We start from the raw sequence: 288,358 nt of genomic DNA on the forward strand, positions 1-288,358 counted from the left end.
CGGACTTCTGTGTAGCAGAATTCTACAGTCTTAAAGGGAGCACCTTGACAAACTAGCATCTTAATCAACGATGCAGTGGAAGAGGGGGTTGGGATGACAGCACCTAGAACAAATGTGGCACACGGTGTGTACTCTGTAAATATTTGTCAAATAAATGAATTATGATCACCATTCTAGTCAGTCCCTCTACTTGTATGAGCTATGACTAATGTCCTCACTGATTTTCCCAACAATCATACACACCAAGATAAGTCATGATTTTTTTTTTTTTGCAGAATCCCTCATAAGAGAGTTAGCAGGATTTTTATCTTACCCATTTGGAAACAATAACCAGGAAATAATTTTTCTAAAGACTTTTGACTATTTTCAGAGCCGAACTTAAGTTTCAAGATCGTAACACATTCAGAAAGGATGGCTTGCTCCCCTTTGTGCCCCTAACGGAAAGGACACTGAGACTTCCAGTCTATTCTGCTAGCCCAATAATGGAAACCATTTACAATGCTCTGCTTATGTGGCAGTTACTTTATAAGGTGCTTTACATACATTATTGGCTTAATCCCCAAAACAAACCAATTAGGCAGCTATTCTTCTCATTTTAAAGATGAGGAAATATATTATAAATGCTGTGCCTGAGGTCATGAAACCAGGTAAACAACAGAACAATGGTTACATCAAGTGATCTACATCTACGTTTTGATCTCTCTAGGAGAGCAGTGGATCTAAAGCCAGGGTGGCAGGATTCAATCCTGACTCTGCCACTTACCATCTGTGAATTTGGTCAACACATGGAACCTCAGTGCACCTCAATTTTATCATGAGTAAAATGGGGAAGATAATATATTTATTCACAGGGTTAACCTAGGATCCAATTTAGTTCATGTAAAATATTTAGAATAATGCTTGGAACGTAGTAAGCACATAGTGTATCTTTAAAATTATTATTTGAATTCGTGTAGAACTAGCACTCAACTTTTTTGTAATTTAGCAATTAATAGTTTAATAATTCTTTGTTTTATTCTCTGTGGTGCTATATCAAGAATTAGATGACTTCATGAAGGAGTCACTTAATAAACTGAAAACTCCTTGAGGACTGAGTCCTTTGTGCCCTTTCAAAAACTGGAGGATTACCCAGCGACTATTAGACACACAATTAACACTTATGAATAAGGATGAAAAATCCAATCTACTACCCTCTCCGAACAATGTCTCTTTTACATTTGTCTGTAATTCTATAGTTTACAATGTGATTCACAGACTTAAATAGAAAAACCTCCATATAACCCCTACAAAGTATGCACCTTTATCCTGCATATCATAGCTAAGAAAGCCAAGCTTCAGAATGGCCACCAGATAAATCAAGATTTGCTTTTCTCACATAACAAGGAATACAAAGCTGTGTGGTGATTGGAATTGTTTTTCTGTCTTGATGAGATTAGGTTTGTCTCCGATGTCATATTCTCGAATTTTCTTTTGTGGTTATACTATAGCCACTTCACTTCTGGTCAAGGTGGTAGCATTTAAGGCAATGAGAAGACACAAATTTCACATGCGCCCGGTTGTTCATTGTCCTTTTGTGTGAAGGAAGAAATACTTCTCTAGGGGCTTCCTAACTCCCTAGAAAACTTTCTTTACATGACGTGGATCAAAAGTGCATTGGATGGCAGCCCCTCGTTGCAGGAAAGCCTGGGGAGGGGAAATGGTTTGGCTTTCTCACAGAGCGAGCAATAGCAAGGGGCAAGGCAGTGGTAACAGCTTTTGGTAAATTCTCGATAGTGTCTGCCACTTTTCACTACTACGCCTGCTATTCCTAACTACTGCTGCTACTAAACTTTGGCTTGACAAATACAGTATGCTCATTTGTCGTCCCTCTAGTTCATCAAGAAATGAGAAACAAGAAGCCTTTCTAGCACTGATAAAGAAAAATCGGGGGATCCCTGGGTGGCGCAGCGGTTTGGCGCCTGCCTTTGGCCCAGGGCGCGATCCTGGAGACCCGGGATCGAATCCCACGTCGGGCTCCCGGTGCATGGAGCCTGCTTCTCCCTCTGCCAGTGTCTCTGCGCCCCTCTCTCTCTCTCTGTGACTATCATAAATAAATTTAAAAAATTTAAGAAAAAAAAAAAAAGAAAAATCGGGAGCACCTGGGTGGCTCAGTGGGTTAAGCGTCTGACTCTTGATGTCAGCTCAGGCCATGATCTCTGGATCGTGAGATTGAGTCCCGAGTCGGACTCCACGCTGGCATGGAGGCTGCTTAAGATTCTCCCTCTCTCCCTCTCTCTGTCTCTCTCCCTTTGTCCCTCCCCCTACCAAAAGAAAAGTCAGTATTTAAAGGTGAAATAAGCATCCTTAATCCTGTTACCCTTTGACAGAAGACATTGATGACTAATATCTGGGCCTTTACAAGCACTCGACTCCTAAATTGGTCTTTAGCCAGAAGCCCAGAGCTGTAGCTTGTGTGTATGTGAGTTCCTGGTTATGGGGATAACTGGAAGTACCCAGACTTTGAAATACCAAGGTCGGATGAAGCCTGTGACAATCTCTGAAAGATTCGGTTTGACTTAGATGGGGATTGAACGGTGTCTGGGCAGGAAGGGACAGAATGAATACAAACCAAGTTGGAACATTACCAGTCACATATCTTTCTCTTTAAAGTGGCTTCCTGGGAAGTTAGCAGAGCCTCAGAGGCCTTTTTCGGCAAATATAAACACCTTTCCAACATCAATCCTGGAGGCAGGGCCCAACAAGTGCAGAGGAGGGGAAACTAATTGAAATCTTTCTGAGTTTCACAAACACAACAAACTTACCCAGAAGAATTAAGTGAATATATGCTGGCATTTGTGCAAAGGATGGTCTGATTCCATCAGCTTTCCACCTCACAAGCCCTGCTTGCCCCTCTCCATATTCCCAGGGAGGTGATTACATGAATATGGTCTATTTGGAGAAGTAAAAAGAGTCTAGAACACAGGAAAAGTCAGGAAACTAGTGGGGAGGAGCATGATGGGACTGACTCAACTCTGGCTTCATATCCAAGCTGGCATGAAATGGTAACTCAGGCTATTTTGACTTTAACGTCCTCTGGGAATTCTGTAGCCACTCTACTCTTTGTGCCCCAACTTAATGGCAGTTTGGGAAGCCAAGACTGGATTTTGGAAATGGGCAAGTAAAGAGAACTTTTCTATTTATTGGATGTTCGGGAATGGAAGAAGGGGAGAAAGCATGCAGAATCACTCTATTATTGGAAAAGTTAGAAGGCCACTGGCAGTGTGTTTGCCTCACAGCTATGGTGCTAGCAGACCCAGCTGAGCTAGACCCACTGCGCTTTGTCTTTAGCACACATCTCAAAGTATTTGCAAATGTTTGGCACTTGGGAAAATGATTTTGAGCCAAGTACATTTTCTCTTAAGATAAAATGAGAGAAAGAGACAGACAGACAGACACACACACACACACACACACACACACACACACAAACTGCCTATTCGGTGGAAGGGGAATCTTAATCTGATCTGTCTGCTTCTTTTATACTTAACTCATCAAAATGGGTTAGTGTTGGGTTCTTTACTGCACAAAATGCAGTGAGCTTCCATGGCCATTCCTTTTCCTAGAGAATAGGCCAGCTGTGACAGGATGATGTTTCAGGATATTGGTCCCAAAGCTAAGATTTGCGAAGTTTGGCTGAAGGCAAAGCCTGTTCTCCTCTGCTCATTATCAAACAGTTACACCGCATGCAATTGGCCATTTAGCTGCCTCCTAACACCTTGCATTGCCATCTTATAAATGCTACTGCTTTGTGGAAACACCTGCAGAGTTCCTTGGCTTATTAGCACCATTTGATCACACAACAGGAGTAAGGGAGGCTCATTTGCCTCTTGGCAAAACAGGTGAGGAGGTATTGAGCACTGGATTACCCCTTCCGTTAGTATGGCAATCCTATCAGCGAGGGAGCTTCCCTGCCATCAGTGGAAGGAAGTGGGGATCAGCAGCTTGAAGCAAGAGAAGCCTACCACAGGGCCACACAGTCTATTACTAGTAGACTAGATACTACTACTCTTGCCCTTCACCTTACTGATGCTCCCCTCAGATATTGTTCTTCTTTCCTCTTGATTTTTCTCCTCAGAACAATATTCATTCTGGAACAATTTAATTCTAAGTCAAAGGTAGCTTTATGATTTTGGAAATGGTAGAGTGAAGAAAATATAAAATTGGAAATAATCACATTTGTGTCCTAAAAAGACATTGCCTAGAAGAGTGGTTGTTTAACTTTTCGGTTTCAGGACCCCTTTACACTCTAAAAAAAAATTACTGGAGAGCTTATAGAACTTTTGTGTGATATGTGATATATATAAATTTTAAACATATATTATTGCAAAGCAAGACTGCAATGTAGACAAACTTCTTGTTGTGTTTCCAGAAAAAGATTTCCAAAGAAAATTAATTTTTGGATTTCAAAATATATCAGTATTTTGGTACTGATATTAGATAATATTGGTGTTCATAGATGTTATAGCTAATACACACAAAGATAGCTAGTAAGACTACAGTAGAAGTAATGAGAAAAAAACTGAGTCTGCCTCTGAAAACTCACATTTTTAAGAAGATTATTTCTCATATACCCCTGTCCTCACAGATGCATAGCCTTCCCCATTATAAACATCCTCCACCAGAGTGGTAGACTTTTATAATTAATGTATCTTCACTGAAATTACCCAAATCCATAGTTTATATTAGGATTCAGTCTTGGAGCTGTACATTCTATAGGTTTGGGCAAATGTATAATGAAGGTTCTCAAGCTCCACCTTTTCAGGCCCCCATCCTCACCCCCAACCCCTGGCAACCACTGATCTTTTCACTGTCTCCATAGTTTTGCTTTTTCAAGAATATAATTTTGTTGGAATCATACAGAATATAGCTTTTTCAGATTGGCTTCTTTCACTTAGTAATATGCATTTAAGTTTTGATATCTCATTTCTCATTTCTTTCTAGTTTTGAATAATATCCCATTGTCTGGCTGTACCACAATTTACTTATCTATTCACCCACTGAAGGGCATCTTGGTCACTTCTAAATTTTGGCAATTGTGAATAAAGCTGCTATAAATATCCACATAACCCTGTTTATCTACATACTTATAAAACTTTTCCATATGCATGTAAGTTTTCAAATCTTTTGAGTAATATCAAGCAGCACAATTGTTGGATCATATGGTAAGAGTGTGTTTAGTTTCCAAAATGACAGTACATTTTGCAGTCTCACCAGCAATGAATGAGAGTCCCTGTTGCTCACAATGTCTCCAGAATTTGGTGTTGTCTGTGTTCCAGATTTGGGTCTTTCTAGTGGTTAAGTAATGGTATCTCATCTTTGTTGTAATTTCTATTTCCCCAGTGACATATTATGTAGAACATCTTTTCATATGCTTACTTGCTTTCTATACCTTTTTTGGTGAGGTGACTGTTTGAGGTCTTTGGCCCATTTCCTAATTGGATTGTTGTAGAGTTTTAAGAGTTTCCGTATATTCGGGATAACAGTCCTTTATCACGTGTATTTTTTGCAGATATTTTCTCCCAGCCTGTGGCTTTTCTTCTCATTCTCTTGACATGGTCTTTTGTAGAGCAAAAGATGTTAAATTTAATGAAGCTCACTTATTTTTTCATGGATGTGCCTTTGGTGTATCTGAAAAGTCATTGCCATACCTAAGGTCATCAAGTGTTTCTCCAATGTTACCTTCTGGAAATTACATAGTTTTGCATTTTACATTTAAGTTTGTGATCTATTTAGAGTTAATTTTTTATAAAGGATGTCAGGTCTGTGTCTTGATTCTTTTTTTAAATGTGGATGTGTAGTTGTTCTAGCACGATGTGTTGAAAAAATAAAAAAACTGTTTGTTTATTTTATTGATTTTATACCTTCTTCAAAGATCAGTTGACTATGCTTATGTGGGCCTATTTCTGGGCTCTCTATTCTGTTCCATTAATCCATTGTCTATTCTTTCACTAGCATTTTCACTAATGCCTTGATTACTGTAGCTTTATAGTAATTTTTCAAATCAAATAGTATCAGTCCTGCAACTTTGTTCTTCTCTTTCAACACTCTCCTTCAAGACTGACCTAGCTATTCTGGCTCTTTTGCCTTCCATATAAACTTTAGAATCAGTCTGTTGACACTTACTGATTGTGCACTGAATCAATAGCTCAAGGTGGGAAGAATTGACACCTTGAAAATATGGAGCCTTCCTATCCATGAACATGGAATATCTCTCCACTAAAACTCACATATTATTCCCTAAAACTACTACCTTAGGAAATTCTGGAATATATAGGCATATTGATCATCAGAATGATGCCATCATCATTACTCTTTATGTGGCTTCTGGAAAATTCTACCACATACTCATTACAGAATGAGAGTGAAAAGGCAAAAAAACATTTTGGTATACTTGTAAAAATAATTTTGATCTCACAGACCTTCTACCTGGATCTTGGGAACTTCCCAAATTGATCAGCTGTTGAGCATTGCTGGACTACAGGACCAATGCTCTGAGTTTGAATCTGAGATGTGCTGCTAACTAGCAGAGGGGCTGTGAAGAGTTTAACCTCTCCATCTCATCGTCTGTAACATCAGATAATAAATAACAGAAGGTGAATGTTGAATTTGTTTTACTATGGAAAACTAACTGCAACTTCTCCTTCACCCCCTTTCATTTGTTGTATTAAAAAGATTCTAGCATTTGGGATGTGATGGCCACCTGCTTCCATCACTCCAACCACTTTAAAAGAATTTGGGAAGACTATGACATGACCATCAAGTAAAGGTGGACCAGTTCTCCTCCTGTTAATATTGTGGCCCAAATGATATTATGAGACAAGAAAAAAGAAAAGAAAAGAAAAGAAAAGAAAAGAAAAGAAAAGAAAAGAAAAGAAAAGAAAAGAAAAGAAAAAAAAAGAAAGAAAGAAAGAAAGAAAGAAAAGAAAAGAAAGAGAAGTTTTTGTCTGCAAGGATAAAGGTAATAAGATGGTAGCACATTGAAAGAGGGCTATTTGAGAGTTCTTGGGCCTTAGAAAAGCAGCTAGAAACCCTGCCTTAGTGGCTACAGGCAAGTTACCCTCTTTATTGTTTTCAATTTACTTTAATAGACTTCTACATATAGATTTAGAAACGCAAATATGGGAGGGAGAGTGTGTGTACAAGATGAGTCTGGAATGTCTCATGTAAAAAGGAAAGGAAGTGCATAAAGAATGAGGACATGTTAAAACAACATCAGCTAGTTTGAAGGGGACCTCCGCTGGACATTTTGAACATACATAGATAGGTAGATAGATAGATAGATAGATGATAGATAATGATAGTAAGATATCATAACTTAATCAGAACTTAATCAGGTAACATAAGAATTTCTGAGTTCCTGATATGGTCATATATGGAGAAAGGGAAGTTTTCCCTTGCAGTAGAAGCCAACTAACAACAGTTTAAGAAATGAGGGAATTAGAAATCATAATTTATTAATGTTAACTTCCTGATTTTCATTATTTTACTGCAGCTATGCAGACAATGTTTTGTTTTTAGACAATATACCTAGTAATGTGTCCAGCAGTGAGGGGTGAGAGAAAAAGAGAGAATGAGACATAAAGAGAGAAAGAAGAAAGAATGCGTCTCTCTGAAGGGTTTAGGTGTCTAGGAACTTTTTTTATTCTTGTAACTTTTCTCTGCAGGTCTGAAATTATGTTAGTTTTTTTAAAAACTAAAAACATTAAATACTTCATCACAAACTATAGGATATGCAATATATATATATAAATCTATTTTACTCTATGCTATAAGGACTGTTAATTAACATCTAAATACCAAAATTAGATGCTGAGTTAGCATTTGTAATATTCAAATAAAAATGTTATATCTAAAAAGGCTGCACACCAATAACTTTATTTTTATTTTTTTAGTAACTTCATTTTTGATCAACCCAGAGGTACAGCGAATCAGTAAAGGGTCTTAGGGTCTTCTGATACATATGTGGGGCCTCTAACAAATAAAAAAATTATCATAATTAATATAAGTAGTGTTCAAGATGTATGGATTGACCAGAAATACTCTAGAGTACTTTTAACCTGTCATAAAAGGTGTATACGAATCTAGCTAGCCATAAGGCCTCCACCCATTGTAAGGAACCCTACACTTAGGATTCCAAACAAGTCCATACACTGCCTCCCACTGTAGGTTTTTTGTTGTTTGCCTCCAACTAGAAATTTAGCTGCCAACCAATAGATGTCTCTTCTATATCTGGTGACCTTTCAGGCAACTCCCTGAGTTTATAACATACATTGGCTAACTGTTCTTATGCCTACTTGCTGATAAATATTTACTTGGTTTGAGGTTGCCTTTTAATGAAATATACCATCTGTATTATAACACCCTGGGAAAAGGAATTTTCTAGGGCTGTCATAACAAAATACCACAGATTGAATGATTTAAACAACAAAGATTGATTTTCTCATAATTCTGGAGGGTTCAAGTCAAGATTAAGGTGCTGGCAGGCTAGTTTTCTTTTGAGGCCTCTCTTCTTGCCTTGCAGAGAGCTACCTTCTTGATATGCCCTCGCATAGTTTTTCCTCTGTACGTGTGTCCCAGGTGTCTCTTCCTCTTCTTATAGAGACACCAGTCACCTGGAGTGGGGAGTCACCAACCAAATTAATGGGCTCATCTTAATGTAGTCACCTCTTTAAAGGCCTGTCTCTAAAAATGATCACATTCTGAAGCCCTGAGGTTGGGAATTCAACCTATGAATTCGAGAGCCATAGAGACACAATTTAGCCTATGACAGATACTTAAAACCCAAACATTCCTTTAATTGTCAGAGGCTCCACATATGCATCAGAAGACCCTAATAATTGTGAATAAACAAATGGGCTTAGGTCAGTTCCTGCATCCCTTTATCTGAGGCCTGAGACAGTAGATCTTCCAGTCACAGCCACTGAGGCCCCAAACTTGCCAAGCTAGGGCCCAGCAGGCATAGGACCCAGATACTAACTAAAACTCTCCTGAGTCATTTCCAAATGCACTGGGTATACAATCTGCAAATGTTCTAAAATACCAATAAATGCAATGTGTAGTAAAAATTCATGAAAACTTTCTTAAAATACTTGTGTGGAAACTAAGGAATAGATTCAATCCAACTCCCAGACTCCCAAGTTGGGACAGCGCTTACAACTGTCATTACAAACACTGTCATTACAAACACAGACTTTATGGAATTCTGGTGACAATTAACAGCCCTGGTACATTGAGGATGAACCGTTGACACTCCACAGATGCTACTAGTACCTCGGAAAGCTAGTTAGCCCTCATTCTTTATGCCTAAAACCCACCAAAACACTCTGTGGTCTCCCTAAATGTGAGTTACCATTTATAGAATTGATGGCAAAATTTAGTTTAACAATAGGTGCAACAAATATTGATGTGTGCTTTTGGAACAGTCAGGAGGTGTTTAAATGTTAAGTTCTTGATATCTCAAAATGAGCAAGCTGATGAGTTTCCTGGTTGTGTTTAATGATGTGTGATAATTCCATAAAGATCCAGTGTCATGGATATAAGCAACAAGTAACTCAAGGGGTAAGATATTAGAAGATGCTTCTCAATCATGCCTAATAATATCACCTTTGAGAGGAAAATTTTAAATAATACCTTTGCAATTTAGTTATTAATTAGAATCCAACAGGCATAACATTTACTGAGCGGTATATAATACACCATACTCATGTGCAGACATATATACATATATTCTGATATAAAAAGTTCGATTGCTCATGAAATATACATCAAACATATGAGAGACTCTCTTTTCCATGGCTCTCCAAGGAAACAGATTCCTTAATCTAACATCATTCATGTTCATCATTCCTTATGAATTCATGGCTGAGAGATCCCAGCTTTCAACTTCCAGTGATGGACACGTTCAATCTCAGCTTCAAGATGCTTTAAATTCCTTTGTTCGGTTTGGTATTGCTTTTTGGCAAAAGTGACTCTAGATTTGGGGTGGGTTAGGATACTGCACTTTCCTTTCTGGGGAATTAGCCAGAACCACCCATGTCTACGAACACAGCCACATTTAGCTCCCAGTTCTGTGGCACTCACTCTATGAGCTTTCGGTGTTCAGGCATAGTCACTGACAGTGGTTGGTGGAGAAGAGCTGCCCAGGTAACCCTTCTAGGAAGTTCTTACTGATGCCCTGCAGGAGTGCAGTGGGCACACTGCCTCCAATGTGGGCTCTTTCAAGGTCTGCTCAGCTGACTAGACCACCTCACTGGACATGCTGCCCCTCTGGTGAGAGCCCACCACATCGGTGACTGAGTGGGGATCCTGACAGGCAAGTTTCTCTCCAGAAGACCTTCCTGGGGGACCACAGATTTGTTGGGCCCACAGAGCAGTTAGAATCCTCTCCCTGTCCAGCTCTGCTCTGCCCTCTTCTTTTCACAGATCTCAAGCTCTAAAAGAACCACATCTTATACCCAAACTTCCATTTGGGACCTGCTAGAGAACCTGACCGGTGGCAGCTTCTCCATCTGATCATATTTTGTCTTCCTTGTCTTGCCTTCCCTGAAGCAGTGGAAAGAAAATACCCAGTAATACCCAGCAAGTTAATACCTAATTTGCATACCATTTAAAAATATGCACAACTTTCACATGTAACTTTTTTTTTTTTTTCATGTTTATTCCATCAACAAACACAGACGGGGTGAGAGATGCTTCCTATTGGCAGAAAGCCAACACTCAGGAGTCGGGCCAGAACCACCTGACTCAAGGGCACTGGGGGCATTTCATGGATTCTGAGGGGTGTTACTCAAAACACCAAAGGGCAAGATGTAAGCTGGAGCCTGCTCTGTTTCTCAACCGTGGCCAAGGGAGAGCAGACTACTGCGAAGATTGTAAAGGAAGATGGAAGGGAGGTGGAGGGAAATGTACAGATCATTTCTTTTCCTCCGCTTTCCCAGGGGGAACAGTCACAGTGAAATTCAAGCATCAGGAGACTTGTCTATGGTGACAAAGCAGCCTCTGAAGAAAAGCACTAAAATATTTATATGTTAAAGGTAATGTTCTTTTCCCATGAAAAAAATGGTGACTTTGGTCACCACAGCCAGACACCTGTCTGTATTTTCAAGGCATTGCCACCACTCGGTGTCACGCGTGGGTTCATCCCCATGCGTGTGGCCTGCACCTGTGTCGAAGAGGCCGGGACCATGGGACACATACGAGGAAGCCACATGCACTTTACACGAGGCTTAAATTCCTATGAAGGAATGGCTGGCTTTGTCCTTGATCTGCTCACCGAACGCTTTTTAATATTAATGCGCTGTTTAAAAATGCATCATTTACCTCCAAAGTAGCTCGGTGGGCGGCATTAGAGCCCACGGGCAAGCTACGGGGCCCGGAGCGCAGCAGCTGATTGCCGTTTATCACACACTACGGCTGGCTCCCGAGGGTCGAAACTTCCAGCACAAGTTGGCAGAGAAGAGGGGTTTCCAGCTCTTCCCTGGTGTGGAAACTCTTAAGATCAGTGTGACCTGAGCCACCCGATTCTTGGAAAGACACTGGTATGATGATACTTATGTATTTTTTTTAAGTCAGAACTTCATGTTTCATTAGTGCCATTACCCACCCCTCCGGTTAGAGCACACCTTCATGGCTTCTTTCCAAACCCTCCTAACTGTGCTTGGTGACGGGCTCAAAATACTCCTTTTGTTTCTACAGAGGCCACACACTGAAAGACACACTTCCAGTCCAATTTATGGGCTGCTCCTATTCCCACCTTCCATCCTGTGCTGCTAAAAAATATAGGATTAGACTAGAGCCAGACAGATGCTATAACTACTGTTGGAAAGAAATATAGATTTTAGCTGGGAAGCTCTAGACACCAGGAGAGAACCATGAAAATGTGAGCTGAGTGGCTGAGCTTTAACTCAGCAGAAATACTTGTTCTACTTAGTGTTTGTTATTCTCAAATGGTAAATCTTAGAGAAAACAGTGCTAGAGAAAGTGAAACCAGAGGTTTATTATGAAAATGAGCACAGAACTGAAGGCATGTTACGAGTCCCATATAATTGCCTGACGGGGGCATAGCCCATCCTGCTCAGCATGGGACTGGGCCTGGAAGTTGGATTCCGCACAGACTGATCTATTACCTTCCCCCCCGAGTATTCTTGTACTGTTTTGTTGGGGGGGGGGGTGTTCCCACCTCCCTCTAACGTATATGGTGCCCAGAAATCATGTGGTTTTATTTTATTATTATTATTATTATTATTATTTTTTAATCATGTGGTTTTATTAAGAGTAGGGACCAAAAGAAAAAACATTCTTTGTTTAGCACAGTGCCTGGTTATTCTTTCCTGTGTTTGTAGACTGAAGTAAGCAGACGTTTCCTTCAAAAAACAAAGGGAAGATGGCTCAGCCTACATCAGAGTAGGGCTGTTTGTTCATTCATGTATCACTGATTCGTGGATAAAGTGTTTATCGAGGTTGCATTACGGGGGCTGAGGTTATAAAATGAGATTGAGACTGAGTTCCTTAACCTGCCCCATTGCTTGTGCAAAAGCTCTGGGGGTTCACAATTGCCCCATTATTGACCCCAACCTGGACCTGGGACTCTTCCGTGCGACCGTGGAGTTGTGTCTCCCTCTCCCTGAGCCCAGCCATGTGGTTTATTTGGCCAAAGTGATCATCACAAATATGGAGCAACCAGAGGCTTGAGAAAGTTTGTATAATTGGACTTGTTCCTTCTTTTTTTTTTTTTTTTTTAACTTTATTGAGGAATAATTGACAAATATAATTATATATATTTAAAGTGTACAGTGTGGGGATTTGCTAAATATACTCATGGAATGATCACCAACATCAGGATAATGAACACATCTATCACCTCACCTAGTTAACTCTGTGTGTGCTGTGAGAACGTTTCAGGTCTGCTCTGGCACCTTTCAGGTATCCAATACCATATTATTAACTACGGTCATCATGCTGTACTCTATGTCCTGAGAACTCCTCGTAACTTAAGAGCTTCTCACCCACATGGGTCATACATACCATATGCTGCCACAAACATTCTGGGTGTTTCTTCTGCCCATAAGGCAATCAGAGAGCCCTGGTATCTCTTAGTAACTGGACTTTCAAATGAGTGAAATGGATACATGGGACTATTTTCCCTAACCATGGGCTTTCCAGGCTTACCCTGTCTACTTCTCTTCACATCTGGCTCTTGGCCTCAGGCAGCCTTTCTTCACCCAGAGGTTTTTCAGGGGTCCCCCCACCTTTCGCTGCACAGAGCTATCTTCTCGGGCTAGCTAAATGAGTGGAATCAAATGCATGTGATTTGATTTGGCATTACCCTTTGCAACTAACTTAGATATTATTTAGAAGGATGAATATTGTGAAGGATATTAATTATGAGGAATATTAATCAATTTTAATTAAAGGTTGCATATGTGATTGTGCCTATGTTCAACTGGGCATCAGATTCTTGATCCAAAAAGTAACCTGATGGAGGACATTGAAAGCTGAAAGTTGTTTCAAATATCCTATAGTAACAGTGTCTTCCCTGGGAATATGAATAACCCTAAATTTCCAATTGCCTGCACATAGAATCAGAGAATTTTAGAACTCAGTGGTTCTTGAAAATTATCTCCAAATCTGTGGTTGGTTTTAACAGGTGATGAAAACTGAAAAAATTTTGACGTCAAATTGGCAAATTTGAGACTATTATTAGATGTCTAAAATGTAATTTCCTGTTAAAAATTTAAGATGTGTCATACCACCCAATTTCTCGCCTATGCAATATTTGTGTGTGATATTTTAATTTTTGACTATTTAAGAATTCTTCTTGATCATCTATTTGTCACTTCAGGGCTTTAATAGCCATCCACAGGAAGCAAAATAAAAAAAAGTAAAGCCCAGGAATTTCAGAAAGATCCAGATTCTCATACTGCCTTAGGCACTTATTAGATATGGGCTACTGTTGGCCAAGTCACTCGACCTCTCTGAGCCTTGGTTGCCTATCTCAGAGGTGAGAAATAAATGAGATGAGTATGTGAGGACCTTAGTGCAGTGTCTGGCAAATAGGAAACACTCAAAATTTGATAGTTATGTTCAGTCTCCACCTCCTGCCTTATCTTTAGTAATTTTGTGTCCAAGGTGGGCTGGGAGGGGACCCTCGGCAAATTCTAAGAACCATCCAGTTAGAGTGTGTGGAATTGGCCTCCTGGAAAACCACATAAGAGCAAAGAAAACAAAATCGCAAACCCAGCATCTCACACAGAATTTTATCTCCATGTCAGAACGGGACGCCAGGAAGAGGCTTCATCATGTGCTGAGATGCTCCAGGAAGGGTGTTGCAGGCATGAAGATTTTCAGCATCTGCTCCACAGAAAATGGCTTATGTTTAAAAATAGGTATCTCTGTGTCTGTAGATCTTGAAACCAGCAGAAGATAGCTTCAGACTATCCTCCCTTGCCTCAGGCATTTGCACTCACAAGTGTGGAGGAGGTCATGGGTATTACAAAGGCATCTGTTTAAGAAGTTGTAAGGTGGGTGCAATCTGGGAAGAGGACTTGGTCAGGACTGAGTTCAAAATTATGATGTGTAGGTGGAGAAATCCTAGCAAGGATCTAAATCAGTTTTTCATCCTAATAGTTCTTTGGGATTTGTGGGTATGGGTTAACGTTTGGCCAAGTAGGCTGGGCCGTAAAATTATATTTCAAATATTGTACAAAAAGTAATAGCAAACAAATCTAAAACCCAAAGCCTGTAGTTACTTTTGGAAACTGGTGTCTCGGGGTGCCTAGGTGGCTCAGAGGGCTGAGCGTCTGACTCTTGGTTTAGGTTCAGGTCATGATCTCAGAGCTGTGAGATGGAGCCCTGTGTCGGGCTCCATGCTGGGTGTGGAGTCTGCTTGCAATTCTCTCTCTCTCTCTCTCTCTTCTTTTGCACCCATCCCCTCTCTAAAAAAAATTATAATAATAATAACAATAAAGAAAAGAAAAAATGAAAACTGGTATCTCATAATCTTTCACTGTGAAACAAAAATGGGATTAATCAATTAATACTCTTGTGGGTTTTTTTGTTTTTTTGTTTTTTGGTTTTTTTTGGGGGGGTCGGGGGGAGGACAGTGTCAATCAATTCAAGTTATTCCAGGATAGTTCATATTATTTACATGAAGGCAGAAATAGAAATAGCCCCAACTCTTGGTGCCTATTAATAGTGTTCATGTCAAACAGCACAAGGGAAGGCACCTTAAGGAGCTAAAATAATTGTTAAGAGGGCACCCAAAGCAGGTATTCACAATTTATTTCTATAACAACAATGCATTTGAACACTGTAACAATAGTAGCTTATTGTTTCCTAGTTTTAGAGGCCAGAAGTCCTCTGTCAGGTAATCAGCAGAGCCATGCTCCCTCCAGAGGCTCTAAGATAGAATCCTTCCTTGGATCTTCATAGCTTCTGGCGCCTCCCAGAGGTTCTTAGTATTCCTTGTCTTATGGTTGCGTTGCCCCTGTCTCCGCCTCCATCTTCACGTGGCCACCCTCTCTCTGTGTGTCTCTGGATCAGGGTGTCCTCTCTTCTTCTTATAAGGACACCAGTCATATTAAGATTTAGGGCCCATTCTAATCCAGCATGATCTCATCTTAATGTAACTGATGACACCTGCCAAGACGGTATTTCCAAACAAGGTCACATTCTGAGGCCCTGGTAAACATGAGTTTGGGAAACACTCTTCAACCCAGTGCAGACACCAAAATCAAGATAACGCACAGTAGTCTTTCTGTCCCGCCCAAGGAAGTCAGTCAGTCAATATTTCTTCATTGTGTGCAGTGTAATTTGTTAGATGGGAGAGCCAAGGGTGTTACTCTGGATATGAAACTTGCCTCTGGTTTGTTTTTCTTCAACTTTTGTTTTCTTTATCTTTTCTTTTTCTTTTTTTTTTTTTCTTGTAGACTCTATTGACATCATTCAACTTTGAATTTGATAGAAAGAAAACAAACAAAACCCTCCTATTTAGCAAGAGATATAGACACGTACTGTTTATTATGTCTCAAAATAACAGCCAAAGCAAAGTTTCGATGGAGAAGAGCTCATGAAAGAGATGCTTTCTCTTTCGTTTTTCCAGTTCATCATATTGTGATGTTTATTTTATTACTGAAGAATTTGCCGGACGATGGAGAAGAGAGAGGTAGAGGAAAGACAGAGCTAAACAAAGTGAACTTAAGAAATGAAAAAAAAAAATCTGCAAACACACACACACACACACATACACACAGAGTCTATATGGTTGAGTTATTTGATAGAAAGTAATATGTGCTGAACGTGCCTGCTTCCTTCCCACCTCTGGTCCAGATGTTGGCAGTCCTGAGTTCGATTCTCAGTTCCACCACTATAGGACCATGATTTATCAACCTTTCTGTCTCTCTCAAATGCAGATAATTATATGTGTCCTATCTATCTTCCAAATTCATTGTGAAGATTAAATATGATAACGAAAATGAAAGGACTTTGAATACTAAAAGAAAAATGTCCTCACGGCTGCCAAAATTATTATTCGATCCACTTGAAAACTGAATGGATATTCTTGGCAAAGCCTGAGATTTATTGTCTTCTCCAGCCTTGTAACAGTGGCCACCATTTATTGTCGCATTTATTGCTACAAAACAGCACGTGAGTTGCTTTGTATAAATTATTCCTAATTCTCACAATGACTCTGCAAAATCAACTTTATCATCCCTATCTTACAGAGAAGTCATTGAGATGGAAAAAGACTAAGTGAGCTCTAGCTGGTCCCCTCAAACTTGAGCCTGAAAGTTGCACAATTTGCAGGTGGCAAGGCCGGGATTCTTTGCCAAAGTCAAGTTAGTTTTCCTTTCTCTCCCCTCCACTGAGATTCTCCTGGGGTTTTTTATACACTCACTCATCTGCATTGCCCTCCCTCTCCCCCATACCAAGGGTATTGAGTAAATTAGTCATTTGGTTTGAAAAAAAAAAAAAAGTCAATCTCAGCCATTATTAGATGGCACTTGGGCTTAATCAAAAGAATTGTTTGAGAGAATTTTTCGGTTTTCATCTGGTTATTAGTGAGCTCTGAGTTTCTGTGCAGATGGAATGAAAATGAACCAACAGTGTTTTCTACACAGTTTTGCAAACCTAAGAACAACAGTTTTCCCATTTAATCCCCAGCTTAGTGCTGGTGCTTGGTGATGGCGAACAAGGGTTTTCCACTTGCTCCTCTGCTCCAGTTCAGCTGAGACCCAGATGACTCAGGGGCAACTGGTGCCCTGCCAAGTTCATATGCCTCTCCACTGCTGGGAGTGGGTGTGTTGGCATGAGGGTACACAGAAGATGGAGTTCAGGAAGGTAGAACTGATTTCTCTTTTTTCTTTTAGCCTCTCCTTTAAAATTTTCTCTTTTGCTAATGCTTTATCATATATCTAATTTATCAGTACCATTGTGGACACGTTGGAAGTGTGCGCTCAAAATGTTTTCACTGTGCATGGATATGATCACAATGATGTTTGGAGACCACTGAGCCAGAGTAGTAGAGGCACTTAGCCCCATGTATTGGCTTGGATCTGAGTTTTTAGAACCCCAAGTATGGCCTGTTTTCTTCATAACCTCTATGAGAGTGATGGTTCTCTGGGTAAGTAGGATAAGAATGACAATATCACTTCATTTGTTTTCCCACATGATCAAGCATCAGGTTTTACCCAAGACAATGAATTAATGTATTTTGTACTAAACACCCCATCCTTCCTGGCTCACTCCAGTAGTAACTGTGCAAGGGGGACGTATCTAAATGGTAGGGAGAATCAACAACAATCAAACAGCAGCTCAGCTTCAACTGGCGTTTCTCGCAGAGCAAGCCTAATCACAGCACAGAATCACAGAAGCTCGGAGCCAGAGAATAACCAGATAACACCGAAAAATTCACTCAAGCAATTATTTTTGATTAAGCCTATTTGGTACCTCATAATGATTGAGATGAATTTATTTAAACCAAATGACTAATTTTTAATGCTCACTTTTCCAGTTAGTGACCGTTGTGACTCCTCGTGTGACCCCAAGTCACCTTGGATTCACCTTAATTTCCTAAACAGGCATGCATATTCCGTTCATTATGCGCGGAGCTCTCCTTGCCGTGGTGAGCATTGTCTCACCTCCTCTTGACTTTTGTTAATCTGACAGCCACGCAGTCCTGTCTTGGGGAATATTGCAAAGCATCTCCGATTCAATAGCATTTCTGTGGTCGAGGGGTTTTCTGTAATTACAGAAGTTCTGTAGTTGATTTGAATGTTCTATCCCTGTTGTGGAATTATGTTTGGACTTCATCCTAAAGGACCAGGAAGGGATTGTGTTTGTTTTGTTTGAACATTTCTTATCATAGAACTATGTTGGAGACAAACCCCAATGACACAAACATTCAAACAGCACCTTCAGATGTAATATTGATTTATAAAACAACAGCGCACAGCTGCCAAGCTTCACTCTTGAATACAGAAGGTCTTCAATTCCCAACAAATTACTGGCATTTCTACCAATTTACAAATTAGAGTTTCCTCAGAATGTCTCACAGTTCTTAATATTCCAGTCACCTTCCTCTTCAGCCTTCCCTCTTGAAATATGTGCGTGGGGAGGAGGGGGGAGCGAGAAAGTAGAGCATTTGTAAAATTGGAGTTAAAAAAAAATCTAGATCAACTTTTATCCTTAGGCAAATTATGCACAGAGTTAAATTAAACCACTATATGTACTTGTAGATTGAAGAATCAGAGGTGGAGGAGGGGTCAGAGACACTGAGATCAAAGTTTCTGTTCTTTGAACAAAATCCCTTTGAAAAGCCCCCATGCCACCTATTCTGCTTGTTAATGTTTTGACTGGGAGTGTCTAGCAGTGTCATCAGCAGCAGAATATTTTTCATACCATATTTTTTTTAATTTTCTGCGTGCAGCTAGCTCTGCTTAGCAGAGCACCAGATCCTTTGCCAGCTCTGTTCTATGTCTCTTAAGGGAATATTTTTGTTAATTGCAAATATTTGATTGACAAACATAGGATGCAATTAGCAGTCGGGCACAGTAGGAATGTGCAGTGAACTGGATCCCTGAACCAACGGATCTCAACTCTCTCAGCTTGATCTGAAATCGACTAGAGCATTTCAACCATATGTTTGCCTCAAACTTCCTCTTTCCTGTGAACGTTGTTATTTCCCCAAACTAGCTTCTTTTCACGTTGGTTCACCGAGGGAGCTAATTCCTCTCTGATCAAGCCAAATAAAGAAAGAAAATTCTTCACAAGTTTCAGTCTGGTGGGGCTCTTTGACCATGGCGGTAAAATTAATGTGGACAAGATTATACATGCCAGTTGTTCCTTTCCAAAGCCCTGGGTGGAAAAAGAACCTGACCTCTTTTGAATTCAACCTTTTTTATTTTCAAAGCTATTTAAAACCACCTGGCACCATCTGATTATCTTTATCAATTACATTTTGCTTCTTTCTACCTACAGCAAGATGAGTCCTTTGTTTTGTCTTATGGCAGCACATGAAATAAAGTTCTGTTTTTAAAACAGACCAGTCTTTATTAAAGGTATTCCTTATGCCACAAATCGGTTGGAGGTGCCGAAAAAGTCTGATATTATCATATATTCTGTACCCCCCTCCTCAGGGAATTAATTAAAACACAACTTAAAACTCACAGAATTTGGGGAGGGGGGCAAAGGGAAGCTCAAAGCCTTAAATCCTGGCTTTAAAAGTCTTAAGAAAATTTAAGCTGTTTTCCTACGTATCTCTCTCTCTCTCTATATATATATATCAGAAAGTTGAAAGGCTGAAACAATAATATCATTGAACAGGGTTCGTAGCATCGAAACACCAGTTGTCAGCTTCTTTTCACTGACTGATGCCATTCACGTGTATTTGGGGGAATGAGACATACACTAGGAGTTGCTCTCTCTAAATGATAAGCAAATAGATATCAACATTGTGGATAAAGAGATAAGAAACCTCTCAAGGCAGTAGGACAGCATACTGCACGCTTAGGGACACTCCGCAAGTACATGGCAAATGATGTGGGGCCTTCAAGGAAGATGGGGAACCTGAAACCCAGGGAGATTTTAAATTAGTTCAAGGACACACTGGAAGTGCTCGGTGATATGGAAATATAGGGCAGGAATCCTGACATGCAGCCCATGAAACCAGAATGCTTGTCAAGTCTGTCAATTATAATGTGCCACACTCCAAATAAAGCTTTAAAAACGGGCATCTTAAGGCTGCAAGGCGCCTCTGTGGTTCATCTTGACCATCCTCCTTCCTCTAGAAAAGCTGCGATTAATTTTTTAAAAGTGGCGGTCTGCTCCAAACATACAAATAAATGGTGTTCTCCGTGTTCGGAATATAAATAAAACCGTGGACGAGTGAAGTAGGAATCTGGACAAACAAAAGGACAATCTCACGTTGTCTTGCTCTTCTCTTTTTTTCCCCCAACTCGGAGTGATCATCCCAAGCTCTGTGACCACGCAAATACAGGGGACAGATCTGGCTCCCGCTGAGAGCACTGGTGTAGCAGGCTCGTCGGGTGCGCGCGTGTTGTGACTCTTGCCATGAGTCAAGACTATGTCTAAACCGGTAACAAGAGCCAGAATCTCCTCGATCATATAAACCCACCATTCACCTGGGGGTCCTAGATCCTTGGATTCAGACAAATTCAGAGGTTGGAAGGGATCAGAAAGGAAATCTACCCATCCAACAGATGAGGCATCAGAGGTTCAGAGAACTGGTAAGGAGAGGGGGGTGTGCCTTTCAGATGAGGGCAGGATTACTCCTCGATGGAGGACCCATAACTACAGGGCTCGATCTCATGACCCTGAGATCATGACCTGAGCTGAAACCAAGAGTCAGACACTTAACCGACTGCGCCACCACCCGGGTGCCCCACCAGATGCTTTTCAATAGAAAACAGAACCATGCACCTGGTAGGATTGCTACATTTGTAAGGCATGTATTCACATCTGTGCTGTCTTCAGAGAAGACCGCCTGCCCTCAGGGAATCAAGTTTCTTTCCAGACATTTCTCAGTTTGCAGTTTGTTTGCTAAAGCTCTGGTCTCTGTAGGAGCTGACGTCTAAGATTTTAGACCTTGTTTGTAGGGAACCATTTTTTCCCCTTACAGCCTTCAAAGGGGCTTTCAGCCAGAGCTTCTCAAACGTCAGTGTGCATCAGAATCACCTTCAAGGCCTGTTAAATTGCAGATTGCTGGGCTTCAACCCTAGACTTTCTCATTCAGTAGGTTTGGGGTGGAGCCCAGGAATCTGAATTTCCAACAAGTTTACGGATGCTGCTGCTAATGCTGACCCAGGGACCACACTTTGAGAACCATTGCTTTTTATAGAGAAGCAATGCTCAGTGTGTGTTATTGACTAAAGAAATCCTTGGCTTCAGCTGTATAGTGGTAGATAGTAAAAGAGTCAGAGAATGAAATAGTGCATGGCATGTACTAGCTGCTCAATAAATATTTCTGATTGATTGAATTGAGGCTCGATGTCACCCTCTATTTACTTATACAGGCCAAAAACACAATTTACGGTGCTGAACAGATTCCCAAACATTTCTCTTTTGGCCATACCCCAGGCTGGATTAAAATTGTGACACTGTCTAACTCTGTGAAATTGGGGAGATTTTCTATTGTTTAACAATTCTAAATCTTTGCTTCCTCAGTTTTAAAACTGCAGGAAAGGGGGATATTCTGAGGATGGAATAAAATTATTATTATTATTGCAATTCTCGGCACATTTAAAAAATATATTTTTTAAATATAACGCTCGGTGAAAACAAGTTTTCGGTAAGAGATGAAATAGGAAGCATTTTTAAAATAAAAAATACATCTTAAGTTAGGCCTTACGATCCAATTCTCTATAGAAAATCTACACATAGCCTGTGCACTGATGGGGCTCCAACGTGAAAAAAAATCATAGACATCCCCTGTACTAAAAAATATTTTTATTAGAACATTTGATGCAATTAATCAGTTTGTTTTAATTTATGGGAAATCACTAAGTGGTTTAATGGGTCGGCACATAACGAATAAATAATGGGAAACGTTAAAAACCAGTGCACTAAGTGGCCCAGATGTTCATCAGCTGTTTAGAAGCCTATATACCTGTGGCTTGGTATTAAAAAGTGAATAATATTCCAATACCTTTGTTAGTTTTCTTGCAGAAATATATATTTTAAATCTTAAAGAATAAGAGTCTAAAAAAAAAAAACCACACAGAACAAGTTCATGGTTAGGTTTTACATCTGTTGATATTCTTTGAGTCAGATATTTATACTTTGGTTCTTTATATAAATAAGAAAAAAGACTCATTTTCTTTTTTAAAAAATATTTTATTTATTTGAGAGAGACAGTGAGAGAGAGCATGGCAGGGGTTGGGGAGCTGCAGGCAGAGGGAGAGGGAAAACCAGGCTCCCTGCTGAGCAGAGAGCCTGATGTGGGGCTTGACCTCAGGACCCTGGGATCATGAACTGAGCCGAAGGCAGATCTTAACCGACTGAGCCACCCAGGCACCCCAAAGCACTCATTTTCTAAATGAGTTCCCATCATCGAATGAAATTGGGACAATAAGTAGATCATGCAATTCCATAAAACAAATATATTATTTATGTATTTATTTTAATTTAACTCACGTAAGAAACTTACATGGTTCTTACTATATTCCATGCATTATTTTAAGTGCTTTACAAATATGATCCCATTTAATCCTTAAAATAACCCTATGGGATGGATATAATTAACGTTGCCTCCATTTAACCGTTAAGTGCAGCACAAGTAAATTAATAAAATCGCGGAAAGTCACATAGCCAGTAAATGGTTTAGCAAGGATTTGAATGTAGGCAATCTGGTCCTGAGCCCCTGCTCACTGTGTCCTACCTTCTAGTCACCCACCAAATGATCAACACTGGACTGGATGACGCAAGGATTAAGTGACCCTGCCTTCATGGAATTTACAACCTCTGGGATTAGGAATGCTACAGGGATTCCTTAAGTGACAAGTGCCAGTGTTCTGGAGTATAGACAGAGGGTGCAAACTGAGGAACCAGAGATCAAATATGGCTTGTGAGTATGCTTTACTTTGCTCCTATAATATTTTGAAATTTTTGAGCTACTGGTTTAAAAAGGAAAAACTTAGATTAATATTCCAGATTTTTAGCTGTGACAAACTCTTTAGTTTTAGAAATGCTATGCCTCAGGATCTACGTGAAACAATCAGATGGCACTAAATCTTCTTCTGTTTGCTCCAGTCCCTAACAGACACTCACATAAGACATTCACACATGTGCATGCCAACTGGTCGTATTTGCTTAGTACCTGAGTTGACCCACATACACACATATACACACATGCATATATACATATAGATACACAGACATATATATGCTATGTGTTATGTTTCATAGGACACATATATGTCATATGTCCTATGAAAGGGGTGTGGGGAGCCAAGGGGAAAGTTGTTGCCTGGCGTATTTGTAGAGGCCCAAGAAACAAAATGTTATTTGCACTGAACTTCAAAAGAGGAGGACAAGTGGTTATAACTAGACTTGGGCAAACCATCTGATTCCTTCTGATACCCTAGGCTATATCCATATAAAATATCTTGTAAATTCAACCAAATATTGAACAGCATTACAGTTTTCTGATACTTGTTTTTGCGGTGACTACCATTTGGCTAGAGTCAAACTATCCCTGCCTGCATAATGAATATCGTTTATTCAGTAAAGTATTGCTAACCTTAGTCCTCTGGACTGAAAGCTCCCTCTAAAATGAAAGAAAGCTCCCTCTAAAATGCTTGCCGCATGAACACAGCGATCTGTTTGTTCTGATCCATGCTATGTTTCTAGAACTAACACTGTGCCTGAAATGTTAGGAGAACTCAATGATGTGAGAGAGGGGGAGAAGGAAAAAGAAAAGAGGGAAGGAAGGAAGGAAGGAAGGAAGGAAGGAAGGAAGGAAAGAAGGAAGCAAGCTAGCATCTGATGACTTGTTTCTCCGAGAGCCTTCTCCCTCACTTCTAAGCACGAGTAATAGCTGCTGACCACGGGCAAGAATAGTACAAGAACTTAGTGGGAACTCTAAAGCTGTACAAGCTCTTTCCGCGTCTAGTAAAGGTCAAATTTGTAACTTGTTTTAAGAATCAAGCAGAGCCACAATTTCTCAAGGTGTGGCCCCTGGACTGGCTACATCCAAATGAAGCACTTGCTGAAAATATCAGCTCAACCCTGCCCACGCGGGATCTAATGACACACCGGAAACACCATTTCCCCGTGATGGGTAATTCCTTTGTACACTAAACTTTGCATTCCAAACGTTGGTGGACCCACCATTCAGGAAAGGAGAGGGCTTAGCATCTCAAGCCTGTGAGCCTAGAATCACAAGATTCACACAATCCAATTCAATTCAGTTGAGGCGGAAATTATACAGTGACTTTTGAATAGATGTTAAGTCAGTCTCTCACTTCCTGATTAAGGAAGCTTTGACCTAGCTGGCGAGTGCTTTGTTAACACAGGTTTATGTTACCATGTATCTGCCAGAGTGTCACTAAAATTCGTCAGACCAAAGACTAGTAAATTGGTTCTCTCTTTGTTTGATGTAACTAGGAAACATGCTTTACTACAGAAGTTGCAAAACTTTGTTATGTTTGGCTGATGCTAGGGTTTCATAAAAAAATTTGCATGCATGCCTTTCTGGGCATGCTGCGCCCAGCCAGGCCACAGACTTCGTCACTTCCTATTACCTTTCACCAGGCTGTTGGACACACGTAGGCATAACTCTACTCAGGATGGCATCCCAAATCCAACCATTTCTTACCAGCCTAGCCCAAGCCATTATTACCTCTTACCTAATTACTGCTATAATGTAATTATTGACCTTTGCTCTATATTCTCCACCCATGGGCCAGATCATCCTTTAAAAACAGCTCATGACCCTCTCATGGCTTCCCATCTCATTGGACTAAAATCCAATATTCTTCCCATAGGATTCAGTGATGCTATTTACAAAATATGTATATAGCTCCCTGCTTACTGGACACATGGTGCAATTGTACTCCTACCCACAGATGTCCATTCTCCCCCAGCACCCCTGGATGTGGCTGTTTGACTAGATCTGGCCAATGACTGATTTGTGTAAGTGATGTGTCACTTCCTCGCTGGGACATACATTAATTGCTGATAGGAGACCCTTTGGAGATTTTATTTTCCCCTGCCATGAGGATGGGCAATTCCTGAGAGTGGCTACTCTGGCCCCCTGCCTCCCAGGGTGAGGCTGACATACTACAGAGCCTCCATGCTACCTGTGGTAGATGTGGTATGAGAAAGAAAAAAAAAAAAATCTCTAGTGTCTTCAGCCACTGAGGTTTGGGGGCTATTTGTTATCCCACCATGATCTTGCATATCCTCACTACTATTCACTTTATCTCTAAAGCCCAATAAGATCTAACCTCCAGGGACCTCTCCGGGCCCTTGCCTCACCTCTTTCCCCCTTTCCCATCCTGTTCTGTTACACTCACCATCCTAGAGGAGAGCAGCTTTATTTCCAACTTGGCATCTATGCACTGTTCAAAATGCTTTATGACTACATCTTCATGTGCCGCCTTACTTTATCCAGATCTTTGCTCAAATGTTTCCTTCTTAGAGAGGATGTCTCCAACTATGTGTCTAAAGTAGCATATTTTATTACCTTCTTTATATGTCCCTTTTTAGTTTTCTTTGTACCTCCCATAGTTTTTCTTTATCATTTTACATCCTGTCTCTAAAGCTAAAATGTAAATTCCTTGAGGGCAGGGATGTGATTTTGTTCGCAGATGCTTTCCCAGCACCTTGAACAGCCTGGGGTAGAGGATTACTAAACATAAATATTTGTTGAATGACAGGCGGCTGGGTGGCTCAGTTGGTTAAGCATCTGCCTTTTGTTCAGGTCATGACCGGGGTCCTGGGATGGAGCCTCGCGTCCGGCTCCCTGCTCAGCGGGGAGTCTGCCTCTCCCTCTGTCCCTTACCCTGCTCATGCTTTCTCTCTCTCTCTCTCTCTCTCTCTCTCGCTCTCAAAATAAATGAATAAAATCTTTCAAAAAATATTTGTTGAATGAATGAATTTATTTGAGCATATCACCTAACCATCTGTGTTCTCATCTGAAAGTATGAATGAACAGAGCTCTTGACCTACCGCATAAGGTTATGTTACACTTTTAGAAGTATCCAGCATAATGTGCATTACGGTCTCACCACAATGACAGGTTAATTCGCTGAATTGTTCCTGTCTCAGGTGTCAAGAAGAAACATCCTAACAATAAATGATGCATCTGAGACCAATGGGTTTGGCTTCTTTGGTTCCTTGGGTATTTTACAGCCTCACTCTTGTGCCTTATGTTGAAATAATTTCAGAACGAACTCTGAGAACCAGCGGGCACCATAATGCTGCCCATGACGTTGAAATCCTTCCTTCTTCTCAAAGGAGGATCCGTTTATCATTTATCTTGAAAGCACCAGCAGAGTTTTGCTTTGTCATACAAAGTTTATTGATTCTTTTATAGCAGACTTGTTTGAAAATTAATTTGGAATTTAAGCAATGACCTCTTTGAGAAATAGTGAACATTTAATTTTTTATGCTGAGCTTTCTGAACATTTAGTAATGGGGTATGAGTCACACTGAAATAGAAGCTTCATTTTCCACTCTGAATACACAATACAATTTTACCTATAAAAGACAGCACATCTCAGTAAACTCTGGAAATATAAATTTATAATTTCCCTCTTCTTAGAGTTGGCCATACAATACAATTACCATAAGAAGATTGCTTTAAACATGCAATTATAAATATGGCATGATTCTATAAATTATCTGTAATTTATTTATAAATCTTCTGCTGGGGCTAATGTTTAACACATGCACATATTTTTTTTTATTCCCTTTCCCTTCAGTTCTGTCGTATCATTAGATAAATATACTTAATGAGGGTTTATTATGGAAATAAAATAATCTAAACAGCATTGTATGGTCTACTGTATTATGAAAGAGTTATTTTAAAAGCCTATTAAAGTCCCTGCTTGGGCTTGTCCAAGTTTGTGTGAGTGAGGAGTGATAACCTAGAAGAAAATTCTTATTTTGATTATTCAATCAAATACATTATCTTGTATTATTCAATCAAATCAGCTCTTTTCTCCTTTGGCTACTCCTTGTCTAGAAGTCACAGTCAGATAAAACTATAAGTCAGAAGAATAATTTCTTCTTCATGACACTACCTGAGGTATTAAAAAAGACCAGGTGGTGAGTCAACTTCTTCATGCGCTAGAAAAGCAGAAGAAAAACATGCTGCTCCTTATCTAAAAGATTGCTTTGAGGGCTAAGCATCAGGTTTTTTTTGTTGTTGTTGTTTTTTAAATAAATGTGTTAAGAATCTGTAGCTTGTATACGTCACAGGCAATCCTGATGTGGTCCTGCAGTCAGAGAGATACTTTAGCCTTATTGACAAAAGGGCAGTTCAATGTTGATTCATAAAATTGGATTTCTGGGGCACCTGAGTGGCTCAGTCCATTAGGTGCCCCACTCTTGATTTTGGCTCAGGTCATGATCTTAGGGTCATGAGATTGAGCCCTGTGGCGGACTCCATGCCCAGCGGTGAGTCTGCTTGAGATTCTCCCTCCCTCTCCCTCTGCCCCTCTCTCTGCTCTCTCTCTCTCTCTTTAAAATCAATCAATCAATCTATCTATCTATCCATCTTTTTAAAAAATGGGATTCCTCCAACAAATGAGGCACGGCAGACTTTTTATGACATTTTTATATTATAGATAGGACTGGCATGCTTAATCCCAATTTGATGTAATTCACCCACCTTACAAGCTTTCCAAATAAAACAAGCAAGCATCAGTCAAACTAATCCCCATGACTTGAGTTTGGGGATCCTATCCTAATCATCTCTGAATCCTTAGCATCTAAGTATACCCTTCACCTACCAGCTACTTATTAAGATACTGTACACAAAATGACATACAAGTGACCTATCCCCAAAAAGGCATTAAGGCAAAGATGGAGGGGAACTCAAAAAAATTCTACTGGGATCCCACACTCTCAGTATGTATCTCCATATGTAGATAAAGATGGTCAGAGACAATGGAGCAGGCAATGTTGGAGATGTTTCAGCTTTATTACAACACAGATGATACCAATATGTGTCTAATTCGCAAGGCAGGTGACTGTATTTTTTCCCATTACTTTTACATAGTCTTTTAAGGACAACCTAGGGCAATGGTTTTCAAGAAAGCCTTCTTCTCCCTTTGAAAACAAGTTTTTCAAGCAAAGGCTACATCAAGTCCTCTGAAATAAAATCTTACTCAAAATGTCAACAGCCTCAGCATATAAAAAAAGTACAGATGAAAGACCCACTCTGCCGGTTTCACCTTACTCACCATGTATGGTATTCCCCATGGCCATGTCCAAGTTCTTTACAGAGAACTTCAGGGCTTCTACTTAGAGAAGGAATGGCTACCTCTCGATTGTTGCACCCAACAGATGTGTGTTTGTGTGTGTGTGTGGGGGGGTATGTATCTCGATGTTGCATCCACTAAACAGATAAAGCAATAAACACTGTATTCTATATTAATATTAAATTCGATATGAGTGTTTATCCAATTATTTTGTTCGTTGAATTATTTGTCCAGATCTATACAGGTAGACCCCTCTTAAACTGGTTGGTAAGGACAAATAAAAAAGATAGGACCCATAATCTGGTTCCATATTGTGACTGTGGAAAACAAGGAGTGATAGATTTTTTCCTCTATTGGACATATTTTCAGAATTATGCATGGGGATTTATGTGACTACCCCATGCCATTTATAACAGCGCTACAAATAACAAGGATTACGCTCATTAGCAAACATTGCTAATTTTCTAAAGGAGATGCTAGGCAGTCATGGCAGAAATGAAGGTCTCTTTTAGACAGAAGAGACAAACCTGGAAATGGGAATCCATATCTTGGTCCTGTGACTGTTTAGTGTAGTGTTTCACGAGCGGGAGAGGGAGGGAGGGAGGGAGAGAGAGATGATGCTTTGTATAATATCTCACGAGCACCACAAAGAAATGTGATGTTCATCTTAACCAGACACAGCTATGATTTTGCCATTTTTCTGTTTCTCAGAAATATTCATCAGAGCTGAAAAAGTTTCCACTCTAAGAAACTAGGGCCACATGTGACAAAGGAGAAGAGGGAACAAATAGTTATCTTAAAAAAAAAAAAATCTTTTCTCTCTACCACTAACTTTGGACAAATAACTGACATGAAGGAGAGACAGCTTTTTATAAGGAATTAAAACTTAGTTGTCAAGTTGCCCTCGATTTTCCTCAGTCCCCATCTTACCCCAATCTTCTCATCTGTAGAGCTCGTGGTGTGCCTGCTGTTGTTTCTCTTAAGGATAATTTTTGCTTCTAAATACTGAGAAAGAATAATCAGGTGCTCGAGGAGTGGTGTCTCGGCTCGGCTCCCCGCACGTGACTGCTTTCTGTCTGGGGCTTTGTCCTGGTGCCTCCAGAGCAGACTTCCTGGGCTTTCTTTGTTGTCCTCGCCTGATAAATAAACAGCACAAAATTACTGAACTTATTATGGTAATTGAGAGAAGGAGACGGAATGCTGAGCCTGCCCCCCTCTCTGTTACCAGGCCACTGCCAAAGTTGGCGAAACCTGGGCTAACCCTCAGAGGCTGGTGTCATGTTGCCCCCCCCCACTGCCTGGACCCCCCCCTTCCCTCCCACAGGCCCCCCCAACCCTCCTCGATGATTGTTTTCTGCCCATCTTGAGCTGGGTGTCAGTTCATTTAGATTTACATCAAGTAGTAAATTAAAATAATCACTCAGCAAACACTCTGAGCTCAGTTTTCCCTTTCAGTCAGGAGTTGTGCGAGCTGCTTGAAGCATTCAAGCAGAAAATATTGCTGTCTAGATATTTGTCCTCTGGGTGATAAAGGAGGCATTGTCTTGGGACCCACTCAGGCCTCGGAGCCGATCGTCGCCGTGCATCACAGCTGTGAAGTGCGCTTTGTTATGTGTCTGAGGACTCGGGTTCAGGACCTTGTTTCTCTTGAAATACCAGACTGATCAGAGCTGCATATGTTCGGGGGAAAGCAGGGGTCGGTGGTTCTCTGTCCACATTTTTACTAGATTATTCTTGGACAGAACTCTGGGAAAATACCCTGCAGCCTAAACCATCCCAGGAGTTTTGCTTTGTTTTAATTCATTTTCTTTCTCTTTCTTGCATCTTTCTTTTTCTCCTCCCCCCCCCCAACCCTCCTCCTTCATATTCTGCATTGTTACAGTCCTAGAAAATGCTGGAATTTATCTGCATGAGTCTGAAACAAAGGCTTACGGCACTGCTTTGAACCCAGTGCCATAATGTACCAAGTTATAAACCTGTTTCTTTGTGCTCTCATTACAGTACATCTATCTGCCCGTTTAGAAATCAAAATGCAGAGTTCAGTCACCTAGGGTGAAATATAGGGTGGGCTAAAGAGATTTTTTCTTTTTTTTTTTTTTTTTTACCATTTGTAAATGATCAATGGAACCGTGAAACAAAACAGGGAGTTGATGGGGGTGAAAGAATCTTAGAGTTGTTGCTCTGAATGAAAATTCTTTTTACAAAGGATAAAAATTATCCTTTATAAATTTCTAAGCCATCACATTTTTCTCACAGCTTTTTTGTGTAGGTATGTTATTGCTAATACTGTTTGAAGGAGTAAAATATTTGTCGCTCTAAGTAGTCAGGGAAAAACATCAAATGATAAAGAGCGTGGTGGTATTCATTCAGGCATCCGAATGAAAATCAAAATTTTTAGTCAATTATCTGATTTTTTTCCCCCAAATAGTTCCACATGCTTGGCTAATTGACTGCTGCTATCAAGTTTTGGCCAGATATATCATATTATGTTTGTATCTAAGCCGAGGTATCTATAGTAAATGGGATACTTGATACCTTCCCTATGTCTATGCGATGGCAAATATACACCTTCAATGATAAAATTCCCTATTGGGACATGGAAGTGAAAGAACTATAATTAGCAAAAACTCACCATGAAAGAAATAGGATAGGCACGTATGTATTTACACACCCATGCATATGGTCACACGCAACTTCCTTATGAAGGAATGATGTCATATTCTGGAATTAAAATACATTCCCTTCTGAGGTGTTCTCAGTCAGGGGCGATGGAAGCTGTGGGACCCCCACTGTGGTCGCACCACGGCAGCTGCAAAGCTCACCCTTGGACCATAGGAATCTTTCCAGTACAGGTGTCCCTGCAAGAATGAGAGGTGTCATTGCACTAGCAATGCTAAGCCCTCAGGTTATGCCAAGGCTGTTGAAGTAGAATCGCCAGACAGCAAAATCATAGATCGATCCTAGTCATCTACATATTATAGTTTGTGATGTTTTTTGTGTCTTGGTGAGTAGCTGTTTAGTTCAGAATTAAAAGTTGAAGGAACGAAACCAGGGTATTTGGTCTGATTTGCTTGGGCTCCAGGGTCAGATAGCCTTTTTTGATTCTCTGTTCTACCAATGATGGCTGAGTAACCTTGAGCAAGTTACCTAACCACTCTGGGCCTCAGTTTCTCCAGTGATACGATGGGCATATTATCAACACGTACATCATTAGATTGTTAAAATTATTTCGTGAATAATGCACATTAAATGCTTAGAATGGTATCTGGCAGGTAGCAGACATGCAGCAAATATTTTATAAACAATGAAGAAATAAAAATAATGGTCCCCACAAGTATAAAAGTAATCCTGAATCCAGGAAATGCAACTCATGTTGGGATGAGATGTGTCCTAGGTTTCCTAAGGTTGATGTATGCGCCAAGATGAAGTTGTTCTGAATTAGAATCTCGTTTCAGCCATTTACTAATTGTGTGCACGAGCAAATTATTTAACTGCTCTAGGTCTTATTTTCTATGTAATAAGATAATAACTGTCTCACAGAATTACTGTGAATATGAAAATAGAAGGTGCACGTAATTGGCTTAGTATAGCACGTGGGCAACAGGGCTGCCCTTAACGTATGCAGGATCCCAGGCCAAACAAACAAAACCAAAAATAACAACAACAAGAAAAATCTTTCCATATAACTGTTTAAATATGATTACAAAATTCAGGGGCCAGTCATTGACAATTTAGAAAAAGGGGTCGAGAAGAAAACTTAGGCATCTTCTTCTTGTGCAATCACTGTGTATTATAATCTTTCAGTGTCCAAGCACTGTCTCTTCCTGTTCAGGTACAAAGATCTTCTATTCATAGTTTTTTTTTCTTGTATATTTTAATTTTAAAAATATTAACGTTTCTGACTACAACCACAACTCCCATCATGAGAAAAGATAGCAGTGCTGTTTGTTATTGCTTATAATGCCAAGACTCTTCAGAACGTGTATGCAGTTCCCTGGTACCATTTTCTTAAAAGACTTTTATTTATTTTAGAGAAAGAGAGAGCACAGTTTGGAGGAAGGACAGAGGGAGAAGGAGAGAAGAAGACTCCCCACTGAGCTCAGAGCCCGAGAGAGAGAGAGAGAGAGAGAGAGAGAGAGAGAGAGAGAGAGAGAACAGAGCCAGACACGGGGTTGAAGCAGGGCTCAAAGCAGGCCTCGATCTCATGACCCTGAGATCATGACCTGAGCTGAAATCAAGAGTAGGATGCTTAACTGACAGCCACCCAGGTGCACCCCCCCACCCCCATACCATTTTTTAAATTCTATTTACAACATTACTTGTTGTAATGTTGTTAACTCATCATCCACTGTACTGGCTTCCAATAATTCTCTCAAAAATTGTTTTTGTGCCTCGTTGACGAAAAGCATGAATGTAAGTCTTGTCCAGAGTATGCAAGATAATGTGAAGAATAACTTCTTACCTGATCACGTTAAGTTACAGTGCGGAATTCTAGTGGACGTGTAGAGCAATGTATCTACCAACTGCACTTTCTCTTGAACTAATTAGGCTAAAGCCGTTACATTCCTTGAATGTGATCTCTTTCACTGTTGTCTGCACCCCTGTCTTCCACACACATCCACCAGCAGGGAAGATAAAGGACAAGAGGCCGAACAAGAAGAATGGTCCCTTTTACATAAGAAATATCTGTCCTTGGATCAGCCTGGCTTAAACCTACCTGGACTAGTATGATGTAAACATAGCAATTAATCAATGAATCAGAAAATTAATGGAAAGGACCTATTGGCATTTTGGAGAAATGATCTTGGAAGCCTTTAGAGGAGATAGTTGTGGCCACCTGGAAATATGTCTGACACATGGCACAGAGCCTGTGGAAAGAAAGGGATAAATTCTTTGAATGCCAACAATAATGGACACACTGGGTAAATGACATCTGCAGTTGTACTCACCATCCTTAGGTATCATAGGCTGAAGGTGTCACTGTGGATGGATGAGAGTTAAACACATGGGCCACATATGTCGCTCAAGTCAAAGGTTGGCAGAAGACTATAGTAGGTAGCTTAGAGTCCTAAACTCCTCCTATGTCTGACTTTAGAGCCATACCATTCTGACCTGACATCTCAAAAGAAATGTTGCACTTCCTCAGCAGGGGAAGTCCAGTCTCCTGGATTTGGCTGGCTGTGTATCCCCAGGACAGCCCAGGATGACCGCATAGGCTTAATTAAACCCCAGAGCTCCTGGTGTATCTGGTTGACCCCATAATTGTAGGGAATGTCTTGTTATCTCAAAGGAGAGAAACAGGTCAGGACTCAAAAGGATCCCAATTGGGGCTCAGGTAGACCTGCTAACACAGCCAGAGAGAGACAAAAATTGAGGAAGCCTCCCTATGGCTGCAATGGGATTTTCTTTTTGGGTAAGGAAGGTGAAGGAGTGAAAAAGATGCACATAGAGGCAGAGCAAATGAAAGAGAGAGGAATACACATGGCAAATAGTTGAAGAAAATACAAGCAGTGGGGTTATTGGCTTGCGTTGGAGCTGTTGGGGGCACTGAAGTAGACACAGATAGAGACTAAAGGTGAAATGGGAAAGTTAAGAGCTTTGGGTAAAAACTCTATAATTTTAGGGGCTTATTTTATGGTAGGCTATGGGCAATGGCGACGCGATTCCAGGTTTGGAGGGAAAAGAGTAGATCATTGAAAGATTTTCAAGCAAGTGATCTGTGTTTTAGAAAAGTTCCTGGTAGAACTTTAAGGGTTGGATGAGAATGAGAGAGGCCCTAGAGAAGAAGAAGCAGAGGGGAGGGGATAACCGAAGATTCTTACAGAGACATCAGCAGACTTCGAGAACTAACTGGATGGACACTCGAGAAGTAGATGGGCCGCATGGTGTTAGAGCATCTCTGAGATTTAGTCATTCAATTTTATTGACTGGTGTGTCCCCAAGCACTAAGTGCTGTGAAAGAAATAACAGGAGAAAGAGCAGGTCTGGTGGCGGTGGGCTGTCAGCAGGGAGGATCATCTGTATGTCAAATATGCAGACGGCCAGGCCCCTCTCTGCAGGAATGGATGCTAGAGCCCAGAGATCTCTGTTTTTAACAGGACCCCAGGTAACACCTGTCATCGGGGAAATTTGGGAAATACTGTGTGAGATAATACATTTGATTCTGGTTGGGTGGAAATAATCTAATCTATACGGATAGACCTTACAAGTGAGTCCATCTAGGGGATGCTACTACCTTTATGTGGACGTCCGAAGCAAAAGGATGTTAGAAGGAGATTTGCCGAGCTACTCTCTGGGGGAAAAAACCAACAAAAGGAGCTAAAACAGTAAGAAATAACCACCCTGGAGAGCACCTCTCTGGATTTGAGAAATGGAACTAGAAGCCTCTGCCAATAGAAACGTCTCATTCGTTGATTGAACGATTGACTCAGCCTCCCATCCCGATCCAGCCTCGGACTTTAGCATTGATTGCGTGGCCCAGACTCTCATTCTCTGATGGCAGGGCACTGCCTGCCCTGAAGGCCGCGCAAGGCCTAGCTGCTGGAAAGCCAATACCAGTGAAGGCAAAGGATCTTCTGATCGCAGGATGGGGGGGGGGGGGGGGGGAGAGAGAGAGAGAGAGGGAGAGGGAGAGAGGGAGAGAGAGTGGTTTATGCTTACTGCGATGCTTTTTGTCTCCATCGGGACCATAAAACAGAGAGAATTTGCTTTTGGTGCAGCCTTTAACCGGGATGCTTGTGTTATCCGCGGAACCCCCCAGCCCTCTGATCCACAGCCTACACACACCATCCCATGCAAGCTAGAACCCTGAGTATCTGGATTGTTCCTGGTCTCTACAGCTAAGACTCAGCTTTCTCTGAGTGCCATTTAGCTTTTCTCTCCCCGAGGCAACGCTGTTTTAACCTGACTACTTGAAAAAAAAAAAAAAATCTGACTACTTGATACCCGTCAAAGTCTTGGTGCATTGTTATGGCTGGTGCTTTACCTGACTCAGGTAGTATGCACTTTCACGGAAGATGTTGGCAGAGGTTCTGCCTTACACTAAAAGAGAGGCTTCAATTAGGGGATTTTAGGTGAGAACGGATGCTTTGTTTAGGTGGAGAGAAACTAACTAGGACAAGCAGAGGATGAGTAAGATTTAGGGAACAGTACTCTTTAGAATTAAAATTTTAAATTTTTAATTATAAACTCCAAATATCAATGTAGGCAATAACAACTTCTTTATTGGACCATTTAGGACTTTTAAATGAGATAACATATATAAAGTCCCAGCTGTTGGATTTGGAATATAATAAATATTAGGTTTTTTTTCCTTATACCCTCATCTCCATCTGAGTGGATATGGGTTGCTCTGTGACCATTTGCTGTGTATTTTTTCCAAGTTATTCAGCTAATAATTCTATTTAATTCCAAAGAGATAAGGATGTCAAGAAGGAACTGAGTGCCAAACCTTAGAGCTGGGGATTATATATATATATATATCATATCATATTACATATATACAATCTCATTTAAATTTTGGCAAACAGTCCTATAAAAAGTTATAAAAATAAAGAAAAGCAGTTGCTTTATCGTATAATTAAGGTAGGGATTCTGGAACAGTCATCTTCAGGAGAACACCATGTTGTTCCTATGATAATTAAGTTGCTTAGTGCCTTTAGAAACAATAAGCCTGGCTTGACTTCAATTTTGATATCTACAGAAGCTTTAAAAATGTGGGATCTTGCACCTCACTGGCACCTGGGCGTACCAGATTGGCACCCCTATTTTGCCAAGCACTTTCGATACATCATACTCCACATGAAATAAATATATTGTGAATAAAATGTTCAAGTTGTAGAGCATGGATACTCTGATATTGCTGTGGTTGCTCAGATGCCTTTTCCCTCCTCAACTTTCTGTTTCTCAGGGGTGTTCTGAGTAGTGGAGGGTTGTCAAAGAAAATGGTGTGCTGGTGGAATAAAGTTAAGCTACCATGCTTTCCTATTCAACACCAACTCAAAGGAAATGCATATGCTATGCATTGGAAATGCTGTCAACAGTGTTCTGGCCGGGCTTAGGTACTCAAATCACTAACCTTGCCAAGGAATAAGTTTGTGAACCTCCTTTTCAGAGGTTCTGTCTCTGATATTTCAGAACCATTCAATTATAATTCTGATGCTTCCTTTTATGTGGCAGTCATGGGTTGTCAGCAAAGATAGAATTAAGAGAGGCACGTGAAGTGTGCTACGGCGCCTCATGCCTAAGGATCTCTATTTCTTTTGTTCATGGTGACAAATGACAGCCTTAAAGATATTTGTCCTGATTCCTCACTGTCCCTATGCAGGTAAAAACTTCCATTGAAGTCAAACAAGCTTCATTGAAGTTAATGGGAAGTAATGCCCTTGAAGGGAAGGAAGACTAGGGTGATTAATTTTAATTAGCCAAACATAAACAAGCATGTGTCTACAAGTAGTGACAGGAAAGTGGTTGTTTGTAACTCATAACTTAGCTTTAGGGGTCTAGGTATGGCAATTTTTGTAGAGAATCAAATAGAACTATTTCAACCCAGAAATCTAAGAATGTCCATAAGGAATAAAATTCATTCTTCATAGGTTTATCTCAAGATAAACCTCAAAACATTAATTCAGCATATAGCAATTAAAATATTAGCACATGCCAAACACTTTTCAGGCCTTGGGGATAGACAGATGAGTACAACTAGCTATCCACGTAGAGCTCATTTTCAGGCTGTGTAGTAATTTTGGTACAAGTCATTCATTGGCGTCTCCATCATTAATTTATTCATTTATTGATTCATTCAGGAAATACTTAGCAAACACCTTCTGAGTTTTTTATGTACCATTCTTATAACAGGAATGTGCAACGTACTCTTGGAACCGAGTGGAATGAGAATGTGACTTGGCATAGAAGGGTGAGTTCTAATCATCGAAGGCTTCACAGAGAGAGTACCACCTGAGCTCAGTTCACCAAGAATAATATTTAGGCTAAGAAAAAAAGAGAAAGATGTAGGAGGTAGAAACTATATACGGAGAGGTATAGAAGCACAGAAATTCAGAGCATGTTCAGAAAAAAAAATGTGAACTTCTGTAGGCTCTAGTGTAAGGTTCAGTGAGATAGAGCAGCCCTCAGGCCAAATCCAGATCATCAACTATTTTTGTACAGGCAGCAAGCTAAGAATGTTTTTTAAAATTTTACACAGTTGGAAAAAAATCAAAAGGCCTATTGTGTCACATGTGAAAATCATACGAAATACAAATTTCAGTTTCTATGAATAAAGTTTTATTGTAACACAGTAACGTCCATGTATTTACATACTGTCTATGGCTGCCTTTACGCTGCACGGTAGAGTTGGAAGGTACCAACAGAGCATGTATGGACCAAATGGCCTAAAATACTTACTATCTGGCCCTTTCCTGAAAATGTTTACTAACACCTACCCTAGTGTATAAGGTGTTGGTACGTTGAGACCAAATTGTGTGTGTGACCAATCGAATATCATCTGAATGAATTTGGACTTTGTCTTGTGGGAACTGGTGAATACAAAAGTTTAAGTGCTTATTTTTATGTTATAAAATAGTTTTATGACACAGGGCACCTGGTTGGCTCAGTGAGTTAAGTGTCCAACTCTTGGTTTCAGCTCGGGTCATGATCTCAGGGTCCTGGGATTGAGCACCGCATCCATTCCACACTCAGCCCAGAGTCTGAGATTCTCTCTCTCTCTCTCTCTCCCTCAGTCCTCCAGCTTATGCTCTCTCCCTTTCATTTCTCTCTCTGTAATACATAAATTATTTTTGAAAATAAAACAAAACAGTTTTTTGATAAATTTAGCATTCATTAGGCTGATAAAAACCTTCCATTCAGAGATGAATGTGGCCACATGACCCCAGAACAAAACGGTTCCTAAAGATCATTAACAGGTAGTTCAGATGTGTCTCAGGGCCTATAGGTCAAAGGAAAGAAAATAAGAATGTTATGTTTAGAAAGTCCCCTAAGTAACTATTTGGCAGAGACAGTTTCCTGAGGAAGAAAAGTCAAACATATACCTAGTTTTTGGCATAATGACGAAAGAGACTGAAAAAAAAAAAATCATTTGATTTAAGCCATTGTTTACAATATTTGTGAACAGGAAGAAATCGTTCTTTAACTCTCAAAAAAAAATCTCAGGTCATTTTCATCGTAACAGTTATACACATGAAAGAAAATGCATAATGAAATCATGTTTTTTTTAAATTAATTTAAATTTAAGCCGTGTTTGTAGACACAGAAATAGTACAAATATATGTAAACTGTATTCAATCTTCTGAATAATCTTCTGGTATATGTGGTTTCAGGGACTTCAAAAAACTGTAGGGAACTAAATGTTCATGGCAAGAAGGCAAAGAAGTCAACTGATTATAATGCCAAGGAACAATTTTGACTGAACTGCTTAATAAATGAACTGATTTGCATTTTACTTGTGTGACTTCTTGTCTTTCGAATTAAAAAAGAAAAGCCAAAGCAAACAAGTTTAGTTTAAAAGGTAACCAGAAAGAAACAAGTTGGTTAACCATGTACGATGTCATTTTTAGACCTAACTGACTGATTTCTTTTAACGGCTGGTTCCTTGAAGATAATGATATGTCTTCAGATAAGCCAAGAAAAGAAAGGACAGGTTGGAAATTCACCTGTACCACACCCTCTGTCTGGGTTCTAATCCTAAACTCTTCACTTACCTTTTACCCAGATAAACTCTAAAACTGGTTCAGAGGCCACTTAGAGAATAGGTCCAATTATACTAATCGTTTGCAAAGCAAGGAAAAGTTGATAGCTTGTTCCTAACAGCTTAGGAGATATCTGGAAAATAAAGGATGAATAAAATCTTGGCAGTAGACCAATAAATTGGTGATATCATCAAAGCTAATCATGCCACAGGAGCCCTCACGCACAGAATTAAAAACAACTACTGAAATACAATACTCTGGGTTTCTGTTCAGCAAACTCTGCTGAATCCAGCTTAAAACCACATTCAGTGACTCCTCTAACATTTTGACTGAGGGGTGATCTGGAGGTCAGCTTTGAGGTCATGAGTAGGGCAATGTGATGAAACTTCCATTTCATTGTCAACCATGCATTTGAATGCAGTTCTTTTTTATAGGCAGAGTTAGAGCAAAAGGCCAGTAGGGATACCCTCACTTGTCAATTACTGCATGTTTTATGTCTTGAGTCATTGGCCCTAGAACCTGAAGAACTCTTTCCCTCTGTTTATTTGTTAAGAATTGACCCCAGATCCTTAGTCTAACCCCTAAACATGCAGGAAATTTCAAGGTTACTATTTTTCTTATAATTATGATTACTATTCCCGGTGTCGTGCTGTTTACATATTGCTTTTAACATTTTTATTACCATCACTTCTAATCTCATTTGATTTTTCATAATAGTCCTGTATTGGTATTTCCATTAGACACATGAAAACACACTTGGTCATTTATCTTATTTTATTTTTATTTTATGTAGTCTTCACACCCAGTCTGGAGCCCAGCAAAAGGCTTGAACTCACAACCCTGAGATCAAGACCTGAGCTGAGATCAAGAGTCAGACATTTAAGCAACTGACCCACCCAAGTGCTCCTAGGTCATTTATTTTAAAGCCCATAAGTCAGATGTTTTATCTATCTTAATACAGGACTTTTTTGAAAATTAAAAAACAACAACTATTCTTCTTAATTATATATCTCCCCTTACTATATATCCTATAGCCAAATAAAAGAGATTTTGTCAGGTCATTCCCGTATCTAATCATCTTACTCCTAGCTGAACATTTAGGCAAAGATAAACTAATAATAGATTGATTGGTAAATAGGAAACTTGGCCAAGAGAAATTTATATAGTTTATAACTAGTCAGATGAATTACAGATAATACAGGATTAGGAACCTGAATCAAACATCAAATTAGAACTCAACAAACATCCATCAGGAACTTTTTATGGACACGGCATTATGGTAGGCACTGAAAGACTAACAATAAATAAGATGTTGCTTTTATCTTCAAGATATTTTACAAATGCATTGAAAGAAATGTATTAATCTATTGAAACTCATATAGAATTTTTTCACTGAGCCTCCATCTAATTCAAGCATTTTCAAGAAAAGAAGTTAAAAAGACTACTAAATTTAAAGTTGAACACAGCCTACATGATAATTATGATGAATATGTAATTACAATATTCTTTGATTTAAACCTTAACTGAAAAGTTTGCATGTGTACAAACCACCTGAGACTTGATCATAGAAAACCCATGGAACCCCATAAAGAGTTCTAAACATCATTTTCACGAAAAAATTAGAACTATATGGTAGAAGGAGAACTAGTTTTTCAGTCAGAATACTTAGATACAATGCTGACTCTGCCATGAACTAGTTTGATCTTTGATCGTGGTCAAGTTACTTCATCTTTAAAATGGTGATGGAATTGGGGTAGATACTGAACTAAGGCTTCCTACACCTCAAATCTCCATTGCTTAACTAAAACATGGTCCTAATGAATATTTACTAAAGAATCATAAAGTCTTGCCTTGGTTCCTAAGAAGACTAATAGGGATTTTCAACTTTGCTCAGCTTAATTCTTTGTTGGAGGCAAAACGGCAGTGGAATATCAGCAAGAGCTCTAACCCTTGGAGCTGGAAGGAGTCTTTATCTCAATTGCTTTTAAATGGTGTTAGGCATGCCCATCCAGAGGAACCAAGGTGAAGGATCTTGTGCGGATTGACTGTTGGGGCTCTGACTGATAATTCCTACTGTGATACACTTCAATGCCAGCCTACAACAAAAAGCTGGGATTGGATTTAGAGCCAATGTAGGCTCTAAATGGAGTTTTACTGTGAAACAAAACACCTGTCTTTCATCCCAAGCTAAATTGACAAGCAATAATTTAGTTGTCTAAACTGAGAGCTTTCAGGATTCTAAACTGCATAATGTCAAAAGACAATGTATAAAGTTGCATTTGGAAGGTTCAAAGGTAGAATGCCATGTAGGCAAACATATTAAATGACTGGTCTTTCCCCCTCTCTCTCTCTCTAGTTCTTTCTTCTGTTCCCTCTCTTTGCCTTTGCTACTTTTTCTTTGTGTTTGGGGGTGGGGGAGGTGGGTGGGGCATGGTGTAGGGGGTTGAGACTAGCTTTGGAAATTGGATGGGTGTGTAACAAAGAGGATCATAAATCTAAAAAACCATTTTCCTCTTGTACTTTCCACTAGGTGAGCATTTCCTATGATCAGCTAAACTAATCAGAGATTAAATGGAAGAAAAACAATAATAATTGGGCCCTTCGAACAAAACATTGGGTGAGATTGCTAAGTTGCTACACTATCTCCCTACATAAATGTGAAGTAATATAGCCTGGATTTTTGTCGTAACTTTTTCCGCACAAATTATGCTGATTCCTCTATCTTCCATTTCAGTTGTGTTTGTTGCAATCTGGGTACTTGGCATCAGAGCGTCCAAATTTAGACCCCTACACTTGACTAAGTTTCACACTTCTCCCTCAAGAATTTTGGGATAAATTGTAAAAATAATCATGGCCTTTGTTTCCCACAAGTTAAGACCACATATAGACACACACTGGGCATTTCTTTTTCTCTTTCTTTTATTTTGCAGGTTCACATGCTGTCTCTTCTTCTGTTCACTTTTCCAGTAGAGCAAAGGAAGGAAGCAGGGTTGTTTAGCAAAATGAAACAGATGCTACAAAAGTAGCCAGTTAGTTGTCTGCAGAAATATCTGATTGGACTCTGCCAGCTGTCAATTAGCATTTCCGTGTTTTCTTGATGAAGTGGTATTTACTTTTCCGGACTGCCATTGGCTGAGATGTTTAGTGTAATGAATGCTAAACTGAGCCTAGATCATTTTTTAAATCGTAGCTTGGGGCTTAACAGCCCTTTAAATGAATTGTATAAACAAGATAGCTGTTAATTCTCAATCAATGTATCATTAATCATCAAATAGTATTAAAAAAGAACTGTCTTTAAAAAGCTCAATAAACTCTATTAAAGTTACCAAATTACCCATTCAGGGGTTATTTTCTCATTTAGAATATGTCAAGATTTTAACAGAATTGTATTTGAAGATATATATATTTTTGTGGCCTAGTAACTGAGATAGTATATATTTGTCTTCATAAATTAATATGGCCTCAAGAAATTAGTAACTATTATAGCCTTAAATCTAAAGCCATTAATAAAAATAGAAAATAGAACCCACAGTGAGTTCCAGGTGTCTTTAGATTGCTGATCTACTAGCAAGCATTGTACCAATTTCATGTTAGAAAATTAAATATGGGGAAATGAGAAAAATATGTGTAAGCCATTCTTCCCTGTAATATAAATGCAATAACTTAAAATTCATCTACAATTCCAGGGACTCAACCTTTGAGGAACAGCCTAATGATTCTAGCTTACCTCATCTTTTCCACTGAACTACAGTTCGGCTTCACTTATCATGGGATCCCAGCACAGTGCCTGGTATACAATAAGGAATAAATATTTATTTCATCAATGAATACGTGAAGATGAGGGATATAAAAGATTGTCAAAGTAAATGACATTTATTAACTTTTTCCCCCTCATCATTAAGCTGTATGCTTTATACCTATTATCTCACGTAACCCTAGTAATGACTTTTTAAAAATTTATTTGAGACAGAGAGATACAGACAGAGAGGGAGCATGAGCAGGGGGAGAGGCAGAGGGAGAAGGAGAAACAGACTCCTTGCTCCATCTCAGGGTCTGGAGATCATGACCTAAGCCAAAGGCAGGTGCTTAACCATCTGAGCCACCCAAGTTCCCTAATAATGATTTTTTTAGATGAGTAGTATTGTTCTCATATGTAATATTTAATTTGATAATTATTTACATATGAATTTATATAAAAATAAATATTTAATATTACCCTTAAATTTAATTAATTTAATATAATCAATAATATATAATCATATTTGCTGTATCATGACCTCAATTCTAAGAAGTGAAATAAGGACAAAAACCTTACAGTGGCAGCTACTTTTCTGTAAGGCCAGTTTCTCTGGAGGAGCATTCTTCAGCCTCTTTTCTGAGGATATTATGATGCCTGGATGCCATACAAAGAAGTGAGTAACGAATTCAGCCTGCATTTTCCAGATGGAGGTAATAGTAGAAGTATGTTGGAGGATAAATGAGATTTTATCAGTTTGACAGAAATAGAAAGGACAGCATTTTAAGTTGAAGGAGAAGCAAGGAGAAGCCTTAGGTTTGTGGAAGTTGCTGGTACATGTGTGCAGCTGAGAGCATAAGATATTTGCATGTGTGGTTGGGTAGATGGAAGAATGTCGGCATCAGGAAATGAAGCTGGAAAGATATACTTGGACTGTTACATAAAGGATTTAGAGTGCTATGCTGAGGAATTTGCATTTTGTCATGTATGTAGAAAGCCAAGCAAAACTTCAGGAGGTATCAAGTCCCTGTTTTGGAAAGACTTGGCAGCACCATGGAGAATGGATCGGGGGAGAAAGGGAGCAGGGTTAAGTCCACTAGTTTGGAGGCCATTGCAGTCTTCCATTGAAGAAACAATGGAACCTGAACTACCACTCAGCGTGCATTGCGGTCACTCACTGTCCTTGCCCTGGCCAATAGCCCAACTCTCACCCTCCTGTTGGGAATGGAATTCCACATGGGCTTGTGCATCCACTTCTCAGTGAGGCCCCCACACCTCCAGATCAGGAATAAATCCTTACTCGTCTAAGGCAGTTGAGGAAAATCCACTTCATTCGCCAATGATTGGCTGAGGGGCATGCCACATGACACTGTCTGAACAACGGGACGTGAAGGGACTTTGCTGGAAGCTTTTGAAAAACGGTTCCTTCCTTTTCTGAAGAGATACTGGGCTGGACAGCTCCTTCCACTAGAGGTTTTCATGCTCCGACGCAATGTTGTAAACCTCGGCAAAACATCTGACCACGTGGGAGAGCAGAGAGAAAGAACCTGGGCTTTTTATGACAGTGTTGAACTGCTGAGTTAATTAATCCTTATTCTAACTATTGTAAGAGATAATAAATTTTCCTTTATCCAAGCTGGCACACCACTTAGCCTTTTCCTCCTCCTCCTGCTACTACTGCTACAAATGACACCATGTGTCTAGGAGTATTACCACGTGGCAAGCACCATCCAAGACAACAACTCCACAAGGTGGATTCCATTTTTATCTCTATTCTATGGATGAGGACATAAGCTCAGTAAGGCTAAGTAGTTTTCTGAATATCACATAGCTTTTGAGGAGTCGAGCTAGCCAGAGTTTGAATTTACCTTCCTACCCAGACTATAAACTTTAACCTCATTGCCTCTGAAGGTGGGATAGTAAAGGAAGGTAGGGTGGAATTTTGAAAAATGTATAAAGGTTCTATCTGTATCCATAAGCTTAGGAACTTGATATTTTGGATAACAGACAAGGAACCAGATATGGTTGCAAGCATTTTTTTTTTTAACTGAGTGACATGATAAATGCTGCTAAGATTAACTGAGGACTAAGAGCAGAGGTTCGGGGTTAAGAATTAGAAATGCCATGTAGCTGAGTTTGGGACCTGTTAAAAGAAGAGTGTCTGGAATATGTTCAACAGACGGTCAGGAATGCAAGACTGGGATTTTTTAGTTATTATTGCATTGCTTTGTCTGGGCTTAGTAAATGCTTGTGTAATAAAATCAATTGATAAATAAACCACCTGTGAATATGTATATACGCATGCTCTTTTCCTCTGCTTCCAACTTCTACCACCTAGCTCGGATAGATATATAATCAAACATTAATGGAACCAGGAGAGAGAATATAAAATATCTCCACTGAAGCATGCTTAGTATTACATATAACTAGCTAGTAAATAGCAGTGATGAAATCCTCTATTTTCTAAAGATTCATTGGCTGTATTTTTTATTCATTGGTTGTATGTTTCCAAATATGAACCCAAAGTCAAATACACGTCATAAATATCTTTATTCCTTTACGGGTATTTTTAGTTATCTCTCTAACAATTAGATCATCCCACAAGGTGGTTTTTCAAGTAGTTGGTGTATTTTTTTTTTCCCTGAAAGCATTTTACAGCAAGGGTCAACAGCCATATGATGCTTTTGGAATGACAACCAAGTGACAACACCCCACACTGATGCTTCTGTTGCGGTGCAGGTGTTTTAGGTGCCTGTGGCAGGGATGTCAGTGAGACAATCAAGCACTATGCTCTTGAACAGGCAAGTGTTTTCTTTCAGTGAGCTAATTTTTTTTTTTTTTGCAGTAATAGAGTTAAATGAAGGAGGGTGGGGAAGATAGCTTGTTTTAGCTGTGAGACACTTACCTATGTCTCAAAGGTCACAACACAGTGAGAATGAACCACTGATTAAAAAAAAAAAATTCCACGCATGGGGTGCCTGGGTGGCTCAGTCAACTAAGCGTCTGCTTTCAGTCATGATCCCGGGGTCCTGGGATTGAGGCCGCCCTCCTGCCTTTTCAGTGGGGAGGCTGCTTCTCCCTCTCCCCCTGCTCCTGTGCATGCTCTCTCTCTCTCAAAGAAATAAATAAAATCTTTAAAAGAAAAATTCCAGTCATCCGCTTTGACATTTATTCATTTATTCCAGGTATTTGCTTATTTGGGCACCATCTATTGATCATTCCCAGTGGGCCAGGCACTCTACCCATGTACATGTTTTTTTCCTGCCGGCAGACTAAAAACAACTTGAAGACATGGAATGTCTGTAGGTCAGTATTATGTCCCCGGAGCAGAGTCTAAAAGGCTCTCTGAGTTGATGTGAATTATGCTAGTCCTAAGGAGAAAGAGACACCAAAAGGAAAACTGATCCATAGGATTCAAATGTGGCAATGCACACAGTTTACATGGAAATGGCACCTCAGTGGAACAACCAAGTGATGGACTTGGTTTGCAAAGGTGTTCACAGTTCATTCAGCTCATCAGCAAAGAAGTGAAACACTCTACCCCAGGCTGGGCAGTCATTCCACTCGATTGTTTTAAAAACACCAAATAAGGGTATTTGCCACTTTTTGCAAAGTTTGAGTTATTCCACTTCACTTTAATGAAAGTCCTACCTTAGTACTTCCCCTGTTTGCTAACCAAAAGGAATCCAAAAAGGAGTTTTGCCTCAGTGCAAAAGGGCAAAAAGTTGGAAATAGCATGAGCATTTGTTCTGCAGTGAGTCATTATGGCAGCAGAGGGGCCCTCCAGGGGCAAGAGTGGCCCCTCCCAATCCCAGCTTCTGCCCCACCCCTACCCCACACTCAGCATCACCCGCATCAAGCCACCAAGCCCCTGTGGCTTTGCACTGTGTCTGTGCACATTTGTGCTATATCTCAGTTTACTTTGTGCATCCATTAGCAAGACGCATCCTAGGGTATCAGAAAAGTCTGAGAGAGGTTATTTTGGGGATCTGGGAATGCTCGGAAAGTTTTCCATATAAGTCAATGGTAATTATCTCTTTGCTTTATGCCATTTTAGCCTACCAAAGGATTCATCGGGGTACTCTGCTTTCAGGTAGTGTGACAAAATCTGTACCTTTTATGGTAATAAAAGACCTGGATTGGAACCCTGGCTGGGCCACTTTCCAGCTATATGTCTGTGGTTGGCCCAACTATTCTTTTAAAGTTTTTATTTCCTTGCTTTTAAAATATTTTTGATATAACTGTCACCTAGAGCGATATTTAAATTAGATAGTGAATATAAAATGCTAAGTGTGGCATTGGGTAAGGTAAGTGCTCAACTAAAGGTACTGCATGTAATTAATTCTTTTTCTCATCATACTGCATATGTAGTGCTTGATCAAGGGCTCTTGGTGGCAGTTTACTTTCTGTTTTACCTTAGATTTCACTGGCAGTTAGGTATTATCAGTGGTGTGGCTTTTCACCATTGCTTTTCAGCTATGACTCTATACAAGAGAGTACTCTGAGAAAAAAAAAGCTGAAAAATACTGATTACTAGAAGTAAACTCTAGGATTTTTTTTTTTTTTTTGGTGGATACCACCTTTGCTCTGTTCCACAGCTACAGGCAAGACTATGGGCCCAGCGTCTCAGTTAAGAATGTCTTTAGCTGCAAATAAATACACAAGCAAACAAAACCTACAAGCAGATTTAGGTAGTCTAAGTTCAGTGCAACAGCTTGAAACTGTCCTTATGAACACAGGTGTTTTATCTCTTTGCACTCCATCATCTTCTGTGTGCTGGTATTGGGACTTGTGTCCTATGGCTATTGCCTTATGATTATAAGATGGCTGCTGCAGCTCCAGGCTTTACTTCTGCTTTCCAGACGCAAGAATGGCAAGGTCTTGTCCTCTTGAAGCTTTGTATTTTTATTCCTGGAGTACTGTCCTCGTTGGCAGGTTTCTAATTATATCTTGAAGGCCAGAAGTGAGTCAGATATATGCCCATCTTTAGACCATTTTCTGGTTAAAATAATGAGATTTCAATTACTAACTTTGACCAAAAGGATAGGTAGGAGCCTCTAGAGGTTTTTACCCAAGATATGAACTCACAGGGAAGAAAAGCAGCAGATATCTATTGGGAAGGGAACAGGTCTTCTACACTTCAAATTCCTTGGGAGAGATTGTATTTGGTTTAAAATTGAGGATAATTGGAGCATTTACATTAAACACAGGATGACCTTGGGCAACTACTTAGAGCATTAGTTTCTCCTCATGTAGAATGGGAAAAATAAAATCAATCTGAGAGGTTTGAAAGCTCAGGGCCCAGTCCCTCCCTGGCTGATAGTCACCTCTCAATAAATGTTGGTTTCCTACTGTGAGATTTGGACCAAGTTTACTTTAAAACTCTAAAACTGGGGCACCTGGATGGCTCAGTGGTTGGGGATCTGCCTTTGGCTCAGGTTGTGATCCCAGGGCCCTGGAATCGAATCCCACATTGGTCTCCCTGCTTCGAGCCTGTTTCTCCCTCTGCCTCTCCTGTGTGTTTCTTCATCAGCAATATGGGCATGATAACATGATACGGTGAGGTGATTATTGGAAAGCATGCAACATAGCTTCAAAACTATAGAGCTCGAAGACTGGTGAGCATGATAATGGAAGATGTTAAGGATAATTATGTCGGCTGGTTAGTCTATTTGGGTGATGTTCTTTGACAGTCAAAAGAAAAATATTTTGGCTGAAAATAGCTCCACAACCTTGAAGCTTTATTCTTAAAGAGAAATTCTTTGGGGGCTTCTAAGGACCCTTGGTCATTGAGAATATTTCTTCATTCGATTCAAAAGTAGCACTGAAGGTTGGTGGTTCTTAATTTTATTAGCTGTTATCAGCTAAGACTTTAAAAGAGATGAGTGAGAGGTATCTGAGCCTTTTCTATAACTGTATTTACTGGTTTGGTAAGGTCAGAGAGAAAATACTATCTCCTCCTCCCACCTTCCTCTGCCTATAGATCTAAGAAAATTCATTTACAGGACTCCGGTTCTTGTCAAACAGACTCTCTCAAATCCAATTTTTCCCTTATGATTTTAAGAATTCGTTTCAGTAGGCCCAGCAGGACTGGCTTCTGCTTCAGGCGAGACAAGCCCACCTAGCCCAAGCTCACAGGTTAAGCTCTGGATGGCAAGCTCTGCCAAGGGTGAATTCAGCAAAGATGGAGAAACCTCTTGACCTCCTACAGGGCAGGGTGCCCTGAGTATTCTCTCCTCACACTCGTTTCCCTCCTTGTCTCCTATTTTCCTTTTCCTCACTGCCTAACAATTTTGACATTAAAAAAAAAATTCTAAATATAACCCCTTTTCATTCCTCTCTAGGAGACATGGTATCTTGCCTTCATGTGGGGGAGTCTCGGAAGCCTGGGAGTTTGGTAAAGAATTTCTCTAAGTAAAATCCAAGAATCAGGAAGGAACCTTTCAACTCTGAGACTTTTAAAATAGGAGGAAGCACCAAATAGTGTGGGGAAAGGAAAAATCTAGCAAGAAAATTAAAATGGTTGGGTTCTTTCTGTCGTCTTCTTCTTCTTCTCCTTTTTTTCAGCTGATGACTTCCTATTTTTTGATTCAGCCTTTGGATCTTGACATAATAGCTAATCATATACATGTTGTATTCTTCTCCTATTGTTAAAAACATTATCTTCCCAGTTTTGTACACATTGATGGAGTTTTCCTTCTTATGTAGTTCATTAATGATGCAACTGGATAAGAAAGAAATTACATATATTTGAAATGTGGGTTTGTTTCATATGTACAAGAGAGAAGGTACCTATTTGAGAAATAGAGCAATTAAATTGCTAGGTAAATATTAAAATTGGAACAAATCAACAAAAATGATTTTCTAAAAATGCTCAATAAATGAATGGATGGATGCTTTCAAATTCAGCTCCAATTTTAAACATTTGAAACACTATTCATTACCCTTTTTCTCCTTGGGAAGAATTAGCTGCTGTAGCTTAGTACTTACTTACTATATACTGTATTATAATGCCTCTCTGCTTATGGGCTGTAATCCTCTTGAGAATGAAGATCTCACTCAGGAACTGGCCCATCAACATTTGCTGGTCCAAGAAGAGGTAAAAGAGAAAAGAGTCATCAATTATTTCTAGGATGGACGTTAAAGACTACGGAATCCGAAATACTCCAAAGATTGAGGTCAGCCATTTGGAAAGGCAAATTTTTGCTGGTACTAAAGGGATGGTCTTTTTTTATGGTTTGATCAATTTTTAAATGGACATCATAGGGTGTCTGGGTGGCTCAGTCAGTTAAGTGTCCAACTCTTGGTTTCAGCTCAGGTCATGATCTCATGGCTGTGGGATGGAGCCCCATGTCAGGCTCTGTGCTCAGTGTAGTCTACTTCAGATTCTTTCTCTGTACCTCTCACTCACTCTCTGTCAAATAAAATCTTTAAAAAAATGGACATCATAATTACATTTTTATCATGTTTATCATACTAAACACAAGTTTGTTGAAACTTGGGTACATCTAAATAATGGCATTATCACTGATTAAAGAGGTTAAGTGGGAAAAAAAAAAAGTAAATCTCTCTAATAGTACCCTTCTTTACTCTTCTTTTTCTTTTTGTATGTCTTTAACCTAATTAGGCACATATTTAATCTTATGAAGAAACAATCACCAGCATCTAAACATGAGATGCACCATGTTTGTGCATTATTTACCTTCTCAGCCACCTAGTAGGAGGCTCTGTGCTGTGCCCTGTGAAGGGTACAAAGAGGGTCGAGACTATATTTAAACTGTTGGCTTTCTAATGGGCAAGGCGGAAATAATAGGCATTAAAATAGAGAAATTCAAGCAATAATATCAACAACAACACTAATATTAGCAGTCATTATAATAATAGCTAACAGTTTAAAATTCTTCTGATTTATCAGACATTGTACCAAAAGCTTTATACACATTTTTCCATTTAATTTTCATAGTGATCCAATAAAGATCTTATTAATGGCCCCATTTTATGGAGACTGAGATTCGATAGAAGTTAAGAAATATACCTAGTCACACAGTTAGTGCCAGAGCTGGGAATTGACCCCAGAATCTATTGGACACCAGAGTCTATGTTCTAAGATTAAATCTAATAATGAAAAATTCGGAGCTGGAAGCAGGAGGGGGATAGTTGCTAGGTCATCCAATATATCTCAAACCTAGGCAAGGACAACAGTTATTAAGGGGATTAGTAGTAATAGTCTGCAACTATTATTATTATTATTATTAATTTTTTTCGTGGTGATGATAATGTTGAAATAGTAAATCAGGATTTCTTATGTTCTTACCTATGTGAAGGAAAGATATTGAAGACATTTCAGATTATTCTTTTAGATCCTTTTTTATCCTCTTTCTCTAGCTTTTTTCTTCCCTTCCCTTTTGCTGTCTGATATTGATGCATCGTACTTCCATATCAGATCAAAAGCATATGGGATTTTGAACTTATTGACACTGTTCTGTTAAAAATTACATTTAGAAGCATGTTAAAAGGTCACCTCTCTGGTTACTTATTTCTTGACACTTTGCTAGCACGGACTGTAGCCTTGGTTCATTAGTCAAGGATATTAACAGCCAGGGTTCGGCTTTTCTGAGGTCACATGGTACAGTCTGGGCCCACACATATTTCTAAGGCTTGTTAGAGTCTTTATACTTTAAGAATTTCCCATTAATCTCTGCCCAAGAAGTGCAATAATAGGTTAGTTAGTCATCAGATACAAATCAGAATCATTTCTACAAGTATCTTTAATAGCGTTCATTAGTTCTGTGCTTGTGTTTTAAGGAAAATGAAGGTGGGGGGGACAATGCCCCCTCTCCAACACAGGAACCTTTCCCTTCTTCAAGAGCATCTCATTTTGGAATCACTGAAATTAAGATACTGAGAATGTGCCAAATCAAATGCAGAAAATGTGCTTTTCCTGTAGAAATGAGGGCTCCTACAATCCTGACTTTTTTTTTTCCACATAGAGGCATCATCTTTGATCATTATCAGATTTTACAACTCATTGTTCCCTTGCAGTCCTCAGGGTGAGAGGATCATGTAAATGGACAGGCAAACACTTGGATTATAGAAGGCATCCGATATTAATAACAGCAATAAAAAATGTTTACCTAACTTGAGTAGATTGTGTGTGTAGATAGGATTTGGTGTGTGTGTGTGTGTGTGCTCCCCCCTCTCACTTGGAAAGGAAATATCAGAAGATCAGGAAATGCATTATAGGGTTTTTGTATGCAATATTAGTCCATTTCTTGGCGGAGACCCAAATCTATTGTGGCGAGAAAGTAATAGATGAACTAACTAGGGACTCAGACTTACTGGCTAGTGTCCAAGAAACATTAAAAAATTGAGTACTGAACATAACAAGTAGGATGGTGCATGCAAATTTAGATGTCTTATTGAAAACAGCACATTTATTAATATATTAGACTTGTAGACGTGAGGGTGTTTTAATACCTACTCAGAAATTACTCATGGGTCGGCTTCACAGAAATATCACTTGCATAAGCGTGAGCTTACAGAAATGATGCCTGGCATGAGTGATTGTGGCTGGACTATTCTAAAGAAAACTAGGAAATAAGCAACATGTATTGTCACGGGTAAGGCATCATCTTTCTCCTTAATTAACTCAACATTAATTTACTGAATGCCTACTATGTGTCAGGCCCTATTCTAATATGCTGGGAATACCCAGATAAAAAATTTACAATATTATCACACTGGAACTGGTTAATTTTTTAAGTCAGCTTTATTAAAATAGGATTTATATACAGTAAAATTTATCCTTTTGAGATGTATAGTTTGTTGAGTTTTGGCAAATGCGTAAGGCCTATAACCATCACTATAATTAATAGACAGAACATTTCCATCTTTCCAAAGGTCTCCACCAGTTGATTCTCTGTAGTTAATAGTCTCCACTGATCCTCAGCCACTGGCCACCACTAATCGAATATCTCCCTGTATCTTTGCCTTTTCCAAATGCCATATAAGTGGAATTATACAAATCATAGCCCTTTGTGTTCAGCTCCTTTCACTTAGCATAATGCTTTTCAGATTCATCCCTGTTTCATGCATCAGTAGTTCATACTTGTATATTGCTGAGTAGTATTCCATTTGATACATTAACCAGTTGATGGGCTTTTGAATTATTTCCAGTTTTGGTGATTATGGATAAAGCTACCACAAATAGTTGTGGATGGGTCTGGTCCTTTGTGTGGTTACGTTTTCACTTTTCTTGGGTAAATACCTAGGAGCAGGGTTGCTGGGTCATATGGTAATTGTATTTTAAACTGGAAAAGAGACTTTTTTTTCCATTTTTTAAAATAAATTTATTTTGTATTGGTGTTCAATTTGTCAACATACAGAATAACACCCAGTGCTCATCCTGTCAAGTGCCCACCTCAGTGCCCGCCACCCAGTCACCCCCACCCCCTGCCCTCCTCCCCTTCCACCACCCCTAGTTCATTTCCCAGAGTTAGGAGTCTTTCATGTTCTGTCTCCCTTTCTGATATTTTCCACTTATTTTTTCTCCTTTCCCTTTTATTCCCTTTCACTATTTTTTATATTCCCCAAATGAATAAGACCATATAATGTTTGTCCTTCTCCGATTGACTTACTTCACTCAGCATAATACCCTCCAGTTCCATCCACGTTGAAGCAAATGGTGGGTATTTGTTGTTTCTAATGGCTGAGTAATATTCCATTGTATACATAGACCACATCTTCTTTATCCATCATCTTTCGATGGACACCGAGGCTCCTTCCACAGTTTGGCTATTGCGGACATTGCTGCTATAAACATCGGGGTGCAGGTGTCCCGGTGTTTCACTGCATGTGTATCTTTGGGGTCAATCCCCAGCAGGGCAATTGCTGGGTCGTAGGGCAGATCTATTTTTAACTCCTTGAGGAACCTCCACACAGTTTTCCAGAGTGGCTGCACCAGTTCACATTCCCACCAACAGTGCAAGAGGGTTCCCCTTTCTCCACATCCTCTCCAAAATTTGTGGTTTCCTGCCTTGTTAATTTTCCCCATTCTCACTGGTGTGAGGTGGTCTGTAAAGGGGTCCCTGGGTGGCTCAGTTGGGTTAAGCATCTGCCTTCGGCTCAGGTCATGATCTTAGGGTGCTGGGATCGAGCCCCATGTTGGGCTCCCTACTCAGTGGGGAGCCTGCTTCTCCCTCTCCCCACCCCCCCCATTCGTGCTCTCTCTCATCTCTCTCTCTCAAATAAATAAATAAAAATTAAAAAAAAAAAAACCTCTGAAGAATTTTCAAAAGAATTATGCCATTTTGTTTTCCCTCCACAACATGTGAGATTTTTAGATAATCCATATTCTCATTAGCACTGGATATCATCAGTTATTTTAATTTAAGTCATTCTATTAGATATGTGATGGTATTTCATGATTGTATATGCTTGCATTTCACTAATGACTAACAATGCTGAGGATCTTTTCATTGCTTATTTGCCACCCATCTCTCTTCCATAAAGTCTTCAAATTCTTTGTCAATTTTTAAATATTGGGTTTTGCCTTCTTCTTATGGATTTGTTCTGGGAATTTAAACATTAAGTGGAGATAACTACATTGCTGTATTTTTGTGGAAGTGAATAAAACAAAAAAAATCAAAGTGTTCGGCCTACTCTCTAATATATTATGTTACACAAATACTATTTATTGATGTTATTGTGAGACACAATCCCTGTCCTAAGGTGCTCACCATCTAGTTATCAATGGCTTTCACTTTTTTCTAGGTAACATGCCACCCCATCCTGGTCCTAATCCTACCTGAGCTTTGACTAAGCTTTGATAAAGCCCTAACTGATAATTAGGACATTACATGGTAATAGGTAATTGTGTAATACCACAGGTCTGTCTTCATTGCTTAAACTTAGAGATGTCATCTAAAACCCAGGGGCTATGTTGGTGAATTGACAGGTTAGTGGACTTGGTTTGTTGTGCAATGACTCTGACAGTTGACTCTAAATTGCTTGGCTTGCAACTCTAGAGAAGTGATGCCTTTGGGGACCGCATTCTGAGAAGGCAGGGCTCAGTGCTTCTGGGATATTTGAAGAGGCCATGGGGGACAGAAGTGAGGGAATGTCACTTCTCTAAAAGCTATAAAGATAGGAGTGGAAAGGGAAGCCCGACTGGCTAATAAACATATGGGGGAAAATGCTCCATTCCACTGGTGACTAGAGAACAAAAATCAAAACAATATCACATAGTATTTTACAACTCTTAGGTAAAAATTAAAGACTGATAACACTAAGGATCTTGACAATGTAAGAAAATGGTTAAAACCGCTTTAGAGAGAAATTTGGTAATGATGAGAAACATCATTTCCTATGCCCAGCAATGTGACTTCTAGGTATCTACCTTAGAGAAATGTTCTTGTACTGTAAGGAGATATGTTCAAGGGTGTTCACTGCAGCATTATTAACATGCAATAGCATTCACCTGTTACTCCTAATCAATATTTATAGAAACAATTTCTAATCTTTAATTAGACCCATTTCCTTTCTTTTTTCTAGAAGCTACTTCCTCCAGAAAATCTACCACGACTCTGATAAACTGGCATCCTTGTCTATCGCATCTCAGGAGCACTGGTATCACACAGAGATGTTTCTACTACCTGAGTAAATTCAGTGTTGTATATAAGACAGTCTGCACTCTTCAGGCAAATGTGAAAAGAATATGCAAGAAGTCTTTAAGGAGCAAATTGGGAAATTTAGATAATTTCTTGCTGAAGTGCTTAATATCTGGTAATATGAGTACTTGAAATGTCTTTGAAATGCCAGTTGGGAAATGAAAGAATTACATTTTTTAGAGAAAAACCTTGATTCACTAGAGCCCTCAAATAAGGAGTCTGCACCCTCTGGTTTCCTCTCAGAAAGGGGGAAATAATCACACTATAAGTTCATATTAAGTACTAGTCAGAAAAAAATAGATCAATATACCGTCAGAAACATTTCCTATACTTCCTACATTTTCATCTGGAGTCTTGGATGATTATTGGCATTTAGTGATTTAATAGTAATCTTGAAAGCACCTCAATGATTAAAAAAATTGGTGTTGCTCAATGTGCTATCTAATAATAAGAATAAAACTTTTGAAAAACATGATTTGAAACAATAAAGTCTGGATTTGGGGGTGTTGGTTCTAATTTATCAAGAAAATTTGTGTTTCACACATATCCATTCAGTGCACCAAAAATTTAGGTAATATGTATCAAAGGCATGGTTGTCAAGCCAATCTACTACTATACGTCCTAGAACCAAAATACCTACTGTGAAATATTTTTTGCCATAAGGGGGAAAGTACATATGTTGTTTCACATAATAATCAATTCTATGGCAAGAAGGAAAAAAGCTATATTCTTCAAAGACGTTTATTGCAATGTTATATTAAGTAACAAAACATCGTAAAGACTAGAATACCCCAAAATGGGATTGATGGAATGACTGAGCGCATCTAATTCCTTGAACATTATTCAGCTACTTAACATACTAGCTTCAACACACTGTATCAACAAAAATGGAGGGCATGATATATATAAAAATTCTGTGTCTATACTAGGATTATAATTATGCCAAATTTATGAGTTCATGTGAACAGGAATTTGAGAGAAGATAGCAAGTAGTCATCCACTTTGTGGGTGTTTTGGGGTCATGGAAGAAATTATTATTTTTGAAAACATTTTACTACTTTTACTTTTCTCTGTTATTTTAAAAGAACGGTAAATACAAGACCTTATATCTTGAGTATATTGACTTAGTTAGAGGTATGTCTCCTCTCTACACACAATGGCCAACATTAATGTGAGTCTTCTGAGTATATTTAGAATAAAATGAATCCACACAGAGGCTATGTTTTTCTCACACTAATCACATCTTCTTTTAAAAAGAAGGAGTCTTTTCCTTCTTTTCCTTTGGGCTCCAGCAGGTGGGATCACCTACATAAGATATATGTGCAGTACCTTGGTTCCCTACTACATCAGCTAAGCTTTCCCTGGATTTGTATAATCAAAACAACTTTTAAAAAAAGAAATAAAGATCAGGAAAGGTGGACTTCTGAGATGAAAGAGTTTTCTTAAGCTCTCGCGGCTCTAATTGTTACATGCAAATTGTTCAATAAATAACGCTGACCATAAAAAGAAAAGATATTAATTAAGAAAAGGATTTAGGCTGACTCAGTCTCATACATAGACAAAAGGTTAAGTAAATGCCAAGGCCGCTGTGCCTCTTCAAACAATGAATATTAGTTTTAGAATCATTAATGTCTGCTTAGAAAACAGAGTCATATTGGAGACTTGTATGCCAAAATAACCAAGGCCAGAGCTGCTTCTTTTCAATCTGGAGCAAAATAATTCTCCACCTGAGGGCTAAATGTATACAGTTGAGAGTGCAAGGTACCACAGCAGGGACCAGCACTTTCAATGTAGCTGAACTGAGATCCCTGCTTTTCTTGACTATGGTAACTTCCACAGTTAATATAGATCAGCAAGGTCTGGGTCAACTTTGCTGAGGAAAAGCAGGGTTGACTGGTGTTGGGAAGCCATTCCAGTCTCTGATGTGGATACAGCAAAATGCCTAAGAGCAGGCCAGCAAGGGACAGGAGTGAAGGCGAGGCTGGGACAGTTGTTTACCCCTGACCAGGTAGGCTAAAAAAAAAAAAAAAAAAAAAAAAAAAAAAAATCTTTAAAGCAAGATACTTTACAGACTTACCTTAATATCACCAACTGGTTGAGCCTTTGATACTTCCTATAATCAATCTGGAAATTCTACAAGCTGACCTTTATTTTCTTTCAATTATGGTTCCTCTTCAATCATTTTCTCACCTTCTACCAGGGGTAGGTACTCTGCTGCAATTGAGGTGAGCGGGAAGGGGAGATTGTGGTGTCCCTCGCATTTCGGTAGAGTTTACAAATATAATTTACATTTCTTCTATTTTTCTTGAATTTTCCAAATACCTTGTGAGATTCCAATGTCTCAGGCCAGAATAAGTCTTTTAACATTAATACTTCACAACATGGGCATAAATAATTCACATTTACATATCTGGGGAAGCAAAGTACGATACTCAAATTCTAACATTCAGAGGGTTTTTTGGTAGTAAATTAGTTTGTAATTATTGCTAATGTTAATTTGTATAGAAAATATATTTAATACGTAATTTTAAAAATCCTCTTAAGTCCCTTCTGCATATAATATCTGTGGTATTGAAAATAATTGGGGTTCAACAAACTCCTATTTTGCTGTCTAAACATGAATTCATTTAAAAGACAATTCAATCCTCTGCACCTAATGCATTTATTTTTATAATGTTGGCTTCAGAAATCAGATTTCTGTTTAGCCAAATATGAAAAATAAAGGCCTGTGATTCCAGATTGATCCCATTAATGATTAAAGTAGATCCCGGGATGTACAATGTTGAGGATTCCTAAGCTGGAGCAAAAAATATGTATGAGAAGTGACATGAGAGGAGGTGGAGGTGGGGGGAGTGGTCAGGTGCCAGCTCCTGAGCTACTTGACAGAGCAGGTTCAGCAAGGCATTTCACCAAGTCCTGCCCTAGTTTCTCCACTTTGAAACTTAGATAATACAACCTGCCTCCATTCTGCCCTTCTAGCCCTCTTCTCACTTCATAGAAATATTCTGAGATTAAAGAAAATGTATAAAGAAGCAAAGCAACAACAAAACAGTCGGTTGGTAGAAAGAAAAAAATAATGTGAAATAGGCTTCTTAAATATCTTTTAAAAAGCATGATAAAAATTTCAGAGCATTTTTAATCTTTATGCTCTAAATAGCAAATCATGAATTCGACAGATACTATTTCTTTTTCTCATTATAAAGTTCTTACTAAATGATTAACTCGATTATAATTTCAACTATAAGAAATATAGATATATAAACATCATGAAATATAGATATACAAACTATGTCTATAATGCACACACGTATTACATATACATATGTACACAAATATACATGCATTATGTGCAATGCATATAGATACTTTAGATACATGTTTATATGTGTATTTGGGTGCTTACATACATTCACATATGTGTGGGGGTGGAGTGAAGTCTCATTCTGTATGTGTGCATGTGTGTGTCTGTTTATAAGTCCGTGACACAGACATGGGCCTAAGGGGAAGAGCTGTTCCTTTGAAGGCTTCTCTAGAAGCAGCTGGCAAGCCATAGAACTATATCATAGGCAGGACAGTTCTGTATTAAAGCCCTTTTGTTAAACTCTCTTGGGTTAAAATTCAAAACAAATGGTTCCTATTCTGAATTACCTTCATAGAAGAGTGCAGCAGGAAAGTTGACCCGGACATAAAGCTGGTAGACATTGGGAACTTTGCATCTGACATCAGGCCCTGAGTCCCTGATAAAGACAAGTGGGTAAAGGGTGAGGTCTCCTGTTGGTCTCCCTCGAGACTGGAAGGGAGTGAGAAGCTTTTCTGGATGTGGCTGGATAAGTAGAAAGGTAATTCATCAGGGATGAATGAAAGGAGTGGTACATAATGGGAGATGGGGAGTGAAGCGCACAGAGGAAACAGTAAAATGGAGCCGGTATACATATATAGAGTGAAATAAACAACGGGAAGCACAGAAGGTGCCAGATGCAGAGGCAGAAACAACAAACAAAACTAGGGACCCCAATTAAGGAGACAAATGGGATGAAGGATAAAAATATAGTAGAAGTGGGAGCTGAGCCAAAGGAAGAGATTGTGAACCTGGGGGGAGAAGGGAACTGCAGAGAGCCAGGAGTTGATGGGCCAACATAAGGATGGACACGAAGAACAATGGCTAGCAAGTGAGAAAGTAGTGCGGACAAAGGGAACTCAGAGGGGTCAGAGAGACTGGAGCGCCCTGCCACGTCAGAAACAGAGGCACACAGACACTGGGGGGAAGGGAAAAAGAAATTGGAAGAATACAAAATTCTATTTTTAAGGCACAGGCATGATGGTTGTGTTGGAAACCCCATTGGCTGAGGAAGCTCAAGCCCGTTGAACGGAGACAGAAGAATGGAAAGCACATTGCCTTCCTTTTAGGGGAAGTGAGGGACACTAAACATTGTGGGAAGCATCTGTTTGCTATGCAACCACCAACCACGGAGCAAAGTGAGGAAGGTGTGCTTTGGCACCGAGCCAATGCTATGAGTCTGGAGGCCAGAGAAGACCAACTTGGCAAGAGACATTGGGAAAATTTGGATTAGCAAAGCCTTGAGCTGGGGCTCAAAGGAGAAGCAGTTCTCCACAGTAGTAGAGAGATGGCCATTCTATTCTTTGTCCCCCTAACTCTCTTGGGGATGTGACATTTGCGAGGGAGGTCCTGAGCCCCTGAACGCTATCACCTCTAATGCCTTATACCGCCCTTCTCAGGCCTGAACCTGGCACCAGAAGTGGCCACCCCAATCCCAAATGTGTTCTTTTCTTTCACAACCCCGTGCTTGGGGTGATAATTCTCCCTCCTGATTTATCCACCCTGTTCTACCCCAGGACATCTTCATCCATAAATCCTCCACCCACCCTTCTAGGCCTAAATCAGACGTTGCCTGCTGCTCCTGTCACTATGAAGTTAGTTCAAGTGTTACAGTTAAAGTTTCTATGACTTTTCTGAGCACAGAAGCACACATAGTGGCTGGTTTCCAGTTCTCTGGAGGATTCAGAGGATTGGCCCATTCAGACTTCATTTTCCCTTTCTTCTATTTGAAGAAACGATATTCTCAGTTTCCCCTGTGGCTACAACAGTTCACTATGAATTAAGTCCAGTTATGTTTGTACTGGTAAGACTTGGAAGGAGACAATGAGGTGGAGACCATCTTCTGGCCCCTAAAGCTGTTTTTGTAGGGACATAAGGCCCTGAAAACACGAGACTCATCAATGGTGGCATTGCTTGTCAATTTTCCAGTTTCCTGAATATTGGCGGGCACGTGGGGCGGTGACAGTGGCAAGAGCAGCTCCTTAATTCCAGTCCCGTTTCTAGCTTAGTGGCAGCCTGATAGGACATAGCTCCTCTGCAGGACACACATCATTCGGGGGCGGGGGGACACTCCTGAATGCTCAGCCTAGACACCGAACTGTAATTGCTTTGCCATTTTTTAAGCACCCAATTTCCTGCATTAAATTCTTTCCACCTAAAAACATTCTGCCGATTTTCTGTGTCCCCTGCTGAAACTTTACTAATGTAACTATGGATCCAAACAGCAATTCGGACACTCAGTCGTAAGGCAATGACACTATACCGTGTGCGCCACCGTTAATTACATATGAGCTACACGCATGTTTTCCTGCCTTTTATGCTGTGAGTCCATCACTACACCATAACATACAACACAGGGCCAGATCCAGAGCAGGATATCCACAAAAATGGATTAAATAAATGACTGCACTCAGTTCTCAGTATAAGATCCTAGGCCACGTGGAAATTACCTAAACTGTTTATTGCTTATTCTTCCCCTGACACATCATACAATCTCCAACTTGCCAATGGGTTAACATACTTTATTATCAAGGTGGGGGTAGGTTTCAATGGTCTTGCAGCCCCTCTCCCAGTGAACACCCCAGTTACCAGAGGATTTCCCAGCTACGGTGGGATTTCATATACAAGTTTGCTTGTGGAGAAACTCTCTATGCTGATATGGAGTAGGTACACAAGAACCAGCTTGAATTTTGAAAATAGCGCCAATATAATGAAGTCATAAAATGATGCCAAAGGATTTTATTGTTGCTGGGTATTTCTGCAAGTCTCATCATAATTTCTCTAATTAACATATTTGTATTTGTAGTTAAAACATAAACCAGAACTAATAAGAGATCATAAGCTTGAGTTTTATAAGCTGCTTCTACCCACAAGCCTTGGGAATTTTGAGATGTTTTAGCCAGTTTATGATGCGGTTCTTATCCTTATTGGTGTTTTTTTTATCTTATTGGTGTTTGTTTTTTTTTTTTGCCAATTTGCAAATTGTCTTGCTCTCAATCATTATCCATTAACAAAGAAAGCAGCAAAATAGTTTCGTTATTATTAATTTCCTTTACCCTATATTCAAAATTCCCAGACCATCCTAAGCACTTGCCTTACAAATAGAAAAACGAAGTAATGAAAGTTGAGGAAGCTAAGAGCTAACTGTGTACCGATTCATTGTCGAAGACCAGTCCGGAACAAAAACAAGAAACGTGGTGGCGTATAAAAATGCCACTCCTCAGTCTTGTAAGTGGCTTTCAAAATGTATGACCAAGAAATGTTTTTTCGACTCGTCCATTCCTCTTCTTCCCACTCATTCCCACTCTGCACAAGTGCACATGTCATTATATTCCAACAAACTTAAACAGCCACTTGGCAAAGATATATTTGGTTTTTCCCCAAATGCCCATATGTCCATGTCATGCAGATGCAAATGCTACTGGGAGAAGATATGTGATGCATTAAATGCCAGGACGTTCTAAGCATGTTGACTTGTGCTTCTGACGGCATCATCACTTAACTGAGTACTTCTTTAGCTCAAGCCTAATTCTTGACCTGACCGGCAGTGGAAGTCCTAAGTGCTGTAACTGAAATTCGTAAGTGTTACATCCTTTCATTCACCAAGAAGTTACCATAATCACAATTAAGAAAATGGAAAGTATGAGGAGGAGGCAACCATTTCCTCTTGCCTTGCATTTGTCTCAGAAAGGGGCTGGGCCCATCAGAGAAGCCAGCTTTGTAACTAAAGGGGTCCCCCTCTGACACCAAATGAAATACACCTGCCACTCATTACTTAATTCTTTCTATGAGCTTGACACGAGGCTTATTGAGACGGAGAAGTATGGCTTCAGCCTGTGAGCGCTCATCTCCTCCTCAGGAAGACAGACACATGGACCCACCTGCCCTGCCCGGTGACACCTCTGGCCGCAGAGGCATCGGCACTCTGGGCACAATCAGGCAGGGGCAACCGGAAGAGGATCCCTGAACGTGTTCTCAGCACATAGAAGAACTTCTCTCAAAAATGTGTTACGGTGGCAGTGGAGGACAAGTTGATGTCATTATATTCTTTTTAGAGAAAAAAAAAAAGTCTAAGATTCAGGAAAAAAAAAAAAACTGGAAGTAAACTTTCCCACAGCCATCATACAGAGCTGAGATTAGAACCGTTTCTGAAGGCACAGTGACTCAGCCCAACAAAATAGATGTGCTGTTCCAGCACTGCTTGGCAAAAAGCCCTCCTTGCCATGAGTAGAAAAGATGCTACATTTTGTTTCATATTCAAAATATGTTATATAACCCAGTTGGAATTCACTGAAACTATGTTCTCACTTCATTCCAGACCCTTAAGGGACACCTGGAAGTGAATTGTGGGCAATGAACCATCTGTTTTTCTGTTCAGCCTTCCCTTTCCAAAGTCAGCTCTTCCCCTTGACTTCCTTATTTGTGGTAGGGTGACTACCATTTCCCTGTTATGCAAAAAGCCAAGGGTCAGAACCCACTGTGAGGCCTTCCTTTCCCCCCCCCCCCCCAGCTGTTCGTGGCCTAAGGTTCACACATTCTTTCTGAGAGTCACATACCTGGAAATACACTCGCCTTCTCTTCTGTCTCCTGTCCCATCATTTGTATAACATCCTGCCCCTCCCCCTGGTATCCCCCTACCTGTCCATCTCCAGGCTCTCCTAATTTCTGCATTTCTCCTGTCATCAGTTAAGCATCCACCTTGTGCCAAAACCTTGAAGTGTCTCTTCTACCTGAAAAAAAAAAAAAAAATCTTAGTCTGACCCCTATTAGCTCTCTAGTCTCGTGTTCACTCGTCCTCTTCTTGCTTGCTTTCCACCCAGTCAGGTCATTCATTTCCTCACTGTTGCCCATATTCACCTGACATCCTCACAGTTTCATATTTGACCTTGCCTCTGGCCTCCTTTACATCTAGTTTTCCCGATCCCTCCTCTTGACAAGGCTCCACCTCAGCCTCTTGAACTCTTTCTTCATTGCTCTGGTTAATCACATCTACCTTCCACTCGGGAACCCTCAAAGGCTTTATAAGCTCTACCCCTACCCTAATATGGCCCTCGGCTTAGCAGACCTGGTCAGGAAATACTCTTTTATGGGTATGTGTCAAATCTTCCCAAATATTTATCGAGGACTCAATACATATCAGTCATTGTGAGAAATGCCTTACTTTCACTAGAAAAATCTGGCAAAAATCTCACGAGTCAGTATCCCATTTTCAGATGAGAAAACCGAGGTGGAGAGAAGATAAATTCCTGAAGGCCCTAGAGCCACACGGCTAGTTAGCCTCTGAGCTGGACTAGAGTTCAGGTCTTGCAGATGGCAGCTGCAATCAGTTTCCACTGCGATATTATAATATAAACTCTTTGATAGAAAGGATTACGTGCCGGACCTCTTTAGAGCTCACCAGCAGTTAACATAGTGCAAATCCTTCATGGTGTGTACTAATCACAGTCTTCCTTCTAAGGGTGCTCTGTAACCTCAGTATTAAAATAGACCACAGCAACAGAGTCGAAGCCAACTATGAACTCCAAATGTCATGGGACATTTAGAGTCTGCAGAGGTACACATCTGTTTTCATTTCAGAAATGCACACCCGTTTTCCTTCCTAAGGGAAGTGTAACAAAGCAGATTTGTCCAGGGTGGGAGAAAGGAGGTCTTAGAAACCACTCCTGTCGGTGAGAAAGGAGAGGCCTCAAACTGTGTGTGCTAGCTCCTTCCTCCTCACCATCTGATTTGGGGTTAGGCTGCTGGTCCACATCTTCCTCCTTTTGCAAGAGGCTGACCCTGCAACTGCATTCACAGGGCTGTGAATTTACAGTGAACAGCTCTTTGGGAGTTGATCCTCCACAAAACCCTTCCACTGTTTTGCTCCAATAAAGTCGGGCCACCCCAAGTGGCCCCGATGAGAAGTGGTGACCTGTAAATGCAGTCATGTGAGGGACAGAAGGGGTGGTAAATCCTACTGGAGATGAGCCGCCGTTGGATATAGGGTAGTCTTCATCATACGAGATGAGAATAGGAGTGTCAAGCATCTGACGTTTCTCGAAACACTGAAAGACGGATGTGACTTGCTTTACGTTCAAAAAGTTCACGTCTGCAGAGCCAGTGATCAAGGAAATTTTTCGTAAAAGTCAAGAGGTTCTGTGAAGATTCTGGTGACTAAGAATGTCAGTCTCTGTGAGGATAAAGAACTGGAGTCAGGTTAAAGAGTGATGTTTGAATCTTCACTGTGTGGGTTCAAGAACTGTATTCCACTAGAGTTAGCTAATATTATGCAAGCTTTGAAAAGAGAGATGTTTTGTGACTAGGATAACCTAGGGAGAATAAAAAGTCTGATTTGATGAAAAGCCTCTGGTAAAATTAGAACCTGTTTCTATGCTTATTCAAGGAAAAGAGAAAGTAATGAAAATTAAAAGAGTGGCAGAAGAATCTTGCAAAAATCCTGACAAGATGGCAATCTAGAATTCAATAGAGTTGATTTTGTCTTTCTCTATGGTTTCATCAGCTTTTTTTCTCTTCCTTTCCATTTCTTTTTCTTTCTGTCTCTCTCAAATAGAGACACAGTTCTTAGTAAATTCATTATATGCATAAAAGCAATATTTTCAGGGAGTGCATGTAAGCTTTGAAAGAAGAGGCTCCTGCATGGAACAATGGGGACACTCTGCTCATCAGCAACCCATCAACAAGCAGTTACTACCTGGTGCGAACTTAAATCAAAGGGGTAGTGTAAGGCTCTATGGAGAGGAGAAGCGGCTGATTTTAGACAGACTTCAAGGATCTAGCCCGGCAGACGCATTTGTCTGGGTATCATGATTTGGAAACGATTTATCATCCCAAGAGCCAGGAGTAGAACTTGGACACTGACATGTTTAACATGGGGTGGGGTGGGCAGGAGCTGCTGAAGCCAGAGCACAAGATAATATTCATGTTGTCCACGGAGGACGGTTATTATCAATGTCGGGGAACGTGGCATTTACCAATTTGAACCAGCATTCATTAATTTATTAAATCTAATGGGTGCCATACTCTGTGCTCTGCAGGCTTCAGAGTGTAAATAGAGGCCAGGCCAGACTCTGAAGTCAAAGCTGAGAGTACACGAGAAACACTCAGGGGAGGAAAATGAGTTGCAGAAGTCTTAATCCCAGGGCCCTCAGGAAAACACCCTTAGGTTGCTGCCCTCTAACACAGTCTGCTGATTTCAGAAATCAATGTCTTATCCCTGGGCAGGTTTGAACAAGCCAGGGGTGCAGTCTGACTCTACAAACCAGGAGCCTCCCAGGTCACTGAGATGGGAACAAGTTTCTTCTTGCTCCCCAGTCCAGCACCCAGGGAAACAACAGTATCATGGAAAGGTGTAGACTGCTGGGACTTCTCACAGTGGTGTTGTCATTAGGGATGATTATGGACATGAAGCATCTAGTACAGGGCCTGGTGAACACTAAAGTCTAGCCTGAATACTAGCGTTTATCCTGCAGTTACCCACTGGGTAAACCACAGCCCCACTGGACTTCAGTATCTATATTTATAGAAAGGGCATCATAACACCTTCTGTGTCTGGTCTTGGGCGCTTTGTTTTCAGACCTATTTTCTGACTTTGCTCTGCTCTGCATTGCAAGAGGCTGATGCCACAACTGCCTTCATCTGCTTCTTGGTCAATGGGAGGCACCAGTGGGAGAACGGAGGGCAGGAGAAGGAGCGTTACCTGGGTATTTTTCCCCACAGTCTCGCTGGCCTGGTTGGCATTCGAGAAGTAGCTGTGTCTCCTCTGTGGTTGTGATTCCCTCTGAGCTCTGGCAACTCTATCTTCTTCCTTTTCCGGTCAGTAGGAAGGTGTCTCACCATCTCGTTCATCTCAGCCCTTGCATCACTTGTGTTATCAACTTACTATGTTATATTCTTTGTGTTACCAATTCTCCATCTTAAATCCTCTCTGTTATACTTGTATAGAAGGTTACCTTTTCCTGCTCGGGTTCTGACCAATGCACCTTTTCCACAGTGTTCTTATGAGGAGTAGTGGTACATACAGACCTGAAACATCTGGTACGGTGCCTGGTGAACAGTGAAGGTGCTTAGGTATTTGCCCAATAGATATGGTTGTCAAAGTAAGACCTGCTTTATGTTGGTCCCTTTGGGTCCCTAGCTTGGGCTCCATCTCCAGCTGTTCTTCCTTATGCACTTACTCTGCATTTCATTTGTTTGATCACAAGATATACACATCTTTGCATTGGAGGTTAGATAATATTTTTAAATTAATGTTTTATTCCTTTCATGGCCTTAAATGCTGGGAATAGCAGGCCCTGATTAAATGCCTGTTGCTGGAAAGAAAGCCTTGAAATTACTTCTTTCTCCACTCTTATGGTAGTTTGTGAGATTACCCTGTTTCCCAGGTGGTCTGAGGCTGGGCATACCCTCCCTGAGCCCATCTGACACTTTCTCACATAGCCTGAGGGTCCTGTACGTGAGCCCATGGCAGCTGTGACAGATCCTGGAAATCTATCACAGGCCAAGTTTCTTTGAGCACAGTGTAAGCATCTGTGTGTTCACCTAGAGAAATAAAAGCAGTGCATTGTCACCATTACTTACAGGTGTCTTGTCCTCCTATGGGATACCATGTAATCCTTTGCCTAGAAGTATAATTAGTGTCTTTACTGTCCATTTCATTGTTAAAACTCAGATGTGTGGAATAGGCCTCCCAACCATATCATTTATCCTCGGTATAAAGCCTCTCTTCTTGGGAATTGGGATGCTGATTAAGAAAGATCCTCTGTACCATGTTTGGCAGGATATTTTACCTCTTTGAATCACACTGTCCTCATGTGTAAAATAGTACCTCCCTATTAAGATTATTTTCCAAATCACAAGTATATATAGGCATGTCTTGAAATCAAAGGACCCAAAGATGCCAATGACATTCAATGGGGAAACAATAGTATTTTCAACAAATGATGCTGTAAAAACTGGATATCCATATGCAAAAGAATGAAGTTGGACCCTTACCTAATAGCATATACAAAAATTAACTCAAAATGTGGAGCCTGGGTGGCTCAGTCAGTTAAGCATTTGCCTTTAGCTCAGGTCATGATCTTAGGGATCCTGGGATCTAGCCAGTTGAGCTCCCTGCTCAGCAGGGAGTCTTCTTTTCCTTTTCTCTCTGCCTGCCACTCCTCCTGCTTGTACTTTCTCACTCTCTCTGTCAGATATATTCATAAACTCTTTTAAAAAATTAACTCAAAATGGATCAAAGACCAGAATGTAAGACCAAAGACTATAAAACTCTTAGAAGAAAATAAAGGACAAAACCTTCATGACATTGGATTTGGTAATGATTTCTTGGATATGACACCAAAGGCACAGGTAGCAACCAAAAAAACAGACGGACTGCATGAAAATTTAAACATTTTTGCATCAAAACACACTGCCGACAGAGTAAAAAGGAAACCCACAGAATGGAAGAAAATATTTGCACCCATATATCTGATAAAGATTAATATCCAGAATATATAGGGAATCCCTAAAACTCAACACAAAGACAACTCAATTCAAAAATGACCAAAGGACTCAAATAGACATTTCTCCAAAGAAGATATACACATGGCCAGTATGCACACGAAAAGTTCCTCAGTATCACCAGCCATTAGGACAATGCACATCAAAACCACCATGGGACACTACTTAACTCACATGAGAAGGGCTAGTATCAAAAATATAGAAAAATGACAAGTGTTGGCAAGGACATGGAGAGTTTGGAACCCTTCTGTGCTGGAGATGGGAATGTAAAATGATACAGATGCTGTGGAGGAAAGTATGGCAGTTCCTCACAAAACTGAAAGTAGAAGTACCACATGACCCAGTAATGGGCCCCAAGACTTGAAAGCAGGGTCTTGAAGAGGTGTTTGTACACCTATGTTCATAATAGCGTTATTCGCAATAGCTAAAATGCGGAAGCAGCCCAGCATCCATCAACGAGTAAATGGATAAGCAAAATGTATACACATACATATTGTTCACTCTTAAAATGAAGGAAATTCTGACCCATGCTACAGCATGGATGAACTCTGAAGACGTACTAAGTGAAATAGGCTGGTCACAAAAAGACAAATCTCTATGTTTCCACTCTTCTATGAGGCGCCTCAAGTAGTTAAAATCATGGAGACAGAAAACAGGTCCTGGGTGGAGGGGGAAATGGGGCATTATTATTTAACATACGGAGAATTTCAGTTTTAGAAGATGAAAAACATTAGGGAGATGGATGGTGGTGATGGCTGCACAACATCCTGAATGTATTTGATCCCACTGAACTAACCTTGCACTTCAAAATTGTTAGGATGGCGGATTTTGTGTTATCACAGTAAAAAATGTTGGGAAAAGCTCCAAACAATGAAGGGCTTCCATGAAATAAAAAAACCCACCCCCGCTCAGGATGATCTGAAGACTCGTGGACTGACTGGGTATATGAGGTGGAGTCTCAGAACTCTGGAAGAACCAGAGCCCCTTGGTTTCCTATGGCTCCTTAAGTAACACTCGTCCGGCTGCTTATGTTGAAAACTGGAGACTTGCACACTTTAGGCTCCGTGGAAAGTCTGCAATTAGAATAAAACATAGTTCTTGTCTTCAAGACAGTTGTAGTTCAGTCGAGGAGAGGAAAGTATTCTTTTTATCGTGGTTCATTTCACTTCTTCTGTCTTACTCAGCTGCCTTAGAGAAAGGCTCGTGTCTTGCAATGTTTGGCCTTTTTTTCTTTTTCTTTCTTTTTTTTTAATACAGAAAGAAGCCTGCAGATCACTGGTAGTAACAATTCCTCTTGAGAAAGTTTCTCAAATAGTGAAGGAAAATCTAGATTTGGTGGTGAAAGCAAAGCACGAACTAAGTTGGGAGCCCAAAGCCAGCCTGTATAAAAGCTCATCCTTTAGGACTGAAAGTTCTCAGCCTGTCTTTGGGACTGACTCACCAGAAGGCACTTGTCACAGAGCGAGGCATCCTTTCTTTTCCAGCAATAAACTCTGAAAGATCTTCCTTTTTTTTTCGCCCCCTCTTCCTATTTCCTTCTTAAAACCCTGATCTCCAAAGCTTGGTGGAGGCTCTGGAAAAAATTAAGGTCCGTCATTTAGGAACCCGGCATCTTGTGATTCTTTCTCTTCTTTGATTCTTCCCTCCTCTAAATGGAATTTAGAGTTCCAGGTGCAATTTAGACTCACCTGTATGAACGTCAGCAGGGAGAACGTCGCTGGGCACACTTCTCATCCTGGACGAGAGAAGACTTCACGCGATCCGAAGTCACACACAGCAGAAACCAAAGGCAGAGGAACCGGGTATGGGGACTAGGGAGTCTTGCCTCGCTGGGTTCTCTGACTTGGAGAGCTCACGCCTGGATCCGTGAAAACGTGGAGCGTTCATGGAATCATCAAGATGGTTTAGGTAAGGGAGGGGAACAGACAGGAGCGAGGGCAGGAGAAATACACTCTTCCCATTGCCCAGCATCTCATCATTTCCTTAGTGGACGACCCACTGCTGTTACCTTTGAGTGGCTTTCTTTTCCCACCCTGGTGCCCCTTCCTCCTTTCCTACATCTTGCCCCCACACCCCCGGGCCTTGGCTTCGCTCTTTCTCTGCAGGTTGCTCCCATCTGTAACGTCAGCAATAATCACTCTGGCTGGTGGTGTTGCTCGGGCAGTTGTGAGGAGTCAGAGTGGGCTGTAATTGAAGAGTTCATTACCAAGATCAGTTGGTTCTCTGATTACAGTGGCAAGGTGAAATATTTATCCTCACCAAAAATCGCCCCGCGCAACCGTCTTCCGACTCACCCACTTTCCACTTTTTTTTTTTTTTGCATTCGAACCCCAATGAGATTGTCAGCAAAATTAAAGGTATGTCATTCACATCGTGCCTGCATTGCAAAGGACTATAAACCTGCCAACCTCTTTGATGAAATAAAAGGGTTTTATTTATGATTCATGTAGGAATATGAGGTTATTTTTATTCCGTCAGTACACTAATAATCAGACGAGGGCTCGGGAAATGAGGAGCCCAACTGACAGGGAAGGTTCTGATAAAGGGGAGCCCTCTAGGGTGTTTGCCCCGCTTTGTAATCTCCTTTCTAGTGTGAGGTTACGAGTGTGGCAGAGTGTGAGCCAGCTATAAGGCTTGGCTGAGGGAACAAAGACAGTTGCAATCCGGCAGGACTGGGGATGCCATTCGATGAAGGGGAGGAAAAAAAAAAAAAAAAAGAAGCAGTCCCTTCCACGAGAAAAAGTTTTTGCTCCGGCCTCAGGTTAGCAATTTGGAGCCTCCCCAGTTTCCTGTGATGTCTCCAGTTCAAAAGACAGCCGATCTTCCAGTCTGCACTCCTACTGGGCATTCTAGCCAAAGTTAAAAAAAAATAATAATATAAAAAGATAAGTAAAAGAAAGAGAAAGGAAGAAAAGCCAATTGGCCAGGTTCCTTCCACAATCATTAACCATTTGTTCTGCTACCCAACGTCCTTGGTTAAGATGATCTGACTTCAAGGCAAACAAATGTGGCTGAGTCGATTTCAAAGGACACCCTTGCCTTATTATTTCCAATATGCCCATAATTTGGGGGCCCCTTTCATCTTTGTCCCTGCTCTAGGAAGTGCTTGGAAGCTATTTTAATTCGAGTTGGGGGTAAATTCTCATTCCTACCCATTCCTCCCATTGAGGTGACTTAAGCAATTCTGAATAAAAAGTTCTCTCTGCATGAGCAGGGCAGCATTAGGACCTGCGATTTGCTCCACGGTGACATCTTGGCAGAGGAACACAAAGAGACGCAATCTACTGAGGACGAAGTGCAAGAAAGTTCACTGGAGGAAGGAAAATAATACTAATCCTTTCTTCAATAAGCAGTGAGTAAAATGAGGTGCTTTTTTTTCTGTTGTAAGGTTAAGTAAGTGAAAAGTAAATTTAAAACGGCAGTATCAGTTCAGAGGAGGCAGGAGTAGTCGTGTGCGGGGGGCCCGCTGACAGTGGGGTTTTCATGGCAAAGTAGCGATGAACGTCACCTGCGAGTATTTACGGATCGGTGTCTGTGTATCTTTCCGGAGACATCGCACTGCTGGGAGGGCTGGTTTGAAAAGCAAAGGGTCCTGGTGATTCCTTCGGAACTGAGAGCTCGGTTCTCCTGGGTGTATCCTCCTTGCTCCACACAAAAGGGCACCTTTCCTGAGGATGCTGTTGCCCCCGCTGGTGATTGGAACGAGCTGTCATTGGCACCAGAACATTCTTCCAGGATGGCCGATTGCACGGAGGTGGCATCTGCAGAGATAGAGCCCTTGGCTGTGCCCCAGAGTAACCGAGGCCCGAGCCGGGCTCCTGCGAGCAGGTGTAAAAGGTGCCCAGGGTCGGTCTGCCTGGGCACTCGGGCCTACCAGCTGACGTCCGCCGGTCGCCCTGTCCCGTTAGATAAATCAGAGAAAAACGTCTGGCTTCGGAACTATCTGGTCCGATCATTAATCTCTGCGGAAAGGCAGGTGGTGGTGTTGTGGTTTTCAGTTTTGGGTACACAATCTGCTAAGGTAGTGAGTAACCCCCAGCTGGGGAGAAATGGCAGGTCGGGAGGGGCCTTTGCTGGAAGCCTGCTGGTCCCCGAGTCTTGCCCGACTTCCACCACTGGAGTCCTGCGTGGCTCCCGCAAGGGGCCGAGCATCTGTGCCCCTCGGTTTTGTCATCCCTAGAACAAGATTCTCTTCGGCCTCTTGCCTGTTTGACGGGCAGATGAGATATGGGGGTGAGGGTTTGGGCAACGCTAAGGCTTGAGACAGAGTCAGGCTGGTTCAGGTGTGAACTTCTACATTGGGAAATGGGCTTCGTGGTCCTGAGGGCCAACCGGTCTCCGAGCTGGGTTCTAGAAAGGGTTTCTCGTGGAAGACAGGGGCTGCCTTTTCCCTTGCCGACTTTGGTGGGGGGAGGGGTAGCCAGACACACAACTGTGTCACGCTCGAGGCCCCTCACAGATCGCTATTAGAGGAAGCACTGGCCTGGTGGTCACCATCAGAACAAAGCAGGAGAAGTCCTGCGTCCCCAGATGTCGTGGCACCGATGATCTGGTGCACGGGGTCCAGGGCTTCCCAGGCCCGATTAATTTTCTTTTCTTTTCTTTTTTTTTTTAAGAGTTTTTTTTTTAAATTTTTTTATTCATGAGAGACACAGAGAGAGGCAGAGACACAGGCAGAGGGAGAAGCAGGCTCCACGCAGGGAGCCCGACGTGGGCCTCGATCCTAGGTCTCCAGAGTCACACCCTGGGTTGAAGACGGCGCCAAACTGCTGGGCCACCGGGGCTGTCCCCCGATTGATTTTCATTGCAATCACACAAACACGAGGAGCCCTTCATCCTGTGCGCACCAGAGACTGACAAGAACAATTACCATGGAAGCATCTGGAAACCCATAACATCTCCCTGGTTCCAGACGTGGAGCTTGGCCTGCAGCCTCCTTCACCACGGCAGAGAGGAGCCGGGGGTGTGAGGGGAGGGCCGTGCACCTCTATTCCCCAAAGCCACGGAGCACGCCTCTCGGCCGGGCCCAGTCCAGCAGGTGCAGCAGGTAGCTCCTCCAGCCCTCCAGTTCATTGGCATGGAGCAGGGAGGTTCATTATGCTCCCTTTATCAGCAGTGAGGTTTACAGCTGAATCCATAAGAGAGCTCCGTGTGAAACATGAGCCGAGAGAGAGGCACCGCGTCTCACCATTAATAAGCCCTCTTCTGGGATCCGGCATTAGCGAGATTCAGCGGATCATGGAGCACAGGGGTATCATTTTTACATGATTACTCTAAATTCTTAAACCAGAGGCTTAAGAGAGAGGCTTCTCACAAAAGCAGCCGTGGGAATTGTTGAATGATTGGTACAACACTTGCAGTGGGTTAAACCACTTCAGGTAGCTCCCCACTTGTGGGGCTTCCGACCAGGTATTTAGCAACCTGCTTTCCAAAGGAAGGGGTGCTGGGAGAGGAGGGGCTCTTGTAAGGGGAAGAGGGCAAGATTGACCGCGTGCCCTGCTGGGGTGGGCCCTCGGCGGTGGCCCCCCGCGCCCCCTGCTCCTGCCAGAGTTGCCTGGCTTCTTACCAGTTTGGTGTTTGGGGTTATCTGCGTTTAAAACACTGGCACCACTTCTGGTCTTTGGAGGGGCTGACACTTGTGTCCCTAAATATTCACCTTCTTGCTTCTCTGCAGGAGGGAGAGCCCTGGTGACGGTCACTGGTTCAGACCAACCAGAAGCTGCCCTCTCAGCCCCCTGGGACCTCCATCTTCGAAAACAAAGCCCATTTTCAGAAAGGAAAATGCTGATGCTCTTTCCTCTCTTCCTTTGGTCCAACCATCCAATGACTCCTGTAGGGAGCGTGCCTGCCTGTGCCTGGGTGACACTCTGCTGGGCTTCGTTGTCCATGCACAAACTAAATGATTTGCCAGCTCACACCTGCCTCCATTCAGAACAAACCAGCACTCCAACAAGGGAGTTTCCTCAGGGAAAAGGTGACGCAACATTCCGCTTTGCCTCTGAATATGGGAAGTCCCAGGGGACAAGCCGGGGGCTCACCATACCTCCAGGATTTGAACTCCTAAGATACATCTCTTATCTGATTGCCTAGTGCATAGGTGTATAATTTGAGGCCCCATCTTGCCCTTCATCATATTGGGTTTTGTGCTATTCTCATTATTGGAAAGGTTGGTTTCACCTCCCCACACAGAGAGACAGTGCCGTTAAGGGTGTAGGGACGGTGCTGCATGCTTCTTTTGAACGCCCAGAGACTTCCAGCACAGCTCTGGGCATACTTGACATGCTAACAACAGACTGGCTGACTTGAGTAGAGATGCAATTTGCATTCTTAGACTCCATCTCCTGAAGCCTCTGACACTTATTTGAAACTATTTTGAAAATGTTTACATCTGCATGAGATCGAGACATCCACAACATTATGGACTGAATTTTGTCCCTCTAAAATTCACAGGTGGAAGTCTTAACCCTAAGATGACTGTATTTGGAGATGGGGGCTCTAAAGAGGGTGAATAAGGTTAAACAAGGTCGTAAGGGTGAGACTGATCCAACAGGACCGGTGTCCTCATAAGAAGAGGAAGAGGCACCAGCAATTTCTCTCCATGCAGGTGCACAAAGAAAATAACATGAGGACGCAGCAAGGAGGTGACTGTCTGCCCTTCAGAAAGGCAGGCCTCACCAGAAGCCAACTCTGCCGGGAGTGTGACCATGGACTTCTGGCCTCCAAAACTGTGGGAAGGTAAGCCTCTGATAAGGCCTCCAGTTGGTGGTGTGTTGTTCCGGCAGCCCAAGCGGACTAATACCTACTCATTTTACAGATGACTCAGAGAGATGTGTGGCCACACGGTGGCAAAGCCAGGGTCAAAGTAAACATCTGCTCTCACACTGTGCCCATTTCACTCACTCGTGTTGCAGCTGGGAGCCTGGCAAAGCTGGGAGCGAGTGGAAGGGAGCTGGACCACCTGGGGACATCAAACCATACTGACTGGTTTAGGTTATCTTCTCCTTTACTTGTGGGTTTATCTGAGATACACCAGCCTTTGGAAACCCAGGAAGTCTGCAGACAGTGGGAAGGAGTGGGAAGGGGTAGGGGAGGTTGGTGTCTTCCTCTGGACATCATAGAACTTGGCAAATCTCAAAATCACCCGAAGAGGAGATCTTACCAGAGAGGCACCCCCAAAAGACAGATTTTGTTTCTTGCAGACCGGGCATGTGAATATAACCTAGACAGCTGTTCAGAACGTTTTTCTCACAAAAGAATAGGAGGGCTGGTAGCTATTAGGACAATAGACTGACGATACAGAAAATAAAGTTAATCTTCCATATCAAAATTTTCAGATGGATCAAAGCTCTAAATGTAAAAATAAACCATAAAAATACTGAAAGAACACATAAGTGAATATTTATATATTTTTGAAGGAGAGGTCTTTTCACATGAAATTAAAGGCAGGAATTCTGAAAATTTCTAAAACAATTTATACATGTTACCTCTTGGGAATCGATCGTATCTGTATGACACAAAAACCAAACCAGTTAAAAACATGGATGAGACATTTTGAGAAATACATGAGAACATATCTGCAAACATGTGGCCAATAATGTTAATATACTTAAATATGTGAACAGTTCTTCCTGTAAGAAAAAGATAAGCATTGCAAGACTATAGTGGGCAAAGAATGTGAATAAACAGTTCATAAAGTAAGAACCCTAACTGGCAAATATGTAGTTAAAAAGTTTCATCCTTTGAGTCAAATAATTGCACATTAAAACAATGAAAATAATTTTTTATATCAGAACATATGGGTAATAGTTCTTTCCTTTTTTTTCCAAGATTATAATAGCTGGATTGGCAAGGGTGGGTTTCCTCCCTCTTATAAACTGCTGCTGGGAGGGTAAATCAAGAAATATTTCTTGGGGGACATTGAGCGATATCTGCAATAGTTTGTGTATAGGAAATTTATCAAAAGCCTTAAAACGTATTGCTTTTGACTTGACAATTCTGCCATGAGAAATTGGTCCTAGAAGGAACAGAAATGTTGATCTTAGGTTTGTTTATAAGGATAGAATTATTGGGGAAAAATCTAAATATTCAACACGAGGGCACAGGCTAAACCATACATCTGTTTAATGGAGTAGCCACTAAAATGTGGTTGAAGGTAATATGGGTTTGCCAACATGCAAAGACATTCCTGATATATTCATAAGTGAACACAACAACCTATAAAGTGTGTGTGTGTGTGTGTGTGTGTGTGTGTACACAAAAATTCTGGAAGAATGCACACCAAAAAGTAAGCAGTTCAATATGGTTATCTGTCTGGGTATGAGTTTAGCTTACATTATTTAGTTTTAATTTTATTTTCTAACTTTTCTACCAGCCATCCTGCTTTTCTTGCAAAACAGCTACAATAAAGAGAATGGGATCAAAGGACGGTGGATGTAATCGGAGAAACAATTTCTGGAAATGGAAACAACGAGAGATCTTTTACTCTACTGGCTGCTCTCAGTGTTTCTTATCACGTGGTCTGAGTCTCAGAACCCATGGGAAGCCTTGTTAGAAGCGCAGATTCCAGAGCCCGGCTTGGACCTATTAAATTTGGATCTCTGGGACAGGACCCAGGAATCTACAAATGTAACTCCCCGGGTGATTTTTACGTAGCATGGGGGGAGAATCATGACTGTAGAAATCACCAGGCTTCTTGAAATCTCAGCTTTGCTGAATAATGGTCATAGTGAATGACCAAAGGTCACGCGCCAAGTAGCTTCTAGTAGCTTCCTTATCAGTGCAGTGACTGCTGGGTGTTCATTGAGACAGCTGATGGATGAAGCTCAAGGCATCCTGGGTGCCAGGGGAAAGCCCTTGTTCTCACTGGCACTCTTCCTTGCTCTCCTCAGGGCTTCGCCTTCCATGATTTGTAGGCCATAGAACTCACCCTGGCCTCTAAGTCTCTTAGCAGATAGTGGATGTCTCCGGGCACTTTCAACCAACAACAAGTAGGCATTATTCTTTGAGAACAGAACTCCAAGATTTGGAGAGAAAGAGTCCACTTAGGAACCTGCCAAAGGAGCCATCCTGCAGTAGAGTGAAAAGAGAGGTGTCCAAAGAACTGAAGCTTTCCCCAAGCTGAGGTATGGCTGGAGTGGATTGAGGGAAAGAAGAGAAAGGGTTCTTTTTAAAATCAGCCAGTTTTCCAGGGGTGTGAGATGCCAAAACTAAGTTTTCCATAAGTTTAAACACAGGTGCTTCATCTGTCAGCCCTTCCGACTCTGATGATAACATGATACCCAAAGAGTGTGGTTGCACCCAAATGCCACAGTGAGTGTGTCAGTCCAGGGCTGGCATTTAACTGCTTTCCTAAATTACCAGCAGGTGGTGCAAGAGTTTCCAAGTTCATGAACTTCCCCTTCACTTGGCTTCTACTCTGGGGAGTCTCTGTCAATAGCTCACTCCTCCTTGCTGTGAGTTCCTCTCATAATCCTTACATGGCTCCTCTGTACTCGAATAATCACAAGGGAACAAGAAGCATCTTTAAAACGCATTTTGTACCTTTTAAAATGTGTTAAATATAAATGTAGAATCAAAGAAACATGCATTAATTATAGAACTGTGTTAAGGAAAAGGAAAAAAAAAAAATCCCATTACTAGCAAGCCCAGAAGAAACATAGCTTCCTCCTGTTGGCAAAGAGGAATGGAGAAATTTAGAGGAAACCTTTAGGATTTAATGCCCTTTACCTCCCACTGAGGAGACTGTGAATATGGATTTGAGAAGGGAGCTTGGTGTGGAGGAGGGGATTAAATTAGTCCAACTAGAAAAATCTAAAGGAGCGAAAGGAGATAAAATTGGCACTGTCTGAATTGTACTGGTAGCTTCACGGTTACATAAAAAGTGAGGAGGAATCGCTGATTGGGATTCCCAGAAGTGATGGTTTGGAATATTTCAGGCCAAAGTGGAGTCGAGAAAGACGATTAAGGCGGCACCAGGCGGTTAGAAGAAAGTTCAGCCAGGGTCCTGTACTAAGGAAGAGCTTACACAAAGGAGACCGAAGCTGGACTAAAGCTGGGGTGGAAAAGCCCATCCTGTGATTGAGAATCTGGCAAGGTCTCAAGTCACGGGTGCTGTGGGGTTCCTGGGTCTCAGGTGGTCGCAGCAGAGGGCAGAGTTAGAGAATGGTGGTGAATTTGGGACTGTGTTCACACATCACATGCAAGGATTCAGATGTGGAGACAGTTTGTATCATCTCCCTATTGAAATTCATGGATTTAAATGAGGAATCAGATAAATATTGGATTAAGGCGCTGGTGAGTATTTGCATCTCTCTGATGAAAGCTGGAAAATGACACCACAGTCTTAGACAAACAGAATGCCAAAGGAAAAATGGTAGAATTTGGCTCAAGAGACAGAGTGTAGTTTAGGGGGAATGAATCTGTTTGTCTAAAAAATCTTCCCCCTTCCGGGGACCCTTCACAGACCCTCCTCAGGGCTGCCCTATTGTTTCTGAAATCCCTAACTACTCTAGAAAATGAACCTATGAAGATCTCGAATAAGACATTGATGTGTTGGGTGGCTTTGGGTGAGCCATTGAAACTCTATGTGCCGTTATGTTTGAGGCCCCAAATGTGGAGTTCCCCACCCATAGCGAAAACCTGGGGGGTTACTCTGCAAACAATGGTTAAAAGGAATATACCAAATACAGATATGAAAAGGGGGATTGCGGACATGAAATCAACTCTATTGCACTCAATTACACTTGCTGAAACCATATTATATACATAAACTTGTTCTAAAAGCAACTGAAACATGGTTTGCTGCTTGAAATTAGGGCTTGTTGTGACAATTCAGGATATGCTGATTGTCACTAGAAATGACTGTGGGCACATAATGAAGTAAAATGTGCTCGTTGATAGGTAAGTGCGGGTGACGTATGACAGCTAATGAGACAATAGAATGTGTAATTGGAAAATGCACTACCTTGGTTACTGTGAATTGAATCACCCTTCATAATAAAGGGGCCAAGATTGTACATCAATAGTTAGTCCTCCAACATGTGTTAATTCCTGCATACGTACCGTGAAGGAAGTAGGAGGCCGGCAAAGTCTTGACAGATGCATGCTAAGAGAAAGTATTAAGCAAAAGCAGAGACGAAAGGCCACATTCCTGTGCAAAATGACTCAATTGTCCTAAACCATCTCCTTTTAGGAGTGTCTCTCTGGATTCATCTGACATTTTTGCTTCTTCTTTTTTTTTTTTTTTTTTTTTCCTTTGGAGGGAGAGACATTTCTCCTCCTCAACAGGCTGGATGTTACTTGGGAATATTTCTCCTCTGCAGCATACATCAGCATCTAAAAAATTATATATTTTACTTATTTTATTTCCTGGCTCTTTTCACTGGAATGTAAACCATGAGAGGCAAGAGGCAAAGATCTTTGTCTTTTTCTTTCACTGCTGTATCTCTAGCACTGAAAGCAACATCAGATGCATAGTAGGTGCTCGATAAATAGTTTTTACATCTCCGCACTACCTCTTTGAATCTTTAGACCTCCCTTCTTCCTAATGAAAAGCTTAGGAATTTGCACCACAGAAATAAGAATTGTCTCTCAAAGCCCATTGTTCTAACTCCTCCTTTTTCCATTTTTCCTGCCAGACAGCCCCAATAAGCAGTCTGCCCTTGACCACCTATGCTCACCGTCTACAGCTATGTTTTATCCATCGCATTCTACACAAAGAGCTTTCTCAAATCTGACTTCCAAGTTCAAGAGGCCTTTTTATGGCCAATACCCTCTGCAACCTCTGCCACATGTAGCAGATTGATCACATGCCCTGTTGATTACTCTCTTCCTCCTGAAGTTTCCTCTTTATTTTGCCTTCTACAGCTCTGCATTATCTTGTTTTTTTTCCCATGTCTTCAAAGGATGTATACCTGTCTTTACTTCGTCTACCATGAGCCAAAATTTTTAATAATGGTTTGTATGTATGTTTGTGTGAAGGGGGTGGGGTGGGAGCTTGCTCCTTTTTATGCCTTCCATTCTTCCTTCTAAGTTCTATCTCTTCCAGAGTTGGGGCACAATAAAGAGGAATTTAAAAAAAAATTTTTCTCCTACTGTATTTGTTCTCTATTTGGAGGGAAATGGCTGATAGCCGATTGCTCATATAGAGTCGTTAATTGATCGTAGCCCTGGTATGATTTGTACTGTTTGATTAAGAGTATGAGATACTTGATACCTCACTTATATTATCTCCTGGCAACTCAAAAACTGGAATCCACTCTCTCAACATTGTTTAAATGGTGTGCCCAACTCTCAGAGTTGTTAGGTAAGTGGAACAAGAATTTGCCTAAGTGTACGGTACTCCACTGCTATTAAACACTCAGATCAATACATTTCCTAGTTCTGATATCCTGTTCAACAGCACGCCTTCTGATTATGGTGGTTCCTTTATAGATCTGCTTACAAGAAAAGGATGGATCATTCAAGCCAGTGGAAATGTACTGTTTTTTGTGAGTGTGTGTGCGTGTGTGTGACAGCTCTAGTTCTCATTGAAAACTGGTAATTCTGGTTTCTTCATCAGATTCTGCGAGCTGAGATAATTCAACTTTGTCCCTGAGAGATGATTCGTTATTGAATTATGATGATATGAACATTTAAAGCCAGAAAGGCTGACCATTGGATTTTAGAACTGTGATAACCTCACAGTTCTTCACTGTAAGAAGAACCTGATGATGCCAATTTACAAAGCAAAGCATTTACAAAGTTACGCATTATTGTCTCAAGCTTGTCGCAACTAAGATCAATAGTTGGGTAGATTTGCCAGGACATGATTGATAATTGAAGTAAGATTTCCTTTAATTCAAGTGAAGTGGATTTTGCATAACATATATGTGTCTGGGAAGACCAAAGTCTATTTTTTTAAGTTTTTAGATTAACCTATTACTTAAAGGAACCCTTCAATGGAGTGTTTTCTGTTATGTAAACATCTTTATTAATATATTTGTAAATTATGTTTCTTAACTATCAGTATTTATTTATAATACAAAATATATTAATTGATCCCCTGCTTTAGAGGTGCCGGTGACCTCTAAAGCCCTTCAGTAAGGCAGTTATTGGAATTCAGGTGCCATATTAGAGACAGAATTTCTTGATACTTGTTACATACATACTTTCAAACAAAGCATGTTACCAAAACATAATCCCTAGACTGTTAAGAATTCCTTGGTGAGTACTTATATATTAGTATAATTTATGAAAACTACGTTGGCACTTCTCATGCTGGCCAAAAGGGGGTAAGCCCACAATACCTATCACTCCAACTGCTTACAGCTCAAAATTCTACACATCATTTTAAAAGCAACTACTTGAGGACTCTGAAAAGTTTGCAATAGCAGACAAATTGTAAAGGGAGCAAAACTTGAAGAATGACCATGACCAGGGTGAATTTCTAAATTTTTCCCCAACTTTGACCCAAGCATGAGATAGTAAAACCTCTGAAGGGGAAAAGCTCCCTGAATTCTAGTGTGCAGGAAAAATCTCAAAGAGGACAGGGCTGAAGAAGATAACCCCTTCCTCTCTATATGAACTGACACAAGTCCTGGGCTTACCCATAAGTTGTGCCTGTGTGTAACAGATACAAACCAGCACAACAAAGGCCTTGAGAACCGAACCATAAACCAACAGCAAGTCCCAGACTAACTGCTACACGTGCAGCACATATCTAAAGCAACATAGCAAAAGCTGTGACATCTTAACTGACGCTGGAACCGCCACCCACAGAAGGCAAAAAGGCTTTATCATCTGAACCTACTTAAATTAAAAAAAAAAAAAAAAAAAAAAGCCAACATTCACCACTGATTTTATTTTTTTATTTTTTTATTTATTTATTTTTTTAAAGATTTTATTTATTTATTCATGACAGTCACACAGAGAGAGAGAGAGGCAGAGACATAGGCAGAGGGAGAAGCAGGCTCCATGCAGGGAGCCCGACGTGGGATTCGATCCCGGGTCTCCAGGATCGCGCCCTGGGCCAAAGGCAGGCGCCAAACCGCTGCGCCACCCAGTGATCCCTCACCACTGATTTTAATGACTAAAATCATCTTAATGATTTTAGAGTCCCAGAACATAATACACAAAATGTCCAGGACAAATCCCAAAATTACTGGAAAAACAATGAACCAGAAAAATATGATGAATTCACAGGGTGATGGAAGGTAATAAAAGTAAAAGAAGGAGCAATAGTCAAATCCACAGTTATAGTTGGACACTTCATACTCCTCTTCCAATTATCAGGAAAAACAAGGAGACAAAACTAGCAGAGATATAGAAGACCTGAACAATACCATTAACTGATTCGATATAATTGATAGTTATCAAACATTACACCTAAAAACAGCTGAATATACATTCCTGTCAAATGCACACCAAAAAAAAAAAAAAAAAAGACACCTAGACCAACTATATTGTGGGCCATAGAACAAATCAAAACAATTTTAAAAGAAAGAAAATTATACAAAGTATATCTTTGATCATAAGGAAATAAACAACAAAAATGCCAAAATATAAAATATTTTGAACTCACCGTCACTGTGGGGATGAAGCTAATTTTTTTTAGGATAAAGCTAAAACAGTGCCGAGAGCACAATTTATAGCATTAAACGCTTCTGTGAGTATGAAGAAAGGCCTCAGATCAACCATCTAAGCTTTATCTTAGGGAGCCAGAAACAAAAGAACAAATTACAGAGCAAGCATAAGATAGGAAATTATAAAAATAAGGACAGAAATCAATAAAGTTGAAAACGGAGAAAAACAATAGAAACAAGTCAATAAAACCAAAAGCTGGTTCACTGAAAAGATAAACAGAAATCTAAGACACACTGACTAAGAATAAAAGAAAAAAGGAATATCACTACAGACCATCAGATGATAAGGAAAGAAGGGATTCTAAAATAATAAGAGAACATTAAAAAATATTCTATGCTTATAAATTTGACAATTTAGATAAAATGGGCCAGTTACTTGAAAGATGAATACAAAAACTCACTCAAGAAGAACTAGACAGCTTGAATATCCCTATTTCAATTAAAGAAAATTCTTCATTATTAAGAACTTTCCAGCAAAAAGCCTGGGACCAAATGGCTCTACTGATCAAGCATACCAAATTGCTTAGGAAAGCAATATCACAAATTTTCCACAATCTTCCAGAATTTTACACAAAAATGCAAGAGGAGGGAACACTTTCCAACTCATTTTTGTAAGGCAGTACCTTCATACGAAAAGCTAGACAAAAATAATACAAGAAATAAAAAACTGTCAACCAATGTCATGACACAGAAGCATTCAACAAAATATTAGCAAAAAAAAAATTCCAGCGACATATAAAATAATAATAATACATCATGATCTTGTGGGGTTTAGTTCATGAGTGCAAGGCTCGTTCAACATTCAAAAGCCGTTCAATGTGATTCACTACAACAGACTAAAGAAGAAAAACGGGATTATTTCAATAGATTAAGAAAAACAATCTGGCAAAACTCAGAATCCAATTCCCTGATGGCAATGATATTGAGGATCATTTTATATGTTTATTTGCAATCTGTTTAATTTCTTTGGTGAGCTCTCTGTTGAGATCATTTCATTGGGTTATTTTCTCCTTGTTGAGTTTTAAGGGGTTCTTTGTATATTTTGGATACAACCCCTTTATCAGATATGTGCTTTGCAAATATTTTCTCCCAGCCTCTGATACTTGTCGCTGCATTCTCTGGTTGTGGTCTTTGGCAGAGCAGACCATTTTAATTCTACAAGGTAAAATTTACACGCTTTTGGCGGTGTATCTAAAAACAGATCACCAAACCTAACATCACATAAATTGTCTCTAATGGTTTTATTCCTAGGAATTTTACAGTATTGTGTTTATATTTAGTCCTACAATCCATTTTGAGTTAATTTTTGTGAAAATGTAAGGTCTGTATCTAGACTTATTTGCATGAATTTAGAAAATTCATGAATTCAACTTTTTTGCATATGGACCTCAAATTTTAGATTCCACATATAAGTGAGATCATGCAGTAGTTTTTCTTTCTTTCTTTCTTTCTTTCTTTCTTTCTTTCTTTCTTTCTTTCTTTCTTTCTTTCTTTCTTTATTTCTTTCCTTCTTCTTTCTTTCTGTGTCTGGCTTATTTCACTGTGTCTGGCATAATGGGTTCCAGGTTCATCCATGTTGTTGCAAATGGCATAACTTCCATTTTAAGGCTGAATAATAATCAGTTGTGTACCCGTATACCCCATATTTTCTTTATTTATTTGTCAACAACAGAAATCATTTCCTTATCTTGGCTATGGTGAACAATGTTCAATTAACATAATGTTCAATTAACATATCTTTTTGAGATCCTGATTTCAATTCTTTTCTGGAATTGCTGAATCATATCGTAGTTATATTTTTAGGTTTTTTGAGGAATTTCCATATTGTTTTCTATAATAGTTATACCAATTTACATGCTCACTCAGAGTGTCCAAGAGATTTTTCTCCACCTCCTAACTAACACTTGTTATCTTTTATCTTTTAAATAATAGCCATCCTAACAGGATTGTAGTGATACCTCATGGCTTTGATTTACATTTCTCTTATGATTGGTGATGCTAAGCAACCTTTTTAAAAAAATTATTTGACAGAAAGAGAGAGAGCATAAGTGGAGGGATGAGTAGAGAGAGAGAATCTTCAAGCAGACTCCCTGCTGATACAGGGCTCCATCTCATGACCCATGAGATCATGACAGAAGCCTAGACCAAGAGTAGGATTCTTAACCAACTGAACTACGCAGGCACCCCAGGCATGCTTTATACCTGTTGGCCATTTGCGCGCCTTCTTTGGAAAAATGTCTATCAGATCATTTGCCCATTTTTAAAATTGGGTTGTTTGAGAGTTCTTTTGCTATTGAGTTGTAGGAGTTCCTTATATATTTTGGGCATTGATTCCTTATAAGGTATATAGTTTGTAAATATTTTCTCTCAGTTTCCTGGCTGCCTTGTTATTGTGCTGATCATTGCTTTTTCTGTACAGAAACTTTTTAGTTCAATGTTGTCCTACTTCATTTTTGCTTTCTGTTGTTGTTGCCTGAGCTTTTGGTGTTTCTAAGACATCTAAGAAATCATCCGGAGACCAGTGTCAAGGAGCTTTCACCCTATGTTTTCTTCTAGGAGTTTTAGAGTTTCAGGTTTTATATTTTTCTTTAATCCATTTTGAGTTGATTTTTGTGCGTGGTTTAAGATATGGGTCCAATTTCATTCTTCTGTATATGGATGTCCAGTTTTCCCAATTCCATTTGCTGAAAAGACTCTCCTTTGTACATTGTGTATTCTTAGTGACTTTATTGAAAATTAGCTGACTATATCCTTTGGTTCATTTCTGGGCTCTCTATTCTGTACTGTTGGTCTGTGTGTCTATGCCAGTATCATGGTGTTTGATTACTATATTTTGTAATATAATCCGAATGTGGGAAATGTGATACTTCTAACTCTACTCTTTCTTAAGGTTGGTCTGGCTATGTGGGCTCTTTTGTGGTTCCATAATGATTTTAGAGTTGCTTTTCCCACTTCTGTGACAATGCCATTGGAATTTTAACAAGGACTATATTGAATCTGCTTATCAGTTTGCTAACATTTTATTAAGTATTTTTGCATCTTTGTTCATCAGACATGTTGACCTGTAGTTTTCTTTTTGGTGGTGTCTTTGTTTGGCTTTGGTATCAGGGTGATGTTAGCTTCATAAAATTAGTTTAACAGTATTCCCTCTACTTCCATTCTCTGGAAGCATTTAAAAGGATTAGAATAAATTTTTCTTTGAATGTTTGGTAGAATTCATCCGTGATTTGGTAGAATTCATCCGTGAAGTCATCTGGTTCTGGGCTTTTCTTTTTGGGGTGGTTTTTATTACTTCAATCTTATTTATGACTGGTCTATTTAAGGCTTTCTGGTTCTTCTTGATTCAGTCTTGGTAACTTGTACATTTCTAAAAATTTATCCATTTTTCTAGGTTATCCAATTTGTTTGAGAATCACTATTCTATTCATCCTTGATGATCCTTTTTGTTTCTGAGACTCTGTTGTAATGTCTCCTTTTCCATTTCTAATTCATCAGAGACTTCTCTCTTAATCTAACTAAAAGTTTGTTGATTTTATTTATTTAAAAAACTCTAAGTTTTATTGTCTTTTTTCTATTGTTTTTTTCAATCTCTGATTTATTTTATCTCTGATATTTACTACTTCCTTCCTTCAGTTGACTTTGGGTTTAGTTTGTTCTTCTTTTTCTAGTTCCTGGGGTTAAAATTAGGTTGAGATCTTTCTTCCTTTTAATGTAGGCTTTATTTGAAGTAACATATCAACATATGACACCAGCATGAACATAATCTTCTACTGTTCCTTCCCCTTGCAGTAAGAAGTATGAAACATAATTTGACAATCCACTGTTTAGAAGAGTGCATTAATGACTCTAAATATGCAAAACCTAGAAAGAGGGACTTGGTGCTTATAAAGGTCTTTGGAACCTAGACAGTTTATCAAGATAGGCATTCAAAATGGGGGCCAGAGATAAAGAGGACTTTGATGCAAAACCTCATTATCAAAGCAGGGGGTACCTGATGTTGATTATTTAATGGCCACAAATATCTCCTATTCCAAAGTGTACAACTCTTTGCAGTGTGGCATGGACATATCTTCTATCCAGAGGTAGAGTCTCCTTCTCTACCCCTTTGAATCTGTATTGGCCTTGTGACTTGTTTTGTCTGATAAAATGTGGCAGAAATGGCTCTGTGTAAGTTCTGGAACTTTGTCCTTAAGAGGTCATGCGGCTTCCATGGTCACTGTTTTGGAACACTGCTTTGAGACTGCCACACAAGGAAATCCGTCTTTCCTACTGTAAGAGACCACATGGAGTAGAATTAAGAGGCTCCAGACAAAATTGTTCTTATGGTTTTCAACCCAACCAACCCTCCAGCTAAATGCAATTGTGTGAGTGGATCTAGGCTAAACCAGCAGGGGAACCATCCAGCTAACCCACTGACTATGAGAAACAACTGCTGTTTCAAAATATGAAGTTTTAAGGTTATTTGTTATACAGCAAAAGACAACTGATAGAACACAGTAAAATAGAAGTATTTATGTTTTGAGGTTGAACAAACAATTTATAAACCCACTTATGAGCTCTGAAACCCTGTTTCTTAAGCACTGAGGGCTTAGAAATTGGATACTTGAATACACTTTGGATAAGTGAATAGAAGAAAGGAAGGTATTGCAGGCAGGTAAAGCAGCATGAGCATAGGCAAGAGACAGGACAGGAAATAAAAAGCTCCTTCTTTCATGCATTTTCTTCTTAGAAGTAGTTCTGTGTTCTTCTCTAAAGCTTCCGAGATTTTCTTTTATAGGGGATACATATAGTGTGTTCATCTCAAAGAGTAGAATTAGATTATAAATTCTTAGAGGCAGAGGAATAAAAAGGATCCCAACAGTTGATGAGTGTTCACTATGTATCAGGAATCTGATATGGATTAATCTCATTTAATCATCAAAATATCCCTGTGCCACAGGTATTTTTCCCTATTTCACAGTAGACGAAACTAAAGCTCAGAGGTTAAGTAACTCACTGAAGTTCACTACATTAGTTAGTGGTATTATTTTGTTTGTTTCTATTCCAAAATCACGCTCTCTCCATAACCATTACCTCCCAGACTCTATCAGCAATGCTTAGTTTATTCCGTAGAGCAAACCAGGTACTCAAAAGTGTCTCTAAGATGGAATTTAAAGTAGAAATCTTATGTGATAGGACTTTCATTGATCTTTTACTCTAGTGATATGAACAGATAGTCTCTTGTGCACAGCCTACTTCTTTTATGAGTCCATTAATTCACAACTCAGCCATTCATTGGTTCATTTAACAAACAGGTACTGAGCACCTTATAAGCACCAGTTTCCTAAGCACTAGGAACCCAACGATGAGGGGAAACATACATGCACATGTGCACTCACACTTACAAAGACTCTGATTTTGGAATGGTGAATTTTGGCCATTTCTTTGTCTTCACCAGAGATATTGAGCATAGTAGCATAAGCCCCTTTTATCACTAAGTTGGCTTCTCACTCATTTGTTTCTATCTCTGCTTGGCCTCTGGACAAAACAATGGGGGTAAATAATATGTTCTAGTCTCTTTGTTTCCCTTCAGTGAATAATGGAGTGCCCCTTTCTGTAAGGAGGAGCAGAATTTACTAAGAAATCCTTGTTTATTTTCAGGGATTACAGTGATTAGAACATATATTTGTTACCTGTAAAACACTTAGATTGAGGCTGGTTGGAATGATTTCAACTGATTTTAAAAATTCGATTCTTCTATAACATATATCAAAGCCCCTGGAATTTAAGCTTAACTGAAATGTGCATCTAAGTCAGACCACAGTCTCCTGAAGTTTCTATGGCAAGTTTGTCAAAAGTTGGAGAGTGTCATTTATTCCCAGCTGTTTCTAAGGTTCCCAACTTCCACCCCCCATACGTCGTCTGAGATTCTTGGCTGAGAGAGCTGTTTGTTTCCTTATTTAGCAAAAACTAGCACAGCTCTGCTTAGCAGAGGGACAAGCTGGAATTTGCAAGTCTCTGCGATATCACCCAGGCAATTGCCAAGTTGTCACAGGTGTACCCGACAAGAGCAGTGGGAAGAGAGAGCTGTGGACTGGTGTGGACCTGGATGCTGGGGCCCCATCCAAAATGTTCCACACTTGTTCCTGCATCTGTTAGAGAAAATCTGCTTTTAGTGATGGGCAAAGGTGGTGGTGGGGTGGTGGTGCAGGTCCTACTTAGGGTTTACAAGACATTTTGAGTCAGCAATTATAAGCAGAACTGTTGACAAAGAGTTGCTTGGTTATCAAGCCACAAAGAAAAGAATGGCAAGAGTAACTTGAAAAAGAAATAAATCAAAAACGGTGAGTTTTCTAAAAAGCAGAGAATAAAACTGCGAGATTAGTTTTATTTTTAAAAGCTGCTGAGTTGGTCTCACTTCTTTGATAACTAAGTCTCTTGATTTTTTTTTTCTCCCTCAAGACTGAATACCTGACCTGAACTGAAGGGGAAACGCAGAGGCTCAGCTTACCGACAGGTGGACAGGTGGCTGAACAGGTATGGCATTTCTGTTTCAGGTCAGCTTTATATGGGACTTAATTGAATAATATCACCTCTCACTTTTTTTCTCTTCCCCCTCATTGATCAAGCTGCTTTTGAGAAAAGTGATACTTTGCATATCTGGCTAAGTGCTGTTAACAGCCTCTGCCTGCGGTTTGTTAAAATTAAAAAAAAAAAAAAAAAAAAAAAAAGTGTGATCTTGCCGGAGAAGTAATTTGCTTCTCTCCAACCAATGATGGCTTGTACTTTATGCAAATTGGTATCTAGGGACAACAAATCCCATTTAATACATATGCATAGTTCATAAAAAAAACGACGTGAGAGAAAGAGGAAAAAAGATAAAGCAACGAGTCAGCAAAAGAACAGGTTCCGAGGAAATTTATTGTCCCAAATTGGACATTTGTAACAGATGATGTGAACAAGTGTTAACTTTGTTTTCAGCAGCTCTTCACGTACATTCACTAGACATCACACAGATTATGTTTTAAGGATCTGAACTGTAATAAAAAAAAGTGTCTATGGGCTTTAGAGTGTTGTGTTCCATATGGTTAGGGAAGTACGGAGTTATTGCGACAAGCATCTTGTGAAGCTCATTACGCGCGGTGGTGTTAGATGCGAATTGCCGCGCATAGCTATAGGGTACGTACATGACATCCCACAGTCAGCAGATAGCAACTGGAAATGAAAGATATGAAGGCACAGAGTACAGCTTCAGGGAACATGTTAGACAAAACATCTGCTGGTATCAGAACACTGCATTATCAGATCATTGTGGCCATGAATTTTTTATAAAGACACTTTTTTTTTTTTTCCAAACCGCAACTTTGAAAGTGACATTTTGTGCAAAAAGTTTTTGATTGAAGTGTGATGTCAGGAGGAAGTCCAGTGCTGTGATTCATTGTGGAGAGAGCCCACATCGAGGGCCCAAGAAAACTGCCTTTTTGCAAAATGGGGGCAATATCTGCTAGCAAAATCCATGCTGTAGGACATGTACGTGGGAATGCATAAGCAAGAAACTTTTCTTAGTACAAACATGATGGAGGTGCCCTGGCCTTTCATACCACTCAATTTGTGGAGCAGTCTATATTCGAGACATCCACTTAACACTCTCTTTCCTCCTGTGGCCAGTGTCGGTCACCAGCTCCCATTAAGCAAGGAGGCCATATACCATCAACTCACCTCTTGTGCTCTGCTTGTTAATGGCAGCCATTAACAAGCCATTTTGTGTCTCAAGAAATCTTGCCATTTCTGCCCAAGAGTGCTCTTGTAAGACGGTCCTTCATTGCAGGAAACGTGCATGGATGAAAAACTAGTCGAGCTCTGATCCTTAGCAGTGTGTGGTGTATACGTTAGTGCACCACAGTCCTTAGAAAAGGGTAAGATGATGGCTTGAAGAGGGAAAGAGTGAGGAGATGGCGCTCACCTTGAGAAAGGTCATAGGTCCTGATATTTAGGTCCTATTACAGGATGTCACATAATTCATCTTGGGAGATAATAAAGTGCTTCTAAAAGCATTGTGACTTATGGAAGAACTAAGACTATCTGCAGCCATGTTTCTGTTAATGTGGCTCTGAGAAATGGAATAATTTCACTGATTCAGAGTACCCAGGGCATAGGGTGAAGGGGTAAACATATTTCTCTCGAAAGATCTAATGCAAAAGAGCAGTAGAGAAAAAGGAGTTAAAAGACAAATAGCAGGGCCCTGAAATGGATTCTAGAAAACTTAGAGGGAGTATTTTCCTATACTGGCCAATCTTCAATTTAACCTTCTCTTCAGTAAACTACTAGATTCCTCTTTCAGCCCATTAGAGTAGTGACATGCTGGATGAAATCAGAGTGTGAGGTGGGGAAACCCTTAAGAGTAAGAATACATTCATTTATGGGTATATTTACAGGAACACCTGTAAAGTAATTGAAAATTGTTCCAGATACTAAAGAGAAATGTAAAAGGTACTCATTAATAAGTAAACTCCAACTACAGAAGCCTATACTTCACAGTTTCACCACCATCATTCTGTACATTCCCCCTCCCCTCCATTTCCTCTTCCTATTACCTTCTTTCCTTTCTTCTTCTCTTTTAGCAAAGGCAAGGTGAGAAAGAGGGTTTCTTTCTCCTTCTTAATTCTTGTTCTCTGTTGCTTTGTAGAAGAGGTATTGATACAGAGAAATATTCCATGGGAAAAGGATCTATTCCCTACTATTCTCTAGGATACCTTGGAAGAACCATTGATCCTACATAGGAAAACCTGAAAAATCATTCATTCATCCTTTCAACAAATATTTCTTGAGCATCAGTTACTGTGAGTGACTTTTGCTAAAAGAATTAGATTATTTATGTCTGCATTCATTTTTTAATATTTTTAAAAAAAATTTTTTTTGATTTATTTATGATAGGCACACAGTGAGAGAGAGAGGCAGAGACACAGGCAGAGGGAGAAGCAGGCTCCATGCACCGGGAGCCCGACGTGGGACTCGATCCCGGGTCTCCAGGATCGCACCCTGGGCCAAAGGCAGGTGCCAAACCGCTGCGCCACCCAGGGATCCCCATTGAAAAGCATTTATAAGTAACAACTTAGAAATACTCAGAACAAAGGAGGAACAAAGTGAGTTAAGTAACCCTGAATCTGTCTTTGTATTGAGAACATTTGCTATTCTAAGTAAATTTAGTGTTGGTTTTCTTGATTTTTGAGGACATGGGGAAGACAAAGTCCTAGGGGTCACCATAAGTGGGAAATCTAATATGAGACACTCCTGCATACAACTAACTCTTCAAGGGCCACATACCCAGTGTAATACAAAGCATGTAATATAAAGCACAAGTAAACACACCCAATCACCAGCCCATCACCAGCCCACAATCTTTGCCAAAGGAAGGCAAATAAAACTCCGTATCTGCAGGCTCTGTATTAGATGCAGGAAGGTAGCTCCTAAAATTCATAACCACAAGCCAATTATGACATGGTTATGTCAATCAAAACTCCTACTATATGGGGTGTCAAACACATGTACATACATGTATGCACACACATGGACACATGCCTGTATGAAGAATTTGGTAAAAATCCCAGGTTGGTGGCAGAAACTGGACAGTTTTTTTCTAGTGGAACTCATCTTTAATATAGGCCTCCAGAAATCCCTGCAAATAAAGCTTCAAGAAATATGTACAAAAGGCACCATAAAACAAGATACCATGAGTGAGAATCATTAAAATTTGTGGGCAACAAAAATCAGATAAAGACTTCAGTGAATAAATCAGATGTCATATATAAAATAAGAATGTATAATCAGATTCTAAGAAAGCAAATAAGAGACTGAAATTATTAAAAAATGTAAAGATTATAAAATATGAAAGCATATTTGAACAAGAAGCAAACAGAACTAGAAGAAAACAAATAACTCAATAGGTAGGTTTAAATTTGATTAGATACAAAGAAAGAGAAATTTCCGAGCTAGAAGATATCTCTGAAGAGAAGTAGAGATGCACAGTATTTAAAAAGTTGAATCTATGAACCTAGCTAGGGGAACCAAAAGTTCTAATATATATTTAATTAAGTTTCAAAAAGGAAGAGGACAGAAGGGGATGGAGGCAATACTCAAAAGCATAGTGCTTGAGAAATTTCCAGAACTTATTTTTTAAAAAATACCAATTCTCAGATTCATGAAGCTAAATTCATGAAGCCTAACCATAAAAATAAGTACATAGATGGACGAAAGTGCAGAACATAAGAAACATAAACATGAGAAAAATGAGAACCTTTGATGTTTGATGCATTGACAGCTAGCTTCTCAACAGTGACAAAGCCAGAACATAGCGTGATCAAGTCTTCAATGTGCTAAGAGAAAACAACTGCCAGCCGAGATTGCATGTTAATCAAGTAACTTTCTGTTTCCCTAGCTTTATTGAGATATAATCAACGTATAAGGCTGTGTAAGTTTAAGGTGTACAATGTGATGATTTCATATAAATATATACATATAGTGAAATGATTGCCACAATAAAGCTCATTAACACATTCATTACCTTACATAGTCGCAATTTTTGTGTATGTGTTGAGAACTTTTAAGATGTATTCTGTTAGCAACTTTCAAATACGCATTACAATATAATTAATTATGGCCAATATGCTGAATGTTATTATCTCTAGGCCTTATTCATCTTTTAACAGGAAGATTCTACTCTTTGACCACCCCCACCCATTCCTCCTTTACAGCCTCTGCCTGTCCCTGGCAAAAACCAATCGACTCTCTCTCTTTCTACAAGTTTGGGTTTTTTAGATTCCACATATAAGTGATATCATACAGTATTTGTCTTTCTCTGTGACTTATTTTACTTAGCACAGTGTCCTCAAGGTCCATGTTGTCACAAAGACCAGAAGTTCCTCTTTTTAATGGCTGATAATATTCCATTATGCTTATATGCTACATTTTCTTTATCCATACATCAATTGATGGACACTTAGGTTGTTTCTTTGTCTTGGCTGTTGTAAATAATGTTACAGTAAGCATGGGGGTGCTGGTATTTCTTTGAGATACTGGTTTCATTTCCTTCAGATAAATACTCAGAAGTTAAATTGCTGGATCATATGGTAGTTCTATTTGTAATTTTTGAGGAAGCTCCACACTGTTTTCCATGCTAGCTATAAAAATTTACATTCTCACCAACAGTGCACAAACGTTTCCTTTTATCCATATCCTCACCAGCACTTGTCATCTCTTGTCTTTTCTTTCCAATAATAACCATTGAAACAGGTGTGTGGTGACATGTCATTGTGGGGTTTTTTTTTTTTGTTTTTTTTTGCATTTCCTTAATGATTAGTGATGCTGAGCACTTTTGCATGGACCTGTTGGCCATTTGGATATTGTGCATTTTTAGATCAGTTTTTTTTTTAACTATTTAGTTGAAGAGCTCCTTATATATTTTGGACATTAATTCCTTATTAGGCATATGGCTTGCAAATATTTTTCCCATTCTGTAGATTGTTTTTTCATTTTATTATCATTTTTTTTCTGTGCAGAGACTTTTCGGTTCGACACAGTTCCACTTTTTTATTTTTGCTTCTGTTGTTTGTGTTTTGGATGTTATATCCAAAAAATCACTTCTAAGATGCACTTTGAAGATATTTTTTCCCTATGTTTTCTTTTAGGAGTTTTATGGTTTCAGATATTACATTTAAGTCTTTAATCCATTTCAAGTTAATTTTTGTGAGCGTTAAAGATTCAGTTTTAATTTTTCACATGCAAATATCCAGCTTTCCTAGCATCGTTTATTGAAGAGACTATCTTTCCCCCATTGAATATTCCTGTCTCTCTTGTTAAATACTCGCTGACTATACATGCATGCGTTTATTTTGATTACTACAGCTTTGTAATATAGTTTAATCAGGAAGTGTGTACCTCTAGCTTTGTTCTTTCTCAGGATATTTTTGACTTTTGAGGTCTTTTCTGATTCCATAAAAATTTGGACATGCTTTTTCTATTTTTGTAAAAATGTCATCAGAATCTTGGTGGACATTGCATTAAATCTATAATCTACTTTGGGTAGTCTGGACATTTTAATGATATTAATTTTTTCAATCCATGAATATGAGATATCTTTCCATTTATTTGTGTCTTCAGTTTCCTTCAACAATGTTTTATAGATTTCAGTGTACAATCTTTCACTTCCTTGGGTTAAATTTACTCCTAAGGATTTTACTATTTTTTGATGCTATCGTAAATAGGATTATTTCTCTTTCTGATAGTTCATTGGGAATGTATAGAAATGCAACTGATTTTCATGTTTTGATTTTGTATCCTGAAAGTTTACTTAATTTATTTCCACAGAAATCTGCAAGTTTAATTGAACTTTTCACATATCTTTTAAAGTTTATTCCTATGTATTTATATGTTTTTTTGCTATTATAGATAAGGACTTAATTTTATATTTTCTAATGAGTTGTATTTTACATGTGAATAGTAATATTATGGTATTCTATTTGCTTGGAGTGTATTTTTAGTTGATTCTTGTGAAATTTTTTGATACATAATCATATTATCTGATTATTATCATATAAAAATTTAAATATTTATCTTTCCTTTGCAGTATTATACAGTCAACTTATTTTTCTTACTTGATTGCATTGCCTAGTTTTTCAAGTTTAATGTTACATAGCTAATGTTACAAAAATTGTGATAAAAATAAGTATTCTTTGTTTTTTATCTTAATAGAGACACTTCTAGTACCTACCTACTAAGGGTCATAGTTATTTTTGGGCAGAAATAGATAAATGTTTATCATTATAATGTAATATCTATAAATTCCTACTTTAGCAAACTTTTCCCAGGAATGTTGAATTTTATCAAATGTCCTTCAGAATCTGTGGAGATGAACATGAGTTTTCTCTTTATATTTATTAATATAAAATTTATACTACTATATTTATTAATATTAAACATCTGTTTTCCTGGCATATAATCCTCTTAGTATTCTGCAGTCTTTATGGTGATATTTTCTTTAGGAGTTTTGCAATGATATTTGTGAGATGTTGGTCTGTATTGTCATTTTTTCATGAAATCAGTTTTAGCTTTTGGTATTAAGGTTATACTCAATACATAAGAATAATGTGAAAATATTGGAGTTATCCACTCTTTAAATGTTTTCCTTCTGAATATGTCTGGACCTGATGCTTTATAGAGAACAGTGACATGAGAGATACAGGACATGGACAAATGTGGAAAGAAGACAGATTCTTCATTTAAAAAAATTTTTTACCAGGTTTGAGATAAAATGTACATACCATAAAGTTCACTCACTGTGTAGAATTCAATTCAACATTTAGACAGTTGTGCAACCATCACCATAATCTAATTATAGAACATTTTCATTATCCCCACACCACAGAGCCCAAACCAATTAACAGTCACTCTCCCATTCCACCTTTGTCCCCACCACCAGTCCTAGGCAACCAGTAGTCTATTTGTATTTCTGTGTATTTGCCAATTCTGGACATTTTTTAAAAAGGCTTTATACAATATGTGGTGTTTTGTGACTAATATCTTTCATAGCATGATGTTTTTGAAGTTCATGTGTGTTGTAGTATATATCAGTGCTTCATTTCTTTACATTGCCAAATTATATCCCATTGGATGTACCAGATTTCATTTATACATTCACCAGTTGATTGACATTTCAGTTGTTTCCATTTTGAACCATTTTGAGTACTACTATGGACATTTGTATACAACTTTTATTGTGGACGTATTTTCATTTTTCTTAGGTATATACCCAGGCAGGTGTACAGAGAATTTGTAGGCTTAGTGGAGGTTCAATGGTAATTTTGGGTGTTGAGATCCTTTGGGGAAGGACTAAAGAATTGGGAGCTTTTTAATATCAAAAAATATTTTAAGGCTACACAGGAAGACATTAGATGAATTACCTGGGTTATATTATAACTCTTTGTTTAATGTTTTGAGGAACTCCTATTTTTCCACAGCAGCTGCATCATTTCATGGTCCCATCAGCAGTGTGTGAGGGTTCCCAATTCCCCAGATCCTCATCAATACTTGTTATTGTATGTCATTCTTATTAACAACCATTCTGGTGGATATGAAATGGTGTCTTAGAGTGGTTTTGATTTGCCATTTCCCTAATGACTAATAATGTTAAGCATCTTTTCATGTGTTTATTGGCCACTCATATATTTTCTTTGGAGAAAAATCTATTCAAATCCTTTGCCTATTTTATAATGAGGTTATCTTTTTTATTATTGGCTTGTAGGGGTCAATTATATATTCTATATATGTCTCTTATCAGATAAATTATTTACAAATATTTTTTCTCAGTATGTAGATCTTTTCACTTTCTTGATGGTATCTTTTAAAGCAAAGAGTTTTTCATTTTGAGGAAGTCCACTTGTCACTCTTCTCTTTTATAAGTTGTGCATTTGGTATTACAGCTAAGGTATCACAATTTGTGATATAATAGCATATCATTGTTTAATCCAACATCATAAAAATTTACTCCTATATTTTCTTCTAAGGGTTTTATAGTTTTAGCTCTTATAGTAGGTCTATGATCCACTTTGAGTTCATTTTTATATACAGCATGATGTAGGGGGTCCAAATTTATTCTTTTGCATGTGGCTATCCATTTGTCCTAGAGATAAACTTTTCTTTCTATTTAGTTTATATTTGAGCTATGTGAATGAATTCAGAAAAGTATTTGGATAAGTGAAAAGATAATCCTATTCACAAAACAAAATACAGAGAATAAAATCTTTATTCTGTCAGTTCATAGAATAGATATGATCTGGTGTTCCAGAAGCAGATGTTGCTTTATCCTTTTCTTAAATTCCCCAGATGGTCTATTAGAAGAAGGGTTATCTAATAATGTAATTTTTGAAAGTAGTTCACAATATATCTGTACAACAGAATATTCTATAGTCAGTAAGAAAAAAGGAGATGTTTCTAAAGGCATACATATGGAAGCCTCCAAAATACATCATGATAAAAGTTGCAAAAAAGTGTTTATATCATGCAAACATTCATATGAAAAAAATTACAATGGATGCATGCAAATGTATGGAATATTTATGCAGGGAATCTACCCAGAATGATAGTCAAAAACTTGACCAAATGCATGCTCAGGTAGAGTAGTAGGTGGCTGAGGAGGTGAGAGAGAGATGAAAACTTACTTTTTGCTCAATGCTATTTTGTACTTTGTGAATTTTGAAAAATGCATATGCCTTGGATACTTAAAACTCAATAAAAGTTCATAAAATTGCCTTATTAACTTTACTTAATTTTAATGGAGAACATCTTTCCAAGTTTCCTCTGAGATACTGACTATAGCACTCTAAAATATCTCCTATTAAATGATATGACTATACAAATGATGCAGAAAAAGTTATCAAATTCAAATTCCCTGAACATTCTTACACTACAGCTGGAGACCACTCAGTACTGAGCAACACTGAAAAAATACCCAAAGAGAACATACACTCTTCTTATAGAGAACTTGGTGCATTAGCACACAGTTGTTCACAAATCTCAAAACATTCAAACAAACAAACAAACAAGAAACTTGCCTTGCATTTTGAGAGATGTATAATTTTACATGGTGGGTAGCAAACTCAGAGGCCAAGGAATCATAAATCACATTCTTCATCAAGGAGACATTAGGTAAAGCTATGGGCTTTGGTGAAAGAGATATGGAGGTGTGGGAGAGTACTTTCTAACATTTATTTGAGGCTAATGCAAGAGAGCAAAACCATTTACTCCCAATACTATGCTTCTCACTTATCACCATTCCTTTAACCAGAAGGGACTGATGGACCCACTGATCTGGTCTGCTATAACATTCCTTGATACTCTCAAACCAGTTTAGAGATGGTGTCAATGCTCCCTCAAACATGGCCATTTGAAGTGATGTCCCTATTACTCTTCCAAAAGAAAAAAATATATATCCACACGTGTTTATTGTAATGCCTTGACTGCCCCAGGAGCTTTAATACCTGGTTTATTGTATATTAAGAACCACTATTTGCTAGTCCAGACTTTATTATTAGGTTTCTTTAAAATGAAGATAAAAGCTTGATATGAACAAAGCATACTTGGCTGTAAAATTCCAGTTGGTCCTGTTTTGGACATTCTGCAGTCTTACTATCAGTTTGCTCCCCAATTCCAGAAACGTTCATCTCTTACAGTGGACATCTAACAACAAATGGTTCATTCCTTTCAGATGAAAGACTGAGCTGCTCAACTGCAAAGTGTGGGATCTTAGGTGCACCTTAATTCTAAAGAATCAAAAAAAATTCACAAATGAAGTTATCCTCTTGGTAAGTTCCATGATTGAGAACAAAGAGAAGGCCTCTTTCCATATTATCCACCCCACTGCTGAGTCTGTCCATCCAGACTGTGTTGATGATGTCACCAAGACAAAGGGGTGCATTTAGTCTAAAAAGCCAACTTGAAAAGACATTGAAAGGTTGGAATTATGGATGGCAGAAGACAATTATGCAAGCTAAATGATTCTTTAATTAATAATGAGATCCATCACAGGCTAAAGAGAAAGACTTACAGGATGGAAAGCTTTGTGATTTACTCAGTATGTGTCCATATGTGCCTGCAGTGTATATATTTGGGGATATAAATGATATATGCAGAGTGTATGTATCATCGCATCTGAATCTACATGTTTGTTGTTTCTGCTGATGACTCATTTATATACTGAGTGGGTGGATATCTAGAATGTAAGAATTGTCTCTTAAGAGATAGAATGCATTGCCTGGTTCCTGAGGCCATGTGGTTTTATTATTACAAAAAAAATTGAATTTCGATTTGTAATCTATGTTCCCTTATTTTCAAAATATAAGTAGTTGCTTTATATTGGCCATATTTAAATTTTTTAAACATTAAATCAAAACATGAATGTGCATAAATTTCTTCATGTATGTAAAGTCATACTAATATATCATCGTAAAGGCATAAACTAACAAAATGCTGTTTATTCAACTTTCAACTGTGTTCCTGTCTTTGGATGAACAACTGTTTTTAAGCAGTTACATTTGTTTCCAAATGTGTTCAGTGTGACTCTCTCTTCACCCTCCCCCACCCCCTTAAAAGTTACTCAGGGTGGGATATACGGAAAATGGGGAGAGAGAGCTCTAACCCGTCTTTTTTTTTTTTTTTTAATAAAGCATTCTATAGATCTAAATGGTCTTAAAACCACCATTAAAAGAAATCCTAAACAAAACTAACATTAGTTTCTTATGCCACACACCCCCAAAACTTCATATAACATCCATGCTATATAGAACCATAAGAAGGAAATCTTTGGACAATTTTTGAAATGATTTTCTTATTAAAATAAAGACTATAGCTGGAGGGGGCGAGGGCGCGCGGGCTGGACCCCTCGCCCGCCCCCTCCGGCTTAAAAAAAATAAATTAATTAATTAAATAAAATAAAGACTATATAAGAAAAACTTTGGAAGATTTAAAATATATTAAACTTCCTTCTATATAGCACAAAACTACATTGCTGTTTTTCTTAAAGCTGGCTCCATGCCTAGCATGGAACCTAACATGGGACTTGAATTCATGATCCTGAGATCAAGATCTGAGGTGAGATCAAGAGTCGGACACTTAACCAGCCACCCAGATACCCCCAAAATAGTACATTAAAAGAAAGCTAAAGGAAAACACACTAGAAAGACATATTTTAACATTCATGATAGATAACAGATTCCTATCCATCGTAAGTAAAGACGATGGATTTAAGGGCAAGTATCCGTGTATTTAAGGGCAAGTAGCTAGATTTAAAACAGCAAAAGATATTACAAAGAAATTCACCATAGAATGCATATGGTCAATAAACAAGATACTAAACTCACTAGTAGCCAGGTAAAATGCAAACTTTAAAAATATATGTTGTTTTTAGTCTTTCAGATGAAAAAACATATAAGACAGACCTGCTAATGTCAAGTGTTCTTAAGCTTTTGGGAAAATAAGCAATATTTAAGGACTTGAAGGATACATGAGTGCTAACAGTGCTTTTGGAGAACAATATAGCAATATCTTTCCACTTTTGAAATATGCATATGCATTTATGCAGCAACTTCTAGTAATATATCCTAGAAATACATCTACATGTCATTCATTTATTTATTTGTTCCCTTACTTGTTTATTATTTTTGTGGTGGTTTAAAAACATTTCTGCAAATTCTTTGACAGTTCTTCCTTTAAAAAGTGAAGTCTAATTCCCCTTCCCTTGAACGTTGGCCAGACTTTGTGACTTGCTTCTAACCAAAAATATGTGGTAGTAGGAGGAGTGATGTCAGGAATATTTCAAAATAGTGATTCTCAGCCCTTGTCCCCCAACCATATATGGACACAATACCTTTATGAGATTTCTAAAATGTAGTTAGAAAGTTGAAATACCCCAGAAGAGCACAAAACTGAGAAGAGCTACATTAAGATGGTAAGAAGAGCACTTTTTCTTTACCTAAACTATGATAAGCCCATAGTTAACTTCATACTCAACAGTGGAAAGCTGAAAGCTTTTCCTCTAAGATCAAGGACAGGACAAGGATGCCTAGTCTCACCACTTCTATTCAACATAGTACTAAAGTGTTAGCCAGGGTGATTAGGCAAGAAAAAGAAAGAGAAAATAAAAAAGGAAGAAGTAAAATTATATCTATTCACAGAAGACATGATCTTATATATAGAAAATCATAAAGACTCCACTAAATAACAAATCCAATCCATGAATTCAGTAAAGTTGCAGGATACAAAATCAACTTTTCAACAACCAATTACATTTCTGTATACTGACAACAAACCATCCATAAAGGAAAGGAAGAAAGCAATTTCTTTTACAGTAGCATCACCAAGGGATAAAATGCTTAGAAATAAACTTAACCAAGAAGGTGAAAAACTTGTACACTGAAAACTACAAAAACACTGATGAAAGAAATTAAAAAAGACACAAGTAACTGGAAAGACATTTCGTATTCATAAATTGGAAGACAATATTATTAACATTTTCATACTACCCAAAGCAATCTACAGATTCAATGTAATCCCCATCAAAATCCCAATCATATTTTTATAAATATAGAAATAAACAATCATATAACTCATATGGAACCACAAGATCCAGAGTAGCCAAACTGACCTCAAGTAAAAATAAAGCTGGAGGCATCACACTTCCTGATTTCAAAATATGCTACAAATCTACAATAATTAAGGAAAATATATATGGTATTGGCATAAAGACAGACAGGTGGAATGGAATAGAGAGGCCAGAAATAAACCCATGCATATATAGTCAACTGATATTCAACAGGGGTGCCAAAATACACAAAGGGGAAAGAACAGTCTTTTCGACAAATAGTGTTGGGAAAACTGGATATCCATATACAAAAAAGTGACATTGTACCCCTATTTTACACCAAACCGAAAAAACCCCAATTCATAATGGATTAAAGACTTAAACATAAGATCTGAATCTATAAAACTCCTAGAAGTAAATACAAAAGCAAAGCTCCTTGATGTTGGTCTTGGCAATGATTTCTTGGATATGACACCCAAGTACAAGCAATAAAAGCTAAAATGGACAGGTGGAACTACATCAAATTGAAAAGGCTCTGCACAGTAAACAATCAAAAGAATGAAAAGACAACCTACAGTATGGGAAAAAAAAATTTACTTACAAACCACATACCTAAAAAGGAATTAGTGTCCAAGATATATAAGAAACTCCCACATCTCAATAGCAAAAAAGAAAAACAAAAACAAATAAGCCAATTAAAAATGAATGAAGGACTAGAATAGATATTTTTCCAAAGAAGCCATACACATGACCAACAGGGATATGAAAAGGTGCTTAACATCACTGATCATCAGGAAATACAAATCAAAACCACATGAGATATCACCTCACACCTGTTAGGATAGCTATTATCAAAAACCACCAGAAGGTAGTAAGTGTTCATCAAGATGCAAAAGAAAGGGAACCCTTGCATATTGTTGGTAGGAATGTAATATGGTACAACAGCTATGTAAAACAGTACAGAGGTTTTTTTTAAAAGTTACAGATAGAATGACCAAATGATCCATCAATTCTACTTTTGTGCTTATATCTAACAGAATTGAAATCAGGATCTTGCAGGGATATCTGTGCTCTCACCTGCACTCATTGCAGCATTATTCGCAATAGCCAAGAATGAAAATTACCCTTGTCCATCAACAGATGAATGAATTTAGAAATGTGGTATATACATACCTATATAGAGGTTTTCTTTTTAGCTTCAAGTTTTTATTTAAATTCCAGTTAGTTAACATGCAGTGTAATATTAATTTCAAGTGTAGTGATTTATCATTTACATACAACACTCAGTGCTCATCACAACCAGTATCCTCCTTAATACTTAATATTACTTAATTAATACTTAATAATCCTCCATCATTCATTTAACCTATACCCTCACACACCTCTAGCAACCCTCAGCTTGTTCTCTACAGCCAAGAGTCTGTTTTTAGGGTTTGCCTCTCTTTTCTTGTCCCCTCTATGTTCATCGGTTTTGTTTCTTAAATTCCACATATTGAGAGAAATCATATGGTAACTTGTCTTTCTCTGACTTACTTCACTTAGCAGAGTACTCTCTAGCTCCATCCATGTGGTTGCAAATGGCAAGTTTTCATTCTTTTTTATGGCTGAGTAATATCCCATTATATATATGCATAATATATATACTATATACTATATATAAAATGTATACTCTGTGTGTGTGTGTGTGTCCATTCATTAGTCTATGGACATTTGAGCTCTTTCCATAATTTGGCTATTGTCAATAATTCTGCTATAAACATCAGTATGCATGTATCCCTTCGAACCAATATTTTTGTATTCTTTGAGTAAGTACCCAGTAGTGCAATTGCTGGATCATACGGTAGTTCTCTTTTTAACTTTTTGAGGGATCTCCATATTGTTTTCCAGAGTGGCTGCACCATTTACATTCCCACTAAAGTGTAAGAGGGTTCCACTTTCTCCGCATCCTTACCAATATCTGTTGTTTCCTGTGTTGTTAATTTTAGCCATTCTGACAGGTGTGAGGTGATATCGCATTATAGTTTCGATTTGTATTTTCCTGATGATGAGCAATGTCGAACAACTTTTCATGTTAGCCATTTGTATGTCTTCTTTGGAAAAATGTCTATTCATGGCTTCTACCCATTTTTTACCTGGGTAATTTGGTTTTTGGGTGTTGAGATTAAGTTCTTTACATATTTTGGATACCAACTCTTTTTTTTTATTTTTATTTATTTATGATAGTCACACAAAGAGAGAGAGAGAGAGAGGCAGAGACACAGGCAGAGGGAGAAGCAGGCTCCATGCACCGGGAGCCCGACTTGGGATTCGATCCCGGGTCTCCAGGATCGCGCCCTGGGCCAAAGGCAGGCACTAAACCGCTGCGGCACCCAGGGATCCCCCATGGATACCACCTCTTTATCAAATATATTGCTTGCAAATGTCTTCTTCCATTCCAAAGGTAGCCTTTTAGTTTTGTTGACTGTTTCTTTTGCTGTGCAGATGCATTTATCTTGAAGTCTCAACAGTTCATTTTTGTTTTTTTATCCCTTGCCTCTGGAGACATATCTAGTAAGAAGTTGCTATGGCCAATGTCAAAGAGGTTACTGCTCGTGTTCTCCTCCAGGATTTTGATACTTTCCTGTCTCACACTTAAATCTTTAATCCATTTTGAGCTTATTTTTGTGTTTGGTGTAAGGAGGCAGTCCAGTTTCATTCTTTTGCATATAGTTGTCCAGTTTTCTCAACACCATTTGTTGAAGAGACCATCTTTTTCCCCATTGGATATTTGTTCCTGCCTTGTCAAAGATTTGTTGACCATGAGCACATTAGTTGTGCGCTCATTTCTGGGTTTTCCCTTCTGTTTCATTGATCTATGTGTCTATTTTTGTGCCAGTACCATACTGTATTGATCTCTATGGCTTTGTAGTATAACTTGAAGTCTGGAATTGTGATGATTCCAGCTTTGCTTTTCTTTTTCAAGATTACTTTGGTTATTTATTTATTTATTTTTTTGTGGTTCCATGCAAATTTTAGGATTGTTTGCTCTAGCTCTGTGAGAAATGCTTGTAGTATTTTGATAGGGCTTGCATTAAATGTGTAGGTTGCTTTCAGTAGACATTTTAACAATCTTTGTTCTTCCAATTCATGAACATGGAATGTTTTTCCATTTCTTTCTGTCATCTTCACTTTCTTTCGTGTTTTCTGAGTATAGATCTTTTATCTCTTTGTAATGACACACTGGATCAAATGAACTTAACAGATATAGATATATTCAGAACTTTTCATCCTAAAGCAGTGGAATAAACATTCTTTTCAAGTGCACATGGGACATTCTTCAGAATAGATCACATATCATATCACAAATCAGGCCTCAATGGGTACAACAGGATTGACGTCATACCATACCTATTTTCCAATTACAATGCTATGAAACTTGAAGTCAATTACAAGAAAAAATTTGGAAAGACCACAAATACATGAAAACTAAAGAACACCCTACTAAGGAATGAATGTCATTGAATGTCATTCAATGACATTGAATGTCAATGAACGTCAACCAGGAAATTAAAGAAGAAAATTAAAAATACATGGAAATAAGTGAAGACAAAATGGCCCAAAACCTTTGGGATGCAGCAAGCGTGAGCATAAGAGGGAAGTAGATAGCAGTACAGGCCTACCTCAAGAATCAAGAAAAATCTCAAATACACAACCTAATCTTACACCTAAAGGAGGTAGAAAATGAATAACAAGTGAAGCCTAAAGCCAGAAGAAGGAAATAATAAAGCTTACAGCAGAAATAAATGACATAGAAATGACAACAACAAAAAAGCCCCATTAGAACAGATCAATGAGGGGTGTATGGGTAGCCCTGTCAGTTAAGCATCTCCCTTCAGCTTAGGTCATGATCTCAAGGTCCTGGGATCAAGTCCTGCATCAGGCTCCCTGCTCAGCGGAAAGTCTGCTTCCCCCTCTCCCTCTGCCTCTCTCTCTTCCCATTGTACTCTCTCTCTCTAAAATAAATAAAATCCTAAAAAGAAAAAGAACAAATGAAGAAGGTTTCATTTTCAATGAAATCAGGAGCTGGTTCTCTGAAAAAAATAATAAAATTGATAACCCCCTAGGCTAGATTTATCAAAAAGAAAAGAGAAAGGACTCAAATAAATAAAATCACTAATGAGAGAGGAGAAATCACAAGTAACACCACAAAAATACAAACAATTGTTAACAGAATATTGTAGAAAATTATATGCCAATAAATTGGGCAATGTGGAAGAACTGGATACATTCCTAGAAACATATAAACTACCAAAACTGAAACAGGAGGAAATAGAAAACTTGAACAGACCAATAACCAGCAAAGAAATTGAATCAGTAATTAAAAATCTCCCAAAGAACAAAAGTCCAGGGCCAGATGGCATCACAGGGGAATTCTATGATACATTTATAGAAGAATTAATACCTTTTCTTCTCAAACTATTCCAAAAACTAAAAATGGAAGGAAAACTTTCAAACTCCTTCTATGAGGCCAGCATTACCTGACTCCAAAACCAGACGAAGACCCCACTAAAAAAGAGAAATACCAGCTAATATCCCTGATGTACACAGAGGCAAAAATTCTATACAAAATATTAGCAAATTGAATCCAACAGTACCTTAAAATAATCATTCGCTACAATCAAAAGAATGCATAAGAACCATATGATCCTCTCAGTAGATGCAGAAAAAACATTTGACAAAGGATAGCATCCATTCTTGATAAAAACCGTCAACAAAGTAAGGATGGAGGGAACATGCCTCAACATCATAAAGGCCATCTGTGAAAATCCATATCTAATATCCTCCTCAGTGGGGAAAAATTGAGAGTTTTTCCTCTAAGGTCAGGAACAAGACAGAGATGCCCATTCTCACCACTGTTATTTAACATAGTACTGGAAATTCTAGTCCCAGCAATCAGAAAACAAAAAGAAATAAAATGCATCCATATTGGTGAAGAAAAAGTCAAACTTTAACTATTTGTAGAGGGCATGATATTCTGTATAGAAAACCTGAAAGACTTCACAAAAAATTGCTAGATCTGATGCATGAATTCAGTAAAGTCACAGGATACAAAATCTGCCACATTTCTATACTCCAATAATGAAGCAGTATATAGAGAAATCAAGGAATTGATCCCATTTACATTTGCACCAAAAGCAATAAGGTACCTAGGACTAAATGTATAATAGAATATTATTCAGCCTTTAAAAAGAAGGAAATCCTATTTCCAACAAATGGATGAACCTGAAATACATTATGCTAAGTGAAAAAAGAGTATCAGAAAGACACATATTGTAAGATTCCACTTATATGACATATCCAAAATAGACTCATGGAAGCAGAGAACAGAATGATGGTTGCCATGGGCCAGGGACAAGAGAAAACGGGGAGGTATTCAATGGGTATAAGGTTTCAGTTATGCAAGATGAGTAAGTTCTGGAGACTGGCTGTACAACATAGTGCCAATAGCTAACAACACAATACCATGCACTTACATTTTTGTTAAGAGGGGAGATTTCATGTGAAATATTCTTACCATAAAAAACGGGAGGGGGACACAAGGAAACGTATAGAGGTGATGGATATTTTTATTACGTTGATTGTGGTGATGGTATGTGTGCTGCCGAAGCAAGCACTTGATTGTGGTGATAGTATCATGGGTGTATTACATATAACTAAACTCATCAAATTGTATACATTAAACATGTATAAAGTCATAAAAAATATGGTAGTAGTGATGACAGGTAACTTCCCAGGGTAGGTCACAGATGGGATAGCTTCTGTTTGGCTCTTGCTGTCTTGGATTGCTCATCTTGGGGAAGCTGGCTGCTGTGCTCAAGTAGCCTGTGGAAAGGCCCATGTTGGAAGAACCAAGGTCTCTAATAACAACCAGTACCAATCTGCCCATCGTGTGTATGAGCCACCTTAAATCCTTCAGGCCCTTCCCAGACCTCTGATGAATGCCAACATCTTGACTTCACTCTCATGAGGATATGTCAGGTCAGAATCAGCCAGCGAAGAATCTCCAAGATTTCTGGCCAACAGAAACTATGAGGCAATAAAGGTTTGTCATTGATTGAGGCCACTAGGTTTTAGTGTAATTTGTTATGCAGAAGTAGATCATTAATACACAATATTTTCTGGTAGCTTTATTTGTAATAGTAAAAAAATCAGAAACAATTTAAACTTCCATCAATAAGGGTATGGTTGAATAAATTATAATTAATCCATATTGTGAAACATTATGCAACTATTAAATTAACAAGGTAGCTCTATGTAAATCTAAAATAAAAAAATCTTTAGGAAGTATTAAATAATAAAACTATCAAACATTATGTATTGTGTCAACTTTTACGATAGAATACAGTTGGAAATGAAATATGTAATTTACATATACACCTACATGCATTTGTCTGTATTTGTATTATGCTTTCAGAAACTTCTGGAAGAGAGGATTGGCCTGAATGAGGTAGCAAGGAGATTTCACTTTATACACTTCTATATATTTGGAATTTTTTAATAACAAACATGTTTTATGCACCCATGTTTACTTTCCTAATTTTATTTTAAAAATTAAACTAATGAAAAATAAATGAAGTAGTATTCTATTCTTTTAAGAGCTTTCATTGTTGATATTAGCTAATTACCTCAAAGTACAAGATAAGAAAATAAGATAAAGCCAAAATGTAGAATTTACTTTAATAGCTTTGTGGCTATGAAAAAGCAGGTGAAATGACTATTAGTTTTGAATCCAAGCCAGGTGGTTTTATGTCATTCTCTGGTCACAGCTTACCTGCCTGTTGAATGGGGTAGCGGATCTCAACAGATGACCTGGGCAAGGAATAAGAATGATTTGGCCCAAATATACCACTGATGTTGCACAAAGTCCAGAACCCACACCAAATAGCAGATGGACTGTGGGTCGATAGTGACATCTTCATGGACAAAGGACAACACATTAAAGAAGGGGATGAAATAGATGTCTACCTGTGGGAGCTATTGATTGGGTTTAATGCTGGGGCTTTTATCCTGTTATGCTGCATGTAATATGCTGAGGATTTCAGAAAAAAATAATGCATGGGCTGTCCCAAGAACCAGAGGTCAAAAGGGAGTGGATAATAGAATTTGAATAAAAAGGAAAAATTGATTAGCTGATAGTGATTATTAGGCCAGGTTACAGAAGGCAATATTACAACTAGCAGAGCTTCACTAAAGGACACTCATCCCTTAATACAAAGCCATCTGAATCAACCTGAAGTATAAAATATGAAGACTCAAGTGACCAAGGCAAACTTTAATTGGGATTGCTATTACTTCGAAAACATCACTAAAAAGGCTCCTTGAGAGTGTTTATGTAAAACCTTATGCTTTTCTTTCAAAGATTCCTTATGAGGAGTTCCAAAAAAATTCTTTAATTCCAGTTTATAGATTTTCCTTATTTTAATGTTCTCATCTCTGGTGTAGGCATATTATAAATGGAATTAACTACATTACTAATGCTTTTAATCTGATTTTACTGGTGCCTAGGGCAGATGACTAGGAATCAGCATGTGTGTCGTTAAAAGAAAAATATAGTTATATAGAAACAAAATCACACGTCCCAATAAACATATCTATCAGTGCATTTTATTTATTATCCCAACTAGCCATAGCACAAGGCCCTGACTGCATGTCTTGAAAAAAAGGTAGCTACAAAGCAGTTTGTATGGCTGCTAGAATAAAAAACTTACCCTTGATCAAAGAACTGGCAAGAAGAGCCACAATTTGATGGGTTCCTTTGTCTGTAGCTCCTGAATTTTAGTCCTGGAACTACATATTTGTGAAATACTGCAAGCATTTTTGTAAGACTATTCATATATAAGAAATAATTGACAGTTTTAATTCAGTCACATTAACTGCCAAACAATCCACTGGATTGCTGCAGGGGTGATCTGATTTGGCTATTCAGATAAACGCAGGATCAGTGCTTACTGGCTACTGTTGATTGAAAGTCCTCTGTGTTGAGGCCACAGCTTTGAATCTGGTAACAGGTGAAGGAAAGAAATGTTAGAGTACATGAGCTGAGAATTTTAAACGTAAAGATTAAACAAAGAGTATGGCAAAGTCCAAAGCATCAGAACTGGTTCCTGAAACCACAGTGGGCTCTTGCCTCAACTTACATTTGCTTGTATTTAGTTTGGAATATTTCCAAATTCTGTATGATGCCCAACATAAATCATCTCAATATGAATGGCTGCCTTCTCCTCCCATCACCTATCGAATCTGCTCATTGACTCAGACATAACCAGTGACCTTGCCACGTGCTAAAATCTGCCCTGACTACCCTTGTGCAAGGGGTCCTGGGGGTCCCCTGCCCTCTCATGATACTTTCTGAGCTACTTAGTAGGCAGCAACTCTTTCTTTTGGTCATTGTATCTCTTGTTATTTTGGATATTTACATTTTTATGCTATCACTTGACTTTTTACATTGATCACTATACAAAGTACATGGGGAGCTATGGGGGTACAAATGATTGTGTTTCATCTTCTTTTCTTGCGTTTCATTTCCTGTTCCCCACTTCCTCACTACCACTGGGCCTGCTACAGTGTCTTATGCTGGGAAATCCTTATAACACATTTGTTGTGCAGTTTGAAAACCATGATACGGTCAGCCAGCCCTTCGGCACTTTGCAACTCCACTGGGACAGGACGATATTTGCACCCAAAAAAGCTTCACCACCATTACGAAAGCAGAGGCAAAGGTAGGGGAAATATGTTTAATGAAGAATAAGAATATTTTCACAATACAGTTGAATCTTCCCAGTGTGCTTATAATGAAGTGGGTACTATTAATTCTATTTTACAGATGAGAAACCAGACAGAGAAAGGTTAAGCAATTTGCCTAAAGCCAATCTGATTTGAGAGCTGATTCAAGCCCAGGTCAGCTGGGTTCTATCCTCTAGGCCAATTCAACAAAAACATGAGGGGCTGCATGAATAATCTGCAGAGCAAGGTGACCACTGAGGGATTGTGTGGAGTGATGAAAGCAGACAGAAATGGGTCACCAATCAGGTAAGACTTCTTGAATGAGGGATCATTGAAAGGAGAAAAAGAGATGGAATACAGCCCTGAAAAATAGAGGATCAAGCAAGTGGAGCAAGGTAATAAAGGAAAGAAAAAGCATTTGCCATTAAGACTATAGAAATATTTACAGTTGGTTTCCAATCTCCTCATATTTTCTTTCTAGCCAAACAGCAATAAAGGTATGTGGGAAAACATATATATTAAATTACTAGGTGTCAGATTTCTGATTTGATAACACTTGGTATAAAAATAACAGTTATTATTACTCTCCATTTATCTAGCTCTGAGCGTGTGCACAGCACAGTATAATACATAGAATTTATCAGAGGAGGGACGAAATTGGTGCCCCAAGGGCTTTCCAAGTAGAAGACTGTGTGGCATCTGAGAATCAAGGCACTGCAATCACATGGATGTAGGGTGGCCTCCTCTCAAGGCTGTGGTCGAAGATGTGCAATCCTATTGCAGGAGGCCTTTTCCTTTTGTGGGATAAGGAAAGAGATTTCAGTGTCCATTTTTTACAAAGAAAGATGTTGACTAGAGCCTTTTCCTAACATTATGTGCCCCAGATTACTACATGAAAACCAAACAAACAAACAAACAAAAAACCAACCAACCAAACAAACAAACAAAAAAACCCAAGAACCAGTTTTCCCCTAAACACTGCTGTCTTTTGAGTGATGAGTTCAGTGATGATCCAGTGAGACCCTCCATCTGGAAGCAAGGGCAGATGGGCAGCCTTCTTCTCAGGGGCCCAGCAAGACAAGTTTAGGCTCATAATGATTAGGTGTATTAGTTATAAAGTATAGCAACTATAGCCTCAAGAATGCCCTGCTTATGCACCATTGCTCAGAGACTCAGAAGACAACCAAGAGAAAAACAAAGTTAGCTGAAGTTCCTTCATTTCCATCAGAGCACAGGCCCTCAATCACAGGTTGTTAACTTGTACTCTGGACACAAGTTTCATAAACTTGGTTTTATAGTTTCCCAGCATTGATAATTTAGCAAGAGCAGATGAGAAGTGTGTGGGGAAGCAGAGAGCTAGGCAACAGGGAAACAATGGAAAAGCTGAGAAGGGTAGCCAGGATTGGGATGGGATGGAGTGACAGGGCACAGAACACACAATCCTAAAACTCAGTGGTCCCTGACAACATCAGGGTCTGTCCAGGGTTATAACCCAGAGTTCAGCTCACCCTTGTTTGAGTTGCGATGAATTATATATCCTCCATAATAAAATAATTACATTTTATGTTTTTAAAAAGAACTGTGACATTCTGTAAAAGTAAATACTGAATCAACTACTCCAGTGGAAATAAAAAAGTAAAATAATTGGAATAAAGAAATTAAGACAAGAGAGCTCATAATGTAGGGTAATCGCAGTAACATTTGGACTTAAGTCTAAATAACCACTGTCAATTGTTATGAAGATTTAAGGCAAATGTAACAAACAAATTTCTTAAATTCAGTGGTAATGCAGAATGCTAACAATCATTTCGAAAATAATCCCAGATATTTCAAAGAAATATGTCAGAGAGAAACTGAAATCATTTTAAAGTTCACTTAACACTGAGTAAGTATTTATTGAACCCCTGTTATGTGTCAGGAGTTATACTAGGTTCTAGGGTTCTAGAAAAAAAATACAAAACAAACAAACCAGCTCTTGCCTGAATTACAACCTCACATGTGAACAGACAATAAACAAGTATATAAATCTACATTGTCACCCCTGGTTATGATACATGCAACAAAGAAGAATAAACCAGGGTAAGAGAGTCAGGGGACATTCAAGCGGAGAGATAGCTACTATTTTTGATATGGTGTTTTTTGGATATTCTTTCTTAGGAGGTCACATTTAGACAGAACCTCTGAAAAATAACATGGCCATTCAGAGGAAGAACATTCCAGGAGAAGTGCTAGGTGAGTGCAAAGGCCCTGAGGCAGCACTGAATTTGGTGTATTTGAGAAATAGCTAGAAGCAGAACAAGAGAGGGAGGAAAGGTAAATAAATGACTGCAGACATGGGTAGTATTCCAGCAGAACAGGATCTACTGCTGAATTGGATGTGGGATATGATGGGGAGAGGAAATCAAAGAGGTATTTTAGGACCCTCTCTCTGAACTCCTGGTCACTCGATACTGGGATACTAGGTAATGGTGGACCCAATTACTGAGATGCGGGAAAATGAGGAAAAAAACAAATGAGGGATTCTATTGAGATTTGGAGGGGTTGGCCTGAAGATCAATGCCTGGGATCCATCAGAGTATAGATGGAGGGTAGAGCTAGGGGACCGGCCAAGAGACACCAGGCAGGATAGATGTAGGAGCCAACCGGCTAGAAAGCTGGCTTGTGACACATGCCAACATTTAGAAATGAGCAGAGCAGGGGGGAGTCCGAGAAGGAGCAAGGAGTTCAAGAGTCTAAGAAAAGCCACAGAAATTCGAGTTCTAAGGATGAAAAAAAAAAAAAAAAAATCTCCAGAAGGGGTGAATGAACAGCAGGCTCATTGCCTGAGAGTTTAGGTAAATCAAGTGAACTCTGAGAAACCCCCATCAGACAGAGGGGAGTGCTGGGAGACAAATTTATAGATTTACAGTTGATTTAAATTTCTGACAATGACAGAGAAATGTACAAAGTTGAAAGTTAGAGCCAACATCTAATCTAATAAATATGCCATGGTGCTGGGTGGGGATCACTCCCACCAAGCCCCTCCCTGGCCCGTGGCCCGCTGTCTGGTGACCTGTTTCTGATTGATAGGAGGGTGTCACATCCTTGGGTACAGTGGGATGCAGGCCCCAGGGTGGGATCATTCCTCCCTGGTACAGTGGATCCTATATACCCAGGAGATAAATCAGCCCGCTGTGTAGAAAAGGGCTAATCCAAACAATTTAGAGAAAGGGAAGTATTAAAGACGCTGATGGTGAGGCTACGAAACTGAGTGGCAAAAGGCCTCTCAGTTGTCCAGCAGTGACTCGCCTTGGAGAAAACTAATTCTAGTACATAGTGTTTTTCTTCTTGTTGCTTTTGGTTTGTGCGTTTTACTTATTTTCTTCATCAAGCTGCGTCAGTTAACTGGAATTCTGTAGGGAAGAAGAGCAAAGGGCTGTGGTGCTTTTAGGCGGAGGCATGGTGTGGGGGGCCAGCAGCCACACAGGGCCCGGGCCGGCCTCTACCATTGTCAACATGTGTTGTATGGAATCACCTAGGGGGAGGAAATTTAACCATCAGTGCCATATATTTTTTTTCCTTATAATCACCTATATTTTATTGTCCGTGGTGGTGGAACTGAGGATGCATGGTAATATTCCTTTTTCTTTTCTAAGTACTCCATGACCAGGGGGAAAAAGAAAGAAAGAAGACTTCCATTGTGATGGTGCAGCAGCCAAGATTTAAAGGTTGTGCTGGACTTACAATTGAAATGCAAATCACTCTTTGCAAACAACCTCCTGCTGAGGCCCAAATTTTTACAGATCAGGTTCTGCTGTCCTGATGAGGAATCACTGCACAGCATTTCCCAGGATTCACAAATTAGTTGCTGTCTAAGGTATCATTTTCTACGTTATAATTGTAACTTACCAGAGGAAACTTTGTCACAAAAGACAGTACCCCGTGCTTGCATTATTTTTCCAGCTGCACCGCCACTAACGATCCTTTCACACACAATAAAAATACACACATCACGACCTCCCTCTCTGAAATACACACTCCTTGAATATAAACATTTTGAGAATATTGGTGTGCTTTTCTTCCCCTTCCTTTTTAGATGTGCAGGTGGTAAAATACTGGCTGCCATGAACTGCAGACAATAAATAAAAATTACCAGCTTCTTATGGCTGCCTGATAGAAATGTGCCAGCTTGGAAAAGCCTGATTCTCCGGGCACAGTGATTCCCTGGGAGAAGAAGTCCCTGGATATTCATCTGGGTCCTGAGCGCTCCTTAGTGCGTGGGGAAGCCTTGTCCAATTCAGACGTGCTTAGCTGCCCTGGAAACAGGACCCTAAAAGTTTCCCTAAAAGGACCCTAAAAGGTTCCCTCTCCTTCCCCAGGTTCAACAATAGGCTGAGAGTCTAAAAGCCAAAGTTGAGTGATGAAATGATAATTCATGGTTGTACGAGGTGGGTACCAGTAAGCTAGGACTCTTGCGCTTGGTCTTGTTACAGACCTCGCTCGCAGAGTTGTCCGAGACAAAACCCATGTCTCTGGACATCAATCTCATATATAAATGTTCTGGATCAGAGTTCTTCAAAGAAAAGTCTGAGAGCCACCTGTTCCAGCAGCACACAGGGAGCCTGTTCTCAAAAGTGTTTCTGGGGATTTATCCCCAGAGACTCTGACTTATTATCCCTAGGACATGCAGTTTTAACCTGTTCCCCAGATGACTTCTATGCATGCTGAATTTGAGAAACACTGCAGTAGATGAACTCTGAAATTCCTTCCAGACTTAAGGCTCGAGAAATCCACGGGTTAGTCAAACATAGTCACCATGAACACTGTGTCCCTCTACCAGTAATATTGATCTTTGTGTCTTTATAGATCTATATGTCTATATCTTGTCTATCCATCTCTATCCATATGTAAAGCTAAGTTTATGTCTACACCTACATCTGCATCTGTATCTATAGCTCCAAGAGAAATAGAAGGCAAAAGCCGACTTCAGATGGGGTCATTATCTGCATCTAGATAGAACCTACCAGAGGTCCTCTCCACCCAAGTATATGATCAAAGGCCCCACCAACTGGGCAAGCTATAAATGTGATGAAATCTCAGAGGTCACCTTCCACATCCCCTGGCCACTCTTACAGGTGGGGCCATGTTCTGCTGGGGCAGGAGAGATTCCTCAGGGAGGGACACAAGTAGAAGGAAGAGCATGGTCCTTTCCTCAGCCTCCATGGTTTGGAGAGGAGGAAAAACTAATGAACAAGGTCAGAATAGGCCTTCAATGACCTCAGTTTCTTTGATGAAGTAGGTGGGAGAGAAATATATTGGGAGACGGGAGGAGAGAAGGACTGAAGGAAATTAGGAAAGTTTGGAATGATTATTGAAGAGAAGGGGTGTGAAATCTAAGCAAAGTCCATAGAAAAGTGTGAGTTGCTTGAGCCCTGCCTGGGATGAACGCTTCTGGAATTTTATCATCGCTAATCAGCTTGATTGTGAGGTTGTTTATAGTGACATTTAATCCTTTGAAAACCAGGGAGACTGGATATGTTTTCACATCTTTTCTGGTCATATGTTTTATGCATGGTGAATTATCTCTTCATATACTTTGTTCATACATTTTATTACTTTCTTCTTTAATTTCTTTGACCATAGATGTATTTATGGTCATATCCTTCAGTGTGTGCACTGCAAGTAATGTCCTTCACTTAATTTGTGTTCAAGTACTTGCAATGTGCATACGTTTTTATTTGTATGTACCCAAATCTACTGAACTTTCTCTTCACATATTCTTCAATATTTATTAAACTTACGAAGTCTATACTGTCGAAGAGACCCAAATATTTCCAAGATTTATCTTTGCAATTTTTTTCTTCCCCCGGTGTTTTGCTTCACCTGATAAGATAAAGGTATCTTGATCTTTATCTCCTTCAGATGGCTAACTTCCGCCTGAATTATACAGTCAACTTCCAATTATTTGTTAGGGAGGCCAGTATAAATAACATGCATGGTTATAATACTATGAATAATTCCCCCAGAAAATACAGCAACTTGCTTTTTTCTTTTTTTTTTTCTCCCTGTAAAGCTTTCATTTCAATAAACTCTTTATTCAAAGTATCAGTTTATAATGATAACATTTTTCTTCACAAAAAGATAAGCCTGGTTTCTTTAGGTGACTCTACTGTATTGGGCCTTAGTCTTCTTATCTATAATGTAAGACATTTGTTTTAGGTGATCCTCAAAGGCTTTCTCAACTTTGAAACTGTGTTATTTGTAGGAGCACTGTGAACACCTGCCATTGTGCTAACTAGAGATACAAAACAACCTGTCTTCCTGAGACTAGGGGCTCAACATTACTGCCTTCAGGCCATACCTGGCCAGTGGCCAGTTTTTAGAAGGCCTTTGAGCTAAGAATGGTTCTTATATTTTTTAAAGAGTTGCCAAACAATAACAAAAACAATAAGAATATTTGGCAGAGGCCCAGAGATCATGCGGGGTCCTCAGAGCCTCCAACAGTTCCTATGTGGTCCTCTGTAGAATCTGCTGACTGACACCTACTTCCATGTCAGCAGTCATGTCTTTTGTTATCACGGGCATACCTCCAAAAGCACCATCGGCAGCGAACATAACGTGTACCATATTTCCTTTTCGTCTGGGCACAAACTCAGAACACATTTCCCTTCCTCCCTTGCAGACAGGGCTGGCCACTAACTGAGTCTTGCAGAATGGAGCGTGGGTGGATATGATGTACACCACTTCTAGACTTCTGCTAAATCTCTCCCCTGCCGGACATCCAAATACAGTAGATCTACGTACACCCCCTCCTGTGTATGCTAGCCAGGAGTTGATCAGAAGACACCAGCACTTTAGGAGATGGGGGACTCATAAAGCGGAGGGGACTTGAGTCCCTGACTGACCCGATGGTAGGCCATCCACCGACAGAGAACAACACATTGAACTTCATGTGAGTAAAATGTAAACTTGTGTTGGTGAAGATGGCAAATGTAGGAGTTCATTACAGCTGCTACTATTTATCCCAGCGAATGCAGGGCTTCTTTCGCCACGGCTCAGCTAGCACATTGCTTCTGTCTGCTTTGAGCCAGGAAATCAGAGCACAGATCCTGTGAAAAACAGAATTGTGACGCTGAGGACTGGTCAGTTTCTGAGTGAAAGGAGAATTCGATGACATCAATTTGAAACAGTGATTTGGGTAGATCAGAGGCCTTTGTCCATTGGCTGGTTAGGCTAGGACTATTTTTTCTGAGACACAACTATTTTTTTTTTTTTTTCAGAGAGATAACTCCAGTCAAATAAGTGGAGTGTCAGACCACCAACGTGAACTGCATTGAGGTTCTCCTTTTCCTACTCTCGGGCTGGGGCTAATCAGAGTGGAATGGCTTCAAGTGAGTAAGAGTGCATTTCAACTAACCATTCATAAAGTTGAGTTCCGAAGATATATGAAGAAGAATTATCCTCTTTGGACATCCCTATTGCCTGGGAAAAAAATCACAGAAATAGTCCTAATAAGTTTCTAAAACAGAGACCCTCCATGACAGTACAGAAAATGCTATCTCCAGAATATTCGTATATGACAACAACAAAATTAATGAGTAGATGCGACTATGAAGACAAAATTGTCCCAAGGACAGCAGTTGAGAGCATGACTGAATTTAGGAAGCCTGGGTTTGAATTCTTGCTGTGCCACTGACTGCATGACCTCTTATGACCCCAGTCTCTCTGATAACGCTGTTTCCTCATTTGTAAATAGGGGAGAATGACACTAACAACACCTGCTTCTAAGAATTGTAACAAAACTTCAGTGATTTACTATTTTTAACTTAAAACAGTGCTGGCACAATAGGTGTTCATTCATCCTAAATATGACATGATTCAAAATAAGGGCACCAATCCAATAGGTGAGGTCTAATGTCACACTTTGAAAATCTCCACGTCCCCTCCTTTCAGTCATGCACTTCCGTAAACACCTTCCTAGTATTTCGCTGTTGCTGAAATCATTCAATTATTCCTTCCCAGCCAAATTTTAAGTTATGGATACAGTTGCAACAAGTGGGCAGGATAGGAAGGGCATTACAGTGGGATGTAATGACAGGGAAAAGAGCGGTAAGGCACGCAAGGGTGTGTCGGGGGAGATCAGTTCTGGCGGCCCTCATCTCTATAGAGCGGCACTTTTTGGAGGCCAGAGCTCTGTGTTCTAAGAGTGAGACTTAGAGGCCAAAAGCACCTTCCTATCTTCTCTGGAGGACAGAAGAGGTTAGCTTTTCTTTCAAAGCACTGTCAACTCGAGATATGTGTAAGTCTTCTCTTTATACTGAGTTGGAGAGAAAGAAGCAAAAATATTCATGATCAGAAGGGAAAGTTCATTTTGGAGAAAATCTTCAAGTTGCTACCACACACACACACACACACACACATTTAATTGCTTACAAATGACCAAAATTCTGCAGCTTAGATTATCTGAGAGTCTGAATATTTGTACATTATATATATATATTTTTATCAGTATGCCTGGCTTCCCTTTGTTAAACTTTATATAGTTTCTCAGAGCAAAGCATAAAGAACTGTATCCTTATTCAATGCATTTTGAAAAGATTGTTTTGTTTTCTTCGAGGAGGAGGAGATACTTTTGTCATAAAGCTTGTAGTCACCTTGTTTGCAATCTCTTAAACAAGTGATCATTTATCATGGAGAAAAATAAATTCACATACCATATGCAATATGAACACACTAGTTTCTGCTATTAATTCAGAATTCTTAGTCCATCCTGCATGTTTTATAGCCTAACATAGTGATATGAAAGGAATTTTATATATTTTAGTTCTGTCCCTCTGCTGGCAGTGGAAGTAAATCCCAAAGTATTTCAGCAGGTGCTATTAATATGCAAATAACAGAGAATACACTATTTCTAATAGACCTCCCAACTGCATGGGAGGCATCGCTGTTGGAGCAAATTAGCTTTCTGTAATTTGCATGCTTTTCACAACCTCCTGGGATTATATTTTAGATCAGAGACAATAAAAGCATATGCAGTTAGCTTAAAATGTAACTAATTTTAGACTTTGAAACAATTTTAACCTAACTTCTTTGTGGTGTTAAACAGCTATTTGCAAAGAAACTTTTATAACAGTCTATAATTTTCGTAGCATTGATTTGCCATTAATGGCTCCATCTCTCCATAGCATGAAAACAAATGTGGTCACAGACCAGGTGTATAGGTTTCCCGATTGACTGAATAGATACAAGGGGCTGGTGAACGGGAGGCCTGGGAGTATGCATTGTGTGGGCAGCTACAAAGAATAGCATGAAGCAAGAGAAAACATGAAATTGGCCCAAATGGTATGATCAGCCAAAATGTTTCATGGCCAGAGCCATCAGCCAGAAAGATAAAGCCAAATTATTTGGGGTACCATGTAAGTCTCACAATATTTAAATACCTAAGTAAGTAAAACACTAAATACACTGATAGATAATATTGTAACTATTTCAATTTATATCTTACAAGCAATGTGGTTTTAGAACTATTGTCCTATGTCATAGAAATTCGGAAAGTTCCTTGAAAAATACTATCCAGTCTGGCAACATAAGTAACTGGGACTTTAACATTAATTCAGTAGGACTAAGTTTTCTTGTTGCTCTATCAATGAGAAGATGAAAATTGCACCAGCCTATACATATTTTATTGAGGAAATAAATTATTTTGATCCCTTCCTGGACTGATAAGCCAGTTTAAAAAAAAATAAAAGTAGTTAGATGATTTTTTTAGTGTTCTGTTGTCTTAAATCCACACATGAAAATTAAATTGAAGAAATGAAATAATTAGATGTTTAAAGCTAAATGTCGCCTTTGAGTATGTGGTTTTGATTTGGAGCCCAAATGTCTAATGACTAAATTATTCTGCATTTCCTTTTGTTTCTATAGACACGGCTGCATCATAAGTTTAAAATACAAATATGTCATAGGAGAAAATGTCATAAATGGGAGTTACTGGAGATTTACTGTCTAAATATGTTTCTTAATCATTTGTCCAGTAACCAATAGCTGACTAGAGAAGAAGAAAACAGAAGACTTGAGGAAAAGAAGGTAACTTTGCTGTGAAGAAGGAATATGATGATGAAATGCTCATCTAATACTTTTGGTTCCATCACATACAAAGATTCAATGCTGGTAATTTCTGCCTCATGATTCTTGCTGAAACGTGTAAATCAACTTACAATAAATAATCTGGCCATTTGACAGACTTTGGATCCATAAAGTAAAAAACAATAAATTTAAATATGATAAATTCAGCTAATTCAATCATCAGGCATATGTACATATTTATATGGATAGAGTAGCAGTTTTGTTTATCTGTGGATTCAAGTTTTAAAGATATTATTAGGGATCCCTGGGTGGCGCAGCAGTTTGGCGCCTGCCTTTGGCCCAGGGCACGATCCTGGAGACCTGGGATCGAATCCCACATCGGGCTCCCAGTGCATGGAGCCTGCTTCTCCCTCTGCCTATGTCTCTGCCTCTCTCTCTCTCTGTGTGTGTGTGTGTGTGTGACTATCATAAATAAATAAAAATTAAAAAAAAATTTAAAGATATTATTAAAAAAATAAAGATATTATTTTTTACTCAATGATCATATTTTGGACAATTAGTCCTGTATGTCAAATGGCAAGAGAATCCATGTATGGTATACATAAGTAAAGCTAGACACTATGGAAACAAGTTCTTTGAACATGAAAAATTATATTGAGAATAATGATAATTTTGTAACAAAATTAAGATTATCTAATAACAACTAAATATAAAACATATTAGTATATATAATTTTATGTGTATCATAAATTTATATAATTAATCTAAGTTATAGCACAGCTTATATTTGTGTATCATTTCTTCTTCGATATCTTTAGGACTTTGTCTTCAGTACCTCTTATTCCTCTTTCTTCTTTAATAATATAACCCCATGCAATGGCTTTCTTTTCACTTGTCTGTTGACAATTCCTAAGCAGTGCTTTCAGTTTTTATGATTGTTTTTTTCTCTTAAGCTGAATTTAACCCATCCTATGCATCCTTCAAAGTCTAGTTCAAATATAGGCTCCCCCATGAAGGCTTCAGTGATGCTGCCGGCCCAAATCCACTTCAGTTTTCTCAGAAGTCCCATTGCCCTCAAATCATTCTCATCTTAAAAATATGGCACTTCCTCCCTTTTTAAATTATATTGAAAATGCCTTATTTTCTCTGACTACCGTATGCTTCCTGATAGTAAAGTTTGTTATTGTACCCTGAAACCAATTCCTTAAAAATAGCTGAGACTCTAGAAATAATGATTATTAACAAATAAAGTTTCTATGAGGATTATTCTCTTATAGACTGTTAGATATGCAAACATATTTCCCTCTCCTCATATTTTTTAAACAGCTATTTATTCTTAGAGAAATTAACTCTGAAAAACTCAGACCACATTTTCAGACTAAACCAGTTTTGACTACTTTTGTGTGACCTCAAGTACATCATTTATCTCTGCTGTGTCTGCCTTTCTATTTGTAAAATATTAAAAGCTCACTCTCTCAACTGCTCTGAGCTTCTGTGAGGATTATCCACAGCAACGCACTTTGCATGAACATGTTCTGAAGGCAGGTTTTTATAAACAAAGACTGGCAGTTCCTGATATTCTAGTTCTGGCCAGCGTGGCTTCGAGCCTTGCAGTGTCTAAGGGTTGCTCAAGGCCCTGGCTGCTTCTCCACTGGGACAACATCTGAATGTCCTCATCTTTAGTTACGTGGCTGGCACCTCCATGAAAAAGCCCTTTATAGTCTTTTCTCATGGAATGGGTGTTTGGACATGATCTCCTTACCAGCTGACTTCAAGTCAAGGAGAACTTTTTCTGGCAGCTGATGTGAAACAAATTCTGGTCAGACATATTTAGGGCCTCAAGTCACAGACCTGTGTTTATTTTTATTGAAAAAGCACAGAGTGGGAGACTTGGCCCCACGGCCTTTTGAGCTCTACACAATAGCAGAGCTCTGGGTCCAGCAGTACATAGAAAGTTGTTTCAAGTATTTTAACCAAAAAACACAAGAAGATGATTAGTTTTTATTCTGGGCAACTAAAGATTGCCCTTCTAGGTATACCACACCAGTATAAGCCAGAGAAGAGATTTCTTTTCCAAGAAAATACTGCATTTGTCATTCATAAAGTTATCCCAAACACTCCCCACCTTAAATAATCACAATAGTTTTGCCTTTCTCTAGAAATCATGGATTCTATCACAACCTTCCCATGTTCCATCCTTTAACATCAGAACTTCTCTCTTGCAGATGATATTTTGAGCAATGGTAATGCTGAACATAGTTTTTTTTTTTTTTTTTAGCAAATTCCCCACATCACACTTTTTTTTAATAGTAGTATTTTTATCACTATATTGTTCCATGCCACTAAAATCTTATGGGCAAGGCTTCTCTTTTTTTAATATTTTAATTTTTTAAAGTTTTTAATTTTAATTCCAGTATGGTTAACTTACAGTGTTATAATAGTTTCAGGTGTACAAATAGTGATAGAATAATCCTATACAGTACTCAGGGCTCATCATGATAAACCCAGTCTTTAATCCCCATCACCTATTTCACCCATCCCTCCACCCACCTCCCCTCTGGTAACCATTAGTTTGTTCTCTATGGTTAAGAGTCTGTTTCTTTCTCTTTTTCTTTTTTTTTTTTTTAAGATTTATTTATTTATTTATTTATTTATTATTTATTTATTTATTTATTCATTCATTCATGAGAGACACAGAGAGAGAGACAGAGACACAGGCAGAGGGAGGAAGCAGGCTCCTCAAAGGGAGCCCAATTTGAGACTCGATCCCAGATCCTGGGATCATGCCCTGAGCTGAAGGCAGATGCTCAACCGCTGAGCCAACCAGGCATCCCTCTGTCTCTCTTTTTCCTTTGCTCATTTGTTTTGTATTAAATTCCACATATGAGTGAAATTATATGGTATTTGTCTTTCTCTGACTGACTTATCTCTCTTGGTATTATATTTTTAGCTCCATCCATGTCATTACAAATGGCAAGGCTTCATTCTTTCTTATGGCTGAATAATATTCCATTGTGTATATATACCATCTCTTCTTTATCCACTTGGGTTGCTTCCATAATTTAGCTATTGTAAATAATGCTGCAATAAATAGGGGGTGCATACATACTTTCAAATTAGTGTGTGAATCCGGGATCATACGGTAGTTCTATTTTTTTAAAATTTTTTGAGGAGCCAGTTTGCATTCCTACCAGCAGTACAGAGGGGTTCCTTTTCCTTCACATCCTTGCCAACATCTGTTGTTTCTTGTGTTGTTGATTTTAGACATTCTGACAGGTGTGATGTGGTATCTCATTGTGGTTTTGATATGCGTTTCCCTGATGATGATTGATACTGGGGATCTCTTTTCATGTGTCTGTTTGCCATCTGTATGTCTTCTTTGGAGAAATGTCTGTTCATGTCTTCTGCCCATCTTTAATTAGTTTTTTTTTTTTTTTTGGTGTTGAGTTGTATAAATCCTTTATGTATTTTGGATACTAACTCCTTATTAGATGTGTCATTTGCAAATATTTTCTCCCATTTAGTAGGTTGTCTTTTAGTTTTATTGATTGTTTCCTCTACTGTGTAGAGTATTTTTATTTTGATGTAGTCCCAACAGTTTATTTGTGCTTTTATTTTCCTTGCCTCAAGAGACATATCTAGAAAAATGTTGCTATGGCAGATGTCAGAGAAATTACTGCCTGTGGTCTCTTCTAGGATTCTTATGGTTTTAGGTCTCACATTTAGGTCTTTAATTCATTTTGAGTTTATTTTTGTGTATGGTATAAGAAAGTGGTCCAGTTTCATTCTTTTGCATGTAGCTGTCCAGTTTTCCCAAGGCCATTTGTTGAAGAGACTTTTTCCCATTGTATATTCTTGCCTCTTTTGCCAAAGATTAATTGACAACATAATTATGGGTTTGTTTTTGGGCTTTCTATCCTATTCTATTGATCTATTTGTCTATTTTTGTGTTAATATACTGTTTTGATTACTACAGCTTTGTAGTATAACTAGAAGTCTAGAATTGTGATAATTCCAGTTTTGTTCTTCTTTTTCAAGATTGTTTTGGCTATTCAGGATCTTTTGTGGTCCCACACAAATTTTAGGATTATTTGTGCTAATTCTAGAGCAAACAGTTTTCTAGTTCTAGTGAAAAATGCTATTGGTATTTTGATAGGGATTGCATTAAATTGCATTATATTGCTTTGGGTAGTATGGACATTTTAATAATATTTGTTCTTCCAATCCACAAGGGAACATTTTCTCATTTGTGGAATGTTTCCCATTTTGACAATGTTTTATAGTTTACAGAGTACAAGTCTTTCACCTCCCTGGTTAAGCTTATTCCTAGGTATTTTATTATTTTTCATGTAATTATAAGTGGGATTGCTTTCTTAATTTCTCTTTCTATTGCTTCATTATTAGTGGATAGAAATGCAATGGATTTCTGTACAATGATTTCCCCATACCTTTTTTCCCCATATATCTTCATGGTCTAAATTTGATACCTTTGATTAATACTGGAAACAGTTTTGTCACAAGAAATGAGTCTTCTTACATTAACTTCCCTCAAGCCCTGTCCATGCATGGATCATTTTTTATTTGTCATGAAAAGGATCACAATTTGCATGTATTGAACACCATTTGTGAGGCAGCCACTATGCTAGGAGCCATGCATTGTCTCCTTCAATCTTCACAACTATCCCTAGAGGTAAATAACATTCCGCTTATTTTAAGGATGAGAAAATTGAGTCTATGGTGGGCCCAAAGTAAAACTGCTAGATGGTGTCAGAGCTGTTATTTATATTCAAGGCAAGGTTATTGCAGCTTCCACATTCTTTCCATTATACAACCAAAAACGAATACATCAGTACGCATAAATAAACATAACGACATATACACATATGTATACCTATACACAGAATACTTGTTGCTGAAGCTTCATTACACATAAAGCAATTTGTAGTAATTAGACAAAAATTTGTCATTTTAGTAATAGGTAGATGAACTAGGTACTATCCTAACCGTCTGTTTGTTACATTGTTAAGCAGTGTTTTAGAATGCTATTAGCACAGATTCATATATAAAAATATTTACATGTTTCACATATAAACAAGAAAACTCGGTAAGCTAGAATAATTTTCTTCAAAATAGTCTGATGACATAACCTCACTCTTTTAAAATTGCATATGACCCTGATTCAGCAGCCTATGGTACTAGGAGGACACACTGGTAGATGCTCAACAAGCATCAGGTGTTTCAGCTAGAAGAGGGTTGAGCAGACATTCAGATTGGAGGTGGGTAAGAGGCAGTTACCATCCACAAAAGAAGGTGAAGACCCAGATTCTGGATATGGGGTCCTGGTCCAGAGCAGAACTAGCAGCCATTCTCATCTGAAACTCAGCGTCTGATGGACTAGCCCAGGGGACCTAATTAGCCCTAAACACAGCAGGTGTTTCCACAGTCTGCAGCAAGACCTAGCCTATAGATGGTCAAATGCTCACAGTTTCAAAGATTAGAGGGCTTAAGAGGCAAGGAGCTGCCCAACTCACCCCAATCCTCTTCTATCTATTTCTTAGTCTTCTTTTTTTAAAGCTTTCTGGAGTATGATTACTCCTCAGCAGACCATGGAAAATGTGCCTGGGAATAAATGAAATTAAACTAGTGATTCAAGAATTCTTTCATAAAGCAATCCGAACCAGTCTTTACTAATGAGGCCAAAATATTTCCCATCCAACTGAAGTCCTGCAATTATTTAAATGTGTAAGTGAAACCATTCTTTATACCTTCATTCACAGTCCATTTAAGTCAGAAACTGGGCTTACTTGGTTTACTAACTGAGCATTAAGGACCACTTGAGCAGTTTAAGAACTATCAACAGTTGCAATGGTCCATAATAAATATATATACAATTATTTCTATATAGATTGTCCTTCATTTTTGAAAATGACATTGGCAATACAGGTACCAGTCATGTGCCTAACTCTTCCTGCATGGCTAGGATTTTAGTGCATATCTGTATGGGGATTTTCCATTTATAGGGCACTTATTATCTCATTTATTTATCAATATAATCCAACATATAATTGTTCTTATTAATATATAATTAAGGAAATATAATTCAATGATGTTGGATAATACAAGATGGATAAAACCAGGAACTGAAAGACCAAAGTTCTTAGCATATTGCATTCATACATATCATAAATAAGCATGATTTTTCTTTCATAGTTGCCATGCAAAATTCTGTGTTGCCTGTCATACTTGCATAGTCGTCCCTTACATAAAATACAAAGCCCATTTATGAGGAAGAATAGTTAGTTAGTCAAAATCATATATAGTTAAATCTTATCTTCTTTCAATAACACCTTCATTTGGAGTATTTAAATTATTTACTTGGGGTATTCAAATCAATTGTCATTTGCAAATATAATAGAATTTTACAGCAAAGTATCTCAAATAATATTTTTCATGTCTCAAATTTTATTTAGAATTTTTAGTTATAAATGTAATTATATATTTAATTTTCAAATATATACCATCCAGTAGACATGTATTGACAAATTTTTTGTTTCAATTCCCAATATATTAGAATTAGGCTGTTTCACATAAGTATTTTCTTAAAGTGTGAAAAAAAGACTAGAAAACTCTAACAATATAATTTCATACTCTGAGGCTTATATATTCAAAGCCTTGTTTTGTAGATTTTTGCTGTGTGAGATAAAGCTCATGAAAATTACTTCGTTATGTCATTTTGGACAGAGAAGGAAAAAGGTTTTTATTGATTTCATTATTTTTAAATCACTCTACCTTGAAGGATTGCTCAGAATAATTAATATGGACAAGAAGTAGAGTCTGACTAGATGTTCCTAATGCAACCTCTCCCTAATCCCAACAAAGTATCCATGAAGGTCCACAAGAAGGTGAAAATTTCACAAAAACTTCAGTAAATGACAACAAAGCTACTGCCAAAAATTGGAAAAATATCACATGATCTACAAAATCTATGTAACTGAATAAAATGGTACAATGAATGGTTATGTATATGTTGCTAAAACAAGAGACCCTATTGGCGTGAAAGAAGGGAAATACTTTCTCTCTCCATCATCGCCTGTCTTTGAAGCGAGATGCTTCCTATCCTTGCCCCAGGAAAACTTTGCTGCATGTATGTTATGGACTAAATGTTTGTGCCCTGCCCTCAAATTCATGTCTTGGAACCTTAATCCCTGATGTGGTGGTATTAGTAGGAGGGGCCTTTGGGAGTAATTGTAATGAGGTCATTGAAATGGAACTATAATAAATAGGATTAATGCCTTTGTAGGAAGAGACATGAGAGAAGTAATCTCTTTCTCAGCCATATGAAGACAGTGAGAAGCTGGCCATCTACAAGCCAGAAGAAGTTTCTCACTAGAATGCTACCATACTGGCACTCTAGTCTTCACAACTGTGAGAAATAACTATTTATTGTTTAAGCCACCCAATTTATGGTATTTGTTATGCAAACTAAGCTTACTAAGACAATAGATATTTTATTTTAACACACTTAAAGTACTGTTTCTTTTCTTTTATCTTTACATTCTTCCTTTCATTCAGACATTGAAATTCTCAGAAAATAAAACATTAGGAAATATGGAGATACTAATGGAAATGTACTTCATCTTTCAGACATAACCACAATGACTATAATGCTGTGGAAGGAAACAGTGATAGGATGGTTGTTGGTGGGACATGCTGATAATTGTAGGTTGTTTGAACTTAACTGGTTCAGTGTCAGTGAATCATGCAGTAAATGCTGGAGATAATCTTAACTCAATCCAGAAGAGATGTACTTAAAATCTGCTGAGCAGAACTGAATTGAGAATAGAATCTTAATGATACTTCAAATATATACTTAGTGATACTAAGTATAAGTGGTGCCCAAGCAAGCCATACATAACAACTTGCTAGAAAAATACTGAGTGTGCCAATATTACTTTCAATTCAGAATCAGTAGAAAATGTTAGAATAGTATTTGGCATTCAAAGAGTATGCAAAAATACGTGATTCGTGTCAATTAGGCAAACAAAGGGTCATACAAAAATCATGCTGAGTGGTAAAGAAAACATGTTAGTTACAACATAAGATGGGCAATGTAAGAAAAGATATGTAAACTAAAATTAACAATAGTAAAAGTAAAGTCGGTATTGTGGAAAATAAAGAAAAAACTGAATTAGTGTGTAGGGATGAAGAGGACAAACTTTAAAAGTTCTTCCAAAATAATAAAGAAATAAAAAACTATGAGAGAAGTTTATGGGAAAAAAGATAACACAAATGTGGAAAATAGTATTTTTAAGAGAGACTAGGAAAAAAATATAACAATGTCTGAGATTTAAAAAAAGGAAAAACATCATAATTAAAGTTTGAAATGGAACTTAAAAACACCTGCAGACATCAAATAGAAAAAAACAAGTTACCTACAGGTAAACACAAGTAAGTCTGGCCTGAGACTTCTTCACATCAGCGAACAACATGAGACCATGTCATAATAGTCTACAAAAATCTTTGGGGAAACATTTATGAATAAAATGTGAATATGTCAAGTTTTTATTAATATGTGAATAAAAAAGTCATTCTCTGATATGTATAGGAGGATAAATTTAGCATCCATTTCTTCTTGAAAAAATATTAAAGACTTATTGGAGACCAATTCCAGGAAACTGAAAGATAAATCAAGATTACAAAGTAAAAAAAGGGGAGATAGGATATTGGATAATAGTTTTTAGATGTTATGATTCTGAATCCTAAAGTCAATACTGTAACAAATATGCATTAAAAATTTGTGTTACCAATGCAAAATATAACGCAGAAGTCAGAAATATTTTTAAGAGAAAAAATACAATGTAACATATATCAATTAACATTAACCTATTTTTAAAGTCAAAAGAACAAAAATACTAAGAGAGAATTGGTAAAATTGTACTAATTTCCTCAAGTTATTGGTAGCATCTCAAGACATTGCTTTGATCTTTTAAAATCATTTATTTAATTATCAAAAGACATTCTCATTGAGAAACATACATAAAACAATATGAAAGTGTATGTAACTATAGTCACAAATTCCCCACTTGAACACTGTCACCAAAAGATGTAATCACAAAAAAATGGTTTGGTTTATATTATTTTCAGAACTGTATAAAGTTAGCCAAAATGTAAGAACAAGCATATATATACATATACAAACACACATGCAAATCCATGTATATATGTATACACAGAGCATGTATCTAGATGTATATATGTATATGTAAAACATGTATATCTATAATTATATCATTATCTGAATGTAGTACTTATGTTTTACACATAAAGTAGATAGTTATTTTGTATATTATTTTTACAAAATTCTGTTTTAAGATACTGCTTTGCAAGTTGTTTTCTTTTTACCTGAAACTTTATAATGGACATTATTCTTTTAAACTATTGAGATTACACCAAAATGAAAAGCTTTTGCACAGTGAAGGAAACCATCAATGAATCGAAAAAGCAACCTACTGAGTGGGAGAAGATATTTGCAAGTGATATATCCAATAAGGAGCTAATATCCAAAAAAATATAAGGAGCTTATACATACAACTCAACACCAAGAAATATATATAATAATCTGATTAAAAATGGGCAGAAGATTTTAAGAGACATTTTTTCAAAGAAGACATACAGATGCCAAACAGACAAATGATAAGATGCTCCATATCATTAATCATCCGGGAAACGCAAATCAAAACCACGGTGAGGTATCACCTCACACTTTTCAGAATGTCTAAAATCAAAAAGACAAGAAATAGCAAGTGTTGGCAAGGAAGGGGAGAAAAAAAGAACCCTGGTGCACTGCTGATGGGAATGTAAATTGATGCAGCCACTGTGGGAAACAGTATGAGTTTCTAAAAAAATTAAAAATAGAAATACCATATGATCCGGTAACTCCACTTCTGAGATTTACCCAAAGCAAATGAAAACACTAATGGGAAGATATATACACCCTATGTTTATTGCAGCATTATTTACAATAGTCAAGATATGGAAGCAATGCAAGTATCCACCCATAGGTGAATGGATAAAAAAGATGGAATACATATATTCCAATATAGTCATTATTAACATAATTGTGTAAGAAACATTCCTAAACATACATCCTTGTACACCTGTTTTAGTATTTTTGGAAAATACGCTTCTACAATATTTGTTTTAGTGAATATGCTGATTTTCTATTTTAAACAACGTCATATATCCCTTTCCTGAGGAATCTAGGCTTTAATCTAAGCTAACGTCAAGACTGCATCTCAAAACAAAGAGAGTATCCCATGTGGTAACCTGCTTCTGCTGCCTCAACAAGGAAGGTCTAAAACCACAAGGCAAGCATCCTGATGCATCTTTCCTCGCATATATATCATGTCTTGGGAGCTTTTAATGAAATTTTGTATTCACGAGTCTGCGAGAGTAAATATTTAGTTTTGTTGAGGAAGTCACTGCTATTGCCAGTAGTGATCACTTTAGCACTTTGGATACTTATTTATAAACATCAACAAAATAGACAAGCAAGAACAACTGTACTTTGGGAAAAATAAAATAAATTAAAAAAACAAGAAACACTAGAATTAAGAGTCTGAATCATGAGAGAGAAAATATCCTAAGAAAACAGATGTAATGTAGGAAATAGAAGACAATTTTAAATTAGTTAAATTTGTATCCCCAGAAAGATTCAGTGATTTATCACAAACAGAAAGCAACTATATACTGATATGAACAAGAAAGGCAAAACAACACAAGTGCTTAGAAATTAAAAACAGAATTACTAAACTAAAAAATAATGATTGTGGTAACTGAAGAGTTGAGCTAATAGAACTTAAAAGTGAAATAATAATATGGATTTGGACTTAAAGGAACAATCACAGCCAGATAAATCAATACAAGTTATAGTTAAATCTAAATAGTATTTGACGTTGGAGTTGTTAAATGACTGCTAGTTTTAAATAAACAAAGGCACAACATGAAATCAGTTTCATGACTTTCTAGGAGAGGATTTCTAGGTAATTTTCACAGATGTGGGTGAAGAAGAGAGTTAAAGCAGGGGAGAGGCTGTACAAATAGTATTGTCTCCATTGAGGAAGAAAGGATAGAATGTTCAATGAAATTTGCCAAAAGCTTAAAGAGGGAGTCTAATTTTGTCTTAGTCAATTGATGAATACAATAAAGTGTGTCCATTTTAAGTGTAAATTTTTCCGAGAATTGAGAAATATGAATACCTGTGTAACTACCACACCATTAAGATAAATATTTCTTTCACTAAAATATGTTCCTTTTGCCCTTTCCCAGTCAATCTCATATCTCTAGTGCGATCAACCATTGGCTGACTTCCTGTCATTAGAAATTAGGTGTCTTTTCTACAGTTCCTTATAAATGGGATCAGGAATCATATAGCATGTACTCTTTTATCTGGCTTCTTTTGCTAAGTATATGTTTTTAAAATCCACCCCTGTTATTGCATCCATCAGTAATGTGTTCTTAATTATTTCTGAATTGTACTATATTGCACAGACAGACCACGATTTGTTCATCCATTCCTCTATTGATGGATATTTGAGGCCATTCCTATCTAAGGTTAGAATGTAACTGCTGGATTATGTATCGGGTGTATGTTTCTTAGTCATCTTTTGCCTGGCCTCATAGTATGCATGTGTAGATTAGTTTGCAGCCAAGGACTTAAAGGGACCCCAAGCCATGCTGGGAATATCCCTCTTTTTTGTTGCATGGTTCCCTTCTTTCTAGTTCTTTTCTTCCCACATTTTAGCTAACCTTATCTTCCTGAATACCAATCTGTCTCCTCAAGTCAACGAGACTTTTGGGTGCTGGTAGGGATCTCCTCCCCTGTACCCAACTGGGAATTGGCTTCAGGCAGAAAGCTGGGACAATATTGGGGCCAAACTCATTTGTTTATCTTCCTCTGATCACAGACCTACTCTGCTCATTAGTCAGTGTCTGGAAACAGTGACTTCATATGTTTTGTCTAGTATTTTTTGTTTATTAGGGGAAATTTAAGTTTAGACTTAGTTAATTTCTTAAGTCAGGAAATCAGAAGTTGATATTGATTAACTTTTAGTTGAATAGAGAATATAACTGCTCATACATTTAGCAAAAAACAACTATTAGAATAAAAATAGAGAAAAGAACTCACAAATTATTAGAACAAATAAGATAAAAAATAAAAAAGAAACAATATAAATTATAAAGGCAACCAACAAAATAAATAGACAAAAGCAGCAATCGTAATAAATGTGGAATGAAGTAATTAATTAATCTGGGGCAAGATGTAATACTTAAATTGTGTGTAAAAATCCAACTGCATGCTCTTTATAAGAGATATTTATATCTCTTATAAGAGCTCTTTATAATAGATGTAATTAAAATATTGATTAAATAGTTTGGAAATAAATAGCGAGATGGTCTTATTTTTTATTTTGCTACATAGAAAATATAGTTCAGGTATGCCTGGGTGGCTCAGCAGTTGAGCATCTGCTTTTGGCTCAGGGTGTGATCCTGGAGTCCTGGGATCGAGTCTCACATTGGGCTCCCTGCATAGAGCTTGCTTCTCCTTCTGCCTGTGTCTCTGCCTCTCTCTGTGCTTTCATGAATAAATAAATAAATAAAGTCTTTAAAAAAAAGAATAAGAAAATATAGTTCAGTGTTATTTAAAAATTAACATTCAATTGAACAAACATCAAGGTAAAACTGAATATTATTAGAAAAGATAAAATGCAAATAAAACATAATTCTCATAGTAAAATAAATAAGACATCTCATTTGTATAAAATAAAGGAAAAATATTTATTAAATTAAAAAATATTAAAAACTACAGGAAGAACATCAAACATCCTAATTATCATAATAAATGTAAATGGATAAAACTCAAAACATCTCTGACACCAGTAAAAGACTGTGATATATACTACCTACTTCTAAAAGATGTCCCAGTAATTAGAAAGTAGAAAAACATTACTGGGTAAAGATATACCAAACAAACTAGAAATTTTATTTTAAAAATTTTTAAAAGATTTTATATATTTATTTGTGAGAGAGAGAGAGCATAAACAGGGGGAGAGGCTGTTGGAGAGGAAGAAGCAGACTCCCCACTGAGCAGGGAGTCAGATGCAGGGCAGGGCTGGATCCCAGGACGCTGGGATCATGACCTAAGCCAAAGACAGATGCTTAACCAACTGAGCCACCCAGGCGCCCCAAACTAGAAATTTTAAGTGGTAGTATTCATATCAGAAATATAAAATTATAGAAAAAATCAGAAGAATGATGATTATTTTGTGTTAAGAAAATATATTCAGTGTTGAATTGAAGGTCAATTCAGAAGAATCAGTTATATGCTACTCTTCTCAACTTCACATTCAGTGATGTCACTTACAGAACTTGAAATTGGCTGTGGTAACTTAGAATTTGGCAAATGTTTCAGATTAGACCTCCTCTCCACTCCCTTCCCACAGAGACTTGGTTGTTAAACATTTACTAGTACACCACTGAATATAATCCAAAATGAATATATAACAGTAATGGCTCTGTAAGGCCTAATAGCGTAACTTAGAAATGTAGAGCACAAACTTATTAGAAATTCAAAGATAAAATGACAGAAACTCAATATTTGTGGGAGAGATTAATATATCTCTGTCAGCCTTTGATGATTCAAGTAAGCACATACAGAAAGTACAATGAAATAGGTGATTTGGATTATATAATTAATAAATCACCTATTTCATCATATTGATGTGTATTGCAAACACCAAAGAATATATGTTCTTTGTTGCATACACAAAATACTTTAAAAGCATAGTAACTCAGACAGAATTTCTCAAGAATTGCCAAAACACTTAAATAATGAGGTATACAGTCTTGGGCCTCAAGACAACCAATTAGAAATAACTGAGTTAACCACTGTGATTGTCCAATGAAATCTCCTCCCTCCCCCCAACACATAAAACACTCTAAATAACTAAGGTGGATTTGGAATCAGTATTTTAATTGAACATAACTTCAAAAATAACAATGACCATTGCATTAAAATAATAAAACTATAAATTCATATCTTCTGACTCAATGATAAGCTAGTGAAAGCCAGAAAAAGGCAAAATAATACATTGCAGAAATCAACAAATTACCTAATTTCTATACTGTAAATTTCTAAGTTATTAATAAGATGAGGAGGTTACTCATTTTAGACTGGGGGAGATACACAAAGTCAAAATATGTAACATACAATATTTAACTTTGGATAAATTTATTGTAAAAATGAGGATAAAAATTACACATATGATAAAAAGGATGTTTCCAAATAACAGGTCTCTTAAGTATGAAAGCACTATTCATAATGATCTCCAATAAATGTGGGGATCTTAGAAATAGAGAATAATAGCTAACATATTTTGAGTGCTTATCTAGTGCCAGACCATGTGCTAAGACTTTAAATCTATTAAACCAGTCAATTCTCAGATAAAAGTATATGATGAGTGGGGTAGTTCACACATAAGGAAACTCAGACATTGAGATGTTAAGTAATTCACCTGAGGTGAAATAGCTGCATGTGGCAGATCCGGGGACCAGAAAAGAAATCTGGCACCAGAGTCCCTTCTCTTAGACACCACACTGCACTACCACCCAGAAGATTTTATGGGAAACTAAGCTAAATAAGAAGTAGAAGAGAGGGATCCCTGGGTGGCGCAGCGGTTTGGTGCCTGCCTTCGCCCCAGGGCGCGATCCTGGAGACCCGGGATCGAATCCCACGTCGGGCTCCCGGTGCATGGAGCCTGCTTCTCCCTCTGCCTGTGTCTCTGCCTCTCTCTCTCTCTCTGTGTGACTATCATAAATAAATAAAAATTAAAAAAAAAAAGTAGAAGAGAAAGGCCAATTGCATAGAAAAGATGTAAAAAAAAAAGAAAAAAAGAACAAAGAAAAGATGTGAAACCATTATGGATGAACTCTGAGAAAGATTTTTAAATCAGACAAACTTTACAAATGATACTTTTTCAAACTCTCAAGACATTACTGTCACATGATCAGGAATTAAACCAGTAATCAGAGAAAAACAGTACTGTGTGAGGAATTAAGTAAGACAAGGAGAGAGGAGACTGGGAGGAAGGAAAGCAGGGAGAAAGGGAAAAGAGAAAAGAGGGAGGCAGAGAGGAAGAGGAAGATAAGATCTGTTCTCCCAATAGCTAATTTTTAATGGCTATAGACTTTGTTCCTGAAGCAGTGGTGAGTAAAGATGATAAAGGTGTGGAGATGTGTAAGAAACAACAGGAAAATGATTTCACCAGAACAAAAGACAAATGTAACCCAAATAGGGTTTTCTTGTTGATGCTAATGTTTTATAAGTATATATTTATAATTATATAGCTATTATTAATAATCATTCAGGGTAGAAAACATAAATGTAAATTTGAAAATTGTTTAACCAAGAACTACTTTCTATTGAAATAATTGTTTTAATAACTGAATTTACAAAATCATAATGTTTCTTAGGAAGGCAACTGGTATTATAGCAGAAGAGAGTACATATAGCTTTAACACAAGTAAGAATATCTATCTGAAACTGACAGCAAATATAATCTTTGTGAGTACCGAGAAAGATCATCAAAAAATTTAATTAGAAAAAAAAATTCTTGATCTCTGCTGCTATTATTACATATGCTTTCTGAACATTATAGGCAATGCAAAAGGATTAAAAACAGGAATTAGAGGTGTAATCAATGGGAGAATACAAAACTCTGTTTTTGTTATTCATAGATGGCATCTTTATGATATAGAAAAACCAATAAAAGCAAATGAAAATTTATTATGTAAGAAAATGTCAAGATAAGAGATACACATAGGAAGATCCCTTCCCTCTCCATAATAATACCAACAACCAATTGGAAGAGATGGTAAGAATTTTTTCCAAAAAAATTTTTTTCCACAGAGACAAATATGTTTACATGTATGTGTGTGTATATATATATGTATATACATGTGTGTATCAGAAATAATACTTGAATAAAATTATTTTCCCCACAATCACCTTTTAGACACTTATTTTGCTTTTCTTTACACTATCTATTATATGATTATAAAAAACATAATCTCTACCCCCCCAGCAGAATAAAAGACTGCTAAGAGCAGGGTACTGCTTTTTCACTGCTGCTCTTAGTGGCTGCCATATAATGAACAATCAATAAATAATTGTGGTGGTAGTTGTTGTAGGAGGGGGAAAATCTGACAGATGAAAAAAGATTTGTTCATCATCATCCTAGCTGAATAATCTGAATATTGCAAAGATGCCAATCTAATATATTTAAGGAATAATTTATTTGAGTCTCAATGGATATGTAGTTTTACAAACTAATAAAAATATTTTATGTCACAATTAGAAAAAGAATCAAGAAGGAATCACTAAGAATGTTCTGGAAGAGAGAAACCTGACATTTGCCCTAGAAGATTTTAAGGTAATGTTTTCATTGTACCAAAATTAGCAGATAATCAATAGAATCAAATAAATAGCTATAAAACTGATCCTAGTTAAAATAAGAATTTGAAAAAAATAAAATAAAATAAGAATTTGGCTAATGAAAAGGAAAACATCACAGAATAATAAGTGAAGATTTGCTCATTCAATAAACGGCATTAGAAAAAAATGGATATTGGCAAAAATACATGTATTAAAATAAATTCTATGTATACTGAAAAATTAAACATGATATTGATTGCCACATAACGTAAGAAGAAAAGCTAGGAGAGTACTTAACTACTTGTGGAGTAGGGGAGTGGTTTCCACAGGTTCAAAAAGGCAGAAACACTATATCAAAAATACCTAAATATTAAGTAACAATAAAGTAAGCTGGTAGAAACTTATTTTCATCAAATATAAAGGAAGAGTTACTATCCTCAGTATTTAAAAAAACTCTTACCAATTAATAAAATAAACATTATAACTTCGATAGAAATATGAGCCAACAATAGAAGCAAATAATTGCACACATAAAAAAATTCAAATATCCAACAAATACATGAAAAATTGCTCAGCAATGACATATGACATACTAATTTAATTTGCTGAATAGTAAATGATTTTTAGAATTATTAATATTCAGTGATGATGATGATATGGAGTGTGGGAAGTGGCCAGTAGTGTGCTTGTAAACCGGCTCTCTTAATGAAGTTCTCACATGAATACTGGTCAATATTTACATTTAATATTAATAAGTAAGACAAAAGTAAAAAAATGAAAAAAGGACAAAAGTCTAAATGTCACTTATTTTTCAAAAAAATAACTCCTTTGCTACATAGGATAATTGATTTCTTGAATAGCTGAAGAATTATTTTCTCAATGTTTAACACTATTCATGATATAAACACTACAGACATGACAAATTTTTAAAGTAAGCCTTTATTTTAAATTATTCATATTTTGTCTATTGCTTTGTTAAGGCTTACAAAGCAACAAAACAATAATTCAGGCCCTGGTTTGCAATGTTTGTTGCATAGATGTGTGAAATAATCTCACCAGCTTGATATCAATCTTTGAATGTGGAGTTGCTAAGAGATCCACAGTAGCACATCAATGTATATATAGTACTTCCACCAAACAGATATACTATATACGAATATTAGAAAATGATGAGTTCTTATCATATTATGGGAAAAACTATATGTTGTATATAAATTTGAGAAAATTATATATGGTTTGATTTGAACTTTGTAAAATCTGTTGTGTGCATGAGTGCATGTTTTTGTCTATGTGGTTATTTTTCAGGTATGTGTAAATATTCATATTTGTTCTATCTAGGTAGTACACTTACAGATGTTATTACAGATAATACTATGTTATTTCCATTTTTCCATTATTTTTCAAATCTTCTACAATTAGTACATATTTTTTTCTTTTGTTAATTTAAGTGTAATAATGAAGTACCTGAAAAGGAAGTTAAGAAAACGGTCTACCAAAAAAAAAAAAAAAAAAAAAAGAAAACGGTCTACCTATATTTGTAACAAAAATAATAAAATACTTAGGAATAACCTTAACCAAGGAGGTGAAAGACCTGTACCGTGAAAACTATAAAGTACTTATTAAAGAAACTGAAAGTGACAAAAACAGTGGAAAGATATTCAATGCTCACAGGCTGGAAGAACCAATATTGTCAAATCGTCCCTACTAATGAAAGCAATCTACAGGTTTATGCAATCCCTATTAAAATACCAATAGCGTTTTTCAAAGAACTAGAACAAATAATCCTAAACTTTGTATGGAACCACAAAAGATCCCCAGTGAGAGCAATCTTAAGAAAGAAGAAAAAGTTGGGGGTCTCACAATTCCAGACTTCAAGGTATAGTACGAAGCTGTAGTAACTGAAACAGTACGTTATTGGCACAAAGCTAGACACACAGATCATGCAATAGGATAGAAAGCCCAGAAATAAAGCCACGCTTCTATGGTCAATTCATCAGTGACAAAGGAGTCAAGAACATACAGTGGGGAAAAGATAGTTAAATGGTACTGGGAAAACTGAACAGCTCCATGAAGCTCGGCCACTTTCTTATACCATATACAAAAATAAACTCAACATGGATGAAAGACCTAAATGTGAAACCTGAAGCCACAATACTCCTAGAAGAAAACATAGGCAGCGATTTCTTTGACACTAGCTGTAGAAACATTTTTCTAGACACATCTCCTCAGGCCAGGGAAACAAAAACAAAAATAAACCTTTGGGACTACACTACAATTAGCACATACTTTTCAATCATATACTTTTTTTTTTTTTTTTTTTTTGCAGCTCTTCCAATGGAAGCAAAAAAGAATTAATTTCTGTTAGAATATATTCTGCTTTATGTCTTCCAGGATTTAAGAAAGAGGGGAAAGAAAGAAGACACACAAAAAAGTAGAATGTTGTTCAAAAGATCAAGTCTTGGGATCCCTGGGTGGCGCAGCGGTTTGGTGCCTGCCTTTGGCCCAGGGCGTGATCCCGGAGAGCCGGGATCGAATCCCACATCAGGCTCCTGGTGCATGGAGCCTGCTTCTCCCTCTGCCTGTGTCTCTGCCTCTCTCTCTCTCTGTGACTATCATAAAAAAAAAAAAAACAAAAAAACAAAACAAAAGATCAAGTCTTCTGGAATTTGTACATTGTAGCTTAATTTTACACACCATCAACAGATTACAATTTCAATTTTAGTTCGATGTCCAGCCAGCATAGACTCTAAATTCTTCCAAGCCGTATTCTTAGGCCCCCTACCAAATTAGAAATGTTCTTGAACTGCCAAATTGAGGTTCTTTCTCCTTAAACTGAACACTGCCTAACACATCATTATCATTGAGAATGATGCAGTGTGTATGTGAAATCTCTATTTCTACATACATTTTCCACATGCTGATTGTAGAGAATGTAGTAAGCTCCATTTGATTCATTAGTTCAGTAAAGGAGATGTTCAGAATTATTCCATGTAATTCATAGCACTTAAGAAAGCATATATTTTCATAATACTCTAAATCTATTGCTTACAGTAGTAACTCAAGCATATTATGATGTCTTTGCCATAGCACCATCATTTTGAAAATTGTGCTTGTGCTGTTTCTTCATTGTAACTGGCCACCATAAGAACTGATGTAAAATAATATTAAAATAATTATTTTATTTTTATGTTCTCTTCTAGAAATCAGTAATCAGCAAGATTTGGTCAGAAATAACCTACTCTATATATTTATATTTTAGTTTTACCTCTAGACATTTCTTGCTTTTTAAATTAACTCCGCAAAAAGCAAATGATGACAGAGAATTGTGGCAGATGAGATTTTTATGAAATGATAAATGTGGGGGTAATGTCCCAAGCAGATAAAATTGGGCAAGATCACAAAGCTATAGTAATTAAAACAGTATGATGCTGGCTCAAATGGTAGACACAGATCAATGTAACAGGATAGAGAGCCCAAAAATAACCCACGATTATACGGTCAATTAATCTATGACAAAGGAGAGTCAAGACTATACAATGGGGAAAAGATAATTTTTTAAATAAATGTGTCAGGAAAACTGGACAGCTACATGCAAAAGAATAAAACTATACCACTATCTTATACTATACACAAAAAAATATACTCAAAATAGATTTAAGACCGAAATGTGAGACTTAAAACCATAAACTCCTAGAAAATGGAGGTAGTAATTTCTTTGACATCAGCTATAGAAAGATTTTTCTAGATATTTCCTCAGGAAACCTACTGAATGGGAGAAGATATTTGAAAATGGTATATACAGTAGAGGCTTAATAATCTAAAATGTATAAAGAATCTATACAACTCAACACCAAAAAATCTAATCTGATTTAAAAATGGGCAGAGGCCCTGAATAGACAATTTCCTAAAGAAGACATACAGCTGGCCGACAGACACATGACAAGATGCTCAACACCACTAGTCATCAGGGAAATGAAACTCAAAACCACAGTGAATATAACACTGTTATGTTAACTATACTGGAATTAAAATTAAAAACTTAGTAAAAAAAAAAACAATGGGATATCACTTCACAACAGTCAAGTCTACAAAGATTCAAAAAAACAATTTCTTTTTTTTTTTTTTTGAGTGGGCGAGGATGTGGAGTAAAGGGAACCCTTGTGTAGTGTTAATGGGAATATAAATTGGCGCAGCCACTGTGGAAAACAGTATGGAGCTTCTTCAAAAAATTACAAATAGAAATGCCATTTGACCCAGTAATTTCATTACTGGGTATTTACCCGAGAAAACAAAAACACTAATTCAAAAAGATTATGCAGCTATGTTTATTGCAGCATTATTTACAATAGCCAAGATATGGAAGCAGTCCAAGCGTCCATCAATAAATGAATAAAGAAGATGTGGCATATAGTGGAATATGACTCAGCCATCAAGAAAAGAATGAGATCTTGCCATTTGCGACAACATGGATGGACTTAGAAGGTATTATGCTAGGTGAAATAAGACAGAGACAAATATCATATGATTTTCATTTATATGCGGAATCTTAAAAAAAACAAACAAAAAACTGAACAGATTCTTAAATACAGAGCACAGCCTGGTGGTCGCTAGAGAGGAGGTGGGTGGGAAAATGAGTGAAACAGATAAAGGACTAAGAGGTACAAACTTCCAGTTATAAAATAGGTAAGCCACAGAGATGAAAAGTACAGTATCGGGAATATAATCAGTAATACTTTATTGATTTGTATGGTGACAGAGAGAGACTACACTTACGGTGGCAAACACTGAATAATGTGTAGAACTATCACTATCTTGCATATTGGAAATGAATACAATGCTGTCCATCAACGACACGTCAATAATAAATTTTTAAAAAATTAGGCAGGATCATTCTGGTGATATCTTTCTCCACTAAGCCTTTGATATCCTGTGATATTAGAGAAAGGCTCTGCCTACCTAAAAAACTAAGTTAATTTTGTCAGAAGTTAATAGATTTCTTTTTTAAAAAGTCAAGCTTGGTTATTTGGAACTAAATAAGTAAAATAGAATAAAATAGACAAAATGCAATACTGTGGCCAGAACGAATAGTTTTCTTGAAAGTTTAACATGCCCAATGAAAACTAAATATACCCAGGAACGCTAGAGTTTGAATCATCCTGGTTAATTCCATACCAATTATTTATTTCATAGCATTTTATAGCAGTGAGATGTGTTGACCACTAAATGTATGACCAAAAGTTAATTAAGTAAGTTTTCAAGTTAACAGATGACATAACAGCCAAAATGAACTGAAAAGGCATAAAGTTTACTTTAGTTCTGGTCATTTAATTGAGTAACGTGTATGGGTGAGAAATTTGTTTTTTATGGATATTCATTTTTAAACTCCTGGTAAACAGAGAGACATCTAATTTATAAAATGTGAAGTCATCACATTTTAGCTTATACTGCTTTTTGGAGCAGCAGCTTAATTTATTCCACTACTGGCTCGCTCAGGTCTGAGATAGAAAGAAAAAGGTGGGGTATGAAGAGTTATGAAGTGACCCATCTCCCATGTTTCATGCTGTAGCAGACAAAAAAATGAAGAAAGATTTAGAGAGAAGAGGGGGAGTTTGACCAAACAATCAAAGTCCATGTTTAAGGAAGTGCAAGGAAGAAAAAGGAATAAAAGAAAGGTTGTTTGTTCTTTTTTTAATTAAAAAAAAATCATTCATACGTAAAAGAATGAGAGAAGCAGCACCAGGTTTGAAAATGGAAAAGGAAAAAGATGAATAAAATTCCATAATTGACAAATTTGGAGTGCTGATGGAACACTGAAGTTGCAATGTCTAGAATGTGGCTGATAATTTGAGAGAGAATCTCGGACAGATTCTAGAGTACAAGATATAAATAAGGGATGGATCCAATTAACACAGGTAAGTTGAAGCTTGTAGCTTTAAGAGTAATTACGTAGGGCTTATAGAAGGAAGTACAGAGAGCCATTGTCCCAGCCATTCCACTTCTAAGAATTTATATTTTAGGCGCACCCCTATGGGTCTAAAATAACACATGCTATTATAGAGATATTTGTAATAACAATAGATTGGAAACAAGCTAAGTGTTCATCAGTAGGGGAATGGTTACGTCAACCAGGGTATATCAACAAAATGAAATGTTAAGTAGCTACTGAAAAGCTGTATAGCATACAAAGATCACCAGGATATATAGTTAAGAAACAAACATATGGTGCAGAATGGTGTATAAAGCTTGCCACCTTTTGTGTAAAAACATTTGGAAAAACAGAATATGTATTTTATTTACTTGCATGTAGAAAAAGAGAAACACTAGAAACACACAAAACTAATAAAGGTAGTCATTTTTAGCGGCAAGGAAAAATGGGGAAAATAGAGTGGGGAAAGGAACATTGTCAGCATAAACTTGTAATATTGTTTTGATCTTTGAACCATGAGAATGTATTAACTCTTCAAAAAATTTTTTTTCTTTAACTTATTAAAACAAAGAGAGACATAAAGAGGGCAAGGATAGATTCCACTTGGATAAACATAAAAGGATCGGGGGGGGGGGGGTAAAAGAGCATGTAGATGAGAGGAAGACCATACAAAGATGAGAGATAAGAAAAAGACCGAGAAAATGAAATGTCAAAGAGGTAATAGGTAGAGAATGTCAAGGGAGAAAAGGTGATCAACTTCTTCAAATGCTGCCAAAGGGATGCAATGGTGAGACTTAAAAGGCACCCAACAAGCATTTGTTTCCCGGTGCTGGTGCACTGCCCAGCACATCTCAGTCTCTCTGTTGTCTGTAGTGTGTAATTACTAAAGACATAACAGTAAGGCTCCCTTAGAACTGGACATCAGATCCCTCCCTTTTAATTAAAAATACCCCATTTCAAAGCTATAAAATCAAAGAACAAACATGACAGATTTTAAAATTATCCTTATAAATAATAAGATCTAGTATTCATTGTAACCTAAAATAAATAAAGAAAGAACAAGACATGTGCCTGGTTAAAGAAAAAAAAAAGTTTCAAATGGACTTTTCCCTTGAAAAGAAGGCAGGATTTTTAGGAATAAAAGAAATAAACATTTGCGTGGAGTATTGAGGTCTGAAAGTTGGAATAGTAATTTTAAGATGGAATCATCCTTGGAAAAGTGAATTATTATGTTGGCACAGTGGTTTAAAACAGAAGAGAAGAATTGCTGGAGATTTGAGGAAGCTCTGGATTTTTAAATGGTAAACTAAAGCAAAGTGGGTCAATGAATCATGCTTGTTTTCTATTTCTTTTTCTGAAAATTTCTAGGCAAATGCAGACCTCCAAAAATTAAGGTTATTATGATTCCTCAATTGAATGATCTCCAATTTTTTATTTTAGTTCTACTAATTTTTTAACTTAGTAGAACTAAGTTTTTTAAAAACTTTTAAAAACATTTTTTAAAAACTTCCTCAAGTTTTCTTGTGGCCAGTTTCCTTTTGGAACTGCAAATCTAATGTGTGACCTCTCTTGAACATGTTTTGTAAGGGGTGGAGATGTTCACTAACTAAAAAAGGTACTACATAAAGCATTTCTTAATAAAGTAGTTTTCTAGGTAATCTTCCTTTTACATCAAAGTGAAATAGGATTATTCCAAGTCTACCTGCAAAGGTAGAGAGTTAAAAAACTGGGAAAGTATATAATATTTATCTTTACATTGTTAAGTTGCATTAATTGTATTTTCAAACTCAAGTTAGAATATTCATTTGGATTCCCTGAGCACTCTCATTTCTGAATTAAAAAAAAAAAATGACTTGAGGTGCCTGGGTGGCTCAGTTGGTTAAGCATCTGCCTTACTCAGGTCATGAGATCAAATCCCCATGTTGGGATCCCTGCTTAGTGAGGAGTCTGTTTCTCCTATATCCTCTGCCCCTCCCCTCTGTTCATGCTCTTTCTCTCCCTCTCTCTCAAATAAGTAAATAAATGAAATCTTGAAAAAAAAAATGACTTGTTAGCTAGGCCTGTTCCCCACATAGATCGCTCAGTTCAAAACTATTTACCAGGGCTGAAAAGCTTGGAAACTCCAAGTATATCCTATAATAAGTCTGGTTTGTTGTTTCTGCCTTTCTTTTAGTGTCTCCTTCTTCATATATCAATCATTTATTCATTCAATAGGTAGATAGGTAGATGTACTATGGAAACATATGGACATTCTCTTGTAATTTCTCAGTGAAATTAGATATATTGTTATCAGTTGAAGATGGGAGGGATCTGCTATAGATTTATAGAGAGAGATATAAAATAGTCATCAAGAAAGTAAAAAAATGAATGGTCTAAGAAAATGTAGTAGCATGAAGATCCCATTGAGATTAATAACAAATAGCACCCTCTCCATCCCCTTCCAATCTCAACACATCACCTTCAGATGACCAATGTCCTTGCATTTGTCCCAACGGCCCCAGAGTTCTTCCCATGGAAGGCTCCTAAAGAGCAAATTAACTGGTCAATAAGATAATCCTCAGATAGGAGGATCTTACCTTACCTGGCACCTATTTACTTTTCCAGAATAGCTAATAATACATGGTTTACATGACAGAAAATAAAAAAAAGGTGAACTGAATGTTTGGAAGATTTAGGTATTATGCAAGATGCTGAGTGGGAGATGCACTCCTTTTGAAATGGGCTTTAATTTATAATTGTGGGAAGTCATGCTTAACTATAGATTTTGGGAAGATACTAAAGCAGCATGGGGCAGGAGGGCTTCAGCTTCATGGAAGTAGCCATGTTTTCCCCTATTCTTCCTATTAACAATAGTTAAAGCCCTAGACAACATTTAAAAAATAAACATAAGACTCGTAGAGAAGAAGACAGAATAAATGATGGCTTCCCCTTACCTAGGCCAGCAATAGCCATGCTGGGAGCTCAGACTTTGATCCCTGTGGGGTAGGGGCAAGCTCCTTTCTTCCAACACCGGTATCAGTAAAGACCATATGGCCTAGAATTTGACATCCACTTGAGGTAAGGAGAATTCAGACCACTCTTCAGTTCCTCAATGGAGAAGTGTCAGAGCCAAGACAGGAGAATGCTATGACTTTCATCCAGCAATTATGATCCTCTTCCCACTACCCACTCTGTGTCAGTGGAGACAGCTGGAGGCAGTTAAGGAGAACTCAGCCCATCCCAGTCAGGAAAGTGGAGGCCCATGGAAAGCCAGAACTCTTACTCACACCCAGCAGTAATAAGTACTACTCACCTTGGGTGTCAAAAAAAGGTGAGTAGGAAACCTGTATTCCTATAGAAACCTGGCTATAATGAGGTGACATTCCTATGCTGCTGGAGCAGCGCTAGAGGAAGTCAGCAAAAAGAATATTTATTTATTAAATAAATAAGGAATATTTATTAAAATGAAATGCAGACTCTCAGGATATAATAACTAAAATGCCAAAGACTCAATGAAAACCACTTACTCTGTTAAGAAACAGAGACATCAAACTGAATGAAAAGACAATAAATAGATGCTAACACAGAGGTGACAAGAGATTTCAAATTATTTGGCAAAGATTTAAATGCAATCATCATAAAAATGCTTAAATGAGCAATTATAAACAGACATGAAATAATGAAGAAATAAAGACACAGTAAAGAAACAGAGAGGTTTTTCAAAAAAGAAGAACCAGATAAAAATTTTAAAATGAAAAAATATAACAAATTTAAAAACTCAATATGGACTCAAGACAAAGTGGAAGGAACAGGAGAAGGAATGATTAACTGAAAGATAATGGAATACAATGACCCAATGTGAACAGAGAGAAAGTAAACTGAAATTTAAAAATGAACAGAACCGGGATCCCTGGGTAGCGCAGCGGTTTGGCGCCTGCCTTTGGCCCAGGGCGCGATCCTGGAGACCCGGGATCGAATCCCACGTCGGGCTCCCGGTGCATGGAGCCTGCTTCTCCCTCTGCCTATGTCTCTGCCTCTCTCTCTCTCTCTCTCTCTCTCTCTGTGACTATCATAAATAAATAAAAAAATTTAAAAAAAAAAAAAAATGAACAGAACCTAAGGGACCTATAGGGCTATCACAAATATCTTATATTCATGTCATCAGAGTTCCAGAAGAAGAGGAGAAGAATGAGGCTAAAAACTTCTCAAAAAAATAATGGCTGCAGATTTTGTAAATTTGGCAAAATATATAGACCTACAGATTCAAAAAGGTATACAAAACCCTCATGGGATAAACCCAAAGGCATTCACACCAATACACATGCTAGTGAAACTTTTAAAAACTAAACACAAAGGAAAAATCTTGAAAGCAGCAAGAGAGAAATGGCACCTTAACCACGTAGGAAAAAAATATTCAGATGATAGGATTTACCATCAGAAACCAGAGAGGCCAGAAGAAACTTGCACAACTAGAAAAGCTAAAACAATTTTGAAAAAAAAAAAAAAGAATATTGAAGAAGAAATTATTCTATCTGATTTCCAGATGTATTATATAGCTACTACAGTAATCAAGATCTATGGTATTGGCAGACGATAGACACATAGATCAATGGACCTCATCAATAAGAAATAGACCCACAGAAATATACTCAAATGATCTTTCAGGCTTTAATTACTTTTTAAATTAGTAAACTACTTCCTAGAGCAGTTTTACATTCACAGAAAAGCTGAGTGGAAAGTACGGAGTTCCCATATACCCCCCGTCTCCACACATGCACAACCTCCCCCGGTATCAACAACCTTGAGAACGCCTGAGTGTGCTTGAAAAGAATGTTTATTCTGTTGGATGGAGTATATGTGCCTGTTAGTTACATTTGGTCTAAAGTATGGTTCGAATCAAACATCGCCTTGCTGGTTTTCTGTCTGGATCTATCTGTTGGAAGTGGGGTACTGATACCCCTTACTCATACGGTATTGTCTATTTCTCCCGTCAAATTGGATAGTGTGTGCTTATATATTGAGATTCTCCAATGTTGAGTGCATATATATTTCTGATTATTGTATATTCTTAATGAATTGACCCACTTATATAATGGCCATCTTTGTCTCCTGTTAACCATTATTGGCTTCAAATTCATTTTGTTTGATATAGACATGGCTACTTCTGCTCTCTTTTGTTTTCTACTTGCATAGAGTATTTTCTTTTTCTTTTTTTTTTTTTTTTTGTCATCTCTTCACTTTAAGCCTATGTGTGTTTTGAAAGCTAAAGTGAGTCTCTTCTAGGCAGCATATAGTTGGGTCTTTTTTTTTTTTAAAGCTATTCAGCCACTTTATGCGTTTTGATTGGAGGATTCATTCTATTAACATTTAGCATTATTATTGATAGGTAAGGATTTACTAATGCCATTTTATTGTTTTCTGTTTTGTAGTTATATTTTTCTTTTCTTTCTTTCTTGCTGCATTCCTGTGTTTTTGTTTGTTTGTTTGTTTGTTTTGTTTTTTAAGTAGGCTCCATGCCCAGCGTGGAGTCCAACACAGGGCTTAAACTCATGACCTTGAAAGCAAGACCTAAGCTGAGATCAAGAGAGTCAGATGCTTAACCCTCGTGCCCCATTGCTGCCTTCCTTTGTAAAATGATTATTTTCCATAGTGATGTGCTTTGATTCCTGTCTCTTTACCTTTTGTGTATCTGTTGAAGATTTCTGCTTTGTGTAAAATTGTGTAGATTGTTTAAATTTGTTCTTTGCCTTGTAAGGTTTACATAAAATATCATATATATATGGCATCAGTATATATATGTATAGTATATATACTATGAGTTTATATATATATATATATATATATACACATACTGATAACAATTTAACTTCAATGATGTATAAAAACTTTGTCCTTTTATTCCCTCTTTTATATTTATATTGTTATATTGTGTATTCATTAACAAATTTTTGAAGCTATAGCTATTTTTAATATTTTTGTCCTTTAACCTTTACACTAGAATTAAGTAGTTACATCACCATATTGTAGTATTAATGAATTCTGCAATTATTCTGTTTTTTTGTTCCATGGTAATGCTAAAACTTCTTAAGTGGACTCCAGAGGTTTCCCAGAACTGTTTTTATTCATGCATAGAATGCTCTGTTCAATCATTGATCTTTGTGGGGGGAAAGGGAAGCTGGGTTCTCCACCACAATCTACAATTTCCTATTGTCATATCTTCAAGCTCAGATTTTTTTCTTAACCATGTCCAGACTGATAATGAGCCTATCAAAGGTGTTTTTCATTTCTGTTACAGTACTTTTTTATCTACAGCATTTCTTTTTGATTCTTTCTTAGAATTCCTAATTCTGTTGATGTGATTCATATGTTCTTGCATGTTTTCTACACTTTCCATTAAAATCCTTAACATACTAATTATAGTTTTTTTAAATTTCCAAGTCTGATAATTCCAACGGTTTTTCCATTTCTGCCACTTCTTGTTCTGATTCTTGTTCAGTACTTTTACATGGTGTTTTTTGACATTTGTATAGACTTGTAATTTTTTATTGGAAGGTGGATATGATGCACTGGAAGGAAATGCAGTGAATAAGCCTTTAGTAATTTAGTGGTAAGGCATTAGGAGAAGTATTCTATAGTCCTATAATTAGGTATCAGTCTGTTGGTGAGCCTGTGCCCCTGGAGCCTGTGAATTTCACAGGTGCTTTCTATTTTTTTTCATTTCTTATATAGGACGGCTAACTGGAGCTGGATTTGGTATTTTCTTTACTTCATGTAGAAAGCCACAGAGAGCTAGGATGGGTTTTTCCCTGGTCAGGAAGACTCAGATAAAACCCTAGTACTATCTGGTAAAATAATTTCTCCTGAGGTCAGGTTTTATTAAAGAGAAGGGAATGCTCTGGTATATTTCAAAGTGTTTCCCTTTCCCCTTCCCTTTCTGGAAGCTTTGGGGGATTCTTCTCCAATATTTTCTGTGAGAACCTAGTAGAGCTCTTGGAGGTAAAACTCACAAATGTGTTTCTATCCTGCCCCCCAACTTCCATGACTGGGTCAACCTGGAGTTTTTAACTTTCAGAGTTGTCTACACTGAGCTTCCAGCAATTTGCCAATTACAGCTTAGGTGTTCCTACACTGACATCAGTTCCTGCAGAAGTTTCTGCTCATGAGTTTCTGTTCTGGAAAGTGTGACTCTCTGTATCTACCCACATATCTGTTTCCAATTCGGGGGGTATCAGTTTGTCCTACAACCTCACTTATATGATGGATCTAAGAAGAGTTAAATATTTTGAGTTTGTTCAGCTTTGTTAGTATGGAGCAGTGACTTCTAAGCTCTTCAAATGAAACTGGAGGTCTCAACTGATTTTTGATAAAGGTTCAAAGCATTCAGTAGATACAAGTGAACCTTTCAACAAATGGTTCTGGGGAAATTAGACGATCATTGTAAAAAGATGAGCCTTCATACTACAAAGCTATAATAATCAAAACGGTATGGTAGTGGCATAAAAATAGACACATAGATCAATGAAACAGAATAGAGTCCAGAACTCAAGCAACACTTAATATGGTCAGTTAATCTTAGACAAAGGAGTTAAGAGTATGTAATGGGCAAAAGATAGTCTCTTCAATAAATAGAGATAGGAAAACTGGACAGCTATATGCAAAAGAATGAAACTGAACCACTTTTCTTACACCATACACAAAAATAAACTCAAGTGGATTAAGGACCAAAATGTGAAACCTAAAACAAAACAAAACAAAAAGCACAGACAGTAACTTCTCTGACGTTGGCCATAGCAATGTTTTTCTAGATATGTCTCTTTGAGGCAAGGGAAACAAAAGAAAAAATAAACTATTGGGACTACATCAAAATAAAAAGCTTTTGCACAGCCAAGGAAACAATTAACAAAGCTAAAAGACAAAGTACTGAATGAGAGAAGGTATTTGCAAATCAATATCCAATAAAGGGTTAATATCCAAACTATATAGAGAACTTATGCAACTCAACACCAAGAGATAAATAATCCAATTAAAAATGGGCAGAAGACATGAACAGGCATTTCTCCAAAGAAGACATACAGATGGCCAACAGACACATGAAAAGATGTTCAACACCACTCATCATCAGGGAAATGCAAATCAAAACCACAGTGATTTGTCACTTCATACCAATCAGAATGGCTAAAATCAACAACACCAGAAACAACAGGTGAGTGTGGAGAGAAAGAAATGCTCATGTACTATTGGTGGGAATGCACTGGTATAGGCATTGCCGAAAATAGTATGGAGATTCCTCAAAAAAATAGAAAATAGAAATACATATGATTCAGTAATTCCACTATTGGGTATTTAGTATTCAATGAAAATGAAAACACTAACTCAAAAAGATATATGCACCTCTATGTTTCTGTAGCATTATTTACAATAGCCAAATTATGCAAGTAGACCAAGTATCCACTGACAGGTGAATGGATAAAGTAAATGTGGTACGTGTGTGTGTGTGTGTGTGTGTGTGTGTGTATACATATATATGCACTCAGCCATAAAAAAGAATGTAATATTGCCATTTGCAACAAAATGGGTGAATCTAAAGGGTATCATGCTAAGTGAAATGAGATAGACAAATACCATACGATTTCACTTATATGGAATTTAAGAAACAAAACAAATGAACAAAGGGAAAAAAGCAAAAGACAAACCAAGGAACAGGCTCTTAACTATATAGAACAAACTGATGGTTTGAGGGAGTAGAGGGATGGGTGAACTAGACAATGGAATTTAAAGAGTACACACACTTATCATGATGAGCACTGAGTAAAGTATAGAACTGTTCTAACTTGAAACTATTATAACACTGTATGTTAACTATACTGAAATTTTTAAAAAGTCCAACTGGCAAAAAAATTAAATTAATAAAATGAGCTTATATCTCATACCTTATATAAAAAATAACTGAAAATAGGTCATAGAATTATATGTAAAATTATAAAATTTTAGGAAAAATACAGCAGAAAATCTTCAAGATCTATGAATAAGTACATTTTTTTTTTACTGGACAGCAAAATCACTATCCATATAAGCAAAAATTAATTTGTTAGGCACTGCAAAAACAAAACCTTTTAGTCTGTAAAATACCCAATCAAAAGGATAAAAAGACAAGCTATACACCGGGAAAGAATATTTGCAAATCATCTGATAAAGGTCCAATGATTAGAATATTTAAGAGAGTCTCAAAACTCAACATCAAAAAAATTCTATCAGAAAACGGGCAAAACTGACGAGGAGAATATACAGATGGCAAATGAACACATGAAAAGATGTTCAACATCATTAGCCACTAGGAAAATGCAAATTATACCACAATGAGATATTGCTGTATAATTATCAAAGTAGCTAAAATAAAAAAATAGTGACAACATCAAATGTTGGAGAGAATGTGGAGAAACTGTACCACTCATACACTGCTGGTGAGAATGTGCAATGGTACAGCTGCCATGAAAAATAGTTCAGCATTTTCTTACAAAATTAAACTGCAGCTACCATATGACCTATCTGTAATTACACTGCTGGACAGATATCCCAGGAAAGTGAAAACTTCCATTACACAGAAAATCGTACAGAAATGTGCATTGTAGAATTATTGGAATACTTCCAAACTGGACACAACCTCGATGTCCTTCATCGGGTAATGGTTAAACTGTGGTGTATCTGTACCATGAATATTAGTTAGCAATAAATATAAACAATTGGTACCTACCTGAATAAATCTCCAGAGAATTATGCTGAATAAAAAAACCCCGATCCCATGATTCCGTATACACAGCATTCCTGAAATAACAGAATCAGAGAAAAAAATTTGTGATTTCCGGGCTCTAAGGCAGGGTGGGGACAGGAAATAAGTGGGTGTAGCTCTAAAGCTGCAAGATGAAGAATCCTTGTGTTGATGGAAATCTCTGTATCTTGCCTGGATCAGTGTCAATATCCTGGTTATCATACTCCGCTATCCTGGTTATCGTGTTCCACTGTAGTTTCACCAGACATTACTTTTGGAGTAAACTGAGTAACGAGTACACGTGATCTCATTAGGTCTTTTCTTACAGCTGCACGTGAATCTACAGTCATCTTAAAATGAAAAGTTTAATTAAAAAAAGAAGCAAGGAAGGCACGCTGAAACCCAACCAGAGCAGACCAATGTATTAATAGCAAAAAAATACAGCATAAAAAGAAAAAAAAAAAAAGCTTCCTTGGAGAATTCCAGTTAAAAAAAAAAATACTAAAACATTTCTTAATCAATCGCAAATTAATTCTGATTTCTTTGTGCAGGCCATGGAGAATCCACAGCCCTGGCAAGGCCTCCTTCCTTTCCTTCTAGGACTGCGCTGCCTTGCCCTGCAAGGGGACTCAGTGAGTTCGGTTTTTGAACAGGCCAACAGTTTCTCTGGATTCAAATTTTGACACGTCCTTTTAAGAGTGCAAGCAAGCTCCGTGGGCTTCCTTGTATTCCAGCATCGCCCTTGTAAAACAGCCAACAACACGGCCAAATCTATTGAGAGCACGCCCTTGTCAACCTTCTGAATTTATTGATATTTACATTTATGATACAAACGAGGTTTTTGAGAGCCTCCTTTTCTGCTGCCTGGTGTTTGCTTTCATAGGACAGAGACCAGACAATTGAGAGGGAAGGAGGCAGCACTTGTGCTGGATTTATTGGCACAGAACGCTGAAGAGCAAGCACACCACCAAATAGAGGATATTGATAAGGAGACTAAATTCATTTGAAATCACTAAAACTCAGTTAGGGGCATATTGTATTAAGTGAAATGCCATTACTGAAGGGCCCAGGGAGAGACTGTATGCCAAGTCATGAGAGCTATTCAGCTCACTGGAAAGCAGCCATTGCACCCACGCACTACATTTGATGGTTTGGAAGTACAGATAATTTCTGCATAGATCATAAAGGGACTTGAAAATGGCTCAGTCCCTAGGAGCACAGGCATGGGCTGAATTGTCCCCGAGTGAGAGCATTCAAGAGAGGATCCCCGTGCAGTAAAAACATGCACTGAGTGGGTATGAATCCCAACTTCCCTAAAGGCTTCCTCGTGATTGTGGTACATTAGTGTGTTTTAAAAACTCCACACTAAGGACCATCAGTTGATTCTGGGATTTTTTTTTTTTTTTTCCCCAAAGCATCTTTTCCAAGAGAGGATGGCAACAGAACTCTGGTTTATGTAATACACTTGAACCATTTTTAGTTAGTTTCAGAAAGTTCCCTCAGCCGAAGGAAGTTCTCTAGCAGGTTGTGACAGCAGTTTGGGGTCTCTTCTCACTGCAGGAGAGAGCTTGCTACCCGCCGCCGCAAGTTGGAGGAGATTCAGAAAATCTGTTTTCTTCTAAGCAGCCTCCTAGCACTTTCCCCGCAGGTTGTTTGAGGTTTCCTCGCTTGATGTCGCTCACACCGCCCTTGCACCCCTAATCCTGGGGAGCAAGGACCCACGGTAAACACGAGTCCATTTCAGTGATGCGTATAGACCTTGTTCAGGTTATTCAGACTAAGGAGGCCCCTTATCTAACAAGCACCAGAGCAGACTTTTTGAAAACACTTTTCACCCGTGACAACAGTGGCCCGGTTTTGTCCTCACCAACGATGGAATAAATGCAGTATCTCATGTCACCTACCTCCATGTCTCATTGATGCCAAATTCTTCCGGGCTTGGGCATTGTAAGATGGGCTTTGCACTAGGATTTTATTCCAGCACACACACCTGGAAGAGCGCCGCTCTGAAAAGGGAGGAAAGGCTTCTCTTTCCTGTAAATCTCTGTAATGACCAGAGGAGAAACAAACTGTCCTTGCTGTGCTATTTCACCTGACCTCTCCTATAAGGTAAACAGAAGAAATTGCCCTTTGAACCTGTACAGGGTATGTTGCAAGTCACCAGGACAATGCCGAAGTGCCACGAGATGACTCAGGTAGTCAGCAAACAGAACACATCTCTGGTTGGAGGAAGATCAAGGGTTATTTACTGCCCACTGAGAGCTTCCACCTAAAAGTAAGCTTGTTTTGTCTTTAAAGATACTGAAGATGGTGCAAGGTCCTAATGGAATCAGGAACACCCGGGATGCCTGGGTGGCTCTGTGGTTGGACGTCTACCTTTGGCTCAGGGTGTGACCCCGGAGTTCTGGGATCTAGTCCCGCATGGGGCTCCCTGTGGGGGGAGCCTGCTTCCCCCTCTGCCTGTCTCTCTGCCTCTCTCTCTCTCTCTCTCTGTCTCTCATGAATAAATAAATTAATTAATTTAAAAAAAGAACACCCTAGAAGATATTCATATTTCCAGCAACAAGCACACATTTCGTTCTCTGTGGCCACAAATGCACATGGTGGGCCTTTTGGCAGCATGATCCTATTTTTTTTTCTTTATACCTCCGAAGTCCCAAAATAAACTTTATTCTACAGAACTGAGCTGCCAAGGGAAAAAAAAAAAAAAAAAGGATTAGAAACTGTAAATGCTTGTAAGATTATCAGAGACATGGCCTGCAAGCATGTGTTTTAATATATCAAATCATAACAAATGTATCAATTTTGAAATACCCAAATCCATATTCATTAATTAGAAAGAGTTAGTTTAAGGAAGAAGATGGATCTCTTGGAAAAAAATAAAAAAAAAAATTTAAATGCTTAGAACGTGAATGGTCCCATATATTCGTCTAATTTATGCTCTATGTGACATCTGAGTGGTCTTTCACCATTTAGATGTGATGATATCACTTTCTCGGCAAAACTTTAAACGTGGCACACTTCCTTCAGGAAAAAAGCTAAATTCCTTTGAATGGTACCTCTACTTCTCTCTCAGGGTCTCATTTCTGTCTTGCTTGGCCATTCCTTTCTAGATCTTTCCCTGTCACATCCTGATGGTCCAGTAAGACCAAATGACTGAAACACACCATCTCCTCTTTGGCCTTTGTGTTTCTGCATTAGCCTAGAAAGACCTTCCTAAAACTTCCCTTTATTCTTTAAAACCAGAGTCTCCGTGTATTCCCCTTCTGGAAGCCTTCCCTATTGTTCCCAGCTGACTCTCAGGGTGTGACATGTCCCTGTTGGATTTTGTGCACACATACGTGGTTGTCATTACAAATACTTGTTGGCATATCTGTTTCCCAACTAGATTATAAGCTTCCTATGAGAAGAAACCATGTATTGTCATCTTTGTCTCTTCAGCACCACCTACTAAAGCGAGTGGTAAGGTCACAAAGAATTTTGTTGAATGTGTGAATGAATATATGAATCAATCAACTAGCGACAGTAGCTATAAAGAGAATAAACCTGCATTTTAAACACAAATCAGCAAAATAAAAACAGAGAAAACAAGAAAAGACAAATGCCTAATTTCGTCTCTTAGTGGTTTGTTTCAGGAGGCATAGGTGGAGTGCTCTGAGCTGATGGCATGATGCTCTTCCTTGCCACCACGAACCATCTTCAAATATTCTCAGAGGTACAATGGAATAGTCCTCCTCCTTACCATCACTGTATATTTTATCAACTTTATATTCTTCTTTTGTTCAAAATCTGCCCACTCCCTAAGACAAAGTAAAAGAAATTCTTACATATATCAGTATTCAAAGAATACCACTTTTTCTGGGGTCTTGAGGTCCTTATTTTATAGAAGCAAAATAAACAGGAGTCTAACAGCAGATCCAAGGAGATCTGCAGGTCCAGATACGTGCTTTTGTCAGCCTTTAAAATAAAGTACTGTTTCAATATGATAGCTTCATGTTTGGGTCCTTGGGAGCACACCTTGGGAAGAGACCTGTGTCTGATCCAGGCAAGCGCATTCTACAGCAAAATGTGGGGAGATATTAGTCCTTCCAAATCCTCTTTTTCATTCTCATAGACGGATTATTCACGGTCCCCATGAATGAAAGCCTGTTTATTGAAATATTTATTTAATGGTAGTACTCTCAGACACAGTATTAACACCTACCTCACAGTGATATTGGTAGGTATGTAAGATACTATTTATAAAGGGTCTGATTTCTTTCTTAGGATGATATGGGTTAAGATTTTTAAATGTTGAGGATGTGGTTGAGCAGGACTATATTAATAATTGGAGTGCCCACAGAGTAAAGGGTGCTGGATATGTGGATTTTCTAGTTAGCTAAATGTTGTGGTTTCTAAGACAGCACGGTGATTAGGAGTAAATTCGAGCCCTAGACTCCTTGGGTTCAAAACTGGGCTCCCCCACTTCTCAACTTGGATAACTTTATTAATCTTTCTGGAACCTCAGTCTTCATTTTAAAAAGAAGATGATGAAACCATCTATATCCAATGCTATGATAAGTCATATCGAGCTTAAAACAAAACAAAAAAAAAACTGTGTGCCCCTGTACACATTATAAAGTATCCTCCCCTATTTTAACCAAGTGGAAAAAGAAAAAGTTAATAGAAGTTCTACAATCCAAAAAGCATGATGATACTTAAAGTTTCACATTGTCCAATCTGTCAGCTCATCATTGTCAACCCTCATAAGCCCACACAGGAAGAGGACACATCGGCCCCATGGCCAGAACCTCAGGCTGATTGGAAATTACTGTTCCCGTTGCACAATAATGCAAGGTCACAAAACAATAAACAATAGCCTGTCTTTATTTAAAATTTTGATATTTTGTCCATCCCAATTTTTTTTGCATGAATTTTTATTTTTTAAAATACTTCATCACAATGTCGCGTATCTTGACTACTAAATTCTTTGGTATTGCTTACATTTTTTTTGTACTAACCTGACCCTATCTCATATGTTGTTGTGAAAATTAAATGAAATAATAAATGTAAAGCCCTAAGAACCATATCCCACACATACTTAGTGCTCAGTAGTGTTAGTATGAACATTGTTTTGAATAAGGTTACATGCTTACGGGACACAGATTTTGAACTCTTTGGCATTAATCGTTTGTGAGGCAATCTTCTCAGTATGCCCTTATTATTCCTTAATTCTCTTGAGTTCTGTTAACCAACAAGCACCAAACTGACTATATCAATTCACTGGATGTCCTGTTATATATTCTTTATACAGAATCCGGACACAAATATCTTAATTTCTACTTTTTGTCTTTCTGAACAAACCAGCCATTTGTTTTTTGTTTTGTTTTGTTTTGTATATATTTTTTATTGGAGTTTGATTTGCCAACATATAGCATATCACCCAGTGCTTATCTTGTCAAGTGCCCCCCTCAGTTCCCGTCACCCAGTCACCCCAACCCCCAGTCCACCTCCCTTTCTACCACCCCTTGTTCGTTTCCCAGAGTTAGGTGTCTCTTATGTTCTGTCTCCCTCACTGATATTTCCCACTCTTTATCTCTCCTTTCCCCTTTATTCCCTTTCATTATTTTTTTATATTCCCCAAAGGAATGAGACCATATAATGTTTGTCCTTTTCCGATTGACTTAATTCACTATTTGCTTCAACATGGATGGAACTGGAAGGTATTATGCTGAGTGAAGCAAGCCAGCCATTTGGATTGAAGAGGCTAGCCAATTCAGTCTGACACTCAAGCCCATGCTTTCTCACTGAATTGGTCATTTATATGAGTTGATTGATCTGCCCATGGAGTCATAACAGTTGAGCCAGATACTCATGCAGATTTAGTGGTATGGCTAACACCTGCATTGTGAGCTAAGTCAAGGTGGGCCCCTTGGAAACATAGATATTTGAAGACTGTTCTTTCCTATCACGTTGCTCTTTGTTTTGTCACAAAGTGACATCTGTGACAGTCCTACCCCAACTTGAACATATGTTATCCCTATAAGCAATGCACTCTACTCTTCTGAAGCCCTCTGAAACCAATCTGTCCCGCCAGATCATGATGTAGATTACACCTAGGAATATGACACAGAAGGTATGTTGAAAAAGCGCTTCCAAGAGTGACCTTGTCAAAATATATCTGTGCTCTCATAAAAGTCAGATACATGAAGTGCATGAAAAATAAGCAAAAAAGTAAACACACTCCAAAGAAAACTTAGCTGATGTTATTTTAAGTTGAGTGATATTTTGGAAGGGTTAAGCATTCTTACAACTAATATATGATTGAGAGGACTCCACTTTAGGAACTGTGTGAGAATATTATAAACCAAGCCCACACAATATTAAAATAAGTTAAAATATATGCAAAATTTATGAGAGAATGTCAGGTGTAATGCTTGATAAAGTAAGCTTAATGCTTAAGAAATTTATCTTCAGGCTGAAAAAGCCAACTCTTGCAGTTCTGAGTTAGAGTATAATTTTAGAAACTCTTTTCTGTAAAGTCACTCTTTTATTAATGAGATCAACTCTAGGTGAACTGAAAGAGGTAACTTCCTAAAGCATCCAGGAGGACAAACAAGATCCACGAAAGCACCGGGAAGTTAGCATGCCATGTTAAAAAAAAAAAAAAAAAAAAAAAAATGCTGGAAGTTAGCTTCATACTATTCTTTCTAGGGGAAAAAGGTGAAAAATCTGTCCTCAGAAAAATCTTTTGATTTGTATACATTCAGTCCATCTTTTTTTCTGTTTGAGGCATTGCTGAAACTTCTGAATAAATAAAGTGTTTGGGGCAAGTGGAAGCTGTGCATTACTTTAGAAGCTTCTCCTTCGTTTTGGGTGTGCCATGTTGTTACACTGAGGGACACCCTATTATCAGGCCGGACTTCAGTAACGTACCACCAGGAAGTCCAGAGAGCAGATTTCCATTGGCTAACTGGTCACATCCTGCAGCTCCCAGCTGAAATAATGCTATGGATCAGCAAGGCAATGAATGAAGGAGGAAATCTGCATATTACACAGTGCCTCTGCAGGATGACTCAGTCTATCTCTCATTTGTAACCCAAATGTCCTTCCTTCACAAAGCAGGCTGGGATGAACTCAATCAACCAGGGTAAATGATTGACAGCCAACACTGCTGAATCATCCAGCAAAGATTAGGAATGAACATCACACATTTAAATTTGTGAAATCACGTCATTTTCAGGACTACTAGCAATTTTAAGATGACCTTAAGATCTAGGCCTTTGGCACACTACTCAAAAGCTGGAATCTGGTGTGTACCTTTTTCTAATGGGCCCAAGTGATGAGAAGGTTCTGGGAGCTCAGGGTTTTCATGCACTATGCACTTGAAAACAGTCACTTTGCAAATATCCCAATTCCTGATTTTCGCCTCTATGTGCTCAGCTTTTCTAAACAAACATGGAATCCTGAAGCAAAATTGGAGACATAAGAAATTGTCTAAGTGATTGATTTTATATCTGTCACATCTCTTTTCAGTAGCTTCTTCAATTCTGCAACCCAATACCAACAACTTGAAATAAAACACACACACACACACACACACACACAAAACACAAAACAAAAACAGAAAACAGAAAACACAACAAAACAACCCAAACACAAAGACCAAAGACGAATGAAATGGTTTGGTTAACCTTTACTATAATGGTTCAACTCTTTTCTGGCATCACTTGGTGATTCAATAAAGGATCACCACTACCGTAGAGTGGTGTTCCTGGTGACACAGCATCACAAGATACTTGGCATGGTAATCCTGCCTGTGAAATTCAAATAGAGCCAATTAACTTGTTCATAGCTGTTCCACATCTCTTATTACCTGACATAATTATTTTAAAAGCTATCATATCAAAGAACAGCATCATTTGCAAGACACCAGCTTCAGATTAGCTTCTCTTGCTCTGAAGTCAACCATCCTCTCGCCTTCTTTCTCCTTGTATTGTTTTATGTCTCTCTCCAACTCCTCCTTTCCCATCCTTCTTTCATTTCCATTCTCTCCAAATTTACTTTAAAAAATATTGTAAGATATTATCTTATGCTGGAGTTTAATTTCTTAAAAACCATTCTAAATCCCTCTTGTAAAATGAAGGTGATCAATAAATTGTCTGCTTGCCAATTTTAAAAAATGAAAGGTTCAAAATGGAAGAAAATAGCTGTGAAAGGGTGACTGCAGGCGCCAGAGTTTAGATGATGGAAGGCAAATCTCTCTACTTATGGAGAAAGAAATCTGTAGATGGATCTCTACATCCCACGGAATTAGCTGAAGCTCTTACATCGATATTAGGTATTGAATCTGACCTTCTTTGAGGAATACTTTATGGAATGGACAGTTGACATTATTTCAGGTCATATGGGTTACAAGGTAGCATACTTACTGTAAGCATTAAAGCCTTCTGGAGAAGGAAATGGGCAGCCTCAGAGAATAACAGCTCTCAATATTCATGGCCAGAGGCCAGAATGTCAGAAAGAAAGTGATCACCTACTTTTTCCGCAGTGACTGCCCCCCGATGGGGAATGGAAGGTCTCTTCGGTATTCACTATGCAGAGTCAAGGAGTGTGGCTGGTTCTGGGTTTTGTACTGGGGCTAGCTCTATGCACACTCGTTACAAGGTTATTACTATCATTACGGTGGACAATGCAATAATATTTTAAATGGGCCAAATTTGGCTCCCAGCTATTCATGAGCTACTCTTGCAGGCCTTAGGGAAAATGGCTTATGAGTGCAAGGAAATGGAGTCTGGCGCACATCCCATTGCTTCCTCTACTACAAATCAAAAAGGGCCTCTGTGAAGAATATCCATAGTTCTGGTTCTCCTGAGCTCTGATGATGAGATACATCCTTCATGGATTGCTCTATTGGCCCAACTTCAGAACTGGTTTGGGACACACACAATCTAAAACAAGTGGAGTTAGTTACCCCAACTCTTCATGAGCCCTTTCTAATGCATTTCTCTGACATCCTGCCTGTCTTCCCCTGATGCATTTTCTCATGCACCACTTTTCATCTTATGAAGAAGAAAACACTTCTTGAAGTCATGAAGTCAACATGTGCCAAAGTATGTTTGCTGGGATAGTGGTCCTTCAAAATGTCCTGCCATAAAAGGATTTTGGGAAAAGTCTTTCTCTTTTGAAGAGTCATAGTATACATGAGTATGTTACAGGCTTTGAGTTGCTTTAGAGAGGAAAGGCACAAGTTTAATTGTAATGTGGGACCCCTATTTTGGTCATTAGATACAATACCTCTTAGAATTATTATTGTTCTAGAAAATTAAATAAAGATTCACGTTTTAGGGGTCCCACAAAGAGAGTAATGTTTAACTTTGAGAGTGCCATAAGGAGATCAGCTATATTTCAAAACTAAACTATACCATTGAAAATTTAAATGAAATAAAGAGTCTTTCAAAACTTTGTCCCCAAAAGCTGGCATTCAAAATGTAAACTTAAAAAAAAAACGTAAAGGTATTTATTTTTTTTGAAGACACAACTAATTATATACAAGACACAAGGTATCTGTTAAAGGAAAACTTTTGGCATCATGGGGTAGAATGATGTTCTTTAGGTAGTTTTAACATCTACAACTATAATAATTTAGTGTATGAAACATGGCAAATTGTCCCTAGCTCAGGAGGTAACTTTGCTGTCAGTTGGATGACTTCTAGAAACCACAGCTAAATTTTAGACATTATTTTGTGTTTATTCCAAATGTGAGCATTTAAACCAATTAACTCTGTTTAGGATATGTACACTTTCAACTTCAAAATGGAAATTTCTTTTCAACCAAATTTCTGGTAACTTTCAGTCCTGATGTAATGGTGAGCCAATTGATTTTTAACCAATTTAAAAATAGGATTCCAGCAAAAACACTTTGTGCATATAACCATCTGCACAAAGATGCCCTGGCAATTATTAGCTCGGTCTCCCTCTGCAGAATTCCTGGGGAAGCATGTTCTGCAGTCAACTAACCTTTTTTGTTAAGAAGCACTCAGTGCCGCAGAGAGAAATTTAACAGGTTACTCCATCCATAGACTTTAGACAGCTTATGTACAGGGAGTGAAGGCTTCTAGGCTAGTCCTGTTTTTCTACTCCCATCCTTCAGTCCAGGTGGCATTGGGCAGGGGTGGGAGGGGGTGCAAACTTGAGGGAATTGGGCAGACAGAAAGTGGTGTACAGCCTTTCTTCTACAGGAGTAATTCTTTATCCAAATTAGGGGCAAGTTCACAGTCTCATCAGAAACAGAGACTCTGCTGTAATCATTATATTGGAGCATATGTGAGGAGACACAGAGCCTTATGTACATGCACCAGTGGACCTTTGTGTAGTATTGATGTTTCTTGAGATAAAGAGTAGAGAAAGTGAACATTCAGGAGTTCATTTTAGAATAGGCTTTTGCAGCTATGAAGTCAAGCAAGAAACCTACATCGAATAAGAAGTTTTATCTATGATTTTTAAAAATAATCTTCCACATAGGCTAATGCCAGGAGCACTATCTAAGATCTAGAAAGTTCTTGAGAAACATAAAAGCCAAGTTTTCCCTTCATTCGAGGCTGCTAGGTCGTGTGGAAAGGCGTGACCTAAGACCAACAAAGACGGAATTTTCAAAATTTAAGATTTATAAAAGAGGCTTTGGTGGACAACAAGGCACAGAGGAGGACAGAAAGGGGGGAGAGATAAAGACTAATTGAAAACAGGCTGAAAAAAACCTTGGCTTTCCAAATGAAATGAAGCATTTTAAATAATCCCATGAATTTACTGAATGTTTAATAATATTGTATTAGAATCAAGTGCTGCTCTAAGCTAGTTAAGGAAGTTTTTTTGTTTTTTTGTTTTTTGTTTTTTTTTTTAGCAAGTTTGAAAGCTACAGAGTTACCTGAATAGTCAGACTAGAGAGAACTGTAGAGTTCCTCTGAGGAGTAAAATTTTAATTCCATCTATTTATAATTCCGTCTATTTACATAGTTGTGAAGACAGTAGGATCAGACCATCTAGGAGAAGTAAATACATACTCTGGCTCAAGATGTATTGATTCAGTATTGTTTCTCTAGGTGTAGACCCAGTTTAAGTTAGTTTTAACCCCTATATTAGTAACTCACTTCCTTTAAGGTTTTCAGTGACCTTTGCCTGATTCTCATGTAGAATGTTGCCTTAATCTTGGCTGATTTAAGCCTATTATACTAAAGCCTTGTCCCTTCAGGAAATGCACAAGTTGGCTGATTTTCCTAAACTGCCTCTTTCACTCAGCCCCTCTGTATTTGAAAGCCTACAGTCATTTCTGGTTTTCCATACCCTGGTCAGCGCCTGGCACAGATATGAGGTGGGCTAATCTGTGCCACTCTAGACCTGTCATTCTCATCCTTCCTTCCTTGACAGCACCCCTCAATCCCTGAACACCCTTTCAATGCTGACCTCTGCCTTCTTCTGTCCTGACCCATGACACTTAAGAACTTAGAGTGCTACTAACTCTACCTACTAGAATTTACAATGCCCTACAGGAGCACTTACAACCTAAAAGATTGAGCTACAAGTGGAAGGATTTCAGGTACAAACCAGCAGGCAAAGAAAAATGCAAGGACCACATCCAGACCACGTCCTAGTTTGCAAAGCAGCATGTTGTGATGTGTAAGGCTGATTCTTACTGTATTTCAGTTCCCTCGTTAGCAAAAAGGTAATTATGGAAGTCCTTATGGGGTTGTTATTAGGTATAAATGACTTAGTATTTGATAAAAGCTTAGAAAATTAATACGTTGCAAGTGTTTAATCATTAAATAAAAATAAGCATCCAGATTTGTCAGGGTATTAAAAATGTTAAAGTTGAACAGTTTAAACCACAAACTTCCATGACATGATTCCAATACCTTCCATCCATATGCAGTTTCTTTTTTTCAAAATATTTTATTTATTTATTTGAGACAGACAGGGATTGAGAGAGAGAGAGAGAGAGAGAGAGAGAACACAAGAGAGAGCCAGCGCTTGCAGGAGTTGGGGAGAGAAGCAGAACTTCTCACTGAGCAGGGAGCCTGACGCTGGGCTCAATCCCAGGACTCCAGGATCATGACCTGAGCCCCAAGGCATATGCTTAACCAACTGAGCCACCCGGACACCTCTCATATAGAATATCCTCTGCAGACTGGTCTACTACCTCTCTCCTACACTTGAAATACTCCCTCAGACCTCATTTTCACATAACACAGCCTGCTTCACTTGGACTAGTCCTGTATCTCTCTGCTACCTCATTAAATTTTATTTAACTTCTAAGGCCCAGATTAAATTTTCTTCATAAATCAGCTCATGCCAACTGGGGTCTACACTGGCTCTGTTTTTTTCTGAACAACAATACTTATTGTGTAAAGCATAACTCTTGTGTTAGAAACATAGAAAGTACTCAGTAATTAAGCTGCAAGAGAGCTGACACTCAGAATGATATCTTATTTCCCTTCTTGCCCAAGGAAGAACTGATCTCCTTCATTTTCACTCCTCTATAAAGCAGATGCCCAGGCTAACTGACAACCCAGTCTGCCTTGGTTTACCTCTACAGAAGAGTGTGTTCTAATTGTGGAATGGCCCCTCTGTGTATGGCTTTATGTTTGTGATGACCAACGCTCTTCCCCCTGTTATCTGTTCCAAACTACTCTCACTGCACCAATCATGATTTCTTCCAAAAAAATGAAATTCACAGGCAATAAATAATTGAATATTTCAATTATTCTAAGTAGCTACTCTCTTGCCACAAAAACAAGGAAATATGGAAGTGCATCCGTGCTCACAGTTTTGTTGTGTTTTTTAGCAAACTTTACCTTTTTGTTGTTGATCTCTGGCTCATAGGTGCTACAGTATTCAACAAATGTTTAGTGAGCATCTATTGTGCAAGGCTCTAAGAAAAAAAAAAGTAAGATAGCTCTACCTTCAAAGAGCTTTCTATAAATAATCAATTGGTGTAGCCCATTAAAAAGATAAGATAATAAAATAAATAAGATAATAAAACAATAAGATAATAAAATAAAATAAAAAATAAAAATTAGTAAGATGTTTGGAAAGCTGATACATAGAAAACCAAGAGAAATTAAAGTTTTCTATGAATCCTAGTAATTCTCCCAGGACCAAGTTTAAGGAATAAAGGGAAAAATATTTACCATTTTGTTACAACTATCCTAATTGTTCTTTTTTTAATTTGGGCAGGGCTGAGGTGTCCAACCTAGGTGAATAGTAGTAAAGCACTTCAAAAGATAGGGAGAATTAAGGATTTCTATAAGATCTAGAAGAACAATTATAGCCAGTATTAACTACCCTTAGCTATGGGAGAGAGGGGCCCTGCCTTACCCTGGGCTTTAGAAGTTCTTGCTCTAGCTCTCTCAGCTCATACTTCTCCCCACAGCGGGAAGAGTTTGTGAGGCTAAGGTAACAACCCTTTTAGAAAATGGTCCAGGTATCAGGATTCTGAATTCCCCAACTGCCTGGTATGTGCCTCCAGGCCAGAGGGGCCAAGGGGTGCTGTTGGTATGGAGTGTGGATGGGGATGAGCTGTATGCATTGAGATGCTTCCACACGTACACTAGGGCTTCTAATAGTGCAGGATAAAGTAAGGGTAAGAAAGAAAAGGGGGCTGGTTAGGGCCATGAGTTGTGGGCTGGCCCTCTCTACACCATCATTTTCCGTGGAACTCCAAAGAATCCAAGAATTCTAGGATCATATCTGAGCTTAGGGATCATTGTGAAGGTATACATCTAAAGGTAGGAAGACCGAATACATGTTATTTAACAGTTCATTAACTTGATTTATGACTTTTAAACATTAAAGGTAGCATGTGTCAGTCTGCATATTTATTCTTGCCCTAGCCTCCATGTGAGCACTAAGGCTGAATATAGCCATATGCACATATGAAACCGGGTTTGACCCAGACTGCCATTCCTCAAGAAATCACTCCAGGTTCTTTCTCCAGCCTCCCTACACTCTCCTTTACTTCCTGGACTGTTTCTAGCATAGCGCTGCCTCCCTGCCTGACCCAATGAGAGTGGGATACTTGTTTGGACCATTGGTTTGGTCTCTACTTTTTTCTTCTCTCTGAATGCTATCTTCCTTTTTCCACATTTTTGGGTTTCTAATGTTTGAAGCCAGGTTTCATTCTACTTTCTTGCTCAAAAATCTCAAACTCAAATGAGATTTGTTTTAGAGCCAGTTGCATCTTCAGTGGCTGCCATGTGTCGTTGCCACAAACCTCAGCTATTCTCTGTTACAATACATGATAAGCCTTTCTTTGGTATGAAAAAAAGAAAAAAGAAAGAAAAAAGGAAAGAAAAACAAATCCTCAAAAAGAAAACCCAGTGTGTTCACAATTGACGTAAAGAAGCAAAAGGGAAGAGAAGTGAAAGTATTCACTCAAAAACTTTTGAAAGCATGAAAGCTTCAAGTGATGATATTTAGTGATGGCTGAGATGTATGGCTTGCACAGGAAGCTCTGTGGCATATGCAATCATCATGTACTGTACCCTTTGTATATATCAAAGTTTATCATAAAGTCAATTCTGATAAACTCCAAATATTTTAGTAGATTAATAGTTTTAAAATTAATTAATTACCTGATTCATTAATTAATTGTACAAATATTCATCTAGTGTCTGTCAAATAGACTAGCTGGTATGTTCCAAAATAAGTCCACCATGGCTGTTCCATGATACATAGAAGGACTTCGTGTCACAGCTATCATGAAAAAAATCAGCTCCTCTTTCTACTGTTTTACACAACTGAAGCTCCCCCTTAAACATTAGCATGTCTTACTTTAACTCTTTTTGATGGAAATATTTCTAAGGTATCCTCATTTCCTTAGTGTATACTAAATGTTCTTTAATCACTCATAAAGTCAATCGCTGTCTTAATTAATTTTTGATTCTGTGGTGTACTCAGAAAATTTCAATGTATAGATAGCAGTCTGTTTGGTTTTTTATTTGTAACATATAATTTTTTAACCTACTCTTGCTCATCATTTCTATTCTTGCACCTTCTCTAGTACTTCTACTCCTTTTTTTAAAATATTTTTTTCTTTATTTATGATGGTCACACAGAGAGAGAGAGAGAGAGAGAGAGAGAGAGGCAGAGACACAGGCAGAGGGAGAAGCAGGCTCCATGCACCGGGAGCCCGACATGGGACTCGATCCTGGGTCTCCAGGATCGCGCCCTGGGCCAAAGGCAGGCGCCAAACTGCTGTGCCACCCAGGGATCCCTCGCTACTCCTTTTAATGTTCTTCTCACCTTTTAACTGGGAAACCAGATTTGGTAAAACTTTTTCCAAAATAGCAGTGAGTGTCTGACATATTGTTTATGACATTTAGTACACTAATTTTACACATCTCTTTTAGCCGCTTAAGACTGGTTTTGATTGTTTCCTATTTCTCAGGTGTATTGAGAAGAGAACTTATGGATGAATAGTAACTAGATAAATGAGATATTATTAAAATGTTTCTAAATATATTACAAAACATGTCACAAGATACCTGGCTAGTTTGGAAAATATTATTTTCTTAAAGAGGCTAATTCAGTGAAATTGCTTTGATTGAATTGACTGATTATTAACCAGGTCAGTGCACTCAATTGTCTGTATGTCTACATCTAGTATTAAGAATATATTTTGCCTCCTAAATACTCTGCAACTCAAACCCTGAAATATCTATAAAGCTTGTAAAACAAAGATATTAAAATGGGCTAAGAGATCAACCTCCAGTATGATAGTATGAGATAAATGTTGGCCAGCTCCCCAGTGAAACTGGTGAAAATTATTTTTTTAAAAAAATGAAAGTGTCTGGAATTCTTAGTGGGCAAAGAGCTTATAAAGATACTATTGAAAAATATCTATGAAAATTTGGTAATAAAAATAAGAGTATATGGTATTTCAACCAAGATCACTCTCTCTCTCTCTTCCACTCCAGTTCTGTGAGGGGGAGATTCCCCTCCAGATTAGTGTCACTGAGAACACAAGGTTCCCTCTCCACCCAGGACGCAGAGAGAGGTCTTCTTCCTAGCAGGAGCAGAATGCCAGCATTTTTAATCCAGTCCCAACTGTCTTATGGCTGAGGCTAGATCCCAGATTAGAGCAGTTGAGAAAGAGGGACTCATTCTTTGCACCCAGCCTCCAATGTATAATGGAGGCTCCACTGCTACCCAAATTACTCTTTCTCTGGCTCATGGACCATGGTTTCACACCAGAAGAAGCAAGCTGAGAGAATCTCAGTTCTCTGCTCCCTCCCCATGGAGTTGTTGATTCCCAGAATAGAGGTGACCTTGAAGAGATACTTGCCATTTCCCTTCCCTCAGATCCCTGGTGCACAGACTTTTGACTGGGGAGAAAAGCAGGCCATGATGCAGATAGCTCTGTATCTCTTTCTAGGCAACTACCTTCTTTTGCAAGCTAGAATGAAGAAATTCAAGCCTAAAGGCACTCTTAAGAACAGGAGAGGTTGTGGTGCAAGGCAATTGGGAGGAGATTTGAAGATACAGGTTAAACTGTAGGCCAACTAGTTTGCAGAAGAGAACAGGGAACAATACAACTGGGAAGAGCCCTCCAAGGATCAGAACAAAAATCAAACCCTGATCTCAGAAACTACTCTTTCAAAGCAGCCAAAACCTGCAAGGATTAGTTTGTAGAGCAATTTATATCCCAGGGCATTATTAAATGCAATAATCAGTGGGCAATTAGTGGAGTTTAACAGCTAAATGTGGTCAGGGAAGGAGAGGGAGAGTCCTACCAATGCCACTATCATTCTGGGTGGCTATGAACACATCCAAATCTGTGCATCCCCGAGAAACAACACTGATATCAGAAAAAAGATAGATTTTAAAACAAAAAAAAAAATAATACTAGAAATAGAGATATTTTATAGTGATACAAGAGTCAATCCATCAAAAATATAACTATATACATATACACTAAATAATAATGAGTGCCAAAATTCATGAAGCAAAAATTGACAGAAATAAAAAGAGAAATAGTTCCACAACAGCAAGTGAAGACTACAATACCCCACACTCACTAATGGAAACAACAAATAGACAGAAAATGAACCAGGGAATATAAGACTATACAACAATGTAAACCAACTAGACCTAAAAGATAACCATAGAACACTTAACTAAAAACAACAGAATGTATGGTCTTTCCAAATGCACACAGAACATTCTCCAGGATAAGCCATAAGCTCGGCAATAAAACAAATATCAATAAATTATAAGGGCAGAAATAACATAAAGTATGCTCCTGAACCACAATGGAATAAAATTAGAGATTAATAACAGGAAAATAATTGTAAAATTCACAAAATACGGAAATTAAACAACACTCTGCTAAATGACCAATAAGGTAGAGAAGAAATCAGAAGGGAAATTAGAAAGTATTTTTAGATGAATGAAAATGAAGACAAAACATACCAAAACTTATAGGATGCAGCTAAAGCAGTGTTGAGAGAGAAATAAATAGCAGTAATGGTCTATATTAAGAAAGAAGAAGTATGTCAAATGAATAATTTTCCCCTTTCAGACACTGAAAAATAAGAAGGGCAAATTGAATCTAAAGAAGGCAGAAGGAAGGAAATAATAAATATTATAGCTGAAATTAATGAAATTGAGACTAGAAAAAAATGACAAAATTGATGAAGCCAAAGCTGGTGTTTTGATCAACAAAGTTTACAAACATTTAGCTAAATTGTCAGGAACAAAAGAGAGGAGGATCAAAGTTTCAGAATTATAAATAAAAGAGAAGACATTACTACTGACCCTATAGAAATAAAAAAAAAAGATTATAAAGAACTACTGTAAACAATTGCATGCCAACAAATTAGATTAACTGGACTAATTCCTAGCAAGACACAAAATACCAAAACTGACTCAAGAAGAAATAGACAACCTAATAGACAATAGGCTTATACCAAGTGAGAAATTAAAGCAGTAATCAAAAACTTAACAAGAAAGGAAAACTCAGGCCAAGATGGCTTTACCACTGCATTTTACCAAATACTTAAAGAAAAATTAATGCCTATTCTTCACAAACTCTTCCAAAAAGTAAAGAGAAGACTTCCCAACTCATTCTGTGAGGTCAGTATTAACCTGATACCAAAGCCAACATCATCACACACATGAAAGAAAAATACAAATCAATACCGCTAATGAATATGATGCAAAGACCCTCAACAGAAACTAGCAAACCAAATCCAGCAACATATATAGAGAATTATATGCCATAATACAAAAATGGTGCTGGGTAACCACATGCAAAACGATAAAGTCAAACCCTTTACTCACACTATCTACAAAAATTAAGTCAACGTGGATCAAAGACCTAAATATAAGAGTTAAAGCTATAATACTTTTAGAAGAAAACAGGGATTTGTAAATCTTCATGACATTGGATTTGGCAATGAATTCTTAGATATGATACCAAACACACAAGTAGTAAAAGAAAAATATAGATAAATTGGACTTTATCAAAAGAAAACATTTTCATGCAAAAGACACCATCAAAACAGTGACACTCCAAAGAGTGAGAAAGAATATTTTCAAAGCATGTATCAGATAAGGGATTTGTATCCAGAATTTATAAAGAACTCTTACAATTCAATAGTAAATAGACAACTAAAGGTTTTAAAAATGGGCAAAGGGTCTGAATAGATATTTCTCCAAGGAAGATTTAAAAATGGTCACAAAGCACATGAAAGGATATTCAACATTATCTTCAGGCAAATGTATCTAGAAAGCTAGAATTAAAATAATAACTGGTATATAGTCAAATGCTCTATTTCTAAGCTATACCTTCAACAAGAACTGGTATGGATGTGGAGAAATCAGAACCCTCATATACTAATGGAAAATAAAATGATGTTGCCACTTTGGAAGATAGTCTGATTATTTCTAAGACCATCAAATAGAGATTCTAAATGACCCAGAAATTCCATTCCTACATATGTAACAAACAAATAAAAACATTTCCATGTAGAAACTTATACATGAAGGTTTATAGCAGTATTATTTGTAATGGCCAAAATGTGTAAACATCCCAAATGTCCATCAATGGATAAATGAACAAAATTTAGTATGTCCATATGATGAAAAATTAAAATTATTCAACAAAAAAGGATTGGAATAATAAAATGTGCTATAACACAGATGAATCTTGAAAACATTTATGCTGAGCAAAAGAAGCCAAGCATACAAAAACCATATATCAGTCAATTAATCTGAAAGTTCTGGACAGGGAAATCTATAGAGATGAAAAGTCTATTTGTAGTTTCTTAGTGATGGGAGTGGGGGGTAAGGCATAGTGAGATGACAGATAAATGGTATAGGGTTTCTTTTTAAGGTGATAGGAATATTCTGAAATATGGCTGGATATCTTTGTGACTATACTAAATAAAATCCATCAAATTATAAGTACCATAATAAAAACAATTGATAAATTTGACCACATATAATATTTAAATATCTGTATTATAAAAGAAACCAAAGTTAAAAGAAATTAAACTGAATAGAAGTTATCTTAAAAATTTAACAGAAATAAAAGTATAGTATTAATAATCTATAAATAACTTCTGCAAATTAATAAAAACGACAAATGAGCAGAGAATTTAAGTGCCATTTTACAGAAGAGGAACAGTGAATATGAGTCAAATGAAAAGAATTTCAGCCTCAACGGGTACTCATGAAATATAAGTATTAAATAATGAGACAATTTCCTACTCACAAAATTAACAAAAATACAAAGTCTAAGAGCACCAATGTTGGCATTGAAGTGGAGAAACAGAACCTCCACATTCAGACTAGTGGGTCTATAAGCTGGTATAACCGATTTGGAAAGCCATTTAATCAAATGTCATAATCTATGTCCTGGTAATTTGACTCCTAGTTATACTCCCTAAAATAAGTCAAGCATATGAACTGAAGAAGACACATATAAGATGTTCATTGTAGCACTGTTTCTAATTGCAAAAACCTAGAAACAACACAAATGTCCATGAGCAGGAAATTCATGATATATTTACCATGGGACAGTAGACATCAGTTAAAATGAGAAGCCAAGGGCATATACGACAATAGAAATAGATCTTAAAAAAACATGTTGAGTAAAATTAAGGCAATTGCCAAATTGCCAAATGATACATATTTAAATAAAATTTTAAATCTTTCAAAAGTATTAGTCCACAAATACACACACAAAAGTTAATATAAGTGCACAAGTAAAAGGGCAAAAACACATGGGACTGATAAACATTGAATTAATAATAATCATCATCTCATTGAGAAAGTCTATGGAATGGAACTGGAAAGGTGTTTACAGAGGGAATGCTATTTTTAAAAGTCTAAAGCAAATGTGTCATAATGTTAGGATTTAATGGAAAGGCAAAGCAAAAACGTAGTGTAGGATGAGAATTATGTGCACAGGTTCTGAACCAGAGTGCTTTGTTTCAAATTTGTCCTCTGCTACCTACAATCTGTGTGACTTTATGCAAAGTACTTAACTCCATGCTCACTCAGAAAATCAGGATGATAATAATAGTACCACATAATAGGGGTGTTCTGAGAATTTAATGAGTCAATATGTGTAAAAATTCAGATGAATGCTTGGCATGTAGTGTTTAATATTTTTATTTGTAAGCTGCATAATTAAGCCTCAATATTTATTTTTCTATTCTAGTTTCTCTGTTTGAAATATCACACAATAAAAATACTATTATTTCTTAAATTATACCAGACTTTACATGGGAAGAAAAGGCAGAGAGGGGCTATCCACAGAGACACATTTGATATAAGCTGATCAGTCTCTGCTTTATAACCTGGATATTTAAATTTCTGAGAAATAAAAGTTAATTACAGGTAAATATTCTACCAATTAAGGCAATGACTACACCAGGTAGCCACTTACTGAGTTAAAAAGTATTTGGTAAGTTGTCCTCTGCTTGTCTAGCTTTTCCTTATGCAGTAGACAAGCTTAAAAAAAAAAATCAAGCAATAGTCAACAGATTCCCTGCCCTTATTAGCATACAGTGTGTTCAAAATAACCAGAGAACAAGGCAAGGAATTATATAAATGGCATATTTTATGACCCTGTGTACTGGAGTAATGCAGTGATGAGAAAGGGCTGTTTGGCAGGAATAATCAAAGAAGGTTGATGGGTTGGTGGGGTTGGGTGTTTGTTTGTTTGTTTGTTTTATGTGAAGATAAAAATCAGGAAGACAGGAAACTGTATAAGAAGCAAGAATGAACATATCCTGAAAGGGGATTATCTGTTTGCTGGGATCAGAGGGCTTACCCCAGGGGGGCAGGAAAGACTAGCAGGTTAGACAAGCACGGTGGGTGCCATTAATATCAGAACCATACTTTATGAAAGTTAAAGGAGAATTCTTTAAGCGTGACTTCTGGTGGAGTTGATTCTGAGAACCTTTTTACCAGGAAGCAGTTTAGTTTGAATGTCTAAAAAAAGAACTCCGAATTTCATACTTTTGACATAAAGACAAGAAGCTATACCTTGAAGCTATAGATGAAGAAGACATTTGGAAGGATTTTCAACGTGACAGAGCCTCCATTCGAGCAAATACATACATAACTAAAGAAATTTAGTTTTAAAAACAATGGCATATATTTTAGGAGAGGAAAAGCAACTGGCTGTGAAACCTCTCCCCACATCTTTTCTGGAGCTCATGGAGAGAACCCTACAGCAATCTTTACAACTACCCAACAAGCTCTTGGAAATTGGCTTTTTCTGTGATTTAATAACACCATTTACAGGAAACAAAACTTAACTTTTTTAATACTCACTAAGAGAATGAAGGCAGAGGCAGTAGCCAGTGAACAATTCACTATCTTTGTGAAAAACAAACATGTAAATAATCCTTTACTTAATTTCATGAATGTGGTGTGGGAAGGGAGAAGTAAATCCTTTTCAGATACTATGCTGGTGGCTGTAAACACCCTCTCACCCTACCCTGTGGTCTCAGTGGCATGCTGGTGCTAAAGTGAAAATATTCAACCAATTCTAATAGACTGAAAATAAAAATAAACAGCTTAATTACATGGTGGGTGTTTTTGAATGGTTTTCTGAATTTTAAAGTGCTCATCATATGTCTCTATTATTTCACACTCCACAAGACTTCCTCGCTTGGAGTACTCAATGAAGTGAGATGGATGCAACAAATAGCCAGGAAGCATCATGTTTCCAAAGCTAGTATCTCGGCTCATTTCATCATTGAGGAGGGCAGTGAAATGGTAAGCATTGTGGCAACATTGCTGCCCATACTTCTACTTGAATATAATGCGCAGCTCAAAACTTTTATTTCAAATCAGGAGAGGAAGAGACACTGGTTGAGAAATATTTGATTAGTCTTTGGTCAGCTGAGATGTGGATTTTTAGATTTCAGGATATGTTGTAAACTTTCAGAAGACAACCAAATCTATCAAACGTGGTGGCACTGCATTCACAGGAAGCCTACACAAAAGCTTCATGACAACAGTGAAAATACTGTGTCATGTTACTAAAGAAAAATCATTTTGAAAACTCCCTTTCCCTAAAAGTCAATTAGTAGACTATGTGATCCAATCAGGCATCACTTTTTTTGAACTTTTTGGTGTTGAAACTGTGGACAAAGGAGAGAGTGAGAAAGAAAAGAAGAGAGATAAACATAAAGTCAGAGATAGAGATATACAGATAGACAACAGAGACAGAGACAGAGATAGAGGAGGAAAAGGAAGTGAAAAAGGAGGAAGGGAAGGTGAAAGAAAAGAGAGAGTGAATGATGAAAGGGAAGAAAAGAATAAAAGATGAAAGGGAGAAAGTAATGTAGGAAGGAAAGAAGAAATGAAATACAAAACTTTTACAACTAGGAATGCCTGGGTGGCTTAGTTGGTTGAGGTCTGCCTTTGGCTCAGGTCGTGACCCTGGGGCCCTGGGACCTAGTCCCACATCGGGCTCCCTACAGGGAGCCTGCTCCTGCTGCTGACTATGTCTCTGCCTCTCTCTGTGTCTCTCATGAATAAGTGAACAAAATCTTTAAAATAAATTTTTTTTTAACCACTAAAGAAATAATGAATTTCAAAAGTTTTCTTTCAGGAGCTTAAGGATATAATGGAATAAATTAATAACTGGAATTCATCTTTGGAAACTGTCAATTTATTTCTCATAAATACATTAGATGCAATTTTTACATTAGATACAGTTTTAAATCTTTATAATAACAAAAATGTCTTATCTACCATATTCATCGATCTTACTTGTGAATTCCATTTTTTTCCTCAAAGTCAATCTAGGCTGGTCTTTTGTTTTGTTTTGTTTTTAGGATTTTATTTCTATTTATTCATGAGAGATACAGAGAGAGAGGCAGAGACATAGGCAGTGGGAGAAGCAGGCTCCATGCAGGGAGCCCGACGTGGGACTCGATCCCGGGACCCCGGGAGCAGGACCTGAGACAAAGGCAGACACTCAATCACTGAGTCACACAAGAGTCCCTAGGCTGGTCTTTTGAACAGAGGTGATAGAAATATGTGGAAGATATACAAAATGGAATTCTTGCCATGTGTAGGAAAAGAAAAACCGAGTCTACTGTGAGAGAAGTACAAGGCTAATGCACAAAGAGACATGTGGGAAGGGACAGTCTTTTTCTGAATTTCTGACAATTTTCCATTTCCTGTTTCCTGAAGTCTCTTGGGTTCTGAGAAACACTTTTGTTGTTTTTATTTTGTTTTATTGCAGGTACAGATGGTTGATTAATCATATTTCTCAGGTCGTGGCACTTTCTTACAGGTTGATGCCAGGCTCTTTCTTGTTTTATGACTGTGTGTGTGTGTGTGTGTGTGTGTGTGTGTAAGAATATAGGTGAAGTATATACGCATTTTTATTCTCATTTGCCATTCCCATTTTCCTTATTCTCATAACAACCACTTCAAAATAATTAACATATATGCTTGAGATTGAATTTAACATTGGAAGTATATATGGTATCTTGTGTGTATGTATGTTTTTGATTACATATGTGACATCGTGCTTAGAGTTTCCTTTCATCTCTGTGCTTTAGAGATCCATCTACGTTCCTGTGTGTGTGAATCTGTCCATTTGGTTATTTCTAATTGCTACATAAAATTCCACAGTGGGAATCTTTTACATCTTGCATATTTACCTCCTTTATAGATAACTTGTGTTCCATTTTACACTACCCCACATAAATCTAGAGTAAACACCACAGAACATGTCCATTATGGAATTTCACTGTATTGTATTGCTGGATCATAGGCATGTGAATACTCTGTGACAGATACTGCTGGATGTCTGCCCAGGAAATCACAACAGCATCACCATCATCTAGAGTACAAGAAGTCTTATCTCTAACTCTACTAATATTTGCCATTATACAGGTCTAATTTTTTTTTAATTTTTATTTATTTATGATAGTCACACACAGAGAGAGGCAGAGACACAGGCAGAAGGAGAAGCAGGCTCCATGCACGGGAGCCCGACGTGGGATTTGATCCCGGGTCTCCAGGATCGCGCCCTGAGCCAAAGGCAGGCGCTAAACCGCTGCGCCACCCAGGGATCCCCAGGTCTAATTTTTGTAAATCTCCTGGGCATTAAGAGATATCTCTTTCTTATTTTGGCTTTCAATTATCTAATTATTAATGAATTCGAACATCTTATCCTTTAGTTGCTACCACTCACTTTTATCGTTCTGAAACTTGTGTTCATATTCATTCCATTTTTCACAATTGGGTGACCTCTTTCTTTTGAATCATTAATTTCCATAAGTTCTTTATATAGTCAAAATATTTGTTTCATTTTACAGTATCTTCTGTATCTTTAAACTATGATTTCACTCTGTGGTATGTTTTATTGAGCAGATATATATATATAATTTTGGAGTAACCACATTTAGTTGTTCTACAGAACAGCTTTCAAGAAATACATTATTTTCCTTGTTTAAATGCTGTTTCAGAGGACAGGAAAAAAAGAGAAGTCAAAACAACTCACTCATAGAATTAGAAGAGTCTGAATTTAAACAATCAAATAAGATCATTACAAAAAATATACTCCACTTGAATTGTAATACATTACAAAATACTAAACACCAATAAATTTAATACTAATAAATTACTAACTTTTCCTAATAGTGGATTAAAAATAAAATGATTAATGGTTTATTAAGAGAATTCAAAGGTAGTTCAATATTATCTATAATTCAATTATACCTCTAGAAGGAGAGCTATTGCAGGATTTTAAATAACAAAAATCAACAGGCAACACATATTCAAAGGAAAAGATTTAAGTGGATTCACTTTAAGGTTTGGAAAAATAAAAGTATTCTGTTATCTATTGTGTAATGTAGTACTGTGGGCCATTAGCAACTGCATAGGCAATAAAAGAACTATAAGGTGTAAGACTAGGAGAAAAGTCAAAACTTCATTATTCTTCCTAGAATATTAAACAAAATAAGGCAAGTTATTAAAACTAAAGAGAAAATCAAACCAGATTGCCCAACAGAAGATAATTTCCTCCAAAACTAATAGTGTTCTTTGACTATATAAAAATGAACTGGAGACAATTTGAGAAAAACTAAGATTCCATTGACAATGGAAAAAAATCCCCACCAAACAACCAAACCTATTAATTATCTGGATATTAAATTGTTAAAAAACACATGAAAACTCTTTGGAAAGAATTTTAAAAATACAAGAACCGATTTAAGTTTAGCCCATCCTCATAGGTGAAATGGTCTAACTTTGTAAAGTTATTAATTCTGGTCAAATTATCCTATAATTTCAAAACAATCCTTATCAAGGTATCAGCTGGATTTTTAAAAAGAAACTTGATAAATATTATAAACTTAAATGTAAAAATGAATATCTTTGAAAAAAAGTCAAAACTGGGGACTTGACGCTTGGATATTAGGACTTTGAAGCCATGGCAATAAAAACAGTTTTATAGTTCTAAAGGGACAAACATAATAACAGAACAGGCTAGGGAGAGAGGTCAGGGTTGGGTGTCCACAGGCTGCCCTGGTCTCTGGGGAGAAAAGCAATTGGCCCCTAGATGCCTGCAAAATTAGAAGCCTGACCCTCAGGCAGCAGCTTTTAAACTATGCACATAGGCCTCTTTCTGGAAAGACTGGGAGATGGGCATTTCTCTGTGTCTTCTGTGCTGAGCCCTGGCAGGGATAGCTGGTTAGGAACTGTTTCTTTATTTGGGTTGCTAAGTTTTAGATATCATTGCCAAAAGAGACAAAGTTTTCTTTTTCTTTTCTGCAGGCTCCAGAGTAGCATCTGACTTTTTATTTGAAGACAATAAGTCAAGTTTCTTGGGAAATGATTTCAGTTTTAAGGCAGCCAGTTCCATACACAGAGAATTATGGACTGTGGAATTGAAAGAGACTCTGGAGATGACCACTCTGGACAGTTACCGAGGTAGGGAAGGAACACTGCTCAGTTTGGAGGTCCTAGATGCAGAGCTGATGTATTTCCTCAGTGTTCTTATCTTCTGAGGTATAGTTAGCTCCTGTACTGCCTTGGAAATCTCCAGCAGCAAACAGTTTATGTATTCCAACTTGCAGGTGGCAATTATATTGTAAAACTCCAGGTACATATAATTTTCCTCTATGTTTAACGGAAGTGTCCTTCCTCCTTGACCTCGCTTAGTCACTGATTCAAAAATTTTCTGTCAGCAACAGTACTTTTACTAACCACTGAATGCCATTGTTTCATATCGCTGATTTCTAGAACAGCAAAAATGAAGCTCTTCCAATATCCTGTAGAACTTAAAATACTGGCATGACTTTGGATTTTGATTCTTTCAACCATGACTTGGTTTTCAGACTTTCTCCATCTTGGTTTTCTTCCCCTGGATTAAGTGTCCCCATTAAAATATGGCACCCAGAACTGAACAAAATATGCCGGATGTGGTCTGAGCTACAGAGTGTAGGAAAACGATTACTGGTTGTAATTTAGACAAAGGGCTTCTACTAATGCAACCTCTGAATTGGACTTTTTAAAGGCATCTGCCTCAGACTGATGGGTCTTATTAAAGTTGTGGTCAGCTAAATCCTCCAGATCTTTTTCACATGAATTTCTGCCAAGCCAAGTTTCTCCATCCTGTACTTATACAATTAATATTTGAACCTTTATACAGGACATTGCATTTATTGCTATTAAATTTCATCTTATTGGAATTTGCTCAGAATTCCAGCCTGTCAGAACATTTTTGAATGTTGATTGTTGTATTTCTGATCCTTTCCAACTTTGTGCCTTTCAGATTTCATAAATTTCCTTTCCATATTGTCATCAAAATCACTGGTAAACAGGCCTAATGAGACTGGGCCAGAGAGGGAATGAGTGGTTGTCCACTGGCAAATCGAGACTGAAATAAATTATTTGGGTTGATTGTTGAATTCAGCTGACCCACTTTTACTCAGCTTAAATTTCATCATGTACGTTAATTTCAGAGGAAATACTACTGGCTATTTTATTTAAATCAAGTTGTTTCTGCAGATGATTGGCCAACTTTATAATATTATTTGGAGAAAAAAGAAGTTCATTCATTCACTAACACCTACTGTGTGCCAGGCAACACTGTATGCTAGAGAAGTGCCATACGCCATTATAAGGAATTTGAATTTTAATTGTGAGGACAAACCATTAGAGAGTTTATGAGGCGCAGTAAAATGATCTGAGTTCAGGTTTAAAAGATCACTTTGATACTAGGTAGAGAATAGATTGTAGAAGGGCAAGAGAGTGAGCAGGGGACCAGTTATGGAGAGTAATTGAAGAAACACCTACTTCTGTGACAGAAGGTCTAGGTTCTACTCTCAGCTCCGCCACTGATGACAAAAGTTTAGGAGAGATGTTCCAGCGAAAAACAGGGTTTCCCTTATCTGTGAAATAAAAGAGCAAGGTGCTTTGTGAAATAACCTCTACAACACTTACCAGCTCTAATATCCCACACAGCCACAGTTGGATCATCACTAGTTGATTTGTTTTCCGTCAACCCCAGAATGTTTCAGGCTCTACCACAATGCCACGTTCCCTTGGTTTCTGAGATCCATAATCCTCCCTTACTTCAAATCGTGACTTTCTCTGTTGCATGTGATGCTTCAAAAGTTGTGAGGGTTGGATCTTTGGAACAACATCTGCTAATTCTGTATGTGGGCCGGTAATGCGGAACTTACTTCACGCAGATATGTTCTTTTTCACGAATCCCTCACTTGGATGACAATCTTCATTTTACATCATTTAGCTGTTTTCTCTCTGAATACCTTCCTCCTTATTTGGTAGGCCATAGCAAACTAAGAGCTGAATAGTTCTGCCTTTTTGTTATTGACTGTATATTTGGACGTTGTTATATCTGTATGTCATTGTAGATGAATTTGCCGCTGCCACAGCTATCATTGGAGTTACACAGGGCACACACCCAGTGGATGTATTTCTGCAAAAATTAGCTAAAGAGACCTTCTTGCTGCATAGGCCTACCGTAGACCAGGAGTAGTCTCTCCATCTTCAGGAAGAAGTTCATCTTCTGCTGGGTTGTATCATCATCACCCGCATCAGCAGCAACATATTGTTCCTGAAATACATTAAATGTGTAGTATATGCCTGGTACTGAGCTAAAAGATTTATGTGCATTATCTCATTTTATAGGGCAATTTATTCAGACATCCACTCATTCATTTGATTACTATTTATGGTACACCTCGGATGTACCAGATACTGAGCAAGCACGGAGACGTGGGGGTAATCCAAGCAGTTGATTTCCTGCTTCGTATTGTGTGCAGCTAGAGGGAAAAGATAAGCCCTAAACAGGTGATCATAATGAAGTAGATATTATTTTTTGAAAAAAATGCAAGGTCTATAGGTGCTCCTAAGAGATGGACCCACTAGATAACTCCACCTTTTGCTATTTTCTGAATACACCACACACTCTTCTGCTTGAAGATTATTGATTTCCTGCTCCCATTATCTAAGGCTCTCTTCTAGAAATCCATATGGCTTACTCCCACATTTTAGTCATTCAAGTTACAACTTATTATATTGGTGGAGCCTTTTCCTGCCACCTTACTTAATGATGCATCTTCTCTCCTCATGATTTTCTATTCTTTTAGCCACCTGATTTTTCCTCAGGATTCACCAACACCTGAAGGAATATGTATGTCTCCCTCCAACCTACACCTCTAAAAAGTAACTTGCATGAGACCAGAGACTTTGTTTTATTCACTGCCACTTCCAGAGTACAAGGACAATAACTGGCATGTACTAGGTTCTTGCTTGATAAATATCAGCTAAATGGTTGATTGATTGAATGAATAAATGACTGGGTGAATGCTATATGAGAGCCTAGGCAAAAGCTTCAAATTCACCAGGCTGTGCCATAGATCAGGGCCTTGTGTTTTGCCCAACATGAGTAAAAGAGAGACAAGCATCTCTGGCTTAGAAAATGGCCATTTCACATTTGTGTTGGAGGATGGTTGTAAGTCTAAAATCCTGCACAGAGAGAAGAAATAATCTTGAGCAATTTTGTAAAAGAGACAACAGGATTTGTTACAGACAGGTGTTGAGCTGATGAATGAATGTGCACATTTACTAGCAAATGAGTGCATGTCTTGGTTTGTTCCTTTATATAAGATTATTTGCAATATTTCCATTTCCCAGTGTCCTGTGAACCTCTTACCCTTTCCTGGCCGAGTCAGTTCCTCTTCTCGTTTTTCCTAGCCCTCTTTCTACATATATCTGGCCCAGATTCTGTCCTCCCATGTGAACAGCAGAGGACTATAAAAAGAAGGCAAGATCCAAAGTCAAATAGCAACAAGGGTCACAGAAACACACAAAAAAATCAGCTGAATGAGAAGCAGTATGTGGCCTTTGGGAAGCAGCACTGGGGAAGAGAGGAAGGAGCCAAGGGCAGTCTCTTTTCCTAGGCACAAGCTGGCTAGGAAACAAACCAACTTGATAGGGGAGGTATTATCTCTAGAGGTGGAAAGTGAAGAAGCAGAAGGGATGCAATTGATGAGAAAAATCGGGTCCTCACATGGAAAGGCACACCTGGCTTCAGGAAGTCAGGAGACACAGAGATCAAGAGGGTGATAGTAAAGTCTGCAGGGATACCAATAGATCATTAAGGGTGTCCCAGCAACCAGGAGGAAGAGAAGGCAAAAGACCGGAGTTGTGAGGGGAGGGTGAGGGGAGGTGGTTTGGGGAATTGAGAGCATCCCAGAAGAAAGAGCAGAGCCTGGATGAGATCACTCCTCCATTGGAGCAGACCCTGTTTTTTCCCCTTCGCATAACAAGAATCTCAGCATCTCACTCCCTTTCTTCACAGGAGGCAAGGTGAGGTGCCTCGGCAGCAGCAATATTCTTAGGCATCACCAAACAACTGATGAAAAAAATACTCAAACTCGTTTGTGGGTCTCACGAAATAAAAAATATGGTCTTTTTTTTCTTTTCTTTTTTTTTTTTTAAATCTCCCTGGATTTCAGCTATTCCAGTATTTATATGCGGACAGGGCCTCAACTTGCAGCTTCACTCACCTAAGATGAAGGAAAGGAATAGTGGGAAATTATACTGAAGGCCTGTTTTTAAATGTAAATGTACAAATGGGTCTCTCTGGAGAGTCAGCAGAGTTAAGATGTCTTGGCAGGTAAATATCAACATGAGGCCTTCTAAGTCCATTCCTTGTTTCTTCCTTTAAGAAATAAGAGATAATGTTCAGTGAATCACCAGATGGAGAATTTGTTCAGGCAAAATGGCTTTGCAAGTTCCCTTGTAAATCGCCTCTGGCTTCTAAAAAACAGTAGCAAATGTGCCGAAGACTGAATTAGCTAGAACAGAAGTTTCACTTTTTCACTACGAGAATTATCTGGGCCTGAGCAAAAACCTGGACTCCCAGAGTTGGAAGGGATGTGAAAAGACTGTCAACCAGGCCTCTGGTTTTAGTCAGAAAGGCTTAAAAAGTTAATGAAACAGTGTGAGGTCCCCTTCAGACGGGAGAAATCCATTCCCTTTATAACCTTGAATCTATACGAATTTGCTACCCACAGGATGTGGATACTGAGGGAGCGACATTGACCTCTACATGATACATTTTGCAAAGCCCTTGCAGAGGTTTCCAAATGGCTTGATGTCTTTGGAAGAAGACAGCCATTTTAAAGTTGACAGCAAGAGGTGAGACTCTTCTAGAAAGCCTGAGGTTGGAACTTTGTCATGCTTTTCACATCTTTCAAAACTTCCAGAAGATAAGATTTGGTCGAAGCTGAATTGAGCAAAAAACACTGTCTACACTGAAAGATCCAGACCACCATATAGCTGCAAGGCCTGCATCTTGAGCATATTCAGCATTCTGAAGTGTTTTCAGGAAACAAATGCTCATTTAGAGTATTGTCTTAGAGGTACCCCCCCCCCATCCCTCCCAGGACTCCATAGGGCTTTCCTCTCACAAGACTCCACAAATGGGGGTTCTGCTGAGGAAAACACTTCCACCTTCAGTCCTCCTGAAGTAGAAAGAGGAATTGATTAAGTCATGGGACGGGGTGGGAAAAATAGCAGTTGGCTATTTTTAAGCTGCACCTTTCAACAGCTTGGGTTAAAATCAAGGCATTGAGTTAAAACCATAGAGCCACCTACCCAAAATTTACTGGGCTTTACATACATGTATTTCTTTTCTTGAAACTAAAGCTTGCACTTGGAGGAGGGGGAAAGCCTGAGGGGATTAAGGACTGTGTGCAATTTAAATTCTTTTGCATTTAGTGACTTTTTCTGGTTAGGGAAGGATTCAGGTATTTGGATAATTTCATAAACCATTGACTCTTTAAAGAGGAATATGAAGAAACATATGCCAATTGAGTTAGAAGCTGGGCATAACTGTGAGATAGATATTAGTCCCTTTTACCAAAATGTGGTTTATGAGGCTTTTAATAGAGATTAAATTGGTGGAAACCAGGTTTTACCTTATTATGGATTTGATAGTTTCTACATTTATCTCCCCAACGTAATACTGAACTGTTGGACCCAACGCAGAGTCTTTAACTCTGCATAGATCACTTAGTTCCATTTTACAAATAAGACATGACAAATTTCTGTATACAAATCAAGACAATTCAATGGTGATTAGCTATTTCCTTCTATACAAACCCCTCCTGCTATCTCTGTTTCTTTTAATGGCCCTAAGAACCCTGGTGTGTAACTTGGGGGGTCACTTTGAGGTCTATACTCATGTCCCATCCTGGGATGTTCTTCACTTGCCAAAACTCTACCCATTCAGTGAATATTACTGAGTTATTGTCACTGCTAAAAACTCCTTATAGACGGTGATATATATACTATGAAGAAAAACAAAGCAGACTAAGGGGAAACGAATACCAGGTTTGGAGGGATGCAAATTTTAGAACCGCAGTCAGGAAGACCTGTCTGTCTGAGGGGGTGAAAAGAATGACCATTTTAAAAAGCAAAGTGGGAGAAGCTGGTGGCTTTCATGAATAGCAAGGGGCTTGGTGGCTAGAGGGAGGTGAGGGGAATTGTGGAGAGGCAGGCAGGGGCCACACATGTGGGGCTGGATTTTATTTCAAGTGTGAGAGCAGTGGATGGTTGTGACAATGACAGTGATGAGAGTGACAAAGTGCCACTCCTCATGGAGCTTCCGCTCCAGCGGGAAAAGAAAGAAGATGAATGAGTACACCAGATGTGAGCTGGTTCCTGCTTTAAAAGATTGCACCGCATTGACATTTACAAAGTCATGAATTCCTGGGGCTCCAAACTGCTGAGTTTTTACCCCAGTCAGCAGAGGGACATTATCCACCTTGAACTTTCATCTACTTGAGGGTAATATGTCAGCTTTTCATTGCTCTGCAGCATGGATTTAACGCTCAGGATGGTATACATATTTTCCAATCTACCTTTGTGTAGAAAATAAGATTTGATGTCTTCAGGGCCCTCATTAAGTCATTATACAAAACTGATTCAGAGAAGACTCCCTTTTCCCAAAAGAAATGTTTCATGTATGTTTGCTTTCCGATACTGGTTCTTAAGATGGATGAAATTATGACTTAAGCTATCAAATGGGAAATCTTGATGATATCCTGTCTAAAAGGTTAGAGGAATGTGTGTGTGCGTGTGTGCACATTGTCTGCCATCATCTATGTGAATTCAACATAAATGAATTAATGAAGGAGGATATGAGAAGAAATGAGCTGAGGCTGCTGTTTCTGAACTTCATTGTCTTTTGTTCTCTCTCTCTCTCTCTCTCTTTCTCTCTTGGTTCACTTAATGTAACTAAGTGAATATACTCCTGGATGAAGTAGCCCCCTCCTTCCTCTGTCTCACGTGTTATGAATCCCCCAGTGGTGACCACGGAAGCCAGTGGCCTCTAGTTCCCCCACCGGATCTCTCAGACCGCTTACAGAAGAAAGGATGGCTCTAGCCTAGTGGTTAATTTCTAGTATCATTCTGGAACCGTCCATATTCTTTGACCCTGTTTCCCTCTATCCAGATAAAGAGGTGAAAATCAGTGTCTGGCGAAATAAAAACAGATCTACGTTCCCATTACTCTCCAAACCACAGAGAAGGAACTGGGTCAGACCACTTGGCCTGAAGCTGCTACTTCTGTATAATAGCTTCAAAGGACTACCCTGGGCACCCATGGTTCCCCACAGGCCTTGTAGCAGCGATGATGTTTACAGGCAGAAGAGGGTAGGACCCTGATACAGAGACAGGAGGATGGAGCCTGGGGGCAGTGGGGGGCAGTGTCAGAGGAATGACAGGTGGAGACAATCCTGCAAAGGAACCAAGCCTTCTCCCTATGGCTTTGTATCCCCATGTAGAGGTCCAACACTTTTTTCCCATTCAGTTAAACTCCTATTCAGCTAGGAGGAACCAAAGAACCAAAAGGCTTCTTTAAACAAAGGAACCCAGCAGGGTGGAGCCCGGACAGGTTGTGATAAAGGCCATCGTTCAAAAGAGAAGTGATGAGTAACAGAAATGCTAGCACCCTGCTTCAGTTTGAAACACTTATGTGGCTTTTAAAAATTTTTTTTTTGGGGGGAGGGTGTGTTGTGAGGGGAAGTTGAATGAAGACGAGGAGGAAGGCAAGTACCCACTTTATCCAAAGCCCGGGGGATTCGAGGTCCCAAGCGATGCCAATTTTGTTCAGTTTGTCTGAATGAGGGCTAAATAATAAAATCACATTATACAATGCAGAAGTCAAGCCAGAGCAATGAATACAGAACAAAGGTACTTTGGAATATGCCATCCTAATATTCCTGTCTGCACAGTTTCATGTTCTTAAATGTGTTTTATGTTTAATGAAAGAAACAATGACTTTCAGTGGAGGGAAAAAATAGATCTTTAAAGATAATCAAGGCCTTAACTACCTACCTTAGGTAGCTGAGAAAAAGCTACTGTACTCTTTATTTTTTAACACTCCAGATATGTAATTTAATGCAGGTCTAATGACAGTCTCAAACATGGGGCTTTAATCGAAATTGTTCAAGCTCAGTACTGTGACAGGAACTCACAAGCCCCCAACAGTGCTGTCCATTTTCTCAGGTTCTGTAAGAAAAAAGGAAAGAAGAAAAAAACCTCTTGAACTTATGTTGCTATTGATGTGTAATATACAATAAAAAAACAGTTAAATTTCAATTACCCACAGGTAATTATAATTTTATTGTTTGACTGTACTACAGGGATTTTTGTAATTCCCAAGACTAATAATTTTCTATAATTTTACAGGTTGTCAAATAAACTATTAAAGATTATCTTTGAAAAGGCGTCTGCAATTGTAAGGACATATCATACTGTTCATGTACTGTATTAGTAATTAGAGATCCCTGGATAGTGAAATATCTGTGCTGGGAGCTCACCACCGGGTAGCACATTTCCTCACGGCCGCCTCTAATCTCCCACGAAAGCTTTCAAACTTCTCAGGTATTCTCTTCACTGCTGTAGGACGCGTGTTCAAATTTTATTAATACTCCCCCCAGCAATTCCAAACGGTTTGTCAAGATAAATCTCTGCCGCCTGGTGGGAAGAAGTTAGAATCAGAAGGATGGGCCCCACCTATTGTTAAAGGAAAAATCTCAGGGCCAAATGCAAATTGAGAGGCGATGGATTGGAATGCTGGCAGGATTTGGGGGGTGTGTGTGTGTGTGTGCGTGTAGAATAGAAAGGTCTGGGGGCAAAGATAGTTGTATAGTTATTTCTACCAATAACTATTAGAATCGATGATATGAAATTAGCCCCCATAGCAAGGTTCTTTCTGAAATTCTCTTTTGCAAGGCAATTTCCTTCTGTCATTTCCATGTATATATGGTGGAGTGGAGACCGTGGAGCCTAAGGAGATAAAGCCTGGGCTTCTTGACTTGGCATCAAGACTCCCCTCTATGAAACAGCCGCCAATGACAGATGAGGGAGCTGCTGAGATGACTTCTTCAGAGAGCCTTTCATTCTCCTCCAAATGCACCAAGCTTGTCTGGCTTTCCTGCTTTTACGCAGCCTGCCTTTCTCCCCTTTCCTGTCAACTCCAACTCGCTCTTTAAGACCAGAGGAAATGTACATCCCTACTGAAGATGTTATTAACTCTTCTATTTCTATTAAGTAGTTTCTCTTCTGGGTTCTCAGAGGATTTTTTTTTTTTCATTTTTATCATGGGGGCGAGAGGCACCATGTCACCCCAAAAAGAAACCTGGAACTAAATAAACAGCCAGAGAATGCCTTCAGGTGTCTGAGGGATACGGGGAAAGACCTGAGAACCACCTTCAGGTCCAAACCAGAGATAAAGCCTGTGCTCCAGGTGCTGGGGGAAGTTGGATACCAGAGCAATGGTAGTGACTTAACCGCAAGGACAAGAAATTGAGAGGTGCAAGGAAAGGCAGACAAGGAGAGAAAAATAAATGCTGCCTGGTTTCACTGGGTTATTTGGACATACTGTCTGAGAAGGTTTGAAAAGTTCCATGGGGTCTGTAGGCTTGTGCCAGACATCATCACACCAGGCCCTACGGGGGGGGCCTACCAGTCTAAGCATTGCATTGTCCTGCAACTCTATGCTTCAAGCATCTCCAGGACTGGCCCATGAATTCCTAGTGGGCGGATACTGTTGCATTCACTTCTGTGCCCCAGGACCTCACCTAGGAGGTAGTCACATGTTTGCTGTCTGGAGTTTTACGTGCACTGATGATCTGGGATCGTTCCCTGGCCCTGACAGTCTGTCTCTATAACCAACAGAAGATTGAGGCTCAGATTTCTATACTATGTTATACTCCCATTTCCTTTTCAAAGTCCGGAGGGAGAGTAGAAATCATTGTTTACTAGCACCCTAAAACCTCTCCCACGTGGATACTTCTTCCTTGAATTCCAAAATAGGAGAGTAAAACTGTGCAACCAGAAACAAGTGCAAATGCAACAAAGGGCAGCAACCAGTTAGTTCTTTTTCACCACCGGCTAAATGGTTGGTTGGAGATTTTGCGTGAGGACCCCATTTGGTGAGAGTAAGAATTTACTGGTGTGACACAGTGTCCTGTGAGTGTGAGTGAAGAGATGTGGAGGGAGAAAGTAGTCATGGGAGACAAAAAGGAACCAGAAAGAAGGTCTTAGGAAATCCAAAGACATTATTTTGTCATCTTTACATTTTGTCCAGAATTTTCCTTGGTAAGAAAAATTGATCGTAGTTTGGTTTGTAGGTCAAAAAAACCAAGGTCAGATTAAGAAGTAAGGCGATAATTATATCAACCTTATAAGATAATAAAGCTTTAAGGAATGTAAAGATGATCATTAAAAAAATTCTCCAAGGCCACACTGGACAACCGCATAGTAAGGACCCAGAATGAAATCACTTGCCTTTTCATCCCGTGCTTTTACTGTACTTTTCTGTTTCCAATCTTGGTGCCGGTGCTTAAAAAGATACCCTGCAACACACAGAAGACACACTTCACAATCAAATGATTATGTTAAGATGCAAATGAAGTAAGTACAGAATAGTGACAATATTAGTGTTTAAACAAAGACGATTTTTCTTTAGCAGTGCACAATCTCCGCGCAGATTTCATTCTCGTATAACGTCTTCTCCTTATTGGCCACAGCAAAGCTAGTATTTGTCCTGGTGGTGTAAGCATTCTGGGAGCTTCACGTTCAAAATGTAGAATTACAAAATAAATAGACCTTATTGCAGCATGTCGTACTTCTCGATAAGTCATTTGGTAACAGCTTTGTGCCCTGGGCTGAAGCAATGTCAAGGTCAATTATTTCATTCAAGGCCCCTAATTAAGACTACTTTTTTGAGGTCAGGATAATGCATTACTTTACTTTAACAGAGAGGAGATCAAAGCTCTACCTTAAATTTTCCTGATGCAAAGCAGTGCTGCTTTAACCTAGGTTATAGTAACAAGGGGAGAAACGATTTACTTATTTGGAGCCCCCCACCCCCATCCCTCGAACCCAAAAATGGTGTGGAGATCAATAGAGATAGAGGATAGGGTTACAGACAGGCTCAACTTCTGCTCTCCTTCCATGTCCTTAATCATTTTCTTTTGTCTGTTTGTTTCTTTTGTTTGTCTGTTTTCAGCTCCAGAAGGACCTTGATTTCTATGGAAGAAGCTTGCATGAGCAAAACCAGTTTGTCCAGAAATGTATAGATGAACACCTTCATTTACTTCTGATATCCTGGGTTCCCATAGCCCCTGTGCTGATGTTGCTGCTCCTATTGGAGCAGAGACTGTGTGGGAGATGGGGAACCCCAGATGTACTTCGTGGGGCTCAAACAAATTCACCTTCTACAGTGTTTAAAAAGCAAGATATTTCCCATAAAATCTCCATCTCTGGAGTCTCAAGGAGAGAAACAAAAGCTCTCCCAGTATTCAGCCCATATTCTTAAATGGTAACACCTGGCTAGAGCTGAGGAATGGCTGCCTCTTTGGGGCAGGATGTGCATTCAAGTTTGTCACCATCCCAATTGCTTGTTGTTGCAAGGGTTACAAGCTGGGTGACATTGAAACCTGGCTAACACAGTTTGTTTGGTCAGTATAACCCCTAAATTATTATTAGTATGTATTTTTTTAGAAAGTTGTAATGCTTATGGGCAGCTTTGAAACTCTGCAGTTCCACAGGTCAACCTTCCCATTGCTCTAGACCTGGCCAGATTCATGTACTTCTACGGCCGGCCTTGCAGGGTAGCAGCCCTCCTCCTTGTCCTACCCCATGTCCCCTCAGCCTGCTGGAACTCCCCTGAGGCCCACAAAGGCGGTTTCCAGTAGACACACAGCTGTCTACCTCAAAAGCCTGTGTCTCTCTCTCCCTTTCACTGCCTGAGGGCTTCCCCCTCAACTCTATGCTCATTCTGCAGGCACAAAGAGGTAGTGCCGGGCATAGGTGCCCATGCTATAGCCCTCCTTCTGCGGGGGGGGGGGGGGTAGGGGGTGGTGGTGGTGGCAGTGGAAGCACACCTCAGTCACCCTAATACCAGGTGGAATGCTTTTGGATGCGTTTCACATGGTTTCTCAGAGGGTCCCCCGTGCAAGGGAGCCCCACTGCCCACAGCAGGAATCCGCTCATGAACTCATCCTTTGTGGCTTTTCTCCCTTAGAGAGAGCTGAGACCACTCTTCTTAACTTGAGCTTCCTGGGATTGCCTCCCAAATCCACTGTGTGCCCCAAGCTTTGAGCTCGGGTTGCTACCCTGGGAAACTACCCTCAGACATTATTTAAATGTATTCTACTGTTGAGGGCTTCTTTACAGCTACACACTGTGAGAATGGCTATTGGGGTTGGGAGGGTTCTGGGATCCATGTCACGGAAGGAAAGCTTGTAGGAATTGTGCAGAGAAGACTTAAAATAAGCCTGATAACTATAGTCACATTTAGGGGGAAAATGTTCTCTGAAAAGAGAGATAAAATGGACAGGTTAGCTCTAGAGGGCGAGATTAAGACCAGGAAATTTGACCCAGGCAGATGGTAGGTTTAATATAAGGACACATTTTTAATCTTTAGAGCACACTAAAATGGAATGGACTGCTTTGTACAGAGGTTCACATTTCCTTTCAGAGATTTAAAGTAACGAAATTCCTTTACTTTACAAAGACCCTTATAATCCATGTTGCCCACACGCATTTATTTAATATCACAAACATGGGACATACAAGGGAATCTTGCAGTTTATCGGACTGAGTGGCTTGTCGGATGTTTCTTTTAAGGTGCAAGAAAGGGAAAAGAAAGAGATAAAGCTGGCATTTGGTGATGGGAGAAGTAGTCCCCCTCCCATTATAGGGATATAATTTAGCACCCCTATAAAACCTAGGAATGCCTCAAATCAAAATGCATTTTTCTGTTCACACTGAGAATCTCTTAAGTGCACAGGAACACATGAGATCAGGTGAATTATCTATTATCGGAAAGATATTTACGATGCCTAAGGTGGAAGGGCACGATTCCTATCTGCTCCTCACAGGAACTCAAACACGATAGTAAGCCAGCAGGGAGGAAATAGCTGAAATATTTGGAGGAACAGACCCTCCCTGCCAGAGGTTACAGTGAATTCAAGTGTTTTCCACTTCTGCCCTTCTTCAAAGCTACAAAGCAATGAGGTAGTCAAATTAATGAAGTATTGTAATAGAAATGGAAAGATTAGAGTGTGCCGAAGAGTGGAATACAGTTTTGTTCTTAAGAGGCACGATAGATAGGAGAGAAGCACTTTGATGTAAGAGGCTGGCTGGAGGGGCTATTCAGCTTCAGTGTCACAAAAAAAAAAAAAAAAGAAAAGAAAAGAAAAGAAAAAGAAAAAAGAAATGAAAAGAAAGAAAGAAAAATCAGAATGGGCCAGCATGATTTTGTTATCATTACAGATAGATAACGCGTGAGAAAATAGACATTAGCAGGTTGTAATTCAATGGAGGATTTCAGATAAATGTAAGCTATAAGAGCAGGGCTCTATCCAGCGTACACTTTATCAGAACCTCCTGTGGGTTGAATTACAGCTCCCATAATGGCCAGTGGTCTTCCCATTTATATTTATGGATTCCAGTCCTCCCAACAAAAGTAAAAAATAAATAAATAAATAAATAAATAAATAAATAAATAAATAAATAAATGGAAATTTGCTACCAGAGCCCACACAAAGACCTGAGTGAGGGAATCCCCAAAGTGACAGTGTTCAACTTTCAGGCGAAGTGGCAACTCCAATTTGCTCACAAGCCAGCATCACACGGTGGAACTTTCACATGTTCATGAGAAGCTTAGTCCTAATTTTGAACATCAAGGTCTTTAAACCCGAGAATGAGAGTGTTGGTTCTTTGAGCACAGATTCAATGAACTGTTAAGGCCACTCACATCATTCCTCAGCCTTAGGGGTTCCTTATGATGACACAAGCACTAGGACAATTAGGAGACCTAGTGTCATCTTACCTACCTCCTTGGCCTGCCCTGGCGACACCTCCAGCACAGGGTACTGGCTTCCGTCCCGCATCCCTGTCCTCCTGTGGGTGGGCCACAACAGGTGACTTTTTCAATGACACGCTAGTTCCTGCTCTCCTGCTTGTGCAAGTTGATTTCGCTGGGATTTTCTTTTGATGATACTAATTCCGCCAAAGATAATTAGGGAACAAGGAAGTCTGCTTTTACATTCGTGCCTTGGGATGTACAGATTTAGCATCGGAAGGAAAATGAACTTCACTGACTAGAAAGGCTAGAGGAAACTCTCTTTTCAAAGAGAAATGAATGCTTCTTAGGTTTTGAAATCATCTGAAAGAATTAAACCTTTTTATTCTGACCCTTCTGGTGATACGAACGTGCCATCATTTGTTCAGCGTTCATTTTCTGCTCTGACACAGCGAGCCAATGCAATGGGTTGGTAATTGTAAGAAGGAACTTATTTTTCAATCAACAAACTCTTCAAGCTGCTGCTGGTGGTGTTAATGGGTGTCACTGTGTTATTAATGTTGGAATATTTCACATTTAACATATTTCCTGAAGAAAAAGATGAAAAAATAATAATTCCACAGCCCGGTCTGTTTTTTGGATGATGCCTTGCATGGAACTTTCTGATTAGAGCCAAATGTGTCTGGTTGTCGAAGACATTCCATGTGGTAAGACTGACAGTTTGTTTTAAAGATTTCAGGATAAGACAAGTGGCAGTAAAATGTCACAAAAATACAATATTTTAGTGGGGGAAAAGATCGCAACCTGTCCGAACATCATCCCTGTCTCTTATCAATATACCTACCAGATTGAAAATTCCTTAACAACAGTTACTGTGCCTATTCTGTATAAGTGCTGTTGCCCCACAACTGCATGAAGAATGTAGCAGGTCATTAATACACATTTTTAGGATTTAAAATCTTTTAAAAAAATTACCAATAAGAGATGGAAAATACCCTCCCTTAGCTGCTAGAGATATTGCTGTTAAGTATTTTAATGTAGCTAGGAGTTTACAGTAACACTTAACCTTCAACGGGGAATGTGACTTGTAGCATAGGAAAGAATTCATACAGTACTGGAAGGCAGTTGCTCAATGTGGGACGGTTACAGAATTGGGATAACATAAACAAATTCTGCCCAACAGACCAGATATGATGATGTTTGACAAACTTATTGATATTGCAACTCGTCTAAATTCACACAGCTAATACCAATGAGTTCCAGTGAGTATGTGGGTCTGAGAGAGGAGATGAAATTAATATGTAGACTGAGAGACTTCAGAGCAAAGTCAATTATCTTTTCGGTGACTAGGGTACTTTGCATACACAAATTAAATATTATAAGTAACCGAGAATTAATTTTATACTAGAATCAACTCTGAATATTGTACTCTCGTACACCTGTTATATTAGTGGGATATTTTTCATAACAAAAAATAATGAAATTGACTATTTCTCTAATTTTAAAGTTTATAAAGAATCCAGTTATATGGCAAGAAGAAAAAAGGCAAAAATGTGAAGGAAAGGAAAAAGCAAGTAATTGCAATTTTAAAAAATGAAGGCTATATCCTTGCATGTGAGAGAAAAGCACTTTTTCAAAAGAAATTAGTTATTGTTCTCTTTCATGTAATATTTGCTACTTAAAACAGTATCATTTTACCTATAAACAAGTTTAAAGCATAACAATGAAAGAAATATTTATAAACTCATTATCTGAAATACCAGAACATTAACAATTCCATTATTTTGACATTCTTCATCTTATCTCTGTCTTCCCACTATCCTGAATTTTATATTCATTCTTCCTTTGCTTTAAAGAAATAGTCTTAACCCCATGCATATATCCCTAAATACTACATTATTATTTCTTGTTTTTAAGCCTTATAAAAATGATATAGTGTTGAATATAATCTTTTATGACTTGATTTTATCAGTAAATAGGTTTTCTAAGATTTATCCCCTTGTGGGGTATAGCTGTTGTGTATTCATTTTTATTGCTGTATCATGCTCCACTATGTGTATATATTACGAATGGTCCATGTGTTGTATTAGTCTGCTGCCATAACAAAATAATGCACATTGGGTGGCTTAAACAAAAGAAATTTGTTTTCTCACTGCCCTGAAGGCTGGAAGTCCAAGATCATGGTGCTAGCAGGGTAGGTTTCTAGTGAGACCTTCCCTTCTAGCTTGCAGACAACTGTCTTCTCGCCGTCTCCTCACATGGCCTTTCTTGTGTGTGTGTATGTGTGTGCACTCCAGGGATCTCTTCCATTTCTTACAGAGACACCAGTCTATGAGATTAGGGCCCCACCCTTATAACTTCATTTAACTTGAAGAACTTCCCTAAAGGCCCTGTCTCCAAATGTAGTCATACTGAAGCTTAACACTTCAACATACGGATTTGGGAAGGTGGGCACAATTCAATCTATAGTGTGTATCATCCTGTTGAAGGACACAAGGTTTTTGCTCTTATAAGCGATGCTTCTCTGAACATTCTTAGACATGTCTCCTGGAGCTCATGAGTAAGAGTTTCTCTAAAGCATATAAATAGAAGTGGGATTGCTGGCCCATAAGGCACGCAAATGTTCAAATTCACAAACTGGCACCAAATCATTTCCCAACATGGTTGTATCAAGTTTTATTCCCATCAGAAGTGTCTATGCAACCCCAAAGGTCCACACTCTTACCACCAGTGGTTATTACCAAACATCTTAATTTTTACTAACCTAGTGAGCATAAATGTTACTTTATTGAAGTTTTTAACGTTATTTCCTTAATTACAAAAGATTTGGGGTTTTTTCATTTCTTTGCAATTTGGATCCTATTTTCTATAAAATTTCTATTTCATCCTATTCTTCATTTTTTGTAAGCTTCCATTCTTAAAAAAAATCTATTGGTAGACATTTTGTATGGATTTTAGATGCAAGATCTTTGCTGATTGTATGTGTTGCTGTATTTCCTAAGCCCTTTATCTCAACCCCACTATTAAAATAATAAAAAAAAAAGGCTTGGGTTTAGGCTTTACTAAATCCTTCACTATTTTGTGTCCTAAACTGTTTTAAGATGAAGCATATAAATTTATTTGTTTAATAAATTCTTTTGACCCATTTTATTAACACCTTCTCCATGCAAAGGCACTGAATGCAACACTCTGTAAATTGGTTATGGTCCTTGCTCTCAAGATGCTGAAAATCTAGCTCAGAAAAGCAACTGAGTAGATGTATGATACTAAAGCATATTATCTGGGTTATAATAAAAGGGCCCGGAGATCCCAAAAATCCTTTAAAATAATTTAAAGCTAAAATTGATTGAATTCTTACGATATACAAAGGTAATCTCACTTATACCTTTGAAGACCCTATGAGATTGTTGCTCTACTGCTGTATTTTAAAAGTGGTAAAACCACTGGTTTAAGCACTCTGCATTGCTCTTCTGTTTTTCATGAATACTCCTCCTTCCCAGGACCCGGAGTGTATCCTCCTACCTACTGTTTGGGTAGAAACGTAAATGTCACTCATTGTGGAGGCCTTTCCTAATTATCTTGTCTAAAACTCTAAGTCCTGGGGCACCTGGGTGGCTCAGCAGTTGAGCGTCTGCCTTTGGCTCAGGTTGTGATCCCAGGGTCCTGGGTTCAAGTCCCGCATCGGGCTCCCTTCAGGGAGTCTGCTCCTCCCTCTGCCTATGTCTCTGCCTCTCTCTCTGTGTCTCTCATGAATAAATAAATAAAATATTAAAATACTAATAGTATCTTAATAAAACCCAAAACTCTAAGTCCTCTCCCTCTGTTCTTTACTTTGGTTTTTCTTTTCTCATAGCGCTCACCAGTACCCCAACTTATGCTATATCACTGTTTCCTTACCCACTGGGCAAGATCTTGGATGGTTTTTAATCTTTGCAAAACCCCCAGTACCTAGACTGTGCCTGCTATACAATGTGTGGTCAACAAATAGTTGTCAAGTACATGAAATACAGGAATGAATGATGGATGAATGATTGAATGAATCAACAATGGGCTGAGGGTACCATCAGAGGTTTCGCAGGTTGTGACATGAACCCATATTTCCACAAACAGTCCACAGAAACATAAAGTAGAGGAATGGGAGGGAGAAAATAGAACAAATTATAACAAGACAGGAGAAGAACTGTGAAGTTACACAAGAGCAGCAGGGAGGCCCGTAGTTCAGAGCTTCAATTCTGGTATCAGATTATCAAAGTTCAAAACCCAGCATTGAAGCCTCTTTACTGAGTAATTTCGGGCAAGTCACAGAGGTTTTATGCCTTCTTCTATCTGTAAAATGGGGATGCTATTATCACTTGACTCATTGGACTGTTGGAAGGGTTAAATGAGATAACCATAATGGCCAGTAGCAGTAACAAGCACCTGAGCTAGGGCAGCGTCTGTGCAATAGGAAGGAGGAAATCAGTGAAGAGACGTGGAATGGTAGGACGAAAAAGCCTTGGGATATATAAAAGGGAAAAACCTGCAAAAGCCTCATATTTCTGCTCTTTCGGATCAGGGAATGGCAATAACTTGAGGTGAGATCCAGCATCCAGATACGGGATTCGATTTTGAATAAGTCAGAAGGTAGGGAAGAGTAGCAGGAATGGCCAACTTTGTACTGCAATATTGGAGGGTTACCCAGGAATTTTACATGGAGATGTCTAACAAAGGTTAAGAGTATACACAAAGGAGTCAGGACAAACCTTTAAAGTTATTTGTTTATTCTCCAAGAAGTTCTTCAACAAGATTTTCTTTAATAGTTCCCTTCCCTTTGTATCTCAAATATGGTTTACCGAACCTGAATTTTGCTCTCTCTCTAAGCCTTATTACTCTAACAAGTACTTCGCAGATCTCATGCATTCCATGAGTAAGCCCACAGTCTAGTGGATCAAAATAAAGACCCAGTCTCCATTCTTAATCCCACCCTCATGCCTGTCCCCAATCTTTCACTGCCTTCAGGAACTAAGTAGAGATTCTCAAGCTCCATGTGGATCCTAAAGACTTGATTCAAATGTACTGTGGGGCTGAATAAAATGGTTGTTAAGGGACCCCCCACGGGGTGATGACCAACCCTCCAATTTGCAAACCAGAAAGCTCTTGTTTACCACGCTCAATTTTAACCACACACATTCCTACTCAGAGGAAACAGCATGCTCGGAGGCAGTCAAAGAGCGAAAAGGGATAGTTAGAAATCTGTAATAAATGTATGTAAGTGAGACAGAAAATTAGAAAATGGCCACCTGCCAGCAGCCACATAAATTTTGGAGGAAATGCATTTTCTACTGGGATGCTTTATCATAGGAATTGCAAATATTTATTAAAAGTATTAAAATAGTCAGAATGTTAAATGTTTCCTCCAGTGGCGAAATTTCACATTGCCACATTAGAAGATGGGATATTCTGATACAGTGTTTATGAAAATGACTTCATTTTATTAGTCTGTCATCCACAATAAATGGGCAGGTACCTTTAAAACAAGATCTATTGAAGATAAAAGAGATTTGGGGGAGGGATAGCATCTCATTGAGCGAAGGTGGCTTTGCCTACGCAAGTACATCCATCTCACAACCTTTCCCAAACGATGCCAATGAACTTTTTTGTTGTTTTGACATTAAGTTTCTTGGCTTTTGCCATCCTGTGAAAACCGAAAGTAGTATTTGCCACTCACCGGCCAGGCTCTCTCATGCAAGATACACCTGATGACTACATGGATGGTCGGGCCTTCGCGGGTTCTCAGACGCAACTAACAAGCACACCCGAGCGGAGATGATAAACTGGACTCTGGACGAAAGGCAGATGGAAGGAGGTGGCCGCTGTACTGCAGCAGGATAATAGAGATGACAGCTAGAGCACATCATTACCAAGTGGCACTAAGTTGAAGAGTGACAGGATGAGCTGGACAGATTACCTCCCTAAGAGGCTTGTGGTTCGTGCGAGGCACTGACCTAATAAAGATCTTATGCCATCACCCAGCAAAGATAAAGAGAGCCTTTTCCCATCATAAGATACTCTCTTGTGTGAGTCAGAACGGCTTCCTGAATCCTGCCCCTGAAAATGTGAATGGTGCTAAAGGGAACCCTGCCCAGCTGAAATACGAGGTGGGGTGAGGTGAAGTGAAAGAAAGGCAGGACCCATTGGGAGGCCAAGCACTTCTTGGTCAGAATAATTAAGAAGTCATTAGCCTTCAGTAGATGGGTAGATGGGTGGAGTGGCCATCATTCTTATCAGAAGGCAAGCATTCTGTTTCAAGTGTGAGTTCATTTATGCAATGGACATTCGGGGGGCATCTTTGCAAAGCTGACAACAAATCTGGATGCTGGAGATTGGAGGTGAACAACAGAGACTCAAGTCCTGCCTCAGAGATCTGACAGTCCGGTGGGGAGGAGATGACTGTTTACAAATGAATATACGGTGTGTTACGAGGTAATGATGGCTCTGGAGAAAAAACAAAACAGGGTCAGAGGGTGAAAAGTGACAAACAAGGTCAGAGAAGGTTTGCTGGATGTGGCGATGTTTAGCAGGTGCCTGAATGCAGTTAGGGATCTGTCCAGATCCCACGGGACTTGAAGGAAGAGCATTCCTGGTAGAGGGAACAGCAAAGGCAAAGCTCCCTGGTGTGAGCTGAATGTTGGGGTGTTGTTGTTTTCTCCAGCTTCCAGCCAGCCTTCCAGAAAGGAACATTAAAGATCTGTGAGTATGTCAGACCTGCTCGGTCACTGCTAATTTAGGTATCTCTTTTGGTTTAGTTTCTGACATGGTTTCAAGTTCCCTTGATCTCCCCAGAAGTGGGATAAAAATATCTGATAGCAAAAAAAACATTCTCCAGCCACTTGCAAGGGTGTGTCAGTAGTGTCTCAACTCGTGTGATGTGGGAGCACCTGACGGTTCAGTGGAATGAACTTCCAAATTTTGCTACAATCTCAAGATGATAGCACAATCATCTTCATGACGTATTAAATTGTGAGAATTTATATGTCGGCTCTCCAGAAAGCCATTCATTTATTCTTATCCTCCTTACCCCACTCTCCTTCATTCCTCTTGCAAGTATTATCTTTCTACAGGTGTAATGCAGTTGGCATGAGGTACTCTGGGGGATACCAAGCAGTGGGCAATAGGCTAGTGGGATGCATGTGGACAGTGTTTAGATAGCCCTGGTTTGAAATCTGTGTTCTAATTTCCACAAGCTCTGTATGGCCTAGAGATTCCTAACCATATCACAGTGGTGTATCAGAACCTGCCCCCCTGGGCTTCCACGGGGGTTAAATGAGATTATTTTAATGGTTTAATACAATGCCTAATACAAAACATGTGAATTTATAAATGTTGGTACAGAGTCATCAGTTCCTCAACTTTTATCTATTCCTTATAAAACATTTGGATCAGTTATTCTGAATTGGTATTGAATTTTAAGATCACTTGTTTCTACAATTTATTGAGATACTTTACAAGTATGAGAAAGGGGCACCTGGTTGGCTCAGTCAGATAAGCCTTCAACTCTTTTTTTTTTTTAAGATTTTATTTATTTATTCATGAGAGACACACAGAGAGAGAGAGAGAGAGAGAGATGCAGAGACACAGGCAGAGAGAGAAGCAGGCTCCACACAGGGAGCGTGACGCGGGACTCGATCCCAGGTCTCCAGGATCAGGCCCGGAGCTGAAGGTGGTGCTAAACCACTGAGCCACCTGGGCTGCCCCAAGCCTTCAACTCTTGATTTTGGCTGAGGTCAGGATCTCAGGGTCTTGAGATTGAGCCCTGCATCAGGCTCCACACTCAGTGCAGAGTCTGCTTGAAATTCTGTCTCTGTCCCCCTCCCTGCTTGCTATAAATAACAAACAAACAAATAAATAATTTAATTAATTAAAAAAAAAACACTTTACAGGTATGAGAAGAGAATGAAGAGTGAAAAGAAGGCCATGCCATTCTCAATAATTTATTTGTTCATTTATTCCACACATAGATATTTAGTGTCTGCTTTATGCTGGGACTGAGGATCTAGCTGGAAACAGTAAAGGAATTCAGGACTTGAAGATAGTAAAGAGGATGACTTGGGATGGAAAGGATATAGATAAAATCAGGATTAGAAAGCTAATTATTTCTCACCGCCGGAGATAGAGATGCTGCATTTGATAGAACTGTGAGGTAACTAGCTCGACGAGACCTGGGACCACAGGAAAGAAGAACTTGTCACTTCCTTCCTCTTCCTGCCTGGATTGCAGGGAATTCTAGGAGAAGCTGCAGTCATCACCAAAATATCATGAAGTCACAGTACCAGTCCTAGATGATCTGCCACTGAACCTCTTGTTCTATGAGCCTGACACACCCCCATTCACTTGGTTAAGACAGTACAGTTGAGTTTCTATGTAAGATCCTGGCTCTCACTAAGGCCAGGATCTGCTATTTTCCAGACATTATTCTAAGGACTGAGGATTGTGCAGTTGTGTTTCTCTGTGGGCCAAATCTGTTGTCTGAATTTGTTTTCATTTTCTAACCATAAAATATAGGAGATAATGCCCTATGATAGCCCAATCATGGAAGGGCTTTGACCTGGGTTAAGATTAGCATCATACTGAAAAATCTGTGTTAAATGTTCCCTATGAACCAAGCAATGATAACCTCTGCCTGAATGCATGTACAGGCTCTGGGGTTCCATGGATCCCTTCGGACTATGTGTTTTTAGTACAGCATAAAGGGATGAAGAGAAGAACAACCTGATCCAGCAACACCTCAAAAAGGGGATTTTGGCATGGGATTCTTAGTTGGGAAAAATGAAGGGAATGCAGAAAGTTCTGGCTGAGAAAGAAGCGAATAGAGGCAAACGTTCATCAAGATGGTTCACTGTAAACCTTTTGAAAAGTCAGGAATAGAAGTAGTGTGCGCATGTGTGTGTTGTCATGCAGAAAAAGAATCCTTAGGCTTTTTCCCACACCTAGTGCAGAGGGACAGAAGGGAGGCAGGGAGAGAAGGGAAGGAAGGACCAAAAAAAAAAAAAAAAAAAAAGGTGAAGGAGGGAAAGTTAAAAGAAAGGTGGTGGGGGTGGGAGAAAGAAATTAGGAGGGGAGGGCACGAACAGAGCATGGGGACAGTGAGAAGGCAAGGTACATGTAGAGGCTGCCTGCTGTGGGAGACAAATGCTTCCCTGGCCCTCTCTCATCATATCCTCACCTCTGCTCTAAAGACGCAGATGCTTTCATCTCTCTGCAGAGGTTAAGGAAGCAGGTGTAAGGAAGGGAATCAACTTGCTCATGGTCCCATGGTTGCTAAGTGGCCCACATAGGATCCAAAGTCCAGGAATTCTATAGAACTCTGTGCTTTATGCAATCTCTGTAAGGGCACGAGCCAAGAATCTCTGAAAAAGGGTTAGTTTATTAAATGAATATTTATTGAGAACCTACAAAATGCCCTGGAGATACACCAGCGGGAGAGCTTAAATCCAGGAAGGGGAGATAATTTAATAGGTACGGTGATGTTAATAGCTGTGGAGAAAATTTAAGCATAGAGACATGCACAGATTTGGGGTGAGGGTTACTCTTGATATACGGAGATTGTGAAGCGTTCAATGGTAAGGCGGAACTTGAACAGGAATCTAATATAAATAAAGGAAGTGAGCTATGAGGCCATCCTGGGAAGAACATTCCAGGGATGCACAGCAACAAGAGCAAAAGCCCTGTGGCTTTTAACAGCTTGAGACAACAAGGTAGCAGGTAATTTATACTCAGGTGTGTAGTCAATTCAATTACAGCTAGTCAGTGGTGGAAGCATCATCCAGGAAATACTATAAAATGTATAAAGTGTATCAAATGCTTCAAGTACAACGGAGTTGGAAAGAGACCGGATCAGAGATGGCATTACAAAAGATGTTTGCATGAGTCTTAAAAAATATCTGCCAGTGAACCAGGCTCTATTGTCTCTAGAAAACTACGGCAAAGAAATAAGAAAGAGAATTATCCACTAAAGTTTGACGCAGGAAAAAAAAAAAAAAGATCTCTGGTATTGGGTCAGGTCATATTTTGTGTTTTTGTTCCATTTCCTGCTTGAAGGGTTTCCATATTGTAGTGAATCTGTGTGTGGCTGTAATGGGGGCTTCCATCTGTGATCCTGGAAGAGACAGGTCCCAGAGCATAAGCCTGGTCATTCATTGTCTTGGGAGGAAACTCAATTCAGACCTTAGGCAGAAGGACATCCATATAGCACAACAGATAATCTCCTCAAGACCAGCTGCTCCTTGCTTTTTGGGCATGGAAGAGGACCCAAATTACAGAATCTGGGACCAGCTCTGTCCTGGGTGCCACATATTGTTTTCCCTCCTGGCAAGAACAATCAGTGTAGCCTTTTCTGTAAGATGCATGCCAATGTGACACAATAGAAGAACAAGCCCATCGAATGTGAACCAGGGTTTTTGGTGGCTACAGAAAGGCCTTTGTCAAAATGAACTCTTGTTCATTAGAGTCCAAATCCAAGAAGCTCACCTTCTTATTTTCATGCATTCCTGTTTTCCCTGCAGCCCTTTCTCCCTGACACATGACTCCACCAGAGACCACTTCCTGGAGGTGAGTTCCTTGAGATGACAAACCATGTCTGATTCTTCTCTGCATCCCTGCTGCTTTCGTTACAGAGTTGGGCAGGCACACATAACAGGTACCCCGTATGTTTATGGAAGAGAACTGAAACATGTCCTGAGGGTCAAATCAGCCTGAGTTTGTTCAGCTTGGTTAAGAGATGGATGGTAGACCTTTCATGAAGGCCCCAAGTGTTACTCTGGTTTTTGGAATTAAAAAAAAGAAAAAAAGAAAAAAGAAGAGGAAAACATTATGAGCATTTTGGGGAGAATTCAAAGAAAAGGACATGCTTCTAGAAGGAGAACTTTATAATCTAAAGGGAGAGTCAGAACAAAAGCAAATGAGGATGCAAGTGGTGATGCCAAACCTGAATAAGGGTTTCAACACCACAGAAGAACATGGCCAGACAGGTCCTTCTCCACTGCTAAGTGAGGGGAAAAATAGTAAGTGCTACAGAAGGTGAGAAAAGGGAGACATTTTTGTCCTCTTGGATGGCCAGAAAAAGATCTAGGGGTTTGGGATGGGGAGAAATACTTGAGCTGACTCTTAAAGGAATGAGCAAGATCTCTCTCTAGTCGAGGAAAAGAGTAGAAGAGAGTGGGCCAAAGCCAAAGCACAGAGGAGAAGGCTTCAGCCGCAGGAAATGCATGGACAAGGCAGGGTGGTTAGAGCGGGGGTGGCTGCGCAGAGGACTAGTGGGAGAGGCCGGGCAAACAGAGGTGGGGACTGCGTTGTCCAGGGACTCCAGGGGCAGTCTGAAACATTTTTCTCCAACAAACTTGGACAAGGCCATAGGTCTTTGTCTTGATAGCGAAAGAAAAAAAAAAAAGAAAGAAAAAAAGAAAGAAAAAAGAAAAAGAAATGTATGCATGACATGATTTCACTTGCAGCCTGATTTAGCAGCAGCGTCTTTTCTGGTTTGCCTCTTGCTGTTGCTTTTCCTAATTTCCTCACTGCACAAAGAAAATAAATAAATAAGTGTACTATAGTCTTATTTATCCTTCTTTGGACATTTCTTTACCAGGCAGATGGTCAATTAAGAGCACTAAACAATGACACTGTTTTCTCTGTAAACATTTTTTTCTAATAGCCTAACAAATGTAAGCCTGTGCTGCCATGCTGCTGAATACCATCTTGACTTTCTAATTACAAAGAACTGTGTCTTGATAGTTACAATTACAGCTGTAACAATGATGCCGGGCCCTGAACAATACCGTTAGAGGCAAAGTGCTTATCCGAATATTCACAAATAAAGGCTTAAATTTATGCCAGAGATGTAGATGGAGGTTAAACAATTGGGAGGGAAAAAAAGGTTGAAAACACTAGTTTAATGCTACAGATGTGAAGTTGAATCCAATTACTGTGGGGAGGGAAAAAAAAAAAACTTGAAAAGGTGCTGTTTTCTTCTGTTTTAGTAATCAATAGGTTAAGAGGTGGTTCAACTTAGCATGCTAATACCTCTAATTTTGATATTTGGCTACAATCTAGCATTTTCAAAGCATACTATCTTTTTAACTAAGTGGGTTTTTGTAAGGCGCAAATGAGTATCTCGAGGTTTAAAGGTACCCATGCTTCAATCTGTTAACCCACAAGTGAAATAACAGGCGCCCCTCCAAAAGTAGCGTGCCCTTGAAACCTTTTGTTGGGCCAAAATGGTATAAAGCAAAGGAGCGATTACCATTAATTTATATGGAAAGATTTTCGAGCATTCCCAGACCCCCCAAAATGACCTTGCGCAGGCTTCTCTGATACCTTAAGACACATCATCTTGCTAACGGATGCACAAAATGAATCGAGCTAAAACACAGATGCGCACGCAGGTCAGGGCTGCGGTGGCTTGATCCTGAGATGCTGAGTGTGGTTTGGGGAGAGGGAAGGGGGCTGAGCTGGGCAGCGCCCCCTTGGTGCTCAGGGTGTGCTGCTGCCTCTACAACGCCTCTCTGCAAAACAAACACCGAACCGTTCTTCACCTTTTTTTTTTTTTTTTTGTAAAAGTGGAAGATCCTCTTTGAATCTCTTTCAGTTAGTGAATAGATATGAATGCATCTATTTCGTAAAAGCTAAGAAGCATAACTCAAACCTCTAAAAAGCAGAGGATATCTCCACATTATTTTTGAGCAACTAGTATATATGATATATATACATATAGTACTATTTTAAGAAGTCACTATCATAAAGTGATGAAGCTCCTTAAGGCTGTGAAGTCAGATGGCTAGGCATCAAAAAGAAACAAACAAACCTTGTTCTGCCTCAGTTTCCTCATCTGTAAAATGGGAATAATAATGGCAATATTTATATAAATAGTATCATTGGATTGTAGTGAGATTTAAATGAGTATATATAAAGCATGCGATACATTAATTGCTATAGTATTTTTAAAAGGGCAGGAACTGGGATGCCTGGGTGGCTTAGGGGTTGAGCATCTGCCTTTGGCTCAGGGCGTGGTCGTGGGGTCCTGGGATCGAATCCCACATCGGGCTCTCTGTGGGGAGCCTGCTTTTCCCTCTGCCTATCTCTCTGCCTCCCTCTCTCCCTCTCTCTCTCTCTCTGTGTCTCTCACGAATAAATAAGTAAAAGCTTTTAAAAAAATAAATAAACAAATAAAAAGGGCAGGAACTGTTGTTATTAGTGGAAAGTGGGTTTCAGAAAGAGCTTTTCAAACCTGGAAATAGAAAAGCAAAGGCAAAATAGCTAGTAAGAAAGCATCCATCTCCAGGACAGCAGGGTCATTCAGTATCTCTGGGTGTGACCACAGTCTCTCCATGGCTCTTGGCCAAAGAGCATGATTATTTCATTTAATGGTATGATTTCACCAATCCAGAATTGCACCTTGCCATTAACAGCATTTTAAACTTTCTTTTGGGAATTTCCTTTCCAGCTCAAGGCTGAAGTTCACACTGGGATTCAGTGTGCTAATTAAGTCTTTCTTCTTCTCCTCCTCCTTCTTCAAACTATCCACAAGCTACTCAAGTACTAAAACACCAAGTGTGCTGAAAAAATATGAGGACAGCTATGTTCCCAGCCCTGGATAGAGTAAAACCTGTGCCTGTCGATTAGCTTCACTGCTTAGTTAAAATAATGTCCACAATAACTTATGCTTAATTGTGCACATGTGTACTTGCCATGGCTAAGCCTGTGACATGAAAAAAATTATTTAGTCCTCCCAAAGACTTTGTAAGAGCAGTAATATTTTATTTTCTTCATTTGACAGATGAGACTAGACACATTAGGTAACTTAATCAGAGTCAAATCATAAAATAAGTGGCCATGGCGTTTGAAATCTCATAAGCAAACTAATAATGTGAAAACATATAAAGGCTCAAAAGCAAACAAAGACGAAGGCTCATTACATATGTTAAAGTGCTGAAAACTCCATTCCAGGTTTGGTTATGCTCACTCGCATTATGAGGAAGCTTGCCCCCCTGCTAATCATGTCCAGTTCACCTGCACACAGCTGTCACAGTGATCTGCAGAAGGGCCCATCTAATTACATTACGGTTTCTGTTAAAGCCCTCGCTGGCTTCCCCATTTGCATAGGATAAAGGCCAAGTCCCTTAGCTTGGCACACCGATCCCTGTGACCTAATCCTCATCTCACCTCTGAACATGCCTCCCTCACAGTCGACTTTCAAGCTGAGAATCGCAGTTCCATGAATAGGCCCTGCTGCTTCACACTTTCTTGCCTTTGTCCCTGCTTTCCCGCTGCCCAGAACAGAGGACAAACATCGTTTTCTTTACAGACCTGCCTTGAGCCCACCAGGTGGCACAGTCCACACCACCAATGCATGTCCCCCATCTTCACTCAGTGCATCTGAGCCCGGGCATCACACAATTTATTTCTTGGTTTTCTCCCTTGATTAGACTTTTAAACTCCTACAGAATAGAGAATCTATCTTAATGACGGTTTAATCTCTAGCACCTAAGTCCTTGCAAAGAAGTACTCAGTGAAAGCTGAGTGAGTATAAAAGATGAGAAAGAAAGGGCTTTGTAAGTATTCAGGAAAACAGAGAAAACCCCACCCAACCTCACTGGCTTCAATATTCAGTCTGAAAAATGTTCACTGAGCCACTATACTTTCCCTGCTTATCTAGGATGAGCATTTAGAACCCTTGCTCTGTCCCTGGTTTTCTCCCAGTGAATTAGAGATCTGAAGATGGGCCATTGGGGGGATGTATGGTTTGGAATATGATGGGATAAGGAGTGGAGACCAACCATTATCTTTGAGATCTTTCCCTTTCAGAGAAATCATATATTGAGTTAGAAGATTCATGAGTTGTCTTGCCATCCCTTGGATTAGCAGGGCCATACATCTTTCTCTTTAGGTATTAATTGTAAACCCTCTGAGCTCAAGATCTGTGTCGAATCCATTGGGGTCTAAATCCACCTTGTGCACCTTGCCTAACAGCTATTTGTCAAAAGTGTGGGTGTGTTAGGCAACCCATTATTGAGAAGAGAAAGCAACCTGTAGGGTGGGTGTGATACTTCAGATTCTCTTTACACTAAGAATACTCTTGACTCCTCCTCACTTTCCAAATCTGGAACAAAAATAGGCCTTCATGGGAAGAAAACTAGGTCTGGGGTTTTCATCCCAAAAACTGAGGGTAGGTGGTCATAGTTTCCAAGATGGCAAACTAGGAGGAAAAAAGTTTGGGTCCAGTTCAGCTTGGCCATGTTCATTTTGAGACGTCTACACTTTCAAAGGGAGACACTGAGCGGACAGATGAATATATGACCCTGGGGCTTTGGGGAGATGTCAAGGTTAAAGATGTAAATCAGGGTGTCAATAACATGGCATTTGCAGCCATGGGCCTGGATGTGATGACTCGGGGACAGTGTGAAGACAGAGGAGATGGGAGAGAATGAGAGTGGGGCGCTCTAAAATTTAGAGGTCAATAAGAAGAGAAAGATCCAGAAGAGGAATCTGAGAAGTATCATTCGGTAAGTTAAGAGAGAGTGGTATTCAGGAAGCTAGGGTAGAAAGTCCCAAGGAGGGATCCCACTCTGTTAAATGCTAGAAAATTGTCAAGTGAGATAAGGCCTGAGAATTAAATGCTGGATTGAGGAACATGGAAAAATCCCGAAATTCAGATTACTGTGGTTTACTTCTTACAGATTATATAGCGCTTGACTGTTGTCATCGTTCCATTTGATTAGTCATCCTATGCTTTTGTGCTTGCTTCCCTGGGCACCAGCCTTTCAGACTGAGCAGTGAGGAGACCTCCCCATGTAGAATTCTGGTGAGGAGTTAAACCTCGAGGAACTGAAGCAAGGGTCACACATCATTAAGGAAAGGTCAATTCCCAGGCAGGAATTGGTATTTTCTTTTCTCCCATTTCCATATTGCAAAGATGCCTCAGGCTTCCTGTAGTTTCTATTAAGAATTCCAAATCTCCCAGCAATGATTTTTAAGTACTAGTTTTCCCTAGGACAGTTCTCTTTAGCGTGGCTCAGCCCCACAGTAGTCAGGGCCCTTCAATCACTGTAAAAGTCTTTCATCACTTGGACTCTACTCTGTCCCGTACACCATCTCTAGATCAACCTCTCCAGAACAGTGCATGCATAACTATAACAGCTGTAATTCATCTGCCCTGCATTATCTTCCCCAATCTTATGCACACAGTAGGCACTCAACAAATATTTGTTGTCTGGTTTGAAATTAGACAATTTTTCTAAGTGTATTCTTAAATTTCTTCCTTCCTTTTGATTAGCGAGATTCATTTTGCTTTTGTTCTCCTCTGCCTAGCTATTTTTAAATATAATGAGAGAACAGTATCTCCAGATAGTGTGTGAAAGCATTTTAATACTTTAATAATTCCATATAATTCCAAATGATCTTTTCCCTCCCATACTTTACAGTAAATAATAAGTACATAGATGAAAAATATGTGTTTTGTATCCAAGGGAAGAGCTATTAAGTATTACCAAAAGATCGAGAACATTTTTATCTTAAGTCAGCCACATAAATACCCATTAATTTTTTAAATGATTTTATTTGGTTGATGGAGTATTACATCTTCAAATTACATAGTTTAGATTTCCCATTACACGCTCCTTATGGATCATATGCATATTCACAAAGTTATACAGAAGATTCTATGATGGGAAGGAGCCAATTTTCATTTTCTCTGTTCTTGTTTGAAGAACCAAAACTGTTAAAGGGATAAAGCACTCAGAAGTGCCTGTTCCAGGTTAATTGTCTCAAATTGCTCATTTAAAGCACCATTATAGTACAGCAAAGCCAGTTAATCTACTCTGAAGCTTCCTTTTTTATGACCGTAGCTACATTTGGTGAAATGGCACCTTTGGCAAATGCCCAAATTGGATAAAATTGCCATTTTTCTTGGAACCTAGAAAGAATAACACATGTTTTGAAATCATTTTATATCATGTGGCTCTAAATGGTAAACTGCATGTTAGTCTTGCTCTGGAATTCACTCTCTTTGGCATTTTCTGATTTGACCCTAAACTTCCTTTGCTTTACTGACATGAGTAAATGATGCGCCTTTGTGCACAATGCATAGGTAAGAGTTGGGGGAAGGGTGCAGAAGGAACTGGAGAGAGGAACCACGGCAATATTTTTAAACATCACAACTGTGTAAGAAAATGATGTGTCCCTGCGCTGACACTTGTGCACAACTTTCAGCTGATGGTACCTTTATTATTGGAAACACTGTAGTTTGAGAGCCTCTTCAATGTCGACATAACTAGCAGGTGCCGCGATCATAATGGTAAAAACATTCACTTATTAATCAGCACACATAATTCCTCTCTAATGCTGTCAATTTAAGATGGCAACCTGATACACACACACACACACACACTCACACACACACACATACACATTTTTTTTTTTTTTGGAGTGGGGAGGAGGGTCAACAATTTAATGAATCTCGTCTGCATTTTAATTCCAACCTAATAATCTGCCTCTGGCTCTTTTCCCTCCCTCACTCTGAGAACATTTCTCTGGATCCTGCTATTAAGCACAATGGGATATTTACCTTCCTACCTCAGTTACGCATTAGGATAGGGGAAACAGACAGATAGCCAGAACCTCCAATCCAAGCAGAACTAATGTTAACCTGTCACCAACCCTCAGTGGCATCATCCTCAAATTCCCTTCTCTCTGTTTGTTCATATAGAATCTCCTCCCTCCCTGATTCTGACACTGTAGTGCTTTACAGGTTTCTTTTATTAAACACCACTGGGACCCAGACTCAGAAATGTGCAGTATGTTGACATAGTTAAAATAAATAAATACAACCCATTGCCAGAAATATTAAAAAATTCATCTAAATGTGCTCCTGTCAGAGATGATTTGTTTTCATCCAAACAGGGAAGACTGATGGCTTCAGGATGGACTGGGTAGAGAGACTCCATCTACTCATTCACTCTTTCATTCATTCATGCCTTCATTCATTTCCTTATAAAAAAGCAACCCACCACCCCTTGCTCGCCATGTCAAATGTAAACAGAATAGACTTTGTTATTAGGAGAGATGTGACTCCAAGTGTCTGAGCTGCAGAGTGACAGCCGGCTCCTCTCTGAATTTCAGGCAGCCTCTGTCACTTGCCTTGACAATGAAGGAAGTTAATATATTCATGACATTACCACACATGCATTCGCAATTCACAGCATATTGTATTGTTTACCCCTGTTCTTTTGTACTACTGCATGTAGTAATTTGCCTTCTAGCAACAGAAAAATTCCTCAACTTAAAATTTTACCCTCATTTTATTTACCCTTAATAGAAAAACCACTGCTTCCTGGCCCATCCGTGGTTGGCAAGACCACCTTTCCGCAGCATTGCAAACAGATAAATGTCAGATTTTACATTTTGATCAGATGTGTCTACAGTCATTTCCTATACATATCCCTCATCTTCTGCCTCCCACGCCTTCCTTCGGCAGTCATTGCCGCCCTTCCCGTGTATTCTTAGCACATTTTGCACTAGGTGGCCAGCTCTTCTAGGGGAGAGTGAAAGAAGTGTGGCATGGATCACGTAGCAGACCCTAACAACAGGGGAGATGCTAGTGAAAATGAAGAGCATCAGGAAGTTCCACTCTTTTGCCACCTATGTTCACTATGCCCACGGTGTGCATGGCTTTTATACACAGTAACACCTCCTTCGGTTTACTCAGCACTCCCAGTGGGCTGGATACATTCCCGGACATGTATGGATACCCATAATTCGTTTAAAACCTGTCTATGGGACATTGATTACTCAGCCTCCTCGGTCTAACTTATTTATTCTGAAGGGGTGCAAACTTGTAATAATGTTGAATGCTTAGACAGATGGTTTTGCTAGGATGAGTATGGGGTAGAGTTGTTATTCTCAGACATCACACTATTGTTCTTCAGAATTTTGCTGTTGAGGACCAGAATTGAAACACACTTTGAAGGCTTAGGGCAACTTTGTGGAGATGGTTGGAGGAGGCAAGCGGTCTAGTAGAGCAAGACACAATGGCTGTTTCATTTTCCTCACCGTGATGAGCTGTCTGCATTCCAATGCATGTCACAAAATACTCGGGCTGAGAGAGGCTGTGAGGGGTCACTCAGTCCAATGCCCTGCCTTTGAGTAGAATCATTTAAAAAAAAATACCTTATGTTAAGAGTCTTCAAGACAACCTATGCCCTTTAGTCCAACTGAACATTGAAATACTTTCTTAGACTAGACATAATCTTGTCTGCATAATCCTGTCTGCATCTCCTGCTCTGTTAGAGAGAAAGCATTTGGTTGTTCTTTATATTCAAACCCTTTTCACACTTAAGAATTATAATTGAGTTACATTCTCTCAAATTCTGCTGCTCTTATAGTAGGCTATATAATTCAGCGTTTAGTTGTGTAACCTCCTGATTCCTTTGTGCTAGTTATTTGTTGTTCCATCTGTGGATGTCTAGCCAATTAACTAGTAAGCTCATACTGGGCAGGAACTGTCTTTTATAGACGCTTATAAATGATTAAACAGAGACTCTAGAGAAGTGATTCTCAGCCCTGGCTGCATATTTGGATCACCTGGAAAGATATTTTAAAATACTGATGCCTGGATTATACCCCCAGGGGTTCTGAGTTAAATGGTCTCGGACATGATGTGGATGTGGACAGGATGTGGTAGTTTATTAGAAGGCACCGAGGTGATTCTAATGTGCAACCAGTGTTGAGAGTATGCTCTTGGGCAGATTGCTTAGCATCACCAAGTCTTGATTTCTTCATGTAAGAAGTGGGGATAATATAGCAGCCACCCTTCTCTTGGAGGATTAAAAAGTTCATGTATGTAAAATCTTTAAGCACAGTGACTAAACCAGAGAATATTATCAATAAATGATAGTTAGCATTACTATTGTTGAGGTTATTATTATTACTGGGCCCAAAGTACTTAATATGTTATCAGAAAACTAACAATCACTTAATAAATGCATATTAACTAACAGCTTCAGGGTATTTAGCCAATTAATCTGCATCTACAATAAGAAAACTAAATAATTAAGGTAAATATCAAGTAATTCAAGCCAAATTGTAGTTTCATCTTATACATCAAAATGCTTGAAGGATATGTGTTTTGGCATTTGATCTAGGCAATCGTACTTGTTCACAATTTCCTTGAACATATAGAATTACTGGATTGACTGTGGACTGGAAGATGTATAGTGGGCAAACAAAAGGGTCATAATATCTGAAGGATAAAGTCAAAATATAAAGAATTATAAAATGCTTATGACAACCAGATGTTGCCAATCAAAGATATTACAGCATTGTAAGGTGATAAGATCATTGGGTTAATAATAACATTTACTACACAATATCATATTTCACTATATAATGCACAAATCTTGCAAGTTATCTGAGAAATCTAGCCATGCTATCTCCTCATTTTACAGATGAGTAAGCTAAGTGTAAGAAAGGTAAAATGATTTGGCTACAAAAAGCTATAATGCAAACTATGATAAATTAAGACAGAATCAAACTAAGAAACTTAGAAACAGAGAAAGAAGAAATTGCTTGTGATGTAGATGATCAATGAAAGCTTCATAGAGGTGGTGACATATAATCTATGAGTGGAAAGAAGGATATAATTTGAACAGGCAGAAAAAAAGTGTAGATCATTTTAGACAAAGAGAACCAACAAAATAAACAAAACAATGGACCTGGCTGACTGAAATGTAATGTACATTAAAAGGGCAATAGATGATAAGATTGGAATAGAAGTCTGGGGTCAAATGTTGAAAGGTCTTGGGTGATAAGCATAGCGTGAATCTCAGAGAAGCCATGCTAGGCTAACACTACAGTAAACATATCTTTAGGTTGGCCAGAATAGAACTGAAAATCATACTTTCAAGGGATTAAGCTGATAAAAAAGTAATTCAAATTAGCATCAAAAAAAGGAGAAAATTCAGTATTATTTAAGAGAAGACAAACAAAATCTATACCCTAAAAATATAACAATAGCTATTTTCAGCATTCAATCAAAGCTCACTAAACATGTGAAGAAGCAGGAGATATGACCCATAGTCAGCAGGACAATCAATTAATATAAACAGACCCAATGATTACAAAAATGATGGAATTAACAGATAATAATTTTAAAATGGTTTTCTAAATATACTTGAGTATTTGAAGGAAAATAAGAACAGACTGAGAAAAAGTGGAAGGTATAAAAAGAACCAAATAAAAGTTCTAGAGCTGTAATATATACTATTCGATACTAAAAATTCACTAGATTAGTTTAAGAGCACAATTATCATTGAAGAAGAAAAGATCAGTAAACTAGATGACACAACAATGGAAGGGAAAGTAGTTGAAGAAAACACAAAGTTATTAGTGATCTGTGGGTCATTTTATTTTTTTATTTTATTTTTAAAAGATTTTATTTATTTATTCATGAGAGACACACACACAGAGAGAGAGAGAGAGAGAGAGAGAGAGGCAGAGACACAGGCAGACGGAGAAGCAGGATCCATGCAGGGAGTCCGACGTGGGACTCCATCCCGGGTCCCCAGGATCACGCCCTGTGCTGAAGGAGGTGCTAAACTGCTGAGCCACCCGGGCTGCCCTGTGGGTCATTTTAAAGTGTTCTTATGTTAAGTGGTATTAGAGTCCCAAAAGGAGGATCAGAAAAATATTGAAGAAATAATGATAGAAAATTGTCCAAAATTGATGTAAACAAAATAAACTCAAAGATGTAAGAAGCTCAATGAATACCAAGTAAGATAAACACAAATAAAATCACACATGGACACATTGCAATCATATAGTTATAAGCCAATAAAAAATGAAGATCTTAAAAACAGCTAGAATAAAAATACACTTTAAACACATGGCAACAAAGATAAAAATGAGGGATACATTTTCATTAGAAGCAATGAAAGATAGAAACAATAGATCAACATTTTAAGTGAAAAAAGAAAAAAATAATATTACACTTTATATCTAACAAAAATATCCTTAAAAATGAAGGTTAAATAAAGATTTTTCAGTTAAAAGAAAGGAGAAAACTCATCACCAGTAAACCTGTAGCAAAGTATATTAAAGGAAGTTCTTCAGGTAGAAGAAAAAATAATACCAGATGGAAATTCAAATCCATACAAAGGAGTGAGGAAGATTGGAAATGAAAATACAAAAGTAACTTTGAAAGACTTTTTTCTCTCATTTATTATTTATTTAAAATATAGCTTACTGTTTAATGCAAAAATAATAGAGGATTTTGGCAAGTGTAAATGTGCAGAGGTAAACTTTATTACAATAAGGCAAAACCGTACAGGAAGGATAGAAAAATATTGTAATTTTTAAAACTGTACTTAAATGATACACCTTCTAACACCCACTAATTAAAACAAATGAAATTAGGGATATACTTAAAAAACCAAAGAGAAGTTGTCACCAGCTAGACTCCAAGACCTGACCTTTGTTGTGCACCTGCTCTTCTTTCCAGCTTATTGCTTAACTCAGGCAAATGGAAAGCAAAACCACCCTCAACGAATAGCAACTGCCCTGACAAGACCTCCAGCCTTCCAAGACCCTCCAGACCAGTTTGAGCTTATCCCCTGACTCATGCTTGTGCACCCGGACCATGGAGTGACCTCTAGAATGACTGATGACTACCTTTCCATCATTACATTAATTGGACATTTCCCCAAGCAGGAGCACAAGCCTCATTTACATAACATACAATGGGAGTATAGGCACATTTCCTTAAGATACATGTGCAACCTCATGCCTGCCTCTACATAGCATGGCAGGGCTTCCCTATTTAAATATTCATCCTATCCCTAAATAAAGGAATTCGTTTACCCTTGTTCAGGGAGTCATGGCTGTGGAAGCCATTTCCTGTGATCTCCTTATTTGCTGCAAATAAAGGTTTCTTTGTGCAGCAGCTCAACCTGGTGCAGTTTCTGACTCATCAAGAATTGAACTCACATTGGTTTGGTAACAAAGTGACATCACCAAGATGATGACATAAATTGTTCCTGACTTACTCTCCTCATAAGAAAAAAAACTAACATCTATTCAAGAACAATACATCTCTGAGAGAATCCTAGGACTTGGGGGTAAGGCTCAAGCACCTTCTTGCACTGGAGAGATCAAAGAGACAAGACAGACTGCACAGGAAGAGAAATGGCTACAAATGACTGCACTGCCCCTGCCCACGGTCAGCACAGAGTGGTTTTCCCTGAGCCTTTTTTCCACCAGTGGGAAAAAAGAATCCAGGGAGGATAACCAGCATCCAAGCTATCACTCTCGGACACTTTGTCAAAGCCCCTTCTCTGATCTCATACCATGGGGATGACCAGGTAATGAGTGGGGCTCAACTACTAGGAATATGACTGTGTCAGAGAAAGGGTAAGGGGCTTGCAACAACCAACACATTGATCTTTACAGACCAAGTTCATACCTGAACCGCCCAACCAGTGATCTAGCTCATCCACAGAACCAAGTTGGTGGTGGATTTTGACCAAGGAACTTGGTGCAGTGCAGACATGCGTGATTTAGACCCTCAAGCAAAAAGTTTTGCTGGCCCTAGAGCCCAGTTTGCCTTCACCCAGGGAAGGAGCTGACACAGCCACGCCCACTCTAAACAGTATCTTCCGGTTCCATCTGATCAGAAAGAATACCACTGGCTGACCCAGTGGTATTCTAGAGGTCAGATGTGTAGGCAGAGCTGATCTCTCCAGAGCAAAACAGTCCCAGACACCAGACATGGAGCACAGGCAAGAGTATTAATTCATAGCCAAGGCTGAGGTTAGCTACTGGCCCCTCCCAACCTGAGAACCTGGATGGGAACTTGAGAGTAGCCTGGAGCAACCTCTCCCTGTCTAACCCAGGCAAGGGAGCTGGAACAGCCCCACCCACTGTGGAAAGTGACTTCCAGCCCTATCTTACTGGAGAACTGGAGACAACTCCTGGAAGCTATGCAGCCCAAGGATGTTCAAACCAAGAGGTAGGCAGAGCTGATAGTTTATAGAGCAAAGCCAGTGGCCCTAGTCAGCCAAGGAACTTGGGATGCAAGTCAGCTTGAGTTAAGACAACAAAGAATCTTACTGGTTTTCATAGCCCTGCTCAATATAGCCTTAAGCTCATCTGACTCGAGAACCTAATCAGAGCACATGGGAAGCTGCATAATTTTTTCAGCAGTGGCACTTGAACAGATGGAAGTGTGTGGCTTTCCCCATCTGCAGAGCAAAATTGGTAGCTTCACCTGATCAGGTTGTATATACAGGACTGATTTGGGTCACCAAACAATGAATTATACAGGGCAAGAAAGCTAATTCACGGCCCCACCTACTACTGAATATAGTACCTAACTGGTAAGTCTGAGCAAAGAATCCAGGCAAACACAGAGCTCATCCTATACCTCACTTGGGTAGGAAACCAAACCAGCAGTCCTATCCAAGTTTTCTTGGCCAATGGCACAACCTACACACCCATCCTCAGAGCTCAAACAGTTGCCTTGCTCCAAAATAGACTATAGTAGCAGGACTCACTTGCTCAAGGACATTACCAGTAGAAACACCCAGAAACACAAATGGAGTTAACTGGTAAAAAGCTATCTCAGTCAAAGCAAACCTGTAAAGTCTCAAAGGGGAGCTTGATTACTCAAAATGTGAAGATACTAATGTAGGAATCAAGGATCATAAAATATCAGGTAATTATGAAACCACCAAATGAAACTAATAAAGTTCCAATAACTGATCTTAAAATATGGAGACTGATGAACTGTCAGAAAAAAGTTCAGAGTAATGTTCTTAAGGAAGTTTAATAAACTAAGAAAAAACACAGATAATAAAAACAAAATTAGGAAAGCAATGCATGAACAAAATGAAAAGTTTGACAAGAAAACAGTAACTATCAGGAAAAAAGCCAATCAAACAGAAACTCTACAGTTGAAAAATAGAATTACTAAATTGAAAAGTAGAGTTTCAAAAATGGAGTTGACACTATAGAAGAAGGAATCAGCAACCTGGGGGATGTAACACTGGAAATTAAAATTTAGGTTATATTAAAATATATGTAAATTTAATTTATATTAAAACTAAACTAAACTAAATAATGAGAAGAGTGGAAAAAAGCCTATGGGAAATATGGAGCACAATGAAATGAAGAGAAACAATTGTTGCATTATGGAAATTCCAGAAGAGAAGAGAAAGAGAAGAGGACAGAAAATAAAGTTAAAACAACAATGGCAGAAAACTTCCCAAACCTGAGGAGAGAGATGGATATCCAGTTCCATGAGGCCCAAGGGACCCCAAAAAGTCAAACCTGAATCCAGGGCTACACTGAGACACACTATAATTAAACTGTCAAAGTCAAAACCAAAGATTTTAAGAGCAGCAAGAGAAAAAGAAGTTATATACAAGAGAATCCCCATAAGACTATTGGAGGATTTCTCAACAGAAACTTTTCAGGCCAGGAGAGAATGGGTTGATATATTCAAAATATTGAAAGACGATAATGGTTAACCAAGAGTTCTATACCCAGCAAAGCTGTTCTTCAGAAAAGAATATGGATAGACTTGTCTTAAACAAGCAAATACTGAAGGAATTAATTACCACCAGACATGCCTTATAAAAAAATGCTAAGGGGAGTTCTTTGAATAGAAGTAAAAGAATGCTAATTAGTATTTGTTTAAGAAATAAAAGAACATAAGAAGGTAGTATAAAACATAAGAAGGTAGTGTAAATCTCACTGGTAATGGTAAATTTATATCATAATTAGATTCTTCAATATGGTAGTAACAGTGTTGTGTAATTCACTTAAAACTCTAGTTTAAAAGTTAAAAAAAAGTAGTAAAAATACAATAATTACATATATAGAAATATAAAACCATAACTAATAATCTGTTAATAGTTAAAAGCATGTAAACTATAAGAGCAATAACCTAAAATGTGAGGGTCAAGAGAAGTAAAAGTGTAAAGTTTATGAGTACTATTGAAGTTAAGATTGTTATTAGTTTAAGGGTGTTTTAAGTTTAATATATTTTATGTAAGTCTTACAGTAACCACAAGGTAAAATCCTGCAGTAATTACACAAAAGAACATAATAAGGAAGTCAAAGAAAGCATGCTATACCCAAGCTATCAAAACACATTTAAAAAAAATCAGCAGGGATATAAACAAAGAAGGATGATCTATAAAACAAGCGGAAAACAAATAATAAAATGGCAATAGTAAGTCCTTACCAATTAATATTTTCTTTAAATGTAAATAGATTAAATTATCCAATTAAAAGAACATAAAATGGCTGAATGAATAGAAAAGCAAGATCCAACAATATGCTGCCTACAAGATACTTACTTTAGCTTTAAAGACACACACAAACTGAAAGTAAAGGCATGAAAAAAAAAACTCAAAACATTTCAAGCAAATGGTAACAAACAAACAAAACCAGACTTTATTATAAAGTGATCAGTACATCAATAAGATATAACAATTGTAAATATTTATGCACCCAACATTGGAGCACCTAAAACAAAAAGTAACAGAGGTAGGAGAAATAAACAATAATACAGTAATAGCTAAGGAGTTTAATATCCCACTCTCAATAATGAATAAATCATCCTGACAGAAAATCAATAAGGAAAGAGTTGAATGACACTATAGACCAAATGGATCTAACAGACATACACAAAATATTCTCTCCAAGAAGAGCAGAATACATAGTATTCTCAAGCTCACATGAAACATTATAGGATAGATCATGTATTAGGCTACAAAATAAGTTTTAGGAAATTCAAGAAATTTGAAATCATACCAACTATCATCTCTGACCACTGGAGCATGAAACTAGAAATCAATAACAAAAGTAAAAATGGAAAATTCACAAATACTTGGAAATTAAACAAGATTATTGTGAGAAACCAATGGATCAAAGAAGAAATTAAAGGGAAAACAAAAAAATTATTGAGACAAAATGGAAACACAATATATCAACGTGTGCAGGATGCAGCCAGAGCAGTTCCAAAAGGAATATTCTTAGCAATAAATACCTACATTAAAAAGCAAGAATGAGGGATCCCTGGGTGGCTCAGCAGTTTAGCACCTGCCTTTGGTCTAGGGTGTGATCCTGGAGTCCCGAGATCAAGTCCCACATCAGGCTCCCTGCATGGAGCCTGCTTCTCCCTCTGCCTGTGTCTCTGCCTCTCTCTCTCTGTATGTGTCTCTCATAAATAAATAAATAAATAAATAAATAAATAAATAAATAAATAAAATCTTTTTTGAAAAAAGGAAGAAAGATACCAAATAAATAGCATAACTCTACACTCTAAGGAACTGAAAATGAAGTACAAACTGAGCTCAAAATTAGTAGAAGAAAGAAAATAATAAAGTTTAGGACAGAAATAAATAAAATCCAATCAAGAAATGGGGATAAACATGAACAAACATTTCTCCAAAGAAGACATTTACAAATGGCCAACTGACACATGAAAAGAAGCTTGATATCACTTGGCATCAGGGAAATACAAATAGAAACAACAATGAGATACCACTTCACAACAGTCAGAATGACTGAAATTAATAGCCAGGAAATGACAGAAGTTGGCAAGGATGTGGAAAAAGGGAAATCCTCTTATACTGTTGATAGGAATTCAGGCTGGTGCAGCCACTCTGGAAAATAATGGAGGTTCCTCAAAAAGTTGAAAATAGAGCTACCTATGACCCAGCAATTGCACTACTATGTATCTACTCCAAAGATACAAATGTAATGATCTGAAAGGGAATCTATATCCCAATGTTTATAGCAGCAATGTCCACAATAGCTGAACAATGGAAAGAACCCAGATGTCCACTGATGGAGGAATGGATAAAGAAGATGTGGTATATATGTATATATACAAATGGAATATACTCACCCATCAATAAAATGAAATCCCGCCATATGCAATGACATGGATGGAACTAGAGGGTATTATGCTGAGGAAAATAAGTCAATCAGAGAAAAACAGTTATCATGTGATTCCACTCATGTGGAATTTAAGAAACAAACAGAGGAGCATGGGGGAAGAGAGGAAAAAATAAAACAAGATTAAGTCAGAGAGGGAGACAGACCATAGGAGACTCATAATCATAGGAAACAACCTAAGGGTTGCTGGTGCGGAGGGGGTAAGGGGTAACTAGGTGATGGACATTAAGGAGGGCATGGGACGTAATGAGCACTGGGTATCATATAAGACTGATGAATCACTGAACTCTACCTCTGACACTAATAATACATTATATGTTAATTATTTGATTTTTTTAAAGAAAGAAATGAAATAGAGGACAAAAATACAGAAAAGATTAATCAAATTATAAACAAAATTGACAAATCCTTAACTAAACTAACCAAGGAAAAAACAAAGGACCTAAATCAACAAAATGATAAATGAAAATGGAGACATTACAACTGTAACACAAAAACTTAAAAGATCATAAGACACTATTATGAACAACTATATGCCAACAAACTGAACAACCTAGAAGAAATGGAATAATTCTTAGAAATATATAATCTACCAAGGCAGTATAAGGAAGAAATAGAAAATCTGAATCAGCCAATTACTAGCAAGGACATTGAATAAGTAATCAAAAATTTCCCAACAGAGACAAGCCCAGGTCAGATGGTTTCACTGGCAAATTTTACCAAATATTTAAATAAAGATTTATATCAGTCAATCTCAAACTGTACCAAAAAAAATCAGAAGACAGAATACTCCTAAACTCATTTTATGAAGCCAACATTATCTTGATACCAAAACCAGGAAAAGACACTACTAAAAAAAGAAAACTAAAGTCCAATATCCCTGATGATAATAGATTCCAAAATTCTCAATACTAGGAAATCAAATTCAGCAGCATATTAGAAGAATCATTCATTGTGATCAAGTGGGATTTATCCTTGGGATGCAAGCATAATTCAACATATGCAAATCATTCAATGTGATACATCATATTAATAAAATGAAAGAAAATAATTATATAATTATTATAATAGATGCAAAAAAGCATTTGATAAAATTCAAATTTTATCAATTCATGATAAGAACTCTTAACAAATTAGGTATAGAAGGAACATATTGTCACATAATAAAGGCCATATATGACAAGTCCACAGCTAACATCATAGTCAATGTTTGTGAAATGTTGAAAGCTTTTCCTTTAAGATCAGGAACAAGAAAAAGTATGCACTCTCACCATTCTTATTTAACAAAATCATAGAAGTCCTAGCTAGAGCAATGAGGCAAGAAAAGGGTCTAAAAAAGATAAACAATTGGAAAGGAAGAAGTAAAATTGTCTCTTTTTTCAGATGATATGCCTTATGTATAGAAAATCCTAAAGTATACTGTAGTATCTAATCAATGAAATCAGTAAAGTTGCAAGATACAAAAGTAACATACAAAAAATCAGTAGCATTTTTAAACACTAACAATGAATTTTCTTAGAAATAAATCTATCCCATTTATAATAGCATCAAAAATAATAAAGTAGAAATAAATTTAAAGAGATGAAAGAGCTCTACTTTGAAAACTACGGGACACTGATGAAAGAAATCAAGTAAGATACAAATAAATGGGAAGATATCCCATGTTCATGGATTGGATGAATTAATATTGTTAAGATTTCAGTACTACCAAAAGCCATCTATAGATTTAATGCAATCCCTATCAAAATTTCAATGGCATTTTTTTTACAGAAGTACAGCAAGCAATCTTAAAATGTATATGGAATCACAAAAGATCCCAAATAGCCAAAGGATCCTGAGAAAGGAAAACAAAGAAGGAGGCATCACACTCCCTGATTTCAAACTATACTATATAAAGCTACAGTCATCAAAACAGTACGGTATTGGCATAAAAATAGACAAATAGAGCAATGGAACAAAATCAAGAGTCCAGAAATAAATCCAATCATAAATGGTCAACTAATATTTGACAAGAAAGCCAAGATACTAAATGGAGAAAAGAGAGTCTCTTTAGTAACCAGATATTCATATGTGAGAGAACAGAACCAGAATCATATTTTACACCACTTACAAAAATTAACTCAAAATGGATTAGACTTAAATATAAGACCCAAAGCCATGAGACTCCTAGAGCAAAACATTGGAATAAAGCTCCTTAACATGGGTCTTGACAATAATTTTTAGTTATGACACCTAAAGCACAACAAACTAAAAAAAATAAACAAATGGACTACATCAAACAAAAAAGCTTCTACATAGCAAAAGAAACATCAACAAAATGAAAAGACAACATACAGCATAGAAAAAAAATATTTGCAAACTGTGTAAGCAGTTCATTCATGTCAGTTTCATAAGCAATTAATATCCAAAACCTATAAAAAACTCACACAATTCAATAGCAAAAAAACACACAAATAACTCAGTTAAAAATGGGCAAAGGATCTGAACAGACATTCAGACATTTCTCCAAAGAAGATATATGAAAGGCTAACAGGTACATGAAAAGATGCTCAACACCACTCACATTAGGGTAATGCAAATAAGAAGCACAATAAGATATCATCTCAAGCTTGTTAGAATGGCCATCAAAAAGACAAGACATAAGAAATGCTAGTAGGGATGTGGAGGAAAGCAAACCCTTCTGCAGTGCTGGGATTGTAATTTGGTTCAGCCACTATGAAAACCTGTATGGAGGATCCTCAAAAAATTTATTTAATTTTAAAAATATTTTGCTTAATTATTCATGAGAGACACAGAGAGAGGCAGAGACATAGGCAGAGGGAGAAGCAGGCTACCCATGGGGAGCCTGATGCAGGACTCAATCCCAGGATCCTAGGATCATGACCTGAGCCAAAGGCAGATGCTCAATCACTGAGCCACCCAGGTGCCCTCTCAAAACTTTTTAAAAAACATATAACTACCAGATGATTCAGCAGTTCAACTTCTAGGAATGTATCCAAAGGAAATAAAAACACTAAGTCAAAAAGATATTTGCACCCCCTATATTCATAACAGCACTATTTACAATGGCCAAGACATGGAAACAACCTACAGTGTCCATCAATGCATGATCAAGAAGTCGTGATATATATATGTATATATATACACATATATATACATACAATATACATAAAATATATACATATTATATATATACATATTATATATATATATATATATATATATATATATATATAAAACCATTATTCAGCCATAACAATGAGGAAATCCTACCATTTGCAACAACATGGATGGACCCTGATGGTATTTTTGTAAGTGAAATAAATCAGAAGAGAAAGTAAAATACTGTATGATCTCATGTATATGTGGAAATCTAAAAACAAACAAAACTCATAAACAGATTAGACTTGTGGTCACCAGAGGAAGGGGATGGGGATGGGGGCAGGGGGAATTGGAAGAAGGTGTCAAAAGGTATAAACTTCACATTTATAAGGTAAATAAGTACTAGGGATACAATGTACAACATGATGACTATAGATAATACATAGGAACACTGATGAGAATAAATGCTAAGAATTCTCATCACAGGGAAAAGTTGTTCTCCTTCCTTGCTTCCTTCCTCCTTCCTTCCTCCCTCCCACCCTCTCTCTTTCCCTTCTTCTTTCTCTCTAAATCAATCTTTTTCTTTCTTTTTTCTCTCTCTCTTTCGTCTTTTCTTCTTTCTTTCTTTCTTCTTTCTTTCTTTCTTTCTTTCTTTCTTTCTTTCTTTCTTTCTTTCTTTCTTTCTTTCTTTCTTTCTTCTTTTTCTTCTCTTTCTACCTATATGAGAAGATGGATGTTAGCTGAACCTGCTGAGATAATCATTTCACAATATACATATTTTGTAATATATGTCAAATATAAGATGCTGTACATCGTAAGTTTATACAGTGATGTATGTCTATTATTTCTCAATAAAACTGGAAAACAAAGACAAAAAGAGATAAAATAGAGTGTTTAAAACATGTTTAGATATGCCAAATGAAGCAGAAAAAGAGAAAAAATTAACAGAAAACGGATGGGACAAAGTGCACAAAAAGAGCAAAATGGTAGATTCAAACACAACTATATCAATAATTACATTAAATATTAATGTCTTGACACTATAATTAAATTACAAAGGTTAGTAGATTAGATAACTAAAACTAAATAAAAATATATGCTATGTACAAGAAAAAGATATTCACTATAAAAACAGAAATAGAATAAAATTTAAAATATGAGAAAAGGTATACCATGCAATTACCAGTCTAAAGAAAGCTAAGGTATCCATATAAACACTAGAGAAAATTGACTCAAAGAATGGTCAAGATATAAAGAGGTATGTTTCTTAAAATAAGTAGCCAATTCACTTAGAAGATGTAAAAAACACAGTTAAGAATATATAAGAATCTTACATGTGTACTCAATTTTAACAGTTTCAAAATATACAAAACAAATAAGTCACAGAACTACAAGAGATAGATAAATATACAATCATAATTGGAAATCTCATTTTTTTAAAGATTTTATTTATTCGAGAGAGAGACAGAGAGAGAGAGAGAGGCAGAGACACAGGCAGAGGGAGAAGCAGGCTCCATGCAGGGAGCCCAATGTGGGACTCGATCTCGGGTCTCCAGGATCAGGCCCTGGGCGGAAGGCAGCGCTAAACTGCTGAGCCACCCGGGCTGCCCCATAATTGGAAATTTCAAAACCCTTCTCTCTGTTTAACAGAAGCAGACAGTAAATCTATCAACCAATATGGACTAATTGATATTTATGTAGCATGACATACAGCAACACCACAATACCCATTTTCCCCAAGTATACATGGATTATTCACTCAAATACACCATAAATTGTGTCATAAAAGAAGAGTCAATAAGTGTCACAGGGTACAAAGTATATTAGCTGACTATAAGAGAATTAAAATAGGATTTTATTTTTTAAGAAGCCCTGCAAAATTCACACTTATTGGGATAAAACTATACTTTTAAATAACACAGCTCAAGAAATAAAAGTGGAAATTAGAAAATATTGTGAGCTGACTAAAATACAACATATCAAAATGCATCAACTACATCTAACATAGTATACTGGGGGAATTTTTAATTTAAAATGCTTGTATTAGAAAAAGGGAAAGATAAAAAATGTAGGTTACCACAGTAATAAACAAAATATTCCGCAAAAAAAAGAGCAAATCAAACCCAAATTAAGTAGAAGGAAGGAAATAATAAAGTTTAGAGTAAAAATCAAGGAAATGGAAAATAGGCAAAGAGAAAATTAATTAAAATGCTGGTTTACTAAAAAGAAAAATACTTTGATACATTTGATAAATGCTTAGCTAGAGTTATCAAGTAAAAAAGAGAGAAGACATATTTGCTAGCATCAAAAATGAAAAATAATCAGTACTAGAGATCCCATACTAATAAGACATCATGAGGAAATTACAAGACTTTAGGCCATAAATTCAACAAATGGCACATTAATCAAAACAAATTGCCAAAACTAACACAAGAAGACATTAAAAGCTGAAAAGTCATATACATTTGTAATTACAACCTTCTTTCTTAAGAAAATTCCAGGCTCATTTAGCTTCACTGTATTTTCTATAAAATAATAATACCAACTCTGCAGGAACTCTTAAAGAGAGTAGGAGTAAAAAAAAAAAAAAAAAAAAAAAAAGAGAGAGTAGGAGTACAAACTTCCTAAACCATTTTATGAAGTTAGCATTACTCTGATAATAATACTAGACAAAAATCTGATTAGAAAAAGAAAACCATAGGCCAATATCTCTGATGAACATGAATACAAAAGTACTTAACACAATCCTAATAAAGAGAATCCAGAAGTATTTCAAAGACGATTTATCCATAGGTTGCAAATTAGTTTAACATTTGAATATCAATTATATATTTCACTATAGTAGAAAAATAAAGGAGATAAGATATATGCTTATCCTAATAGATCCAGGAAAACATTCAATAAATTTTAACACTCTTTCATGATAAAAACTCTCAACAAAGTTAGAACTTTACCCTGACAAAGAGTATATAAAAGAACTAGAGCAATCGTCTTGTTTACTCATGAAAGACTATTTCTCCTAGGTATTTGGGTAAGGCAAGTTTTTCTGATCACCACTTCTATTGTGTTTAATACTAAAAGACTTAATTAATGAAATGAGCTAACAAAAGAAAATAAAAGGCACAAAAATTGGATGTTAAGAAATAAAACCGTCTGTATTCACAGATGATATCATTTTGCACACAGAACATATTAAAGAATCTACAGATAAGTCTCTAGAAGTAATAATTGAATTTAGCAATGTCACAACATAGGACACCAATATACCAAAATTAATTGCACTTTTAGATACTAGAGATGAACAGTTTGAAAGTAAAAATTTAAAATTTCCTTTATTGTGCCTTTAAAATAATAATATTATTAGGGGAAAATTAATCAAATATATGCAATATCTACATACTAAAGATTTAAAAAGCATTACTGGAAGAAATTAAGACATTGAAATACATGACAAGATTTGGAACATTCATGAATTGGAAGGAAGACAATTCTTTCATGATACCAATTCTCTCTAATTTGGTCTACAAATTCTATACAATCTCAGTCAGCATCCAGGAAAATTCCACCAGGCTGTTTGCTAAATTTATCAAGCTAATCTTAAAACTTATAGGAGAAATTTTTATAGTAGAAATGCAAAAAATGCATTTTTTGCATTATTTTTACAGTAGAAATGCAAAAAATGTAGAATAGCCAATATTGAAGAAAAATCATATGAAGAACCCATACTAATTGGTCAAAGACTGACATGAATTAAATATTGTATTTAATTGTGATTAACTGCAGCCTTTTCCTTATACCACACACAGAAATTAACTCCAGATGCATGGGGCCTAAAATAAAATCTAAATCTTTTTATAAGAGTTCATGGAGAAAATCTTGGTAATCTTGAGGTTGATAAAGACTTCTTAGATAGGACATACAAACACACATATATGTGCTCACACACACACAACCATAAAAGAATAAAAAATCAATTGGATTTCATAAAAATTTAAACTCTCTTATTTAAGAAGCACCCTTAAGAAAATGAACAAGCAAACAATAGACTGGAATATAATATTTGCAATGTATGTATCTGACAAATTATTTTGTAGCAACAATGTATAAGGTGCTCTTTCAACTCAAATATAAGAAGTCAAACAACTCGATGTTGGACAAAAAATTTGATCAGATACTTCAGAAATGATATGCAAATGACCAATAAGTACATGAAAAATGGTCATCATTAGTCACCAAGGAAATGTAGCTTACTAACTAATAATTAGTTACTTCTACATACCTGTTACAATGGCTAAAATCAAAAAGGTTGACAATCCCAATTGTTGATGAGGATCTGAAATACTGGAACGGGAACTCTCACCTTGCTAGTGGTAGCATAAAATTATATAACCACTGTGGAAAGGAGTTCAATAGTTTCTTATAAAATTAATCATACTTAATCTATGATCAAACAATTCTGTTTTATTTGCCTAAGAGAAATAAAATGTATTTCTACAAAAAGACTTGTAGTTAAATTATCACAGCAACTCTCTTCATGATCCTTCCAAAACCGGAAAGTGAATAAATGTCAATCCACAGGTGAATGTATAGACCATTGTGGTATATAGAAGGGAGTACTATGCAGCAATGAAAAGAGACTACTGATATACTCAACACTGTTTTGCTGCATGGAAGAAGCAAGAAATAAAAGCTTACATGCTGTAGAATTCCTTTTATATGAAATTCTAAGGCAGGAAAAAAATCATACCTGGAAACTGGGTATGGTGGTGGAATGAGGATAGTCATTGACTGCAGTAAATCTTACTGAAGTGACAAGAGTGTCCTAAATCTTGATTGTGAGGGAGGTTACATAAATACACACATATGGCAAAATTTGCCAAACTGTTCACTAAAAGTGGGTGCATTTTACTGTATATAAATTATACATCAATTGACTGGATCCTGCTAAATTTAAAGACTTATAAACATTTAGCAATCAGAGTTAGGAAGATACTTTTGCCTAGAAGCAAGCTTTTTAGGAAGATTTAAGAAAAGAAGCCTGCTATAAAGATACACTGGGACTGGAATCTGAACCAGAACTTATCTGATAATCTCTTTACAACAGGCAGTTCTTAGCAAAGGAGCAAAATTTAAAATGAGGGAAGCATGGGACAAGCAGGAAGGCAATCAAACTCAAGCTCACTCAGTAGTTTTACTGTGGCAGGTTCTATGCTAAAGGCATTTCATAAATAATCTTGCAGGTTTATCAAAACAATATATGATAAGCATTACTAAAGCTTTTAAATAACATACTCAAGTAACAAAACTAGAAGTAGAGGTGTTAAGGTGTGAACTTAAACCTGTTGTCTCCAAAGATACAGATTTTTTCACTTAAGAAAAAGCAATTTATAAGGCAATGTTTACTAAAAATACAAGGATGGGTTGTTTTGTCTGTAAAAAGGATGACAGATTTGTCTTTCAAAGAGAATGAGAACTTCTACCTCTGAGAGCGATGTCAGAAGTTGTATAAGAAAGTACTCAACATTTTGAAATGGAAGGAATTTGATATTTATATTTCATAGTTAACTTGACCTGATTTCCAGTTTCTGAACTGACAGACCTCAGAAAGCCTCTTAAAATTTCCCCAGTAACTAAATAAATTAGGCGGAATGATATTCTCACATTAGTAGTTTTTTTTAAATAACTGGTCTAAGATTATGTTCCTTTTGAGAATCATCATTTTAGTTGGCTATCTCCAGTAGTATTATGCAAAAGCCTGGACTGTTCTACATTTTTATAAATCCTTCAAATATTCTTATAAAGGCATAGTAGTATTACTTTCCCCTTTGAAAATGATATAATGTTATGGTAGAAAGTGATGAGTAAAAGAACTTAATTAAAAATTCTGAAGAGAGAAAAAATGGGAGATTCAAACAAAAATGCAACCTAGTACTAAATATGAAGTCTTATATTTAAGATGAAAACCTCAAAGAAACAATAAGGGATAAAGGGACCTGGCTTCCGAGAAGTCCATTTGAAAGAGACCGTATAGAACTGTGTGAAATAGAAGCATAACATGGACCAAATATATATGAAACTAACAAGTCTTCAAAATGTGTTAAAGAAAGTTTCCAGAATGTTTTAGTCTAATCAAGTTGAGTGTAGAGTGTTGTGTTCAATTTGTGTCACTTTATTACTATTTTTTTAAGTAGGCTCCACACCCATCCTCTGCGGGGCTTGGATTTATGGACTTAGGACCCTGAGATCAAGACCTTAGCTTAGATCAAGGATCCCTGGGTGGCGCAGTGGTTTAGCGCCTGCCTTTGGCCCAGGGCGCGATCCTGGAGACCCGGGATCAAATCCCACGTCGGGCTCCCGGTGCATGGAGCCTGCTTCTCCCTCTGCCTATGTCTCTGCCTCTCTCTCTCACTGTGTGCCTATCATAAATAAATAAAAATAAAAAAAATAAAGTTGAAAAAAAAAAAGACCTTAGCTTAGACCAATGTAGTCAGATGCTTAGCTGACTGAGTAACCCAGGCACCCCTTAATATCCACATTTTCAATTGGACTTGGACAAACTACAGTTCATTTAGAGAAGGTAATCAAAATAATGAGGTATTCAATAAATACATCCTAGGAAGAATGTGTGAAGTTGAAATGAAAGGGTTTTGTGACAATGGTTTGATGGATACAAACTGATTTTGCATTTTTCAATGAGAACAATCAGTACATAAAGCAGGATGTCTGACAGACGTACCTTTCCACAAATGAGATGGGGTGTTTCCCAGAGGGATGAAATTCCTATCATTCAAACTATTGAGGAAGATGACAAATGATAGTCTTTTAAGAAGAGTATAGGTAAGGCTCTAAGGTTCTTAGCCTTCACTACTATCAGGTACCTTGCATGTTATAGATCAACAGGATTTGGCCATGATTTGGTTGAGAAGGATGAAGAAGAGGAAGAAACTCAATGGTAGTTCCATAGATTACTGAGTAAGGAGTAAAAAGACAGAAAGGCAAGAAGAGCAGATGTCTGGGGAGAGTCTAATAAACTCTATTTTATACTAGATTTTAAATTTATAGTGAAATGCCAATGTTATAATCAGTTATAAATATTTGACATTATTTGCAAGTGTAGGGCTGTGTTTCATGGAGAAAATGTAAAGTAGTTATAGTTCTGGAACTTATTTGCCTGGTAATAGTTGCTGAAGATGAGGGTATAAATGACATCTCAAGGGAAGGGAGTATAGAAAGAGGAAAGGATAAGGATTGACTCTTGAGGAATTATTACTTTTCAGCCTTAGAAAACAGTAGAGGCAGAGAAGAAAATTAAAAAGAGAAAAATAGGATGTTTATAGAAGCCAAGAAAGAAGAGAATACCAAGAAGTCAGAGGCCAGTGAATATACTTAAAATACTGCAAGGAGGGTTAAAGAAGACTCAAAAAATTCCATTTAATTTGACCATCAGGATCTGGACTTTGGAGATAATTTTCTGTAAATTAATAAGTACAAATGTTAGTAAATAGAAGTAGTGAGTGTACTTTTTTTTTCAATGAATTTAGTGGCAAAGGGAATAATAAGGAGATAGCATGTTGACTGTCAAACAAGATAAAAGCAATTTTATCTAGAAAATTAGATGCTTTTGTGTATGTTTATGTAAGCAAAAACAATTAGAAAGAAAGACCAACAATGCCAAAGAAGGAAGAGATGTATCTTGCAGATCCTAGAAAAACCAAGCAGTAAAAAGACCCAAAGCACTTGGTCACCTTGGGGTCATTGCTAACTCTTAAGGCTCATTTTCCTGATACTGTGCCTGAGATATCTACTTTTAATAGTCACTGAGAGGCCTACACGTGCATAACAAGTCTAGCTCAGTGCTTGATACACAGTCATTATTTTTAAAAACCTAGTATTTCTTTTGGAAAGGAGATGGAAACAGGAGGGCAGAGAAGGAAAGATGAAGATACCAGAGAAAAGTTTCAGAGAGTGAAGCATGGTGACAGATGGAGAGGAGGAAAGATTATGGAGGTTGTACCAGATGGCCTCTGCTTTTTCAGTAAAGTAGGAAGGAAGGTCATCTGTTCAGAGTGAGGACAGCATGGTTGAGAACGAGACATGAAAAATGTAGAAAAATGTTAGAATACTTTTTTTTCTCCCTAGAGAAAAGGGATATACAGTTCAGAGAGGCACGAGATACTGAGTTCCTGAGGAGTAAGATGCCTGGAAGTGTGGTTGGAAAACAAGAGTTTAGCAGGCCCAATGGGGGCTTTCTCATAAGCTTATCTGGTAAAGCTTGGCAGCTTGGGAATGAGTGAGTAGCCTACAATGGTAAGGTAACTCATTTGGGGGATTTGGCCTGATCTAGGGGTGATTCTGCTGTTATGGTGAACCACCTAGAAGTCATAGAGTCTTGGTGGCCTGGGGAAGTCTCGTGAAGCTGGAGTCAGGATGAAAAACTGGATACGTGAGAGGTCATTGAGGATACAGGAGCCATGATAAAGATGAAAAAAAAAAAACTGATGGGGGAGATGGGAATGAAGATGGTTGAAGTAGGTGACAGGAGCTCTTATATATGGATTATTAAAGCTGGGTCAGTTTTGAGAAAAGATTAATGTAAATAGAAGGTATAAGTAGAAGGGTGGTTGAAGTGCATTCACATCAAGACCATAAAAAATGAAGAGATTAGATAAATTTTATATAAAAGGTATGGTTTTGGACACCCATGAAGATTCTCAAATTATTGGGCTGATAAAAGATTTAAGGAAGAAATATGTAACATGAAAATAGCAGTAGTAAGAATAGTAGTTAGGTGACAGTTCTAAGGCTATGAAGAGGCCTTTAAATGGGACCATACAATTTCAGAATAAAACATTTACCTGAGGCTCAACAGATCTGAGTTTAAAGCATGGCTCTGCCACCAAGGTTTCCCAGCTGAAGAGCAAGAGATGTGGAGTCTGAGATTACCTCCAGTTAGATCTAATAACTGTGACCTCTTAGACTGACCCAGTCTTCGTTTCACCAGAAGCATACACTCAAGTTAAAGAGATAAGTACCTGTTCATGCAAAAAGAAAAAATAACAGAGAGGTGACCCTACAAGACAGTGTTTGAATGTTAGGGGGTGGCAAGGTAATTCTTACTACAGATGTATCTCGGGACAAGAGCTCCATGTTAAGGTCACCAGCTTTCATTGTAGAGGAGTGAGGAGGACCCATACTCTTGGCTTCTGAACAAGAATCAGGATCACCTAATCACTGTCACTGACGCATAGCTTCCCAACCAGCTTGGTGTTTAATGTCTTGCCCAATGAAGCTCCAGGCTAGCACCACTCCCTCGCTCTGAGGAAGACTCACAGTCGAGAAAGGAGCACAGCCATGGCCTTCAGGAAGCCTCCTAGTTCTACCCCTGGCAGTTTCAAGGGATCTTCAGCAAAGCTCTCTGGAATCTGCCTCTGCGTATCTTCCATCCACCACAGCCCATACCTAGTTCTGCCTTAAACAACCACATCCACCAACTTGCTAACCTCTCACGGTTCATTTTTTTTCCTACTTCAATCATGTGACTATAAATAGTTCAGGTCATTCACTACTTTAATTTTTTTAGCTTTATTGATATGCAAAAACGTCACATGCATTTGATGCTTATATCTTGATAACCTTGGAATCATTACTATCTGAAGCCAAGCCCAGGGAGACTGAAGTCCTGCTGAACTCAGCTTCTGTTAATTGAAGTCCCATGAACTACAGAGTGACCATATCTGGGACAGACCCATTTTACTTCCATAGTCCTGATATAAACAGGGCTGGCTTCACCACTGGGCATAGTGGTAGGGCCCAGTGTGGCATCAGAGGTCTACGAAAGTGTTTTAATTTTTATTTCTTTTAGAGATAAGATAAAAATAATGAAAGAAAAAGTGATTATGATAACATGAATATAATATAAGGAATCCAGCCTGGATTGTATTTGCTTTTACAATAAACGGTCATAAAATATAAATTTTAATTTTTTTCCTAGAGGAAGAGGACCATGGAATCAAAAGTGCCTAGACATGATGAAAATTATAATACAGTCCTGAGTGTAATCATTAATAGCTTCCTTTTTTCTCCTCTTGAATTCTTAGTTCCAATGATAAAGTTATAGAGTGACCCTAATAATGAGAGAGTGGAAAGAGACGTAAAGGAGATGCCTAGAGATGGAAACTCTCAAACCTAAAGTAAAATACAGATGAAGGCCTATTTCAGACCAATAGCCATGGTAAACATATGGTCATTTTTTTAGTGTTCTCTGTGAGCCTGTACACCTTTGAAGTCTCCCTTCCATTCTTAGAATCATTCTAAGAGATGCCAGTTGACCAGCTGGAACACCGAGAGGTATACATGAGAGAAGGAGCATGGAGATTGTGACTCCACCCATCACTGCGGAAAAATCCTAGCCCAGTGGCCCTCCCCTATCATCTATTCTTTTCCCACACCCCTCTCTCCTTCTCACTTTCTCTGTCTCCCAGGCTGCCAAATTTCATTACAGTTAGTTTTGAAAACATGCAGATTGGCTCTGCCACAAATTTGTGTTCTCTAACCCCTCACTGTGGCTCAGCAATCCTTCTTTTCATCTCTTGTTAACTCCATTTACTCTTCCTCCCATGGCTTGGCATAGAGGAGAATGAGAAACAGGTCAGTCTCTCACTCACTCAGCAAGTCTTGGTTGAGGACATACCACAACACCCAGGACAATTCCTGGTCCTGTCACAGATCTGACCTCAAGTCGCTCACAATGTAGTAAGGAAAACAATGTGATTCACCTTTTTTTTTTTTTTTTAATATGCCTACTAGGTGGCAAGAAGGATGACGAACACTTGCTTTGAAAAGATGAATTCGACATCAGCTCTGCCTCCCCTGAAAAGTTCACTTCTCAAATGTACATAAATGGATCAATATCAAGCCAAATGTTGCCTCTCTTTAATTGGGAGTCGGGAGCTGATTATGCAAAGTATACCTGAGGGCAGATTACAGTTGAAAGTTTGACCCAACTTGCACAAGAGACATCTCTTTGCTCTTAGTTTGGGCCTCCTCCCGTCTCCAGACGTTTCTACATTAGAACCAAAGTGAATACAAGCTTATTTTTAAATCATTAAAACCCTTGGCCCAAACAGCTCACTACAGCATGTTGTTCCTTAGTTAGGAGCTGTCAGAGTCACTTAAAAACAAAGCTGAGCAAAGTGTTAAATAAACGTACAAGAAGGCAGAAGGGGCAGTTCAAATATCACCAGGTAATCCAAATCCACTGTGGATTTGGGGAGAGCGCATCTGCAGACTCTAAGAGACCGCAATGCTGATTAGCTTTTTAATCTTACCCCAGTAAGGATGGAAATTTTTCCTGTTACTGAGAGACACGAGGAAACCATTATTTCTTTGTAAAGACAAATATCCATTTCAGTAAGTAATTTAAAGCACACACTGTAGAGAACATGTGTGGATATTTGGCAGGGAGCTGGAAGTACTAATAAAATAACTTCTCCTTAGCCGATCTTTTCTAGACTAAAAAACAGAATTAATGGTTTCTTCTTTCTGGTATTTACCATATTATAGATGCTTACAGTTGATCAACTGTTAGAAATAAAGAAGTCCTATGCACATAAAATAAGGGAAGGAGGACAAGAGAAATCTATCACTATTTTCTTTTTTACTTAGAATGTCATCAATGTTTAACTAACGCCCTTGATGTCAGCCTGGCTAATGACTCTGTCTTTCATTATTTAGATATGTCTATACCTGCATAGCCCTGGGATTGTCTCAATCATACATATTTAGCTTTGATACTGTTTGCCTCTTTAGGATTTGGTTATATATCCGAGGGAAAAAAATGCACTTATATTTTTAGATAAGTGTTACTTCATGACATGTTTGTGAGGCTAAGAAGATGACTGGGGGAAAAAAAAGATGACTGGGGGTTGATAATATTATAGGGCACTAAAAATAATTTCACTTTAGAAACCACACATCTTGTCACCTGTCCCTCATCCTGGCATCATGCTGGGCAATGGGAAGATACATTCAGTATTCATACATACTGTCAGAGCAGGGTGCTGGCTGTTGTGGAGGAATGATCCCTACCTGTCTCTGTCATTACCCTCTTGGAGTTTACTATGGCTTTGGGTAGATTATGGAAAAGGACAAATGCAATATTTAATTAGTGGAACCAGAGCAAAGAGTAGAAAAACTAGTGTTGTATCTCACGACATAAATGAAGTGTCTATCACTCTGCCTGGTTCCTATAGGTGCTCAGTAAATATTTGTTAAATGAATGAATAAGTATTTTCTAGACCCTAGATGATGGCCCTGAGCTATCATATACTTGGGTCTCCAATGGCAAGTAAGAGGCTTCAAGATTCTCTGTCATTTTTTTTCTCTTGGAGAATTGGCTTCTTAATATATAGTTTAACAAATGACTATCAGAATGTCAAGTCTGCTAATCCTGTGTCCTGGGAGGTTTCCAAGACAGAGGACTCTACTGTGCATTAGAGGTGGGGACGGGGACCCACTGGTGAAGATTTTTTTAATGGATCTTCATATGTCACTGTTCTGCAGAGCCTCTGTCTCTCTTTAAATCTTTGGTGTCCTTTAGGGACTCTTCATATTAGCTTTCTAATTACCAAAAACCATGTCACAGAATTTCCTTTTCTCTCATTTATGCCGATTGCAATGCATCATCTTCTGGATCAAGTTAAATAGTTCTTCTTCCTTTGCTTTCCTACCTTTGAAATTTTTGTGGACTGTAATTATTTCGCATCTTGGCAATGGCTTCAATGAATTATCCATTTTCTTTAATCCACCCAGATAACTGGATTCTTCTATGGGCTTAATCATCTTGCTGCTCTTGCCTGGAGTTCCTCTCATTGCTCTTCATTTGTTCTGAAAAGAGATGCCTCAAACTGAACCCTGCACTCTGGTGAGATTTTTAAGAAGCAGATGTTCTCATGGTATCCCTATGATGCAATTTTATTGCTATGAAGCTTTTTATGGCATTATCAGCAATTTGTATTTTCTCCAAAACTGTGCCTAAAGCTTTGCAAAACTTTACTTTCACTTATGGGTCTTCATTTAAGTTACATTTTATGAAGAGGGAAAGTGAGACAGACAGACTTGCGTGTGTGTGTGTGTGTGTGTGTGTGTGTAAGATAAAAGAGAAGAACTGCCAAAGGTGTTGACATTTTCTAACTAAAGAAATAATTTCTCTCTGAACTAATCCCTTAGAGATTGCAACTATCCAACTTTATAATCTTAAAAGCTCTTATTCACTTGGTAGGTTATAAAATATTATTTTATAGATATATAGTTAGATGCACAAATATAGACTTGTAATATTTAATCCTGTGAGGCAGAATTATTCCCATTTTACAGATGATGAAAGCTACTGTCTGAAGAATCCAATAACTGGCCTAATGAAGCAAGGGGTAGACCTGAGACACAGCCCTGGATCCCCTGCCTCCCAGGCCAGAGCCATCTCTGCTCCAAAACAGCTGCCTCTTCCATCACAGCTGTTGTTTAGAGAAACCAATTCCAGTTTCAGATACTGCATATATAATAAAACACAACAGTAAACTTTACACTCAGCCTCCAATACTTATTGCATACTTTGTTTTATCAGATTGCCTTGCCACTGTCAAAGGAAGAGAAAAAAGAAACTAGGAAAGTGAAGTGTAGCTTGTGTTCTTCTTTTCAGAGATCCCTGCAAATATCAGTGTCGGGAGTCAAGGGCAACCTCATTGTTCTGAGCTTTTTCTGGTATAGGGAGAGAGACTAAACATCACCATGCTCTGATGGTAATAAAACAGAACACACGATGTGGAGTATACAGTGCTGATCCACTGGGCTGAGGTCCCCAAATTATGAACAGGTTGCCTTCCAAATGTTCTCTTGAAGGAAGTTGTTTAGATTAATGAATGCATGTTCTCATGCCCAAAAAGGCCCTATAAATAAGGTTAAGAGTTTAGGTCTTAGCCACAAAATCCTGGCTGTAGTTGTCTGGAGTGTAGTACCAGGTGTCTTGGCATCTCTATAATAAAAAATAATAATAAATAAAATAATAATAATTTTTAATAATAATAATAAATGAAATTATATATGTATACACACACACACACACACACACACGCTATGGCCTAGAGAAGGGGCTCTAGAGAGGTGGTGAAAGTGAAGATCAGTAGGGGGCATTTGCAGAGAGTAGCAACAGGGCTTTAACAGTAGAAGCTATTGTAACAGCAAGAGACTCCAGTTAGATCAGTACTGGGGAAAGTTTCCTCCTTTTCTTTACTCTTGTCAGTCCAAGACACCACTTCTCCTTTCTGCTATCAGCCACTTATTGCTTCAAGTTTCCCTTTCACCAGAAGCAGTTTGAGTCAGAAGAGAGGTCTGGGTCTCTCATCTCATGCTCTGTTCCCAAAGCCAGCACACAGTGATACAAAAAATTGGCTGAGTTTATCTATTTGCAGGTCCCTTTGTATGAAGATCATACCAGAGGAAAGAGATGCTCTGGGCCCCTACTGTGCCATCAGTATCATTCTGTAATTTAAAAAATACTTTATGTCATATGTAAATTCACAAGATGTAATTGGCCAACATATCAGTTGCTTCTAGGTTGTGCTTATTGAGAGAACTTAGATCTGATATCATCTAGTATAAATTACCCAGATTGATATCCTTATTCTTAATATGAATTATTTATATCTAAATATCTAGTGTAGATTATCAAGATTTTTTTCAATGTAGTTGCAAAAATGATGGGCTCTGGAGTGGGACTGCCTGGTTTACAAGCTTTTGCCTTTTATTTAGTTATTTATACAAGAGTAAAAATAATGCCTACTCCAAAGGATTGTTGAGAGGATTAATGGCTTGGTTCTTACAATGGGCTTATCCCAGTAATTACCAGAGAGTAAGCACTCAGTGTTTTCTCTTGTTATTATCATCATTGTCTTTGTTGTTTAGTTATGCTTCAGAATTATATAGATTCTAGATTTTCTATGGAATTTTAACAGAGGTCTTGTGAAAGACTCTGTTTTAATAGGGTTCTCTGGGATTGGAGAATGTGAGGAAAGGGGTCTGACACCTGTGAAGTTATAATGACCTCCCAAACTCTTCCAGTGAAAGACGGGAGAGTGGGAAGAAAACATGACTCCTCTTCTTTGCTCTCACCACTACAGAGATTGCTCTGCCCATGCCCAACCCCAGGATGCATGAAAAGTGGAAATGGCCATAAGGCCAGCAGGTAGAGAAGAGGCAGCAGAGTGTGGTAGTGATGAACATGTATTTCGACGGGCCAACTCTCTGGGTTTAAACCCCATTTCCATCCCTTAATACCTGTATGACCTTGAGCAAGTTACATAAACTCTCAGCTTTCCTGTCTGCAAAAAGGAGATAATGATAGTATCTACTTACAAGGTTGTTGGGAGGATTAAATGAGTTAATGTCTATAAATGATATAGACTAATATCTGACATAGTTCAAGTACTACAGGAGGAAGTGAAGAAAGGGGTGATAGCCCAGATACAGTTAATAATAACAAGCAACCCCTCCAGTGGCTCTTCCCGAATCCCATATGTATTCAAGATGTATTTATATATCAACTGTGTTTACTGACCTGAGTTTATTTTTAAATAATGATTCAACTGTCTTCTCATCTTCTTTGGTTTTACATGTTTGCATTTTTTCTACCATGGTTTCTCCATGTTATCCTAACTTTATTATTAATTTTAGAAAAAAAATCAGTCTCTCCTTGCATGAATAGACTCTTAGTCTGCTTTCAGAATGTATCCAGACTTTTCCCCCTTGGGGTCTAGAATGATAGGTAAGAAGCAGTCAAATCCACGTCTATCTTTGCAAGAGGAATGACCCAGCCGCCCATTCCTCCTGTACAATTTCTGCTCTGAAGTGATGCTAGACACTTTTGATGTAAGGCTATGCAATTCCTCCAAAACATGGCCTGAAATGATGAGAGACAGAGGACAGAACAACCAAGTATTGCCAGATTAAATTAGCTATCTGTCCCTTTAAATTGTTATTAAGCCCATCTGAACTTTAGTTTTGTTCTCTGTAAAATGGACATATTACTACATACCATTTTGTGCACCATTTATTGAGTAATCTGAATTATTATTGAATGCTCTATTTTATTACAATAGGTGTGTTTTCTTTCTTGGTTTCATCAAAACTTGCATTCATCCATGGAGTGTGTTATGTAGGTGAGTACTGTCTTTTGTGTGTAGTGAGGCAGAAAAAGGTTGAGAATAGTTGATCTGAAGGACTGAATGGATTGCATGCACCTCAGGAATTCCTCCACAGATATTGTTTTCCTCATCTGAACTTCTGATATGTCCAGAGAGGTGGAGAGCTCACCATTGTGCCCCCTGAAAAAGTATACAGTGCTTTCAGTTTGTGCAGAAACGTATGGCCAAGCAGCCAACCCAGCTGACACAAGATTTGACATTGTCTTATGAACATTAAGGAGCCTGACAAGGGCAGTTGGCTGAATTGAAGGCCATCTTTTCTTCCCGTGGACTGAACTCAGCGCCAAGCTTTTCCGGAAGTGGTTTGGGGTTACCTCTGGCACAAGGGACAAAAACCCAATAAAGATCCTAGTGTCCTAGATCATAGTGCATGACTATACTCTTAGTCTAGAAGATTTTTAAAGCAGATGTTACTAAACATCTGTCCCAGTCATAATAAAATAAGTAAATAAAGATCACAAAAGGGAAAGCAGCCATAGATTGTAAAAAGCTCAACTTTCAAACTTACCATGTGCCCTCCAATGATTTTCTCTTGGCATTAAATGTGTTAATTTGCTGTGTCTACTCATCCATGAGGGTCTGTGACAGCATTATGAAAAGTCAAAGAGATCTACAATAATGAGGTTTTTTTTGTTTTTAATTTTATGTTTTCACATTGATTACAATTTTTAAAATATGAAAGGACAGAACATATTCTGAATTATCTAGTAAACCACCTTAGAACCAAGTATTGCCATATGATTTCAGTGCTCAGGTTTATGTGTGAGTGAATAATCTTATGGGTACCCAGTGATAAAATATAGTCAGAACATTTCTGGCTGGCTTTAGGTGATCACACCCTAATGTTAATGAGACAGCGATCATCATATGTCTGCTATTGTACTCTTGTTGGATTCTTTCACTAATTATAAAGACAAAACTTCTTTTACAGTGATCAGCTACTATTGAAAGATATTTTCACAGGCTAGGGTTTTAGCTTCATAATTTATTTAATAAATCTAGAATGTTTTGACATCATGAAAATGACAATGTGGTGGAATAATGTTCTACATTAATTGTCACAAGCTAATGAGAAAAGAACAAAGGCAGACTTAATATATAAATGGGATTTTTGCACCAAATGAACAGTAAATGACATCACAGCACCTGGTACAAACTTCCAAAGCTTTTTATCATTGTTCAAATAGAGAATTCTGGTTGAATAATTAAATTGTCACCAGGCAGTAGTGGTATAACCACTAAACTTAAAGAAATCCATGTAGAGGAGTAAGTATCTTCCATGTTGCTTATAGATGTTCTCTGCAGACCCATATTTGTACATCACAACTTGCAAAAGTTCATGAGGATTAAGCAATAATAAACAATGAAGAATTTGTCATTCTGACAGGTGTGAGGTGATATCTCACTGTAGTTTTGATTTGTATTTCCCTGACAATGAGTGATGTTGAGCATTTTTTCATGTATTTGTTAGCCATCTGTATGTCTTCTTTGGAAAGAACGTCTATTCACATCATCTGCCCATTTTTAAACTAGATTATTTGTTTTTTGAGTACTGAGTTTTATAAGTTCTTTATATATTTTGGATACTAACCCTTGATCAAATAAGCTGGAGATTATGCTAAGTGAAATAAGAGAAAGACAAATACCATATGAGGTCACTCATATGTGGAATTTAAGAAGCAACACAGATGAACATAGGGGAGGAAAAAGAGAGGCAAATCAGAAAAGTCTCCTAAATATAGAGAGCAAACGGACGGTTGCTAGAGAGGAGGTAGGTGGGGCGGATGGGTTAAATGGGTGATGGAGATTAAGGAGAGCACTTGTTGTGATGACCACCGGGTGTTGTATGGGAAGGCTGAATCACTAAATTCTACACCTGAAACTAATATTATACTGTATGTTAACTAACTGGAATTAATTATATTAATTAAGATTTTTTATTTATTCCTTTTGAGAGAGAGAGCGAGCATGCATGCAAGTGGGGAGGGGCAGAGCAGGAGGGAGAAGGAGAAAGAATCTGAAGCAGACTCTTCACTGCTTAGAGGGCTTCACCAGCCCTCATGGGGCTGGATTCCATAACTTGAAGTCAGACACTCCACCAGCTGAGCCACCCAGATGCCCCTAACTAACTGGAATTTAAATAATAAGTTGCAAAAAGAAAAAAAAATGCCATTAAATTATATTGTATAATTTTTTGGTATTAATTTTTGGGTGAATTTCTATATATTCATTGAAACAATGTATTGTGGTCCAAATTAGATATTCTTTAAAAAGGAAAAGTGACAACAGTGATGCATATGATTTAAGGAAATAGTCCATTAGGTTCAACATTACAAATATACAAATTGACAGCGAATCAAATGCCAATTTGTATATTATTTTACAATTCAACCTACATATCATTTAATTTAGCAAAATATCATAACATCATCTGCCACATTAAATCATTTTGAACAGTTTTGGCTACATATTTTTATTTGTATTTATTAAAAGTAAACTGAGGCATATTAAAATGTTTAAGGATATATCTGAGCATTTATCCACTCCAATTGGGCAGCACCAAACCAGAAGTGATTATAAGTGCTCCACTGACAGGAGTTAGGGAAAAGATTTTAATGGAGAAAGTGAGACAGCAAAAAACAATAAATAAATAAATTCTCTTATCGGCCACAGCTTAAAGCCTAGTTGGCTGTTCCCGATTGGTTGTATTTAGTGTTTTGATTTCATCACCCTGAAGCATTTACAGGCTTAGATTTTTGTTTTGCTTACATAGACCTCCACGGCATTAGAGTAACTTCAATCTAGTGGCCTCCTTGTTTAATTAATTAAACACATGCAATGTGAAGCTTTGTTTAGATCTTTTTTAAATATATGAATTATAAGTACAGTCGCACATACTTAAGTAAAACATAATAAAAAAGCAATTTAAGACAACAATGAAAGCTTATAATTTTTTTCCTCCAAAAGTTTACTTTATTCAAGTGCTAAGATTTTTTTAATGGATAAAGATTTTAATAGTAAAATTTAACATTGATGGAACACCTATTATACATACATAGTTAGTATTACTCTTGTCACTTTAAAAATAGAAAAATGTATTCCAAGGGAAAAAAATGACTTGTCCAAAGTCATAAAATTATTAAGTAACAGAACAAGGATTTGTAGTGAGAGATGTATGGTTGCAATTTCTATTCTTCTCTCAAAACAACAAAATGTCTCATGGTTTGAGCCAGGAAAATACAGAGGGACAGTTAACAGAAATAATGAATTTGGTTTTGTATGAGTTGGCCAGTAGTCCTTATTCTTTGATGATAATTGTACGATAGGTCTGGGAAACTCATGAAGCTACTCTTCATCATTATGATAAAACAACACTATTGTGTAAGAATGAAAAGCATTCTACACTAGCTCAGAAGAACTCATCAAAGGTGGAAAATTTCTGGTAACTGCTGCATGAGTATCACTCATCCTCACTTGTAACATGATATTAATATTCACTATTAACAAATGTGATTTATAGGGATGCCTGGGTGGCTCAGTGGGTGAGCACCTTTGACTCAGGTTCTGATCCCGGGGTCTTGGGATCAAGTCTCACATCTGGCTCCCCCTGCAGGGAGCCTGCTTCTACCCCTGCCTATGTCTCTGCCTCTCTCTGTGTGTCTCTCATGAAAAAATAAAGTCTTTAAAAAATGTAATATATAGGTAAAACAATTGCTTTTCTACCCCTCTTCACTTCTCTTCTTTCCTCCTCTTCCTCTCCCCTCCTTTTCATCCTCAACTCTCTCCTTCATTTTTTTGTTCTGTTCCTTTCTCCCACTGTACATCCTCTGACATCATTATCCACCTCCAGGGACATTTTTCTGGTGTTGATCTTCTAAGGAGGAAACTTTGCCTTCATGGAGTGACTTAGAGTGATACCATCTCCACTGCCCAGGGCAAGGGAAAAGAGTTTCATTTATCTTATAGGCAGATTATAATGTTCCAATAGCTGAGAATCCAAAATTGTTTAACACTGAAAGACTGTATTTGCTGGAGGGAATGAATATATCAGAAAGGCATAAGACCTTTTCAAATAAAAGTAAATCAAATATTTATTGAGCACCTACCATGTGCAAAAGCTAAAATAGTAGGTAAAAATTGAAAACAAGGATAGGGCAAGCCTTGCCTTCAGATTGGGCATACAAAAATTCAAATCCTAATGCAAGCTAAATAACTGCTCAAGGCAATTATAGAAAAAAGTTAAAAGGAGATATAAAAGTAATTTATAAATAAATAGTGAAGACTAATGCTATAAAGTTGAGACAAGACACAGGTAGAATTTGAATTGTACCTGGAAATTTTACAAGGACTTGCACAGTTGGAAAAGTGAAAATATCGTAGGATTATTATTGGACTCAAGTGGTAAGTTATTCTGATCAATTCTTTGTAAAATTGGACAAATCAATAACAAAATGCTTTAACAACATGCCAAGTCACTAATGAAGATCTTCATTTGGAGAAACTGCATATTCTTATCAGGAGAGTAGGGCCAGTAGTAGTGCTAAGAGTAGAAAGAGCAGTAGTCACAGTGGTAGTTACCACTTTCAGCAACCCTCTACATCTACACGCTAAGAAATGCAAATAATGCTAGAGAACCATCATGAATCTAAAAGATTAAATGTGGCAGGTCATGAGTGGTAATTATAAATTGTTTATTTTTTCCTTAACTTTTGGATTCCATCTTTTACATGTAAATCTGCATTAACTTAAGTCTTAGAAATTGTCAGAAATGTGATTTATATAGGGAGAGGAGCATTATTTCGGCATAAGGCAAAATGAAAAAGTCCTTTTTTGCACACATGTTTCCAGTTTTGCTGCTTAATTTTGGAAAGAGGTAATTCTACGTCAAAATTAGGCTGAGTGAAAAATGCACACACAGTAATCTTCATTTTCATTATCTGGAGTAGTTCAAAAGGCTCAAAAAATGGAACTATTCTCCAAGAAAGGAATGCATGTTCAGGTAATTACAAATAACAGACGCATCTGGTTATCTTAATTGTTTGGGAATGTCTCAATTAGCTGAGAATGTTTTCATGATGACTTGGAGACAGTGAAAATTTTTCACAGCAGATTGGATTCAATAGTGAAGAAATATAGGCAGCTCACCCTGAAGTCTATTTATGACTATAGAATCCGTTCAAAGATCCATATCTTTTGGATTTTATTTGCCTGTAAAGGGAATAGAAATGCTATTTGCTTTTGTTTTGCTTTATCTCTGCAGCCTCGTGGTTGGTCTGAAGAGGACTGCAGGACTGTTGGTGCTGAGGATGCCCAGGCAAAGGCAGGACATGCCAGCCTCCTGTTCTCCATCCTGACCATGATTCCATTTCCTAGCACGAGTTGCCTTCTTACTGAAATTTGATGCTCACGCTTACTCAGTAATTTGGACTTGCTCCTTGGGAAGATTAGAAGGATCCCTAGCTACAGGAATATTCTCAATCTGGTTGAGGACTGATGGTTTTTGGATACTTGAAAACAATTCATACTGACATATTTTGGTCAGACAGTCAGCAGCATTACTTGTCTTAGACCTGCCACCATACGAATGCTCTCATACCCTATCATGCTTCTAGTAGATTGAATTCAGCTCAGATCCTGCTTTTATCTGAGCTTAACTTCCTAGTTATTTTATTTATTCATACTTTTAAGGAAATAGGTTTGTCAACTGCTGGATAGTACATAAATTACTATATGTGGAATACAGGGCAGTGTAAGATAATACAGGATAGTTCTGGAGGATGTCCAACAAATCAATGTCTTAGACTCCGAAACTTCCTCCCTGGGTGCAAAAGCCCTCCTATACAATTTCCTTGCTTTGTGGTATATTCATGTAGATTAAAAGAGATGGCCTCACCTGTTACAGGGGCAATTTGGCAATTTCCAATGCAATTGTTTATAAATGCTTCTAGAGTGATTTTTCCAATCTTGACAAACACTCTCTCAAGCCAGAGGAAACTTCATAATTTCTAGTGAAGAGGTTATGAATTATTAAATCTCACTAATTCTTCACTTAACTGCCACCTTTATATAGAAAACATGATCTGGGTTAAATCCTACAGATAGAGGGAACATGCACCTGGGGTTAATCTAACCAGCAAGTGGATGCTCCACTGCCTCAATCAAATTTAGATCAATATTATTTATCCATCAGCCCTTGAAATAGAACATGGGCTCTTCCACCAAATCTTTCTTTCTTTTTTTTAAAAAAGATTTTTATTTATTTATTCATGAGACACACACACACACACACACACACACACACACGCACACACACACAGAGGCAGAGAGAGAAGCAGGCTCCATGCAGGGAGCCCGACGTGGGACTCGATCCCAGGTCTCCAGGATCACGCCCTGGGCTGAAGGCAGCGCTAAACCACTAAGCCACCAGGGCTGCCCCCACCAAATTTTCTTACCTGTAGGAATTAGAAGGAGAAACCTAATACTGTCTGGTAATTTATCTACTCCTAGAAAAGTCCGTCTCTTCTAATTTTTCAATGCAGCACCACACCTATACAGCAGAAATGCTTAGGAAGTATTGAAGAGAGGGGTACAAATGAAGGGGAGTGGAAAAAAAGAGAAATATTAGGGAAACAGATGCTCAACTTCCTCTCTTGTGGTGTAGGATGTAAGACGCTGGCGCTTCAACCAGCCTGCAACTTCCAGCCTGCAGATTCTCCTTTTAAAAAGTAGAACCTACTCCTGTCTGTTTAACAGAGACTTACAAAGTTACAAGGCCCCTAATTAACTAGGCATTTAGTCAATACTATCTCTTCTTAAATTATGGACCTTTAGACTCAAAATACCAATGTAATATGTTCTGTATTAGTACGTTAAATAAAAGATCCCGCATGAACCATGGCTCCATCTTTTAGGGCTTCTCTCCTAGCACACTTTTTCTCACCTGATCCTTGCTTGCCCATCTCCATAGTGATGTTAGACAATTCATTGTTGGATTCCATATAAATCCTTCATGTGGGACGCTTGGGTGGTTCAACAGCTGAGCATCTTCCTTTGGCTCAGGTCATGATCCTGGGATCAAGTCCCATGTCAGGCTCCCTGTGGGAAGCCTGCTTCTCCCTCTGCCAATGTCTCTGCCTCTCTCTGAGTCTCTCATGAATAAATAATAAATAAAATTTAAAAAATCATTCATCTTTTGAAAGATAACAAGCAATCCCTTGACTTCCATAGCCTGGAAAGCTTTTCTTTGTGAATAGAATACTAAGAGACCATAATGTAGATATATATATAAAACCCGCCTGCAAGGAATATCTTCTTACCTCTTATTCCATGTCTTTTCTCAAAAAGACTTTGTCTTGGGACAAAGTCTGACTGACTTTGGGACACTCCCTTTATTTTTTTTTCTTTTTTTTTAATTTTTTATTTAATTATGATAGTCACAGAGAGAGAGAGAGAGAGAGAGAGAGAGAGAGGCTGAGACATAGGCAGAGGGAGAAGCAGGCTCCATGCACCGGGAGCCCGATGTGGGATTCGATCCTGGGTCTCCAGGATCGCGCCCTGGGCCAAAGGCAGGCGCCAAACCGCTGCGCGACCCAGGGATTCCCCCACTCCCTTTAATATATAACACTATCTGTCAGGGTTTCTAATTGTCATCTTTCTTAAATCTGCCAGAATTGTTATCTTTGTTAGAAAATACCACACGATGGTCTTTCCTTCATTACCAATCCATCCCGGGTAGCTTGGGCAAATCACCTAACCTCTCTGAGCTTCTGTTTCTTCACTAGTAAGAGGAAAGTGCTAACACCTCACAGAATCAAGTAAGATTGAAACTCAGGTAATGTAAAAGTCTCAGGGCTTAAAAGCTGCAGAATATAAATACTGTCTCAGTAACTCTATTACTCAAATTTTGGCACCCCAATATCCCACTTGGTCTCTGCAGTGGAACAGACTTACAGACTTCCTTTTCCCCAAATACTTCCCAACTCTAGAGTGGCTTTCCAATTCTACTGGTCTGCTCTATATTTCCATCCCTACTCTAATGGTCTCAGCTGGGATTCCACAAAGCTTAGAGCTCCACAGTGCCCTAAGAAGTCATGCTTCAAGCTGAAGCCTTGTTCCCTTCACTCACACTACAGCTGAAGTAAAAACCACCTCACTATCTTATTAATGCAGTAAGAGTAGAGCTATGGCATGGCGCCAGTGCATCTGGCACTCAGGTGTGCTTGCCTCTGAAGCCAGGGGGAATCTGATGTACCAGTGAGTTCCATATTCACACTCATAGAGTCAGGATAAAACTAGCTCCTTCTAGTAGGTTTGTTTGGATTGGAAGAGGGAGAGGAAGATACCACAGTAAGACTGATTGAGGACCTAAGTACTCTAATTTTGGAGTAATCTCCACTGGGAAATCATGACCTCCTTATCCTAGTGCTTAGAGAGGCTAATGGAATGGCTTGGGCAGACTAAACCTGATAACTACTAACAGATTATACCCAGGAACCAGATTATACCCAGGATTCACTGTTATCTTCAGGCCCAAGGTCTGTTACCAGGCCTGCATGGAATGGAGACTTGATCTTTGCTTATGATACAGGGTTTTACTGACCCCATTATTTCCTCTATGATGTAGCTTCCAAATGAAACTTTACCCAAGTCTGCCTGTTTGTCTCTCTCCATCAGTTAGGTCCCCTTACTCCCTGGACTCTTCTATGTAAATCATTGGATTGTCCACCTGGCTTAGTACATGAATCTCAAAGCACTGAATAAATACCTGACATCTACTACACACAGAAAAAGAAAGTCAAGAGCCAAAGGTTTGGAGAAGCAAGGGGTATGTAGATCATATCAGAACTTCTCCAGAAAATTAAACTGAAATTAAAAAGGTTTTAAATACACTGAAAGTTTGCTGAGCTTCACCCCTGAGTAGGAAACAGATAGACAGGTTTACATGCTAATTGGATAATTGGTGAGCTGCAGTTGATTCAAATATAAAGACACAGATTAAACCAAATTTCAGTAGTTAACAACCCACTCTGAGGTTGCTTATTTGTTTGTTTTTGCTGGTCTAATATTTTTAATCAATGCTTTTCCACACCCTGCATGGAGGAGGAAGATTGCTGGGCATGGTTACAGAGGCCAATAAAAAAATCTAGAAGAAGATGCTAATAACGAATGAAAAAAAATGGAATTTTAGTGGAAGAAGGCTTAACTCCTTGGAATCACACAGTCAGATGCACTAATATTTATAGATGAGGACAATGGGGCAGAGAGAGGTTATAAGTGAAACCAAAATATTATTCTTCAGAGTTTTAAGTAGAGGCTTAATTAGTATAAGAAAGTCTTAAGAAAAGAACTGAACTTATGACATTTCCCAGACTTTCTGGGTATAGCATACAAAATAATTTCAACTTGTGAATCTCAGTTTCTACCTAGTATATAGGGGACCAACATTATGGCTAACAGTCATTATACACATTGGATCTCGGGTTGAGAAAGCTGATATTTGCAATTTGTAGATGATTTGCTGGGGTTCAGGGATAAACATTTGTATATCATTATTTAATTTTAGAAGGAACAGCAAAGTGTGTTAGAAATGGTGAAAGAACCAAAGGCAAGTGTTCTCGTCATGATTTCCACAAACTGAGTACAGTGAGGCAGGAGCTATCTTCCCCCTCTTACCTCCATACCCTTCGTAAGGTGACTTTGCATCTCTTCCCATCATGAAGTGGTGTCTACTTTCTTAGTCTAGGCTGACTTTGTGACTTGATTTTACCAACAGAATATGGGAGGAGTGACAGCACGAGAATTCAAAAGCTAGGCCCCAGGGAGCCCTGCTGTCTCCTGCTATAAAACAAGCCCAATCTAGCCCGGCTGGAGGAAAAGAGACTGGAGGTAGAGAAAGTCAGCCAAGTTTTCCCAGCTGAGGTCCTAGATGTGTGACAGAAACAGCTAAGATTGCAAAGCCATTTAACTGACCTGCAGCTGATCTCAGATACATGTTGATCCCCACTGGACCAGTACTGCCCAGTGAATCCAAAGCTTCATAAGCCTCATAAGCAATAATAAATGGCTACTGTATTAAGGGGAGTAATAGTTATTATGCATCATTATTGTAACAACAGACAGCTGACATATGTGTCTGATAGGATTAGCTCCCTCTATAAATATTAGTATGGCTCTGACTTCCAGTAGAATGGATTAGATGTCCCTAATTTGACTGTGGAGAAAAATATGGGGAGATAAATATCTATTTATTTACCTACATGTTATATACATATATTTTTCAAAGTGTTTATGTATATATAGATACACACACACATATATATGCAATATATATAACCACATCTCTGTAGATACGTCCAACTTTAAACACATATATTCATCTATATCTAGATTAATAGACACAAACTGTAAAATCAGACAAGATGCTTTACACAGAGCTCCTCAACCAGATACATTCATCTTCGTATAAAGGTAAATTACTCATTTCTGTCATCAAGGATTTAGTAAAGGCTCTATTGATAGCATATCCTGTGCACTGACATAAAGCGGCCCAGGGCAGATTTATTTAGCAGGTTGGGCAACTAACATATCTTGTGATTTAGCCAAACACAGGTTTTATTTCTTCAACCATCTTTTCTTTCCTCCTATTACCATTCAGGTGGCCCTGCATAAGATTTGCTCACATCAGTGATTAGTCCCTGTATCATTTTTATAGGTCTATTTTTAAAAGGTGCTTATTTAAGTGACTGGTAACTAATCATAGTTCTATAATTGACTGAAAAGTTGACTCAAATTAAATTGAAAAAAAAAAAAAACACCAAACTCTCATTATAAATTATTCTTCCCAGCTCCACAAACACTCATTTTACAAACAGCGAAAGCATGAAGAGACAAAGTTTGCCTTCCTGCAAAAAATATGTTCAACAATTACAGACCAAAATTTATAGCAAAGGAAGAATGTTCCTCTTTCTTCGCGGTGACACTAATAAAAGGAAAGAAATATAAGTACTGCTTAGTGTAGGCTGGGAAATGCCTAAATTTTAAAATTAGAATAGTAGCATTTTATTTCTGGACAAGCTCGACTGATCTTTTTACACAGAGCGACAGACAGGCTTAGGGGGGCATGACCTCATCACAAAGATGTGGGCTTCAAAGGCCGCTCCTCAAACCTCTTGCTGATCACCTGCCCTTCTACTACCCCAAATTAAACATTTAAAAGTTTTGAAGCCTTCTTGCTTTACATTAAACATTTTTCTACCATCCTCCAGTCAATTACCCAGAGGCCAAAAATATCTCTTCCCTCATTCAGCCTATGGCACCTCCACTGTGAAGTGCTCTAAATCCATTAGCAGGGCCCTCTCTGCATGCTACATCATCGGAGGAACAAAGCCGTGATGATGTAGAACAACCCACGTTCATGTATATCACTAGAGTTCTAGCCTCCTGATCAGCCGGCGGGCTTAATAAACATTCCAGATGGCTTGCTCTGCCTGAAGGAAGAATGGATAATCACACTGCACTCCCCTCCAAACAATAATAAAATAAGGCCATGGTAGCACAGAAGCCCGAGCCTGCCAAAAACATTGAAAGGACTGCTTAGAACAATAGAATCAAGTGATTGGAAGGCACATCAGTGCCCTCACCCTTTATGAAGGAAGGTGGCCTGCTTTCCTATAAAGCATGCAAAACCAATTGTGTTATGCAACAGCTCTGCCGAAAAAGAAAGTAAGAAAGAAAAAAACCCAACAACAACAAAAATTCCAACTAAATACTTTCTTTTAAAAGATTTTGGTGAAAAGGGAATTTAAATAAAATAACCTTTGCAAGCCAGAATCCTGAGCCATATATACATAGTCTGACACATACAGCTGTGTGTTATGCTTGTCAATAGGGAGCAGAAGAGGTATGATCAGTTCTATATTCACTTTAAGGCATTTTGGGTGGAATTCCATAATTAGAATATATGGAGGTATTCTGCAGAGTGTCTGAAGAGGCTTAAAAGGATGAATTCACACAAAGAAGTGAGTTGAGTACCACCGGTACTCAGCTCTGAGGCCAGTTCTTAGGGCGCACATCTCTCCTCTCCACTGTTTGCCCTGGGTTCCTCTCTCTTTGCTCCTTGGGTAGTACTTTCTGTGCTTTGAACAGATACCCATTATAGTTAATATGTTCCTGATTGATAACTTATGTCTCCTTCTAGTTCAAACATTTGATCTTCCTGTTATGTGATTGGAGTATATCAGAGTTGGAACTTAACATCTGTTCAGTGTTTATCATGAAAGGTCTATGCAGAACAGAGAGGATTTCCAGGGCAGTGAAACTATTCGATATGATATGAAAATGTTGGATCCATGTCACTATAGTTTTGTCAAAACCCGTAGGATGTCCAACAGCAAGAGTGAATGCTAACATAAACCCTGGACTTGGGGTGATAATGATGTGTCACTGTAGGTTCATCAATCACAACAAATGTCCCAGTCTGGTGGGCAATGTTGATAATGGGAGAGGCCTTGGACGTGTGAGGGGAGGAGGTATGTGGGAAATCTCTGTACCGTCCTCACAACTTTTCTACGAACCTAAAACTGCTCTAACAATTGGAGTCTATGAAAAAAAGAAAGAAAGGTCAAAGCAGATTCAGGTATTTTCTGTATTTATTGGTGGTTAATTGGGGGAATATAGTTAGAAGTCCAAGTAGATTCCTGATACACAGCTTTGACTGCCTCTAACCCAAATAAAAAATTTCAGGTTCTGACTAGATGTATTTGCATATCAGAGTATAACAAGATTCCTTAATGGTAAGCCAAAAATCAAAAGATTATTCCTCCAAGGAAAAGCATCTATAAATAAGGGGCACATGTTGCTGGCTTCCATCTCTCCTGGTAATGCTTTCCACTGCTTATTATGAGTTGTGTGTTGTTACGTGATGATAGGAGGAATGAGCCAACACAGGTTGTGAATGATGTTGCCATCTGAAGAGAAGTATACCCATTTTAGGATCTATATGGTTTAAACATGTGCCTACATATAAGATTTGTGAAAAGTTACTCTTTTAAGTTGAGCTTGATATTTGATATCTTTTATTCCCATGATAGTAGCTTATTTTATGAGTCTAATAAATCACATTCTGCAAGCCAAACAGTCCTCTGTCTTCAAAAAATTACTTAATATACCAAAAAGCTAATATAAGAGCATGGTAACATTAAAAAACATAAAAAGGACTATGTTATATTATGGGTTCTGTTAAGACATCAGTTCTCTAATCTGCTTTTAAATATAGCACATTTCAAATCAAACTTGAGTGAGTAATTCTTTAAAAAGTTCAGCTGGCATAAAAATAGATAAGCAAAACTATGTCGAAAAAAGAGGAAGAATGTAAAAATGTATTATAAAACCACAATAATTAAAACAGTGTAATACTAGACCATGAAGAGAGAAAGAAAACAGTGAAATAGAATCCATGTCAATTAACGACAAAAGAAAGGTAACTTTTCAAATCACTGGGGGATAAATGGATTATTTAATTAATTTAATTGACACAATTGCTAATTTGGGAGGTAAGAATAAATAAAATTAGATAGTAAGTTCCGACAAAGAAAAAAGATAAATGTATACATTAAGGAAATAAAATAATAAACTTGCTAGCAGGAAATAAAGAAAGGCATTTTCATATATATGATATGGATAATTTTTAACATGATGTCAAGGTCATACACTATAAAAAAACACTGGAAAATCTCAAAAAAGCAAAAATCTATTAAAATAAAAATAAAATAAAAGTAAAATATCTATTTACTTCAACATATACCAAAATCAAAGAAGAATAAAAATTAAATTGAAAGGAACTCTCAATGTATACACAAGGTTAATAACTTTAAGATGTAAACTGTTCTTAAATATCAAAGAAAAAGATTAAAATGACAAGAGAAAATGATATGCAGGAAAAATATATTCATTCACAAATTAGACATAAACATGAAATGGCCTTATCCAAGAAATACAAGTAAAAATAGAGTAAAAATTCTAAGAAATTTGACAGGCAGATATAGAGTGGAAGAACACTTCCAAACATAAAAATGCTGGATAAACTACACACACACACACATACACACACACATATATTATATTATATTATATTATATTATATTATATTATATTATCATATTATAAACATTAAGAATGGTGACATATCCCAGTCCCCTTCACCTACTTGAGTCTTCTCTCAGAAAATAATGTGTTATAAGAAAAGATCTACAGATAATGACATTTTGGGGATGCCTGGTTGGCTGCCTTTGGCCCAGGGCATGATCCTGGAGACCCAGAATTGAGTCCTGCATTGGGCTCCCTGCATGGAGCCTGCTTCTCTCTGCCTATGTCTCTGCCTGTGTGTCTCTCATGAATAAATAAATAAAATCCTTTAAAAAATGATGTAGTCTCTGAATGAAATCACAGATTTGTCACTTTTTCATCTAGAGTGAAACCCACAGGATTTCTATCAATTTTTTAGAATTCCTCTCTAAATGAATGTTTAGTTTGAGATCAATCTTAGGTTTTTTTTTTTTTTTTTTGTAAATCTTAGGTATTTAAGGAAAGCCTTAAGCATGAACGAGAGACTAAAAGAAATAAAACAAAACACAGACGAACTTAAAGAAAACAAAGACAATATAGATATTAGAAGAAAATTTAAAAAACTATAATCAATGTGCTCTGAAACAGTAGAAGAAACTGCTTTAAGGAACAAACATTCTGAGAAGAAGAAATAGCTGCTGGAAAGTGAAAGCATGTTAGCTAAAATTTTTTATTTTTTATTTTTTTAAGATTTTATTTATTTATTCATGAGAGACACACACACACAGAGAGAGAGGCAGAGACATAGGCAGAGGGAGAAGCAGGCTCCATGTAGAGAGCCCAATGTGGGACTTGATCTCAGGACACCAGGATCACACCCTGGGTTTAGCTGAGCCACCCGGGCTGCCCAGTTAACATTTTTTTAAAAGTAAAAGAATTAGAACAAAAAATGACCTTCTTAGAAGAAATTAAATAAAGAAAAACTGGCAAGGGCATGAGAAAATAGGTAAGTACCTAAGGTGGCCAATATCGAAATGATAGAAATCCCAGAGAGAAAAGAGAAATGTTGAGGGGAAATTATAAAAACATTAGTAAGAAAATCTTCCAGAGCTAAAGATCAGGAGACTCCAGATTTAGTCTCCATAGAATATTCCCAAAATTTATGAGTTAAAATCTCATAACTCCAGGGCCCATCAATATGACATTATAGATCAATAAAGATAAACAGAAAACCCTAAAAGTTTCCAGAAAATAAAGTGTATGACATAAGAACATGAGGAATCAGTATGGTTCAGTTATTGCACTGCTAGGTATTTATCCAAAGGATACAAACAGTGATTAGAAGGGGCATATGCACCTCAATGTTTATAGCAGCAATGTCCACAAAGGCCAAAATGTGGAAGGAGACCAGATGTCCATCAACAGATAAATGGATAAAGATGTGACACACACACACACACACACACACACACACACAATGGAATATAATTCAGACACCAAAAAAGAATGAAATCTTGCCATTTACAACAACATGGATGGAACTAGAGAGTGTTATGCTAAGTGAAATAAATCAGAGAAAGGCAAATATCATATGATTTCACTCATATGTGGAATTTAAGAAACAAAACAGATGAACATGGGGGAAGGGAAGGAAATATAAGATAAGACAAAAACAGAGAGGAAGTAAACAATAAAAGACTCTTAACTATAGGGAACAAACTGAGGGTTGCTGGAGTGGGGATGGGTGGGAGGATGGGGTAACTGGGTTATGGGCATTAAGGAGGGCACTGGAAGTAATGAGCACTGGGTATTGTATGTAACTGATGAATCACTAAATTCTACCTCTGAAACTAATAGTACAGTATATTATAATTAAATTGAATTTAAACTAAATTATTTTTAAAAGATGAGGGATCAGAATGAAACCTGTCTTCTCAAAAACAAACCTGGAAGCTAGGAAACAATGAAGAAATTAAGAGGAAAACAGATTTGCCACCTATCAATCTATAATTCAAAAACAATCAATTGTGATGGTAAATTGAAGACATTTCTAGATACAAGGCCATTCTGCCCCAAATTATATTATTATAGTATATATTATAATACACACATTACGTAAGGCATATTTAATACTACAATATATGTACTTCCTTAAATAAAGGAACTAAAGCAAAATAATAGGAAGGCCTGGAAGTGGGCCTAATATTTGATCCACATTCCTCTTCAAGGCATTTGTCTGTTCTTAAATTGCCAATATCGAATGCTAAGAAGCCAAACATAAAACAGCTGAAAGGGAGAGTGGAGATTTTAATAGTCACCCTATTCTTGTGACACAAAAATTGAATTAGGATACTGAGAAGCCCCACTAAAAAGTTAGTCTGCATCCATTTATAAATTAGGGTTCTCCTAAGAGAACAGGGAAAATTTCTGTCTATCTATCTATCTATCTATCTATCTACCTACCTATCTAATTATTATAAGGAATTGGTTCATGTGATTATGAAGGCTGGACAGTTCCATGATCTGCTCTCTATAAGCTGTAGACCCAGGAAAGCTGGTGGTATAGTTCCACTCTAAGATTGTAGGCCTGGGCACCCCGGGTGGCGCACCAGTTTAGCGCCGCCTGCAGCCCGGGGTCTGATCCTGGAGACCCAGGAACGAGTCCCGCGTTGGGCTCCCTGCATGGAGCCCGCTTCTCCCTCTGCCTGTGTCTCTGCCTCTCAGTCTCTCTATCTCTCTGAATAAATAAATTAAAAAAATGCTTTAAAAAATAAGATTGTAGGCCTGAGAACCACAGAGTTGACAGTGCAAATTCCAGTCAAAGTCTGAAGACCTGAGAACCAGCAGTGCCAATGATGCAAGACCTAGTATTAGGGCAGGAGAAGAATGATATCTCAGGTCAAATAATCAGAGAGAACAAATTCTCCCTTATACCACCTTTTATTTTATCAGACCTTTAATGCATTGCATGATGCCTACCCACATTGAGGAGGGCAATCTGCTTTACTCAATCTACCTATTCAAATCATTGAGAAATACCCTCACAGACACAACCAATAATGTTTAATCAAATATCTGGGCACCATGTGTCCCAGTCAAGTTAGCACATAAAACTGAACCATCATGGGGCACCTGAGTGGCTCAGTTGGTTAAATGTCTGCCTTTTGGCTCAGGTCATGATCCCTGACTCAGGGTCCAGGGATCACCTCGAGTCAGTCTACCTGCTCAGTGGGGAGTCTGCTTCTCCCTTTTCTACTCCTTCTCTTTCTCAAATCAGTCAATCAACCAATTAATCTTAAAAAAAAAGAACTATCAGAAGCTCTTTCCCATACATCTTCTTAGAATGCAAGGGAGTAGTGCAATCAAATCTCAAGCAGTACAAGAATCGATAAGAGAAATTCCACTGAGGTGCATGGGGCCACTTCCCTAGCATCAAGAATCTTCCTGTGGATGACAGAGAACTAAAAGACATCTTTCCAAGGCCCTATAAACCCACACTGAGTGGACTGCGGATGTCCTATAAAAGCTGAAGATGAGAGGAGAGCCATTAGGAATCTTAGTGAGGCACACTGGGCTTTTACTGATTGCACTGCACTGGCTCTCTGAAAGCTGAGAGCAGGCAGCAGGGCAAAAGCTGATCTCCTGAGGCACAGAAAGATGGAGGTAGAGGGAACAGAGATTGGAAAAACTCCCCAATAATCTGAGATAATGGCATACAGAAAGTAAAACAGAAAACTTTCATGAAATGAAAAAGTTGGAAACTGGTTGTAAAACATAAATATGTCTCCAGAATTTTATAAGTGTGTAGATCCTAAGCTCTGTTGAAGGAAATGTCCTTTTTCTGACCTCAACTCATAAGAAGCCAATAATGAACAGAATCTAAGTAAAGCTGCATCAAAACCCAGATTCATATTAACTACAAATAAAATTTATCCAGCTTCCAACATCAGTGGCCTAATAGAGAAGTGGGCCCTTTTCTGGAGAATAATGTTACTTATTTCAAAATAACTCAATTTTTCTGTTAACAAAATGTTTAGTATATAATTAGTACTTGAGAGAGCATGAAGAAGCATAATAATGAGACTGGAACAGAAAATAGAATTAGACCAAAAGGCTTTAATTATCAGAGACAGATTTTGAAATAACGGTGATAAAAAAGTGAAAGACTCAGTGGAAAAGTGAATACTTGTGTGAATAGTTGAATGATTTTATCAGAGAAAGAGAAACTATAAAACTAACCACATGTAAATTCTAGAAATAAAAAATCCACATATCAGACATACAGAATTTATTTGATAGAGTTAAATGCAGCCTAGCCAGAGAACAGGGCACAAAAAAAGGAAAGATCAATACATTTGATGATAGGTTAGTAAGAAATTATACAAAAGGGTAAAGTCAATGAACAGAGAATCTGACATTAGTGGGAAAATATTAAAAGGTCAAACATACATGTAATTGGGTTTCCAGAAATAGAAACAGAAGAAATATTTGAGGAAAAAGTAGCTTAAAATTGTATAAAACTGATGAAAGATATCATTCTACAGAACCAAAAATTTCAGCAAACACCAAGCAGGAAGAATATTATAAAAAAACCAAACTTAAGCACATCAGAATCAAAATGCTAAAAATCAATGATGATAAAAAATCTTGAGAGTTGCCAGAAAAAAAGGACACATTATATAAAGGGAAACAAAGAGAGAAATGGTGGTTGATTTTCTTCAGAAACACTGGATGGCAGGAGTCATAGGAAGATATGTTTTAAAATTGACAGTGAATTTAAAGATATTTGCAAATAGATTAAAAATAAGAGAATTATTTCCAATTGATCTGCACTTTGAGAAATATAATAAGAAGAAATTCAAGCCATAAAAAGACAATTTAAAAAGGAAACTGAGATTACAGGATGGAATGAAGAGTACCTAAAAGGGCCAATATCTGAGATATTATAAAAGACCTTTAAAGTCTGTGTGTGAAGCAGTCATCAAAAAACCTCCCAAGACACTAAATTCCAGAGCCAGATGGCTTCCCAGGGGAATTCTATCAAACGTTTAAAGAAGAAACCATATTTATTCTACTGAAGCTGTTCAGAAAGATAGAAAGAGATGGAATACTTCCAAACTCGTTCTAGAGGCCAGCATCTCCTTAATTCCAAAACCAGACAAAGACTCCACCAAAAAGGAGAATTATAGAACAATTTTCCTGATGAACACGGATGCAAAAAATTTCAACAAGATACTAGCCAATAGGATCCAACAATACATTAAGAAGATTATTCACCATGACCAAGTGGGATTTATCCCCAGGAAGCAAGGCTGGTTCAACACTCATAAAGCAATCAATGTGATAGATCACATCAACAAGAGAAAAAACAAGAACCACATGATCCTCTCAATAGATGCAGAGAAATCATTTGACAAAATACAGCATCCATTCCTGATCAAAACTCTTCAGAGTGGAGGGACAGAGGGAACATTCCTCAGCATCTTAAAAGCCATCTATGAAAAGCCCACAGCAAATACCATTCTCAATGGGGAAACACTGGGAGCCTTTCCCCTAAGATCAGGAACAAGACAGGGATGTCCACTCTCACCACTGCTATTCAACATAGTACTAGAAGTCCTAGCCTCAGCAATCAGGCAACAAAAAGAAATAAAAGGTATTCAAATTGGCAAAGAAGAAGTCAAACTCTCCCTCCTCGCAGATGACATGATACTGTACATAGAAAATGCAAAAGACTCCACCCCAAGATTGCTAGAACTCATACAGCAATTCGGCAGTGTGGCAGGATACAAAATCAATGCCCAGAAATCAGTGGCATTTCTATACACTAACAATGAGACTGAAGAAAGAGAAATTAAGGAGTCAATCCCATTTACAATTGCACCCAAAAGCATAAGATACCTAGGAATAAACCTAACCAAAGAGGTAAAGGATCTATACCCTAAAAACTACAGAAAACACCTCTGAAAGAAGTTGAGGAAGATACAAAGAGATGGGAAAATATTCCATGCTCATGGTTTGGAAGAATTAATATTGTGAAAATGTCAATGCTACCCAGGGCAATTTACACTTTTAATACAATCCCTATCAAAATACCATGGACTTTCTTCAGAGAGTTGGAACAAATCATCTTAAGATTTGTGTGGAATCGGAAAAGACCCCGAATAGCCAGGGGAATATTAAAAAAGAAAACCATAGCTGGGGGCATCACAATGCCAGATTTCAGGTTGTACTACAAAGCTGTGGTCATCAAGACAGTGTGGTACTGGCACAAAAACAGACACATGGATCAATGGAACAGAATAGAGAATCCAGAAGTGGACCCTCAACTTTATGGTCAACTAATATTCAGCAAAGCAGGAAAGACTATCCACTGGAAAAAAGACAGTCTCTTCGATCAATGGTGCTGGGAAAATTGGACATCCACATGCAGAAGAATGAAACTGGACCATTCTCTTACACCATACACAAAGATAAACTCAAAATGGATGAAAGATCTAAATGTGAGACAAGATTCCATCAAAACCCTAGAGGAGAACACAGGCAACACCCTTTTTGAACTTGGCCACAGCAACTTCTTGCAAGATACATCCATGAAGGCAAGAAAAACAAAAGCAAAAATGAATTATTGGGATTTCATCAAGATAAAAAGCTTCTGCACAGCAAAAGAAACAGTCAACAAAACTAAAAGACAACCTACCGAATGGGAGAAGATATTTGCAAATGACCTATCAGATAAAGGGCTAGTATCCAAGATCTATAAAGAACTTATGAAACTCAACAGCAAAGAAACAAACAATCCAATCATGAAATGGGCAAAAGATGAACAGAAATTTAACAGAGGAAGACATACACATGGCCAACGGGCACATGAGAAAATGCTCCGCATCACTAGCCATCAGGGAAATACAAATCAAAACCACAATGAGATACCACCTCACACCAGTGAGAATGGGGAAGATTAATAAGGCAGGAAACAACAAATGTTGGAGAGGATGTGGAGAAAGGGGAACCCTCTTGCACTGTTGGTGGAAATGCAATCTGGAAAACAGTATGGAGGTTCCTCAAAGAGTTAAAAATAGATCTGCCCTGACCCAGCAATTGCACTGCTGGGTATTTACCCCAAAGATACAGATGCAATGAAACAACGGGACACCTGCACCCCGATGTTTATAGCAGCAATGGCCACAATAGCCAAACTGTGGAAGGAGCCTCAGTATCCATCCAAAGATGAATGGATAAAGAAGATGTGGTCTATGTATACAATGGAATATTACTCAGCCATTAGAAACGACGAATACCCACCATTTGCTTTGACCTGGATGGAACTGGAGGGTGTTATGCTGAGTGAAATAAGTCCATTGGAAAAGGACAAACATTATATGGTCTCATTAATTTGGGGAATATAAATATTAGTGAAAGGGAATAAAGGAAAAAGAGAGAGGATGAATGAAAATATCAGTGAGGGTGACAAAACACAAGAGACAACTAACTCTGGGAAAGGAACAAGGGGTAGTGGAAGGGGAGGTGGCCAGGGGGTTGGGGTGACTGGGTGATGGGCACTGAAAGGGGCACTTGGCAGGATGAGCACTGGGTGTTAAGCTAAATGTTGGCAAATTGAACTCCAATAAAAAATTTTTTTAAAAAAAGTGTGTGTGTGTATAAAACTTAGTATATATAAAAGACCTTTAAAGTGTGGAGATATATAGATATATAGATATATATATATATATATATATATATTTGTATATATAAAACTTTATTCAGTAGCTTCTTCAAAGAACTATTAGATAAACAAAAGTAATAATTGTATTATGAGGCTTTTTGCATATATGGGAGAGCAGTTGGGATCAGACACTTGAGACACGTACACATATACATTTTCTCTCTATGTATGTGACTTTCATAAGATATATGCATATATAATGCATATATGTATATATATATGTCTTACAGAAGACATATATCTAGGATATATAAAGAGGTCCTATAAATAAATTAGAAAAACACAGACAAATCATAAAAGATGGTTAAAAGTTTAGATAGTGAATTCATAAAGATGGTATCTTAATAACCAACAGATGTGTATAAAGTTGCATCACCTCATTCATCATTAGGAAAATGAAAATAAAGCCATTTACTGCAATGACTAAAATTAAAAACTCTGTTAACAATACAAAATTTTATGTGGATGTGGAGTAACTTAATGTTTCACAAATTGATGATGGGAGAATTGCTTAAGGCAAAAGCTGCCTTGAGAAGAACAGTGACATTTGACCAACAAACCACTCAACCCCAGGCAAAAGTTAGCAAAAAGGAAGCTGTAGGAATACATTTTTTGACCAATCTCTCTCCTTCCTCCCCCCAATATCTTGACAGTGCTTCCGATTTTATAAGCACAAAGTCAAGCAAAGCTTTGATGTTTCCCATATAGGTCAGCTGCTAAGGGCAGCTGAAAGGGTCTAAATGGGGCAAATGGAAAATAGAAAAATAAATAAAAATAAGGTAAAATTATTAATTTGGGGGGCTTATATATGAAAACATATTTAATTATATACTAGATGTCTTGGCTATGAACAATATTTATTCAACCACAATGGCATAAAAACTGTATATTGAGGTATCTTAAAAAATTGGGATGGGTTTATATGGGAGGAAGAGGTAATGATATCAAAGAACAAAATTCTCACTTTACACATTAGAAATTCAATAGATTGTCTTTAATATTGTTTTAATCAAGAAGGAAAGTAAACAAGTAAATATCCACTCTAGTCCAAAAAGATGGAGATAAAAAACAGAAAAGTTGACTTGGGAGAGAGAATCAGGAGGTGAGAAAAAACAAGTAAAATAGGTCTGTTTTCTTTTAGTTGTTGCTGTTCTTAAAAACCATATAGGACTATATGCTATTTCAACTATATGTGTATATTATGGAAATAAAGAAATAAAAGAATATTGAACAAAAATTAGTAAACCTATCACTATTTTAGCTCATATTTTAATGAGCTATTTGGGAATTTTTTTGGATCCAAAAGAAAGGCAATTTCACATGGTTCAACCCATTAAGTAAATCATATTAATTATAAATATTTTGAAGTTTATAATGGGAGCATTTAAGAACAGTGGAGAATTCAAATTCGACATTAATAATATGGAAGAATGGATAGAGGAGCTAAAAATGAAAACATTCTAAGCTCTTTTATTGCTAAGGAAGGCTATAAACAAATTAATTTTCACCTTTGTTGCACGTTCAGATTAAAATTTAAAGGTAGCTACCAAAGGGGGTGCCTGAGTGGCTTGGTCGGTTAATTGTCTGCCTTCTACTCAGCTCAGTCCCAGGATTGAGCCTGTCCATCAGGCTCTCCGCAGTGCGGAGTCTGCTTCTCCCTCTGCCCCTTACCTTGCTCATGCTATCTAATAAATGAATAAAATCTAAAACAAAAACAAAAAAAAAAAACAAAAAAAAAACAGTAGTTACTAAAGACTAGTAATAAAATATATAGATTTCAAATAGTTCCTGTGAATAATGAATTTCAGCTGATCAAATGGAAAGCTAGAAAATTAAAAAGAACACACAGAAAAAAAAACAAAAATGTTAAAGGAAAGACAAAATAAGATTGCGAAAATAAGTCTAAATATATCCATAGTAATTATTATGCGACATGGATTAATCTCACCTATTGAAAGACAGAGGCTATCAAGTTGAATTAAAAAAAAATCTAGCTGTATGCTGTTATAAGTGTTACTCATAAGGCAAAATAGTGCAGAAAGGCTAAAAATCTTGAAGATATACAAGAAGATATGCAAGTATAACCAGTCAAAGGAAATATTAGGTATGTAATCTATTTTTTAAAAAGCTAATATAGAAATTCAGACAATTTTAGACAAAATAAATTCCAGAATAATAAAAATTAAGGCAAAGCTACACATTAGTTTGTATAAAAAGGGATGCTATACAACGAAAAGAGAAACAACCAAGAATATGTAACAACCATATTCTGTATGTACCAAAAACTGAGAGAGTTAGGAGAAATTCACACATCCAGAGTTGGATATTTTAACAGAATTCAACTACCAACTGACAGACTAAGTAGAAAAAAATGCTAGAAGTTTTTAAGAAAACCTCAAGATATGTCAAAATGTATATATTGTAAAAAATAAATTTTTGATAATGCTAAAAACTTAGAATCTGCTATAATAAAATAATAAAAAGCAGCATGTGTTTCACTAGGTAAGAATGTGGAGACACTTCCCAAATAACCAATAGACTAAAATATATATATATTAAAAATTCCAAAATATTTATAATTAAGACAATAATTTTACTACATAAGAAACTTGTAGTACATAGCAAAGTAGTCCTTAGAAAGAAACTATAGTCTTAAGATTATTTATTTTAAAAACAAGAAAGAGTGGGGAGGGAATGAGCTAAGTAAAGAAGCCTATACCAATAGTAGTATACATCCAAAGTAAGATGATGATAACCATAATGATACATTCGATTTTGATTTTTTACTAGCATGGGAGAAAAGATACACATTTGTCCAAAGTTGTAAAAATATGAAGGAATAGTCACTCTCTTTTTTTAAAGATTTTATTTTTTTATTCATGGGAGACACAGAGAGAGGCAGAGACATAGGCAGAGGGAGAAGCAGGCTCCCTGCGGGGATCCTGGTGGGGGACTCTGAGATCATTCCCAGAGCTGAAGGCAGACTCTACTGAGCCACCCAGACATTCCAGGAATAGTCACTCTCATTCACATGATTGATGGGAGTATAAATTGACTGAATATTTCTGGAAGATCATTTGATAATATGTTTTAGCATTTTAAATTGGGTATATCTTTGAATGTATTTTCTTGGGCAGTTTTATATTAAAGAAGAAAAAAAAGAAGAAGAAATGAGGCAAATAGACAAAGATGAACTCCCCTCCCCAGATGAAGGCAAAGAGAAAAACCTAATGTCTAATAATAAAAAAATTGACCAGTCATTATACAAGTTTGATATAATAAAATATTATACAATCATTTAAAATGATGAAATATACCTCTACTTATTGACATGGAACTATGTCCAACATCTACTGTAATATAAAATAATCTGATCATAGACTGGTATATACATAGTTCTAGTTTTCTTAAGAATCAAACCAGTATATACCCAATAAATAATATACAATTATTGTATAGGAGTAAAGTGGAGTAGTGAATTGGCAAAAGTGTCTTTAATGTTCTTTTTGTGAAAAACCAAACCTCCATGGGCATGATCCTGGAGTCCCAGGATCGAGTTCTGCATTGGGCTCCCTGCATGGAGCCTGCTTCTCCCTCTGCCTGTATCTCTGCCTCTCTCTCTCTCTTTCTGTGTCTCTCATGAATAAATAAATAAAATCTTAAACAAAACAAAACAAAACAAAACCTCCAACTCCATAGACTGACAAAACCATTATCGCTTGCAGGATTTTTTTTTTTTGTGTATGTGGTCACTTTGGTCTTACACTCTTTATTGTGTTTATTTACATTGATATAAACTGGCTATCTTCATTTCTTGTCCTGGACAATCAAAAACTGTTTACAGAGATTTATTCCCTAAGGCAGTCAGATAACCTGGACATTTTTAATCTTAGGGCATAAGGAATCCCTTTTTTAACAGTTATACCAAAGTCTTTGAGATGCTTGCCCTTTTACATGCTTAATGGCAGCATTCTAGAGCAGAGCTTATTCATAGGGCAACTGGGGACTCCAACTACAAAGAATACAATTTCCTTTGTTTATTGATTAAATGCTTTTCTATATTGGACAAATTTGTTCCTTGAAAGCAGGGACAAGAGCTCATACTTTATACAAAATATAGTACAGAAGAATAATGAATGAACCAACATTTTTTGGAGCCCCCCTCTCCCTAATATTGTGTTCAAAATACATTCAAATTCAAATATAGATATATATTAGCTGATTCTGGAAATCTAAATTCTTTCTTTGTATTTTGCAAGTAGAATGCTGAAAGGTGCTTTGAAATCTCTAAGTCTGTCTACCTGTCTGTCTTATAAAAAGGTTTAATGGCAAAATTTGGGGAAATAGAAAATGCTAGAGAAGGGGTGGGCAGCAAGGGTAGTCTGTCCGTGTTAGTGGGGGTAGGAGCAAGGACAGTAAAATAAGAGGATTGAGGGACCCTGAAAAAAGATACTGGAACTCTATTAGCATTTTCAAAGCAAGTCTTTATTGTTTGTCTTTATTATCTTAGAAGAGATTCTTGAAGTGTACTAAAGGATCAAAGGGAAAGGAAAACATATCAAACTATGCAAATTAGGCCAGGCTTTATGTGCACCCCCTTATTTATATCAGTGCTAGTACCTGAGAATAAACTGAATGTATGCTATTGGTCCAGAAAGTGATTAGAAACATCCAGGTTATTTCATTCCTAGCTTATCATAATTAGGTAAGATTTTCCTGTCTATTTTGACCAGTGTGATGGTCAAATCCTCAAATTGAATGGAATTATCAGTCATCCTAATGTAGTTAAAATCAGTAAAGATCCACTGACAATTTTTTTTGAAACAAAGAGAAAAAGAGGGTAAAGCTGTTGAGATGAAAGACTCTACTTCAGGCAGTCCACAAATATTAATTCTGTCTAGGTTTGTAGGTCAGGAAAGTCACCATTTTATTAAGAGTCCCTCTCTCAATTCTTTGTTTCTTTCACCTGGAATGAAATGACTTGTGTGAGGTGATTCTTGCCAGGGCTTATCTTTATAGATCTAAATACATGAAAGGCCTACTTACCATATATTTTAAGATTTTAAAAACTTGTGTCTTGTGAAATAATGACTATTTTGGGATATCCTCTGACGATGGCTCCAGGATTAGAAGGTGAACATGAAGCTGTATCAATCAATGGGGTGGAGATGTAAGCTGTCAAGACACTGAAGCAGCAGCAGTAAATATAGGCACTAATCCTGGCTTCCCAGAATACTCAGCACTCATCAGAGTTACCAGAGCCCTGGGACAAGATTTGGCTCTTCAACATAAAAGTGAAGGCAAAAGGAAACTCCCTAAACAAGTAGGTTAGAGAGACAAAAACAGTATCTTCTTGATGATATTGGCCAAAAAGAATGAATAATAAATGGAAAAATGAAACCTCAAATGTATTTTGATCTCAGGATTGAATCAAGGGAGTATTGAATCAAGTACAGTGGTCCCAGTTTATAAATTAGGTTAAAATTATCGGAAGAATCTGTCAAAACTTCCCTTTTCAAGCAGGTCATAAGAAGAAGAGCATATGACCACCAACTATGAGTGGGATATTGGGCTGGTCTCTAAACAAAGGATTTCACACTCTATAGGGGGAAAGCTGCTTGCTCGCTTGTTTCCATCTTTCTCTTCTGCCTCAAACAATGTGAGACAATGTTCAGACAATATTTGTCTTCTTTATCCAGTGATGTTTTCCATCTATGAAAATTTGTGGCCAAAACTTTACCTTTAGTGCCTCTGGGGACTAAAGGATGCTCAGAAAGGAAAAACTATACTAAATCAAGAAGAAATGAGACTCAGTGGGAAATGAACCAAAGTATGAGTGAGGATTCTTAGAGGCAGCAGAGACAGAGCGGGTTTCTAGGGTAAATTCAGGAGAGCAGGCAAAAATACCAACTGCCCCATGTGTGAGATGCTGGTTGTCAGCCATCAAAGAGGCCCAGATAACAGAAAAAGTTTGCATTTTGTTGCAGTTAGGCATGTTGAAAAGATTTAACATCGCTTTGCAGAATATTTATCTTGAGCTTCTATTTCTTTCTTTAGATATCAGTTTTCTTTTAGATAACTTTACTCCCTTCTTCAGGAAACCCACAATAGGAAAAAAAAAAAAAAACTAATAGGGAGAAAGAAAAAAAAAAAAAACTTTCCAAAGCAATTGCTTCAGAAATTCTTTCCTTGTGGTGGACTCAGAATTTTTTCTTTCTTTCTTTCTTTCTTTCTTTCTTTCTTTCTTTCTTTCTTTCTTTCTTTCTTTCTTTCTTTCTTTCTTTCTTTTTTAGTTTTTGTTTAATTAGGTTTTAAATCTTTCCTTTCTTAATTACTTTTTTTTTTTTGGTATTAACACCTAAATATACTTCTATTCGGAGCACAAACATACAGTGATAACAATTAGCAGAATAATTACACTCTTTCTGTCAGTGTAACCTCATGGCATAGAAAGTATTACAAATCCATTTTAAAACATATTAAATGTTCATATTAATGAGGATAATAGAGAACAAGTACCAGCAAACTAAATATTGTTAATGATTTTGAGCTATTAAATTCATTACCATTTTCTTTCATAATAAAGTGGTTACTTGCTAATTAGACCTTTTTTAACTCATCATTATTGAATTCATTACATTGTGTGCAGTTAACCCTTGGAGGTCTGTGGGTGTGTGCACACAATTAAAATCATTTTAATACCATATTAAAGGAGATATGGGGAGTTCTTATGGCTTTTCTAACAGTTGTTCCATATACTTTCCTTATGTACATTTTCTTGGCAGGATATGCCTGGCAGCTTCATAGCTGTCACCGCATTTTCACCAACACATAATACTGAAGCAGCCTGAATTCATTAGGGTTATTACCATTAGTATTTAAAATAAAAGTGCATCCCACTTGTTTCATTATAAAAATCAGATGTACAAAAAATACACTAAAGCAAGTAGGCAATAATTTAAAATAGTTGTAGTGAACTCTATGAGGCAGTTGCCCATTAGGCAATTTTTCTGCTAATCTCAAGTCCAGTAAAAATTAATACTGACCTGGGGGAGAATTACAGTCTCAGATTGTTAGGATTTATTTTTCTGTATAAAGATGATATTATTTTACATACCACTACCCTCGGACTGTCTGGAATACATATATAATATATATGTATATACATATATATACATGCACATCATATATATGATACACACACACACGTATTGTATATACATGCATACACACATGCGCACATTTTGATGCTAATTTCTTAGATGTGGTCACACTGCCCCAGCTGTGCGAACTCTTTTTCCTAGTTTCTCTTGTGATCAAACATGCATATTTTGGTCATGGCTGCTAGCCTAAGGAGGGAAAGTATAACCAAGGAACAGATTTTTGGTCTATATATGTATTTAGTGCTAAAATCTAAACTGTTATCTTCAGTGCCAATAAGCTCAATCTAAAAACAAAAAGTTCAGGTTGGTGGATAAGTGTGTGAATGAGACAGACATTCATTAGTAGATAACAAATCTGTGTATGTATGTGTAACACAAATCGACAAGGTGTAGTGATGAGTGTGGTACAGGGCGGGGGGCGGTAAGTGATAGGACAGGGCTAGTGTGGTAACATACACACTTCGAGGCATGGGTCAGTAAACAAACCAGAGGACAGAAGACAGAGCTCACTGTGGTAGTTTGTCTCTAAGATGATTGCCATCAACCGTGAATATATATGTCATTCACTCACTGAGAAGTGGAGTCTACTCTTCTCCTCTCCTGGAATTTGGGTGAACATTTATGACTGGCTTGACTAACAGAATGTTAGGACTATAAATCTAGGTCATAAGAAGCTTCAGAGTCCTCCCATCCACCACCAAGTTTTTTTGGAATACTTACTCTGGAGGAAGCCAGCTTTCAAAAAGTCTAACTACCTTGAGAGTGTATTCTGTATGAAAATCCTAGCTCTCCATTTGGAGAGGCAACCTGAAGAGATGGATGACAAATAAGTGTTCAACTGTTCCGGCCACCTTAGCAGCCCTGGTACTGAGTAAAAGAGCCTTTAGATCACTTCAGCCTCAGCTGTTCTCTGACTGAAGCCATGTGGAGGGCCCCCAAGTGAGACCCAGCTAGCCCACCAGCTCTAAGAACCAGGAGATAACTTGTCACTTGAAGCCGCAAAACAATAGATAACATAGCAACAGATAACCAGGGCATTGTCCCCTGTCTAGGTGTGGACTTCAAACAACTTATTCTCAAGTTTTTCTCAACTTACTTCCATTTCTCATTTTGCAAGTCTAAACAACAACAACAATTTGCAGGACCGCAAGAACTGCCGAATTCCAGTAGACTACCACTGAAATGTAATACAACGTGATTATGCCCTGAAGCATTTCATTTTATGTGAATGGCGCCTTCTGAAGTCTTGAAACACCACAGTCTTATCACGCCTAATATTTTTACAGAGCTGTACTTTTAACAGATAACTTTGTTCTTGTATCCCATTTCCTTTTATGACAAGCACCGGCAGTACTGGGGATGGAAAACAGAAGGTCAAAGTGGACTACTGGATTGCTAGAAGTCCCACAGCTGGTAAGTTTCAGAGTCCAGATATGGACCAAGACCCACAGCACTTTGTCCTGTATAATCCTGAAGGTCTGCCTGGAACAAGTTTCTGAGCTTTCTGTGAATCCCAGTGTAGTATCACTTTCCTCCCTCAGCTCTGTTCTTTTTTTTTTTTTTTTTTTTTTCAGCCTGTTCTTAAACCAATAGTTGAGTCACCTTGGACAGTCTCTTACTACTTTTCACTTTCTATGTGCTTATCATTAAAACAGGCTTACAATACCTCCCTCAAATTCAGTGAAATTAAAAAGGTGAAAGCAAAATATAAGTTGTAAAGCATGATACAAAAGTTGGACGAGGTTACTATTACCTCTTGCCACTATTGCCCTTACCAGAAAATGTTTCATTTCATTGTGGAAAGTAGACTCTTAATGCTAAAGTAATCAGAGAAGGAAGATGTTAGCATAAGGAATAATCGGAGGAAATTTTATGGAGGAGGGGAAATTAGAGGTATGTTTTCAAGAAAGCAAAAAGCCTTTGAGTAGATTAATGAGGACAGAGAAGAAGGAAAAGTCAAGAACATGGAGCAGTCATTGGGGAGGGAAGTCTGAGAGGAAGCGCTATAGTAGGATTTCTGAGCAGATGCTTAGCAACAGAAGGGTGCTGAGAAAAGGTGTCAAGGAAATGTGCTTAAAAAGGATACACGGAACTCAGACCATGGCACTTACCACTTAAAAAACCAGAATCCATTACAATAGTTCCTCCTTTATTCCCCCTCATCCTCCTCATCCCTTTTCACCCTTCCTATTCCAGTAGCCCTTGCACATTCCTACAAGCCACCTCCCTGCCATGCATCTTCACATTTAGTGAGAAAATACTTAACGAAGACATGTTTCAAATAACGTCTTGTATGGGAGCTACACACACATGAGTGCCCGCATGCACACACACCACCACCACCACCACCACCACCACCATGACTCTCAATTACCGAAACAAAAACGAGTAATATCTTGTCTCATGTTGTCATCTTTCAGAGTAGAAACTATGTCTATTGTGCTGATTAGTTTTATTTATTAAACAAACATTTTTATGACAATAGGATACTGCATGTCATTGTAATAATATAATAATGCATAAAAAAATCCCCAGAGGAAAACCTGTTTTTACTCTGCACACAGCAGTTAATAAAAACACACCCTTAGTATAGTTTTATCTTCGCCTTCCAAGAACATGTGATTCTAATTCACAACAAACAATATATTACCTGCTGAGAAGAAAATGTCCCTTTTAAGAAAATTCTTGTTCATTAAAAAGAATTCCGATTGATGGGAATCACAACAATGATATATAGTCTCTTGTCATTTGCATTTGGAAAAAAAATTACCTCCTAATCTTTCCATGCTTATCATGCTTGGAGAATTAAGAGTAAAAGTTGATAGAATTAATAGTCTCTTTTCTCTATTTGCTATTATTTTGTTCTTCTTTAAGAACTGAAGCACAGAAAATATGAAAGTAAAGAAAGACTTGGATTTTGCAAATCAATATACTGAAAGAATGTAGGTCAGGTTGCTACTCTTCTGAATGTGCTAAATGTCTCTCAAAATTACTTTTTAAAGGATCTGGGGCATGAGTTCTGTCCCTCTGTGCCTGCCCTGATAAAAGGTTATCAACTCTGAATCAAGATGGCTGACTGAACAAACGACTTTCCTCTCCTCCCTCCTCAAATCCCATCAAGATGACAGAAAAAATATAAAAATAAATCTATATCAGTTCCAGGAAGCCCACTGGGGGATCCTAGACGAATGATCAGTTAGGAATTCTGGAAGGTATTTAGTAGATGAGAACTGATAGACTACAAAAGTCCCCTAGAATAGGGACAAGAGAAAGGACCTCCAAGAAGGAATGTTTTTCTAGTTTTATCCCCCCAAAACAGATTAGAGGCTGGAAGAAGGAGCAGGTTTGGTAACTTACTGTAGAGCAAGCAGCTATTCTTAGAACATTTGACTCCAGCATGTGTCCTCTGTTAACATATTGAGTATAATCTTTTCACGTTGGGTTTCTTGCACAGGTAATGGGTTATCTGGGGAGGGGGGGGGAGTGCTCAGCTCAGTTAATTCATGGGTAGTACTATTAATGAGATAGTTCTATTAATCAAGACCGAGTTGTGGTTCCAGTTAACTTATTTTTATTTATTTTTTTCATTCATTAAGCAATTTGGTGGGTGCCAGATATTGTGCATAAAGCGCAGGTACCAAAATATCTTTCTAGTCTGTGAGGATTGATCCAAATTATGTTTCAAGTTTCAGCCACCACTTTTCCGATGTAACATGTGCCATGTGAGTGAGAGTGATATAGCTTCAGGTATGCCTCATTTCATCTTGGAAGAACAGTATTGTCACACGGAGCTTCTGGGGGTATATCAGCAAGTGCAAACAGAACTGCAGTCTTAGATTTCTTAAGCTGTGTGCTCAAAGAGTTAATACCATAGTTTTAGAGACAAATTTTGACCATGTCAAGATTCTAGGTCAATGTTAATGTTGAAGAGAACAATAGGGTACAGTAAGACTAAAGGATCTGTTATCCAGAAGATCAATACGTAAGTCAAGAATAAATAGAGCTGGGAACATATAGCCTCCCCCCCCCACACACACACATGTAATTAGGTGTCTCTTAATAAAATGAGTACATCTGTCTTCGTTTATGTGTTTTTATTCTATGGGAAATTCAGATTATATGTCATAAAATAAAAGGGCTAAATTTATGAAAACTAAATAGCAAAATAATCAACAATAATACATTTCTATTAAAAGTTATAACTTGGCAAAATTTTGCTCTTATTCCAATAATAAAGGTTCATTTAATTCCCCAGTTTTGGAACATGTCTTTAGGTTTTCCGTTAGGGTCCAGGACATATCTCTTTAAACATTCTCAAATGTGACACCTTTTTTTTTTTTTTTTTTTTTCTTTTTAAAGTGAATTTGACTCGGGTACAGCCAAAAATCATCTGACTAAAGATTGGTGACAAAGATGATTAGTTAGCTGGGAATACTATTTTTCATAAAAAATGAGATTGATTTCACATGTGGCTTAAAAATCTGAATCTCAAGGAAAGGACTGTTGCTTAATAGCCAACTCTTCCCCATGATCACCAATACTATGACCTTCCAATTGCCACTCAGTTTATGGTGGAGAGATGAAGAACACGGAGATGGATCAGAGGAGGACACAGTAGTAAAGTTACCTTCATAGTCAGGGGCTGGGAGGCCTGTGGATCTATTACTCATTATTCCACTACAGAGTTAAATGTATTCAAGAGTTTTATCAACACTGCTTTAGATTATGTGATATTTGAATAAAATCATGCAACTTAAATCACCCCATTCTTCAACTTACAATCTCCCAGTACTGATTGGGAACAATCTAGCATTCCAATATTCCATCAGAAACTCAGGACTAAATTACTCTCTTTCTCTCTCTAAATGTCTCTCTCTCCTTCTCCCACCCCCAGCCACCTCTCTTCTCTCTCTCTTTCATACACACACACACACACACACACACACACACAGATGCCTCACAGACATACATACATTCCTACCAGTAGTCTTGTCTTTTATTTTCTACTTATGAAGAAAAGTCTCTCTTTTTTTTTTTTATTCCCTGTTGCCCATTTCAGTGTTAATTTATCCCCTTTAAATGTAATATTCTGTTTTAAGATGTTTAACATGGAACTTTTCTTTAAAATAGCCATTTTTGTCTTTGGTCCTGGCAACCCAGAAGGTCTGTTTGGGGAAGCAAACTATCCCCCTTTACAAAATACAGGAGGTAGAAACAGCATATTTCAATTTGGTTTTGTTTATTCCAAGTATTTCGGTGAATAAGGGCCTGCAAATCAAGTTCAGGGTCTTTAGATGTTTTGTGTTCCCAAAAATTTATCCAAATGCACATGTTCATATTCATTTGTTTGCTTGTTCTGCTCCATAATGAAATCTTCAGGCTCTCGGTGGCAGATATCCTGGCAGATAATCCGGATTTTGGTGCTGATGCTTGCTATTCTTAAAAGCCCTTTCAAACTTCTAGAAATCTCTGTATCCTTTAACAACTAAGACATTCCATTTGAAAATATTCACCTCTTTGTGAAAGGTGATGTCTACCTAAGAGATCCCACTCAAGAAGGTTACTCCCACCTTTCATCTAAAAGTCTTTCTGTAAAGCAAGTAAAGATCAAGCGGGGAAATGAGGGGTACAAAGTAGATGTTCACCTGGCTACAAGCCCCTCGCTTTCTAGAGCTATTCCTAAGGGTTTGCGACAAGAACATACTCAGCCCGTGTGAATCCGGCTCCATATCCTAGTGGGAGGGGATTTATGTGGGCAATTCCTTCTGTGCAACATTATAAACATAGCCTATTATCTCCTGACTTTCCCATTCCTAGTTCTTTTTCCCTAATGAATGATTCATGTATTAATAATGGTAAAAATAATACTTTGCAATTATAGCATGTTCTTTTTCTCTCCAGGGTGCTCAGTGGACATTAAGTACATAATCATTTTTTCATTCAGACTGTCCTGGGGGGTGGTTGGGAGGCTTACCGCTGGGGATACCAGCTTTATATTATCCTTGTTCTGCAAACACACTTTTCTGTGCAAATGCCAATTTTCTGCATTCTTTAGGAGAAAGAAGCTAAGATGGCTCCTGTTTTTGAGGTGCCGGAAAACTGTGGCAATATGAGTTGTTCAAGACAATGAACTTATTGAATTTTTAGACTGATAAGAACCTTGGACTGACTTACCAACCCCCACTGATGGCTGGTCCTCTACCTAACATGTAAATGTTAGAGGGCTTTGAGTTTCAGTTCAGGTCCTGTTTCCTCTCCATCTCTACTCTCTGTTTTGATGATGTCATCCAGTACCACAGCTTTAAATGACAACTTTCTGCTGATTATTCCCAAATTAATATTCTGTAGTTCCAATTTCTCCTCTGACTCATGCATCCAGCTTCCTGATTGAGATCTCTTCTTGGATATGCACCGGGCATCTCTGAATGTACATGCTTAACTTCCCATCTCCACTCCACACCCTCTCACACTCACACCTAATGTGTTCCTCCCCCCAGTTCCTCATTTTAGGAAAAGGCACTCACATTTGCCTAAACTTAGGAGTCTCCTCAGCTCTTCGCTTTGCCTCGCCTCCACCGCATTTTCCCCATGAAATCCTATTGGTCTATTTCCAGTGCCCCCATGGTGGTTTCTGCCATCATCTTTTGCCAAGACGACTTCAGTTATTCTCCAGCTGGCCCTCTTGATCTATTCTTGCCACTGTACAATCCATTTCCACAGTAGCCACAGCGAATGTTCAAACTTTGGAAATTTTGAAAGCGACTCCTCTCTTGAGACCCCTTTCCCCGTGTATTTAATTCCCACAGAACACAGAGGGCATGAGCTGGAAGGACTGCCAAGCCTTGCCTCTGGCTCTCTCAGACCTCATCCTGTGTCACCTGCCTCTTGCTCACTGTGTTCCAGTCACACTTGCCACCTTTTTGTTTCTGAAAGAACTCATTCATGCTTGAGCATATGTACCTTTTCTTCCTCTGCCTCCATCCACATCGTCATAAGAATTGCTTCTTCTCATGTTCTGATTTTCTCATATCTCAAATATCATCTCAGAAAGATTTCCCTAACAACTTCATCTAAAGTAGCCTCATTTCTTTCATTTTCATTATTCTTATCTAAAATTAGCCATTTTCTTGGCCTTTCTTCAAGGTCCCAGGGGGGAATGGGACCTATGGTGTCTTAAATCTTGAAAAAAATAAAATAAATGGAAAAAAATTATTTTGAGAGACAGAGAGCATGCACAGGTGGAACGGGCAGAGGGAGAGGGAGAGAGAATTTCAAGCAGACTCCATGTTGAGCTTGGAGCCCAACACAGGGCTCAATCTCACAACCCGGACATCATGGCCTAAGCTAAAACCAAGAGTCTAGCAATTTACCAACTGCACCATCCAGGTAATCTCCCCCTTTTTTCACTTTCTATCTTCTCAAGCAGTATATGGCTCATAGTATGTGATCAACAAATAGCAGCTAAATAGTAGTGAATGAATAAATATAGGTGATGGTGAAAATACTTTATACCCTAATATAAGAGACTGGTGTCATTCAATTTGTGTCCTAAAAATATCTTCATATGGATATAAGAAACAGCACAGAGGATCATAGAGGAAGAGAGAAAAACTGAATGGAAGGCCATCAGAGAGAGAGAAAAATCATGAAAGACTCCTAATTATAGGAAACAAACTGAGGGTTGCTGGAGGAGAGATTGGAGGTGGGGTGGGGTAATTGAGTCATTGGGCACAAAAGGAGGGCACATGATGTGATGAGCACTGGGTGTGATATGCAACTGATAAATTATTGAACATAACATCTGAAACTAATGATGTACTATATACTGGCTAATTGAATTTAAATAAAAACAGTGAAAAATAAAAAAATATATATCTTTATATAGAATGTGACTGTGAAGTAAGGGGAGGGTTCAGAGGCTTGGGAACATTTTGAAGACTATTGTACTAATCCAGGTAACATGAGGGAGGACTTGGCTTAAGGCATCATGGATGGGAAAAAAAGAAGGGGAAGAGATAAAGGTAGAAACCGCAGAATGTGAGGACAAGATAGAGAGAGGTGAGTCAGGGATAAGGTTTAAGCTTCTACCCACAGCAACCTGAGAAGGTGATGATATTATTGACTAAGGTTGCAAATTAGGGAAAAAAACAAATTTAAGTTCTGTAGTTGAAAAAATTGGGGGGAGTATGAGTAGATTATGATAATCTTCCTTTCCTTTGAGTTGGCTCCCTTCTACAAGGATGGGACGGGCTCCTAGTGCATATCCTTTGTTATATAATCCAGTCCAGGAATTTGGCTACAGCCAAGTGGATCTGGAACGGTCATCTGATCCAATGATAGCCAGACTCTCTTTGCCTGGAATTTAGAATTGGAGCTGGTTGTTAGCTAGTCAGTCTCTGGATATGGCTAGAAATGAAGTAACAAATTCTGAAACGGTGGGGATGTCCCCCTAATAGCAATGTAGATAGTCAATTTATATACCGAGAGAGTAAAAAATCAGATATGTAGAGAGAAACAGAAATGAGACACTGAGGGAGAAAGAGGGCTGCCTACGTTTCTGAAAACTGCTTGAGAAGGGGGCCAGGTGGACAGGTACACTTCAATAACTAATGAGGACAGAGGTTAGGGCTGGAGGAATGGCTAGGGTTTGCACAGCTGGACAGGGATACGCATGGAGGAAGATGTCACCACCAGGAGGTCTTCCGTGAACAAAAGCAGCTGGGGAGGGGAATTTCAGAGCTCAGAAGTCCAACCACCTTGATCTGAGAAGGATTCTTGGTGAGTAGAAGTGACCACAAAGAATGCTCTAGTCTGCAGAAAATAATTTAGCATTTTCCCCCAAATGGAAAATCCTCTTGGCTCCCCAAAGAATATATCAGTCTCCTATGAAAGTCCTTTTTACCTGCCTGCCTTTAAATTCACCTTGGCTAAAGGGGTCCTTATTCCAGGGCCGGAGCGTGATGGCAGCTTCCGAGCAAACAACCAGATCCTCGAAGTTTTGCTTCTGTCGTTTCCATGGAACTAACAATCCAAGAAAACTTCCCAACACAGGAGTATGAACATTGGGAAATGAGCTGCTCTCCCTGTGTGCAGGACTGAACAGCTTGGAGAACAGGAAGGAGTGAGCTGGGGAGTTGGCAGCTCAGCCCCAGTGTGGGTAACCGGACTGGGAATGTGAGCCATGTGGAGTACATCAGGGCCAACATGGCTAAATCTGTGCTGGCCGGTGTCTGACCCTGAAAGAAGGAAACCTTCATAAGCTCAGGCCCAGCTCAGCTCCCAGACACATGTGTAAGCAATACCACCCCCGACCTGCTCCTCGACACACAGGGTCAGTGTTCTCCCTAACAGAATGCAGATGGGTGAGTCTCCATTCGCCCAGCCAGGATGCACCAGCTTGGGCCTCAGCTTCCTCTTTCGAAACAGCAACACATTTCATAATGAATCTTTTAAGACACCAATTGTAAATACAAACAAACCTCAAATCCTGATCTGCTGCTGGAAGCTAGCATGATTAAAACAAAAGAAGAAAAAAGGAGAAACCCAGTCCTTCAAGACGGGTGTTCCAATTTCCACTTCCCATGTATAATAGAAGACTCATTTATTTTTATTTTTTATTTTTTTCACCTACTTTCCTGAGGAAAAAATTCCAATCCTTAGGTGCATTTATTCAAACCAAACTCTAGTATGAAAAGATCTGATTTGTCAGCATTTTTCCCCTTTCAGACACTCAGGTCGTATTTTATAGGTACTTAAGCCACACAATCACAAACTGTCCATGTCTTGTCCAGACATCAGCATCGCTATTTCCATATGAATCTAGGTCAAGGCAATAGCAAAATGTTAAAAACCTGGCATGCCAGAAAGACAGAAAAAGCAGCAGAGCTCAGACTCAGCTCTTGGCATAGTTCCCCAGTGTCACATCGAGAAAGTTAGAACTGACCCCACAAAGTCAGTCCTCGCTATGATCGGAGCAGCATTTTAAAAACACACGAACAGCTGAAAAGTCCAAATCCAAATCAAATTTCACTCTTCGAAATGCCGTAAGCCTTTTTCCTCTCCTCTTTATGCCACATGAAGGGGGGAAAAATGAAGAAAGAGACTCAGAGAAAGCTTGTTATTAGCATGTAAAAATCAATGAAGCTAGTCTATACAATGAAAAGTTAATACAATTAATTAATTTTGAACCTTAATGTTGGTAAAGCATTTGAGATTCTCAGATTAAAGACAGAATAAGTATATTGAGGCACTGTTTTACGATGTCATTCTGGCTCTTAGAGCTAAGGTGCCACATAGTGATATTATTAACACAAATAATGAAGCTATTCTCAGCAAAATAATCTCAGATATAGTAGAGCTGTCCACAAATTTCTAAATACCAGTTTACATTCATGCAGAATGCTGCAGTGGTGCAATCAGTAGGAAGCTCAGAGAACTCTATGATGCCCAAATGGGGGTGAATTTATTATAATACCCGGGTACTCTGAAATAATGGGAAAATTCCTGGCACATGAATTATTCCAAATGAATTACTAACTAATCCTATTATGTATTTCTGCTCCAGCTAAGCAAAATTACTTGTTCTTCCTCAAAATGCCTCACACTTTTCCTACTTGTTTGCCTTTGCTCTGATTTTTCCCCTGCATCAGGAGTGACCTTGTTCCCACCTCCCCTTAGCTAAGCCCTGTCCATTTGTCAATGTCCATCTAAAGTGTCAGCCTTCCATGAAGCATCCCCCAAATCCCAGAAGTTAGAATTTTCAGTTTCTTTGAAGTCCCTTAACTCTATATTCAGGTCCTTTCTTAAGGAATACGGTCTATTAATCAGGATGATCGTGGCTATGTTACAAATCATACCTCAAAATCTTGGTGACTTAAAACAACAATGTTTATTTTTTGGTTATAAAAAACCGACAGGGAGATGAGGTAATTTGTTTGACATAGAAGTGATATGCCACTGATGCACAGTTTGCCCTGATTTAGATTAGTTCTTTCAAGAATGTTCTATATTGATCAAAGATGAGGAATGGATCCTAAAATACAAGTGTGCAAGTTTAATTTCTCTGAGCTTAGAACTCACAAGTTCTTTTTCTCTGCCTTAAAGACTCTCCTTTCTTCCTCTTTATTTTTTTCTATTTAATGAGCACAATGAAAAATTAATTTCTGTCTCAAAAACAATAAAGGTAAGAATTGCTGGATAATTATGGGAAAATCATAAAACTACTGGAAAGTCATAATATTCTAAACCTTAAAATTTCATATGGCACTTGCTTTTTGTCTCATTAAAACTTTCAAATGTAGAAATATGTCTGTAGACATTAACATTAAAACAATCTCTCTTGGTGGATTAAGTATATTTTTTGTATATTTGGTTTTTCTATTTACATTTTAAAAACTTCAAAAATTATTATCAGTGTAATATTTGATCTTTGAATATTGGTGTCATTTTAACTTAGTCACCTCTTTGAAGGTCCTACCTATAAATATGGTTACATTCGTTATTAGGATTTAGGGATTCCATATATAAATTTTGGAGGAACACAATTCAGTCAATAACAACACCAACAGACCACTTCCAGAAATACCTGAATAATGCTTGCACTTTATGTAGCATATTTGGTATAAAATTGGTCATCTCTCTTTTAATTTTTACAACCATCTGATTTTCCCAACTGCTCTTAGTGGAATTCCTTCCCATTTTCCTTCCTCCTATCTATCTCCTCTTCTTCTTTTTCCCCTCTCTCTCTCTCAGCAAATCTAAATTCAAACAACAAATAGGAAGTGCATGGAATGACATATTCAATGAACATGTGTGAAGAGAGCAGCACCGAGATTCGCAGAGATTCCATGTATCTGGCCCACGCAGGCATGATGAGCCTCTAGTGGGGGCTGCTGCTTAAGGAAGGCAAAACTGGAAGAGGACAATAGGCAAGCACCAACATGGGGCACATGCTGGCTTTTGGGACTTCTAACCGGAAGCACAGCTCTCATTTCCCAGACCCCACCAGTTTCAATCACAGTAACAGAACTCGTCACATTTCCTGAACCCACATCCACACCTTTGAATCAAAGGCTTCTCCTGAGTGCTCTTTAATGGCATCATTCTCATGCTCATCTCTTAGAAACCTCATCTTGTACTATCCTCTAGGCTCCTCCAAAAGGTGTCCAGTTCTCTTTGCTGACATCACTTCTCAAGGCCATACACAATGTTCCTGTCACTCATGTAATAATTTGAGGTATTCATAAGCTTATTAATATTGGGAAACTCTTCTGCTCCAATAGACATCACAGTGAAATAAGGAAATACACTCTTCCTGACCATATGCTGTTAGTACGCCACAAACAAGGTGCTACAGCTCCCAGATTCTTACAGATAAAATTTGTCACTTGACCAGCTCTTGACAGCCACCACCATCCTAGATTGTAACAAAGATCCTGGAAGCTTGGGCCCCAAAACCAAAGATTTGTATGACACTGCACAATACCAGAATCAAAATAATTGCTGTTTTCTAACCAGCTACTCCCTGTCTTCCAAGTTCAAGTAGTTGAATTTCTTTCCTTCTGATGGATTCCTTCCTCATCAGTTGTGCTGTTAGAGGAGTCTGGCAAGGGGGCAGGTGTCATTCTTTAAATTCCCATCATCCCATATTTACATCGTTCCAAGATGAGTTTTTGCATCTAGTTACTATTCTCCCCAGAGACTATTAGGGGCTATGCAAACAGAATTCTTTCCGTCCCTGAAAGCATGTCTATTTTTAAGTGAATTTGCAATGAGCATGAAGTGTAGGCATTGTTGGAATCTTGCTACATAAAGACATTTTGGGTCACATCTGCCCCCAGCACATGGATAAGTACATTGAGCCTAAAAAGTAGCAGCTCTCCATTACATCCAAGGAAGGTGGCAAAACTTCCCAAAACACTATCTGTCAAAACTTCATTTCAGTAAATCACAGGTTAAAAAGCACAGTGTAAGGAATATAGCCAATGGTATTGTAGTAGTGTTGTATGATAACTGATGGTAGCTATATTTATGAACGTAGGGTAATATACAGACTTGTCAAATCACTATGCTGTACACCTGAAACTGATGTAACATTGTGTGTTAACTACACTTCAATAGTATATGTTATGTAATAATATATATACATACATACATACATATATACACATAAATAATTTTTGGTTTATAAATCCAAAAAAAATCCTATTTTTAGATATGTTGGTCAGTCAAATTATCTATATAGGATTAATATAGGCATAATACTTGTGAAATGTGTAGCACTAAATAAGAATGTTTGTCTAAACATGAAAGTGATCCCAAAGTGTCATCATAACAAGAATTCTCTGCTTATATTTTCAATACACTCAAAACTTCAACTACTTGATATCCTGATTGATTCAGATTGATGTCCCCACCATGCATAAATGTCCCCTCTGGCATGCTCCAATCACAATCTCTTCTCCATGTCTCTAGTTTATACTCTAAGTAAACCTGGCTGCTAGGTCTGTGGCTGGTTCATAGTAGGTGATTAATTATATTTGTAGAATAAATAAACGTCAATGCAAGAGAAAAGCCAGGTCCAAAATATATGATACCTTTCTATCTTGGAATACAATCAACGGAAAAATGTTACATTGGCCAGCTAACAGTATAAAGTGAATGGGATTTTCAATCTACCCAACTCCCACTAGAGTTAAAAAGGCATCTCAGTTCCTAATTTTATCTTCAGTTAGAGGTTATGAATTGAGATGGACTGGACTCCCCTAAAAGTCACATTCTTCACCTTACTCTAAGATACATCTGAGCTGTGGGTTGGGCTGAAGGCTGGAGGAGTAAGGCCGGGTGATGGGGTACAATGCAGAGGCGGGGCTCCACCACCTTTCCTTTTCCACATTGAGCCCTGGAGAGAGGGTTGTCAGCATAGGTGTTATGAACCCTTTGATTTGAAGCTTTCTCATCTGGCTGCACAATACTTTGGTGCCTTAATAAGATTCAGCTGAAAAGAGACTTCCTTCTTTTCACAAATTGAAAGAAAATCTGTTTGGACATTTTTTAAGGGAAAGGGGAAAAAAATTCTGGGTTTTCTTGTATTCTTTTTTTTTTTTTCCCTCTCTTTTAAAGTTGTTTCTGTCTCTTAGCAGCTCTCCACCTTGTATGTTCATGTCAACTAACTGGATCTTTGGGGGATTAAACAAGAGAAATAATGAGAAAATATTTACATTTTAGACTCATGGGCTTGGAGGTCCAAATGGAACCCCATCCAACAAACATTTTTAGCATGTAAATTTTTTAAAATTAGTAATTCTAGGAATAAGTTAAAATTATCTTTATGCTGTTAGGGAAATTTCACCAAATGCTTATGTATTTTTAAACTTTGCTTTTTTGTTGAGGTATAAATTATATACAATAAAAGGCAAAGATCTTAACTCTTCAGTTATATGAAATTTGACAATTGTATAAATCCATAAAACTATCACCCAAACCAAGATATAAAGCATTTCTATTATCAAAGTAAGGGCCATCCCTTCCTAGTCATTTTTCCCCATCCCTTAGGGGAACTTTATTCCTATCAGCTAACATGAGTTTTATCTCATCTAACCAAAATGTAATATAATAAATCATGTATTCTATATCTGCTTCTTTTGTTTAATATAATTTTTTTAGCGATCCATTCATTGTGATATACCAATACTATGTTAATTTTTATTGCTAGGCAGTGTTCTATTAGAGAGGTACATCACTATGTGTGCCCTTTATCTGATTCTCCTGTTGATAGGCTGAGTTTGTTCAGGTTTTGACAGTAATGAATGAGGCTAATGTGAATACTGTTGCATAAGCCTTCTCTTGTGAACACATGTCTACAATTTTCTTGTGTACATACCTGGGAGTGATATTTGTGGGCTATGAGAAATGTGCATATTTAGCTTTTGAAAAAAACTGCCAAACAATTTTTCAAAGTGGTTTTACCATTTTTTGCTTTCATCAGCAATGTATGAGCATTCCAGTTGCTCCACATCCTCATCAACTTTTGGTATGACAAGTATTTCTTATCATTAAAAAGTCCATTCCAAAAGAAGCAAAATTATATGATATTTTACCTTTATCCATATTTCTCTGATGACTGTCTAAGGATATTGAGCAAGATATTTATATGTTAGCCATTGGGTATATATCTTCTGTTATAACATGCCTGAGTTGCTTACCCATTTAAAAAAATTTACTGGTTTGCCTCTTTATTATTTAATTATAAAAGATTTTTATGTATTCTGAATGAGGTCACCTTTAAGATATATATATATAAATATTGTTCCAAGTTTGTGGCTTATGTTTCACTTTCTTGGCAGTTTATGCATTGACTTTAAACATGACATAAAAAACAATAACCATAAAGGAAAAAAATTAAGTTGGACTTTATTAAAATGAAAAACCTGTTATTATTTGCCTAACCCAAGATCATGAAAATATTCTCCTATTGTTTTTTTACGGCTGTACAGTCTTAACTTTTACATTTAGAACCACTAATATTCAATTTTAAGTTTTGTATATGGGTGAGATAAGGGTCTAGATTCTATTTATATCTTTGCAGATGTGCAGTTGTTCCAGAACAAGGACCCCAAAAGTTTTCTTCTGTTTTTAAAATAGTTTTATGCTTTTGTATTTAATATCTATGAAACACTTTTAAATTAATATTTATATAACATGTGATATTTAAGATTTATCTTACTGTTTACTGTGGATGCCCAATTCCTCCAGCACCATTTATTAAAATGATTTTCTTTTCTTTTCTTTTCTTTTCTTTTCTTTTCTTTTCTTTTCTTTTCTTTTCTTTTCTTTTCTTTTCTTTATTAAATTGCTTCTGCATCTTTGTCATAAATTAATTGAGAGTTGAGATCAGTTGAAAAGTTGGAATTGGCCATCCAAAAGTCCCCTCCTGCCTAAAAAGCAATGAGAAGACTGGCAAAATGTTATCGAAATTAAATTTTCAGTACTGTGGATATTAACCAAAGTCTTGCAAAAACCACAAGGCATTATTTCAAGTATTATGGCTCAATCTTGGTAAGAACAGCAAGTTTTATGGTGTTTTTACTTGCCTGATTCCTATCCCCATCTCCCCAGCTCTGCTATAGCCCTGAAGATCAACAGCTCACAATTATGGTGAACCTAGCACCCTAGTAGCCATTGATAGGTGAGACCAGAAATAGAACACTTTAAAAGCTTCATTTCTAGATAATTATCATTTGAGCTGTTTAGCAGGTACCTGGAAACTCAGCTTTCAAGGCTTGTCTTACTTGATCTGACTCAGAGCTCATCCTGTGTGAACAATAATTTCCTAGGCATTTATTAAAAACAATCAGTAGCAATGGTTCAATATTGAAGGTGCCTGAGACAGCGATAACACTCGGAGCATTCAGCAAGCTAACAACAAAACAAACAAGCAAACAAAAGAACAACAACAAGAAGAACAAACCCCAGAAGAATACAATATCTACTGGGAACTTTGCAAAGTTCCGACATTCCCCTGAGAATCTAGAGGCCTTGTGTGTATACACAAGGCTGTGTGCATGCTCAAGAAAAACCTAAAAGAGCCCTAAGTTCCCACCTCTGGTTGAATTTACGTCTATAAAAACAGGAAATCAAGACTAAGGCAGAGTTATAACTTGTCAAGCTATGTGTTGGAGGCATTTTGCACACACACAAAACTAATTAGCAAAGACTGGGAAATGTATTGGATCAAGGTAACTATGGAAACCTCTATCCAAGCATTAGCCAATTAATGTTAATGGAGCAGAAGTGTAAGTGGTCACACATGACAAAGAGAATATAGATGTCACAAAATTAGCTGGGGAAAATCACCAAACAAATAGTAATGACAACAAAGAGCAAAAATGAAAAAAATGAAAAAAATTAAAAAAAAATAAAAATTAAAATTAAAATTAAAAAGAAAAGAGCAAAAATGGCAAACCTTGGGGTAAGTTAAAGAATATGATTGTCATAATTATCATATTATATTATCTTAAATGCCCATTTAAATAAATAAAAACATATGGCATATACACAGAAAATAAAGTATCAACAGAAATGGTCCTCAAGGGCAGCCCGGGTGGCTCAGCGGTTTAGCACCGCCTTCAGCCCAGGGCGTGATCCTGGAGACCCAAGATCGAGTCCCACGTCAGGCTCCCTGCATGGAGCCTGCTTCTCCCTCTGCCTGTATCTCTGCCTCTCTCTCTTTCTCTGAGTCTCTCATGAATAAATAAATAAAATCTTAAAAAAAAAAAAAAAAAGAAATGGTCCTCAAGAAAGCCTAAATGTTGGACTTACTAAACAAAGAATTTAAGTCAGACATTTAAAATATGGCCAAAGAACTAAAGAAAATCACATCCAAACAAGAAAAATATGATAATGCTGTCTAACTATATATATACACACACATATACATATCTAGAAAGAGCTAGAAAATATGAATTATGTGATTTCTCTAGAATTTACATGATGAATCTTTATTTTCTCTGTCTGGAAAGTTTATGTTCAAATAGTAGTATATTACTTTAAGAACCATGTAAGAATCTTATAAAAGTATAATTGATTAACCCTTTCCTTTCCTTAGTCTTCTAATTATCTGAAATTCTATTATTTTTTTCTCAAAGACAGACATTACTTGTGTCCACAACTATACATTTTCCCTCTCCTTTCAGGCACACAAAAGAATATAATGCCACCATGTGAGTAATCCTGGCCAATGATCTATGAGTGGGAACTTTGTGAATCACTTCCTTGCAGAAGCGTATAGGACTAAGTGTGAGATTTCTACGCCCTCTCTCCCTTTCCCCAACTAGTGTCATAAAGACTTTGGGTTAAGATGGCACAGTCATACAAAGAAACCTGGACTGCCCCATCACTATAGAGAGGTGCATTTTGCATGTGACAAATAAATTTTGAGTGTGTTAAGCAACTGAAATTGTGGGCTATCTTGATTTATACAGGAATTGTCATTATAATTTATTTCTTGTTACAACTGAATGGTAAATTTCTCATTGTCTGGATTTAACCTAGTGTGCAGCTTTTTTGTGTCCCTTGTCAAAAACGAAAGAGTAATTAACAGACCCCTTGTTCAAGCCTACATAGAGCTTGACATTAGGGTTTCAATCTCTTCTCCTGAGTTGGTGATGAATAAACCTGCCCCTTCACATTGCCCTGACTTGGGGTTGCTGAAGTCCACAAGTGCCACAGGAGGCTTCTCTGACCTGAAGCAGAGATGACTATGAAAACTATAGCCATTGATTCAAAAATATGTATTGCAACTGCATTTTTTTACTATTGAACTTTCATGCACTTATATTTGTAGCTCACATGATTCTCATATCCTGCACATAAATAGTAACCCACATCTAGGGGAAGGAGCCCCAGACAACAGAAAGGCATTTTTTCATTCTCTACTCTCTCAGAAAAAAAATGAATGGAAGGCAGACTACAAGCACCAGCCAACTTTTAGTGTTTGAAAGGCAACAATTCACCTGGGAAAGGATGCAGTGATAGCA

General features: G+C 38.0%; 3 long non-coding RNA genes across 26 annotated transcripts; 2 read left to right on the plus strand and 1 right to left on the minus strand.

The window, feature by feature from the left end:
• Positions 1-27,961: 27,961 nt before the first annotated feature.
• On the minus strand, positions 27,962-188,182 carry LOC102154692. 16 transcript variants are annotated; one of them, XR_005366085.1, is made up of 13 exons: positions 188,030-188,182; positions 187,545-187,718; positions 183,707-183,861; positions 182,851-182,948; positions 181,656-181,749; positions 180,966-181,060; positions 155,054-155,193; positions 153,135-153,205; positions 126,518-126,605; positions 118,318-118,382; positions 117,488-118,009; positions 109,907-110,196; positions 107,512-108,224 (listed from the first exon to the last, which is right to left on the minus strand). It is a non-coding gene; the product is annotated as an uncharacterized LOC102154692 (long non-coding RNA). The 16 variants fall into 16 exon arrangements; XR_005366071.1 differs by lacking the exon at positions 155,054-155,193 and having other exon boundaries at positions 118,318-118,375; XR_005366077.1 differs by lacking the exon at positions 155,054-155,193 and having other exon boundaries at positions 110,148-110,196; positions 117,806-118,009.
• On the plus strand, positions 159,137-191,537 carry LOC102154794. Of its 9 annotated transcripts, none has more exons than XR_005366041.1 (6): positions 159,137-159,264; positions 175,302-175,418; positions 179,442-179,597; positions 184,217-184,340; positions 187,899-188,093; positions 190,726-191,004. It is a non-coding gene; the product is annotated as an uncharacterized LOC102154794 (long non-coding RNA). The 9 variants fall into 9 exon arrangements; XR_005366042.1 differs by lacking the exon at positions 190,726-191,004 and adding an exon at positions 188,445-188,459; XR_005366039.1 differs by lacking the exon at positions 187,899-188,093.
• Positions 191,538-202,888: 11,351 nt separating this feature from the next.
• Positions 202,889-247,086, plus strand: LOC111097770. The gene is made up of 4 exons (XR_005366093.1): positions 202,889-203,022; positions 204,069-204,202; positions 237,427-237,538; positions 246,133-247,086. It is a non-coding gene; the product is annotated as an uncharacterized LOC111097770 (long non-coding RNA).
• Positions 247,087-288,358: the final 41,272 nt, after the last annotated feature.

The sequence above is a fragment of the Canis lupus genome, chromosome 10, assembly GCF_011100685.1.
Source record: "Canis lupus familiaris isolate Mischka breed German Shepherd chromosome 10, alternate assembly UU_Cfam_GSD_1.0, whole genome shotgun sequence".
NCBI lineage: Eukaryota > Metazoa > Chordata > Mammalia > Carnivora > Canidae > Canis > Canis lupus.